This window comes from Amblyraja radiata, chromosome 39 (assembly GCF_010909765.2).
Source record: "Amblyraja radiata isolate CabotCenter1 chromosome 39, sAmbRad1.1.pri, whole genome shotgun sequence".
Lineage (NCBI taxonomy): Eukaryota > Metazoa > Chordata > Chondrichthyes > Rajiformes > Rajidae > Amblyraja > Amblyraja radiata.
The window spans coordinates 12,278,928-12,567,285 of NC_045994.1; the positions used below are offsets into that span (position 1 = coordinate 12,278,928).

The 288,358-nt window shown below is 46.2% G+C and overlaps 1 protein-coding gene across 2 annotated transcripts; it reads left to right on the forward strand.

Moving 5' to 3' along the window:
- The first annotated feature begins 62,493 nt into the window (after positions 1-62,493).
- lrrtm4 (leucine rich repeat transmembrane neuronal 4) lies at positions 62,494-238,450 on the forward strand. 2 transcript variants are annotated; one of them, XM_033013740.1, is made up of 3 exons: positions 62,494-62,884; positions 63,876-65,392; positions 237,939-238,450. In XM_033013740.1, the coding sequence occupies exons 1-3, from the start codon at positions 62,881-62,883 to the stop codon at positions 238,161-238,163; spliced, it is 1,746 nt and encodes a 581-aa protein (XP_032869631.1). In that variant the 5' UTR covers positions 62,494-62,880; the 3' UTR covers positions 238,164-238,450. The 2 variants fall into 2 exon arrangements, with proteins under 2 accessions (XP_032869631.1, XP_032869630.1); XM_033013739.1 differs by lacking the exon at positions 237,939-238,450 and adding an exon at positions 232,187-232,595.
- The last annotated feature ends 49,908 nt before the right edge of the window (positions 238,451-288,358 follow it).

The following is a 288,358-nucleotide window of genomic DNA, read 5'->3' on the forward strand; positions in this document are numbered from 1 at the left end:
CCCTTGCAGTTCGATTAATTCCATCGTCAATAAGGTGACAGTGGTTAACGGAGCAAAACAAACTGAATATTGCAACAGCGACTATCCCCTGGTGAATTATAAAGGTCTATGAGAAGCTTATCCAGGCCTCGCTTGGTTGGACAACTTTGTCATTAACCCAGAGACTTACAAAAATGATTCAACGAGTTAATATGGTGGGAAGGAGGCACACACTGTTTGTTGTCTGAGATTGATAAAAAGGAATCTTTTACAAAGTAAGCTCAGGGGCTCAGACACTGGAGATGTCCAACCTTTGATGTACTTATTGTTTATTTGTCTGCTATCAAGTTAGGTTTCTGCTCAGTGGTCATAAGGTCACAAGACAATAAGTGATAGGAGTAGAATTAGGCCATTCGGCCCATCAAAACTACTCTGCCAATCAATCAGTCTGAAGAAGGGTCTCGACCCGAAACGTCACCTATTCCTTCGCTCCATAGATGCTGCCTCACCCTCTGAGTTTCTCCAGCATTTTTGTCTACCTGCCATTCAATCATGGTGGATCTCTCTCTCCCTCCTGACCCCATTCTCCTGCCTTCCCCCCATAACCTCTGGCACCCGTACTAATCAAGAAAAGTCGTGACTTTAGAAAGGGATTCAGCTGGGGAATCTTTAGGGGATATGATTAGACTCATGTCCATCATGATGAAGTGCTTTGAAAGGTTGGTCAAGGCCCACATAACATCCAGTCTCCCCTCTACACTTGACCCATTCCAGTTTGCATACCGTCCCAACCGTTCCACTGATTATGCCATAGCAACAGCACTCCACCTAAGCCTGGCTCATCTGGAAAACAATAACAGTTACGTGCGGATGCTGTTCATCGACTTCAGCTCCGCCTTCAACACAGTCATCCCCCAACACCTGGTGAATAAACTCGGCAAAATAGGCATCAGCACCCCACTATGCAACTGGTTACTGGACTTCCTCACCGACAGACCACAGACAGTAAGAGTTGGCAAAAACTCATCAGAGACCACCATCATGAACACCGGGGTCCCACAGGGATGTGTGCTGAGCCCTCTGTTGTTCACGCTGATGACACATGACTGTTGTGCCAAACACAATTCGAACCACATCATCAAGTTCGCAGATGACACAACAGTGGTGGGTCTCATCAGCCACGATGATGACTCAGCCTACAGAGAGGAGGTACAACAACTCATCAACTGGTGTGACATCAATAACCTTCAACTCAAAGTCAATAAAACAAAAGAAATAACTGTGGACTTCAGGAAGAAACAGACAGCACACACCCCACTCATCAATGGCAGTGCAGTGGAGTCTGTGAAAAGCACCAAGTTCCTGGGAGTGCACATCACAGATGATCAGACATGGTCCACCAACACCATCTCCCTAGTCAAGAAAGCACAGCAACGCCTCCACTTCCTTCGACGGATGAGGAGAGCCAACCTCCCCCCTTCTGCCCTCACCACTTTTTACAGGGGTGCCATTGAGAGCATTCTTACCAGCAGTCTCTCAGTCTGGTATGGCAGTTGCTCTGCTGCTGACCAGAAGGCCCTACAGAGAGTGGTGAGGACAGCGGAGAAGATCACTAGATCACCCCAACCAGCAATCCAGGACTTATACCCATCTCGCTGTCGCAAGAGAGCAACCAATATCATCAAAGACACCACCCACCCAGCACACAAACTTCACCCTCCTACCATCCGGCAAGCACTACCGCAGCATGCGGAGCAAAACCACCAGATTCAAAAACAGCTTTTTCCCTCAGGCCATCAGACTACTCAACACACTCAAGAAAATTCCATGAACATTACACAAACAAAGACCAACTGACTGTCAAATTAACTTTAACTCAATGTCTGCAGGATGCTATTTGCACTTTTCTATATTGCACCTTTTATTATTGCACCTTAATAACATACCTCAAAATGTTACTACACTCTGGCACACTGTGTATATGTTATATAATATATATGTCCATTGTCTATCTTTATTGGTATATTGTCTGTCTGTGTTATAAATATTACTTGCACATTGGAGTATGGGGAAACGCAATTTCAATCCTCTGTGTAGCTACTTGTTGCATTATTTGAATTGATAATAAAGTTTACTTTGTACTTTGAACTTGTACTTCTGTCCCTACACCTCCTCTCATCTCCACCCAGGGTTTCGGTTTCAGCTTAGTTTATTGCCACATGTACCGAGGTGCAGTGAAACGCTTTTTGCTGCGTGCTAACCCCGGTTAGCAGAAAGACAAGACATGATTACAATCGACCCATTTACAGTGTGATGATACATGATAATAGAATAACGTTTAGGGTAATAGGATAACATTTAGGGACCTCAGCAGTCCTTTCAGGTGAGACAAGGGGTGGAAGATTGCAACCTTCACGTGGTCCGCCCTGTTTCGACTAATGCAATCAACTCGACCTGCACAAACGGAAGATCAAATAGTTCAAGTTCAAGTTTATTGTCATGTGTCCCTGATAGGACAATGAAATTCTTGCTTTGCTTCAGCACACAGAACATAATAGGCATTGACTACAAAACACATGAATAAATAAACTGATAAAGTGCAAAAATAACAGATAATGGGTTATTAATGTTCAGAGTTTTGTAGAACAAAATAGAACAATTTATCCAACAACTTTAGGCTGCGCACGCGAAGAAGAAGAAGAAGAAGAAGAAGAAGAAGAAGAAGAAGAAGAAGAAGAAGAAGAAGAAGAAGAAGAAGAAGAAGAAGAAGAAGAAGAAGAAGAAGAAGAAGAAGAAGAAGAAGAAGAAGAAGAAGAAGAAGAAGAAGAAGAAGAAGAAGAAGAAGAAGAAGAAGAAGAAGAAGAAGAAGAAGAAGAGACAAGAGGTTGAAGTGCACCTCTTCTAACCTCATCTGCTGTGCACCTCTTCTAACCTCATGTGGCATCCCCATGTGGCCTCCTGTACATTGGCCAGACCAAGCGTAGGCTAGGTGACCATTTGGCCGAACACTTGTGCTCGGTCATTCAAGACCTTCCAAATCTCCAGGTTGCTAACCATTTCAACTCCTCTTGCCATCCCCACACTGACCTTTCTGTCCTGGGCCTCCTCCATTGCCAAAGAGTGAGGCCACACACAAACTGGGGGAACAGCGCCTCATATTCTGCTTGGGTAGCGTACAACCCAACGGTGTGAACATTGAATTCCCCAATTTTAGGTAACTACAAACCCCCTCTCTCCATTCTTCCCACACACCTCCCCTCTTACCCCCCCCCCCCCCCCTCCGCCACCTACCCTGTGCCCCACTTGCAGTTACACCTATTTCTCCCCTCCCCCTCCTAAGGTGAATGGGGTAAGATTTAATAAGAACCTGATAGGCAACTATTTCACTTAGAGAGTGGTAGGTGTATGGAATGAGCTGCCGGAAGAGGTAGTTGAAGCAAGTACTATAACAACATTTAAAAGAAAGTCGGACAGGTATACGGATTGGAATGGTTTAGAGGGAATGTGCAGGAAGGTACTACCGATGCTGGTTTAAACCAAAGATAGACACTAAAAAGCTGGAGTAACTCATCGAGTCCGACAGCATCTCTGGAGAAAAGGGAATATGTGACGTCTCAACCTGGAATGTCACCTATTCCTTTTCATCAGAGATTCCTTTTCTCCAGAGAATCAGTCTGAAGAAGGGTTTCGGCCCGTAACGTTGCCTATGTCCTTCGCTCCATAGATGCTGCTGCACAAGCTGAGTTTCTCCAGCACTTTTGTCTACCTTCGATTTTCCAGCATCTGCAGTTCCTTCTTAAACACTCCAGAGATGCTGTCTGACTCGCTGAGTTACTCCGGCTTTTTGTGTCTATCTACGGATTTGAGGGATACGGGGCATATGGAGCTCATTTAACGGGACGTCTTGTTCGGCATGGGCGAGTTGGTCCAAAGGGCCTGTTTCCATGTTCCATGATCTATACTGCGCCCACTCCTCAGTATTGCACCAGAAAGTCAGCCCGGAATTTATTCATTTGTTGTTGGGTCGTGGGATTTGGTGAGGGGATGAGGCGTCACTGTCCCTACTCTAATGCCCCTGTCCCACTTAGGAAACCTGAACGGAAACCTCTGGAGACTTTGCGCCCCACCCAAGGTTTCCGTGCGGTTCCCGGAGGTTTTTGTCAGTCTCCCTACCTGCTTCCACTACCTGCAACCTCCGGCAACCACCTGCAACCTCCGGGAACCGCACGGAAACCTTGGGTGGGGCGCAAAGTCTCCAGAGGTTTACGTTCAGGTTTCCTAAGTGGGACAGGGGCATTAGACATCACACCAACTCACCACCCGCAACTGGAGAAGGGACGTGACTCAGGATTAAACCCAAGGTTGATAAGGATTCCGTGCTTCAGCTCTCTACATGAGAAGTGAATTCAGTATTGACAGACAAACTGGGCTGATGCCAATTGTGTTTGCTATCTATCGACTGCTGGATGTGCAGGTCTCTTGCAAGCATTGATTGCGAGCTCGGTTTCGCTCATTCAGAACGGACTGACTCCTCACAGAACGCCGACACTAATCCAACAGCTTCTGCCTTTTCCAACAAACATCTCCTTTTGCATCTTGCAGCGGTACAGTGCTCAGAAATGAGATCAATGTGATCTCACTGCAAAAGTATAAACTCGGTAGAAATAATGCACAGCAGCAGAATGCTTGGTTCACGTAATCGGATGACAATTATGCCTCACTCCATTTGCTCCCCTTTCTCATACAATTCCGTCTGCAAAGTATTCTCTCCCCCTCTCACATCTGGCTCTCTCTGATATCTTATAGAATCATTCTGCAGAGAAACAGGCTCTTTTATTAGTACGGGTGTCAGAGGTTATAGGGAGAAGGCAGGGGAATGGGATTAGGAGGGAGAGATAGATCAGCCATGACTGAATGGCGGAGTAGACTTGATGGGCCGAATGGCCTAATTCTACTATTCCTTATAACCTTATGAGCTTAGCCTCTCCACACCTGCAGCAACAATCAATCTGAAGAAGGGTCCCAACCTGAAACATCGTTGCAGGTGCTGGCTGTGCGGAGTTTGCACGTTTTCTCTATGACCTCGTGCGTTTTCTCCGGGTGCACTGGTTTCCCCCCCACACTCCATGCACGTGCAGGTTTGTAGGTTAGTTGGCTTCTGAAAATTTGTAAATTGTCCTTATTGTGTCGGATAGTGCATGTGTGTTGGGGCAATTGCTGGTCGGCACAGACTCGGTGGGCTGAAGGGCCTGTTTCCAACATCAATAAACTAAACTATCTGTGCATCTCCATCCCAGATGCACTATATTGTTTTATTGAACTTCTTGTAGTTTAATATGGTATCTAGTGAGCATGATGTTTAATATCTGTTGTGCTGCTGCCAGCCATCGCCGTTACCGACGGCAACCCGCCGCGGCTGTAAGTAACAATTTCATTGATCTGTTTCTGCACATATGACAATAAAATCTCTTTTGACTCTTGATGGTGCCTGACCCGCTGAGTTCATCCAGCACTTTGTGTTTGGCTCAACAATCAGCCATCCATTTACACTAATCCCACACTGACCCATTTTATTCTCCTCACATAGGCTGGCACGGTGGGCGCAGCGGTAGAGTTGCTGCCTTACAACAACAGAGACACGGGTTCAATCCTGACTGCGGGTGCTGTCTGCATGGAGTTTGTTCGTTTGCTAGATGCAAGAAGATTGTTCCCGATGTTGGGGAAGTCCAGAACAAGAGGTCACAATTTAAGGATAAGGGGGAAGTCTTCTAGGACCGAGATGAGAAAAAAAAATTCACACAGAGAGTGGTGAATCTGTGGAATTCTCTGCCACAGAAAGTAGTTGAGGCCACAGTTCATTGGCTATATTTAAGAGGGAGTTGGATGTGGCCTTTGTGGCTAAAGGGATCAGGGGGTATGGAGAGAAGGCAGATACAGGATACTGAGTTGGATGCTCAGCCATGATCATATTGAATGGCGGTGCAGGCTCGAAGGGCCGAATGGCCTACTCCTGCACCTATTTTCTATGTTTCAATGTTTCTATGCCCTCCCCGTGACCTGCATGGGTTTCTTCCTGGTGCTCCGCTTTCCTCCCACGCTCCAAAGACGTACAAGGTGTGTAGGTTAAATGGCTTCTGAAAAATTGTAAATTTTCCCTAGTGTGTGTAGGATAGTGTTTGTGTGAGGGGATCGCTGGTCGGCACAGACTCAGTGGGCCGAAGGGCCTGTTTCCATGCTGTATCTCTAAAAGACGTTCTTATCAACCACCCAGATGCCACTTCTCACTTACACATTATGGCCAATTAACCAATCAACCCATATGTCTTTCAATACAGTGAGGAAACTGGAGTACCTGGATGAACATGAAACACTGCTAATCCCCACCAGAAAAAAATCCATATCCCTAGTCTTCTTCTTTCATGTCATCTTCCATGTTTCAAATGTTGACCTCGCTGTCATCGGCCGTCCTGAAAAGGACGCAAGCTTCCGGCGACAATCAGTGGGAGCCATCACTTGTTGCAATCGATGATGGTGGTCGCAGGATTAGCTCGGGATACTTCCAGTTTCCAGCCCCGCGCCGTGGACGCTTCTGCTATGGGGCCATATCCCTAGTAAAGAGACCTCTTAATATACTTTTTTATTATTATTATTATTGCTTTATTTATATAGCACATTTTAAGTCAACTTGCATTGACACCAAATTGCTTTACATAAATTAAATAATAAGTTTACATACAAACCATAGAAAAAGGTTAAAAATAAAGAAAGAAAGAAAATGGACACAACACATAATAGAGTTCAACACAAACATCCCCCCACAACAGAATCAAAAATTTCCACTGTGCGGAAAGGCAACAGAAAGTTAAGTCCTCTTCCTCTGAAAATGTGACTGAGGCTTTTCAACCATCGGACAATCAGGACATAGCTGTTCCATTGTTCCCTTTTCAAGCATTAGTTTTAGTGTCCTGTGTCTTCTTTTCTTATCATGCTCAAAACGATTTAGTCATTAGCCATAGAGTTGCCAACTTGACCCGAAACATCACCCATTCCTTCTCTCCGGAGATGCTGCCTGTCCCGTTTGGTTCTTGGTTCTTGGTTTCTTGGTCCTCCAAAATATTCCAAATGGAATTTAAACTGGAGGTGGTAGCTCAAGGTGGTACCACATCTCTCTCCTCCCCTCCCCCACCCCTCTCTCCTCCCCCTCTCCATCTCCCTCTCCTCACCCCTCGCCCTCTCCTCTCCCTCCTCCTCCCACCCCCATCCCTCTCTCCTCCACCCCCCTCCCCTCTCTACCCCACCCCCTTCCCTCTCTCCCTCCGCCCCCTTCCCCCTACCCCTCTGTCCCTCTTCCACCTCTCCCCCTACCCCTCCCTCCCCACTCTTCCACTTCTCTCCCACTTAAGTCACCCCTCTCCCTCCCCCACCCCTCTCTCTCCCCCTCCCTTCCCCCTCCCTCCCCTTTCACCCCCCTGAGCTACTCCCCTCTCACCACCGGCTGAGCTACTCCAGCATTTTGTGTCTATCTTATTATACTTGCTGAGTTCCTTGACCATCATATATTGATGGCAAAAAGGTTTAACTCCACTCCATGATCTGAAGCCGCCTTTCAATATCACACAGGAGGTCACATTCCACACGTCTATGTTTCTGTAAGCTTGATGTTATCTGGCAACAATTTTCATTTCCAGTCTTTGATTCAAGCAGATCCTAATCAGAAGGCAAGAGTGTCAGTAAAGTCAAAACTGCTGGATTGTTGGTAATAATCTAGCTCACTGATGACTATCAGAGGAAGAATGAAGCTGCCCTGACCTGCAGTGTCCTCTCTGTGATTGCAGTTCCACAAAATAGGAGAAGTAGGCCATTCAGCCCCTCACGCCTGCCTCACCTTTCAATACGTTCACGGCTGATCTATCCGCGCTGTCATCTCTGCGATTGCAGTTCCACAAAATAGGAGGAAAGTAGGCCATTCAGCCCCCTCACTCCTGCCCCACCTTTCAGTACATTCATAGCTGATCTACCACAGGTCTCATCTTCTCTTCTGTGTCAATTCCCCATCACCTTCGATTCCCGACATTTCAAAAATGTATCCACCACCTCTTTAAATATTTCCTATGATCACAGCTACAGCACCCTCAACGATAGAGAATTCCAGAGGTATGTTGAATGTCCTCTCATCTTAGTTGACCACCCCCAGATCTTGGAACTATTTCCCCCTCATTTGAGATTCATCCAGCAGTGCAAAAATCACAACATCTATCTTTTCATGGCCCCTCAACTTGTTAATTATTTCAATTAGATCAGTTAACTTCAGTGATACTGCACAGAAAGAGGTCCTTTGGCCCACAGAGTCCTCGCCGACCAGCGATCTCCGTACACAGACACAAGGGACAATTTACAATTTTTATCTACAAACCCATACGTCTTTGGAGTGAGGGAGGAAAGTTATATGGATTCTTCTGGTCTTCAGGAAGGTTCATTGATATATCCCTGCCCAAGCCCCACGTGACTGAGGCTTTTCAACCATCGGACAAGCAGGACATAGCTGTTCCATTGTTCCCTTTTCAATCATTAGTTTTAGTGTCCTGTGTCTTCTTTTCTTTTCATGCTCAAAACTATTTAGTCATTAGCCATAGAGTTGCCAACTAATACCCCAACTATACTTCTCTATTTCTAAACTCTGACCAAGTTAGACGTGGCTGTAGAGGCTAAGTCAATGGAAGATAGACACAAAAAGCTGGAGTAACTCAGCAGGACAGGCAGCATCTCCAGAGAGAAGGAATGGGTGACGTTTCGGGTTAAGACCTTTCTTCAGTCTTCTATCTTTGGTTTAAACCAGCATCTGCAGTTCCTTCGTACACACCAACTCAATGGATATTTTTAAGGCGGAGATTGACAGAGTCTTGATTAGTACGGGTGTCAGGGGTTATGGGGGGAAGGCAGGAGAATGGGGTTGACATGAAAAGATAGATCAGCCATGATTGCATGGTGGAGTAGACTTGATGGGCCGAATGGCCTAATTCTGCCACCATAACTTATGAATTTATCTTATGAACAACTCCCCAAATGCAAGAACAGATACAGGCAAAGTGTTAAGTATATGTAAAGTGATAAAAAAATCTCATTATAAATTTTAAAAATGCCTTCCATTATACAGTAAAAAAATGGTAAGGTAGGAGGCAAATTCTGAGCAATGCTGGAGATAGCATCAGCACTGGCTCTGTGGTTTTTAGTGTTTTCCCATTATCGAGTATATCAGGGCAGTCAGTCACACACACAGCTACACCGAAAATAGACAGCATTACTTTCAGAAATCTCAGTGGAATTTAATTCCAAATTGCCATCTGTTCTGCAAAGTTTAAACAAACGTAATAACTTGCCTTATTTATGCGAGATCTTTGGTAACTACAGGGGAATGAAGGACTAACATAGAAACATAGAAAACAGGTGCAGGAGGAGGCCATTTGGCCCTTCGAGCCAGCACCGCCATTCATTGCGATCATGGCTGATCACTCTTGCAGAAACAACAGCAGCGAGCTGAGGGTCGAAGTTTCTTGGACTTGGCTATGACCCTAATTGTGTGCCTTATCCTGCCGTTCTGCGATAGTGTTTCTAACGTGAGCTGCCAAAGTACATCGAAGAATGAAGGCAAAGTTACATTAGACAGGTAGGATGGGAAATCCTTGAAACTAAACCCTGCTTTCGTTTAGTTTAGTTTGGAGATACAGTGCAGAAACAGGCCCTTCGGCCCACCGCGCACTAACACTATCCTGCACACACTAGGGACAATTTACACACTAGGGACAATTTACAATTTTACCAAGCCAATTAACCAACAAACCTGTACGTCTTTGCAGTGTGGGAGGAAACAGGAGAAAACCCACGCAGGTCAGGGGAGAACGTCCAAACTCCGTACAGACGCCACCCAGAGTCAGGATCGAACCTGGGTCTCTGGCATTGTAAGGCAGCAACTCTACCGCTGCGCCAATGTGCCACCCTGATGTTCTCTCTCCGACCTATCGTGATTATGTTAATGGACCAGACACCAGGATCCAAAGTCATAAATTCAAATCCCATCATGACATTTGGAGAATTTAATATTCAACCAATTAAGTAAACCTAGAATTACATAGAAACATAGAAAATAGGTGCAGGAGTAGGCCATTCGGCCCTTCGAGCCTGCACCGCCATTCAATGTGATCATGGCTGATCATCCAACTCAGTATCCAATTAAAACTGGTCTCAGTAACAGTAAAGATGAAACTACTAGATTGTTATAAAAGCTCATCTTTTAAAGACGTCCTTACCCGGTCTGACCTATGACCCCAAGCCCGGAATAGTGGTTGATTCTCACTGTCTCTTCCCTTCAGGAGTAATTAAGGGTTCGTAGTAAACGTTGGAATGTCCAGGGCTGTCCACGTCCTATGAAGAAGTAAATTAAACAAACGGAAGCATAATAAAATTGGCAAGGACATTGAGTTAGAAAGGTGACAGGTCAAAATGGTGGCCTTGGCTCAGAACAAAAGGATGTTCGGAAATGTGACTAGAAATGTCGAGCATGAGATCACACGGAAGGACCAAGAGAGAGATGCATTGTTAGCAGAGCTCTCTTTTAGACGAACTATCAAACTTAGGTCACCTTGGTTTAACTCAGCTGGACAAGAAAGATCACATGGAACCATTCCTTTGAAGAAGAGTAGCAATATGGGCAGCACAGTGGCACAGCTGGTAGAGCTGTTGCCTCACAGTTTCAGAGACCCAGGTTCGATCCTAACTTTGGTAGTTGTCTGTGTGGAGTTTGCATGTTCTCCCCGTGACCACGTGGACCTCCTCCAGGAGCTCCCGTTTCCTCCCACATTGGCAAAGACGTGCAGGTTTGTAAGTTAATTGGCTTCTGCAAATTGGCTTTTGTAGTGTCGGGGTGATCGATGGCCAGCATAGACTCGGTTGGCCGAAGGGCCTGCTTCCACGCTGTGTCTATAAACTAAACCATTAGCCCTTAGAATATCAAAACAGACAATTTGGCTTGTATAAGATTACTAGAGCTAACTGGGCAGAGATTGGCTATCAAATTTCCAAAGCAGCCAAAACTATTAAAATAAAACACATTTGCCAGTTTGAAACGGCCTAAAATAGGTACAAGGGTACAAGTGAAATATTGTTATTTTTTTATCTGGAGGGACATAGTTTGAACCATCACATCAATGTTAATTCACCAAATGAAATCCAGGCCATTCAGCCCTTTATATCCATGCCATCATTCAATAGTTTGATGGTTGATTCGTGGTCAAACATTCTCAGGCGGCACAGTGACACAGTGGCAGAGTTGCTGCCTTACAGCGCCAAAGACCCGGGTTCGATCCTGACTACGGGTGCTGTCTATCCAGAGATTGTACGTTCTCCCCGTGACCTTGTGTGTTTTCCTCCACCTCCCAAAGACATGCAGCTTTGTAGGTTAACTGTCTTCTGTAAATTGTCCCTAGTTTGTAGGATAGAACTAGTATATGGGTGACTACTGGTTGGCATGGAATTGGTGGGCCGAAGGGCCTGTTTGCACACTGTATCTCTCAACTAAGCTCAATATTCTCATTTGGAACTTTCATGCTACATACATCATACTTCTACTTCTACTTCATACATTTCCCATTCTGGAGAGTTACTTCATTCATATCCCCCGGGATCATGCAACCTCAAGTGCATCTCAGCAGAAAACAAAAGTCCACAAAGGGAATGCCCGCAACTAATGTGAAGATTAAACCGCTAACCAGTGAAAAATTCTTCCACCTGGTATCTAAAGCACGTTGCATCGATGCTGAGAAGAGCCAGGCTTGAATAAAGTTATCATGGGCGAGAAGATGGCATTCAGCCCAACAAACCAGACACAGACAGTGGTAGAGTTGCTGCCTTAGTGCGGGAGGCCCGGGTTAGATCCTGACTACGGGCGCTGTCTGTGCAGAGTTTATATGATATCCCCGTGACCGCGTGGGTTTTCTCCACGATCTTTGATTTCCTCCCACACTCCAAAGACGTACAGGTATGCCGGTTAATTTCCATGGGGTACTTGGAACGGGGTAGTGATTGGGGATGATCAGTCATGATCACATTAAATGGCGGTGCTGGCTTGATGGGCCGAATGGCCTACTCCTGCATCTATTGTCTACTGTCTATTAATTGGCTTGGAGTATGTGTAAACTGTCCCGAGTGTAGGATAGTGTGAATGTGCGGGGATCGCTGGTCGGCATGGACCCGGTCAGCATGGACTCGGTGGGCCGAAGAGCTTATTTCTACGCTGTATCTCTAATAATCGAAAAACTAAACCCAATTTAATGGATCACGCATGAGTAATTTCTAAGGGCAATTTATGTGGTTGATGTGGGGAGGGTCTAAAATGAAAACTTCTCATCTGTATTCACTAAGCATCAGTGATTTGTGATTAGTACAGGTGTCAAAGCTTATGGGGAGAAGGCAGGAGACTGGGGTTAGGAGGGAGAGATGTTTCAGCCATGATTGAATGGCGGAATAATAATAATAATAATAATAAATTTTATTTAATGGGCGCCTTTCAGACATCTCAAGGACACCTTACATAGTAATCGGAATAAAAACATATAATCGGAATAGAACAGGTAAAAAAGACATCACAGAGACACAAATTAAAAACAGAATTCGATCCAAAAACAGAAAATCAAAAACACAGTGTAAAGAGAGAGCAGCGGCAGCCAAAGCGCGCCAGCGTCCACTCTCTCTTCACGGCAGCCATCTTGGACACAGACCTACAGGACTACAATAGACTTGATGGGCCAAATGGCCTAATTCTACTATTCCTTATGGCCTTAAGCAGATGGATACAGAAGGTGGTGAGGTCAGGGTGCGATGGTTAATGTTAATGCAGGTTAATGTTAAGAAGGGAATGGTGTTAGTGGTTATCATACACTGTTACACCAGTACCTGCAATTCAACATTTCACTGAAGGGAGAAAGCCTTCTGAGATTGTGACTGGTTGCGCTAGCATTTATTTCTTGGTGTTATTTATTTACGCATGTTTTGTGTCGAATAAACAACGTTTCCTCAGCTGGCACCAATCTGATTGACTGTGAATTAATGACCATTTTCCCTTTGCAAAATAAAAGGAAATGTTTTGAACTTCTAACCAGCTCTGTGCCTGTAAATTTTAACTTGGAGAGTCGCTCCCCAGTTACCGAGGTTTAAAAACTAAATAAAGGTAAGTCAACAGAGAAAGCATAAAAACTTCAGGAGTTTGTGTCATTTTATTGTAAAGGCATATACCGTAAATAGTGTAGCGGAAAGGTTTATGGTTTCAATGGAATAGTGGAAAGATGCATGAAAATGTGTTGCTGAGAAATCCCATGAAGATTTGTGTATTGCCTTCTGAGTTCAAAGAAAATTTATAGACAAATTGCTCAGTAATTCCAATGTCCTTAGCTGAATGTATACCTACAGAGGTCCATGATATATTGCCAGTTATAGGCTGAATACCAGCGACTCCTTGCAGAACATCCAGCTCTTGACTAATGTCTCCAAGTTACCAGTCCATTGGCCTCTGTTAGTCCTGTCCCAAGGAACTGATATCCAGTCTGAAGGAAAGTCTGGCCCAAAACGTCACCTATCCGTGTTCTCCAGAGATGCTGCCTGACCCCATGTTACTCCAACACTTTATGAACAAAGGTTTGTGTGCCTTCTTCAGACTGAGAGTCAGGGAAGAGGGAAACAAGCAATATAGAAGGTACGTTGGACAAATGAATGAAAGATATGCAGAAAGCAATGATGATCACAGAAATGGGCCTTCTATATCTCTCATTTCCATCTCCTCTAACTCTCAGTCTGCAGAAGGGTCTCGAACTGAAACTTCACTTATTCCTTTGCTCCAGAGATGCTGCCTGATCCACAGAGTTACTCCAGATTTTTGTGTCTGTCCGGTTTAAACCAGCATCTGCAGTTCCTTCCTGCACATTTTGGCTGTGGCATGGTGGGCCACAGGGCCTACTTCTGCAATGCAAAATCTTAGTTTAGCTTAGTTTAGTTTAGAGATACAGCACGGAAACAGGCCCTTCGGTCCACCGAGTCCACACCGACCAGCGATTCACACACACACACACGAGGAACAATTTTACATTTACACCAAGCCAATTAACTTACAGACATGTACATCTTAAGGAGTGTGGGAGAAAACTGGAGATCTCGGGAAAAAAACACGCTGGTCACGGGGAGAACGTGCAAACTCCGTACAGTCAGCACCCATAGTCAGGATCAAACCCGGGTCTCTGGCGCTGTAAGGCAGTAGCTCTACCGCTGCACCACCGTGCCGCCCTCTGTGACTCGATGGAAAGCTTTGAGATAGCAAACAGACCACATGAAAGATCGCAATCTGTGTGACAAGGTGCAGAGATTTGCATGGAGTTAAATATACTTTTACAGGACTAGGATGAATTTGTTGAAACCATCATTCTTATCTTTATTGATCCAAGTGTGCAAGAGGGAATAAAGGTATCGTGGAAGCGTTCTATAAATCGTGCGTGCCAACTTGTTAATAATTCCTGCAAATCGCAGATACTCCTGGGTATCAAGAAGGACCAAAGATTGAATATTATTGAATGTTCTCACAGCTCTGCAGGCAACCTGAGGCCAGGGTATCATTAGCAATGGGAAAAAGATTGAATTTCGTTTCAACATCAACTGCGTCAATGCACATAGTTTTCAATGCAATAATTACAACAACATGCGAGCAAGAAAGGGAGGCGATGGACTTAAACTACCTTTGTGCAAAATGGATGCACAAAGAACTGGAGATGCTGGAATCTAGAATAAGGGTATAAAGAAATGTCACGTGTCCATTCCCTCCAGTGATGCTTCAAGATCCACTGAGTTACCCCAGCACTTTATGCTTTATCCTTTATGGGACGACAGATGGCACAATGGGCTAAGTGTTCGGCTGGCAACCGGAAGGTAGCCGGTTCGAATCCCGCTTGGAGTGCATACTGTCGTTGTGTCCTTGGGCAAGACACTTCACCCACCTTTGCCTGTGTGTGAATGTGTGTGAATGTGTGTGAGTGGTTGGTGGTGGTCGGAGGGGCCGTAGGCGCAGATTGGCAGCCACGCTTCCGTCAGTCTGCCCCAGGGCAGCTGTGGCTACAGAAGTAGCTTACCACCACCGAGTGGGACTGAGGAGTGAATGAATAATGCGATGTAAAGCGCCTTGAGTGTTAGAAAGGCGCTATATAAATCCCATCCATTATTATTATTATTATTATTTATCCTAGTGCAAACTTTTCCTTTCTACTTGTTTAATATCCTCCCTTACTATCCCTAAGGGCATGAAAGATTGTGGAAAGAAGGCAGGAGGAGTGGACTCGATGGACCAAATAGGCTAGTTCTACTCCTCTGTATTATGGTCTCATGTTCACAAGGTCAGCAAATAAACCCTTCACCTCTGTGTTGACCAGATCGGGATAGTCTTCGGAGTATCTTAATATGGTCCAAACCTCACACACAACAGGAGGTCTTCCCAGCTGTTAGGCAACTGAACCACCCAGTCACCAACTAGACACCGGTCCTGATCTACATTCTACCTCATTGGAGATCCTCGGACTATCTTTAATCTGGCTTTTCTGCCATTTACTGGCAATAACATTATTCAATCATAGCTGATCTATCTTTCCCTCCTAACCCCATTCTCCTGCCTTCTCCCCATAACCCCTGACACCCATACTAATTAAGAATCTATCAATCTCCGCCTTAAGAGATCTGTTGACTTGACCTCCACAGTTTTCTGTGGCAATTAATTCCAGATTCACCACCCTCTGATTAGAGAAATTCCTCCTCATCTCCTTTCTAAAGGGATGTCCTTTCATTCTGCGGCTACAGCCTCTGCTCCGAGACTCTCGCACTAGTGGAAACTTCCTCTCCACATCCACGTCAGTCAGAGATGCCAGCTTGCATACCAGCGCCCTTTCCAGTTGCAACCTTCCTCCACGTTTACATGTGTTGTACAAACTCTGTCACAGTGAGGGTTCGTAGCCTCTACCAAAGTCCTTTGGCCGACAATCCACTTGGTAAGTGGAAGGAGAAGAAAGATGTTGCCATGCGGATTGGCTCTGGTTACCTACTGACCCTGTAGACTGAACCAGTGCAATTTGCAACTGCAGGAGCTGGCCAGGACCAGCTATCTCCTTGCCAGCTTGTTAATGGGATAATGGACAAAGCCCATGTGAGATGAAGCAGGTTAATAAATATACCAGCAGGTCAACAATAAGCATAATCGGACTGCGCCAGTGATAACTGGGGCTGTATGCATCCCAGTCGCTCGCTTCATCAACCTTGGCTGTCCTGGGCATGTTAGGTAGTTTGAAGAAGGGTTTCAGCCCAAAACATTGCCTATTTCCTTCGCTCCATAGATGCTGCTGCACCCGCTGAGTTTCTCCAGCATTTTTGTCCACCTTCGATTTTCCAGCATCTGCAGTTCCTTCTTAAACATGTTAGGTAATTTGCTAGGTTTTTTACTATGCATTCTTAATGACTTTTTAAACAATTACTTACTTCAATTTTGAACTTTTGAAATGTCGTTAAATGTCAGGAAAAAAAAAATCATTCATAGATTTTTGCAGCTGGGAAAAGTGGAGCAGAACTTTATTGGTTGTCAATAGCCAAGACGGACATTTTGAGGACTGGGCCTTTGCGTCTTCAAATAGTAACAAGGATACTAGCAAGGCTCCAGATATATATATTTTTGGTGAAGAGAAGGCTTACTGAGATACACTCTGTTTCTGCCCTACCTCATTGTAGACAATTGGACTTTGTCTCTGGAACTGGTGCACTACAATGCTGAGAACTATATTCTGCACTGCTCCACCTATTCTATTGAGATTGGCTTAATCATAGTGATGGAATCATAGTGATATTTCTCACATAATAAGAATAAGAATTATTCTTATTCACAATAATAAGAATAGAATTTGTTTTTAAATGATTGGAGGTACGCTGAGATTGTTGGCTGTGCCAGAGGGATCTCAGAAGGTATAAAATTAGGGGGAGGGGGATTAAGAGCGACACGGATAAAGAATTTCTCGCAGAGTGTTGTTGGAATCTGGAGTCATACAGCACGGAAACAGGCCCTTCAGCCCAACTCATCCATGCCGACCCATCTAAGCTTGTCCCATTTGCCTGCAATGGCCCATATCCTACTGAACAATTCCTATGTACCTGTCCAAGTGTCTTTTAAATGTGTTATTGTGCTTGCCTCAACTACCTCCTCCGACAATTCATTCTATACACTCCCACCATCTGAGTGAAAAATGTTGTCTCTCAGGTCCCCATTAAATTTTTGCCCCTCTCACCTTAAACCTCTGTCGTCCAGTTCTTGATTGCACCTTGGGTATTAGACACTGTGCATTCACCCTATCAATTCCCACCCATGATTTTATACATCTCTATAAGATCAACCCTTGGTCTCCTGCGCTCTAAGGAATAAATCCCTAACCTGCCCAATCCCCTCCCTACCGCTCAGGCCTACTGTCCTTGCCACATCCTTGCACATCTTCTCTGCACCATGTCCAGCTCAATGACCTCCTTCCCACAGTAGGGTGATCAAAACTGAACAAAATAGCCCAAATACGGCCTCATCAACATCTTGCACAACTGTAGAATAATGTTCCAACTTCTATCCTCAATACCCCTACTGATGAAGGCCAATGTACAAAAAGCTTTCCTCACTATCTTATCTACCTACAACACCACATTCGGGAAACTGCGTACTTGTACTCCTAGATGCCTCTGCTCTACAGCAGTCCCCAGGGCACTACCATCGCTGTGGAGGCCCTGCTCTGGAATGCACTGCCTACCGATATGGTGGAGGCAGGATCGATTGCAGCCTTGGATAAACGGTATGGAAGTATTTGCATGGCTCAGACTGGAAGTAAAACATGTGGGCTACACTGGTAGAGAGCTGACCTGGACATGATGGGCAGAACGGCCTTCTTCTGCACTTTGGCCATCACTGGGCCTGTACTCACTGGAGTTTAGAGGGATGAGGGTGGGGGGCCTCATTGAAACTTACCGAACAGTGAAAGGCTTGGATAGTGTGGATGTGGGGAGGATGTTTCCATGAGTGGGAGAGTCTAGGACTAGAGGCCATAGCCTTAGAATTAAAGGACATTCCTTTAGAAAGGAGATGAGGAGGAATCTCTTTGGTCAGAGGGTGGTGTATGTGTGGAATTCTTTGCCACAGAAGGCAAAGAGGGAGGATAGGTTCTTCATTAGTACGGGTGTCAGGGGCTATGGGGAGAAGGCAGGAGAATGCGGTTCGGAGGGAGAGATAGATCAGCCATGATTGAATGGTGGAGTGGACTTGATGGGCCGACTGGCCTAATTCCGCTCCCATCCCTTATGACCTTATGCCATGATTCTATGATTCAGAAACACAATGCAGGGCGCCATAGAATCACAATCTGGACTGTACTGCCCGTGGTGTTGAAAGACGGGACTATTAAATTAGGTAGACTTCCTCAAGTGAAATTCAATGCACATATTAAGATTGGACCTAAAATTGCAGTTAATAAGATGAAGTAATTAATAATTGGATCTTGCCAGCAGGGCAGTTGCAGTCACTGCAAAGCGCGGATCAAACCCAGTCCGACAGACCCAATGAAATAAATGATTTCACAGGCACTCCTAATAATTACACATGCCAGGATTGTGATGTAGTAATTAACTATAGTGAAAATTAAAATGAGAGTTCCAGTTAATTAACAATTTGTTTTCTGTACCATTCAACACAGAGCTGTTTTTTGTATGTAATATAATTCATGACACAGTACATTAACAGATTCACTGGAGGGGCTAACCACTATGGTTTGCTTGTGGAGGCAGCATTTATTATTAAAGGGCTTCATCTCTCATAAAGACGGGAATTGTTAAAAATAACACGATCCCTAATACTAATATGGAACTGGTGAACAAGGGTCACCACCGGAACTTGATGTCATTATGCCTCATCGGCAAACCGTGGACCTGCTACCAGCAGGTGATCTGGGTTTGATCCTGACCTTTGCCGTGGTCTGTGTGGCGTTCTCCCCGTGGCTGTGTGAGTTTCATCCATGGGGCAGAGGTAGAGTTGCGGCCTTACAGCGCCAGAGATCCAGGTTCGATCCTGACTACAGGCACTGTCTGTACTGAGTTTGTACGTTCTCCCAGCGACTGCATGGGTTTTCTTCAGGTGCTCTGGTTTCCTCCCACATTCCAAAGATGTACATATTTGTAGGTTAATTGGCTTTGGCAAGGATTGTCCCTAGTGTATAGTGTGCAGAGATCGCTGGTCGGTGCGGACTCGGTGGGCCGAAGGGCCTGTTTTTGCCCTATATCCCTGAACTAAACTGAACGAATCCTTATGCTCCACATTCCCCCCACATCCCGAGTTCATAAACTGATATAGATTAGTTTAGAGATTCAATGTGGAAGCAGGCCCTTCGGCCCACCGAGTCCATGACAACCAGCAATCACCCCATACACTAATTCTATCTTATACATTGACGACAATTTACAGAAGCCAATTCTACAAACCTGCACATCTCTGGAATGTTGGGAGTAAACCACTGTGCCCATTGAAAACCCACGCGGGCACAAGGAGAATGTACTAACTGTATAGACAGCACCCGTAGTCAAGATCAAACCTGTAAGGCAGCAACTCTACTGTGGCATCAATGTGCCACCTAGTTATATTTAAGAGGGAGTTAGATGTGGCCCTTGTGGCTAAAGGGATCAGGGGGTATGGAGAGAAGGCAGGTACAGGATACTGAGTTGGATGATCAGCCATGATCATATTGAATGGTGGTGCAGGCTCGAAGGGCCGAATGGCCTACTCCTGCACCTATTTTCTATGTTTCTATATGTTTCCAAGTTACCACCCAACACACGCGCTGCTCCCGATGTCAAGTCATTTAAAAAGGGGATTGAGCAACTAGATCTCCACAACTTGGTCAAAAAGGCCCACTTCAAAATTTAACCTCTACTCTACTCACTCCTGCGCGAGATAACCACTGATGAGGTGTTTGCGCAGAACCAGAACCAGAACCAGTTAGCCACAATAATGCCACTATTACTGTGCCATTATAATCACTATCACCTGCCCCATATGTGTAGTCTGCGATGGATCTTGGGAAGAGTTGATGGGAATGTTGGGAGAATAAAATCAGTTAGGGTAGGTTTAATGTTTAGTTTAGTTTAGTTTAGTGATGCAGCGCGGAAACAGGCCCTTCGGCCCACCGAGTCCACGCTGACCAGCGATCCCCGCACATCAACACTATCCTACACATCTAGGGACAATTTACATCTATACCAAGCCAATTAACCTACAAACCTGCACGTCTTGGAGTGTGGGAGGAAACTGGAGCGCCCGGAGAAAACCCACGTAGGTCAGGGCAGATCGTACCAACTCTGTACAGACAGCACCCGTAGTCAGGATCGAACCCGGGTCTCTGGCGCTGACTGTACAGCAGCAACTCTACCGCTGCGCCACCGTGCTGATGTCATTTTCTCCAGAGTTCGGAGATTTTATGATTCGATTATACTTTAAGAAGACTACCTACGGAAAGTCTTCCCGACGGGCCGCGCCGGAGGCCTTTATCGAGGCGCCGCTGTCTCGATTCCTCCCGGTTCTCCGCGTAGAAGCCTGGGTCGGGGCCCAGTGTGGGTAGAAGCCTGGGTCGGGGCCCAGTGTGGGTAGAAGCCTGGGTCGGGGCCCAGTGTGGGTAGAAGCCTGGGTTTGGGCCCAGTGTGGGTGGAAGCCTGGGTCGGGGCCCAGTGTGGGTAGAAGCCTGGGTTTGGGCCCAGTGTGGGTGGAAGCCTGGGTCGGGGCCCAGTGTGGGTAGAAGCCTGGGTTTGGGCCCAGTGTGGGTGGAAGCCTGGGTCGGGGCCCAGTGTGGGTAGAAGCCTGGGTCGGGGCCCAGTGTGGGTAGAAGCCTGGGTCGGGGCCCAGTGTGGGTGGAAGCCTGGGTCGGGGCCCAGTGTGGGTGGAAGCCTGGGTCGGGGCCCAGTGTGGGTGGAAGCCTGGGTCGGGGCCCAGTGTGGGTGGAAGCCTGGGTCGGGGCCCAGTGTGGGTGGAAGCCTGGGTCGGGGCCCAGTGTGGGTGGAAGCCTGGGTCGGGGCCCAGTGTGGGTAGAAGCCTGGGTCGGGCGAAGCGACTTACGGAGCCCGTGGCTAGAGCCCAGGTCGGCACCACGGATGCGTAAAGTGAGGCCTCGCGGCGGCGGCGGCGATACCTCGCGGGTCGACCCGCGGCCGACGGTCGGTGAAGAGCGCGGAGAACCACCGCGAGGGGGGAGGGGGGAAGAACAATGGAGGGCCTTGCGTGTCAGGACCGCTGTGGTGGGGAGGAGGGGGGGACAAAAGGGGGAGCCGTCGTGCTTTGTAATTTTGTCAGCGCTGGATGGTTGATGGAGCCTCGTTGGGCCGAAAGGCCTGTTTCCAATCTATGTGACAATATGATTCTGTAAGCTGCATTAGGTAGGTAAATACCTGCACTTAAGTATTGTTCAAACATGCAAGCGTGTTAGCAGTTGGATTGCAATGTGCATTAAATATTTCAATATGAGGTGTTGCTCCAAATTATGTTCAAAGATTATACAGCGAGTTTAAAGCTCTCCTGAAGGACATTCACAAGTTATCATTCCTAAAATCATGTTGGTTCTTCTAGTCCCCATCCTTACGTCTGGATGATAGGCTGGAGTACTCAGTGGGTCAGGCAGCATCTGCGGAGAAAAGGAATAGGAATGGGTGACGTTTTGGGTTGAGACCCCTCTTCAGACTAAGAGTCGGGAGGGAAAGGGGAACGAGAGGTATGAGGAGGTTTTTGTACCAGGAAACCAGGAGTATTTAGCAGGGTGTGATGGAGCAGGGGTTACGTTACATCACTTGCAGCCGGAGTTATGGACCATTAATCCAGATATCTGAGGTCATATCCCACCACGGCATGTGGTGAATTTACGCTCAAGTAATTAAATAAATAGTAGAATTTACTAAAGAATTCAATCACAGTAATGGCAGCAAAGGGATTGGCGTCAGTGCCTGCCTGGCACACCAGCGACCTCTTAGAAAGGAAATCTGCCATCCTTTCGCAGTTTGGCATCTTTAAGTGGCTCAATGGTTGATGCACGGTTTGGCCGCATATAGGGATGGGCGATAAATGCTGGCATTGCCACTGGAGTTTGTGTCAAGTGCACTGATGAATTAAGCACAGACAGGTGGTAACGTTTGTGGTTCAGGTCAAGCAGAACTCCAAGCATGCATTTCTCTAACTCGCCTAACTGGGCTGATTTAGTTTAGTTTAATTGAGAAATACAACAGTGTGGGAGATTGCAACCTTCACGTGGTCCGCCCTGTTTCGACGAATGCAATCAACCTGGCGTGCACAATCAAATAAGATCAAATAGAACAAGTTGTCCTACAACTTTAGGCTGTGCACGCCATACGCAAGAAGAAGAGAAATACGTGGAAACAGGCCCTTCGGCCCACCGAGTCCATGCCGACTAGTGATCACATGTATACTAGTTCTATCCTACACACTAAGGGCAATGTATAGGAGCAAATTAACCTACAAAGCTGCACGTCTTTGGAGTGTGGGAGGAAGCCGGAGCACCCGGACAAAACGCACGTGGTCACAGGAAGAATGTGCAAGCTCAGTACAGACAGCACCCGTGGTCAGATTCGAACTCAGGTCCCTGGCAAAGTAAGGCAGCAACTCTACCGCTGCGCCACCGTGCCGCCCAAGGACTCCTGCATTGCACTATCCACATTCACTTCTCAGCGAAGGGCCAGAATCAATGCAAGGTCGTTTCCTCATCACTGCTTGAGCCGGCATTGATGGTATTAAAGATGCGTGTGAGCAATGGAAGGCTTAGGGTTATTGCAATAACTCGGAATTGCTTGAATGCAAAGCGAAAGGCAGGTTAAATGGCGTTCCTTTCCCCAAAGGAAGCAAGGTGGCTGAGAGCATAATTATGTCGCCCTGTGCCATACACACACACACACACACCAGAGAGAGTTTATATTACTTTGTGTGAAGGAACAGCTAAAAAGGAATATCAATATAAATGTTGGCCACAGGACGCCTGGCTGTTGATAAGCATAAACATCCTGCCGCGTAACTGGGACTGAAGCCAGTTGTCAAGGCAACCGCCCATTTGCCATGGTCCACTAACAATGAAAGGGAAGAAACGCAAATAAAATGTGAAACTTCAACCTGGAGAACCGGAGCGTTAGTCAGTGACTGAGAAGTGTTTGTCGGCTTTGACAACGGACAACGGTTTAGGGGCTGTTCCTTGAACGAGGGCTAGGAGGTCTTCAATGAGTGAAAGGTTAAGGACCCTTCAACAAGGCAGAGATGGGGAGCTGTTCAACGGGTAAGACGTTGGGGCCGTTAATGAATGAGAAATTAGGGGCGACTCAACAAGTGACTGATTAGGGATTGAGTAAAATATAACGGATTATTCATCAATGAGAGGTGCAGGCTAATCAATAAGTCAAGGTTCCAAAGTGATGGAGTAACTCGGCAGGCCAGGCAGCATCTCTGGAGAACATGGGTAGGTGACGTTTCAGGTCGGGACCCTTCTTCAGTCATTGAAAGTGGGCATGCAGGTGCAGCAGGCAGTGAAGAAAGCGAATGGTATGTTAGCTTTCATAGCAAAAGGATTTGAGTATAGGAGCAGGGAGGTTCTACTGCAGTTGTACAGGGTCTTGGTGAGACCACACCTGGAGTATTGCGTACAGTTTTGGTCTCCAAATCTGAGGAAGGACATTATTGCCATAGAGGGAGTGCAGAGAAGGTTCACCAGACTGATTCCTGGGATGTCAGGACTGTCTTATGAAGAAAGACTGGATAGACTTGGTTTATACTCTCTAGAATTTAGGAGATTGAGAGGGGATCTTATAGAAACTTACAAAATTCTTAAGGGGTTGAACAGGCTAGATGCAGGAAGATTGCTCCCGATGTTGGGGAAGTCCAGGACAAGGGGTCACAGCTTAAGGATAAGGGGGAAATCCTTTAAAACCGAGATGAGAAGAACTTTTTTCACACAGAGAGTGGCGAATCTCTGGAACTCTCTGCCACAGAGGGTAGTCGAGGCCAGTTCATTGGCTATATTTAAGAGGGAGTTAGATGTGGCCCTTGTGGCTAAGGGGAATCAGAGGGTATGGAGAGAAGGCAGGTACGGGATACTGAGTTGGATGATCAGCCATGATCATATTGAATGGCGGTGCAGGCTCGAAGGGCCGAATGGCCTACTCCTGCACATAATTTCTATGTTTCTATGTTTCTATGCTTCAAACTGCAGAGAATCTGCCTGACCTGCTTGTCCTTTTGTGCATGAACCAGCGTCTGCAGTTCTTTATTCCTACAATAAATGAAGGATTACGGTTGTTCAACAAGATGGCGGGGTTGGTGTGGTGGGGAACGTTACTGGCCATTGAAGGAGTGAACAAGCTTGAGATAGACACAAAAAGCTGGAGTAACTCAACAGGTCAAGCAGCAGGCTATAAGACTGATAAACGGACTTTGCCCCCTGCCAAAGTATCGCGCACCAACCACCAACCTGGACACACTGCAGCAGAGTCACTGTCGTGCCGCTGCCGATCGGAACGCCTGTTGATGTTTAGTAGAGAGTAGAGTGTTTAATTAGTTCATGATATATGTATTTTTATTTCTATTTATTTTTTACTGCACACTGAATGGACACTGGTTCAGCAATGTATTTTTGTTTCCTCTGGGTATGTGAGTACCCAGGAAAATGACAATAAAGATATACTATCTCTGGAGAGAACCGATAGGTGACATTTCAGGTCGGGGCCCCCTCAGACTTGGATTGAACAGACATGATAGAAATATATAACATTTTGAAAGATATAGATAGAGTAGACTATCAGAACCTTCTTCCCAGGGTAGCAATGTCAAAGATTAGAGGCCATACCTTTAAGGTTACTCCAACATTTTGTGTCTATCTTCGGTGTAGGGGGCCCAACATCGAAAACCTGGATCGCCTGAACTCAGAGGGAGAACAAGCAAGGATGAGATAAGCCTTTTTGCCTTCCATCACAGTGAGGAGGTTCCTGGAGATTCACTGTGATAGATGTTTGTGTTTGTCCAGAACGCAGCCGCCCGACTCATCACCCACACCAAATCCTGGCATCACATCACTCCAGTCCTCAAAAAACTTCACTGGCTTCCCATCTCCCACCGGATCACCTACAAAATCCTGGTCCTCACCTACAAAGCCCTCCACCATCTGGCCCCCCCATATCTCACTGACCTCCTCTCCCCCTACCAACCCTCACGGTCCCTCAGATCCACATCAGCCGGTCTCCTCTCCATCCACAAGTCCAACCTCCACAGTTTTGGGGACAGAGCCTTCTCCAGGGCAGCTCCCAGGCTCTGGAACTCCCTCCCCCAACTGATCCACAATTCCGTGTCCCTCACCATCTTCCAGTCCCGCCTCAAGACCCATCTCTTCACCTCTGCCTATCCTTAGCCCCACGTCCCCGTCCCTTTTCATCTGTGCATTAATTGCCTCATACTGTGTTTTGTATTGAATTCTGTCTTTACTTTGTGTACTAGTCATGTCTCTACTATTTATTTCATTCCCCTTACATGTTTTTCCTCTACATGCTCAATTTTTGTAAGGTGTCCTTGAGACTCTTGAAAGGCGCCCATAAATAAAATGTATTATTATTATTATTATTATTAAACTGTGTTCATTGTGTGTTCTGTTATTTTATTTTCTGTCATGACTGCAAGGTACCCAATTTCCTTCAAACTAGGACATTGAGGGAAGTTAGTGTAGAAATAGCCGGGGCTATGACAGAAATATTTCAAATGTCATTAGAAACGGGAATAGTCCCCGAGGATTGGCGTACTGCGCATGTTGTTCCATTGTTTAAAAAGGGTTCTAAGAGTAAACCTAGCAATTATAGACCTGTTAGTTTGACTTCAGTGGTGGGCAAATTAATGGAAAAGATACTTAAAGATAATATATATAAGCATCTGGATAAACAGGGTCTGATTAGGAACAGTCAACATGGATTTGTGCCTGGAAGGTCATGTTTGACTAATCTTCTTAAATTTTTTGAAGAGGTTACTAGGGAAATTGACGAGGGTAAAGCAGTGGATGTTGTCTATATGGACTTTAGTAAGGCCTTTGACAAGGTTCCTCATGGAAGGTTGGTTAAGAAGGTTAAACTGTTGGGTATAAATGCAGGAATAGCAAGATGGATTCAGCAGTGGCTGAATGGGAGAAGCCAGAGGGTAATGGTGGATGGCTGTTTGTCGGGTTGGAGGCAGGTGACTAGTGGGGTGCCTCAGGGATCTGTGTTGGGTCCTTTGTTGTTTGTCATGTACATCAATGATCTGGATGAAGGGGTGGTAAATTGGATTAGTAAGTATGCAGATGATACCAAGATAGATGGTGTTGTGGATAATGAAGAGGATTTCCAAAGTCTACAGAGTGATTTAGGCCATTTGGAAAAATGGGCTGAAAGATGACAGATGGAGTTTAATGCTGATAAATGTGAGGTGTTACACCTTGGCAGGACAAATCAAAATAGGGCGTACATGATAAATGGTAGGGAATTGAAGAATGCAGTTGAACAGAGGGATCTGGGAATAACCGTGCATAGTTCCTTGAAGGTGGAATCTCATATAGATAGGGTGGTAAAGAAAGCTTTTGGTATGCTAGCCTTTATAAATCAGAGCATTGAGTATAGAAGCTGGGATGTAATGTTAAAATTGTACAAGGCATTGGTGAGACCAAATCTGGAGTATGGTGTACAATTTTGGTCGCCCAATTATAGGAAGGATGTCAACAAAATAGAGAGAGTGCAGAGGAGATTTACTAGAATGTTGCCTGGGTTTCAACAACTAAGTTACAGAGATAGGTTGAATAAGTTAGGTCTTTATTCTCTGGAGCGCAGAAGGTTAAGGGGGGACTTGATAGAGGTCTTTAAAATGATGAGAGGGATAGACAGAGTTGATGTGATCAAGCTTTTCCCTTTGAGAATAGGGAAGATTCAAACAAGAGGACATGACTTCAGAATTAAGGGACAGAAGTTTAGGGGTAACATGAGGGGGAACTTCTTTACTCAGAGAGTGGTAGCGGTGTGGAATGAGCTTCCAGGGGAAGTGGTGGCGGCAGGTTCGTTGGTATCATTTAAGAATAAATTGGATAGGCATATGGATGAGAAGGGAATGGAGGGTTATGGTATGAGTGCAGGCAGGTGGGACTAAGGGAAAAAAATTGTTCGGCGCGGACTTGTAGGGCCGAGATGGCCTGTTTCCGTGCTGTAATTGTTATATGGTTATATGGTTATATGGAATGGCAATAAAGGAAACTCAACTCAACTCAACATCTGCAGTTCCTTTCTACCCATTTCCTTCCCGTTCCCGCACAGCCTGGATTCTGTCTGCAAACTGATCATTAAATGGCTGCTACTTTCTTACACATATTATGTTGACACCTTTTGTTCTTTCAAAAACCACTGAATACTGTAAAAAGAAATTTACATTTAAAGTGGTGTCTCAAAACACCTTCCTGTACAACTGCCATTATTTTAATCATGACCATATCTCAAGAAGAGGCTTCAAGCAATGATATAGATATGGACACTGAGGGTTAATTAGCTGAAAATGTTAATAACATCTCTCTCAAAAAGTGGTGTCACAGAAAACACACACTTAAATAAATGGACGGAGACTGCAACTTTCACAAACTCGGACTATTAGACACAAAATGCTGGAGTAACTCAGTGAGATGGGCTTTTTCTGTCCCGCTGAGAGATGCTGCCTGTTCCACTGAGTTATTCTGGTATTTTATGTCTATCTTCAGCATCTGTAGATCCTTCCTTCACAAACTCAGGATGTCTCAATTCGCTTTACGACCATGCAAGGAAGTACTTCTGAAAAGAGGTCACTGTTGTAATCACAGTAATATGGCATCCAGTTTGTTCACAGCAAGTTCCTTTAAACAACGCAGTTCAGCATAGGAAGGATCTGCAGAGCTGGTTTAATAATAATAATAATGGATGGGATTTATATAGCGCCTTTCTAATACTCAAGGCGCTTAACATCGCATTATTAATTCACTCCTCAGTCACACTCGGTGGTGGTAAGCTACTTCTGTAGCCACAGCTGCCCTGGGGCAGACTGACGGAAGCGTGGCTGCCAATCTGCGCCTACGGCCCCTCCGACCACCACCAATCACTCACACACATTCACACACAGGCAAAGGTGGGTGAAGTGTCTTGCCCAAGGACACAACGACAGTATGCACTTCAAGCGGGATTCGAACCGGCTACCTTCCGGTTGCCAGCCGAACACTTAGCCCATTGTGCCATCTGTCGTCCCTTTTTAGACCGAAGATAGACAAAAAAATGCTGTTGTAACTCAGCGGGACAGGCAACATCTCTGCAGAGAAGGAATGGGTGACGTTTCGGGTTGAGACTCTTCTTCAGACACAGTTTAGTTCAGTCGGTTTAGTTTATTGTCACATGCACCGAGGTACAGTGAAAAGCTTTTGTTGCGTGTTAACCAGTTAGCGGAAAGGCAATTCATGATTAAGGAAGGTACACAAAAATGCTGGAGAAACTCAGCGGGTGCAGCAGCATCTATGGAGCGAAGGAAATAGGCAACGTTTCGGGCCGAAACCCTTCTTCAGACTAATGGGGGGGTGGCGGGGAGAAGAAAAGGGATTACAGAACAACTGGGCCTATATTCATTGGATTTCAGAAGGATGAGGGGCGGGAACCTCATTGAAACGTAACCGATAGTGAAAGACCTGGATAGGGTGGATGTGGAGAGGATCTCTCCACTAGTGGGAGAGCCTAGGACCATAGGTAATAGCCTCAGAATTAAAAGTCGTTCCTTTAGGAAGATGAGGAGGAATCGCTTTAGTCAGATGGTGGCAAATCTGTGGAATTCGTTGCCACAGAAGGCTGGGGAGGCCGTTAATTGATATTTTTTTAAGGCAGAGATAGATAGATTCTTGATTAGTACAGGTGTCAGATGTTATGGGGAGAATGCAGGTGAATGGGGTTGGGAGCAAGAGCTACTGTAGATCAGCCATGATTGAACGGCAGAGTAAACTTGATGGATGGAATGGCCTAATTCTGCTCCTCTCACATGAACTTACAATTGACCTGCTTGTAATATTACAAATTTGTAGGAAATACAGGGCGGCACGTGACGTACCGGTAGAGCTACTGTCTGCCTTACAGCGCCACAGACCCAGGTTCGATCCTGACTGCGAGTGCTTGTTTGTACATTCTCCCCGTGACCTGCTTGCATTTTCTCCGAGATCTTCGGTTTCCTCCCACACTCCAAAGACGTGCAGGTTTGCAGATTAATTGGCTTGGTGTAAATGTAAATTGTCCCTTGTGTGTGTGTGTGGGATAGTGTTAATGTGTCATTGGTCAGTGCAGACTCGGTGGGCCGAAGGACCCGACGGCCTCTCAAAGGCTTGCTACTATCAATGGGCTGCACATAAATGGGACAGATGTGACATGGGGAGAAACGAGGAACTGCAGATGCTGGATTACTAAGTGCTGGAGTAACTCGGAAGGTCAGACAATATGAAGAAGGGTTTCTGCCCGAAACGTTGCCTATTTCCTTCGCTCCATAGATGCTGCTGCACCCACTGAGTTTCTCCAGCATTTTTGTCTACCATCTCTGGAGGACATTTTGGTTTGGATCCCTTCTTCAGATTGGAGAGAACCTGTAGGGGTTGCATTTCTCAATGTTCGACCCAATCAATGGAAGTAGTTTATCTCTCAATGGTCAATGATCAGGGGTCTCTTTATTGTCACATGTACCAGGTGCAGTGAAACACAGTTTTTGCATACAGCTAAGCAAAACTCTCCTCGTATAGAAACACGATAGCCCCAGTTAGTTGCTGTAGTGGATGGGGAATGCAGTGCATTGAAATCATTGACATGAGCACATGGATGGATGGGTAAAGCTTGGGGAGCTGTTTGCCAGAATCCAATTAAGAATAACAATAGGACCTTTATAGCAGAGAATTATTCCAATATTACTTTACAGTCAGGAGAAGAAACTTGATAAAATAAATAGACATCAAGCTGTTACAAAGGCAAAGAACTGAGGAGGCTTGAAAACTGAAATATAAACATCGAGAGAATTTGCACAGAATGGAACAGTGTTAATGTTTCCGTTCAATGATCCACTGACCATTCGGAGAAACAGAGGTAATTTGGTTTAGAGATACAGCACGGAAACAGGACTTGTGGCCCATCAAGTCGGCGCCGACCAGCAAACCCCCACACACTGACACTATCCTACACACACTGGGCACAATTTTACATTAACAACAAGCCAATTAATAACTGCACGTTTTTTAATTAATTGTATTTTAACTTGTATTTTAACTTGTATTTTAACTTGTTAAGTATGGAAGCTATTTGAGGAAATGTGTGGTGTTATGTCTGTCTTGAAGCTGTCGTGGCACTGTAATTTCCTGTAAAGGATTATTAAAGGTATAATCAATCAATCAATCAATCAATCAATCAATCAATTAACCTACAAACCTCCTCGTCTTTGGAGTGTGGGAGGAAACTGGAGCCACCAGAGGAAACACACACACGTCACGGGAGAACGTACAAACTCCGTACAGACAAGCACCCGTAGTCAGGATCGAACCCGGGCCTCTGGCGCTGCAAGGCAACAACACTACTGCTGCGCCAATGTGCCACCCAATAATAATTCAGTCCAGGGGTCTTGGACTTCAAGCATAACTCTGTATCTCTTTCACAGATGCATTCTGATCGACCCCAGTATTTTCTGTTTGAATTTCAGATTTCTAGCCTTTGATTTTCAGCATTCAACAGATCATGCTGTTTGGATGAGGAACAGCTCTGCCCAAGATCATAAGAAATTGCAGAGAGCTGCAGATGTTGCCCAGTCCATCACACAGATCAGACACTTCAGACAGACAGCATAATCAAAGACTTGTCTCAGCCCAGTCATTCCTTCTTCTCCCCGCTCACACCCAGCAGAAGGTACAGAAACTAGTAGACTCAGGAACAGGTTCTCCCACTCCATTATCAGGCTTCTGAATGGTCCTCCCATAGACTAGGATGCTATTAAATGCACCTCTGCCCCATGGAGGACATTGGACAGGGGAGTCTGAAACTGCAGGACATAGGTTTAAGGTGAGAGGAGAATGATTTAAAGGGGGCAGGTTTTGGACGTTGGTCGGTTTGTGGAAAGAGCTGATAGAGGAAGTGGTGGAGGTAGATGGAATTGCTGTGTTTAAAGTCATTTGACATGTACAAAGATAAGGGTTTGAGGGATACTGGCCAAATACAGGAAAGGACGTTGGTTAGAATGGACTAGTTGGCTGAATGGCCTGATTCACTGCTATACATTTCTATGACTCCATATTTCCATTCTAGGCAACATGCTACCCAACATATTTATGCTGCTTATGCCTCTTCCTACATTTCCAAGTGACCCCACCAATATATTCTACTATTAAATGGAAGAAATGTTGACAAGACACAAGCGTAGGCTGGCCATGTACATGGTGGACAATGGGGAGATGCCAAAGTTGATTGTAATTACCGGCTTTCCGTTCATAACCCTGTAGAGGAGCAACGTAGGTCAACAAAGTGGCGATCTGTGGGTTGGAAAATCGGCAACCTCTGGGAATATTAATGGCAAGTTTGGTGGAAAGTTGTCCGTAATTAAGGAGACTAAGCTCAAGATGAGATTCTGCTCCTGATCTCCAGTGACTAATGCAACACATAGCGGGTGCAAGGGTTTATGCCTGTGTACAAGAGAGGGGAGAATGATGTACACAGTCACAAATGAGATCCACAACTCTTTGAAGAAGGGCCCCGACCCAAAACGTCACCTATTCCTTCTCTCCAGAGATGCTGCCCGACCCACTGAGTTACACCCACATTTTGTGGCTATCTCCATATCTCTCCCTCTATTGACTCCGCCCCAGGGTTTGCTTCCAGCAAGGGCTCAAACCTGATTTTGTGGGACTGGGGACGAAATAAGTCCTGACCGGGTAAGATTGGCAAGTGTATTTATCCTGTTTAAGAAGGAAGTGCAGATGCTGGAAAATCGAAGGTACACAAAAAAGCTGGGGAAACTCAGCGGGTGCAGCAGCATCTATGGAGCGAAGGAAATAGGCAACGTTTCGGGCCGAAACCCTTCTTCAGGCTGATGGGGGGTGGGGGGGGGGGGGGGGGGCGGGGAGAAGAAAGGAAAAAGGAGGAGGAGCTCGAAGGCTGGGGGATGGGAGGAGACAGCAGGAGGGCTGAGGAAGGGGAGGAGACAGCAAGGACTAACAAAATTGGGAGAATTCAATGTTCATGCCCCCAGGATGCAGACTCCCCAAGCGGAATATGAGGTGCTGTTCCTCCAATTTCCGGTGTTGCTCACTCTGGCCATGGAGGAGACCCAGGACAGAGAGGTCGGATACGGAGTGGGAGGGGGAGTTGAAGTGCTGAGCCACCGGGAGGTCAGGTTGGTTATTGCGGACCGAGCGGAGATGTTCGGCGAAACGATCGCCCAACCTCCGCCTGGTCTCACCGATATAGATCTGCTGACATCTAGAGCAGCGGATGCAATAGATGAGGTTGGGCAATAGATGATGCAACAGATAAGTGTATTTATCAGCCTGAAAAGCATTGGATGCGATTCCTACTGGGCCAATGATGCCAGATTATATTTCCAAAAAACTCAAAAGGTAGTGGTGGGATTTGAACTCTTCCTCCAACAGATTATGCTTCCTGGATTTCAATCCAACACATTACAACCGCAGGGCAGCCATAAAACCTTAAATTACGAGACAAGCTAGCATGGAGTGGTTGTAAAATAAAGCAGATTATTGGCCCACATCAACTGTTCTATTTGGACCACCAATTATCATTTTGGGAAGCACTCACGCCTAGCAGTTGCTGGCAAAAACTCTCAATCTATTTTCATCCCAATACCCACTCAGCAGTCCTCTGAGCCAAGTTTAACTGATGAAAAAAAGAAGCCAATGTTATTTAGTAGCGGGCACCAATTGTGCTGCAAAAGCAACGTCATTTAATTTATTCCCCTCATATATTTCGGGCACAATGAGAGATGATGGATAGACGCGAGACACAGCTATGGATTTAATCAAATTAGCAAGATATAGCTATAGCTCCAGGCATGAGAGAACTGCAGGAATTCCCCAAAGGACTGTTCCCTCGGCTTTAGTTACATTTTACATTTTAGCCTAATTCCCGTGAAGGTGCTGACTCCTACTGTGTTACTGTACTCTGGGTAATTGAATTAAGGGATGATATCATGCTGGTGGGGTGGTTAGATAGAGTGTTTAGAGATACAGCGCGGAACAGGCCCTTCAGCCCACCGAGTCTGTGCCAACCAGCGACCCCCCCTATTCTAGCTCTATCCTCCACAGGAATTACAATTTTTCCCAAAGCTAATTAACCTACAAACCTGTACATCTTTGGAGTGCTGGAGGAAACCGGAGCACCCGGCGAAAACCCACGCAGGTCACAGGGAGAACGTACAAACTCTGTACAAGATTCAAGATTCAAGAGAGCTTATTGTCATGTGTCCCTGATAGGACAATGAAATTCTTGCTTTGCTTCAGCACAACAGAACATAGTAGGCATGACTACAGAACAGATCAGTGTGTCCATATACCATTATAAAAAATATATACACACATGATATGTGTATGCTGCCTCTATATATGTATACAGACAGTACCCTTGGTCAGGATCGAACACGGGTTACTGGTGATGTAAGGCAGCAACTCTACCGCTGCGCCACCATGCCGCCCGAGGTTTCGGGCCAGCGAATTCCAGAATCCAGAGTCTTGGCAACTAAAGACTGGAGCAACGAATATAATTGAGGATCAACAAGATGACAGGGATCATGAGAAGTTGCGGGGCTGGAGGTAGTTGCAGAGGCAGCATGGAGTGAGAGCGTGGATAGCTTTGAATACAAGGTTGAGAATATTCCTGTACAACAGGGGTTGCCAAGTTGTGAGTCCATGCTAGTTAGTGATAATACATGGTCTGTCGGTACTTGGTATTGGATATGCCTGGCAATGGTCTGAAGTTTATGTTGGCAGCAGAGCTTTGGAATAGGGAAGTTTAGTTTAGTTAAGGGATAGAGCGCGGAAACAGGCCCTTCAGCCCACTGAGTCCGTGCAGACCAACGATCACAAATGCCTGGAACGCTCTCCCAAGGGTGGTGGTTGAAGTAGATACATTAGTGGGCATTTAAGAGACTATTGGATAGGCAGATGGATATGTAGGGAATGGAGGGTTATGTGCAGGTAGATAAGTGATGGTCTTGGCATAATGTTCAGGAATTCTTGCCGTACTCTTCTATGTTCCAAGGCAAGATGCCTCAGCTAATAAGAACTACTTTCACCTCTCAATTGCTCCCCTTCTTCTAAGAAGTAATTTAATACAATTACAGATTCCTTTATCTCGGAAACCAACCTCTGCATTTGAATTAAATTGTTCCTCTAAATGGTACCATTTGTGTAAGGGAATAATTTAATGGATGATGAATCAAGATGAACTAATGTATACTTAGCAAACCAAACCACAGATGCAAAGTGTCGGTATTAGCGCTCTGAGATCCCTACACAACAAGGAAGCACAATGAAGATTATGCTAAAGGGAGCTGGTAAACTGGGGATATTTATTATGATGCCCTTCATTGTTTAGGAATTAAAACACGGAAGAATATGTATTAAAGTGACAGTCTTGTATCACTGTTTACAGTATATCGGAGACATCGTGAGAAGAGAAGAAGCCTTACTTTTAATTTAGTTTAGAGATAGGATTGCGACCTTGTTGTGGTCGGGGAGCGTGTGTGTCTCAGTGACCCCTAGAGCTATGCCAGCGGGAGATTCGTCTCCTGTTAGGGTCTCCCATGCTGGACAGGTCGAAGGGTCGAGGCGAGATGAAGAGCGATTCTCTGGTCCTCCAGGTTGGAGGTTGAGCACAGGGCTAACAACCCTGTCTCGTGAAACAAGTATGTTACGGAAACAGCAACTGAAGGAATCGACACTACTGAGTGGAGGATCTTCGTTGCTGCCCTACATGAGGCACAATGGGCAGTAATTAAGTAAGTAAGTTAGAGATACAGCCCACCGCACATTAACTCTATCCGACACACACTAGGGGCAAATGTTACATTTATACCAAGCCAATTAACTTACAAACCTGTATGTCTTTGGAGTGTGGGAGGAGACTGAAGATCTTGGAGAAAACCTACGCAGGTCACGGGGAGAACGTGCAAACTCCGTACAGACAGTACCAATTGTTAGGGTCTCAGTAGCTCTACCGCTGTGCCACCGTGCCGGCCCTACTTGAATAAACCCAATGAAATATATCTTGGCTCTCAGCAATAGTACAGTGGTAGCCCAAGATTTAAGGGGTTTTTCAAATCCATTAGGATTAAGAACTTTGTGATAGTATCATCTTTATTTATGTCCTAATTGAGGGTCAAAAAATTAATAAGGACATAAATAACGATGATACTAACACAAAGTTCTTAATTCTAATGGATTTGAAATACACCTTAAATCTTGGTCTACCATTATACTATTGTATTGAGCCAAGGTATATTTCATTGAGTTGGAATATAACCTATGCTGTACTCTAAACAGACAGTGAAAAGGGCATTGTTAACTAATCTGGTTAGTTGATTTGTCCACAGTAAACTGCTCTTACAGTTTAGTGGCAGGGGAATTTGAAGGGGGGTTGGCAGGTGGGATTAAGGGGAGGCACAGCGGTGGAGTTGCCACATTACAGCGCCAGATATCCGGGTTCGATCCTGACTACGGGTGCTGTCTGTACGTTCACCCTGAGACCACGTGGGTTTTCTCCGGGTGCTCTGGTTTCCTCCCACACTCCAAAGACGTGCAGGTTTGTATGTCAATTGGCTTCTGTAAATTGTAAATTGTCCCACGTGTGTTGGATGGCGTGCGGGGATCATTGGATAGTGCGGACTTGACTCGGCGGACCTGTTTCCGTGCTCTATCTGTAAAGTATATGCGTAGTCATGATCAAAAGAGATGGGGCTCTGCTGGAGTTAATCCAATTAAATATTTGTTGGTGCTGTGCAATAGTACAGTGCTAAACCAAGATTTAAAGGGGATTTCAAATCCATTAGTTCAAGTTCAAGTTCAAGTGAGTTTATTGTCATGTGTCCCTGTATAGGACAATGAAATTCTTGCTTTGCTTAAGCACACAGAAAATAGTAGGCATTTACTACAAAACAGATAAATGTGTCCATATACCATGATATAAATATATACACACATGAATAAATAAACTGGTAGTGCAAATAACAGAAAGTGGTTGCTAATAATCAGAGTTTTGTCCGAGCCAGGTTTAATAGCCTGATGGCTGAGGGGAAGTAGCTATTCCTGAACCTGGTTGTTGCAGTCTTCAGGCTCCTGTACCTTCTACCTGAAGGTAGCAGGGAGATGAGTGTGTGGCCAGGATGGTGTGGGTCTTTAATGATACTGCCAGCCTTTTTGAGGCAGCGACTGCGATAAATCCCCTCGATGGAAGGAAGGTCAGAGCCGATGATGGACTGGGCAGTGTTTACTACTTTTTGTAGTCTTTTCCTCTCCAGGGCGCTCAAATTGCCGATTGAGAACCTTGTCCTTTGTAGGATTGTGCCAGTGTACAGAGTGATGTTCCTCGGCGCGGACTCGGTGGGTCCGTGAGGTTGCTGGCGGCTGCTCTTCTCGAAGCTGCTCGCCCTCCCAATTCAATGACTCAATGATACTTTATCATCACATGTACCGTGGTACAGGAAATGCTTTGTTTTGCGTACAACCCGGTAAAATCAGACAGCAGACCTCGCCTGGGCAGTACACAAGTGTTGCCACGTTTTGGTGCTGACAATGTTATAAATGTTATCCAAACAATCCTACTTACTGCCTCTACTGCCTGCCTCTGCACATGGCAATAGGCCTCCTCCCCACACCCCCCCCCCCCCCAGCTGCCCCCCCCCCCCCCCTCGTGGTCCCCGGGGCACCTCATTCTCCGACAACCCACCTCGGCCATATCTTTGATCCACTCCCGCACGCAGTTTTAATGTTAATTTCCGACATGTATTATTCGGGCTACGAATAGTTCTCTGGAACAGAACCCCATCATAACCTAGAGACCCCCCCTCCCCTCAACCTGCTGCCTTTCGTGCTCTCCATCCATTCTCTCGCTGCGTCTCTGCAGAGCTTCCTGAAGAGGAGAGTTAACTCAATCAGCCCTCCCGGTCTTTGACTATGCATGTGCACTGGCAGAGTCCGTATCCAATTTATTTTATTTACAGCAAACACTGATTGTCTTACAATTATTCCAACTCCAAAAACTTGGGCCAATCTTTCAGCCAGATAACACAGCTGAGGAAGCCAACCATTTCTTGGCCGTGGCTCAACTTAATCTGTCCCAAATGCCAGAGAGAGAACACAAATAGGTGAGGCCCAAGGAACACGAGTTAGCAACAATGTTTTCTAAGGTGGGTTTGCTCTGGGAGGCAGGGAATTTCTCATGTGAGTTGGGAAAGAGAGTCCAACAGTGAGAGTGGGACTGGTACTGGTGTGAATCAAAGCAGAGCATCTCTGGGGCTGGAGCGAAAAGGTTTCTGTTCACTGAACAAAAACTTGCTGGTTTTCTGCTGATGCATGGTGTGGGTGTGTGTCTGTGTGTGTGTACGCACACTTGTACATGCACACGAGAGTTGAGTTGGGTGTGTCAGAGTGTGTGTGCGCGTATGCGTGTGGGAGAGACTGGTTGTGTGTGTGTGTCAGGGTGTGTGTGGGAGAGTTGGGGCAGGTGTGTGTGATGTGGGTGTGTGTGTGTGTGCGTATGTGTGTAGGAGAGACTGGTTGTGTGTGTGCCAGGGTGTGTGTCGGAGAGTTGGATTGTGTATGTATAAGTGTGTGCTGGAGAGTTGGGGCGTGTGTGTGTGATGTGGGTGTGTGTCAGGGTGTGCGTGTGTGTGTGCATATGTGTGTGGGAGAGACTGGTTGTGTGTGTGTGTGTGTGTATGTGTGTGAGAGTTTTGGACTGTGTGCGTCTCCAGTCTGCCTTCCAGCTGGAGTGTGTGAACAATCCTTCCACACTGAGCCGCTGTCAGTGATACGAGCCATATTAAAGTGACATGGATCAATAAACTGAGATTCACAGCCGCGCGCATTGCTCCCAATTCTTGATGTCACTGGAGCGGAACTTAATGAAACCACCGCTGGAGAAAACCAGACAAAACACAAGATTAATGGATGAAGGAGTGTTCAGTGTATGGATATCATCCTTTGGAGACTGAAGATTGTATTAGAAGCCCTAATGAATAGAAGGCTGTACTGCACTTTACACTGCAAAGCCTGTTGGCTTTAATAGAAATCACCTTTGCAGGTGCAACCCAATTTTCCGTCCTCATTTCCCCGAAAATTACAATTCTTGTCAACAGGGAGTCGCGTTAGAAGCTTTGACACAAGACTTCTGTCAGGCAGCTTAATGTGTTTGTGTGTGCACAGCATATTGAGATTTCGCCAACCAGAGGCTTCTTGAAATTATCCTCGGGCCGTGTGTGAATGAGAAGTTCAATTGTGCGTGCTCAATAACAACACACTCTCATCTATCTGCCCCAAGACTCTACCATATCTGCGTTTGGGGCAGCAGGGTGGTGCAGCGGTAGAGTTGCTGCCTTATGCCCCTGTCCCACTTAGGAAACCTGAACGGAAACCTCTGGAGACTTTGCGCCCCACCCAAGGTTTCCGTGCGGTTCCCGGATGTTTTTGTCAGTCTCCCTACCTGCTTCCACTACCTGCAACCTCCGGCAACCACCTGCAACCTCCGGGAACCGCATGGAAACCATGGGTGGGGCGCAAAGTCTCCAGAGGTTTCCGTTCAGGTTTCCTAAGTGGGACAGGGGCATTTACAGCACCAGGGACCCGGGTTCAACCTTGACTACGGGTGCTGTCCTGTAGGGAGTTTGTACGTTCTCCCCGTGACTGCGTGGGGTTTCTACTGGTTCCCCCCACACTCCAAAGATTTAAGGGCCTGCCCCCACCTGGCCGTTGTTTGCGTCTCATTTATGCGTCGTAATATTTGTAGGTACTAGGTGGATTGGAAGTGATAGGTGGATACAGGTGTGGGGGTGTTTGATTGTCAGATGGGTGGAGATGGGAGGAAGCCAAAAGGGCTTGATATACAGAGAGAAGAGACACGAAATGTGAAGCTAGATGAAAGGAATGCAGGTAAAAGGGATGGGGGAGTAACAATTCAGACCCTTGGGAGAGAGGACAAATCAAATTTATGCCCCTTGCCTCCTCCACTGTCAGATTGAACAACACCTCATATTTCGCTTGGACAGCTTCATCATCATCGGCGGTCGCTCGAAACGAGTATGACTGTCCTCTCCTCTCCACGGGGTCATCTACTTGTGGGTTTGCAGATGTCTGTAGAGGCCGATCCGCGATCCACACACCTTGGTGCAACGTGGGCAGTGGAGACTGGCGGTGGTTGGTAGTTGTCGAGCCCCCTTCTCTCTGTCGCTTTGTCTCTGAGACATGGCGTAGTTCTGCTTCGTGACGTGCAGCTCCTTCCTGCACGGATCTCCTCCAGGAACGCCTGTCCAGTGCAATTTGCTCCCAGTTGCTCGATGTGATGTGGAATTTCTTCAGACTGTTCTTGATGTTGTCCTTGAAGCGTTTCTTTGGCCCGCCGGGGGCTTGCCGACCTTCCTTCAATTGAGAGTACAGGATCTGATTAGGGAGACGTGTGTTGGACATGCGGATGACATGGCCAGTCCATCGAAGTTGGTGCTGCATTATTGTGGTGGTGATGCTGGTCATGTGGGACGACAGATGGTACAATGGGCTAAGTGTTCGGCTGGCAACCGGAAGGTAGCTGGTTCGAATCCCGCTTGGAGTGCATACTGTCGTTGTGTCCTTGGGCAAGACACTTCACCCACCTTTGCCTGTGTGTGTGGATGTAATTATGTGAAGCACTTTGGGGTCAATGCAAGTTGACTAAAAATGTGCTATATAAATAAAGACATTTAATTTAATTTAATTTAATTTAATGTTGGCTTCCTCCAAAACGCTGATGTTGGTGCCTTTGCTTTCTCTCTCTCGCCCTTCTTGGTTCTTGGTTTCTTGGCTTCTTGGTCCTCCAAAATATTCCAAATGGAATTTAAACTGGAGGTGGTGAAGGCTTAATGGGTCCTCCCTCATCCTAGGTCTATAACTAGTTCCACTGTCCTCCTGATTAAATATTACTGATTGTATGCCTCGTTGTCACCTTCCCCTCAGTTGACAATAAACCATTCTATGTTTCCTTGATCACCTTCCCCTTTAATCTGTGTTTTCACACCTTTCCCTTACATATCTCTATGTCTCTCTCCCCTGACTCTCAGTCCGAAGCAGGGTCTCGACCTGAAACGTCGCCCTTTCCTCCTGTCCCGAGATGCTGCCTGTCCCGCGGAGTTACTCCAGCATTTTGTGTCAATAATCCAATAAGATAGTCGTGGGACAAAGGGAAATAAAGCTGTTAATATAACCTTTATAGCAAAAATAGAGAAACGAGAAAGGAAAAAATAACAGTCCTGACTGATACTTACTTTCACAAAAGGGAAGTTGTCCGATTATTGACATGTTTAGGACATGGGAGAGCTGGATGATGCGCTTGTCAGTGAACCTGCTTTTCATTCAGTCTAATCATGGGTGATTATCTCAACACCATGTTCCCTCCTGTTTCCTTATGTTCTTCCTCAACAGACACCAAAAATCAAGCCCAGAGCCTACCAGTGGTAAATAATTGTAAAACACTCTGCATTTCTCCTAATGGATACAGTTCTAATGGATACAATTCGGGCAGCACGGTGACATGGTGATACATTTGCTGCCTTACAGCGCCAGAGTCCCATGACTGTGGGTGCATGTCTGTACAAAGTTTGTGCGTTTTTCCTGTGACCTGCGTGGGTTTTCTCCGAGATCTTCGCTTCCCTCCCACACTCCCAAGGCCGTATAAGTTTGTAGGTTAATAGAATTGTTTTTAAATGGAAATTGTCCCTGGTGCGTGCCTGACAGTGTTCACGTGCGGGGATCGCTGGTCGGTGCGGACTCGGGGCCTGTTTTCGCACCGTATCTCTAAACTCAAATACAGTTTCTGGCCCTGATTCTGAGGCCAGATCATTATCTACAAATATCCCTCTTTAAATAAACAAAACATTATTGTTGCATCTAGCTGTAGATGTGAACCCAGAGGCATCTCGTATGTGTATGTGACAAATAAACTTGACTTGACTTGACTTGACTTGATGAAGGAGCATTGAGAGATACCACGTGGAAGCAGGCCATTTGGGTCACGTCCACCCCTGCCAGTGATCACCTGTTCGCACTAGTTCCATAGTTATCCCACTTTTCCATCCACTTCCTACACACTAGGGACAATTAACATCTTTGGGATGTGGGAGGAGACCCATGCAGTCACAGGAAGTAGGCACAAACACCACACAGACAGCACCCGAGGTCAGGATCGAACCAGGGCGTCCAGTGTTATGACGCATCAGCTCCACCAACTCTGCATTCAGCTGCGTCACTCTGCTGCCCCACGGCATCTAGGTCAAAGGTCAAAGGTTCAAAGGTTGATTTATTGTCACATACACCTAGATGTAGTGAAATTCTTTTTGCCAATGCAGCACATAAAAAAGAATACAAACATAACAATAATAAATAGCTTTAACATAAAAACATTCCCCCACAATGGTTTCCCATTATGGGGGAAGGCACAAAGTCCAGTCCCCATCCCCAATGTCCACCCATAGTCGGGCCTATTGAGGCCTCCACAGTCGCCTCTACGGAGGCCCGATGTTCCAGGCCGTCCTCGCTGGGTGATGATGTTCCGGCGTCGGGAGAGTCCTCTCAGCGGCATGGGAACCTTGGAATGGCCGCCTCCCTACTCGAGACCGTGGCTTCCGGAGCCGACAAGGCCGCGCCGAATGGAGCTCAACTGGCGATCTCGTCGAGAGATCCCAGGCTCCCGATGGAAAGTTCAAAGTTCTAGTCATTCACAATCGCACCATGGAAGATATTGCTTGGTAGAAAGATGTAAAATGCTGGAGTAACTCAGCGGGACAGACAAAAGACAATAGACAATAGGTGCAGGAGTAGGCCATTCAGTCCTTCGAGCCAGCACCGCCATTCACTCTGATCATCCACAATCAGAATAGGAATACCCCTTTCCTGCCTTCTCCCCATATCCCTTGACTCTGCTATCTTTAAGAGCTCTATCTAACTCCCTCTTGAAACCAAGCAGAGAATTGGCCTCCACTGCCCTCTGTGAGGCAGAGAAGTCCACAGATTCACCACTCTCTGGGTGAAAAACTTTTTCCTCATCTCCGTTCTAAATGGCCTACTCCTTATTCTTAAACTGTGGTCCCTGGTTCTGGACTCCCCCAACATCGGGAACATGTTTCCTGCATCCAGTGTGTCCAATCCCTTAATAATCTTATACGTTTCAATAAGATCCGCCCTCTCATCCTTCTAAATTGCAGTGCATACAAACCCAGTCGCTCAATTGTTTCAACGTAAGACAGTCCCGCCATCCCGGGAATTAACCTCGTGAACCTACACTGCAATCAGCATCTCTGGATGGAAGGAATGGGTGACAAAGAAGAAATTGAGACAACAAATGATTTTTAACTGCATTGCTACCTCATCTCCTTTCTAAAGGTACGTCCTTATATTTTGAGGCTATGGCCTCAGGTCTCAGTCAGAGTCCTTATGATTACGGAAGGGTTCACCAGGGTGAATTGTCGCTGTCTGTAGTGAAAGGGTTGTTAAAGGGCACGAAGGAATTCAGAATTCTTAGAATAAAGGGGAGGTCATTTAAGACTGAGGTGAGAAAAAATCCTTTTCACCCAGTGTTGTGAATTTATGGAATTCCCTGCCACAGAATGCAGTGGAGGCCAAGTCACTGGATGAATTTAAGAGTTAGATAGAGCTCTAGGGGCTAGTAGAGTCAAGGGATATGGGGAGAAGGCAGACACGGGTTATTGATAGGGGACGATCAGCCATGATCACAATGAATGGCGGTGCTGGCTCGAGGGGCCGAATGGCCTCCTCCTGCACCTATTTTCTATATTTCTATCTGTGTTTCTATTCTCCTCTTTGCTCAACAGGGCGTGAGGTCGCAATGCATGCAAGGACATGGAGTCTATCAAACAGAAAGCACGGATGCATTTAAGAAGAAGGAGCTGAGGGAGCAAGGAATCGAGGATACGTTGATGGGGTTACATCAAGAGGGTGGAGACACATGCAGAGCATAAACACCACAGATCCCATTTCTGCACAGAACACTTTCATCTTTGTAAATAATACACAGGCGGTTCTTATACGAAGGCAAATGAGTTCTTATAAGTAAGCATCCCCACCGAGATGGAATAAACACACAAACAAACCTCCAAGCCCACGGATGTTATCCCACTGATTAAATAGTAACGCCGTCTTTGCTTAGAGTTATCAGAAGCAAGCGGAGCAGCCTTTCCTGGCAATTCGTGTTCCTTGCAGAGAGTGTAATCTAGTTTAAAATGCGGCAGGATATATAAAATGAAAATCACACCACTCAACATTGATGTGATGCGAGCTCCTCTTCAAACACTCAGCCTCCACCATTTCCACCGCGATATTTCTATTTTGGGGACACTAGGGGACATGGGTGGAATGTCATTATCCTGCTACACACTGGCTCCGTGAATGTATTAAACTCATTCAAGTCGGCGTTGAACCATAGAACTGGCAGCAACCCGGAAGAAGAACTACACTGGGCCGGTACTCGTTGGAGTTTAGAAGCTTGAGGGGCGGGGGGGGGGGGCACCTCATTGAAACGCACAGAATCGTGAAAGGCCTGGGGAGAGTGGATGTGCAGAGGATGTTTCCACTAGTGGGAGAGCCTAAGTCTAGAGGTCACAGCCTCAGAATTAAAGGACGTTCTTTCAGGAAGGAGATGAGGAGGAACTTCTTTAGTCAGAGGGTGGTGAATCTGTGGAATTCTTCGCCACAACAGGCTGTGGACGCCAAGTCAGTGGATATATTTAAGGCAGAGATAGCTAGATTCTTGATTAGTACGGGTGTCAGAGGTTATGGGGAGAAGGCAGGAGAATGGGGTTAGGAGGGAGAGATAGATCAGCCATGATTGAATTGCGGAGTAGACGTGATGGGCCGAACGGCCTAATTCTACTCCTATCCCTTATGACCTTATGAGAAAAGGAATAGGTGACGTATCGGGTCGAGATCCTTCCCCAGACTCGAACAGTCTCTACCCGTCACCCATTCCTTCTCTCCAGAGATGCTGCCTGTCCTGCTGAGTTACTCCAGCATTTTGTGTCTATCTTCGGTTTAAACCAGCACCTGCAGTTCCTTGCTACACACTGTTGGACGTGTCATTGTTCAGATGAGAAGTTGAGCCGTGGACTCCCCTGCTCTGTCAAGTGGATCCAATGATCCCAGGGCTACACTTTACTGGAGAGCAAGGGAGTCTTCACTGTGATCTTGCCACTACATGCCTTTTATACATCTTAAACTATGCCCCATTATCACATTACTGCTTGTGGGAGTTTTCTGTGTGTGCAAAATGGCCAATTGATAAAATGATTAGACTTTGCAAAAGCTTCAGTGGTTCCACATTATGCCACATGTATTTATAATAGGAGAGAGATAAATAAGGTAGACACAGCATCCCTTCGCTCATGGTGGGAGTATCTCACAGGCATAAATGTCAGGTGAGAAGTACAATAGTTAGAGGTGGGAGGGGAGACTGAAGAGGGATTTGTTCACACACATGGTGATTGGAGTCAGGAATGTACTGCCTGTGTTGAGTTTAGTTAGGTTTAGAGATACAGCATGTAAACAGGTTCTTCAGCCTCCCCAAGCCCATGCCGACCAGCCATCACCCCTACACTAGTTCTATCCTACACGAGAGGGACCATTTTACAATTTTTCCAAAGTCAATTCACCTGCAAACCTGCTCAGCTTTGGATCTAACGCGTCGGAGTCTCCTTGTGTTGGTGTTGTCAAAAGAGGAGCTTGTGGCGAGAGCAAGCGCCAAACAAGAGCATGCCTCTGGGGGCAAGTCCACTCCGGATGATCACAGGGTAACAGCCAGCAGTTCGTCAGTGGTACTCAGCATCCTTGGGGGAGAAATTGAAGAGACATTCCAGGAGATCTTGCTCCTGGTCGACGTCCCACATCAACCACAGCCTCCAACCACACTGCCTTGCAACCTCCCGCCCTGCCTACCTCCTCTTCCTGGCCCTGTTCCCTATCCCCTGAGTCACTGCCTGGTCCATGTTTAGTCTGAGGACCTGCTCTGAGTCACCGCTGACTCCCCCGCAGTTTAATGATCTGTGCGTTGGCTTGCACAGGCAGTCACTTGACTACATTGCTGGAGTGCAGAAGGCAGCCATTCTTCAGAACAAACCAGGATCTTCAGGAGAAGAAGCTGAGAAACAAAGCCGACCGGTTGTTTTACATTTCCCATGCTCTTCATTTGTAATTCCACCCACACAACGCATGTGTGCACATGTGTATGTGTGTGTGTATGTGTGTGTGTATGTGTGTGTGTATGTGTATGCGTGTGTGTATGTGTGTGTGTGTATGCGTGTATGTGTGTGTGTGTGTGCACATGTGTATATGTGTGTGCATCGGTATGTGTGTGTGTGTGTATGTGTATATGTGTGCATATGTATGTGTGTGTATGTGTGTGTATATGTGTGTGTATGTGTGCACATGTGTATGTTTGTGTGTGTGTGTATGCGTGTATGTGTGTGTGTGTGTGTGTGTGTATGTGTGGGTGTATGTGTGCACATGTGTATGTGTATGCATGTGTATGTGTGCATGTGTATGTGTGCATGTGTATATGTGTGTGGGTGTATGTGTGTGTGTGTATGTGTATGTGTGTGCATGTGTGCATATGTATGTATATGTGTGTGTATGCAAGCATGTATGTATGTGTGTATGTGCGCATATATGTGTTTGTGTGTGTGTGTGTGTGTGTGTATGTGTGTGTATGTGTATGTGTGTGCATGTGTGTGTATGTGTGTGTATGTGTATGTGTGTGCATGTGTGTGTATGTGTGTACGTGTATTTGACCAAGCAGCAGACATTAAACTCTTTGCAATTAAGTTTTTTTTTAAACTGTGCAGTTTCCATGATCACAAACATTAAATGACACCAAATAATATTCTATGATATTTACTGGCTGGTATTACTGAAGTAAATATGTAAGCATTCTGAAAAATGTAAAATGTATATTAAAATCGGAAACTAAGAAGTATTTGGTCATGCATGCGATGTAAGCACCATCTTATTCGAAATTAACCAGTCATTTCTGTCTTAGACAGTGAACTACAATGGAATTGAATCGATACTCAAGGAAGAACCAAGATACAGATCATCTCTTGACTGCAGCCCTGAATTGATTTCCTGAATTGGCCTTGAACTGTCCTGAACTGTCTATCCATTGAAGTTAAGCTGAGGCCTCTTACGCTTTCTCGGGTCTGCAAGGCTGGAGAGTAATGGATTGGGGTGTTATCCCCGGCCAGTATTATTGGCTACATGAGTTGTATTATTGTCTATATTTGTGCCTATTGTTGGCAATATACGAAATATATATATATAATATATACATATGAAATAGTAGGCCCCCCTCGGTCATGACTGACCATGGGTGATGTATCCTGGTCGGATGCAAGCCTGGGCGATCGATGCCATATGGAGGACAGGCTGTTGCCCACGCAGCACGTCCCCCCTCTCCACGTCGCTGATCGATCCAAAGGAACAGCAGGGCCGTTACAGTTTGGCAGAGCGAGGTTGTAGACAACGACGAACTCCCTTCGGGGCTCCAACTCCGGATTTTCTTGAGGTTTACTCCTGGAGCCTTTTCCATGACTGGATATGGCCACAAGGCAGTGGAGGTTTTAAATCAGAGTTTTCCCTCTCCTAGATGGACTGCCTTCCCAGGCTGACGAGCCCCATCTGCCCGAGACTCGTGGGGGCGGGAGCGTCTACCTTCCCATGCAGGTCTATAGCATCTGCCCACTGCCCATATATATATATATATATATATATATCTGCCTATATATATATATATATCTGCCCATATATATATTTCTCTATGTATGAAATATATATCTTTATATATGAAATATGATATGTGAAATATATATATGTGCGTGTGTATGTATGTGTGTATTTGTATGTATGCACAATAGGTTATTAGGCTGATTGGCTTTGTATAATTGTACATTTTCCCTATTGTGTGGAGAATACTGATAGTGCGTGGTTAGTGCTGGTTAGTGCGTGTTAGTGCGTGGTTAGTGTTAGTGCTCGTGGTTAGTGTTAGTGCTGGTTAGTGCATGGTTAGTGCTGGTTAGTGCAGACTCGGTGGGCCGGAGTGCCTGTCTCCATATTGTATCTCTAAACTAAACTGAACTAATCTAAGCAATCAATAGTAATGCCAGTAACTAATGCCAGTCAGTGCCCTGTCTGTGAATTCTATTTAATTACTGGACTGAAGTCTGCATAAAATGTTTAAAAACCCAGGCTCATCTCGTGATTTGAACATACGTAACCCCTATCACAGAATAAAAGCTTTGAGCAGGAGTTATTTTAAATCGGAATAAATTCACTGGATTGCAAATCCCAAATTGTTGATAATGAATAATTGGACGATGGTACAGATTGCAAGGCAGATGGAGGGGATGAAGTTAGGAGGTTTTAATGCACGATCTTTCCCTGGCAAATGTACCAGCCGAGGCACAAACTGCTGCAGGATCATTACGGCTAGTTTTCTTCTAAGTGGGGCACTGCTCAACAGTCCTTTAATTTTAATCAGTAATGCATTTTATAGGCCGAGCATCTTGTGTTGCTTTGCGGGCCAAGGCTGAGGCTCATCATAGATACACTTCCAGAGTGCCCACTAATTAGAAGTACCCGTAAACAATGCCTGGCTTACAACAGTGGAGGCGAGGGAGATCCAGCAGCTTAACTTCCAGAATAATGTTACCAATGATCAAGAATAGAATTGTGAAATAAATTTGTTATTTACTTTGACACACACATGGAGGACATTCGGTCCATCAGCTCTGTGCCAGCTCCCAGCAGATCAAAACCCATCATGACCAATATCCCCTCTTATCCCTCTGGGGGCCTGCAACCTGTATTATCTTTCACACGCCCATCAACTCCCTTTATTTACACTAGTTTAGTTTAGAGATACAGCGCGGAAAAAAAGCCCTTCGGCCCACCGAATCCGCGCCGATCAGCAATCCCCGCACACTAACACTATCCTACACACACCAGGGACAATTTACATTTACACCAAGCCAATTAACCTACAAACCTGCACGACTTTGGAGTGTGGGGAGGAAACCGAAGATCTCAGAGGAAACCCGCACGGTCACAGGGAGAACGTGCAAACTCCGTACGACAGCACCCGTAGTCGGGATCGAACCTGGGTCTCTGGCGCTGTAAAGGGGCTATCCCACTGCGGCACCTAATACACGAGTTCAGAAGAGTGTCTTCGACCTTCAAGCTCGAGGGTATTTGCCTGAAAAAACCTAGAACTAGATCGCCGTCAACGTTGAAACCGCGAGCTGGATCGACCGACCGCGCACACAGAACACATCGCAAAGGCGGGGGCCAGGGAAAGCGGGGGAACGCTGTATGAAATTCACACCCGCGATGAAGAGGAAGGTAAAAGACGGCTGAACAGTGTACGGTAAGTCCTGTAGAGAGCGCGGGAGGGGGAAGGGGAGAGAAGGGGGGTAGAAGGAGTGGAAACACTTTTAAGAAGCATAATAAACTTTAGCGGGCATCTAACTTACCGGTCGGTTTTCCTGGGTCCTGAAAACTCCAATGAGCCGGTCTGCGAAGGAGATTGCCTACAGCTGCCCTCGACTGCCTGTAACTAAATAGCGACCCCACTCCACTGCACTACGAGTTCAAGAGAACCATGCCGGCCATTTTTTACTCGTGGAAAATGTTTCAGCATGCTGAAAAACCTTCCGCGACCTAGCGTATGCGGGAATTTCCCTCGAGCATGAAGGAGAGTTCCAGCGACCTCATAGGACCTCCTAGGACCACGTGTCGACCATGCTGCGAGTTTGAGTCGAGGGCAAACTCTTCTAAACTCGCAGATTAGGTCGCTGCAGTGGGACAGCCCAATGACTCAAGAGTGGACTAAGTGCAGACAGCCCTTGTCAACAAAAAGTCGGAGTTTGGAAGGACAAAAGGGGATCCCAATGAAATCTGCCGAATAATGAAAGACCTAGTAGAGTGGATGTGGAGAGGATGTTTACAGTAATGGGCGAGTGTCGGACCGGAGGGCGCAGCCTCAGAATAAAAGGATGTACCATTTGAATGGAAATGATGAGGAATTTTTTAACCAGAGGATAGTGAATGTGTGGAATTCATTGCCACACACCGTATGCGGACGTGGCGTTGAAGGACGAGAAGCTGAAGCAAAGATGTCGAATCCAAATAGCCAAATGGATACGAAGCCGAAACGCCAACGAAACGAAAGGGCGGGACGCCTAAAAGCAAACTCACCGAATGGCCGCTCTGCCGAAAAGTCAAATAATGCCTTGTGTGGGAAAATGACCCCCACCCTCCCGTCTCCACTGGCCAGTGATGTGATGGACGCGGGGGTCTGGAACAATCGCTGACAATTCCCGCCCCCTGGCGATGTCATGTCTGTTATTTGACTTTTCGGCAGAGCGGCATTCGGTTCGTTGGCTTGTAGGCAACGCAGCCTTTCGGTTTGTTGGCGTTCCGGTTATTTGGCGTTTTGGCTTTGTTTCCATTCGGCTACTTGGCTCCAACTTCTTTGCTTTGGCTTCTCGTCCTTCGCCTCCACGTCCGGGTGCCCCACACACAGCAGTGGACACCAACGTTGGGTCTTTTTAAAGTGGAGATTGATAGGTTCTTGATTAGTAAGGGTGTCAAAGATTATGGGGAGAAGACAAGAGAATGGGGTTGAGAGGGAAAAATAGATCAGCCATGATCGAATGGCAGAGCAGACTCGATTGGCCGATTGGCCTAATTCTGATTCGGTGTCTTATAGTCTTACATGAGATATTGAGAATTAGGAAGGTGGTGAAGAGTGGAATTTTTTGACTCAGTGATACGGTTGTCTCCTTAAATGGGAGGATGCCGTAGAATCAAACTACTGAAGAAACTAAAATTGTTGGCCAGAAATAGTTTATCTTTTCTCAGAGCCTTATTCCAGAAATAGTTAAATTGAAGTTGAATATTAATAATGTGTTCATTTATGCAAACGTACTTGACTAGCTGTTATAACTGTGTCTGGCAGCTCAATAGATTCAGTTTCTAATGAATTTACGCAGTCCTTTGTACCCAGGGATTGTAACTGACCAGAAAATCATTGCAAATTGTAAATTAGTCTCCGGTTCACTTTCATCTGCACAAGAAGATAAAAAATATAGGAACAGGACGAGGTTATATAGGCTATTCTAGCCTGACCCTCTATTCAACAGGATAATGACTGATCTGCCCCAGTCCTCATCTCCTCCTCCAATAACCCTAAATTTCCTAATCTTTCCAAAAAAAAAGATCTACTTTCTCTTTAAACACGATCAATGATCTGGCCATGCTGGAAAATTCCAGAGATTCGTCAGCCTCTGTGAGAAGAGGTATATCTACACACCTCAGTTTTAAAGTGACCGCCCTCTAATCTAACTATGTTCCCTCATTCTAGACTCTGCCAACAATGGAAATATCTTGAGTAAAAACTCAAAGTGCTGGAGTAACTCAGCGGGTCAGGCATCGTCTCTCTGGAGAAAGACACAAACAGCTGGAGTAACTCAGCGGGTCAGGCATCGTCTCTCTGGAGAAAGACACAAACAGCTGGAGTAACTCAGCAAGTCAGGCAACATCCCTGGAGTGAAGGAATAGGTGGCGTTTTGGGGGTCAAAACCCTTCTTCAGGCTGAGAAACAGGGGAAAGGGAAACGAGACATATAGAAGGTAAATAGGAAAAATTAATGCAATATATGCAAAAAGCAACAATGATCAAGGGAAGGTGGAGCCCACAATGGTCCATTGTTGGCTGTCGGTCTGTGGAGAACAGGGGTAGGCGATGTTTCACGGCGGGACCCCTCAGATTTTGTCTCTCGTAGAATTACCTTACCCTGTTAGGTTTCAACAAAATGACTCCTCAACTCTAAAGTGGAGTAGAGCTGCTGCCTCACAGGCCAAGAGAAGAAAGTTCAATCCTGACTTCGGGAGCTGGCTGTGTGGAGTTCGCAGGTTCTCCCTTTGACCACACGTGTTTCCTCTGGGTGATTCGGTTTCCTCCCACCTCCCAAAACCATGAAGGTAGACGAAATGCTGGAGAAACTCAGCAGGTGAGGCAGCATCTATGGAGCGGAATTATGAATAACCCAGAACCATGAGGCTTGGTAGTTCAATTGCCCCATTCATTTCTCGTAGTTTGTAGTTGAGTGGTAGTTGGAGGAGTGTGTGGGAGAATAAAATGTGATCTTATAATGGGGTTATTGGAGAACTGGCGCAGAAGAGGAGATGAGGACTGGGACTAATCAGTCATTACCATGTTGCCAAGAAGAGCAGCCTAGAATAGCCTATATGCCCTCCTCCTGTTCCTATATATTTTGATCTTCTCATGCAGATGAAAGTGAACCAGATTCGAATTTACATTTTGCAATAAAATGGTGAACTTATAGGAACATATGTAATACTTAAGGGATTGGACAGGCTAGATGCAGGAAAAATGTTCCCCATGTTGGGGGAGTCCAGAACCTAGGGTCACAGTTTAAGAATAAGGGCTAGGCCATTTAAGACTGAGATGAGAAAAACTTTTCCACCAGAGAGTTGTGAATCTGTGGAATTCTCTGCCACAGAAGGCAGTGGAGGCTGTTTCAAGAGAGAGTTAGATATAGGTTTTTCTTGTTTCTTGGTTGCTTGGTCCTCCAAAATTTTCGAAATGGAATTTAAACTGGAGGTGGTGAACGGAGGGCTTAAGCCAGAAAGGGTTATTGGGAAGAAAGAGCTACTTTAAATTTAGTTGCATCTGGTTGGGTAACTATAGTTGGGTGGAAGGTACACAAAATTGCTGGGGAAACTCAGCGGGTGCAGCAGCATCTATGGAGCGAAGGAAATAGGCGGCGTTTCGGGCCGAAACCCTTCTTCAGACGGGTGGAGATTGTTGGGTGGAGATTGTTGGGTGGAGATTGTTCCATGCTTTAATTGTGCGGGGGAAGAACGAATTGCTGTACACATCTGTCTTTGTAGCTGGGATCACAAATTGGATCGAATGCCCTCGTCTGCTCCTAATTGGTTTGGGTTTTGTGTAGGTCTTGTAGTCTACGTCGAGCTGACCATTTAACATTTTGTAAAAACAGGTCAAACGTTGAGCTTCACGTCTGTCTTGGAGAGGGTTCCACCCCAGAGAATTCAGAAGTTTGGTGACACTCGCTTCTCTCTCATAGGTGTTAGTAACAAATCGAGCTGCCTGTCTTAGGTCTTAGGGCTAATGGTAATCAAGGGGTATGGGGAGAAAGAAGGAACGGGGTACTGATTCTGGATGATCAGCCGTGATCATATTGAATGGCGGTGCTGGGTCGAATGGTCCTGCAACTATTTTCTATGTTTCTATGACCACATGGGTTTCCTCCGGGTGATTCAGTTTTCTCCAACCTCCCAAAGCCATGAGGCTTGGCAGGTTAATAGTCCCGTTCATTTCATGCAGTACTGCATATAGCTGAATGGTACTTGGAGGAGTTGATGCGAATGTGTGGGAGAATAAAATGTGATTATTGTAGGATTATGACAAAAATGGAGGCTTGATGGTTGGCATGGACTCAGTATGCCGACGGGTTTGTTTCCACAATGTATGACACTATGACAAATATAGAACTGATTTTCTTAAGCCACTTGTGTTAGAGGAATCATCTCATCCTGGAAATTAACCAAATGAATCGTTTTTAAAAACGATTTCCAGTGCCAGTATGTTTTATCCTTAAATAAGGAGCAGGGTGGCTTCTTATCTGCTGCTCTGTGCATCTCAGATCATATTGAAGATTAAAGGTAGAGTCTGAAGAAGGGTTTCGGCCCGAAACGTTGCCTATTTTATTCGCTCCATAGATGCTGCTGCACCCGCTGAGTTTCTCCAGCACTTTTGCCTACCTTCGATTTTCCAGCATCTGCAGTTCCTTCTTGAACATATTGAAGATTAATATGTGGAAGGTGGATAGAAAAGGATAGGGAGGAGGGGGCAACGATTCGGAGATACTTTATTGTCACATGTACCCAAGTACAGTGAAATGCTTTGTTTTGCAAACAACCTGGTAAAACCATACAGTAGACCTCACCCAGGCAGTACACATGCACCGACAAATTTACAAAAGCTTACCGAATAGTCCTATCCAGTGCCTCATACTACCCACACACACCCACACACGCACACACTGGGATTCCCTTTGTTTCTTGCCAGTCAACCCCCCCCGCCATGTCCCCCTTCATTCTCGGAGACCCTCCTTGTTCTCCAACTGTCCCCTCACTCTCCGGCGGCTTTCCTTGCTCTCCGAGGGCCCCCTCAATCTCCGACGCCCCCCTCCTCCCTGTCCTCCATGTCTACAAAGCCCTCAATGGGCTTGCCCCCACCTACAATAAAAGTCTCCTCACCCACCACTCCACCTCCAGGTCCCTCAGGTCGGCCGACTTGGGGTTGCTGAATATCCCGCGGTCTAGGCATAAGCTCAGGGGCGACCGACCGCGCCTTTGCGGTTGCAGCTCCTAGACTGTGGAACAGCATCCCCCTTCCCATCAGAACTGCCCCCCTCCATCGACTCTTTTAAGTCGAGACTAAAACTTATCTATACTCCCAAGCCTTTCTTGACGTCCTCTGAGCGAGGGCTACATGTATATATGTATGTAGTTTGTTTGTTTATACTATTCTTATAACAAATGTAAAGCACTTTGGCCAACGAGAGTTGTTTTTTAAATGTGCTAAATAAATAAACGTGACTTGACTTGACTTGACACTCTGCGACAGCCCTCCACACTCTCTGCCGTCATCCACTCTCAATGGCTTCCCTCCTCACTCTACTTACTCCCCGACACTACTCTCCTCACTCTCCATTAAACTCATCCTCGCTCGCCGACGTCCCTTCAATCTCTGCAACTTCCCTCCACTCTCTCCGGGCTCTCCGACGACCCCCCTCACTCTCCATTGCAACCCCCCCCCCCCCCCCGCTGCTCGTGCAGCCCCCTTGACGGCCCTCAGTGGTTGACCCGGGCCTACTGGAGGGCTGGGCCCCGCTAGCCGGGAACACTGCCGGGAACAGAAGGCACAGTTGAACAAAACAACAGCTTGACAAAGCTTAAAAAAGAAAGTGAAGAGACAGAAACCTCCTCTTATTCTTTGGTGCAACCAAGGATAGTCTGTGAAATCAAGAAGTCTGCTTTAAAGAGAATGGATCTTTATACTACAAGCACACCCCTATTGGCCTCACTACGCTGAGTAACTCAGCGGGACAGGCAGCATCTCTGGGTCTCGATCCTTCTTCAGACCCGAAACGTCACCCATTCCTTCTCTCCAGAGACGCTGCCTGTCCCGCTGAGTTACTCCAGCTTTTTGTGTCCATCTTCGGTTTAAACCAGCATCAGCAGTTCCTTGCTACACCTATTGTTCTCACTGCTGGGCTACAGTCGAGATAAGTGAAGATGAAGCTCTCTTGTGGAGTCTCTTGTGCTCTGAAGTTAATGAAGGAATCTGGATGATCCTTCTACATAAATATTTACAGCCATGTAACCTTGATGTCTGTGCTGCTAAGTATCCCAAGACTATAATTTTACTCCTGTAATCACCTGCCTGTAAATAAAACCTAATGCATCAGTTCAACCTGTGGACAGTAGAGCAGCTGGTAAAACAGCTCCTTCCCAGAGCCGGTTTTATTCCCACCCGCAACCACACAGCAATGAACAACTCCTGCTCCAGCTAAAAAGGACACAAAGTTGTGGATTAACTCAGCGGGTCAGGTAGCATTTCTGGCCACCATGGGCAGGTGATGCTACAGGTCAGGACTTGCCCTCAGACTGAAGATGGGTCACACGGTGGCTCAGCGGTAGAGCTGTTGCCTCACAGCGCCGGTGACCCGGGTTCGATCCTGGCCTCGGGTGCTGTCCGTGTGGAGTTTGCATGTTCTCCTTCTGACCACATAGGTTACCTCCGGGTGCTCCGGTTTCCTCCCACATCCCAAAGACATGTGGGGTTTGTAGGTTAATTGGCCTCTGTAATTTGCTTTCAGTGTGTACAGGGAGTGGATGACAAAGTAGGATAACATAGAACTACTGTAGAACTAGTGTTAATGGGTGTTCAATGTGGACATGGTGGAAAGGCCTGTTTCCATTCTGCATCTCTAAACTAAACTAAGGTAAAAATAGTTTCATGTTTCCTTATGACAAAGTAAGGGAGCGGCCGTTCCAGGTGTCCCATGCCGCTGAGAGGATTCTCCCACACCATCATCCAGCGAGAAGGGCCTGGAACATCAGGCCTCCGTAAAGGCGACTGCGGAGGCCTCAATAGGCCCGACTATGTGTGGACATGGGGATGGGGACTGGACTTGTGCCTTCCCTCATAATAAGAACCATTGTGGGGGGGGATGTTTTTTATGTTTAAATCTCTTTATTGTTGTTATGTCTGTATTCTTTTTTTTAATGTGCTGCATTGGCAATAAGCATTTCACTACACCTATGGTGTATGTGACCAATAAATAACCTTTGAACCTTGAACCTTGAAATAACCTTTGAGGTAAGAAGCTATTCAGCCAACGATGACCCTGCCAACTCAAAGAGCACCCCATTAATTTCCCCACAACCTAGTTTATTCTCCGTAATAGGCTATAGTGGGTAAGTCATGGATTATAATAGGGATTAATTGTAATGATGGAGTGAAATATAAGACCTAGGAAATTAGTCTGTTTATATAGTAGTTATTCCATTGATCACATGCTTGATCAATGGTGTTTTATCATTAATGTTTTATTATTATTAATGTTTAGTGTTTTCTGAGTCATTCGTAAGTCACTGTATGTCATGTTCCTTGTGGGCGGAGCACCAAGGCAAATTCCTTGTATGTGAATACTTAGCTAATAAACTTATTTACTTATTTACATCAGGAAGTGTGCTTGATAAAGAAAAATACTAACAAATTTCTCAGCTATAGAGACTACCTTTCTGGTATTATGTACCAGGAGGTGGCTAGCTTCTAATTGTTGCTGTTGTGATTATCTTAGAAGTTATTCAACATATAACTTAAATACAGCACAGGTACAGGCTCTTCACCCCACAATGTCCCAGAGTCATACCGTAATAGTCATAGAATCCTACACTGTGGAAACGGGCCCTTCGACTCAATTGCCAACATGTCCCATCTGCCTGCCTTTAGCCCATATCCCTCTAAACCTGTCCTATCCACGTACCTGTCTAAATTTTTATTAAACGTTGCGTTAGTACCTGCCTTAACCACCTCCTCTGGCAGCTCGTTCCATACCCCCACTTCCCTTTCTGTGAAAACATATTGCTAAATTAAACTAATCCTCTCTGGTCAGATATAGGTCCACCCTCTACCACCTCTGGTTTAAATTCCATTTGGAATATTTTTGGAGGACCAGGAAACCAAGAACCAAGAACAAGACTGCATGTAAGCCATATCCCTTCATTCTCTGTATATGCAAGTGGCTATCCAAAAGCCTCATGAACACCTCTAGTGTATCTGCCACTGGAGTTGTGAATCTGTGGAATTCTCTGCCACAGAAGGCAGTGGAGGCCATTTCACTGGATATTTTCAAGGGAGAGTCAGATATAGGTCTTAGGACTAAAGAAATCAAGGGATATGGGGAGAAAGCAGGAATGGGGTACTGATTTTGGATGATCAGCCATGCTCATGTTGAATGGCGGGGCTGGCTCGAAGGGCCGAATGGCCTACTCCTGCGACTATTTTCTGTTTCTATGCCGCCTCCAATAAACAGTGGATTTGCATTCTCTTCAATCCAAGGGTACTTTTAAAACAGGGTTATTTTGACTCATTTGCAGAATGAGACGTCACAGGTAGGGGGAGCAGTTTTGTCCATCCCTAATTCCCCTCGCATGTGTGAGCCACTTTCATGAACCACTGCAGCTCCTCTGGTGAAAGTGCTCGCACACTGCTCTTGGAGAGCACGTATCATTGCATTCTGTGACTCACCCATTCTTAGACACATCTGACTGTGTGTGTAATGATAGAGATAGCTCCAAAATGAATTAGCAAAGCATGGGTTGAAGGGTCTCGCTCAATAAAACTGGAGAAAAAGAAACAATTACCACTGTTAATTTCCCACTGAATCTCTGGCAGTGGGGAGAAAACAAGTTTCTGCTCCATAGAAGGTGAATTGCAGTTATTCACAAACTATGTAATACTAACAAATGCATCTTTGTTAGCATGCAAACCGTAAAGTGAATCGAGATGGCAAAATTATTTAACTTCAGTTAACGAATTCCAAAACTCCATCTTCAGCAGAAGGACAGCAGTGATTCAAGTAGGGCAGCACAGTGGCGCAGCCAGTAGAGCTACTGCCTCACGGCGCCAGAGACCCGGGTTCGATCATATCCTCAGTTGCTATCTGTGCGGAGTTTGCATGTTCTCCCTGCGATCGCACGGGTTTTCCCCAAGTGCTCCGATTTCCTCCCATGTCACAAAGACGTGCAGGTTTTCTAGGTTAATTGGCCTCTATAAATTGCCCCTAGTGTATAAGAGTGGATGAGAAAGTGGGGTAACATCAAACTAGTGTGAACGGTGATCGATGGCCGGCATAAGTCATAGGCCGAAGGGCCTGTTTCCATGCTGTATCTCTCTAAACGGTGGCGCAGCGGTAGAGTTGCTGCCTTACAGCGCTAAGCGCCAGAGACCCGGGTTCGTTCCCGGCTACCTGTGCTGTCTGTACAGAGTTTGTGTGTTCTCCCCGTGACCGCATGGATTTTCTCTAAGATCTTCAGTTTCTTCCCACACTCCAAAGACGTACAGATTTGTAGGTTAATTGGCTTAGCATAAATGTAAAATTATCCCTCGTGTGTGTAGGATAGTGTTAGTGTGCGGGGATCACTGGTCGGTGTGGACTCGGTGGGCCGAAGGGCCTGTTTCCGTGCTGTATCTCTAAACTAAACTAAACAAAACAAAATCAAAATCGACGATAAAGGAACTACAATGTATTTCCAAGTCAGGATGACACGTGTGTCTTGGAGGGAACCTGGAGGGGTGGATGTTTCTATGCACCAACTGTCTTCATCTTTCTATGACTGCCATGAATCCCTAGCCCATAACTGCTCAAAATGGAGTAGCACATTTAATCCCTGTATGAGGGGTGGAAGAGACAGACTACATTCACACTTCCTACCTACCCCCTCAAGTAATCCCTGGCCCATCTCTGGAAGAGATAGCCTAGAGTCATAGCACCATATATATAGGTGCGATATGGAAACAGGTCTTTCCCCTCAAGCTTGTCCATAATGACCAAGTTGGCACATTGGGCTAGTCCCATTTGGCCCATAGCCCCCCTAAACCTTTCCAATCCCATATATCAGTCCAAATGTATTTTTAAACTCCTAATTGTTTCTGCATTTATTGTGTCCTCTGGCACCTCGTTCTGGATAAGGACTCTCTGATTGAACAATTACTGGATAGTCCCTATAACTCAAAAAGTTGCCCCCAAGGTCCCTCTTAAATCTCTCCCCTCTCACATTGAGCCGATGCTCGCTAGTTTAAGAATCTTTTACCCTAGGAAAAAGGTTGAAAGTTAATAAGTTATAGAAGCAGAATTAGGCTAGTTGACCCATCAAGTCTACTCCGCCATTCAATCATTCACTTTATCCATACCCCTCATTTTTTTTCCCCTCCGCTCCATAGATGCTGCCGCACCTGCTGAGTTTCTCCAGCATTTTTGTGTACCTTCGATTTTCCAGCATCTGCAGTTCCTTCTTAAACCCCTCATTATCTTGTACACCTCAATAAACTAACTCCTCAGCCTCCTAAGCTCACAAATGAAAAGTCCCAGGCTATCCAGCCTCTCCCTATAACTCAAGCCACAAGCTCAGGTGAATCTCTTCTGCACCTTTTCCAGCTTAATACCATGCTGTTCCTACTTTGGCCTCAGGGTGGAGAGGGACTTCCTTCCATCCTGAGGGATGATGTAGGATTGACTGAGATTGAAGAGGTGGTAGAGGTAGATGCTTGGGAGGTTCTACAGTGGTGCCGCAGGTACATAGGGTGATTAAGAAGGCTTTCGGCACATTGGCCTTCATCAGTCAGAGTATTGAGCTTAGAAGTTGGGAGGGCATGTTACAGTTGTACAAGACATTGGTGAGGCCACATTTAGAGTATTGCGTTCAGTTTCAGTCACCCTGTTTTAGGAAATATGTTGTTAAGCTGGAAAGGGTGCAGAGAAGGTTTAAGATGATGTTGCCAGGACTCGTGAGTGAGCTATTGGGAGAGGTTGGACTTTATTCCTTGGAGCACTGGAGGATGAGGGGGTGAAGAGATGTATAAGATCATGAGAGGAATAGATCGGGTAAATACACAAAGTCTTTTGCCCAGAGTAGGGGAATCAAGAACCAGAGGACATCGGTTTACGATTAGAGGGGAAAGATTTAATTTTTACAAGGGTTGTAGGTATATGGAATGAGCTGGCACATGGGGTAGTTGAGAGGTACTATCACAACATGTTAAAAATATTTGGACAGGTACTTGGATAAGATGGTCGGTGTGGGCAAGATGGGCTGAAAGGCATGTTTCCATGCTGTATAACTATGACCAGTGTAGGAAGGAACTGCAGCGGCTGGTTTAAACTGAAGATAGACACAAAATGCTGGAGTAACTCAGCGGGACAGGCAGCATCTCTGGAGAGACGGAAAGGAAGATGAAGAAGGGTCTCGACCCGAAACGTCACCCATTCCTCTCTACAGAGATGCTGCCTGTCCTGCTGACTTACTCGAGCATTTTGTGTCTATCTTGACTCTATGGCTCCAATGACCCAAGTCTTGGTGACCTAGCAGGTCAAACTCCAGGTGTCATCAGATCCATGAAACCTAACCAGTTCCGCTGATGCTGGAAACTCTCCCAGCTCAATCAAGAGGAAATCTCAACTGCTCGCAGAGAGGGTATCATTACCACTGGTGACTCACTCGATTCCTGGACGCATCTAGCTGTGTGGATAATGGCACAGGCAGCTCCAAAAATCAGTCTGCAAAATGAAAGGAGGTGTTTTTGCTCAGTAAGACGTTGGAACGAAATAATCAGTATTGACAATCTCCCGTGGAAAATCAGAGGAGATTGACATGAACACCTCAGGAGGATAGGTTAAATTAGGGTGGGGGTGATACCCGGTTCTCTACATATTATGTACTATTTACTGGCATATGCTTGCCAGCATGCTGTCTTACAGCGCCAGAGACCCGGGTTCGATCCTGACTACGGGCGCTGTAAGTACGGAGTTTGTACGTTCTACCCGTGACCGCGTGGGTTTTCTCCGGGTGCTCCGGTTTCCTTTCACACATTCCAAAGAAGTACATGTACCTTTGTAGGTTAATTGGCTTCGGTAAAAAAAATGTAGATCGTCCCTAGATTGTGCTAGTCTAGGCGCGGACTCTGTGGGTTGGAGGGCCTGTTTCCGCATTGTGTGGCTAAAGTCCAAAGGTGTGGCTGGAACTGTATAATATATTGGTTAAGTCTGGTGTGTTGTCCAGTGTAAATTACAGAGAATGGTACGTGTGAGCGGGTACATGGATAGGTACACAAAAATGCTGGAGAAACTCAGCGGGTGCAGCAGCATCTATGGAGCGAAGGAAATGGGCAACGTTTCGGGCCGAAACCATTCTTAAACATAGGTACATAGATAGGACAGGTTTGGAGGGGTATGGGCCAAACGGAGCCTGGGACATGTTGGGCAAGTTGGGCCAAAGGGCTGCATTACACTATGACTCTAAAGGATGTGAAACGCATGCACGCAGGTAGGACAAGTGCAACGGGCAAATAAATCGAGACAACACATTCTTTTCAACTGCATTGCTACCGCAGTTGACAAATTCCAAGATCAAGTGATTTCGATATTGTTATACTTTGGGGAAGATAAAGCGGGAGAACTGTATTTTTGTTTTAAGTTTTAGCAACTAGGCAGTGATATTGCCTCAAATGAAATGATGTGATATGTTCTTGAGGCAGTGTTGGGGGCGCGGGGTGGGAGCCGACACGTGTAGGAAGGAACTGCAGAAGCCGGTTTACACCGAAGTAATGCTGGAGTAACTCAGCGGGACAGGCAGCATCTCTGGAGAGAAGGAATTGGTGACACGCCGGGGTGTTCGTGTAAGCACTTCGCCTTACAGTGACAAGTCTCCGAAGACACCAGGCAAGGGGGATAAAAACTAGCAAACATTAACACGACAGAGACACAAGGAACTGCAGAGGCTGGAGACTTGTGCAAGAAACAAAGTGCCAGAGTAACGCGTGCAGGGAGGAACTGCAGATGCTGGTTTGAACCGAAGTCAGACACAAAAAGCAGGAGTCAGGCAGCGTCTCTGGAGAAATGGAATCGCTGGCGTTTCGGGTCGAGACCCTTCTTCAGTCAAGGCAGCAACTGGGGAGGGAAGGGGTGGGTGCTGGTTAGGGTGGGGAAGAAAGTGTCCCGAGCCGACACGTCGCCTGTCTATTCGCACCCTCCAGTAAAACAAAACAGTTCGACGGTTCCAGTCCTTGCTTCAGCGGCTCGGCGTTACCTCGTAATACCAGGCGAGCCACTCTCCTCGCTCGCCCAGGCACGCTCTCGTCCTCCTGCTGTATTTGAGTTGCCTCTACACTTGGTAAAAAAAACCCGGAGGAGAGTGGCGATGGTCACACACACACACACACACACACACACACACACAGCCTCCTCTCTTCAGAGAGAGAGAGAGAGAGAGTGTGTGTGTGCTGCGATTCACAGTCACACACATACACACCATTCATCAGTCTGGGAGACATAGCATGAAGTAGAATTATGTTGGTGCGTGGTTTCAAGAAGTGAATGCTGCGTGTCACACTGCAGCAAGGGCGCTGAACTCCAAGGACCCTTGTCTCTGCAAGTGTTGAGGAGGGAGAGATTTGGGGGGGGGGGGGGGGGGGGGGTGCCACTGAGTCCAGAATTGCGACTATTTTATTTGCAAAGGGGGGTTTACGAGAAGGGGAGGGGAGGGGTATGTGTTGGGCTGGCTCGCTGTGCAATATCTCCCCGTGAAGCTGAGAGGGAGGGAAGGTTTGGGAGGCGAGGGGAGGGTGTGTGAAGAGAGAGGGAGGGAGGGAGAGGGAGAGGGGCTGTTATTAGATCGCGTCAGAAGCACAGTGGCGCGCAGGGATGGGGAAGGCGTGCGTGCGCTGGTGCTGAAGTTACACAGTTACAGACTGCGAGGTGGTGGGAGCGTTTGCAAGGGGGAGGGAAGGGGGATGCTCGGATGAGACGGCGGCAGCAGCCCTGGCTGGGAGCTGGTCAGGCGGCGCGGCGCTGGGCCAGCCCGGGTATCGCCGGCCGGGCAAACTTCGCTTCGCCCCCAACCTCGCCGCCGTGCCCTTCCATGGCTTGCTCGCCGGGCTGGCCAGAGCACGGCGCTTCGCTTCCCAGGGGATCTCATTGCTATTCATGGATATCAGCGATCCCGACTCGCTGCCAGTTAGACTGACAATCTACTGTGCAGACCTTGGAGGTGGAGAAGAAGCGGTATAAAGCAGTAGGATTAGGGCACCGGCCGACTACAGCATGGGTAAGTGATGCGGCGCGTTTAACCCTTATCCCATCTTATCCTTCCAGCACAGTGGTTGTCAACCGCTGGTCTCCCTCACCGTTAACAACACAAAGCGGCCAATGGACCCGCGCTGCCCCCACCCCCCCCCCCCCTAAATGTCACCAGCACCCCTCCCCCTCCCCCCACCACCCCAATTCCACCAGCACCCCCTCTCCACCACCCCCACCCCCAATTCCACTAGCACCCCCTCTCCACCCACCCCCCCCCCCAATTCCACCAGCACCCCCTCTCCACCCACCCCCACCCCAATTTCACCAGCACCCCCTCTCCACTCACCCCCCCCCCAAATAAAAGTAAAATTTATAATAATAATAATAACAACGGGTGTGTAGGAATGAAATGCAGATGCAGTAGATTTTACACCGAAGGTAGACACAAAAATGCTGTAGTAATTCAGCGGGACGGGCAGCATCTCTGGAGAGAAGGAATGGGTGACGTTTCGGGTCGAGACCCTTCTTCAGATAATAACAATAATAACGGGTGTTTGTTTACTAACCCAAGCGCTCTGGGTATTGGAATGCAATGTATACTGCGCCGGTGGTTTGCAACTGCCCTCACTAATCGGTGACTATCTCATCTCCTCTCTCTCTCTCTCTCTCTCCCTTCCTCTCCCTCACTCTCACCCCCTCTATTTCCCTCTCCACCCCCTCTATCTCATTCTCTCTCTCCCCCCCTTTTCTCCCCCTTTCTCTCTCACCCTCCCTCTCTCTCCCCCTCTCTTTCTCCCCTTTTCCCTCTCCCCCTCTCTCTCACCATCTCCCTCCCTCTCTCTCCACTCCTCTCTCTCTATCTCTGCCCCCTCTCTCTCCCCCTTTCTCCCCCCCTCTCTCTCTCCCTCTCACTCTCCCTCTCACTCTCCCCCTCTTATTCTCCCTCTCTCTCATTCTCTCTCGCCATCTCTCCCCCTCTCACTCCCCCACTCTCCTCTCTCTCCCTCCCGTCCTTGTAGGTTTCATGAAATATCTCCTTGCCCCGAGATCTGTGTTGCTCCTGGTCCCCGCCGTGTTCCTGACGCTCCTCTCCGACGCAGAGAGAGTGTGCCCGAGGACATGTAGGTGCGATGGTAAAATAGTCTACTGCGAGTCCCAGGCGCTGCAGGAAATCCCCGGGAACATCTCCTCGGGATCTCTGGGCCTTTCCCTCAGGTATAACAGCATCAAATCCCTCAAGCCCAACCAGTTCTCCGGCCTCAACCAGCTCACCTGGTTGTACCTCGACCACAACTATGTCCACGCGGTGGACGAGAACGCGTTTCAAGGCATCCGCCGGTTGAAAGAGTTAATTCTCAGCTCCAACAAGATCACTCGGTTGCCCAATGGCACCTTCCACCCGGTGCCCAATCTGCGTAACGTGGACCTCTCCTACAATAAGATGCACGTCTTGCAGTCGCTGCAGTTCAAGGGATTGAGGAAGCTCCAGAGCCTGCATCTGAGATCCAACTCCTTGAAGGCCATCCCGGTGAGGGCGTTCCAGGATTGCCGCAACTTGGAGTTCTTGGACCTGGGTTACAACCGACTGCGTAGTCTGGCCCGCAATGCCTTCGCCGGCCTCATGAAGTTGACCGAGCTGCACCTGGAACACAACCAGTTCTCCAAAGTCAACCTGGCCCACTTCCCGCGTCTCTCCAGCCTGCGGACTCTGTACCTCCAGTGGAACCGCATCAGGGTGTTCAGCCAGGGGATGTCCTGGACCTGGAGCTCCCTGCAGAAGTTGGACCTGTCGGGCAACGAGATCCAAGCCATCGTGCCGGGCGTATTCCAGTGCGTGCCCAACTTGCACAGCCTCCACCTCAACTCCAACAAGCTGACCACCATCAGCCAGGAGATCCTCAGCTCCTGGACCTCCCTGGCCACCATCAGTCTCTCCTCCAACATCTGGGAGTGCAACAGGAACATCTGCTCGCTGGTCAACTGGCTGAAGAACTTCCAGGGCTACCGAGAGGGCGCCATGATCTGCGCGGGGCCCAAGCCTCTCCAGGGCTACAATGTCATGGAGGCTGTCGACCATCACAAAATCTGTGCGGGGGTGACCCCGGTTGCCACCCAGCGACCACAGGGCTCAAAGACCACCCAAAAGACCACCACCCCCAGGCCAACCGCGGTGGCCAGTCTCCCCGTCACTGCCCAGCCTTCCAACGAATCCATCGCCGAATCGGACCATGAGTTTGAGTACATCTCGTTTCACAAAATAATCGCGGGCAGCGTGGCTCTCTTCCTGTCAGTCACCATGATCCTGCTGGTCATCTACGTCTCCTGGAAGAGGTACCCGGCCAGCATGAAGCAACTGCAACAGCGGTCCCTGATGAAGCGGCGCCGGAAAAAGAAGAGGGAGTGCGAGCGGCAGGTCAACTCCCCCTTGCAGGAGTACTATGTGGACTACAAGCCGACTAACTCTGAAACCGTGGACGTACTGGTGAATGGCACGGCGGCTGGCACCTACACTAGACCCAGCCCGAGGGAGTGTGAGGTAAGATGCATTCTCCTCAGGAGGGGGAGGGGGGGCATCACCTCAAGCATTGGCTTGGGGCTGTCCTGTCTGTCGTTAGTATTTGACCCAGCTTTTCATCTGCTGCTTCTGATTCTTGTTTTTTGGTTTCTTGGTGCTCCAGAATATTCTATTCCAAATGGAATTTAAACTGGAGGTGGTGGAGGGAAGACTTAAGCCAGAAAGGGTTTTTGGGAAGAAAGAGCTAACTTAAATTTAGTTGCATCCGGTTGGGTAACTATGGTAGGGTGAAGACTATTCCATGCTTTAACTGTGCGGGGGAAGAACGAATTGTTTGCTGTGCACATCTGTCTTGGTAGCTGGAATCTCAAATTGGATCGAATGCCCTCGTCTGCTCCTAATTGGTTTGGGTTTGGTGTAGGTCTTGTAATCTAATTCGGGTGCAAGTTGGGCGAGTCAAGCATCCACGGCACCAATATTCTTTCAGTGTCTGCCAACAGGCGTTTGGTCCAAACCTTGTTGTGTTGTGTTGGCAATGTTGCATACATGGGATATCAAATGAGTAATGCAGTTGTTAACCGTTTTTTTGTGTATGGTGTCAATTGAGTGGAGTATCGTGAAAGTTTGTGGTCAATGAACGAAAAAACGTTTTGCTTTTTGCATAGAATTTGATTCATTTTGCCTCATGTGAAAGTACTCAGTCTGTCTGCCATCTTCTCAAGAAGTGGCCATGGGCCTTTACATCCTACTGACAGGTCTATGCCAATTTTGCTCCATGTGTGTCCAATTTCTCACCAGCGGTTCTTCCTCTCTGCTGGGCATCCAGTGGTTAGAGTGGCACAATGAAACTGTATGTAGAATTGAGAGGCCAATGAATTCAGACTCCAGTTGTTAATTAATGTATGTCAGCAGCTATAAAGGCCAGCGATAGCCATGAAACTACTGGATTGTCATTACGAACCATCTGCCTTACTGAAATATCTTTCAGGGGATGAAATCTGCCATGCTAACTAGATCCAGAAACATAGAAACATAGAAAATAGGTGCAGGAGTAGGCCATTTGACCCTTCGGGCCAGCACCGCCATTCATTGTGATCATGGCTGATCATCCACAATCAGTAATCCGTGCCTGCCTTCTCCTCATATCCCTTCATTCCACTCGCCCCTAGAGCTCTATCTAACTCTCTCTTAAATCCATCCAGTGACTTGGCCTCCACTGCCCTCTGTGGCAGGGAATTCCACAGATTCACAACTCTCTGGGTGCAAAAGTTTTTTTCTCATCTCAGTTTTAAATGGCCTCCCCTTTATTCTTAGACTGTGGCCCCTGGTTCTGGACTCCCCCATTATTGGGAAAATTTTCCTGCATTTAGGATGCAGCAAAATGTCCAGTCCTTTTGTAATTTTATACGTTTCTATAAGATCCCCGCTCATCCTAAATTCCAGTGAATACAAGCCCACTCTTTCCAATCTTTCCTCATTTGACAGTCCCGCCATCCTGGTGTTTAAGTTCGTGAACCCACGCTGCACTGCCTCAATAGCAAGGATGTCCTTCCTCAAATTAGGAGACCAAAACTGCGCACAATACTCCAGATGTGGTCTATATGTGACTCCAAATCCAATCTGGTTGACTCAAAGCATTCCACCAGAAAGTGAAAGTAGACCACTCACAAGCAACAAATAAACTTCCTGATGACACAGGAGGAGGCAATTATGGCCCGTTATCCCCATGCAGGTTCCTAATCTGGCCTTTAGATTTTTGTCTTTAGAGGTACAGCATGGAAACAGGCCCTTCAGCCCACCGAGTCCCCACCCTGCATACTAGCACTATCGTACACACTGGGGACAATTTACAGTTTTTACTGAAGCCAATTAACCTACAAACCTGTATGTCTTTGGAGTGTGGGAGGAAACCGGAGCACCTGGAGAAAACCCACGTGGTTACAGAAAGAATGTACAAACTGTACAGGCAGCACCTATAGTCAGGATCGAACCCTGGTCTCTAGCACTGTAAGGCATCATCTCTACCGCTGCACCACTGTTGTCTTGCTCAGGGCAGTCTGCCCCCTGTGAATGATTTGATAAGAAACCTAGTCCCCAGTTGGCAATTTCCTTTCCCACTGCAGATGAGTTTAACGCAGAGGTGTTGTGTTTAGACATCCAGCAATTTCATGCCATTGTTCCGCAAAACCTGCCTGTCGATGTAAATGTATTAAAACATCTGTCACGGCACCTGTCAGTCAATTCTTGCGTGACAGCACTCTGGGTGGTGGTGTGTTGAACACTGCGGGTGTGGCTTTAGTACTTCAAGCCGATGAACACAGTCCCTCTGTTATTTCGATGCAAACTGTTTATTTGCCTGGATCGGATTTGACTTCCGATTAACAAAGAGAGGGCAGTCCTTCGACGAGATGCTTTCCAACAATTCCAATCAGTCAAACGTGAAGTGTACAGGAAGGAACTGCAGATACACAGAATCTCTTGCCCAGAGTAGGGGAACCGAGGACCAGAGGACACAGGTTCAAGGTGAAGGACAAAAGATTTAATAGGATTCTGAGGGGTAACCTTTTCACACAAAGAGTGGTGGGTGTATAGAACAAGCTGCCAGAGGAGGTCGTTGAGGCTGGGACTATTTGAGAAACCATTAGGCAGGTACATGGATAGGACGTTTGGAGGGATATGGACCAAGCGCAAGGCAGGTGGGACTAGTGTAGCTGGGACATGTTGGCCAGTGTGGGCAAGTTGGGCCGAAGGGCCTGTTTCCATACTCTATGATTCTATGCTAGTTTAAACCGAAGATAGACAGAAAAAGCTGGAGTAACTCAGCGGAACTGGTAGCATCTCTGGAGAGAAGGAATGGATGATGTTTCGGGTCAAGACCCTTCTGCAGACTGAGAGTAAGGCGAAAGGGAAACAAAAGACATAGGTGGTGATGTTGGGGTTTCTATGCTGTGTGACTCTGTGACTTGCCCTGGATTGTCAACCAGAACTGACTCATGTCCAGGACATAAGTGCTACCCTCTGGAGAGAAGGAATGGGTGACATTTCGGGTCGAAACCCTTCTGAAGAGTCTCCCATTCCTTCTCTCCAGAGCTGTTGCCTATCCCGCTGAGTTACTCCAGCTTTTTGTGTCTATCAGTTAAACGTGAATCGGCCTTTTATGTACGTTTGGTAGTTTAATTACTATTGGAATCCTTTTCACAAACAGGCCTTGTTGGAGCAAGCATATTACGTCAGTATTGTAGTAGTGTAATGGGACTATGGCTCACACTGTGATGAAATCTCTAATACAGCCGTAAAAACAGCTTTTTTCGCACGGGTCGTAGCTCTACTCGATAACTAAAATTCTGTAGCCTTCTTTTGCTCTGGTATTTTATTTAATTCACGTGTTTAATCTATAATGTTTTATTATAAATGTTTTATGTGCCATTCCTAACTGTCACTGTATGCCATGTAGTCACTTGCGGGCGGAGCACCAAGGCAAATTCCTTGTATGTGAATACTTGGCCAATAAACTTGTTCATTCATTCATCCATCCACATGCCAAAGTTTCACTGTTACACATTGAACCTCAGCACACTGATTAGCTGAAACATCACATTGAAGACCCTTTATCAGGCTTGAAACCTTCTCTATCCACAGACGCTGCTGACCTTTGAGCGTTTTGTGCGTTCGTTTTCAGTTTTCCATCATCTGCAGATTTTTGTTTATCCAGTAAATAACTGTCCCCCTGGTACCTTTGTCGCAGCCAAGCACAGAGTAATTTGCTCCTGGCCTCAGCTACGCTGTTTAACGGAAAATAAATAGTCTGCGGTACTGCACAAAATCAAAAGGCGGCAGGTGATGGAAATCTGAGATAAAAGTTGGAAATGGTGGAGGAAATGGTCAATGAGTCAGGCAGCATCGGTGGAGAGAGAAACAAAGTTACTGCTTCAGTCGCAGGGTTGGCCTTCATGAGCTCGGAAGACAAACAATGAAGCACAGTACCTGTTCGAGGTGAATGGCCATAAGGTCATAAGGAATAGGAGTAGTATTAGGCCATTCGGCCCATCAAGTCTACTCTGCCATTCAATCATGGCTGATCTATCTCTCCCTCCTAACCCCATTCTCCTGCCTTCTCCCCATAACCTCTGATGTCTGCCAATGGAGTGAGATCCATCTGAATTCTCAAGCCTCCCCAGTGTCTATCAGCTAATGGAACATAGATTCACATAAAACCTGTACCCCTGATAGTAAAGGAGATGAATGAAGAATGAATATGCCTTTGGTGCTGTTAATTCCCTCCCACCCTTGTGGGACTGCCATCATCAATAGGGCAATACCATGGCACAGCGGTAGAGTTGTGGCCTCACACAGCATCAGAGACCCTAGTTTGATTCTGCCTACAGGTGCTTTCTGTGCCAAGTTTGAATTTTCCCCCTGTGACTGCGTAGGTTTTCTCCCCCACTTCAAAGACCTACAGGTTTGTAGGTTAGACATAAAAAGCTGGAGTAACTCAGCCAGTTAGGCAGCATCTCTGGAGAAGCGGAATAGGTGACATTTTGGGTCGAGGCCCTTCTTCCTTTTCTCCATAGATGCTGCCTATCCCACCGAGTTACTCCAGTATTTTGTGCTTATCTTCGGTGTGGACCGGCATCTGCAGTTCCTTCCCGCACAGGTTTGATACAAAGAACATCGATAGATGCTCCTGAACACATCATCAGTGATGTAACCTGGGTGTTTCGGGTCTTTCAACATCAGACACCCTCACCCAGGCGACCCAGCCGTGGTTGATCAGACCACGACTTGTGTTCAGGTGGCATTCGCTCCTCCGTATGGACCTTCTCTCCTGATCCAGAGCCATCTCGAGGCCTTCTCCGCTGCCTCTGTGGTGTTCTTGATGGCCTTTCTCCTCACCACTCCGTTGATGCCCAGTGCATTCAAGGCTTTGTAGAGCAATTGCCCTGCAAAACCCCTGCAGCCAACCTCGATGGACATACACCTTGCCTTCCAGCCCTGCTTACGGCAGTCTACGACCAGCTCTTCATACTTGGCCATCTTCCTCTCGTGGGCCTCCTCCAGACGGTCCTCCCACGGCACTGTCAGTTCCAACAAGACGATGTTTTTGATCGCCTCTGAGACCAGGAGGATATCTGGCCTCAGGGTGGTCCTGGCAATGTGCTGTGGGAACATTCAGCTGTTTCACCAGGTCTACGGAAAGCTGCTTTGTAGGTTAATTGGCTTCAGCAAAATTGTAAATTGTGCGTAGGATTAGTGCTAGTGAACGGGACGACCGCTAGTCGGCGTGGTCTTAGTGGGCCGAAGGGCCAGTTTTCACGCTGCATCTCCAAAGTCCAAAGATTCCATCAGAATCTGTTCAAGGCCACTAATGATGGCCAAGAAAAGTCTTAGACAGCTGCAAAAGCACATATATATGAGGATGAAGTGATGGCCAAGCCATCTGAAGAGATGCCAGATCTTTGAACAGTGCCAAGGCATGTTTCTTTAGGCACCCCGGGCAATGTTATGGAACTTGGGTTAATGACTTCAATGAAACCTAACGGCTCCCGCAATGCAGTAATGGAAGAAAAAAGGCTTGCATTTAGGTATCGTATTGACTATCTCAGTCCTGACATCCAGAGGGACTATAATCACAGGGCCTTTGAAATGTTATCACTCAGCGTTGTAATGTACAATATTTTAGAAGCCATATTGGTGCCACAGAGAGTAAAGAGTAGAGTCCGGGTAAGAAAGAGTCTCGACCTGCAATGTCACCTATCCAAGTTCTCCAGAGATGCTGCCTGACCTGCTGAGTTACTCCAGCTCTCTCTCTATCCATAAGTTCATAAGCCATAGGGGCAGAGTTAGGCCATTTGGCCCATCGAGTCTGCTCCACCATTCAATCATGGCTGTTCTATCCTTCCCTCTCAACCCCATTCACCTGCCTTCGCCCCATAACCCATTGACACCCGTACTAATCAAGAGTCTGTCAATCTCTCGTCTCAACCATACCCAAATTATTTGGCTTCCACGGCCATCTGTGGCAATGAATTCCATCGATTCAACACCGTTTTGCATTATGACCAGATAGTCTGATTGCCAATATTGGTTGAAGGTTAAGAATTCAGGCCAAGAAGACACTAAGGAGAAATATCACTGCAGGCAGAAGAAACTGCAGATGCTGGAATCTATTTGCAAAAACACAACGTACTGGTGGAACTCAGTGGGACAGACAGCATCTGTGGAGGGAATGGACAAGTGACGTTTCGGGTCAGGTTCCTTCTTCAGACCGGATATATTGTTGTCACCATATGGTGCAGGCAGGCAGGCAGGCCCTCATCTGACAAGAGTTCACCTCCAACAGTGCAGCTCTTCCTCAGAACTGTAGTGGAAATACGGCTACATTGAAGAAGGAGTCAAGTCCACCCACAAGCTCAGTAGGAAGCGAGTGAGCTTCTGACTGTGTCACAGCTGATGTATGCAGTACTGTGCCAATTTAAGCTTCATAGTTATCTGCAGGTTTAGGATCTTATTCCGCAACTCTTACACTTTGAAAACTATTTTTTTAGTTTTAGTTTAGAGATACGGCGCTTTGGCCCACTGTCCGCTCCGACCAGCGATCCCCGCAACCTAACACTATCCTACACACACACACACACTGGGGACGATTTTACTATTATGCCAAGCCAATTAACCTACAAACCCGTACGTCTTTGGAGTGTGGGATGAAACCAGAGATCCCGGAGAAAACCCATGCAGGAACGTACAAACTCCGTCAAGACAAGCATCCGTAGTCAGGATCGAACCCGGGTCTCTGGCGCTGTAAGGCAGCAACTCCACCGCAGTGTCACTGTGCAGCTCATTTGTAAAGGACATTTCTTTTAAAGCGCAGAAAAGATGCACCTACCCATGCAAATGCCAGAAATTCTCGTTGAAGAATCCAATGCAGAGGAGAGAGAACTTCTAAAATCTAAGTGACTTTATTTCACAATGCATTAGTATGGTTGGGTTTACTGTAAGGAAGATGTTCGATTTTCCAATGTGTTAATTCTGTGAACCTGGATTAGTGAATGGTATGTTCAGCCCATCTAGGAGTTGACTATGTATTGTGGGTTGTTTATGTTCAGGGCCAGACTAGAAACATAGAAACATAGAAAATAGGTGCAGGAGTAGGCCATTCAGCCCTTCGAGCCTGTCTTCAATATGATCATGGCAGATCATCCAACTCAGTATCCTGTACCTGCCTTCTCTCCATACCCCCTGATCCCTTTAGCCACAAGGGCCACATCTAACTAGCTCTTAAATATAGCCAATGAACTGGCTTCAACTACCTTCTGTGGCAGAGAATTCCAGAGATTCACCACTGTCTGTGTGAAAAATGTTTTTCTCATCTCGGTCCTAAAAGATTTCCCCCTTATCCTTAAACTGTGACCCCTTGTCCTGGACTTCCCCAACATCGGGAACAATCTTCCTGCATCTAGCCTGTCCAACCCCTTAAGAATTTTGTACGTTTCTATAAGATCCCCCCTCAATCTTCTAAATTCTAACGAGTACAAGCCTTGGTCTTCACACTATGCACTTGGTCTTGGTACAGTGGAATCTGGGGGTCGCTAGTCGACACAAACTTGATGGACCGAAGGGCCTGTTTCCACGCTGTATCTCTAAATTTCTATAAGATCCCCCCTCAATCCTCTAGGACAGTGGTTCTCAACCATTTTCAGCGATGTACCCCCTGTGAAATATTTTTTCAGCCAAGTACCCCCTAACCAGCGCAAAAATATAGGCCTACATATATGTAGGCCTATATTTTAAAATCTCACGTACCCCCTGGAGTGCCTTCACGTACCCCCAGGGGTACGCGTACCCCCATTTGAGAACCACTGCTCTAGGACTAGCCAGGGACTAGGTTACGGATCCAGGTAAATTTTCGCTTAACGACCTCAGTTGACAGGTTTGAGGAGTGGAATTAGGCCATTCGGCCCATCATGTCTACTCCATCATTCAATTATGGCCAATCTATCTTTCTCTCTCAGCCCCATTCTCCTGCCTTCTCGCCATAACCCCTGATGTCCTTACTAATCAAGAATCTGTCAAATATCCGCAGACTTGGCCAAATTTGACTTGTGATGAAACGTTAGCGGATTGCGTGAATTGACTGTGAGCCCAGCTGTGTCGGCGTTGAGAATTCCCCTGTAAGCAGTTGAAAAAGAAGTTAATCGAAGATTAAAATACGGTCCAATTTTAATTCTCCCATCAAGGCAAGACTTGTTATCCTATGCCTGCAGTGTAAGCAATTCAATTTTAACACCAAAGTATAGGTTTTTGACCTCCCTAATTTATTGTATTGAATTAAATACGGCCACGCATAACCAGGGATAAAAACTTATCTTTGGTTGCCAGCACTAAATATTAATTTGGTCGCCATTGTATTTTCTTCCTGCTTGCTTATTTACATCACGTTGATGATAGACACAAAATGCCAGAGTAACTCAGCGGGACAGGCAGCATCTCTGGAGAGAAGGAATGGGAGACGTTTCGGGTCGAGATCCTTCTTCAGATTACGCTGATGGTTCTGTGTGTAACAAACGTCTATGTGTTCAGTAGGTTCAGGAGTTCAATGTCAACATAATGGCTTGGGACACTCTGGAGGTCAGATCATGCAACTGATCTCTCCCTGGCTTCACCATTCTGTCCAAAGGTAGTCCCACAAATTACCAAGCCAAAGTACTGATTACACTCTGTGTAGGAAGGAACTGCAGATGCTGGTTAAAAACAAGGATAGACACAAAAAGCTGGAGTAACTCAGCAGGACGGGCAGCATCTCTGGAGAGAAGGAATGGGTCTGAAGAAGGGTGTAGCACCAACTAGTAATCCCCTCATGTAAACACTATCCTACACACACCAGGGACAATTTTCTTACATTTACCAAGCCAACTTACCTATCTACCTACATTCTCTCTTCCCCTCCATCTTTCCTCCACCCATTTGTATCTGGTGTCGGCCATTGAAACCGTTTCTCTTGCATGAAGAAGGGGCTGAAGAACATCACCCATTCCTTCTCTCCAGAGATGCTGCCTGTTCTGCTGAGATGTAAATGGGATTGGTACGAGATGAATATAACAGGGGTCTGGTTGGTTATTAATGAATCGGTTGGCTGGATAGCCTGTTTCTGCACTGTCTGACCATAACACCATCATTAAAAAATACACTATAAAATATAAAAGGTATATTTCGGAGCATAATAAGGACTGGGCTATAAATCCTCTGCTTGCCTTTGAAGCACACATTCAGTAATTGAATATGTACATTTTTACAGGTTTCAACTACCTTTGACTAATAGATATCTCTGATAGATATATACTGTGGCCAAAATGAAGTTGTTTTTTCAGGGATTTTAGCTCTGCTGACCCCATTTAGTTGTTGGCTGGAACTATAGGAATTTTGCTTATTGACTTATTTTCATGGCCCCATCCCAACTCAAGCCAGACGGAGCAGTCTTGAGAAGAGAAGTGAGCTGCGATGCAATGGCACAGCTGGTAGAGCCATTACCTCACAGCGCCAGAGACCCAGGTTCATAGAAACACAGAGAGTAGGTGCAGGAGTAGACCATTCGGCCCTTCGAGCTAGCACCGCCATTCAATATGATCATGGCTGCTCATCCAAAATCAGTACCCCGTTCCTGCTTTCTCCCCATATCCCTTGATTCCGTTAGCCCAAAGAGCTAAATCTAACTCTCTCTTGAAAACATGCAGTGAATTGGCCTCCACTGCCCTCTGTGACAGAGAATTCCGCAGATTCACAACTCTCTGGGTGAAAATGTTTTTCCCCATCTCAATCCTGAGTGGCCTAAACTGTGACGCCTGGTTCTGGCCTCCCCCAACATGGGGAACAATTTCCCTGTATCTAGCCTGCCCAATCCCTTAAGAATGTTATATTCAATCCTGACCTCAGCCACTGTCGGTACGAAGTTCGCCCATTCTTGTGACCACATGTGTTTATATCACAAAGACATACGGGTTGGCAGGTTAAGCAACCTCTGTAAAATTCCCCCTGGTGAGTCTAGGGAGAGGATGCTAAAGTGGGATAATATAGAACTAATGTGAATGGGTGATTGGCGGTCAGGGTGGGATGAAGGAATTATTTCCATGTTGTGTTTCTGAACTAAACTAAACAAAAAAAGTAAGCTGACAGCTGCATTTTTGAAGGAAATCATTCCTCTCTAATAATAATAATAATAATAAATTTTATTTATGGGCGCCTTTCAAGAGTCTCAAGGACACCTTACACAAATTGAGCATGTAGAGGAAAAACATGTAAGGGGAATGAAATAAATAGTAGAGACATGACTAGTACACAAAGTAAAGACAGAATTCAATACAAAACACAGTATGAGGCAATTAATGCACAGATGAAAAGGGACGGGGACGTGGGGCTAAGGATAGGCAGAGGTGAAGAGATGGGTCTTGAGGCGGGACTGAAAGATGGTGAGGGACACGGAATTGCGGATCAGTTGCGGGAGGGAGTTCCAGAGCCTGGGAGCTGCCCTGGAGAAGGCTCTGTCCCCAAAACTGCGGAGGTTGGACTTGTGGATGGAGAGGAGACCGGCTGATGTGGATCTGAGGGACCGTGAGGGTTGGTAGGGGGAGAGGAGGTCAGTGAGATATGGGGGTGCCAGATGGTGGAGGGCTTTGTAGGTGAGGACCAGGATTTTGTAGGTGATCCGGTGGGAGATGGGAAGCCAGTGAAGTTTTTTGAGGACTGGAGTGATGTGATGCCAGGATTTGGTGTGGGTGATGAGTCGGGCGGCTGCGTTCTGGACCAGTTGGAGTCGGTTGATGTAGGTGGAGCTGATGCCAAGGAGAAGTGAGTTGCGATAGTCCAGTCGGGAGGAGATGAAGGCATGGATGAGTCTTTCAGCAGCAGGCGGTGTGAGAGAGGGTCTGAGTTTGGCGATGTTGCGGAGATGAAAGAAGGAGGTTTTAATGACATGGGACTTTATTCATGCTAACATCTCTGCCATAATGAGCTTAGTTTGATGGTGTTCATGAGCATTCAATTCTAATTTTTCCCTATAAGGTCATGAGGTCATAAGTGATAGGAGTAGAATTAGGCCATTCGGCCCATCAAGTCTACTCTGCCATTCAATCATGGCTGATCTATCTTCCCCTCTTAACCCCATTCTCCTGCCTTCGCCCCATAACTCCTGACACCTGTACTAATCAAGAATCTGTCCATCTCTGCCTTAAAATATCCACTGATTTGGTTTCCACAGCCTTCTGTGGCAATGAATTAAAAAGATTCACCACCTTCTAACTAAATAAAATTTTCCTCATCTCCTTCCTAAAAGAACATCCTTTAATTCTGAAGCTAGTGTCATGGAGACTATTGGGGGTCCTAAGAGATTACTAAGATTACATCTCCAGTTAAGGAAGAGAATAAGGTAGTGCATCTCCCAGAAGATGCACACTGCCTAGAGACATTAGGGAATCAGACCACTTTCGGTTGCTGGTGTTAAGCTTAGTTTAGTTTCGAGAGACAGCGTGGACAAAAGCCCTTTGGCCCTTGGTGTCTGCACTGACCAGCGATCACCTGAACGCTAGTTCTATCCGACACACTAGGGACAATTTACCGAAGCCAATTAACCTACAAACCTGCACATCTTTGGATTGTGGAGGAAACCTGAGCACCCGGAGAAAACCCACGTGGTCACGGGGAGAATGTGCAAACTCTAAACAGACACAGCACCCATAGTCAGGATCGAACATTGGGTCTCTGGCACTGAGAGGCCGCAACTCTACCGCTGCGCCACTATCCCGGCCAAATGTTAAATGTGTGCTGGAATAACAGTTGTTGATTGAACCTACTTTGGCACATAACGTCCAATGTGTTGGATTGCGTAGGACATGATTCCCTCCATCTCACTTGCGCCTTATGTGATGCCCTTGGTCGTACTTTCGATTTGGAGTTGCTCACTGCCTCAGCTGTCTTGCGGAAGGTGACCAGGTTATATGTGTGGCGTTTGTATACCACAGCCCCAAACACAGGCTAACTAGTGGCCTTCTGAACACCTCACATTATCCGAGGTCTGGCCTTCTGACACCTCAAATGAGTTACTTTAGCACTTTGTCTCAATCTTGGGTATAAACTAGCATCTGCAGTTCCCTGTGTCTACAGGTATTTATGTGGTTGTCTTAAGTATTTATTACCATGCCACATATAGTGCCCTGAAAAAAAAATTTACATTGCTTAATTAACCTGTGGTAATTGTGTCCTCATTATAAAGGTGAATATCGAAGATTGTGTGTAAAGCTTGTACATTTCTATGAGGATGTGTTAAAGATGATAAAATATAGGCATTTTTCAATTTTATTTTCCAACCTAGTTTCTCCCAAAGGGCACAAAGCTGGGATTTACAGCAGCTGTCTATCAGCGGTTATTCATGCTTTGTCCTTTATATATTCCCAGTTAAATTACTCAAGCTCAAGAATGAGTTTAAAGGAACAAGATGAGTGGAAATTCTGTTTTGGTGCAGTAGCTAAGATGAACAATCCTGTTTTCTGCTTGAGCAGTGCCACGAGGGATCATACAGTTGACACAAACATCTGGAAGACTAAATCGTCGGTCATCGGGAAACTTGCAATATTGGTAGTGCGCTGGTGTCTATTCAGAAACTGTCCATTGCTATAGATGCTTGGAGTCAGCGAGTGATACATTGTGGAAACAGGCCCTTCGGCTCAACTTGCCCACACCGGCCAACATGTCCCAGCTTCACTAGTCCCACCTGCCCGCGGTTGGTCCATATCCCTCCAAATCTGTCCTATCCAAGTACCTGTCCATTTCTTAAACATTGGGATAGTCCCTACCTCAACCATCTCCTCTGGCAGCTTGTTCCATACACCTACCACCCTTTGTGTGAAAAAGTTACCCCCCAGATTCCTATTAAATCTTTTCCCCTTCACCTTAAACCTATATCTCTGCCACAGAGGGTAGTCGAGGCCAGTTCATTGGCTATATTTAAGAGGGAGTTAGATGTGGCCCTTGTGGCTAAGGGGATCAGAGGGTATGGAGAGAAGGCAGGTACGGGATACTGAGTTGGATGATCAGCCATGATCATATTGAATGGCGGTGCAGGCTCGAAGGGCCGAATGGCCTACTCCTGCACCTAATTTCTATGTTTCTATCCTCTGGTACTCGATTCACCTAATCTGGGAAAGTGTGCATCTACCCAATTTATTCCTCTCATGATTTTATGCACCTCAATAAGATCACCCCTCATCCTCCTGTGCTCCAAGGAATAGAGACCCAGCCTACTCAACCTCTCCCTATAGCTCAGACCCTCTAGTCCTGGCAACATCCTCGTAAATCTTCTCTGAACCCTTCTCAGCTTGACAACATCTTTCATATAACATGGTTACCATAAAGGGGTTGAATAATTTACCCTGAATCCAACCTTAGAGACGATTATGACTGTACAAGTGTCACGGGTGGCCGGTGTGGGCAAGATGGGTAGGTTGGTCGGTTAAGTGGCTTAGTTAAAAATTGTAAATTATCCCAAGAGTGTATAGGGTAGTGTTAGTGTGCAGGGATCAAGATTCAAGACACATTTATTGTCACATGCACCAATTGGTACAGTGAAATCTGGGGGTTGCTAGTCGACACAGACTTGATGGACCGAAGGGCCTGTTTCCACGCTGAATCTCTAAAAAAAAAAAAATTATTTTTTTTATTTTACAAATATATTGTGGAGATAGATCCGGGAGATGTTGAGTATTGTTGTTCATCCAACCCTAAACTCAAGTTATGAGTCTCTAAATTAAACTAAACCAGACAAGATGTATGTTTGCATTGGTAAATTAACATGGACTGTGTCAGTGCAAATCTCCAATGATCTGTTCAGAGCCACGCAGCCTACTAACACCAATGTTCTCATCAAGAATGCATTTGGGTGAAATTATAGAGCGTTAAGGAACCAGCAGAGCGAGAGTTGGAGAAAATGAGAAATAAAATGGGTGTGCGGGGGGGGGGGGGGGAGGAGATAAAATCTTATTAAAATTTCAACGTGATCAGCAACGTCTCAACATAAATGTTCATTCAAAGATAAAAACAGAAACTGCTAGAGGTTAGGTGCAGTATCTGCAGACTGAGAGAAGCAGAAACAGAGGGTGGCACGGTGGTGCAGCAGTAGAGCTACTGCCTTACTGCGCCAGAGTCCCAGGTTCGATCCCGACTACGGGTGCGGTCTGTACGGAGTTTGTACGTTCTCCCCGTCACCTGCGGGTTTTTCCCGAGATCATCTGTTTCCCCCCACACTCCAAAGAGGTGAATTTGCTTTGTATAAATGTAATCCCTAGTGTGTGTTGGATAATGTTCGTGTGCGGGGATCATTGGTTAGCGCAGACATGGTGGGTCAAAGAGCCTATTTCCGCGCTGTATTTCTAAACTAATCTAAATTAAAATACTTTATGTTTTAATGTTGAAGTAACAAGAAAGTGCAGATGTTGGTTTACCAAAAAAAATATACAAATTGATAATAATAATAATAATAATAAATGTTATTTAATGGGCGCCTTTCAGACATCTCAAAGACATCTTACATTGTAATCGGAATAAAAACATATAATCGGAATAGAACAGGTAAAAAAAGACATCACAGAGACACAAATTAAAAACAGAATTCAATCCAAAAACAGAAAATCAAAAACACAGTGTGAAGAGAGAGCAGCGGCAGCCAAAGCGCGCCAGCGTCCACTCTCTCTTCACGGCAGCCATCTTGGACACAGACCTACAGGACTACAATTAGACAAAAAAAATCATCCCCCCACAGTGGATAGCGCACTGTGGGGGAAGGCACAATGTCCAGTCCCCACCCCATGTTCACCCCAAAGTCAGGCCTATTGAGGCCACCGCAATTGCCTCTACGGAGGCCCGATGTCCCTGGCCGTTCTCACCGGGTGATCTTGTCCCGGCGTCGGGAGAGTCCTTTCGACGGCTGGGCCACCTGGAACGGCCGCTTCCTGGTTGGAGCCCGCGGCTACCGAAGCCGACATTGATGGAGTAACTGGAGTAATTGCTGTAGGTCAGGCAGCATCTCTGGAGAACATGGACTAGTGATGTTTCAGGTCGGGACCCTGAAGAAGGGTCGCCTATCCATGTTCCTCAATGATGCTGCCTTACCTGCTGAGAACTCCAACACTTTGTGTCCTTTTAAAGTTTCATGTCAATGACCCTTTGGCTGAACTGTAAAAGAGGTATAGAATCATAAAGTCATCGAGTGATACAGCGTGGAAACAGGCCCTTCGGCCCAACTTGCCCACATCAGCCAACATGGCTCAGCTACGCTAGTCCCTCCTGCCCGCATTTGGTCCATATCCCTCCAAAGGTACAATCCATGTACCTGTCAAACTGTTTCTTAAATGTGGGGATAGTCCCAGCCTCAACTACTTCCTCTGGCAGCTAGTTCCATGCACGCACCATCTTTTGTGTGGAGAAAGTTGCCCCTCAGATTCCTATTAAATCTTTTCCCCTTCACCTTGAACCTTTGTCCTCTGGTCCTCGATTCCCCTACTCCAGGTAAGAAACTCTGTGTATCTACCAGATCTATTCCTCTCATGATTTTATACATCTCTATAAGATCACTCCTGCACTCCAGGGAATAGAGTCCCGTCCTAGGGTTAATTACTTTTGAAATGTGGTGGGGGAGGGATGGTTAGGACTAGGAGAACATCTCTAATAGGGTGAGGGCATAATATTCATGGCAATGAGCTGGTGATGAATTCATCTGGTTAATGAGGATAGTTGCAGAGAAAGACTTTAGATACAGCCTGGAAACAGGACCTGTGTCCCACTGAGTCTGCGCCGACCAGCGATCACTCCGTACACTACCCTACACACACCAGGGACAATTTCACAACTTACCAAAGCCAATTAACCTACAAACTTGTACGACTTTGGCATGTGGGTGAAAACGGGAGCACCCGGAAAAAACTCACGCAGTCACGGGGAGAACGTACAAACTCCATATAGACAGCACCCGTTGTCAGGTTTGAACCCGGGTCTCTGGTGCAGTGAGGCTGTAATTGTACTACTGTGCCACCATGCTGCTAGATGTACGGCAGGTTCCTTTGGTTTTACAGGGGTTTTGTTATCCAGATAGATTGTTGTACTGATCTGAAAACATGAGTTCAAATCCTATCAAAGCACCTCGGGGACTTTAAGATGCAATTGATTAATTTAAGTTAGATTAAAAATTCAATTCATTAAATTAGTGGTTACTTAATAGAGTTCAAATGCGGACTAAAAGGGAGAGAGAAAAAAACAAAGAAATAAGAGCTGTGAAATGCAGGACAATACCATGTTTATTCAACAATTTCAATTATTCGAGTCAAGAATGTTTGCCATATTCACCAACATTGGGACAATTACTTTTTTACATGAAACAACATGTAAGCACAATACACAGATAATGTATGTTAAAATCAAAATTTAAATAGTCAATAAATTAATAACCACAACATAGTGCAAGAAAGCACATTGTCCTTCATGTAACCAGTCCCTAGTGGTTAGTGTCATGTTGTGTTCAAGATCCTGTTGAGTGTTAAGCCCCTGTCCCACCTAGGAAACCTGAACGGAAACCTCTGGAGACTTTGCGCCCCACCCAAGGTTTCCGTGCGGTTCCCGGAGGTTGCAGGTGGTTGCCGGAGGTTGCAGGTAGTGGAAGCAGGTAGGGAGACTGACAAAAACCTCCGGGAACCGCACGGAAACCTTGGGTGGGGCGCAAAGTCTCCAGAGGTTTCCGTTCAGGTTTCCTAAGTGGGACAGGGGCATTAGGAAGAAGCTATTCTTTATGGCGATCACTAGAGGCAGGATTTTGGCACAAATGCCATGCCTTTTCATGCCTTTTTTGATGATTTCACTAGGATAATGTCTTTTTCAAGATCGAGTGCCTAAATCAGCCTTTTTTTTGACATTTTGCTAAAAGGTTGTGCTATTTTTTCTAGTTGTACCGTGATTACAATGACGTTTTCTATGTTAACGCGTTAATATTAATTTTATTATTAACGTGCTAACAGTATAACTTACAAGAAAACTCCCACCACCGGGGCGAAACCGGGGGCTCCACCTTCGAATATACTTATGAATAGAATGTTTAAGAAAGAACTGCAGATGCTGGAAAAATGGAAGGTAGGCAGAAAATGCTGGAGAAACTCAGTGGGTGAGGCAGCATCTATGGAGAGAAGGAATAGGCGATGTTTCAGGTCGAGACCCTTCTTCAGACTGATATGGGGGGGCGGGAAACAGAAAGGAAGAGGCGGAGACACTAGGACTAGAAGGAGAGCTGGGAGGGGGAGGAGGGCGAAGACAAGGGCTATCGAAAATTAGAGAAGTCAATGTTGATACCGCTGGGGTGTAGACTACCCACACGAATTACCCAAGCTTGTCTTCTCACTACATTCACTGCTGGCTCCAGTCGCAAATCTGAGTTTTCGAATGATCTGTGCAAGGCATTCATAGATGCTGGAATTCCACTGTGGAAATTGGAAAACAAATCTCTCAGAGGTTTTTTAGAGAAATACACAGAGGAACATATACCAAGCGAGTTATTATTAAAGAAAAATTATGTGGACAGAGGGGATCTTATTGAAACATGTAAGATTATTAAGGGTTTGGACACGCTAGAGGCAGGAAACATGTTCCCGATGTTCGGGGAGTCCAGAATCAGGGGGCACAGTTTAAGAATAAGGGCTAAGCCATTTAGAACAGAGATGAGGAAACACTTTTTCATACAGAGAGTTATGAGTCTGTGGAATTCTCTGCCTCAGAGGGCGGTGGAGGCTGGTTCTCTAGATGCTTTCAAGAGAGAGCTAGATAGGGCTCTTAAGGATAGCGGAGTCAGGGGATTTGGGGAGAAGGCAGGAACGGGGTACCGATTGTGGATGATCAGCCATGATCACATTGAATGGCGGTGCTGACTCGAAGGGCAGAATGGCCTACTCCTGCACCTATTGTCTATTATCTCTCTATATCACCATCTATATCTCCTGTTTCCCTTTCTGCTGAATCTCAGTCTGAAGAAGGGTCTCGACCCGAAGCGTCACCTATTCCTTTTCTCCAGAGATGATGTCTGACCTGCTGAGTTATTCCAGCTTTTTGTGTTTACCGAATCTCCTCAGTCTGTTGATGGTAACAGTATTCCCGTTAATTTGCCGTTCAAATATTGCGTTCCTTGGATAATTTGAGATCATTTATCCGCCACAATATGCTGTTCCACGATAAGCCATCGGAAAACCTCCAGAAGCTGGGAGCAGATTTATATTTTAAACCATTATTTGTACACATTATTCCTTGTGTTTGAACAATAAACTCTTGTGACTGAAGAAAATCCATGCAACTGCATAAAATGGTCTTTAACTAGCTTCACACAGTATTGAGCTGAATATCTTGTCAGTGCAAATGGGCTTGCTGCTGTTGGTATGCTGAAGATCCAGTGTCCCAAACTGCACCGAGATTGCTTCCCAATTAGTCAATCAGGAGAAAGCAATATGCAAATGGAGCGAAGGTGTTTCTCGAAAACAGCCCACGGGGTCTTTGTCACGGAGCTGCTAAGAATTTATAAAGAAGTCTGTGGATATTTTTAAGGCAGAGATAGAGAAATTCTTGATTAGAACGGGTGTCAAGGGTTACGGGGAGAAGGCAGGAAAATGGGATTAGGAGGCATTGAATGGCATTCGATGGTCAGCGTGGACTCGGTGGGCCAGAGGGCCTGTTTCCATATTGGATTTCGGATCACATTCAAGCTCTGCGGCCTACCATCGATGGAGCTGGAAGCCTAATGCGGGGCGCGGAGTTAACATCGGAGCTGATCCCTTGCCTGGGATCGCTCCCACCACGACCACCGTGGAATCACCATCAAGGGCTCGCAGTCTCGGGAGAGGCTAGTCAGGAGCTCCAACGACGCAGAAGGTTCGACCAGCCCCGACGTGAGGTTCGATCGCCCGGCCCGGGGGAGCTGACATCCCCCCCGATGCAGGAGCTGATCGCCTCGACACGGAGGGCCAAATCGCCGCCGGCTACTAGAGTCAAGATCGTCCCGTCAACGAGGGCTTGAGGCCCACGATCGAGGAAGAATTAAGGGAAGGACTTGAACTTTATTTCGCCTTCCATCACAGTGTGGAATGTGCAGGAGTCACTATGGTGGATGTTCATGTTAAAATGTGTTTTTGAGTGATCTGATACTTTTAATTGTATGACTAACCTGGCCAGTGAAATTCCTCGTATGTTGTAAAACATACTTGGCGAATAAAGTGTGAGTCTGATTCTGATTCTGAAAGCATAAAGTTGGGTTTTCAAAGGTATTGGAAGTGAGGAATTGGAAATGCTAGTAAATATGGGGGCTATACCAAGAACGTTAGCACTTTGTTGAGCTAGCTGCAGTTTTGTGCCAGTCAGAATTCTTGCAAGAGCCAGTGTAAATTCTCATCTGATTTGGATTGAACTTTGCTCCTGGAGGTGGAAAGCCAATCGACCACCCAATCCATTTCTGGTTCTTGTGTTTAAGAGAGTCATTATGGATTACACTTACTGAAGAGGTTGCTGACCATCCAACAAAAGCAGGTGATCAATAAGAAGCTATTATCAATAATGTTGATGAGAAAATGCATTGGGCCTTCAGCCTATTTAACTTTAAATTGAACAGGTTGTGTTAACAATCATTAGGTCACTGGCGAAGACACTCTTTGAGTACTGTGGATGTGTACTACATGGATAGAACATGTTTAGAGGGATTGGGGCCAAATGCAGGCAGGTGGGACTAGTGTAGATGGGACATGTCGAGCCAAAGGGCCTGGTTCCATGCTGTATAACTATGACTCTGTGTGTGGGGTAAAGCATAAAGAACATGTCAGTGTGTGTGGGGAGGATCGGCAGATGCTGGTTTACAACGAAGATAGACATAAAAAGCTGGAGTAACTCAGCGGGTCAGGCAGCATCTCGGGAGTTAAGGAATAGGTAACGTTTCAGGTCGAGAGTCTTCTTCCTGAAACGTCACCTATTCCTTTTCTCCTGAGTTGCTGCCTGACCCGCTGAGTTACTCCAGCATTTTGTGTCAATCTGACATGTTTGGAGAATGGTTACAGATCTTCAAATGCAGGAAGGTGTATGATTGGAAGGCAATAGGATTCAGGTTTGTAAACATTGAATTAGAAATGAGTAATCCAAATGTAAGTCGATGGCTGAACTTGGAGTGAATGCTCAAAATGGAAGGGTTATAAGGTCATGTGATAGGAGCAGAATTAGGCCATTCGGCCCATCAAGTCCATTGAAACATATAAGATTGTTAAGGGCTTGGACACGCTAGAGGCAGGAAACATGTTCCCGATGTTGGGGGAGTCCAGAACCAGGGGCCACAGTTTAAGAATAAGGATTAAGCCATTTAGAACGGAGACGAGGAAACACTGTTTCTCACAGAGAGTGGTGAGTCTGTGAAATTCTCTGCCTCAGAGAGCTCTTAAAAACAGCGGAGTCAGGGGATATGGGGAGAAGGCAGGAATGGGGTACTGATTGGGGATGATCAGCCATGATCACATTGATTGGCGGTGCTGGCTCGAAGGGCCGAATGGCCTACTCCTGCACCTATTGTCTATTGTCTATTGTCTAAGTCCACTCTGCCATTCAATCATGGCTGATCTATCTCTCCCTCCTAAACCCATTCTCCTGCCTTCTCCCCATAACTCCTGACACCCGCACTAATCAAGAATCTGTCCATCTCTGCCTTAAAAATATCCACTGACTTGGCCTCCACAGCCTTTTGACTCTGATGCAGAAATGTACAGGCGTGGAAAAGGCAGAGGAAATTTGTAGAGGATGAATAATGGGAAAAATAGAACTGCATTTTACTCAGCAAATTCTTTTGAGCAGTGAGAAGTAAGATTGAACAAGTCTCATTTGGTATGCTTGTGCGACAGGCACTTTTCACTTCCCATTAGTATTTCCCTATAAATGTAATCAACTAAATCTATTTTAGTGAGGCAATCCATCTACCCTTATTTAATGGAAGCAAAAAGACATGTTACATTCTGATGGTTCCATGGACAATCTCGTATAAATGTATCCTGACAAATAATTTAATTTTATTTGCTAAAGAAATAGGATTATTTTTTTTCCAATTTTGCGCTTTAAATGGGTGGTTAGAATTTACAATTCGTTGTTTGGTGTCTTTACCCATTATAGACAATGGTCTTGACATGGTATCTGATAGATAGTTTCTTCTATTCTCTATCAAGGCTTTTATTCTGTACGTTATACTGCAGTGGCGCAGTGGTAGAGGTGCTGCCTTAAAGGGCCTGTCAAACTTTCACGACCTTTTTGACTCATAGACATTTTTCATCAGGCTAGAAAAACGCCCTGACCTGCTTAATGCCACGAGTACCTACGACTAGCATCACGGCCTGCTACGACCTACTATGACCTTGTGACGACCATGCTGCGAGTATGAGTCAAGGGCAAACTCGGCAGAGGTCGTGAATTAGGTCGTGAAAGTTGGACAGGTCCTTTACAGCGCTTACAGCGCCAGAGACCCGGGTTCGATCCCGACTATGGGTGCAGTCTGTACGGAGTTTGTACGTTCTCCCCGTGACCTGCGTGGGTTTTCTCCAAGATCTTCAGTTCCCCGCAGACTCCAAAGACGTACATGTTAATCGGTTAACTGGCTTGGTATAAATGTTAAATTGTCCCTAGTGTGTGCAAGATAGTGCGGGGATTGCTGGTCGGTTTTGTTTCCCTAAACTAAACTAGACTAAATATTCAATGAAATATTTGGACCCTATTATTTATATTGCCACTCTTGCTCTCCATATACAATTCACAATGGCTCTCCTGTACGAAGGGACATATTTATGGATAATATTAGCAAGAATTGCTTCTGAGCTGCTTACTTTTTTTGGTTTAGGATTATTATTGTCACATTCACATGCAACAAGGTACAGTGAAAAGCTTTGGTTTGCATGCTATCCAGTCAAATCACATAACACTACACATTGAATACAATCGAGCCAAACTCGTACAATAGGTAGAGTAAAGAGATAGATACAGAGTGCCGAATACAGATTGCAGTATTGTACTGATAATAAATATACAGGCACTGTGTTGTATAGAGTTTGATTTTTTTTTTAGTTTATTTTAATTTATTGACACATGTACCGAGGTACAGTGAATAGTTTTTGTTGCGTACAATACCAGCCAGCGGCAATAGACTATAGACAATAGACAATAGGTGCAGGAGTAGGCCATTCGATCCTTCGAGCCAGCACCGCCATTCAATGTGATCATAGCTGATCATCCCCAATCAGTACCCCGTTCCTGCCTTCTCCCCATATCGCCTGACTCCGCTATCTTTAAGAGCCCTATCTAGCTCTCTCTTGAAAGCATCCAGAGAACCTGCATCCACTGCCCTCTGAGGCAGATAATTCCACAAACTCACAAACTCACCACTCTCTGTGAGAAAAAGTGTTTCCTCGTCTCCGTTCTAAATGGCTTACCCCTTATTCTTAAACTGTGGGAAGACAATGCATGATTACAATCAAGCCATCCGCAGTGTACAGATGCATGATAATGGAATGGCGTTTAGGGTGCTGTAAATCCCGGTGTTCTAGAGGCTGTGTATTTGTGGGAAGCTGCCATATGCTGTAATTTACACAGGGGCTGCTGTTCTCTGTCGGATCTCAATAACGTACATAAAGGTTGCAATTGTCTGGAAGGCTATTATTTTTAGAATGAACATAGACTGCTATTCTATGTTCACAGGGCTTGTTATTCTTCACAGTATTCATGGCAAGGGCACAATCCAGTCCCCATACAGTGCACAAGGAGTTATATTTACTAAAATGGATACAGAGACTACCATTCTCCAGAATATACACAGAGGCTGTTATCCTCTATAACATTCTTATAGCCTGTTATTCTTCATAAAGCTTCTATCATCCGTAATGCACATGGCCTTCCATTTCATAATATTCATAGGAGCTGTTATTCTTTATAACAGACACAGGGGCTGCTGTTCCTTTAGAATCTACAATGGAAAGAGCTGAGAAATTAAACTGGTTATCTCTGAATCACACTGGAGCATTAGTGATGGGATGGCGAGCCTGCCTTGCATTGCCATCTATGTGGCACCCTTGAAAGGGAAAACAACAAACCTGGAGGTGGACGCAAAATGCCGGAGTAACTCAGCGGGACAGGCGGCATCTCTGGAGAGAAGTCAAGTCACTTTTATTTATATAGCACATTTACAAAGCAACTCTCGTTGACCAAAGTGCTTTACATTGGTATAAAACTAGTATAACAATCAACAGTGGTTTATAGATTAAATACAAACATCACTACCTACATATAGCCCTCGCTCAGAGGACGTCAAGAAAGGCTTGGGAGTAGAGATGAGTTTTAAGTCTCGACTTAAAGGAGTCGATGGAGGGGGCAGTTCTGATGGGAGTAATAATAATAATAATGGATGGGATTTATATAGCGCCTTTCTAATACTCAAGGCGCTTTACATCGCATTATTCATTCACTCCTCAGTCACACTCGGTGGTGGTAAGCTACTTCTGTAGCCACAGCTGCCCTGGGGCAGACTGACGGAAGCGTGGCTGCCATTCTGCGGCCACCACCACCACCACCACCCGACCACCACCAATCACTCACACACATTCACACACATTCACACACAGGCAAAGGTGGGTGAAGTGTCTTGCCCAAGGACACAACGACAGTATGCACTCCAAGCGGGATTCGAACCGGCTACCTTCCGGTCGCCAGCCGAACACTTAGCCCATTGTGCCACCTGTCGTCCCTAGTAGAGGGATGCTGTTCCACAGACGAGGAGCTGCAACCGCAAACGCGCGGTCACCCCTGAGCTTATTGTCCGAGGGAGTTACGGCGCCCATGTCGGGGCTGCCCAGCCCATGTCGGGGCGGCCTGGCGCGGGGCTGAGACGGTAACGGTACTCACGTGGGGGCGATCCGGCTCGGGGCTGGAACGATGCTCCGGTGGCTTGGACGGTGTTCTGGCGGTGGTGGCCTGAGTCCGGGGTTCGGCCGCGGGCCAGCGGCTGCGTCAGCAGGACTGGTGGGCGGCAGCTTCGACCACCCCGGGGCGCGGTGATTGAGCCGCGGGACAGTTTTTAACATCGCCCGGTGTGGTATCGCCTCAACGCAGAGGGAGAAGAGGAGGGAAGAGACTGCAGCCCTAAGACTTTTGCCTCCATCACAGTGAGGAGATGTTGGGTGGACTCACTGTGGTGGATGTTAATATGTGTTTATTGGTGTTTTTTATTGTATTGTATTGTATGTATGACTGCTGCAATTTCGTTCAGACTTCGGTCTGAATGACAATAAAGGCATATCTAATCTAATCTAATCTTATGCCGAGATCGCGGGATGTTCAGCAACCCCAAGTCGGCCGATCTGAGTGACCTGGAGGTGGTGTGGTGGGTGAGCAGACTTTTGATATAGGTGGGGGCAAACCCGGTGAGGGCTTTGTGGACATAAATTAGGACTTGTGTGACGTTTCCCTTCTTCAGACTGAGAGTCACGGGGAGTGGGAGACTAGAGATATGGAAGGGTAAGGTGTGAGAATGACAGATCAAAGTAGACGACAATGAAGGAAATGTAGAATGGTTCATTGCTGGCTGAGGGGAATGTGACAAGGTGGTATACAATGTGTAAAATTACAACCATGTTTTAACTCAAGCAGACCTGGAGGAATTGCAAATAGTGATCTCCAGTTATTTCAACACTGCCAAATACCAAGAGCTTGCTTCTATTTAGAAAGGAGAAAGGGGGCACTTGGCTGATGGTATTGTCGGCAAGAAGTCATGCTCTAGGCATTGTTATTAATTCTTGTTGCCAATGAGCCTGACAGTGTTGGTATTTTATTTGCACTGTAGATAGTGAGTGAAATTTGAAGTGTATTGTTGCCTGGAAAGCTGTTATTTGCCACAATATATGTCGACTGCTTTTCTGTAATGTTAACAGAGGTTGTTACTTTTAACTGTATATACAGAGACCATTATTCTCTATGCAACACATGAGGAGTGTTATACACTACAGAGACTGCTGTCCTCTAGAATATACCTACAATGAGATACAATCCTAGTTTAACTCAGCGTATCTTCATCTTCTTCTTCTTGTGTATGGCGTGCACAGCCTAAAGTTGTTGGACAACTTGTTCTATTTGACCTTATTTGATTGTGCACACTGGGTTGATTGCATTCGTCGAAACAGGGCAGACCACATGAAGGTTGCAATCTCCCACCCCAACTCAGCGGGTCAGGCGCCATCTCTGGAGAATAAGAATAGGGGATGTTTTGGGTCAGAACCATTCTTCCGCCTCTTCAGTCTGAAGAGAAGGGTTCCGACTCAAATCGACACCTATTCTTTTTCTCCCGAGATGCTGCCTGACCCGTTGAGTTACTCCAGCATTTTACATCTATACTCGGTATCAAACAGCATCTTGGCCGGCTCAGTGGTCGGGGCTGAGCAACGAACGGTCCAGCAGGTGGCAGAGGCCAGAACTCTGAACAAACTGGGTTCAATAATGACCAACCCCACTCACCCACTCCATGCCCTGAAGGTGATCAAGAGCAGCATCTTCAGTCAGAGGCTGATTGCACCAATGTGCAAAACTGAGAGACATAGGAAGTCCTGTTTACCAGCTGTTATAAGGTTATATAATGCGCATAAATAACTGCACTTTTTTTTAATTAATTGTATTTTAACTTGTATTTTAACTTGTATTTTAACTTGTTAAGTATGGAAGCCATTTGAGGAAATGTGTGGTGTTATGTCTGTCTTGAAGCTGTCGTGGCACTGTAATTTCCTGTAAAGGATTATTAAAGGTATAATCAATCAATCAATCAATCAATCAATCTGTAGTTCATAAAATCCTAGTCGTTGCTTTCCAAACTTCAGCTGCAGCAGGGATAACAAGTAGATGATCATTTCAGAAGTTAGATAAATACATGAGTATATGAGACAGTTGTTCACTTTAAGCATCTGGACACATGTATTGGCTGTCCATCTAGATTTCACATATCTCCAAAAAGCCTTGACTTGCTCCCCCCCAAGAATAGAAGAAACATGGTGTCTATTCTCTGGAATTTAGAAAGATGAGAGGGGATCTTATAGAAACGTATAAAATTCTTAAGGGATTGGACAGGCTAGATGCAGGAAAAATGTTCCCAATGTTGGGGGAGTCTAGAACCAGGGGTCACAGTTTAAGAATAAGGGGTAGGCCATTTAGGACTGAGAACTTTTTCACCCAGAGAGTTGTGAATCTGTGGAATTCTCTGCCACAGAAGGCAGTGGAGAATAAGAATAGGTGTTCCAGCAACTCAAATTTCTCAGTGAAAATTTAAGAGAAAACCCCATCCTGTTCTGCGAAAAATAATCTCTAGATAATTTCCCTCCAGCCTCCTAAACAAGGTGGCGCAACGGTAGAGTTGCTGCCTTGCAGCGCTTGCTTCGCCGGAGACCCAGGTTCGATCCCAGCTGCGGGTGTTGTCTGTACGGAGTTTGTACGTTCTCCCCGTGACCTGCGTGGGTTTTCTCCGAGATCTTCGGTTTCCTCCCACACTCCAAAGACGTACAGGTTTGTAGATTAATTGGCGTGGTGTATGTGTAAATTGTCCCTGGTGTGTGCAGGATAGAATTAATGTCGGGGGTCGCTGGTCGGCCCAAACCCGGTGGGCTGAAGGGCCTGTTTCCCCCCCTATATCTCTAAACTAAACTAATCTAAATCAAAAATGCTGGAGAAACTCAGCGGGTGAGGCAGCATCTATGGAGTGAAGGAAATAGGCAACGTTTCGGGTCGAAACCCTTCTTCAGTCAGTTCCTTCTTAAACAATAATCTAAATCAAGCAAGCTCTTGGAGCTCAATTGTGAGCTCAATATGAATGTGTCTCCTGCCCAGTCCATTAAAAAAAATGGCAGTGTCTCTATCTTTAACGTAATTTCCTCCAGAAGCTGATAACAGTCTGAAAATAAATGTTTTCTGGCATTTAATCTAACCTACTTCCGAACAACTTTATATCTGTGATGTCCTGTCCTGACAGCCCAATCGATTTCGGTATTCTAGAGTAAAGTATCTTATTCAAACCTTCAGCCATTCCACCTCCAAATATCTTCATTGTTACCTTCACTCCTTGGAGCCCATTGCTGCAATGGAAAATTCATGAAAGAGTTCAAGCCCTCAATACGTTAAGCTCTTTGTTTAAAAAAAAATAATGTTTACGTACCAAAGAATGCAGGGTTAGCGCAGTAAAATAAGTGTTTAGGTTTTAGTTTTAGAAACACAGTGTGGAAACAGGCCCTTCGGCCCACCGAGTCCGTGCCAGTCAACACTAGGGTCAATTTACAGAAGCCAATTAACCTACAAACCTGCAACGTGGGAGGGAACCAGAGCTCGCGGAGAAAACCTACGCGGTCACAGGGAAAATGTACAAACTCCGCACATACAGCACCCGTAGTCAGGATTGAACCCGGGTTTCTGGCGCTACTCCACTCAGATAAAAGATCGGTTGTGACCTCGCCAAATGTAAGGAACAAGGGGCGGAATGGCCTACTCTTGCTGCTATTCCTTAGTTACTTATAATATTCCTTATCAGATTTTGATGCACCTTATTCTTGGAACCATAGAGTCATACAGCATGGAAACAGGCCATTCGGCCCAACTTGTTCATGCTGACCAAGATGCCCATCGACACTAGCCCCACCTGTCCATGCTTGGCCCACAGCCCTCTAAACCTATGCTATTCATGTACCTAAATGTCTCTTGAAATGTACCTGTCCAAATGTCTCTTGTACTGCTCAAGTTCTGTGTAATCCTAGTAATGCAGTTGAAAGCTTTAAGGGCCTGTCCCACTGTATGAGGCAATTCAAGAGTTCTCCCGTGTTTCCCCTGATTCGAACTCGGAGAATTACGGTAATAGCCGCTCGTAGGTACTCGGGGCTCTCGTGGATAATTTTCAACATGTTGAAAAAACTTCACGAGCTTACCGCGTTTCCCGAGTACCCGCCGTTAGCGTTACGGGCCGCAAAGAGACGTCCCGAGCTCCGACGTACCCGCTACGTTCATTCTACGTACTTACCGCGAGTTTGATTTTTTTTTTAAACTCGGGAGAGCTCTTGGATAAACTCGTACAGTGGGACAGGGCCATTCGTTTCCTGGTAGTGAATTGTTTGTGCACTGTGGATCAAAAACAATCCGCGGCTGCCTTTCCCAGCCCTCTGATGTTCACCTCACCACTGAAAGGAGCAAGCTTAGAAATTCACCACTACAAATGCTTGCTGCCTATTAACTGGCACTTCACACATACAGGGCCATTCAGAGAGCCAGATCTAAGTCAACTCGCAACCTGTCAATTTGTTCCGAATGATTGACCCTGGTAGAGCTTCGTGCATCCCCTGCGAATGTCAAAAATGCATCTGAAGCCTTTCTTCAGATCATTAAAGAAATTCATGAGCTGTAACTGATCAAGCGCAAAATGTAAATTGAGTCTAGTTTAGTTCAGAAATACAGCATGGTAACAGGCCCACCAGAGTCCACACCGACCAGCGATCCCCGCACATTAACACTACCCCACACATATTAGGGACAGTTAGGGACAATACCAATACCAATCGTTGAAGCTCGGTGCAGCCAACGCCAAGGCTCTGGGGTGGGAAAGGCCCAGAGACTAGGGTCCTTCCACAGTGGTACATGGGGGGGAGGGAGCACGGTGGTCTGTTGGAGACAACACTTGAACAAGGGAAGGGTTATCACCCCAGGGGGGCACATGAATGGCAAGGGAGCTGGGCGCAAGGATAGTTTGCAAACATTACCAAATATAACACTATTGAATGTCAGAAGTGTTTTGGCCTGTGCTTGTTTTGTATTCATCTTCTTATGCTGAATAAAGTTTATTCTTTGAAAAGGAAAGTCATAAGCAAGATAGACACAGAAAGCAGGAGTAACTCAGCGGTACAGGCGCCATCTCTGGAGAGAAGGAATGGGTGACGTTTCGGGTCGAGACCCTTCTTCAGACCCAAGAAAGTCATGAGCAAGATCAGGTTAAGAGAGAGATGCTCGTTTAGAAAATCATCCACTCTAACAAAAGCGGAACATGTTTGAAGCACTTAGTAGATCAGGCAGCACCTGTGGAAGGAGAAACAGTTAAGGGCCTGTCCCACTTTCACGACCTAATTCACAACCTTTTTCACACGTGGACATTTTTCATCAGGCTAGAAAAACACCCCGACCTATTTGATGCCACGAGCACCTACGACTAGCATCACAGCTTGCTACGACCTAACTATGACCTCCTACGACCTCGTGACGACCATGCTGCAAGTATGAGTCAAGGGCAAACTCCGCAGAGGTCGTGAATTTGGTCGTGAAAGTGGGACAGGCCCTTTAAGGTTTCCGATCTCTTTCCACAGATGCTGTCTGACCTGCTGAGTATTTCCTGCATTTTCACATTTTCAGCACTCTCATAGTTTTGATTTTCATTGGATTCTTTTTTAGGGAATGTGGGAAATGGAAAGGGAAGTACAGTGTCCCAGGAGTGTCCCAGGAGTGGGAACTGACCATGTACGAGAAACACAGTCACGGGACAATGCCGTTCCGTTTGCCGATTTGTTCCGTTTATTAGACCACAAAGTCATACAGCAACGAAATAGGCCCTTTGATTCAACAATGTCAATTCCCATTTGCCCACATTTGGCTCAGACACCTCTAAACCATGTACCTGGCCTGATGTCTATTAAAAGCTGTTATTGTACCTACGTATGTCAACTGCTTCACCCGGCAGCTCATTCCATGTTCCCACCACCCTTTGTGTGCAGGTTACCCCTAGCATGTAGGTGGGTGGTGGGTTCTGGGTGGAGTTAGTTAAGTCAAGTCAACTTTATTTGTATAGCACATTTAAAAACAACTCACGTTGACCAAAGTGCTTTACATCAGTTACTAATGTGCTACATACAATGGTACACAGGCCTAACAATAAATACATAAACTGTTTACAGCGCCCTCTCAGAGGGCCTCAAAAACGCTAGGGAGTAGAAATAGGTTTTGAGCCTCGATTGAAAGGAGTCGATGGAGGGGGCAGTTCCGATTAGGAGAGAGATGCTGTTCCACAATCTAGGTGGGACGACAGATGGCACAATGGGCTAAGTGTTCGGCTGGCAACCGGAAGGTAGCCGGTTCGAATCCCGCTTGGAGTGCATACTGTCGTTGTGTCCTTGGGCAAGACACTTCACCCACCTTTGCCTGTGTGTGAATGTGTGTGAGTGATTGGTGGTGGTCGGAGGGGCCGTAGGCGCAGATTGGCAGCCACGCTTCCGTCAGTCTGCCCCAGGGCAGCTGTGGCTACAGAAGTAGCTTACCACCACCGAGTGTGACTGAGGAGTGAATGAATAATGCGATGTAAAGCGCCTTGAGTATTAGAAAGGCACTATATAAATCCCATCCATTATTATTATTATTATTAGGTGTTGCAACCGCAAAAGCGCGGTCACCCCTGAGCTTAAACCTAGACCGTGGGATAGTCAGTTGATGGGAATATGAGGGCGTAAGGAAAAAGTCGAGTTGATGGACTTGATGGGAACAGACACGCTACTCGAAAGATCTTGTTTCCAAACTCTTTAAACGCCTTCATTATGCTTGTTTTAATTATGTTTAGCTGCCCATTATCCTTGCTCCATTTTCTTGACAATCAGATGTTATATTCACAGCGAGATATCCTTTGGATCTCTGCTTCTTTGAGCAGCTTTATAAAGGCACTTAGGGTTTATTTAAGAAAGAACTGTAGATTGCTGGAGGTTTTCTGCCTGACTTGTGGCTGCCAGCCTTTGATTCGTTGCTACGCCAACGTCAGACCCAGAAACGCCGAGTTTTTTTCCATTTCGGTAGGGATTTCACTTTTCATTCCAAGTATCCACTCACTCCTCATTAAATTTTGTTGTGTTTATGTACACATTAAAAAAAAAATCCTTCTCCCCCCCCCCCCCCCACTCACTCATCTTGTCGCCTCCTGCTGGCCAGCGACCATAACGGCTGCTGGCGCCCGCCTCTTGCCTCAAAGACGCCATTTAAAAACAGCTGCACTGCTGACTGCGGGAACTGTGGGGGGATGATTTTTTTGTCTAATTGTAGTCTTGTAGGTCTGTGTCCAAGTTGGCTGCCGTGAAGAGAGAGTGAACGCTGGCGCGCTTTGGCTGCCGCTGCTCTCTCTTCACACTGTGTTTTTGATTTTCTGTTTTTGGATTGAATCCTGTTTTTTTATTTGTGTTTCTGTGATGTCTTTATTACTTGTTTTATTCCGATTATATGTTATTCCGATATACTATGTAAGGTGTCCTTGAGATGTTTGAAAGGCGCCCATTAAATAAAATTTATTATTATTATTATTATTTAAAAACAGCTGCACTGCTGACTGCGGGAACGGCTTGACTTGGAGGACCACGTCTCCCGTGGGGGCTATGGGCAGATTGCTGGAGATTGCTAAAGGTAGACAAAAATGCTGGAGAAACTCAGCGGGTGAGGCAGCATCTATGAGAGAAGGAAATAGGTGATGTTTTGGGTCAAGACTCGTCTACATCGCCTATTCCTTCGCTCCATGGATGCTGTCTCACCCGCTGAGTTTCTCCAGCTTTTTTGTCTTCCTAGAGTTTATTTAATCTCCTTTCGTCTCAGAGTCAGAATTGCCACTGTTTAGTTTGGTTTCGTTTAGAGATACAGTGCGGACACAGGCCCTTCGGCCCACCGATCCGCGCAGGCCTGCAATCCCCACGCAATAACACTATCCTACACACACTCGGGACAATTTACAATTTTTTTACCAAGCCATTTAGCCTACAAACCTGTACGGCTTTGGAGTGTGGGAGGAAACTGGAGATCCTGGAGAAAACCCACGCAGGTCACGGGGTGAACGTGCAAACTCCGTACAGACAGCATTCGTAGTCAGGATGGTCTCTGATGCTGTAAAGCAGCAACTCTACCGCAGTGCCACCCTGCCGCCCCTTGACCATCTGTTATAGTCACACACAGAGATATCCTTTGGATGTCTGCTGTCTGAAGAAGGGTCTCGACCTGAAACATCACCCATTCCTTCTCTCCAGAGATGCTGCCTGTCCCGCTGAGTTACTCCAGCTTTTTGTGTCTACTGCTTCCTTGAGCATCTGTATAAAGACACTTAGGTTTCATTTAATCTCCTTGAGTCTCAGTGACAGGAGTCGAGCCTGTTCTTTAGTAATAATTTAAACGTTTATTTTGGGTTAACATTACTACTTATCTAACAGAATTCTACAATGCACCCCTCTCTTAACAATAGTTACTCAGAGATAATGCTGACGTTACTCTTTCATCAGCTTTCAGTTGCCCTGTGGGCTAAAATGCCACATCAAAATCCAATGTAATGAACCTCACTGCGAACGTTACACTTATGTAATGGGTGTGTTACGGATCTCTGAAATGGCCCAGCAAATCGTAGCCCAGGGTGCAGTTAGGGATAGGTAACAAAATGTGCAGGAATGAACTGCAGATGCTGGCTAATACCGAAAATAGACACAAAATGCTGGAGCAACTCACTTTGGACTTCACTTCTGATGCCCACAACCTATTAGTCAGTAAGTTGTTCACTAGTTCATTCATAAGGCCATGAGGTCATAAGGAATATGGAATTAGGCCATTCGGCCCATCAAGTCTACCCCGCCATTCAATCCTAAACCCATTCTCCTGCCTTCTCTCCATAATCCCTGACATCGCTTACTCATTCCTTACATGGATGAATGTATGGGGATTAATCTATATAATATTAAAACTCTGTGGCTGGCTGGCTGTGTGTGTTTCTGCCTGACTTGTGGCTGCCAGCCTTTGATTCGTTGCTACGCCAATGTCAGACCCAGAAACGCCGAGTTTTTTCCCATTTCGGTAAAGATTTCACTTTTCATTCCAAGTATCCACTCCTCATTAAATTTTGTTGTGTTTATGTACACATTTTAAAAAAAATCCTTCTCCCCCCCCCCCCCCCCCCCCCCACTCACTCATTTTGTCGCCTCCTGCTGGCCAGCGACCATAACGGCTGCTGGCGCCCGCCTCTCGCCTCAAAGACGCCATTTAAAAACAGCCGCACTGCTGACTGCGGGAACGGCTTGACTTGGAGGACCACGTCTCCCGTGGGGGCTACGGGTAGGGAACGGCTGCGTTGGGGGAGCAGACCCAACGGGTCTGCACTTGGTCTAGTTCCATTTAATTTCCAAAGAATAAAGAATACTCTACAGGATAAAGGCCCTGTCCCACGATGCGAGTTTACCCAAGAGCTCTCCCGAGTTAAAAAAAAAAGATTTACTCGTGGTAAGTACGTAGAATGTACGTAGCGGGCTCGTGGATGTCTCGTAGCGGATCGTAACGCTAACGGCAGGTACTCGGGAAACGGGGAAACTCGTGAAGTTATTTCAACAGTGTGAAAAATTGCCAAGAGTAAAAAATTAATCTTTTTTTTATTGTCTATCGTCTATTTTCTCATGAAGTTGGCATCTGTAATGGTGACTATGAAGCTTTGGCACTCTGTCTAGGGTTATTTATGTGCGATTTATGTTCTTGTGTGTTCGAGCCCATGATGCTGCTGCAAGTAAGATATTTATTGCCTCTGTACCACACTATCCTTGTGCACGTGGCACCAAACCAGACTGCACTTGAGTTGGTTTTACTTGACTACGGTTAGGGATACAAACTGTTTCATTTGCTTTCTTATGATCTAATAATCCCCTCTCAATGCTATGCTTTTCTTACACCAACCCTCTGCCTTGCCTGAATACTAATATCAGATTTCAATGACACTTTCATTTCATTATTCAGACAGAGACATAAATGCAACGATCAGCCTATTGTTGTGGCTTGTTGTGAATTTTCATCACATTTCAAATATTCCTCATGTGAACACATAGAGCATAGAACAGTACAGCACTGGAATAGAATCAAAGAAAATAGGTGCAGGTGTAGGCCATTCGGCCCTTCGAGCCATGGCTGATCATCCAGAATCACTGCTTTCTCCCCATATCCCTTGATTCCGTTAGCCCTAAGAGCGAGATCTAAAGCCCCTGTCCCACTGTACGAGGTAATTCAAGAGTTCTCCTGAGTTTTCCCCTGATTCGAACTCTCGGAGAATGTCCGTAGCGGGTCCTGAGGAGTTTGTGGATGTCTCGTAGCGGCTTGTACAAGTAAACATTTTTTTCATCACGAGTATTTTTTTACCCGTGGACATTTTTCACAGTGTTGAAAAAACGTGACGAGTTTACCGGATTTCCCGAGTACCTACCGTTACTCGTACGAACCACTACGTGATATCCCCCCTACGGACCCGCTACAGACATTCTCCGAGAGTTCGAATCAGGGGCAAACTCGGGAGAACTCCACAATTTGAGATTTGTAATAGAAAAAATCACATGTGGTTAAAGTGCACATTGTCAGAATTTATTAAAGGATATTTTTTACACATTTTGGTTTCACCATGTAGAAATTACAGCTGTGTTTATACATAGTCCCCCCATTTCAGGGCACCATAATGCCTCAAAACTCATTGGCCGGTGGTTCATTCTACAGCAAGACAGTGATCCCAAACATACCGCTGAAGCAACAAAGCTAGAAAATGATCGATTCGTGAGTGGCCAAGTCAAGCACCCGATCTGAACCTAATTGAGCATGCCTTTTATATGCTGAGGAGAATACTGAAGGGGACAAGCCCCCAAAACAAGCATAAGTTAAAGGTACACAAAAATGCTGGAGAAACTCAGCGGGTGCAGCAGCATCTATGGAGCGAAGCATAAATTAAAGATGGCTGCAATACAGACCTGGCAGAGCATCACCAGAGAAGACACCCAGCAACTGGTGATGTCCATGAATCGCAGACTTCAAGCAGTCGTTGCATGCAAAGGATATGCAACAAATTACTAAACATGACTACTTTCATTTACACGACATTGCTGTGCCCCAAACATTATGGTTCCTTGAAATTGGGTGGGGGGGACTATGTATAAACACTGCTGTAATTTCTCCATGGTGAAACCAAAATGTGTAAAAATGGCCTTTATCAAAATCTGACAATGTGTACTTTAACCACATGTGATTTTTTTTTCTATAACAAATCTCAAATTGTGGAGTACAGAGGCAAATCACTAAATGATGGGTCTTTGTCCCAAATATTATGGAGGGCACTGTAGCTCTGCCCTCTAGTGTCAGACATTGCCTTCCTGGGAAGAAGGTCTCAGCTGCAAGGAAAGGTTGGACAATCTTGGATTGTTTTCTCTAGAATCCAGAGGTTGAGGGTAGAACTGGTGGAATAGGATAGAAATATATAGAAATAAAAGAGGCATAGATTAGGATGGACACTCAGAACCTTTTTGCCCTGGGTGGAAATGTCAAAGATTAGCGGGCGTGGATTTAAGGTGGGAGAGGGGGAAAGTTTTCACGGAGATTTGAAGGGAGCAAGTTTTTTACAGAAAGGATAGCGTGTATCTGGAATGCGTTGCCAGGGTTGGCGTTGCAGGCAGATACAATTGTGGCATTTACGAGGCTTTTTGGAGAGGCAGATGATATGTCGAGAATAGAGGGGTTATGGATTGACATAGGCAGATGACATTAGTTTATCCGGGCATTATGTTCAACCAAGATATTGAGGCCTGAAGGGCTTGTTGCTATGCTGTTCGTTTCTCGGTTCTATTTGAAAAGACTGGGACAGGCAGGCACAATCTCTACTGCAAAACTGCACCTACAGACAGCGCCAGCCCTCCCTCTTACGGGTAAAGTGCATAGCAGGTTCTGTAAGGTATCTCCAGCGTTGATGCATGGCAGAAGAATAAGGAGGGGGAAGTTAAGAAGGTTATGCAAGGGAACAGTTTACAAGGAGGTAAGGGGTGGGGATGGGATTCAGAGTTGGCATAGACCTAAAAGGTTGATGTCCTTTGGGTCTATGCCAGCGGAATTTACTGCCATGTCCTCCGGAATTTTTTTTAAATTGGTAAAACGTGTAGTTCACCACTCAATTCCTTTATTGATACGAGGATTTTGACAGGACTCGAGGGCCTGAGCTATAGGGAGAGGTTGACAGTCTAGGACTCTGTTCCTTGATGCGAACGAGGATGAGGGGTGATCTTTTAGAGGTGTACAAAACAATGAGGGGAATAGATCGGAAGAAACTCACAGGGTCTCTTGCCCAGAGTTGGGGAATCGAGAACCACAGGACATAGGTTGAAGGTGAAGGGGAAAAGACTTAATAGGAACCTGAGGGGTATCCTTGTCACTCAAAGGGTGTTGGGCGCATGGAACGAGCTGCTGGAGGAGGTAGTTGAGGCAGGTACTATCACAAAGTTTAAGAAACATTTAGACAGGTATACGGAGGTACACAAAATTGCTGGAGAAACTCAGCGGGTGCAGCAGCATCTCTGGAGTGAAGGAAATAGGCGACGTTTCGGGCCGAAACCCTTCTTCAGACGGATTGGGCAGTTTTAGAGGAATATGGGCCAAACGTAGGTGGGACTAGTGTAGATGGTACACGTTGGCCGGTGTGTGCAAGTTGGGCCTAAGGGCTGGTTTGCATGCTGTATGACTCTATGACTCTATGTTAGTAAAAAGAAAAGAGCCAATTTCAAATGAAAACAAAAGTAGGTGCTACTTTATCTGTGAGGCTTGGCTGCAGGGAAAGCTGATGCACCACAGTTAGATCTGAAAGCTGTCAGCCCGTGACACTTGGCGAATTGCACTTGGCTTTCTTATAAAACACTGCCAGGCCAACACTCTTCTCCCTCCCACCATCGGGAAGAGATAAGGTTGCCCCCATAATTCTGCAACGAGAACTGCAATCCTTTCTAAGTGGTTCTTAAAAAGCTTTTATCATGCATCGAAGCAGGAGGCATCAATAACATAAAAAAGGACAGGCCACTTGCTTTTCTCTTTCAATTAGGATGGCAGCCAGGACTTAAGTAATTGTGAAATGGTTTTAATTGATTTGAACACTGCACATGTGGCGGAATCAGCACAGACAATTGAGATTAAAATCTCAGAACGAGTCGCTCACCTTTGCAACACTTGGAAAGCCAGCTCAAGCAATATCTTCTCGACCCTTCTCGAGCCAGCTCCTCATTCACATCAACCCAGGGCTCGTGTAGGAACGAACTGCAGATGCTGGTATCAACCGACGATAGACAGAGAAATTGCTAGAGTAACTCAGAGGGACAGGCAGCATCTCTGGAGAGAAGGAATGGGTGGCGTTTCGGGTCGAGATCCTTTTCTTCAGACTGTAAGTCACGGGGAAAGTGTAACGACAGATATAGACCACGATGTAGAGAGATAAAAAATAAATGAATGAAAGATATGCAAAAAAAGTAACTATGATAAAGGAAGCAGGCCATTATAGAATTTTAAATTGCATGAGAGAAGTAGCTGAAGAAGGGTCTCTACCCGAAACGTCACCCATTCCGTCTCTCCAGAAATGCTGCCTGTCCCACTGAGTTACTCCAGCATTTTGTGTCAATCTTCGGTTCAAACCAGCATCTGCAGTTCCTTCCTACACATGATAAAATGTAATTGGTTTCGGGTCATGGTGGTGGGTAAAGCATTGATACTGAAGCTCTGGGGTCTTCAGACAGTACCATCTCAGTCAGTTAATAGACAATAGGTGCAGGAGTAGGCCATTCGGCCCTTCGAGCCAGCACCGCCATTTAATAATAATAATAATAATGGATGGGATTTATATAGCGCCTTTCTAATACTCAAGGCGCTTTACATCGCATTATTCATTCACTCCTCAGTCACACTCGGTGGTGGTAAGCTACTTCTGTAGCCACAGCTGCCCTTGGGCAGACTGACGGAAGCGTGGCTGCCAATCTGCGCCTACGGCCCCTCCGACCACCACCAATCACTCACACACATTCACACACATTCACCCACAGGCAAAGGTGGGTGAAGTGTCTTGCCCAAGGACACAACGACAGTATGCACTCCAAGCGGTATTCGAACCGGCTACCTTCCGGTTGCCAGCCGAACACTTAGCCCATTGTGCCATCTGTCGTCCGATTTAATGTGATCATGGTTGATCATCCCCAATCAGTACCCCGTTCCTGCCTTCTCCCCATATCCCTTGACTCTGCTATCTTTAATAGACCTATCTAGCTCTTTCTTGAAAGTATCCAGAGAACCAGCCTCCACCGCATCGGTGAGGTTGGGGAATAAAGATAATGGCAGGGCCTGTAAACTCTTTTATACAGTGCACTACAGCAAGTGTTATAGGGTCCATTCAAAAAGGACAGCAGTGTAAATGGACCTCAGATTCTATTTTAAAACTGACAAGCCCAAAAAGTCTACAGAGTCTACTTAAACTGCAGCTAAGCATAGTCTATTTAAAAATATAGCAATCTGTAATCTCAGCGGGTGAGGCAGCATCTATGGAGCGATGGAAATAGGCAACGTTTCGGCCCGAAACGTTGCCTATTTCCTTCGCTCCATAGATGCTGCCTCACTCGCTGAGTTTCTCCAGCATTTCTGTCTACCTTCGATTTTCCAGCATCTGCAGTTCCTTCTTAAACAATCTGCAGGGTCAATTAAAACTGCACTACTACAAATAATTGGGTCTGTTTAAACAACACATTGGACTTGGACTTGGACAGGTACATAGACAGGAAAGGGATATGACCCACAAACTGTGGAAGCCAAGACATTGGGTGTTTTTAAAGCTGAAATTGATAGTTTCTTGATTAGTAAAGGGGTCAAAGGTTACGGGGAAAAGGCAGGAGAATGGGGTTGGGAGATTAGTTTATTGCCACGTGTACTGCGGTTGAGTGAAAAGCTTTTTGTCGCGAATGGCGGAGTAATAATAATAATAATGGATGGGATTTATATAGCGCCTTTCTAATACTCAAGGCGCTTTACATCGCATTATTCATTCACTCCTCAGTCACACTCGGTGGTGGTAAGCTACTTCTGTAGCCACAGCTGCCCTGGGGCAGACTGACGGAAGCGTGGCTGCCAATCTGCGCCTACGGCCCCTCCGACCACCACCAATCACTCACACACATTCACACACATTCACACACAGGCAAAGGTGGGTGAAGTGTCTTGCCCAAGGACACAACGACAGTATGCACTCCAAGCGAGATTTGAACCGGCTACCTTCCGGTTGCCAGCCGAACACTTAGCCCATTGTGCCATCTGTCGTCCCGAGTAGGCTCGATGGGCTGAATAGCTTAATTCTGCTCCCGTGTCTTGTAGTCTTTACAGACTAGTTAAGTTGGGCACCTTGGTCGGTATGGTACAGAGTCGGGGCAAAGTGCTTATTGCAGGATTGTATGATTCTCGAGCAGCAGAATGTGAACACTATTTAGATACACACAACTACAGCAGACAGAATGCATTACCAAATCCACCACAATGCGTCCCCCGGGGTGAATTCTCAGTAAAGTACAATGAGTGAAAGGTAGTTAAGTTGTCCATTTAGCTCTTTGAGCTTCATCTGTCATTGAATTAGATCCTTGGTGATCAGCATCTCAACAGACATGTTGTTTAATAAGGAACTGCAGCTGGAAAAGCGAAGGTACTCAAAAATGCTGGAGAAACTAAGCGGGTGCAGCAGCATCTATGGAGCGAAGGAAGTAGGCAACGTTTTGGGCCAAAACCATTCTTCAGACATGCTGCTTTGGTTCTGCGTGTCGAAGGAATGGCAGAGCCGGTAGTCTTGCTGCCTGACAGCTCCAGAGGCCTGGATCCAATCCTGACCTCGGGTGCTGTCGGTGTGGAACGAGCACACGTGTGGAACCTCATAAAAACCATACCAAACCGTTGGCACAAGTATGATTGCCCAAATGACCTCATCGTTTGCCTTGACATCATACGATGGACTTTGGTGAACATGGGGCCGGCACGGTGGTGCAGAGGCAGAGTCACTGCCCTACAGCGCCAGAGAACCCGGGTTCGATCCTGACTAAGGGTGAGGTCTATGGAGTATGAAGTTTGTATGTTCTCCCCGTGACTGAGTAGGTTTCCCAACACATTCCAAAGACGTGCAGGTTTGTAGGTGAATTGGCTTCTGTAAATTGTCCCTGGCGTGCAGGATAGAGCAGGTAATCGCTGGTCCCAGCACACTCGGTTGGCCGAATAGCTTATTTCCACATATTATCGCTAATCTAAACCAAACTAAACCGATAAGACTCCCAGGACGCTTGTCCAGCAGAGTTATTCATTGCTACAGGCGGCTGTGGAGGCCACAAGTCAATGGATATTTTTCAATGGAGATTAACAGGTTCTTGATTAGTAAGGGAGTCCGAGGTTATGGGGAGAGGGAAAAATAGTTCAGCCATGATTGAATAGTGGAGTAGACATGATTGGCCAAATAGCCTGATTTTGCTACTGGAACTTATAATCTTTTAATGAAGCACAATCCAAGATAGATTTAGACAATGGGAGATAGTAGACATAATCAGATGCCGAGATGCTAAGCCTGTCTTTTGCGTTATGGATGATAATCCCGGCCACAGGGAGACGTTGGTCCATAAATAGTCACTGGCAATTGGAGTCATAGAGTCATATACAGCATGGTAATAGGCCCTTCGGCCCAACTTGCCCAAACTTGCCAACATGTTCCAGCTACACTAGTCCCACCTGCCCGCATTTGGCCCATATCCTTCTAAACCTGTCCCATCCATGTACCTATCTAACTGTTTCCTAAACGTTGGGATAGTCCCAGCCTCAACTACCTCATCTGCCAGCTCGTTTCATCCACCCACCACCCTTTTGTGTGAAAAAGTTATGCCTCAGATTCCTATTAAATCTTGTCCCCTTCACCTTAAACCTATGTTCCCTTGTTCTCGATTCACATACTCTGGGCAAGAGACTGTAATGACAGAATTGTGTAAGAGCAGATGTCGGAACGGCTTTAAGTTTGCAGCATGGCCAATTACCAGATACATCTGTGGGAGCAGAAGGAATAGTCCTTAGGGATCCATGGGCCAGGAAGTGTGAAATAAAATAGTCAGCACTAGCCTATTCCTGCTTGCATTGGAAGAATCTGAAGAAGGGTTTCGGCCCGAAACATTGCCTATTTCCCTCGCTCCATAGATGCTGCTGCACCCGCTGAGTTTCTCCAGCATTTTTGTGTACCTTCAATTTTCCAGCATCTGCAGTTCCTTCTTAAATGCATTGGAAGATTAGCCACCTGCATGAGTTTGGGGAATGAGGACAGTGCAAGCAGCAAGAGAGAATTCAAAGGTACACAAAAATGCTGGAGAGACTCAGCGGGTGCAGCAGCATCTATGGAGCGAAGGAAATAGTTAACGCTTCGGGCCGAAACCCTTCTTCAGACTGATAGGGGGTGGCGGGGAGAAGGAAGGAAAAAAGGAGGAGGAGGAGCCCGAGGGCTGGGGGATGGGAGGAGACAGCTCGAGGGCTAAGGAAGGGGAGGAGACAGCAAGGGCTAACAAAATTGGGAGAATTCAACGTTCATGCCCACCGGATGCAGGCTCCCCAAGGTGAGGTGCTGTTCCTCCAATTTCCGGTGTTGCTCACTCTGGCAATGGAGGAGACCCAGGACAGAGAGGTCGGATTGGGAATGAGAGGGGGAGTTGAAGTGCTGAGCTACCGGGAGGTCAGGTAGGTTCTTGCGGACTGAGCGGAGGTGTTCGGCGAAACGATCGCCCAACCTCCGCTTAGTCTCACCGATGTAGATCAGCTGACATCTAGAGCAGCGGATGCAGTAGATGAGGTTGGAGGAGATACAGGTGAACCTCTGTCGCCAAGAGAGAATTCATGCCTGCCTGCCAATATTCTGCCTTCATCAGTCGGAGTATTGAGTATAGAAGTTCTGAGGTCATGTTGCAGTTGTATAAGACGTTGGTGAGACCGCATTTAGAGTATTGTGTTCAGTTCTGGGCACCATATTATGGGGAAGATATTGCCAAGCTTGAAAGGGTTCAGAGAAGATTTACGAGGATGTTGCCAGGACTAGAGGATCTGAGCTATAGAGAGGTTGAGTAGGCTGTTGGAGCATAGGAGGATGAGGGGTGATGTTATCGAGGTGTATAAAATCATGAGAGAAATAAATTGGGTAGATGCACAGAACTCTTGCCCAGAGTAGGAGAATCGAGGACCAGAGGACATAGGTTTAAGGTGAATAGGAATCTGAAGGTTGACTTTTTCACACAAAGGGTGGTGGGTGTATGGAACAAGCTGCCCGAGGAGGTAGTTGAGGCTGAGACTATCCCAACGTTTAAAAAACAGTTAGACAGGTACATGGAAAGGACAAGTTTGGAGGGATATGGACCAAACACAGGCAGGTGGGACTAGTGCAGCTGGGACATGTTGGCCCGTGTGGGCAAGTTGGGCTGAAGGGCCTGTTTCCACACTGTATCACTCTATGACTGTGACTCTAGGAGGTAAAATCAGAGCACTCCGTCACCACCACAGTTAACATAGAATGTAGAAGAGTACAGCACAGGAAGAGGCCCTTCATAACATAATGCTTAGTGGAACTGGGGTTTATAGACTTGGGGCTGCTCAGTGGCGCAATGGTAGAGTTGCTGCCTCACAGCACCAGAGACCTGGATTTGATCCTGAATGCGGGTGCTGTCTGTGTGGAGTTTGCACGTTCTCCCTATGACTGTGTGGGTTTTCTCCAGGTGCTCCGGTTTCCTCCCACAAAGTGCAGGTGTGTAGGTTAATTGGCTTTATAATTGCCCTTAGTGTGTGCAAGATAGAACTAGTGTACGAGGTGATCGCTGATCGGCCTGGACTCGGTGGGTGGAAGAGCCTGTTTCCACATTTGTATCTCTAAAGTAAAAGCCTAACCCCTAGTGTTTTGGGCTCCCCCTGACACTGGCAGTGAAGTGATTTTATCCATGGTGTTTTTAGTTTAGTTTAGAGGTACAACGTGGAAACAGGCCCTTCGGCCCACCGGGTCTGCGCCAACCAGCGATCCCACACACTAACACTATCCTACACACACTAGGGGCAATTTACATTTATACCGAAGCCAATTAACCTACAAACCTGTATGTCTTTGGAGTGTGGGAAGAAACCGAAGATCTCGGAGAAAACCCACGCAGGTCACGGGGTAAAAGTATATAGACAAGCACCCATAGTCTGGATCGAACCCGGGTCTGTGGAGCTGTAATGCCCCTGTCCCACTTAGGAAACCTGAACGGAAACCTCTGGAGACTTTGCGCCCCACCCAAGGTTTCCATGCGGTTCCCGGAGGTTTTCGTCAGTCGAAAATGGTCGAAAGTGGTTAGACCTTCCACTACCTGCAACCTCCGGCAACCACCTTCAACTAGCACCGCAACCGGCTTCGACTGAAAAATTACCGATTTTTTAAACGGCAACCTATTTTTAGTCGCGACCGGTTTTGAATGTTTTGAAATAATCGCCAGAACATAGAAGAAGCGGAAACCACTTTGGACCATTAGGGAGACTGACAAAAACCTCCGGGAACCACACGGAAACCTTGGGTGGGGCGCAAAGTCTCCAGAGGTTTCCGTTCAGGTTTCCTAAGTGGGACAGGGGCATAGATAAGGCAGCAGCTCTAACACTGCGCCACCGTGCCGGCTTGCATTCAACTTTTGAGGGGGAGTTTTGCTGACAGCAGCCAGTGCACTCTGAGGGAGTGAAGGGATTAGGAATCTGCCGTGAGCCATTTATGCAGATTAGATGGTGTTACCGTTATATAATAAAGCTCTGAGTCATTTTTGGACTCGGAGGCACCGCTGTTACATTTGTTTATTTTTAAATGTTAGTCTTTTTAAAAGTTGCTATTTTCCACTCCTCTGTTATTTCGGGATCTCTCGTTGTTACACCCTGATTTCTGGCATGTGGCAGTTACTGGCAAGCCCGAGTATTGTGTGCAGCTTTGGTCTCCTAATTTGAGAATGTACTGTACATGGTTGCTATTGAGGGAGTGCAGCGTAGGTCCACCAGCTTAATTCCCAGAGCTGCAGATGCTGGAAAAATCGAAGGTAGACAAAGATGCTGGAGAAACTCTGCGGGTGAGGCAGCATCTATGGAGCGAAGGAATAGGTGACGTTTCGGGTCGAGACCCTTCTTCAGGATTCTCAGGATGGTGGGACTGACATATGATGAAAGAATGGGCCAACTGGGCTTGTATTCACTGGAATTTCGAAGGATGAGAGGGGATCTTATAGAAACATATAAAATTCTCCAAGGGATTGGCAGCATCTCTGGAGAAGGGTCACTGTGCCACCCAAATCTTTCTTTATCACCCTATCGAGTTGTATTGCCACTTTCAGGGAGCTGTGGACTTGTATCCCAAGATCACTGTTTTTAATGTTTCTTTGTGTGTTATGTGTGGGGGGTGGTGTGGGGGGGTAAGGGGGAAACCATTTTGGCCGCCTCTTCCATGGAGAGGCGATTTTTTCAGGTCGCCTCCCCCGTGGCCTAACAGCAAGGATCGGCGCGGACTTTCCCGGAGACGCGCCCGGAGCTTCAGCGGCGGGCGCAGCGTGGACTCTCGGCGCGGAGCGGGTGAGCCCTCGCTGGAGGGGAGCGCTCCGTTACTCGGGCCCGCGGCAGCCGGCAGCCTGAAGCCGCGGTCTGCAGAACTCCAGCTGGTGCGGCGTCTACAACCCGGGATCTCACGTTGGGGACCCGGGGGGAAGAAAAAGCTTCCACCGCCGGCCCGCGGCCAACTTCTACCGCGGGCGCGGCATGGACTTACCATCTCCCCTGGAGGGGAGCTCCGACCGCCGGCCCTGCAGACTGCGGTGCTTCCGGCTGCGGCACGGCAGGTACTTTAAAACTTTGACCGCCGGCCTGCGGCCTACACCAGCCTGAAGCCGCGGTCTCTGGTTGGGAAGAGCCGATCCTGGACTCACCTTGACTTTGACTTTGTCCCTTACCATCTGGACGCCCGCAGCAACGGCTGTGGAGGGTGGAGGTCCCGACCACGGGGGAAAATGGAGGAGGACTGGCCAAGCTCTGTGCCTTCCACCACAGTGATGAATGCTGTGGTGGATGTTTGTGTAAAATTTTTATTGTGGTTGTGTTCTTTATTACTGTACCGCTGCTGGCAACCCAAATACCACCGACCTTGGTTGTGTGGCAATTAAATTATATCTATCTATCTATCTATATCAGTACTCCTAAGAGTCCTGCCATTTACTGTATAATTTTCCCTTACATTTGATTTCCAAGAGTGCAAACGTTCACACTTGCCCCGATTAAATTGCATCTGCCATTCCCTTTCCATGTCTCCAATTGATCGATATCCTGGTCTATCCATTGCCAACATTCTTCACTGTCCTGTGGCCGGCACTGTCCACTGTGGTCAGCATCCACACGGTGGGCTGAAGGGCCTGTTTCTATGCTCAGAGTCCTGGAGTCCCACGGAAACAGGCCCTTCGGCCCACCATGTTCATGCTCATTAAGATGCCCCAACTACACCGATCCCACCTGCCTGTGTTTGACCCACCAAACCTCTAATGCTTCCCTCTCTATGTAACCTCATGACTCTCTGGTACAAACTGAAGCAAAACTGGAACTAAAATAGCGATGGTACACAAAATTGCTGGGGAAACTCAGCGGGTGCAGCAGCATCTATGGAGCGAAGGAAATAGGCGACGTTTCGGGCCGAAACCCTTCTTCAGACTGATGGGGGGTGGGGGGGGGGGAGAAAGAAGGAAAAGGGGAGGAGGAGGAGGAGCCCGAGGGTGGGCGGATGGGAGGGTGGGAGGAGACAGCTAGAGGGTTAAGGAAGGGGGAGGAGACAGCAAGGGCTAGCAAAATTGGGAGAATTTAAAAATTCTAAAATAGCGATGTTATGTGGTAGAATAATGTTGGGTTGGAGGTTTGAGCAAATGGTTATGCATTCACACTAGTGAAAGTTTAGTTTAGAGATACAGCATGGACCTCCCTCTTCGGTATTTTTTTAGTCTTTCTTTACACACACTGCACGTTTTTCTACTCTCTATTATCTAGTCTCTTCTCTCTCTCTCTCTCATTTCTTAAAAAAAATTTAAAAATGAAGTTGTACATAGAATGTAACATGCCAACATATATTTGGCACCTGAAAAAAGGTACCACTCTATTGTACTAACTTCTAATAAATAAACAAAAATTTTTTAAAAAGAGATACAGCACGGAAACAGGCCCTTCGGCCCACCACGCTGACCAGCGATCCCCGCACACTAACACTATCCTACACACACTAGGGACAATGTACATTTATACCAAGCCAATTAACCTACGTCTTTGAAATGTCTCCTCATCTCCTTCCTAAAAGAACGTCCTTTAACTCTGAGGGTGTGACCTCTAGTCCTAGACTCTCCCACTAGTGCAAACATCCTCTCCACATCCACATGGTGTAGGATTAGTGCAAAAAGATGGTTGATAGTCAAGGCCAAAAGACCTGTTTCCATGATGTGCCTCTCTATATCTCTCTTTGACTCTAAAACACAGTGTATTATGGAATGGTAGACAGGATGCCTTTCAGTCCAAGTTTCTGTGATCACTCTTTGTAGAGCGATCAGTCAACTTCATTCCCCCTGCAATATGTTTTCATACACAAATCCAGGTTGTTTCTTCTTTGAAGGATTCTATGGAAACCAGGCAATGAAACGTGATCACCCACTGTGTAAAAAACGTTTCTCTTCACATATCATCCTGGCTTTCTGTCAATCCCTTCAACTGGGTTTTCTGCTCCTTCAACTAATGAAGAACAGGTTTTCTCTACTTATGTCATCCAGACTGAAATGTAAACAGCATGCAAACAGGGCCTTCAGACTTTCCACTTTGGAGATCCAGCGCGGAAACAGGCACCTCAGCCCACTGAGTCCACGCCGACCAGCTATCCCCGTACACTAGCACTATCCTACACACATGGGCCAATGTTACATTTTTGCCGAAGCCAATTAACCTACAGACCTGAACGACTTTGGAACGTGGGAGGAAACCGGAGCACCTGGAGAAATCCCACGCGGTCACGGGGAGAACATACAAACTCCTTCCCAACTGTGAAACCAGTTGGAGAAACTAGGATGGGGGAGGGATGGAGAGAGAGTCAATATTCATTCGGCTGGGTTGTAAGGGTTGCAGTTGTACAGGGTCTTGGTGAGACCACACCTGGAGTATTGCACACAGTTTTGGTCTCCTAATCTGAGGAAAGCCATTCTTGCCATAGAGGGAGTACAGAGAAGGTTCACCAGACTGATTCCTGGGATGTCAGGACTTTCATATGAAGAAAGACTGGATAGACTCGGCTTGTACTCACTAGAATTTAGAAGATTGAGGGGGGATCTTATAGAAACTTACAACATTCTTAAGGGGTTGGACAGGCTAGATGCAGGAAGATTATTCCCGATGTTGGGGAAGTCCAGAACAAGGGGTCACAGTTTAAGGATAAGGGGGAAATCCTTTAGGACCGAGATGAGAAAAACATTTTTCACACAGAGAGTGGTGAATCTCTGGAATTCTCTGCCACAGAAGGTAGTTGAGGCCACAGTTCATTGGCTATATTTAAGAGAGAGTTAGATGTGGCCCTTGTGGCTAAAGGGATCAGGGGGTATGGAGAGAAGCAAGGTACAGGATACTGAGTTGGATGATCAGCCATGATCATATTGAATGGCGGTGCAGGCTCGAAGGGCCGAATGGCCTACTCCTGCACCTATTGTCTATGTTTCTATGTTTCTATGTAAGCTGTTCTCCGTCTCGAGGAGTTATTCCCAGGATACACTCCAAAGACGATCAGATAATGTAGGTTAATTAGCTTAGTGTATGTGTAAATTGTCCCTCGTGTGTGTAGGATCGTGTTAGCGTGCGGGGATCGCTGGTCAGCGCGGACCCGGTGGGCCAAAGAGTTTCTGCCCTGTATCTCTAAACTAAACTAAACTAAATTCTGTGTTCGCTGCACATTACACCTCCCGAGTTAATATTAGGGTAATTAAAATCCACCTAATATTACTATCTTAGTGCTTCTACATTTGTTGAAAATTTACATACAAATTTGCTTCTCTATCTCCATAAGACTATTTAGTCTTCTATAGTAAACACTTAACAATGATATTCATCCTTTGTCGCTATTTAGTCGGACCCATTTAGTCTCATTTTATGCTCTTTATTACATATCAGCTTCTACTAATGCTGTATATTCTCTTCAACCAATATTGCCACCCCCTCCCTCCCCCACCTCTTCCTTTTAATGTCCTTGCCTCACTGAAACCCCTGTAATCAGGAGCATTAAGCTCCCAATCCAGCCCCACTCTAAACCACTTCTGCATAATAGCTGCAACATCAAACTTCCATGTAACAATCAGTGCCTCTAGCATATCTGCCTTATTCAGTACACTCTTTGCATTTAGATCGACACCATTAAACACAAGTAGGCTCCATCTTTATCTATTTTTTACAAAACGTTCGTTTCCTCTCTTTTTCATATTGTCATTAATTTTCAGCATTCCATTTCCATTTTTTTCCCCCCTTTCTGAATCTTTGCAGTACTCTAAATAGTATTGTATCTCTAAATAATATTATCCAATTTGATTTAATAGCATGCGAGAGTCAAGATGCAGGGGGCACAGCCTCAAAAGGACGTACCTTCCCATCAGAACTGCCCCCTCCATCGACTCTTTTAAGTCGAGACTTAAAACTCATCTTTACTCTCAAGCCTTTCTTGACATCCTCTGAGAGAGGGCTATATGTATGTATTTATGTACGTACTTAATCTATGAACTAATGTTGTATAACGTTAGTACCTCCACCAGTGTAAAGCACTTTGGCCGACGAGAGTTGTTTTTTAAATGTGCTATAGAAATAAAAGTGACTTGACTTCAGAATGGAGACGAGGAGGAATTTCTTTACCCAGAGGGCGGTGAATCTGTGGAATTCATTGCCAGAGACGTATGTGGAGGCCAAGAGATTGGGTGTTTTTAAGGTGGCGATGGGTAGGTTCTTGATTAGGAAGGGGGCCAAAGGTTACGGGGAGAAGGCAGGAGAGTGGGGTTGAGAGTGGAAAATAGATCGGCCATGATTGAATGAATGGCGGAGTAGACTTGATGGGCTGAATGGCCTAATTCTGCTCCTTTGTCTTACTTAAAGTCTGGAAACAAAGCTTTTCAGTGTTCAAGTTCAAGTGAGTCATGTGTCCCTGATAGGACAATGAAATTCCTGCTTTGCTTCAGCACACAGAACATAGTAGGCATTTACTACAAAACAGATCAGTGTGTCCATATACCATAATATAAATATATGCACACATGGATAAATAAACTGATAAAGTGCAAATAACAGAAAGTGGGTTATTAATAATCAGAGTTTTGTCCGAGCCAGGTTTAATAGCCTGATGGCTGTGGGGAAGTAGCTATTCCTGAACCTGGTTGTTGCAGTCTTCAGGCTCCTGTACCTTCTACCTGAAGGTAGCAGGGAGATGAGTGTGTGGCCAGGATGTTGTAGGTCTTTGATGATACTGCCAGCCTTTTTGAAGCAGCGACAATGTACCTCGGTGCACGAGACAATGATAAACCTGAACGTATCTCCACCTTCTCCTTGTTGTTCACTCAATTCTCGTTACCCCATCCTCTCCGTAATTTAGACTACTTCTTTCCTCAGGGGAGCTTGTAGATTTTCTGTTCATTCACCGTGTTCATACATATTTATCGAACTGCTATGGATCATGTTAAAAAATCTGGACTATAAGTGTGTTTGAGTAGTAATAGGAGTAGCATCTAGTATTCTGCAAAATCCATTAGGCTGGCACAATAAAGTCCCAAGGGTGTTGGTTTATCTGAGTTTTACTGTACCTGCTTACCATTGCAAGTTTGAAGAAACCTAATGCTGGAATTAAGTTAAACAAGTGAATGTTCAAAATGAAATTATCCCCTTATTTGCAATAAAAAAAAGTCCACCCTCTCTAATAACTGCACTAAGTGGGTGCTGTGTACTCTGCTGTGGAAGGACATGAATGGGGCGAGGGCTTTGTTTGGTTTAGAGATACAGTGTGGAAACAGTCCCTTCGGCCCACCGGGTCCATGCATACCATGGATCCCCATACACTAGCACTATCCTGCACACAATTTACAATCTTTACCGGAGCCATTTAACCTACAAACCTGTACCTCTTTGGAGTGTGGGGGGAAACTGAAGCACCCCTGGGTAAACCTTATGCGATCACGGGGAGAATGTACAAACTCTGTACAGACAGCACCCACAGTCAGGATTGAACCTGGGTCTGTGGTGCTGTAAGGCAGCAACTCTTCTGCTGCGCCACCGTGCCACCTAGTGGGTGCGCTCCCTTTGTTTCCTCATCACTGGCTATTGATTTTAGGTTAAAAGCAAAGCACTGCCATTTGATACTCATGGTCCCCTTCAAAGCAACAAGCATTCATCTAACCAACCCCCCCTCCTAACCATCCTCCAAATCCAAAGCCCTTGTTTCACCAAGGTCCCATATTTGGTTGGGGATGAAAGGGTGTGGAGGTTGCAACATCACTTCATAAGTTCATGTTCATATGTGATAGGAGCAGAATTAGGCCATTCGGCCCACCAAGTCTACTCCGACATTCATGGCTGATCTATCTCTCCCTCCCAACCCCAATTCTCCTGCCCTCTCCCCATAACCCCTGACTAACCAAGAATCTATCTATCTCTGCCTTAAAAATATCCATTGGCTTGGCCTCCACAGCCTTCTGTGGCAATGGCATCCAGATTCCCATGCACGTCGTCAACTGGGCTTGTCTTGATAAATAACTCAGGGAGAAAAAAAAAACATACACATGTTAATATTCAACAGTCCATCATTTTTACAGTACGTTTCAAGAGGAGAGTGGGTGGATAAATGCGAGAGAGCTTTCTCTTCTATTCTTGAGGTGATTATAGATGGCCTTTAGCAGCCTTCATGGAGATAACCTGGTAATTAACGCAGTGAAGAGGAGGTAGGTCCAGGCAGAGGGAATAAAACCCTTTGCATTTATACAGCGTATTATTATCCTGCCTGTCAAGAGATGCCTTAAAAACACTACATATTCACTGAATCTCTTTGATATTCAATTGATGTTATATAAGCAACAGCCAGGTGATGTTCAGAAATATTCTACGGCTGGCAAGTGTTCAGTTACACTGTCAGCTTTCAACTTTATAGCCCTGTCCCACGGTACGAGTTCATTCCAAGAGCTCTTCCGAGTTTTAAAACAATCAAACTCATGGTAAGCACGGAGAATAATAATAATAATAATAAATTTTATTTATGGGCGCCTTTCAAGAGTCTCAAGGACACCTTACAAAAATTTAGCAAGTAGAGGAAAAACATGTAAGCGGAATGAAATAAATAGTAGAGACATGACTAGTACACAAATAAAGACAGAATTCAACTCAAAACACAATATGAGGCAATTCAAGCACAGATGAAAAGGAAGGGGGACGTGGGGCTAAGGATAGGCAGAGGTGAAGAGATGGGTCTTGAGGCGGGACTGGAAGATGGTGAGGGACACGGAATTGCGGATCAGTTGGGGGAGGGAGTTCCAGAGCCTGGGAGCTGCCCTGGAGAAGGCTCTGTCCCCAAAACTGCGGAGGTTGGACTTGTGGATGGAGAGGAGACCGGCTGATGTGGATCTGAGGGACCGTGAGGGTCGGTAGGGGGAGAGGAGGTCAGTGAGATATGGGGGGGCCAGATGGTGGAGGGCTTTGTAGGTGAGGACCAGGATTTTGTAGGTGATCTGGTGGGAGATGGGAAGCCAGTGAAGTTGTTTGAGGACTAGAGTGATGTGATGCCAGGATTTGGTGTGGGTGATGAGTCGGGCGGCTGCGTTCTGGACCAGTTGGAGTCGGTTGATGTAGGTGGAGCTGATGCCAAGGAGAAGTGAGTTGCAGTAGTCCAGTCGGGAGGAGATGAAGGCATGGATGAGTCTTTCAGCAGCGGGAGGTGTGAGAGAGGGTCTGATTTTGGCATAGAATGAACGTAGCGGGTACGTCGGAGCTCGGGGACGTCACTTAGCGGCTCATCGCGCTAACGGCAGGTACTCGGGAAGACTCGCTAACGGCAGGTAAGCTCGGGAAGACTGGTGAAGATTTTTCAACATGTTGAAAAATGTCCACGAGAGCCCCGAGTACCGACGAGCGGCCATTACCGTAAATCTCCGAGTTCGAATCAGGGCAAACTCGGGGAGAGCTCTTGGAATGAACTCGTACCGTGAGACAGGGCTTTTAGACTTTAGAGATACAGCACAGAAACAGGCCCTTCGGCCCATCGAGTCAACACCGCCATTCAAGTTGATCATGGCTGATTATCCAAAATCGTTACCCCGTTTTTGCTACTGTTTCTCCCCATAACCCTTGATTCTGTTAGCCCTAAGAGCTATATCTAACTCAAGGTTAAGTTAAGGTTAAGGGCCTGTCCCACTTTCACGACCTAATTCACAACCTCTGCCGAGTTTGCCCTCGCAGCATGGTCGTCTTGAGGTCGTAGGTAGGTCGTAGCAGGCCGTGATGCTAGTCGTAGGTACTCGTGGCATCAAGTAGGTCGGGGCGTATTTCTAGCCTGATGAAAAATGTCCACGAGTAAAAAAAGGTCGTGAATTTGTTCGTGAAAGTGGGACAGGCCCTTAAAGCTAGCAAAGTCCGATCAAGGGTAGTCCGAAGGTCACCGATGAGGTAGATAGTAGTATCTGCACCCCCTGCTGGGGAGCGTTGAACAAGGGAGGTTGGTAGATGTGCGCTGGTTTAGTTAAAGTGAACAGACTGAGGTTCTTTCACAGAGACCTGGGTCCGAATGTGACCACAAGCCACTTTCTGTGTGGTTCTCTCTCTCTGTGAATTGCAGTTGTGATTATGGATAAAGGTGGAGGCTAAAAATAGCTAATTGTGTATTTCCCCAATCTGATCCATCATATTGTATTCCTTTTTATTTTACGACAAAATCTAAAGAGAATAACTGAACACTATCTTATGAAATATGCTGCTTCATCTGCTACTACTCAGTTCCATGTAGCTTCAAAAATGCAAGTGAATTTTCCTTTGAAATTGGACAGATGAAATATGTCGGAAGGAACGAAACGCTTTAACGGACTCTCCCCTCCCATTCCCACACTGACCTCCTCCATTGTCAATGGAGAGGTCAACACCTTATCCAACACCTCAATATCTCCTTCAATACCTCATATTTCGCGCTTGGGCAGCTCACACCCCAGCGGCATTCCCTCCCTCTTCATCCCTCCCTCCCCAGTTCTCTGACCAGTCTAAGTGTCCTCATCTGCATTTTATCTCTGTTTGCTTTGTTGTTACCTTCTCCAAGCTAACAATGATCTAGTCTACATGTTCCTTGATCTCCATCCCCTTTGTCTCATTTTCACACCATTCACTTCCTTATCCTAAGATTGGTGTGGGAGGGAGGGGGGGAGGGGGGGGGGCGGAGGGGGAGAGGGGGGGGGAGAGAGAGAGGAGAGAGAGAGAGAGGAGAGGAGAGAGAGATGAGAGACGAGAGATGAGACGCAGACGATGAGACTAGAGGAGACTTCTGAGACGAGAGAGAGCAGAGAGAGCAGGCAGACGATGAGAGAGATGAAGACGGAGAACGGAGAGACGGAAGAGACGGAGCGACGAAGATGAGAGAGAGAGCGAGAGAAGAGACAGAGAGAGGGAGGAGAGGGACGGGAGGGATGCGGATGGGAGGGGAGGGAGTGGAGGAGGGAGGGAAGGGGGAGGGAGGGATGGAGGGAGGAGGAGGGACGGGGAGGGAGGGAGGGAGGAGGAGGAAGAGAGAGAGAGGGAGGGAGGGAGGGAGGGAGGGAGGGAGGGAGGGAGGGAGGGAGGGAGGGAGGGAGGGAGGAAGAGAGAGATAGAGAGAGGAGGGAGGGAGGGAGGGAGGGAGGGAGGGAGGGAGGGAGGGAGATAGAGAGAGGGAGGGAAGGAGGGAGAGAGGGTAGGAAAGAGGGAAGAAGAGAGAGGGAGAAAGAGAGGGTGAAGAGAGGGAGGGAGGGAGGGAGGGAGGGAGGGAGGGAGGGAGGAAGAGAGAGAGATAGAGAGAGGGAGGGAGGGAGGGAGGGAGGGAGGGATGGAGGGAGGGAGGGAGAGAGAGAGAGAGAGAGAGAGGCAGGCATAACAGGAAGGAGATCTACTGCAATTATTTTTTTCTGAATGATGCCTGTGGGATTTAATATGGATTAACTCTTTTCAGAACTAAATTCCTCTTGCACACTTCCATACCAGGAATGATTCTTCTTAAGGAACCTAATCTGAAAAAGGAAATTGGAAAGGAAGGATGAGATTACATTGAATGTTCAATTGCTGTTGTGGGTCATGTCAAACAACGGCAGTATAGAGCGTGTAAGACATTGAGGTCTAACAGCCAGTTGACTAGCTAAGATTCTTCAGTCTTAACTTAATCTGCAGTTCAGGGAACTTTGGCTTCATTGCTCAAGAAATAATTTTGCAATTTAATAGGGCGAGGTCATAAGTGATAGGAGCAGAATTAGGCCATTTGGCCCATCAAGTCTACACTGCCATTCAATCATGGCTGCTCTGTATCTCCCTCTAACCTCATTCTCCTGCCTTCTCCCCATAGCCCCTGACACCCATACGAATTAAGAGTCTATCTATCTTAAAAATATCCATTGACTTAGCCTGCACAGCCTTCTGTGGCAAAGAATCCCATAGATTCACCACCCTCTGACTAAAGGAACTCCTCCTCATCTCCTTCCTAAAGAACGTCCTTTAAATCAGAGGTGAACTAGATGCTTCAAGATAGATTCCAGTAGAGTTTCGAGAAGCAGCGCGCAAACAGGCCCTTCGGCCCACCTATTCCGTGCCGACCAGCGATCCCCGTACACTAACACTATCCTACACAATAGGAGCAATTTACAATTTTCAAACAAACCTACAAACCTGCACATTTTTGGAGTGTGGGAGGAAAGTGGAGAAACCCCATGCGGTCACGGGGAGAACTTGCAAACTCCATACAGACAGCACCCATAGTCAGGATCGAACCCAGGACTCTGGCGCTGTAAGGCAGCCGCTCCAGCTCTGCGCCATCGTGCCGCCCCTTCCTTAGGAAGCAGAGAATAATGTTGTGAAGTAATGGAATTAGTTTTCCGGCAATTCTCTGGGGTGAAAGGCAGAGTGGGAATATTAGTGGCTAAAATGGTTCCATCTGCAACGCTGGGATGAAAAATGAAAGATGATTTTTGTTATTATTATTGATGTTCATTGGGGGAATGCCAGAGATGAAACAGTGGGAAGTGGAATTTATATAAAAAAAACTTGTTGAGCATTCAGATTGTGTAATTATACTAATATTTAGATTGCAGAAATATGCAAATTTCCAGACTGTAATTTTGTAACATGCAGCCTGTTTAATTATGCTAATATTCAGAGTGTGTATCTGGGCTAATATTCATATTGCTTAATTACACTATCATTTGGATTCCACAATGCGCTCCCCCTCTATTAGGAGTGATTCCGCCTCCTCTATTATGCTTGCTGCTTTATTGTTCCAGCTTCACTGATCCCTTGACGCAAGTCCAAAGCTTTTCACTGTACCTCGATAAACTAAACCGAACTGTGGGAGACACAGTGGCACACCGATAGAGTTGCTGCCTTACAGCACCGGAGACTCGGGTTCGATCCCAACCACGGGTGCTTGTCTGGACTGAGTTTATACGTTCTCCCCGTGACCAGGTGCGTTCTCTCCAAAATCTCCAAATCTCCAAATACCTGGAGTATTGCGTACAGTTTTGGTCTCCAAATCTGAGGAAGGACATTATTGCCATAGAGGGAGTGCAGAGAAGGTTCACCAGACTGATTCCTGGGATGTCAGGACTGTCTTATGAAGAAAGACTGGATAGACTTGGTTTATACTCTCTAGAATTTAGGAGATTGAGAGGGGATCTTATAGAAACTTACAAAATTCTTAAGGGGTTGGACAGGCTAGATGCAGGAAGATTGCTCCCGATGTTGGGGAAGTCCAGGACAAGGGGTCACAGCTTAAGGATAAGGGGGAAATCCTTTAAAACCGAGATGAGAAGAACTTTTTTCACACAGAGAGTGGTGAATCTCTGGAACTCCCTGCCACAGAGGGTAGTCGAGGCCAGTTCATTGGCTATATATAAGAGGGAGTTAGATGTGGCCCTTGTGGCTAAGGGGATCAGAGGGTATGGAGAGAAGGCAGGTACGGGATACTGAGTTGGATGATCAGCCATGATCATATTGAATGGCAGTGCAGGCTCGAAGGGCCGAATGGCCTACTCCTGCACCTAATTTCTATGTCTATGTTTCTATCTTCAGTTTCCTCCCACACTCCAAAGACGAACAGGTCCCAATTCAAGGATCCTCCATAACTCCCTGGTCAATTCGTTCCTTCCCACCCGAACCACCCCCTCTCCGGGCACTTTCCCTTGCAACTGCAAGAAATGCTACACTTGTCGCTTTACCTCCCCCCTCGACTCCATTCAAGGACCCAAGCAGTCGTTCCGGGTGCGGCAGAGGTTCACCTGCACCTCCTCCAACCTCATCTGTTGCATCCACTGCTCTAGACGTCAGCTGCTCCACATCGGTGAGACCAAGCGTATTCTTGGCGATCGCTTCGCCCAACACCTCCGCTCGGTCCGCAATAACCAACCTGATCTCCCGGTGGCTCAATATTTCAACTCCCCCTCCCATTCCGAATCCGACCTTTCTGTCCTAGGCCTCCTCCATGGCCAGAGTGAGGACCACCGTAAAATTGGAGGAGCAGCACCTCATATTTCTCTTGGGCAGTTTATACCCCAGCGGCATGAACATTGACTTCTCCAATTTCAGGTAGCCCTCATTGTCTCCTCCCCTTCTCTGCTCTCCCTCAGCCCTCTGGCTCCACCTCTTCCTTTCTTCTTCCCACACCCCCCCAACCCCCACCCTACATCAGCCTGAAGAAGGGTTTCAGCCCGAAACGTTGCCTACTTCCTTTGCTCCATAGATGCTGCCGCATCCGCTGAGTTCCTCCAGCACTTTTGTCTACCTTCGATTTTCCAGCATCTGCAGTTCCTTCTTAAACAAAGGTTTGTAGGTTAATTGGTTTGGTGCATGTGTAAATAGTCCCTAGTGTGTGTAGGATAGTGTTAGTGTGCGGGGATCGCTGGTCAGCACGGACTCAGTGGGCCGAAGGGCCTGTTTCCGCGCTGTACCTCTACACTAAATAAACTAGGTTGCCTTGTTTCATTCTACCTTAGAGTCTCCCACTGCTTTTGATCAAGAGTTTAGTTATTTTATCACATGCAACTCCTCAAGCTATCGCTTGTTCACGCACGGGAAGTGAGAATTAACGTTGTGAACAGCAATTATTACCATCCCTACCTGCCTTCGATGTAAATGACTTACTGGGCCATCTAGGCAAAATTAACCATCTTGCTGGGCCTGGAGATAAATAAAGGCCAGACTAGTTAAGGACGCAGGCATTACCTCCATGAACCAGGCGGAATTTTACCTCAATCCAGTAGTTTCATGGTTCCCATCACAGACACTAACCTCTGCAGTGTATCAGTATGGAAACAGGCCATTTGGCCCAGAAAGTCCATGCCGAATATCAAGTTCCCATCTGCACTCATCCAATTTTGCAGTGTTTAGGCTCTGCCACTTTGTGCCTTGGCAGTTCATGTGCTCATTTAGATACCTTTATTGCAGTAGATTTAATTACTTCAGTCCACATTCCCCAGTTGCAGCAGAGGGATTTATTCTGCCCATCAACTGAACAGCCTCTGGAAACAAGAGCCACTGCCTCACCACTCCAAAGACATGGGTCCACCCTGATCCCCTTGGTGCTGTCGATGCGGAGTTTGCACGTTCTCCCTGTGACCGCGTGCGTTTCCCCACGGGTGCTCCGGTTTCTACATCCCAAAGACCTGCAGGTCGGTGAGGTTAATTAGCTTCTGTAAATTGTCCCTGTTGCGTGGGTGAGTGCTGGACTATGAGAGAGTTGATGGGGATCTGGGCAGCATAAAGTGGATGAGTTGAAGGACATTGTGGACCATGCATCGAAGGGCCTGATACCATGTTGGATGTCTCTATGTCATTTTTTTAAAGAGATACAGAGTGCAATATGATCAGCCGTGATCATATTGAATTGCGGTGCAGGCTCGAAGGGCCGAATGGCCTACTCCTGCACCAATTTTCTATGTTTCTATGTAAACGAGCCCTTTGGTCTACCGAGTCCACACCGACCAGGCATTAGTCCTATCCTACATACTAGGGCCAGTTTACAGAAGCCAATTAACCTACAAACACTTGCACGCTTTTGGAGTGTGGGAGGAAACTGGAGCACCCTGAAAAAACCTACAGGGAAAAACGTACAAACTCCACACAGACAGCACCCATAGTCGGGGTCTAACCCGGATGTCTCTGGCGCTGTAAGGCAGCACGCCACCACTGCGCCACCTTGCCACCCTGTGACTCTGTCTCTATGACTCCAGTTCTAGTCCTGGCCAATATTTATACCTTGACCAACGCAGATTCTCCAGATATTATCACATTGCTGGCAGTGGGATCTTGCTGTGCATAGTTGACCACTGTGACTCCCACTCCTGCCCTTCAGATGTACCTTACTGGCTGGAAAGAGCTTCGGAACACGTCAAGAAAGGTCCTATAACAAAAATCAAGTCCGTATTCTGAGTGACCAGGCCTGGATAGAGTGGATATGGAGAATATGTTTCCACTGGTGGGAGAGTCTAGGACTAGAGGTCATAGCCTCAGAATTAAAAGACGTTCCTTTAGGGAGATGAGGAGAATTTCTTTGTCAGAGGACGGTGAATCTATGGAATTCATTGCCACAGAAGGCTGTGGAAGCCAAGCCAATGGATATGTTTTCGGGCAAGGATAGATAGATTCTTGATTAGTACGGGTGTCAGGTGTTGTGAGGAGAGAAGGCAGGAGAATGGGGTTGAGAGAGAGAGAGATGGATCAGCCATGCGCAAGGTGCAGACATGCTGTGCTACAGCTCGGATTGTACAGATTGGCTAATATTTCGGATTGTGTCATTTCAAGGGCAAAGTGGTTGCAGCTCTTTAAACGACAAGTACTTGAAGCCACTTGTGATTTGTTGCATGCAGTTCGCCTTCAGTTTCTGGCAGCGGAAGGCTTCTAATTTCTTTCTCATTGAAGTTGGATGCGACAGAACTAGCATTACACCCGAACCATCTGGCGAAAATATAAATCACGCCAGCATTTACAGTCTCCCTTGCAGAAAGCTAATTGATATTCTAAAATGTGCGGGTCTATGTAAACACAAGGTTGAGAAGCCCACCGCACTAGAAGGTCAGGCGCAAAGTCATCGTTTCTTGGTCTCTGCTGGAGGAGAGGGGCGGTTTATTTTTCCTGGTATGTGGCTGGCAGTAGTGATTTATGAGGCTCAAGTAGCAAGTCCATAACAGTGCTGCAGTATTACATGGAGTCCATTATCCTGTTGTTCTTGCCCCAGCCATATTTTTAGGTACTCCATCCACCGTCAGGATTGAATTTATGGCATGTAATTTAATTGTGCTATTGAAGTGTGGGTTTAAAGATTTCTTCATTTCTGATTTATTGTCTCTTCTGTTTTTGCATCTCTTCCCTAACTGCACCAAGTGTTGCAGGTGGCTTGGTTTGGATCTCAATATTCTTTCACTTCCATTCACGTGGTTGGAGCGATGTTCGCTTGCAGCCATTCGCCAGAGTGTGTCTATAAGGTCTCTCGTTAGTGCAATCAATCCCACTGCCCCATTTTCACCGATTAGAGTCATAGAGTCATACAGCATGGAACCAGGCCCTTCGCCCCAACTTGCCCACACCAACCAACGTGTCCCAGCTAACCTACTCCCACCTGACTGGATGGACTCGGCTTGTACTCGCTAGAATTTAGAAGATTGAGGGGGATTCTTCTAGAAACTTACAAAATTCTTAAGGGGCCGGACAGGCTAGATGCAGGAAGATTGTTCCCGATGTTGGGGAAGTCCAGAACAAGGGGTCACAGTTTAAGGATAAGGGGGAAGTCTTTTAGGACCGAGATGAGGAAAGAAAATTCACACAGAGTGGTGAATCTGTGGAATTCTGCCACAGAAAATAGTTGAGGCCAGCTCATTGGCTATATTTAAGAGGGAGTTAGATATGTACCTTGTGGCTAAAGGGATCAGGGGGTATGGAGAGAAGGCAGGTACAGGATACTGAGTTGGATGATCAGCTATGATCATATTGAATGGCGTTGCAGGCTCGAAGGGCTGAATGGCCTCTACTCCTGCACCTATTGTCTATGTTTCTATGCCTGGAATTGGCCCATATCCCTCTAAGCCTCTCCCATCCATGTACCTGTCTAATTGTTTCTTAACCATCACCTCAAACTACCTCCTCAGGCAGCTCGTTCCATACACCCTCCACCCTTTGTGAGAACAAGTTACCTCTCAGATTCCTATTCAATATTTCCTCCTTCACCTTAAACCTATGTCCCCTGGTTCTTGATTCCCCTACTCTGGGCAAGAGACTCTGTGTGTCTACCCGATCTATTCCTCTCATGATTCTCATCCTCATCCTCCTGTGCTCCAAGGAATAGTCCCAAGCTGCTCACCCTCTCCCTCCAGCTCAGACCATTTGTATCCTGGCAACATCCTTGTAAATCTTTTTTTCCCCCATACCAAATTGACAACATCTTTTCTGTAACATGGTGCTCAAAACTGAACACAATACTCAAAGTGTGGCCTCACCAACGTGTTATCTAACTGCAACTTGACCTCCCATCTTCTATACTCATCACTCCAGTCTTGACTTCATGCGTTAATCCAAAACAAGAGAGATGATTCAAAGGTAAACAAGGTCCCTTATCTTGTCTTTGACATTTAAGCCAAGATTTCAATAACAATTTCAATAAGTGCTCTTAATCCTCAACTAATGGATTTATCTATTCTCCAGGCTGATATTTCCCAATAGTCCAGTTCAGTGTAACTGATAAACATATTCTGAAAAGGACACAAAGTGCTGGAGTAACTCAGCGGGTCAGGCAGGATCACTGGATAACATGGATGGATGACGTCCTGGGTTGGGATCCTTCTTCAGACTGGATAATATGTCATATTCCAGGGGGTTTATTCATGGTTGAAAATGGCATAGACACAAAAAGCTGGAGTAACTCAGCGGGACAGGCAGCATCACTGGAGAGAAGGAATGGGTGACGTTTCCGTTCGAGACCATTCTTCAGCCAAACAATGAAGATGGGAGTGAAGGCTGGCACTGTGGGCTGCAGCCAGACTGGCATTGGGATAACTAGTGTGGGTTTGTGGCCTTTGGAGTGCTTGAATATTTCCTGCTCCCTTCACATTCAATTAGTTCACCAGGAACTCGCTACTAGTTGTTGTCTAGCTGGAGAGAGTGCAGAGAAGATTTACGAGGAAGTTGCCAGGCCCCGAGGGCCTGAGCTATGGGGAGAGGTTGAGCAGCCTAGGACTCTATTCCTTGGAGTGCAGGAGGCTGGGAGGTGATCTTATAGAGGTGCGCAAAACCAAGAGGGTGTACACTAAGAGTCTCGTGCCCAAAGTAGGGGGAATCGAGAACCAGAGGTCATGGGTCTGAGGTGGAGAGAGGAAAGATTTAATAGGAACCTGAGGGGTAACTTCTGTACACAAAGGGTGGTGGGTGTATGGAACGAGCTGCTGGTGGAGGCAGGTACTATTGCAACATTTAAGAAAAGTTTAGACAGGTGCAGTACATGGATTTCAAGATTTCAAGAGAGTTTATTGTCATGTGTCCCTGATAGGACAATTAAATTATTGCTTTGCTTCATAGGATAGTTCAGGTTTAGAGGGATATGGCCCAAACGCATGCAGGTGGGACCAATGTAGATGGGGGCAAGCTGGTCAGAAGGGCTTGTTTCCACACTCTGATTCCATGACTATAAAAATGGGCTTAAACATTAATGAGCATCCAAGTAATAATCCAAGTCTGTTATTCTGGGTGCCAGATTATCGGAGTTTTGGCACAGTCATATTGGGTCTTGACCCGAAACGTCACCCATTCCTTCTCTCCAGACATTCTACCTATCCGGCTGAGTTACTCCAGCTTTTTAGGTCTACCTACAGTCATATTGAAGTTTAGTTTAGTTCAGAAACACAGTACGGAAACAGGCCCTTCGGCCCATCGAGTCTGCACCAACTAGCGTTTCCCGCACATTAACACAATCCTAGATTGGGGACAAATCTTACATTTATACCAAGCCAACTCACCTACAATCCCGTATGTCTTTGGAGTGTGGGAGGAAACTGAAGTTCTTGGAAAAAACCCACGCAGGTCACGGGGAGAACGTACTAACTCTGCACAGACAGCACCCGTGGTCGGGATCGAACCTGGGTCTCTGGCGCTGTAAGGCAGCAACACTACCACTGCATCACTGTGCCGCCCTTGTGGGAGCTTGCCAGGCACAGATTGCCCACTGCAGTTACTCCATTACAATAGGGCCTACAGTTCAAATGATGCTTCATTGATTGAAAAGCACTTTGAGACATTCTGATGTAATGCACTAAATATTTGCAGGTCTTCACATAAAATTACCTCCACTGGTATAAAAGTATTCAACCTTGTGCTGTTGAATTTTCCTGCTTGCAAACATAATTGAAATGTTAGGATTCAATAATTTTATAAGCTGTGCAGGATGATTGTTACATATTCAGTCAACTCTTTAATAAGATCTTTCAGGTTATGGAGGTTTTAATATGCAACAATTTTCAAAGAGATAGTGTCAGCATTAAAGCAATTTCAGGTCAGGCATGACGGATGGTAAATGCAGACTACGGCTGTTTTCTGCAATGTTCTGTCAAGCACTCCCAAGTCAGCTTCAAGTGCTAGCAGCTGAGTAAAAGCTCTCCCCACAAAATGGCATCTCATGCTGGCAGAGCAAGCAAGGGCAAGGACTGTAGTTGGTGCCTGCCGTGGACACCAGGAGCAAGCCCACCTCATGCATTCAATCCCAGCATCTGACGTTTGAGCCCATCCTGGGCTGCCACTTCATTGTTGAATGAGAGGCATAGAATTAAAGGGCACAGAAAAAGACCCTTTGGCCCACAATATCCATGCTGACGAACACCTAATGAAGACATGTGTCCCCTGTGTGTTCTTCACCACTGTGCTGCCACCTTCACCAACCCTTGTACTTGTGTTCAGTGTTCATTATAGATTAATGTTATTGTCAAAGAAAGGAAGAACTATCTCAGTCTGAAGAAGGGTCTCGACCCGAAACGTCGACCTATTTCCTTCGCTTGTCCTCGGCTTGTCTCGGCTTGTACTCGCTAGAATTTAGAAGATTGAGGGGGGATCTTATAGAAACGTACAAAATTCTTAAGGGGTTGGACAGGCTAGATGCAGGAAGATTGTTCCCGATGTTGGGGAAGTCCAGAACAAGGGGTCACTGTTTAAGGATAAGGGGGAAATCTTGTGGGACCGAGATGAGAAAAACATTTTTCACACAGAGAGTGGCGAATCTGTGGAATTCTCTGCCACAGAAGGTAGTTGAGGCCAGTTCATTGGCTATATTTAAGAGGGAGTTAGATGTGGCCCTTGTGGCTAAAGGGATCAGGGGGTATGGAGAGAAGGCAGGTACAGGATACTGAGTTGGATGATCAGCCATGATCATATTGAATGGCGGTGCAGGCTCGAAGGGCCGAATGGCCTACTCCTGCACCTATTTTCTATGTTTCCATAGATGCTGCCTCACGCGCTGAGTTTCTCCAGCATTTTTGTCTTCCGTCAAAGACAGGAAGTTTACTTTTTAAGTCCAATGCCTTCAGTGACTGCATGCTCCAGATTAATGTTGATCATATGCTACATTAATAATAATAATAATGGATGGGATTTATATAGCGCCTTTCTAATACTCAAGGCGCTTTACATCGCATTATTCATTCACTCCTCAGTCACACTCGGTGGTGGTAAGCTACTTCTGTAGCCACAGCTGCCCTGGGGCAGACTGACGGAAGCGTGGCTGCCAATCTGCGCCTACGGCCCCTCCGACCACCACCAATACACTCACACACATTCACACACAGGCAAAGGTGGGTGAAGTGTCTTGCCCAAGGACACAACGACAGTATGCACTCCAAGCGGGATTCGAGCCGGCCACCTTCCGGTCGCCAGCCGAACACTTAGCCCATTGTGCCATCTGTCGTCCCATTAAACTGAACTGTGCATAACATCTCCAAAAAAAAGAAGAGTCAGCACGATGGCTGTTGGTAGAGTTGCTGCCTCGAGACCCGGGTTCGATCCTGACTATGGGTGCTTGTCTGTACGGAGTTTGTACTTTTTCCCCATGACCTGCGTTGGTTTCCAAAGGGCCTGTTTCCACGCTGTAAGACTCTATAACACTATGACTCTGCAACCTGCTCCCCAAATGTGACATTGGCCCGTTTCAAAAATACTCAACAGCTGCAAGTGTACACATTTATTTCGAAACATCTGCAACATTTAAAACAGCTCATTTGATAAATGTCAAAGGACCATTATTGCAGTCAGGGTTTCATTCTGCTAACAAGATTTCAATCCCTGGTGGCCAAAGGAAGTCTGTGATTTAAGGAGTTTAGGCAGTCATTTTTTAAAACGGGCATTAATATTGCCCTTTGTATTCCCAGTTTCCAAAGTTCATCCTTGTTGCTTCAGTCTCAATTCCCACATCTGATGACTGCCACTGCTTTGGTTAGAAATTACAAATGTAGAACAGCTGGATCTGAAGCCTTGTGCCAACTCTTTCTCAACAGCAGCTGGATGGAGACCCCTCTTCCCCCTTTGGTTTCACAATAGTTCGGTGGCTCAGCGCTGGAGCAGTTACTTAGCATCTAAATGATATTCACATTATTCCCTTTATCTTGTATCTGTACACTGCGCACGGCTCGATTCTCATCACATATTGTCGCTCCGCTGACTGGTCCTTCTGCAGTTGTACAGGGCCCTAGTGAGACCACACCTGGAGTATTGTGTGCAGTTTTGGTCTCCAAATTTGAGGAAGGACATTCTTGCTATTGAGGGAGTGCAGCCTAGGTTCACAAGGTTACTTCCCGGGATGGCGGGACTGTCATATGCTGAGAGAATGGAGCGGCTGGGCTTGTATACTCTGGAATTTAGAAGGATGAGTGTGGATCTTATTGAAACATATAAGATTATTAAGGGTTTGGACATGCTACAGGCAGGAAACATGTTCCTGATTTTGGGGAGCCACAGTTTAACATTAAGGAGTAAGCCATTTAGAACAGAGATGAGGAAACACTTTTTCACACAGAGAGTTGTGAGTCTGTGGAATTCTCTGCCTCAGAGGGCGGTGGAGGCAGGTTCTCTGGATGCTTTCAAGAGAGAGCTAGATAGAGTTCTTAAAGATAGAGGAGTCAGGGGATATGGGGAGAAGGCAGGAACGGGATACTGATTGTGGATGATCAGCCATGATCACATTGAATGGCAGTGCTGGCTTGAAGGGCCGAATGGCCTACTCCTGCATGTATTGTCCATTGCCTATTAAAAGCTTTTCAATGTACCTCAGTAGACTTGACAATAAACTAAACTAAACTCAATGACAGCGCCTGAGACCTGGTTCGATCCTGACTGCGGGTTCTGTCAATACAGAGTTTGTGCGTTCTCCCCGTGACCACATGAGTTATCCCCGGGTGCCCCGGTTTCCTCCTGTATTCCAAAGGTGTACAGGTTTGCAGGTTAATTGGCTTCAGTAAAATTGTAAAATTGTCCCTTGTGTGTAGGATAGTGCATGAAGGAACTGCAGATGCTGGTTTAAACCAAAAATAGACATAAAATGCTGGAGTAACTCAGCAGGACAGGCAGCATCTCTGTTGAGAAGGGATGGTCGACGTTTCGGGCCGGGACCCTTTTTCATAGAATACGTATTATAATGCTAGTGTTCTGCAATCGCTGCAATCATTATTTTTTATTCTCCCCTTATTCCCATCAACTCCCCCCAAATTCTGACACTTACCTACAAGCTAGGGCCATTTTGCAATGGCTACACCACCTACCAACATCTGGAAAATGGGAAGAAACCAGAGCACCCAGGTGAAACCCATGCAATCACAGGGTGAGCATGCAGACTCCACACAGACAGCACCTCAAGTCCGGATTGAACCCTGGACATGGGAGCTGTGAAACGGTAGCTCTACTAACTGAACCTCTATGTCGCTGGTGAATGGACATAAATTCTAGATTGTCACTCTGGTGAAACATATAACATAAGATGTTAGCCTGACTTCCAGTGGCAATGTAAATAGTAAGATTAAACGAGAACTTACCAGTTCGAAGTTTGATCATTATTTTATGAGGAGTACGTTGAGGGAATATGTGAAGAACCCCGCCAGGACGCATGCGTGTCATTCTTCAAAGCAGCAGTGTGAAATCACAGATAACTGTAATGACTTAAACATAGTAAGATTAGAGAAAGAAATACCAGTTGAGTATATGATCATGGGTGGGAGCGGAGGGCACGTATTCCCTCAACGTACTCCTCATAAAATACAGATCAAACTTCGAACTGGTAAGTTCTCGTTTAATCTTACTGTTTTACTTCGGAGTCACGTGAGTGACTACGTGAAGATTTCAAAGCTCCGTGATTTCATGCCGTGGAAACGAGTCCATGCATCACATCTGCCTTAATGACTGTAGGAGGAATTGTGTCAACATAATTTAGACATGAATCCGACATTAAAATCCATGAAATTTATTAACACAAATTATAACCCCTATTTATGGGGTAAATTAAATTACAGAACTTAAAATTGTTTCTGCAAACGTTCCAGGTTTCATTACTGGTTTATTATAAAATAGTTGGAATGTTTTTTCCCCTGACCATCCTGCTGCCTTGAGGATTTGGTCCATTGGTACATCCAACTGCGTAGCTGCCGATGTAGCTGCAGCCCTGGTGGAATGAGATTTAAAAATATTAGTATCCACCCCAGCCTGTGTTAGAACCTGTTTCAGCCATCTTGAGATGGTCTGGACCGTCACTCTTTTGTGTGGTTGCTTATGGCTGACTAAAAGTGCCTTCTCATTGCCTCTGATGATTTTCGTTTTCTCCATGTATAACGACAAATGTCTTACTATACAGAGACGATCATCTGTTGGGTAAGACCTAAATTCTATATTGAGGCCCGCTGATCCCTGTTTGTTCTGTTTCACTAATTCATAAATATGAAACGTAATATTTTCAGATGAAGAAATCATGTTGTCCAGTCTTAATTTATGTAATGACTGTACCCTTTGTGCCGTGACCAATGCCATTAGCATGACTGTTTTTAATGTCAGTCTATGTAGGGACAGAGCTGTTGCTGGAGACCAATTCCTGAGCATCTTCAGGACAATACTCACATCCCATATTTGGGAGTACCTGGTTCTTGGGGGATTGGTATTAAAAATTCCCCTCATAAGTTTTGTTACCAGTGGGTGAGCTCCAACAGAGTGACGCTCTGTTCCTTGCCATAGATAAGTCGATAAGGCACTTCTGGCGCAGTTGATGGCACTATAACTGAGCCCCTCATCATAATGGAGGCCTGCCAGATATTCCAGAACAGACGGGTTGTGCATATCTCTGTAGGTGATGCTGTTTTTGTTACAATACATCTCCCACTTCCTGATATAGACCAGATACTGTTTTTTGGTGGACTGTCTTTGGGCCGCCGAAATCATGTTCACTGTTCGGTCCGTCAGTCCCAGCTGTAGTAGAGGTATTTTTAAACTCTACAAATTAATAAATTCAAATAGTTATGGCATGGGTGGCTATCCCTTGTTACGGGATGAACCAACAAGTCTGGTCTATTCGGGATGGTGATACATGGTTCTAATACCATGTTCAGTATCACTGGGAACCATGGTTGAGTAGGCCAATCGGGTACTACCAAAATACCAGACGCAGAGTCCTGCTGTATTTCCCTTAATACCCGACTGATGAGGCAGAAAGGAAGGAATGCATAAATAAACAATTTCCCCCAATGCAGCGAAAATGCATCTGTCGCCGCTGCCCCAGGGTCTGGTTCCCATGAAACATAATTTGATAACTGGTGATTAAGCCTGGATGCGAATAGATCGATATCTGGTGTTCCATATCGTGCTGTAATATCAGCAAATACTTTTTTATTCAACATCCATTCGGTGTTTTCATTAAATTTGCGTGACCTGGTGTCTGCCACTAAATTTAGTTTACCTGGTAGGTAAGTGGCTGATATCCAAATATCTCTCTGGATACACCACTGCCAAATTGTATTAGCCAGATTGTCACATGATGTCGATTTGTTTCCACCCATGTGGATGATATATGCTACCACGGTGGTATTGTCAATCTGTAGTCTAACATGCTGGTGGTATGACCCAATACAATTTGACTTTAGGCCATAGAATGCATCCAACATTTCCAGGTAGTTTATGCCCAGTGTGATTAATAATGATGCCTCCTGAGCAGAGGCATCAGTTTGTAGCACCATAGAAGGGTTGCTGATAATGATTGGATTGAAACAAAGCCAAATGTTATTTATCCACCATTTTAGTTCCATTATAGCTTTGATTGGTAGCTTCATTGGTCTGTCAAAATGACCAGCATTGATTTTGAGTGCTTATGTTTTTGCTCTCTGTAAATTTTGGTAATGTAAAGGTCCAAATTGTGTGGCTGGAAAGGCAGCCACCATTTTGCCAATTACTTTTGCTACCAATCTGATGGATGGTTTACTGATGTCAATGAGGTTATTGCAAGCCTCTATTAAGTCTATAGCCTTTCCCTTTGGCAAAGTCACCGACATGTGAACTGAGTCAATGGTGAACCCCAAATAGTCCATTGTAGTGGAAGGCGTTAATTTAGATTTAACTGGATGGATAATAAACCCCAGTTTTTCAAATAACTGTTTTGTGGCTGTTACAGCTTGTTTGGCCAATTCCAAAGTTTTGCCCACAATAAGTAGGTCATCTAGATATGCCATGACCATGTGTTTTCGTTTCCGTAGAAACGCTAGGGCTGGTTTCAAAATTTTTGTGAACAATCTGGGGGCTGATGTTAATCCATTTGGCAGCGCTCTATACTGCCATGGCTGTCCCATCCAGTTGAATTTTAAGAAACATCTGTGGTCACCTCATATAGGCACTGAATAGTAAGCATCTTTTAAATCGATGCTAGCCATGAAGTAACCTTTGGAAATCAATTGTTTAGCAGTAACAAAGGTTTCCATTTTAAAATGAATATATTGTACAAATGTATTCAATTTGGTCAGATCTATGATGATGCGACAACCACCATCTTTTTTGTTTTTGGTAAATATATTGGACACGAATTCTAGCGGTTCGTGTTGGGATTTTTCAATTACACCTTTTGCGTAAAGCCGCTCCAGTTCAGCTTGCGCTTCTGATTTCTCTTTACCAGAAAGTACGAACATTCGGTTCAGTATATGTTGAACTGGAGGGCTGTACTTGGGTATAAATTCTATTGTATATCCCTGGATACTGCTTAAAATATAAGTATCGGTAGTTAACATGCTCCATGCATCCAGAAAGGAGTGTAATCTCCCCCCAACCTCCATGCTCCCTGTATTTTGTAGGGAACCAGACCCACCTACCTCCATTGTTACCAGTGGCAGGTTTACTTCTTTTTGTAAATCCTTCGTTGATGTTGGGTTTGTGGTTTGGTTGATGTTGGAGGTTCGCGTATCTTCCAAGAAGGCCGGCCTGGGCCATGGCCTAAAAAAGACTCATGTTTGGTGTACCGGACCTTCGAGCTTTCACCAGTCGGTCTTGTTCTACTGGTGGGTGCGTAGGGATGCTGTCCGTGGCTGTAGTGGGTTTTTGATGAAGTCCTTTTTATGAGTCCCAGGGTTTTTGCTTCCTCATCGAGCTCCTTGACTTGCTTCGATAGGTTACCTCCAAATAGTAGTATTGATGGTTTTATGTTCCCAGGTTTGCACAGACCCGCGAATTTCGGATTTAAAGTGGGTCGGATGGCATTCTTCCTGATGCTATTTATCTCGTATTGAGTGTTGCAAAGCAATGCCAGTGCATCCTGTTGGTCCTGGGACATGTCCTTCTCATCCACTGTGCGGGCGAATGCTGTTATCCCTGCTGTTAGGAGTTTTAATACCTTTTGGAGTTTGACATCCATGCCTCTAACTCCTATTCCAATATGTTTCCATATACAAGTATTGACTACAGGAACATTCAGGGATATACAGTTACCCGGTGCCAGGTGTCTTGACGTGGTGTCCAATACAGCCTGTTCTTGTAGCTGGTTAAAAGACATATAGTCTATACTGGCAGCAAGCTTTTGCTCCAGGTTTTGGCCAGTCTGGTCTGGCTGTATGAAGTTGGACACCATGTCCAGCAGATTTTCACGTTCCTGCATCCCCTGCACACTTGATTTTTCTTCTGCAAACCCCTCTTCAGGATCAGCCCAGTACTGACCCCCAGTGCTCCCTTCTGACGAGGGAGAAGCACTGTGCAGCCCTACAAGAGGTGCTGCTGTGGGTTTTACATATAGCCCACAGTGACTCGACTCTATCTCCCGGAGCCTGTCACGTTGGAGCAAATGCTCCACACACCGCTCCATCCGGCTCCAGCGCTCACGGTCGCTGGCCGCCCGCGGTTGTTCAAAGTCGGACTCCTCTGAGTCCACGACTTTGTTAGTTTTTTGTCTTGCCTTACCGCCCGGCCGCGGAGTGGATCTGGCCGGTGCGGAGGCGACATCGGGCACAGCTGATCCCATTATCGGTGATTCATGTGCCGCTGGCCGCTGCTGGCTGCCCGCTACTCCGCGGTCCTCCCCCACCAGCTTTGTCGCAGCCCTTGTTGCTTTCTTAGACTTGTCCATGCTTCCCACCTGTAAGTTGGTATAGGAAACACACAAAAAGACCGCAGAGTAACTCTTATCTGCTGGTTCCGGCTTTTTAAAACTGCCGCTGCGGGGGAACGTCGTTCCACCCCGCCTGACTGTTTCGCAATGCGTGTAGCGATATGACACGCATGCGTCCTGGCGGGGTTCTTCACGTAGTCACTCACGTGACTCCGAAGTAAAATAGCCCTATAGCATCATAGAGTCATACAGCATAGAAACAGGCCTAACTTGCCCACACCAACCAACATGCCTCATCCACACTAGTCCCACGCCTGCATTTGATCCATATCTCTCTAAACCTCGCCTATCCATGTACCTGCCCAAATGTTTCTTAAACGTTGTGATAGTACGTTGTGAGGTCTCAACTACCTCCTCCAGTAGTTCCTTCAATACACCCACCACCCTGTGTATGAAAAAGTTACTCCTCAGGTTCCTATTATATCTTTCCATCCTCACCTTAAACCTATGTCCTTTGGCTCTTGATTCTCCTACTCTGGGCAAGAGACTCTGTGCGTCTACCCTGATCCATTCCTCGTATGAATTTCACAACTCTATAAGATCTTCCCTCATCCTCCTGCACTCCAAGGAACAGAGTCCTTGCTTGCTCAACCTCTCCCTATAGCTCAGGTCCTCGAGTCCTGATATCATCCTCCTAAGTCTTCTCTACACCCATTCTAGCTTGACAGGGCAGTTACGGTGGCGCTGTGGTAGAGTTGCTGCCTTACAGTGCTTGCAGCGCCGGAGACCCAGGTTCGATCCCGACTATGGGTGCTGTCAGTACGGTGTTTGTATATTCTCCCCATGACCGCGTGGGTTTTCTCCTAGATCTTCAGTTTCCTCCCACACTCCAAAGACGTACAGGTTTGTAGGTTAATTGGCTTGATATAATTGTAAATTGTCCCTAGTGTGTATAGGGTAGTGTTAATGTGCGGGGGTCGCTGGTCGGGGCAGACTCTGTGTGCTAAAAGTCCTGATTCCCCGCTGTGTCTCTAAACCCATCATCTTTCCTATAACATGGTGCCCGGAACTGAACTCAATACTCTAAACCAAAGATCCTATAGCGAGCAAGAAAGTCCACTCGACGAAAAAGACCTAGTACGGTCATGGGCAGATCCATGGGTAATTTTCGGCCCCATATCCGTAACCGGCTTCCGGCTCCGCACCAAAGATCCTGTAGCGGAGCAAAGATTCTAGTGCGGAGACGGAAGTCGGTTACGGAAACATCCTCGTAAAAATCAAAGTTATTTGGTAAAAATCTTCTCCTCATTTTCAGAATTATAATTTATTAACACAAACTGTTCCCTGCAGCGTTGATTACACTGCGAGTCGGGTCGGGTCGGGTCGGGTTACTGAAATGGATGAATAAAAGGCCCACGTTCCGCTCCGTTGCGTACTACACGTCAGTCCATTGCATTTAGCAGGAGTGGTCTATCTTGCTCCGCTATAGGATCTTTCAATTTGCTCTCCAATGTCTTATACAACTGCAACATGACCTCCCAACTTCATCACTTCAAAGATGAGCAGGAGAGTTAAGGCTAATGTTTATCCTCTAGTCAAACGACTGAAATCATTTCTCAGTTCATTATCACCTTCCTGCTTATGGAGATGCGGTGCCTAAATTAGCCGTGTGCATGCTATTTCACAACTGTGCAGTAGCGGCACACTTCATTAGCTCTGGGATGATCTTTAAGGTGCTGTGTAATTGAAATGCTCCATCCTTGTCGGCATCCTCTGCACACTCTCCAGTGCACCTCGACCTTCCCATGGTCTGCTCACCCTTACTATTCGCTTGGTACTCCTGTGGGCCAAGCAATGGTTTTACAAAACTGCACATAACTAACCTGCTTTATATCCTGAGCCCTGCCTAATGAAGGTAGACAAAAGTGCTGGAGAAACTCAGCGGGTGCAGCAGCATCTATGGAGCAAAGGAAATAGGTAACGTTTCGGGCCGAAACCCTTCTTCAGAAGAAAGGTTTCAGAAGAAGAAGGGTTTCAGAAGAAGGGTCTGAAGAAGGGTTTCGGACCGAAACGTCGCCTATTTCTTTTGCTCCATAGATGCTGCTGCACCCGCTGAGTTTCTCCAGCACTTTTGTCTACCTTCGATTTTCCAGCATCTGCAGTTCCTTCTTAAACACCCTGGCTAATGAAGACAGGTGTCCCCTGTGTGTTCTTCACCACTGTGTTGCCACGTTTACCGACCCCTCTACTTGTATTTAGTGTTTATTATAAATGAATTTCATTGTCAAAGAAAGGACGTTTACTTTTTATGTTCAAATGCCTTCAGTGATTGCATGCTCCAGATAATGTTGGCCATATGCTACATTAAACTGAACTGTGCATAGCATCTCTAAAAGAAGGAGGGGGTGGCAGGGTGGCGCAGCGGTAGAGTTGTTGCCTTACAGCGGCAGAGACCCGGGATCGATCCTGACCAGGGGTGTTGTCTGTACGGACTTTGTACCTTCTCCGCATGATCGCGTGGGTTTTCTCCGGTTGCTCCTGTTTCCTCCCACACTCCAAAGACTTACAAGTTTGAAACATTAATCGGCTTTGGTAAAAAATGTTTAATTGTCCCTCGTGCCTGGTGTGTGGTATGTAACGGGCGGCGCAGACTCGGTGGCTGAATGGTCTGTTTCCACACTGCACCACTAAAACTTAGGACTAAAAACTTGTGCCCCATTATTACAAAAAACTTGCTTGAAGAACTCAGTAGATCAGGCAGTATCTGTGGTGACCTTTCAGTTAAAACTGGGGGAGGAGACTTGAGTCAACTACCAGCCATCTTCACTCTATGCCAGTCTTGCAGAAGGGTCCCAGGCTGAAATGTCATCCTACCATTCCCTGTACGGGTGCTACCTAACCCGCTGCGTTCTTCCAGCAAGTAACTTCTCGTTGCTCAAGGTTCCTACATCTGCGCTTTTGTGTTTCCAAGGTCTTCTTGTATCTGAACACTCCTAGAACTCCACCATTCATAATGATGTCAAAGCCTTAGTAATCTTCACAAATGGAATCACAGGCTTGTGTTTGCTTCATCTGTTTATTGTTCCCTCAGTTATATTCCTCACATAACTGCCCTTAAATGTTTTGTTGCATGAAGGACACTGTGCAAGAGAAGGTTATAACAACTTTTGCTATGTACAATGGCCCTTGAATCACTGGATTCTGTAAATGGCATCAGCTGTAACATTCATGCTGCACAAGTACCTTTGGGCTAACATATGATGAGCATTTGATTACACTGGGGTCTGTACTCGCTGGAGTTTAGAAGGGGAACCTTACTGAATAGTGAAAGGCTTAGGTAGTATGGATGTGGAGAGGATGCCTCCTTCTCAACATCACTGTGAAAGGACCTTCACCGGAAGGACTGCAGTGGTTTAAGAAGGTAGCCCCCACCCCTGCCCAGTCTTGAGCCCAATGAAGGAAGATTTTGTTCTCGTCAGTCATACATACATACCATAATAGAATAGAATAGAATAGAATGCTATTTATTGTCATTCAAACCTGGGTTTGAACGAAATTCCATTTCTACAGTTTTTTACATTACAAACACAATCCAAGACCCACACTTAACACAGTTTACATAAACATCCATCACAGTGAGTCTCCAACATCTCCTCACTGTGATGGAAGGCAAAGTCTTTATCTCTTCCCTTTGTTCCTTCTCCTGTGGTCCAGCAGTCCAACTGCAGTGTCGAGGCGAACTAGGGCTCCGATGTTAAAGCCCCCGGCGGGCGATGGTAAGTCCTGAGGCCGTTTAAGCCACGCCGGGCGATGTTAGGCCCCGGCTCCATGTCCTTAAACCCGCGATTCCAGCGGGAGAAGTCGCCGTTGCGGAGCTCGGAAAAGCGGTCTCCCACCAGGGACCTGCGAGCTCCCGATGTTCCCGTCCACCGGGTCTGCGGCCGGTGCCTCCGAACTCCAAAAGTCGGGTCGCAGCCGCGTGCCACCACAGCTCTTCCCGCTCCGAAGTTGGCCAGCTCCGCGATGTCAGTTCCGCAGGATCTGCAACTGGAGCCCCCAGGTTAGTCCCGGCCGGAGGTCGCCGCCGGCTCCACGATGTTAGGCCCAACGACATCCGAGACCCGACAGGGAATAGTCGGGTCCCCGCACAGGGAAGAGATTAACGGTTTCGCCCACAGCTCCCCCCCCCACCACCCCCCACATATACACAGCTAAAAAATAAAATAAAAACTGACTCAAAGACATACATTTAACAAGACAAAAAATAAACAAAGACAGACGACTGTAGTCGAGCTGCTGCCGTCCTACATGCCACTTGCTGCCCTACATGCCAGAGACCCGGGTTCAACCCTGACTACAGGTGCTGTCTGTACGGAGTTTGCACGTTCTCCCTGTGACCGTGTGGGTTTTCTCCGGGAACACTGGTTTCCTCCCACACTCCAAAGACATACAGGTTTATAGGTTAATTGGATTGTTAAAAATTGTAAATTGTCCCTAATGTGTGTAGGATAGTGTTGGTGTGCGTGGATCGCTGGTCACCATGGACTCGGTGGGCCGAAGGGCCTGTTTCTGCACTGTGTCTCTAAAGTCACTAATTTGTCCTTCATTTCCAATCCATTTATGGTTCCAATCCACTTATTGAAACCCGGCTTTGATTGGGATGTTTTGATTTGTGGTTTGCACAGAATTGACTCACCTTTCTAATCTCACGATTAACTCTAATCAAAAAGACAACTTTTTTCCTGTTCGCCAAGGTGCAAAGGAAAGTACTTAGCACTATGAGTTCTAGGATGCTTCAAAAAAAGAAGAATTGTGTGGTGAAGATATAACAGGCTGCTGTTCACTTATATTCAGATAATTAACAATTCATCAGTCGGCTAAAAATAGGCTGACTTACCAGTGGGCCCACCAAAGCCTCCAGGCTCACATGGCTTAGACTTCAAACAGAGTTTCCCAAACAGCCCTCGCTATTGAATTCTCCACCTCAATAATTGCCTTGTTGCCAAATGAAGGCACTGTACAAATCTTCAGCCTAGTCAGGACAGGTGTCAGAGGTTACGGGGAGAAGGCAGGAGAATGGGGTTAGGAGGGAGAGATAGATCAGCCATGATTGAATAGAATAGAATAGAATCTTTAATTGTCACGCAACCAGGGTTGGTGGTATTTGGGTTCGGTACATGGTGGTACACTGCTTTTGTTACATACCACTAATAACACAGATCACCGTAATAAAGTGCATCCATACCACATCACAAATCACAAATCTCACCAACAATACATAGTGCAAAAAAAACCAAACAAAGACCATAGACAAGACACTGTATACATCAAAGTCATATTATTGTCTGATTATTGGACGGAATTGAGAGTTCTTATTGCTGAGGGGAAGAAACTGTTTTTAAAGCGGGTGGTTTAGTAGCAAGTGACCTGAGGCGCCTCCCCGAAGGGAGAGACTGAAAAAGGTGATTTGCTGGATGGGAGTGGTCCGAGATGATCTTTTTTGCCCGTTTTGAGGTACGTTGGAGATAACTGGAATGGATTGAGGGGAGGGGGGAGTTGATGATCCTGGAGGCCTTGGAGACAATGCGTTGTATTCTGTGTAGTGAGTGACTATCGGTGTTACCGTACCAGACTGTGATTGAGGAGGTGATGATGCTTTCAATGATTGATTGATAGAAACGGACCAGGAGGTGTTTATCGACTCTGAACTTTTTGAGCTGTCTGAGTAGACTTGAAGGGCCGAATGGCCTAATTCTACTCCTATTCCTTATCACCTTATGAACTGCAGATGCTGGTATACACCGAAGATAGATACAAAATGCTGGTGTAACTCAGCGGGTCAGGCAGCATCTCTGGAGAAAAAGGATGGGTGACGTTTCGGGTCGGGATCCTTCTTAGACTTGTTTGTGTCTGCAATCGGATGGTTTATGTTCAAAGCTGACTCCCGAAGTTACAAATCCCCATAGTTAGTTATGGGACTCTGGGCTAAAAATATGCTTCGTAATCCAAAACAATTTAGAGGATTTTGTATCCCACTCAGAAAGATTCTCCTCAAACCCTGTGGGTGACTCGTGATCCAAGAGCGGTTAATCTTTTTCAAAGACCGTGCTTTTAGATTTAATATGGAAAGCTTTCGTTGCATAAATATGTATCTATGCGTTTGTGGGGAGAATATAATAACATGCAAGGAAGGGGGTGATGGACTGACGTACAGTAATTCTCCCCACATTCCCAACAACTCCTGCACTACAGAATTAAATGGGGAAGCAGATGAGGAGAAATGTCTTTAGTCAGAGCGTGGCGAATCTGTGGAATTCTTTGCCACTGAAGGCTGTAGAGGCCAAGTCAGTAGATATATTTAAGCAGAGATAGATAGATTTTTGATTAGTACAGGTGTCAGAGGTTATGGGGAGAAGGCAGGAGAATAAGTAAGTAAGTACGTTTATTGGCCAAGTAATCACATACAAGGAATTTGCCTTGGTGCTCCGCCCACAAGTAACAACATGACATACAGTGACAGTTACGAATGACTCAGAAAACACTAAACATTAATAATAATAAAACATGAATGATAAAACACCATAGTGAACCAACAAAATACCAGATCAAAGGGAGGCTACAGATTTTTGGCTGTTGAGTAGAGCAACTACTCGTGGATAATAACTGTTTTTATGTCTGGCTGTGGCAGGTGAATGGGGTTAGGAGGGAGAGATAGATCAGCCATGATTGAATGGCGGTGTAGACTTGATGGGCTGAATGGCCTAATTCTGCTCCTATCACTTATCATCTTATGATTTTGCCGTTTACTTTGGATCCAAACGAGGATTGTTTTCTCTGGAGCATCGGAAGCTGAGGGGAAGCTTGATGGATGTACAGTATATAAAACTATGACCGGCATAGGTAACAGTAGATAGTTATAAGGAGGTTCCCGGAGGTTTTTGTCAGTCTCCCTACCTGCTTCCACTACCTGCAACCTCCCGCAACCACCTGCAACCTCCGGGAACCGCACGGAAACCTTGGGTGGGGCGCAAAGTCTCCAGAGGTTTCCGTTCAGGTTTCCTAAGTGGGACAGGGGCATTAGAACCATTTCCTCTTGGTGGAAATGTCAATAGACTAGACAGCATAGCTTTAAGTTGAGATGGACAACATTTAAAGGGCAGGGCAAGTCTTTTTACCCAAAGAGTGGTGGGTGTCTGGGCCAAAATGTCAGGGATGGTGTTGGAGGCTGATACAATAGTGGCCTTTAAGAGGCTTTTGGATGTGTAGGGATTGGGGGAAATGGGTCACATTCATGCAGAGGAGATTCAGCACAGACATTGTGGGCTGAAGGGCCTGCTCCTGTGCTGTGCTGTTACCGATATGTGCATGAGGAATGTGTAGGAAGAAACTGCAGATGCTGGTTTAAACCAAAGATAGACACAAAAAGCTGGAGTGACTCAACGGGACAGGCAGCATCTCTGGAGAGAAGGAATGGGTGATGTTTCGGGTCGAGACCCTTCTTCAGACATGACAAATAATTTACAGAGGTTAATTACCCTATCAGCCTTCATATCTGCGGGATGTGGGAGGAAACTGGAGCGCCTGTAGGAATCGTGGACGGTTACAGAGCGAACCTGCAAACTCCACGCAGACAGTACCGCAGGTCGGGATCTAAGCCGGGTCGTCGGATCTGTGAGGCAGCAGTGTGCCAGTCACTTGATGAAGTGTTGGTTTGTTATCATTGTGTCCTGGCCAAAGTTTCTTTCTGAAGCCAACATTGCTAAAAATGGATTATCCAGTCATGATCACACTAATGTGTACAAATTACCTGCTGCTGTCCCCACTCTCACTTAATACACAATGTTTACTTCCTTCAGCAGGAGGCCATTCAGCCCTTTGTTTACTTCCTTCAGCAGGAGGCCATTCAGCCCTTTGGGTCCATGCTGGCCCCAAAAGGGAGTAATTTCCATTGAATACATTCCCTCTCCCCATTTTTCCCTATGGCCCGCCAATTTATAGTTTAGTTTGGAGATACAGTGCGGGATCAGGCCCTAGGGGCCACCGTGTCCGTGCCGACCAGTGATCGGAACATGGATCAACGCACCAGCTATAACTACATCTTGCACTTGTAATCGGCCTGATATGGTTTGGTATGGTTTGACTGGATAGCATATAAGCAGCTTTTCACTCTACATGTGACAATGGCACACCAATACAGATACATCCACTAACAGCATTACTGTGCCACCCTCGATATCACTCCATCCTGATTTGATATGAGATCTCTTGGCCACATCTGAGGCAGAGAAGATAGAAATCCTTAAGCATATTAACAAACCTTGCATACAATGCCACCAGCATAATCAGGATCAATTGGAGATGACACGGTGGGTGGCACCGCGATACGGTTGCTGCCTTACAGCGCCAGAGACTGAGGCTCGAACCTGGCTACGAGCGCTTGTCTGTACGGAGTTTGTACCTTCTCCCCGTGACCTGCGTAGGTTTTGTCCAAGAACTTTGTTTTTCTCCCACACCCCAAAGACGTACATGTTTGTAGGTGAACTGGCTTGGTATAAATGTAAAAAATTGTCCCGAGTGTAGGGTAGTGCAGGGATCGCTGGTCGGTTTGGACTCGGTGAACCGAAGGGCCTGTTACCGTGCTGTGTCTCCAAACTAAACCAAACCAGCATAATCAAGGACAAGTCTTGCCCCAATTACGCCATATTTTCCCCTCGTCCATCAGGCAAGAGTTACAGCAGTGTGGAAACGCACACCTCCAGATTCAGAGACAGTTTCTTCCCAGCTGTTATCAGGCAACTGAACCATCCTACCAACAAGAGAGCGATCCTTCGATACTATCTACCTCATTGAAGACCCTCGGACTATCTTTAATCTGACTTTACCTTGCACGAAACGTTATTCCCTTTATCCTGTATCTATACACTGTGGGCGGCTTAATTGTAATCACGCACAGTCTTTCCACTGGAAACTGGAGAAAACCTACATGGTCATCGGGAAAATGTACAAACTCTGCACAGACACAAACCTGGGTCTCTGGTGCTGTGGGGCGTTTGTTTAAGTATTCATCTCTCATCTCATTCAGTGCCCTTTTTCATGATCTTCTCCATGCCCTCACTAATCTTCTGCAGTCTACCGATGTACTAGTGAAGCTCTGATATCCATGATTAAAACCGACGTAAATCACGTGTAGTGGCTGAGCCGCACCAAGCCTGGGTATTGCCAGCAGGAAGGAATGATTGAGCGATGTTTTGAATGCCAATGCATTTGAACTCCACGGAAAGCATGAGTCAGAATGAGAGATGTCGTGATTTGTACAATCTGTGGTTGTAATGAGGACAGAACTATCAGTTTTACCATCATTACATTGTGAGGCTGACAGTAACTCCTTAAGTACCTGAAGAGAAGAATTATCCATTGTGAAGGATGAGCCCCAGTGGTGTATCACCCCGAGTGAAGAATTACCGGAGCAGGGAATTATTCCCAGTTGAAAATTATTCCCAGGGTAGCACAGTGGCCCAACTGGTAGAACCACTGCATCACAGCAGTAGGGACCCGGGTGCGATACTGACCTTGGGTGCTACCCGTGTGGAGTTTGCACGCCCTCCGTGACTCTAACTCAAGCTTGAGTGTGCGTTATTGATGAGGTAACTTATGCATGGTCTTCCATGTCTGCAATTTAATCCGTAGCTCGCTCCGAGTTCAGTTCAGTTCAGTTTAGTTTATTGTCACGTGTACCGAGGTGCAGTGAAAAGCTTTTTGTTGCGTGCTGTCCAGTCAGCGGAAAGACGATACATGATTACAACCAAGCCATTGAAGTGCATAGATACATGATAAGGGAATACAGTTTAGTGCAGGGTAAAGCCAGGCAAAGTCCGATCAAGGATAGTCCGAGGGTCACCAATGAGGTAGAGAGTAGTTCAGGACAGCTCATGGCTCACATTGTCATCTGTTCTCCCAACCAAGCTCTGGTAGGGGGGAGCTGTAGGGGAAAGGGAAGAACCATGGAGGGGGGAGAACAATGGACAATGGTGAGGGAGGGGGGTGAGTGGGGGGGAACAATGAACAATGAGGAGGAACCCATGTGGGAGGGGGGGGGAACAAAGGAGGAGCCGGCGTACTTTGTAACATTGTCAGCGCCGTGGGTGGCCGCTATTTGTATACCTTGTGTATGCGGGCAAAGAATTTCACTGTACCTCGTCACCTGTGGCACTAAAGAATTCCGTTCCAGTAAAGGGCCTGTCCCACTGTACGAGCTAATTCAAGAGTTCTCCCGAGTTTCCCCTGATTCGAACTCGGAGAATTACGGTAATAGCCGCTCGTAGGTACTCGGGGCTCTCGTGGACATTTTTCATCATGTTGAAAAATCTTCACGAGTCTTACCCCATTTCCCGAGTACCTGCCGTTAGTGTTACGAGCCGCTAAGAGACGTCCCGAGCTCCGACGTACCCGCTACGTACATTCTACGAGTTTGATTTTTTTTTAAACTCGGGAGAGCTCTCGTACAGTGGGACAGCCCCTTAAGACTCCAGCTTATATGTTAGACTCGAGTGTCTACCCTCTATATATAAACCAGTGCGGGCTGCCAATGCAGGCCAGCGATAACTTCTAACAACCTTCACGCTGCGGAGTAATAGCTCACCGGCACCAAAGCACCAGGAGCGCACATACTGTTTGAAGGCTCTGCGGAGAAGCTCAATGTTTCTTGACCCATGTAGACATCCGTGCCTTCAGGAAAGAAAGACAGATAACAAACAACCAGGTGGATGCGCAAAGGACAAACAAACAAATTGGCGCCTGGCAGTCAGATTCTCCATCCGTGATAAGAAGTCAATTTATTTATTTTGACCCAACTTTCTAATTACTCTGGAAACACGGCGTTTCATTTCCTTCATGAGAGAGATAAGCCTCCCACCGGCAATTTTTTTTACTATAATTGAAGCCACAACCTTAAAACTAGTGAAGCAAAATTGCTAAATTAGATTTTGTGGTTCAGAAAATAGTTTTACACAACTTTGCGTTTGTTCTTTTCCTTTATGATAACATTCAAACCTCTAATTATATTCTGGTCTGCAACTCATCCTTTGTTCTATATTTAAACCATTGGAAACCACAAATTTAGTTCCAGCCCACATAGCCCATTCCCAGGTCTCTGTTAATCTGTATATAAATCCCAATCCATTGATTAGTTTCCAGCCTATAATTTCATCATTTCGTATTTATGCCATCTGAGACCCACAATTAGATTCTCAGCCTCTGTTACACACTCCTAGGTGTCCCCTTATTCTATATTAGAAAGAACATTCACATCCTCTTATTAGATCCCACTCTGCAACTCACAGCCGAGAATTTATTGTTCACTATATCAGCCATGTCATCTGCACAATTCACTGCCAGGTATCTATTGTGTACATAAACACTCCGAATCTGCACCCACGGCCACACAAATGAGAAACGGAGATAGGTTTAGCTTTGTTTACTTCAGAGACACATCACGGAAACAGGCCCTTCGGCCCACCGAGTCTGCACCGACCAGTGATCCCCGCATATTAACACAATGCCTACATGCACTAGGGACAATTTACACATATACCAAGTATACAAACCCAAGACAATTAACCTACAAACCTGTACGTCTTTGGAGTGTTGGGTGGAAAACGGAGATCTCAGAGAAGACCCATGCGGTCAGGGAGAGAACGTACAAACTCCGTACAGACGGTACCCGTAGTCGTGATCGAACCCGGGTCTCTGGCGCTGCAAGCGCTGTAATCCCCCTGTCCCACTTAGGAAACCTGAACGGAAACCTCTGGAGACTATTAGGCAGCAACTCCACCGCTGTGCCACCGTGCCGCCCGTAGTTCCGACCCCCTATCTCACCAAATTCACCTATTTCTGTAGCATAGCTTCACGCTGGATCAGTTCATCCACCACTGAAGTGTTGAATTACCTTCAGACGTGATACTACCAACATTCTCCTCTCCACCCTCTCGTTTTCCACCCTACACAAGCATAAACTCAGCCGAAACTATTTTGTAACTGGCCCCACGTCCCCTTCACCCGTCACCTTTCAGCTCCTGGTAGAGCAATGCTTCACTGGTGAAATCTCACCTTACTTTCAAAACCATGAATATACTTCTCCCCATTCCTAGAGCCTCCTTCACTCCACTCAACAGTTCAATGGTACTTTATTTGTCATGGGCACCAAGGTACAGTGAAATTCATCTTTGTATACAGTTAGCACATGTATCACTATATATACTGTAAGCACTTAGATAAGTTTTAGATAATAATAATAATAATAAATGTTATTTAATGGGCGCCTTTCAGACATCTCAAGGACACCTTACATAGATCAGTAGGAATAAAAACATATAATCAGAATAAAATAAGTAATAAAGACATCACAGAGACATAAATTAAAAACAGAATTCAGTCCAAAAACAGAAAATCAAAAACACAATGTGAAGAGAGAGCAGCGGCAGCTAAAGCGCGCCAACGTCCACTCTCTCTTCACGGCAGCCATCTTGGACACAGACTTACAGGATTACATTAGACAAAAAAATCATCCCCCCACAGTGGATAGCACTGTGGAGGAAGGCACAAAGTCCAGTCTCCACCCCAAGTTCACCCCAAAGTCAGGCCTATTGAGGCCACCGCAATTGCCTCTACGGAGGCCCGATGTTCCTGGCCGTTCTCACCGGGTGGTCTTGCCCCGGCGTCGGGAGAGTCCTCACAGCGGCTGGGCCACCTGGAACGGCCGCTTCCTGGTTGGAGACCGCGGCTTCCGGAGCCGACAAGGCCGCGCCGGTTTGGAGCTCCCAGGCTCCCGATGTTAAAGTCGGCGCCGCCTCTCCGCTCCGCAGACCCGCAGCCCGGAGATGTTGCTCTCGGCAGTCACAGCTCACCAGAGCTCTAGCGCGTCGCTCCACGCGGCGACCCAGGCAAGGCATCGCCCGCTCCGCGATAGCGCTCCAGCGCTGTGCCGCCACCGAGGCCGAGGTGCTGGGCGGTCCCCGCCAGGAAACGGCGCTCCAAGCCCGCTGGTAGGCCATGAGGACGGGTCGACGGGCAGCCCGAAGAAAAAGCTGCCACACCGACCAGGTAGGGACCTAGAAATAAAGTTGAGACCTACCCCCCACATTAAAAAGACCATATCCCCTACAAACGAAAAACAGGACTCACTAAAAACTATTAAAAAAACGAATTAAAACAGACGGCTGCTGGCTAGCAGCAGTTCACCAAGATGGCTCCTCCTCCTCCTGTATATTCCAGGATAGGCATCTCAGATGCAGTGCGGGCGTATAGCAGTAGCACACTGAGACAGTATACAGAGTCGCCAGTTTGGTGCCATTTCTTGTTTCTCAGTTTCTTGACCCGACCCTGAAGGTCCGTTGTCCCTGCGGCGTTGCAGGGTCGGCCTGGCCAAGCGTAGCCATTGGTGTTCTCCGCCACTACTCCCGGGGATCGATTATTCTCCATCTAATCCATAGGAACCTCACAACCTCTAACCTGGACAAGTACATGGATAGGAAAGGTTCAGAGGAATATGGACCAAACGCAGGCAGGTGGGACTGATGTAGTTTGGGCAAGTTGGGCCGTAGGGCCTGTTTCTGTGCTTTATGACTCTATGACCTTAACACAAGCTTGAGTGCGCGGTATAGTTGAGGTAACCTACGCATGGACATAATGTCTGAATTCTAATCTGTGCCACACTCATTGCTACCTGTTCTTCTAATACAGAAAAGTAGCACAGCTCGAAGTTGGACTCAGGATAGACACAAAATGCTGGAGCAACTTAGCGGGACAGGCAGCATCTCTGGAGAGAAGGAATGGGTGGCATTTCGTCCCCACCCGAAACGTCACCCATTCCTTCTCTCCAGAGATGCTGCCTGTCCCGCTGAGCTACTCCAGCATTTTGTTTTTATCTTCGGCTTAAACCAGCATCTGCAGTTCCTTCCTACACAAGTAGACTCAGATGCTTATCTTCTATATATAAACCACATAAAACTCTATTAGATTAAATCAGTGACTCACACTCAGGAACTAGTATTTCTAAATATAAATCTATATGAACTCTGCAGGTAGGTGCCTGGCAGTCTAATCAAGGTATTCTGATGACTCAGCGATGCAATGAAAATAATTGAATAAGGGAAAGGGACTACCTGTGTACATTGGGACTGGTTGAGAGTGTATTTCATATATTCATAAGTGATAGGAGCAGAATTAGGCCATTCAGTCCATTGATAAAACAACCTTTCATTCCTTGAGACCTCAGTGATGATAGGCATAGACTTCCCATTCATAAGACAGCGCATCTACTCTGAGGGGGGATCTTATAGAAACTTACAAAATTCTTGGACAGGCTAGATGCAGGAAGATTGTTCCTGGTGTTGGGGAAGTCCAGAACAAGGGGTCACAGTTTAAGATAAGGGGGAAATCTTTTAGGACCGAGATGAGGAAAACATTTATCACACAGAGAGTGATGAATCTCTGGAATTCTCTGCCACAGAAGGTAGTTGAGGCCAGTTCATTGGCTATATTTAAGAGGGAGTTAGATGTGGCCCTTGTGGCTAAAGGTATCAGGGGGTATGGAGAGAAGGCAGGTACAGGATACTGAATTGGATGATCAGCCATGATCATATCGAATGGCGGTGCAGGCTCGAAGGGCCGAATGGCCTACTCCTGCACCTATTTTCTATGTTTCTATGATCAACTTACTAAACTTTCTCTGGGTGTTCTCCAAAGTATATCCCTCTCATAGAGTCATGGAGTGATACAGTGTGGAAACAGGCCCTTCAGCCCATCGTGCCCACACCGGCCAACATGTCCCAGCTACACTAGTCACACCTGCCTGCGTTTTGTCCATATCCCTTCAAACTTGTCCTATCCATGTACTTGTCTAACTGTTTCTTGAATGTAAATAAGTAGATCATAACTTTGCAGTACTTTTGACACAATCTCTCTGACATATACAGTAGCACAGATATAGAGTCACAGAGCCGACAGAGTATGGAAACAGGCCCTTTGGCCCAACTTGCCAACACTGGCCAACATGTCCCAGCTACATGAGTCCCACCTACCTGCCCACATTTGGTCCATATCCCTCCAAGCTTGTCCTATCCATGTACCTGTCTAACCGTTTCTTAAATATTGGGACATTCCCTGCCTCAACTGCCTCCTCTGGCAGCTCGTTCCATACACCCACCGCCCTTGGTATGAAAAAGTCACCTCTCGGATTCCTATTCAATCTTTTCCCCTTCACCTCAAAGTTGTAGCAAGATTTCCCTGCTGACATAATCCCCAGATGAACAGTAAGTGAAAAGGGTTCCCTTCGCTGGGTTGTGTATGAATTAGACAGCTTAGAGGGAAATGTTCTTGCTGGCGATCACAGGAAATTTACAAATCACATTGAGGAAATCTTGAACCTCTGTATTCTTCCCCCTACTGTATTTCCCCACCCCCCAATATCACACAAACTGTACCCCCGCCTCCCCTCCACCCCCGCCCTCCCCCTCTCCCTCCTGTCTTGACTGTTTCCCGACCTTATACGATGAGAGATTAAAATAGATTCCTTGCTGGAGGGAGAAAAAGCGTTGGGATAATTTGCAGCTTATTTGCAAGTCACAGATGGCTTTACAACATCACAAATCTTTTGAATACGGTCCCGTTAGCATCTAATTAAGCTACAGATTTGGTAAATTAAGGTAATGTACATTGGAACTTGGCGATGGCTTGATTCCTCGTGAGCTGTTAGGTTTCAGGAGGTCATTTAGTACGGCACCTTGGTCTCCTTCTCCTCAAATACATCTCCTTTCATTATCGTAATGACACCAATTAAAGTTAATTTGAGCTGTTTACTGGTGGATGCTCCTTGCTGCATCCCTGCGGGGTTTCTGAACGTTTTGTACATTTTAAACAAGTGAGAACATTTGCATTCAGCTGACCCCAAGACTTTCCTCTAATCACCAGCTTCGTTACATCAACACCAATGACCACTTCTGTATGCACTGCACCCTGAACATCTCAATTGTGCAGCAAACCCAGAATTATCCAGTGCAACTAGCTTCTACTTTGGAGTGAATTGAAGAGTATTCGATATAAGGAAAGGTTGGACAAACATGAATTGCTCTCGAGAGCACACAAAGTGCTGGAGTAACTCGGTGGGTCAGGCAGCATCTCTGGAGAACATGGATAGGTGATATTTCAGGTTGAGACACTTCTTCAATCTGAAGGAGCTATATGAATGGAAGATTGTTATTTGTTTCACTGGGTGAATGCACTTTGTATCCTTCTGTGTATTAATCGGTATCTGCAGTTCTTTGTTCCTATATTTTGCTGGTGACCCGCGCATGGCGTGCATTACGCGCGCATAATAATAATAATAATGGATGGGATTTATATAGCGCCTTTCTAATACTCAAGGCGCTTTACATCGCATTATTCATTCACTCCTCAGTCACACTCGGTGGTGGTAAGCTACTTCTGTAGCCACAGCTGCCCTGGGGCAGACTGACGGAAGCGTGGCTGCCAATCTGCGCCTACGGCCCCTCCGACCACCACCAATCACTCACACACATTCACACACATTCACACACAGGCAAAGGTGGGTGAAGTGTCTTGCCCAAGGACACAACGACAGTATGCACTCCAAGCGGGATTCGAACCGGCTACCTTCCGGTCGCCAGCCGAACACTTAGCCCATTGTGCCATCTGTCGGCATAGTGCGTGGTGACGTAGGCAGTGACGCGCGGTCGTGCGTGGCGCCCCAAGAATTTGGGTTTCACAAAATCTTCGCACGCCGCCTGCGTGACGCGCAAATGACGCCCAAGTGGGGCAGGCCCTTTAATGACCTAAAGACACTGGAGACACTCAGGTCTCACCTCTGGTCCCCAAACCTGTGCAGGAACAACAGCTCTAACCGACCTGCACGTTTCACAATTAAATATCATTTAGTTTATGATCGCCACGTGTCCCAGGGCACAGTGACATGTTTCGCGTGCTATCCAGTCAAATCATGCCAAAACGTGAGTAAAGTCGTGCATTAGTGAAAGTGAGTGTCAATAGATCCTCTTCTGTGACAGCACGCAAAGAGTCCCCACGTTCTGGCGCCATCTTGGATCTTCCAATTCTCTGAAAACTGTACCCTTAGCCTGAGGATGTATGCACTGGATCGATGGAGTGTGGCGCGGTGGCACAGCGGTAGAGTTGCTGCCTTACAGTGCCAGTTACCCGGGTTCGATCCTGACTACGGTGCTGCCTGGACGGAGCTTGTACGTTCTCCCCGTGACCCCGTGATCTCCGGTTTCCTCCCACACTCCAAAGACGTACAGGTGTGCAGGTCAATTGGCTTGGTGTAATTTTAAATTGTCCCTAGTGTGTGTGTGTGTTTGTGGGATAGTGTAAGTGTGTGGGGATCGCTGGTCAGCGTGGACTTAGTGGGCCGAAGGGCCTGTTTTTGCGCTGTATCTCTAAACTGAACTGAAGTAGGGGTTGGTCTGGCCCAGAGAGATGGTGTTGGGTACTTACCGTTGGCTGCGCTCGAAACGCTCGCTCACTCAGCTGTCGTTGAGCTTCCAGTGGCTTCTAGTGTTTTAATATTTTCAATGCTACTCAAAATATAAGATATTGTATCGTGTGACAACATAATTATTATATTTGCATAATTGTAACTGTTTGTTGGTATAATTGGGACAGAAGGGAAAGCAGGAACCGTTAAACAAAATAAACTTGCAGACATAGCCTGGCAGCACGGTGGCGCAGTGGTAGAGTTGCCACCTCAAAGCGCCAGAGACCCGGGTTCGATCCTGACCACGCTGCTGTCTGTACGGAGTTTGTACGTTCTCCCTGTGACTGTGTGGGTTTTTCTGGGTGTTCCAGTTTCTTCCCACATCCCAACGACGTGTGGTTTTGTATGTTAATTGACCTCCATAAATTGCCACCCAGTGCGTAGGACATAGAACTAGTGTCAGAGTGATCGATGGTCGGTGTGGACTTAGTGGACGGAAGAGCCTGTTTCCGTGCTGTATCTCTGAAACTAAAACTAAATCCAATTCTGAGTCACTGCAGCCAGTCAATAGATCTCAAGCCTTGAGCGATCGTTAATAGATCTCAAGAACCTTTGGTGAACTCCCACTGGTTTCCACCCACTCTCCAAAGACCTATAGGTGTGTAGGTTCATTGGCTTCTGTAAATTGTCCCTAGAGTGTAGGTCAGAACTAGTGTACTGGTGAGTGTTGTCGGCACAGACTCGGTGGGACGAAGGGCCTGTTTCCATGCTGTATCTCTAAAGCCTAAAGTAATAGTCTAAAGCCTGATATAATATCTTCTGCACTTATCAAATAATTGTGAACAGAACGAGATTCAGGGGGCCATGCTCAAAAAGGGGTGTTTGGTGAGGTATAAGATCATAATTTGGTATAAGATCATAAGATCATAAGTGATAGGAGCTGATTTAGGCCATTCGGCCCATTAAGTCTGCTCCGCCATTCAATCATGGCTGATCTATCTCTCCCTCCTAACCCCATTCTCCTGCCTTCTCCCCATAACCCGTATCACCCAGTTGCTTTAGTCCTGCTCCCTGACCCGCGGTCAATAGGACACTATTGTTTTTATGTTTTTGTGGTGATCAGGTCCATATAATAATAAAATACTAATATACTATACACTATAAAATATTAAGCTACGTGTCGATGTTCAGGCCCTGGGTCAGTACTTATCCAGGTCAGGTCAATTGGTTCATATTGTCAAATGTGTCATTAGACATTGGAAATACAGCCTGGAAACAGGCCCTTCGGCCCACCGAGCCTGCACACTATCCTACACACACCAGGGTCAATTTATAGTTTTTACCTAAGCCAATTAACCTGCAAACCTGCACGTCTATGGAGTGTTGGCGCAAATCGGGGGCACCCGGAGAAAACCCACGCAGTCACAGGGAGAAGATAGAAACTCCGTCCAGACAGCACCCGTGGTCAGGATCCAACCCGGGTCCCTGGCGCTGTGTGAGGCAACAACTCTACCGCTGCGCCACCGTGCCGCATGTGTTCTTGTTCAATATTTTGTGTTTCAATAGTGCATTTGAGACGGACGGATTTTCTTGGGTCAGGTGTGGAAAATATTAAAAATCCTCTGGCTAAGGTTGGCTGTTGCAAACATCTGTGTCGCCTCTTGCGTGGATAACAGCAGCATCTTGCAGGTCCTGCTGCATGAATTGGGGAGATTGACCGAAATCCTGCAATTTTTTGAAGCGGCATTGCGCAGCTGGTAGAGGTATAGTCTCACCGGGCTTGTTCCTGACCCGGGCTCGATCCTGACCTTGAGTGCTGTCTGTGTGGAGTTTGCACATTCTCCGGTCATTTGTCATCAGTCATTGGTGCTGGCTGTGATTTGTTCTGCGCCTCTTCATACCACTCGTTACCCTCTCACCGAAATGTCACCTTTCAGTTTGAGTTTAGTTTATTGTCACGTATACCGAGGTACAGTGAAAGGCTTTTGTTGCGTGCTAACCAGTCAGCGGAAAGACAATACATGATTACAATCGAGCCATTTACAGTGTATAGATCCATGATAAGGGAACAACGTGCAAGCTAAAGCCACTAAAGCTCATTCTAAGATAACCCGAGGGTCACAAATGAGGTAGATAGTAGTTCAGGACTGCTCTCTGGTTGTGGTAGGATGCATCTGTTGCCTGATAACAGCTGGGAAGAAACTGTCCCTGAATCTGGAGGTACACAAAAATGCCTCCAGCAGCATCTCTGGAGCAAAGGAAATAGGCAACGTTTCGGGCCGAAACCCTTCTTCAGACTGTGCCTGAATCTGGAGGTGTGCATTTTCACTATTCTGTACCTTTTGCCTGATGGGAGAGGGGGGAAGAGGGAGTGGCCGGGGTGCAGCTCATCCTTGATTATGCTGCTGGCCTTGCCAAGGCAGCGTGAGGTATATTTCACTTCTACCTTTTCTCCAGAGATACTGCCTGACCCGCTGAGTTACTCCAGCATTATGTGTTTATCACCTTCACCCTTTGTTCTATCCTTCCGTCGGGCGTGGACACCCTGATACAATGTGCGTATTAGTTTAGTGTAGAGATACAGTGCGGAAACAGGCCACTCGGCCCACCAAGTCCGCACCGACCAGTGATCACCGCACCCTTACACTATCCTACACACACTGGGGACATGGTTACCTTTACACCAAGCCAAATTAGCCTACAAACCTGTACGTCTTTGGAGTGTGGGAGGAAACCGAAGATCTCGGAGAAAATCCACCCAGGTCAAGGGTGGAACATACAAACTGCGTACAGACAGCACCCGTAGTTGGGATCGGACTCTGGTCTCCGGCACTGTAAGGCAGCTACTCTACCGCTGAGCTTTCTGTTGGTGAGGCATCTGGGTTGGTGTTTATTGCATCTGAATGTATTGCTGCAAATCTTCAGCGGGGCAGTTCAGAGTCGGCCATTTCGTTCTGGGCCCAGAGTCACACATCGACAAAAGCCAGCATTCCTTCCCTGAAGGGCACCGTTGAAAATAATGTGCTTTTGCAACAATTCGGCAATTTTATGGTCACTCACTATAACTGAGACCAGCCTTTTTAAAAGAACGCCTGGTTATTTAATTAGCTCAGTTTAAGCGCTCCAGCTGTCGTTGTAGAATTTGATCTCATGTTAAAGGATCATTAGACCAGTAATCTAATCACTAAGCCACCATTCCCAGTATCGAGGTAATGATGCAGTGTAATGTGAGTTCAAATCCCATCATGGTAATTTGGGAATATTAATTCAGTTAAAAATATCTTGGAAGAAATAGCCTGTTAAAGCAAAAGTATGCAGTTAGATTAGTTTAGTTTTAGAGTTACTGCGTGGAAACAGGCCCTTTGACCCACTGAGTCCACACAAACCAGCACATTAACACAAGCCTACACACACTAGGAACAATTTACACTTATACCAAGTATACAAACCTGTACGTCTTTGGAGGGTGGGAGGAATCCGAAGATCTTGGAGAAAACCCACGCAGGTCACGGGGAGAACATACAAACTCCGTACAGACAGCACCCGTACAGACAGCACATGTTGAGAATCTGATATGAAAATATTGGCAACATTCATCAGTGGGCGGAGGAGGGGGGGAATGGAGATAATGTTTCTGGACAATTACACTCCATATTGGCTATTTGCGAGGCTCCAGATTTACAAGTTCCAGTCTCAACATTGAAGAAACATATAGACGGGTACATGGATAGGACAGGTTTGGAGGGATATGGGCCAAACGCAGGCAGGTGGGACCACTGTAGGCAGGGCATATCGGTTGGCGTGGGCAAGTTGGGCCACAGGGCCTGTTTCCATGCTGTGTGACTTGGATAGAGTGGATATGGAGAGGATGTTTCCACGAGTGGGAGAGTCTAGGACCAGAGGTCATAGCCTCAGAATTAAAGGTCGTTCTTTTAGGAAGGAGATGAGGAGGAATTTCTAGATAGATTAGATAGATTAGATAGATTAACTTTAATTGTCATTCAGGTATACACATAGACACAGTGCACATTGAACGACATTTCGTTGCTCAAAGTAGCAGCAGAATATAACATTTATATCAAGCGATCAGTAAAAGTGCTTAGTGTGTCCATAAAAAGTGCTTCATGTGCGTAGTTCTGTAAAGTAGATATGTAGGAAAGTTTTTAAAAGTGGCAATGTATAAGAAAGCTCTGGCATCGGTTTGATTGTGAGTTCAATAGTCTTATGGCCTTGGGGATGAAGCTGTTGCAGAACCTGGTTGTCCCGCTCTTCACGCTGCGGTACCTCCTCCCAGAGTTCAGCAGTGTAAACAGTCCATATTGTGGGTGTGTGGGGGCTCTGGTAATGCCCTTAAGGAGCCTTCTGTAGCAGAGGGTGGTGAATGTGTGGAATTCTTTGCCACAGAAGGCTGTGGAGGCCAAGGCAATGGATATATTTAAGGCAGAGATAGATAGATTCTTGATTATTACGGGTGTCAGAGGTTATGGGGAGAAGGCAGGAGAATGGGGTTAGGAGGGAGAGATAGACCAGCCACGATTGAATGGTGGTGTAGAGTTGATGGGCCAAATGGCCTAATTCTGCTACCATCACTCATCATCTTATGATGACCACAATGGTGCGCTTCAGCCCTTTACCCTGGTTTCACACCAGCATCATCTCAGGTACTAATGCCGGGACCCCCACCGCTGAATCTGCTCCGTTTTCTCCATGCGACAGTCCCATATTGTTGGCTCCTCTCGTTTATACTGAAAAAGCATTGGATCACACAACATGGAAACAGGCCCTCCAGCCCATTTAGTCTGTGCTGACCATCAGCCACCAGTTTACACTATCCTACAGTAACATCTTTATTATTCTCCCCATATTCCTATCTACCTGCCTCAGATTCTTTAACTCACCAAACGTTGGGAGCAATTTACAGTGGCCTATTAACCTAACCAATTAGGTCTTACTGGAGTGAATGTGGAAAGGATGTACTGGGACTCCCGGTAATGGGAGAGTTTAGAACCAGAGGGCACAGCCACAGAATAAAAGGATGTACCTTTATAATGGAGAAGGGTCTGAAGAAGGGTCTCGTCTGAAACGTCACCCATTCCTTCGTTCCATTGATGCTGCCTCACCCGCTGAGTTCCTCCAGCATTTTTGTCTACCTTCGATAGTTCCAGCATCTGCAGTTCCCTCTTAAACGAATCAGAGGCTAGAATCAGTTCAGTTTAGTTTATTGTCACGTGTACCGAGGTACAGTGAAGAGCTAATAGTTGCGTGCTAACCAGTCAGCAGAAAGACAATGCATGATTACAATCGATCCAAAGTTACAACAAAGTTGGGATCGAAGCTAAGTTAATCGAAGATGATGATCGAATGTGGAGGAGTCACTGTGGTGGATGTTGATGTTGAAATATATTTTGTGTATTCCGTTGCTTTTGATTTGTATGACTGACTTGGCAATTGAAATTCCTCGAATCTTGCAAAACCTACTTGCTAATAAAGTATTGTTGCGATTGTGATTGATGCTGGAGTAACTCAGCAGGTCAGGAGGCATCTCTGGAGGTAAAAGAGTAGGTGACGTTTCGGATTGGAGCCTTCTTTAGACTTTCTCCAGAGATGCTGCCTGACCCGCTGAGTTTAGAGTTTAACATCATCCAGCGTTTAGTGTCTATCTTCGGTGTAAAGGGCCTGTCCCACTTACGTGTCCCGAAACATCACCCATTGCTTCTCCCCAGAGATGCTGCCGGTCCCGCTGAGTTACTCCGGCATTTTGCGTCTCTCGTCAAATGACGTCACGCGCTCCAGACGGCTGTGCGCACGCATGAAATCGCGCACGACCTTCGCGGGACCGTCGTGGCTCAACGCGACCACGAGGTCGCGTAATTTGCGTGCCAAGGACACGTAAGTGGGACAGGCCCTTAAACCAGCATCTGCAGTTCCTTCCTACACACCAGAAGATGGTGATCAAGTAAGGCAAAGAGAAATGTTGCAGGGCAGTGGCAGGATCATGATAGCCAGATTATATCAGACAGGGGCAGAGGCAGGATCATGATAGCCAGATTATATCAGACAGGGGCAGAGTACACATGCCTTAAGTGTCCTGACAAATAGACATAGAGAAAGGGAAAATGATGAGATGAGATGAAATGGTTCTTTATCTGAATGTGTGCACCATTTTTTAACGAGATCTATCTTGATGGCACAATTAAAGGCAGATGTGTGATCACCAGGTGACCAGGTCTGGGGACAGAATATGCAGCGGTATTTACTCTAATAGTTTGTAAAGAAAGACAGATGAGATGGAAGTGTTAACAAGTAATGAGATTATGACAGTGGTGAGGGATGATATTGGCTCAGAGGCTCAAGATGTGGAATCAGTTTGCTTGGAGATAAGAAACAGTGAGGGTTAGAAGTCTATGCTGGGGTGATAAATCAACACTGAATCAGCAGCAATAATGTAGGAAATAGTATAAATCATGAAATATTAGGAGCTTCTCGGAAAGGTATTGAAACATTAATAGGGGTATTAAATTATCATTCAGATTGGATTCAGAAAAAAAAAAAAAAAAAAAAAGATTGGATGCTTCAACTCGGAAGAATATTTCTTTTTTATCAAGTATCAACTTGGCAAAACTTGGAAATGCATCAACTTGGAGAAGAGGTATTTTAGATTGTTTCACAGGATTTCGGGTTTGGAAGAATCAGGTTTAAAGTTTGAATGAATGAGGTGGGGATCTCATTGAAACGTATCGGATAATGAAATGCCTAGATGTAGTTTAGTTCCGAGATACACCGTGGAGATAGGCTCTTCGGCTCTTCGGCCCACCGTGACCAGCGATCACACTCTACACACTAGCACCATCCTACACACTAGGGACAATTTACAATTTTTACAGAAGCCAATTAACCTACAAATTATAAATGGGATTACTGAGTGCCAGAGTAAAGGGCCTGTCCCACATTCCCGAGTTACGCACGAATTCTCCCGAGTTTTCCCCTTGAATCAAACTCGGGGCTATTTTTATTACTCGTGGACATTTTTCAACATGCTGAAAAAAAGTCCCGACTTACCTGATGCCCCGAGTTCCTACAGCTGGCATTACGAGCCGCTACAAAATATCTACGCACTCGCTACGGACTCACTACGGACATTCTCCGAGTTTGAATCAAGGGGAAAACTCAGGAGAATTCGTGAGAAATTCGGGAATGTGGAACAGGCCCTTTACCATCTCGCATGCGAGGCCACATTTACATTTTTTTTAGAAATGGACCAGGAAAGACCAACTAGAACTGTTGCTTCAATTATAGAACACAAAAGTGCTAGAGTAACTCAGCAGGTCAGGCAGCATCTCTGAAGATCATGGATAGTTGATGTTTCTGGTCGGGACCTTTCTTCTTCCTTCTGAGTCTGATGAAGGGTTCCAAAGCGAAAAGTCGCCTATCCATGTCCGAAGAATCCCAATTCAAATAGTTGCCTTTAGGATGAAGAAGGGACCTGACCCAAAAAGTTGCCTATCCTTGTCTTCCAGAGATGCTGCCTGACCCTCGGAGTTACTCCAGAACAGTACGCTCTGCACAAGCCTCCAACATCTACAGATCTCTCTGTGTCTCCAACTGTTCCTTCAAGTCCAGTTTTAACCTCTCGGTGTCCGGCTGACCAATTTTATCGCAACTAAATTAGACCTGGCCCCCAGTCACCAATCCTGTATTAATGAAGTAATTAACAGGCTCTAAACTGCAGGAGATTTGACATCCCTTGGCTGATTAAATTCAGTGCAGAAACTGCAAAAAAACATTCCAAATGTTGCCTTGGCAACTCGTTTATATAGGACCCATTTGTTTCAATTTAATTCAGCTAATTAAAAGTGCAGCAGGAATCATCGAAACTGACAAAGGACGAGGTCAGTTAAAGCATGCGCTAGCTTTGGCTTGAAGGAAGCCCGATATTTTACCAAAGGCCAAACACAAATGGCAAAAAAAATCTAAAGATAGACACAAAAAGCTGGACTAACTCAGCGGGTCAGGCGCCATCTCTGGAGAGAAGGAATAGGTGAAGTTTCGGGTCGCGAATAAACTTCTTCAGGGGAGGGGGAAACGAGAGACATGAAAAGGTACGTCGGAAAACGGAAGGAAAGGTAAGCAAAAGGACAAATCAAAGCCAGCAACGATGATCGAGGAACGGTGGAGCCCACAATGGTCCATTGTTGGCTGTGGAGAAGATGATAATGAAACAGTGAAACTCCACAGGACAACAATGAAACTGGTACAATGACTAGGGTGGGGGAGGGACGGAGAGAGAGGGGGGAAGCAAGGGTTACTTGAAGTTCGAGAAACTCAATATTCATACCGCTGGGTATGAGTTTATTCATTTCTTTTTTTTGCCATGTAAAGCAAAACTTTGACGTAATTTGCAGATATTTGTTTTTACAGCTTGATGCCTCCTTCAGGAGGATCTCAACACACTTCCCATACATTGCTGGTTATTTATGCTTAGAGCAACTGTCGTTCGAAATGTAACAATGGCCTTAAATAATCTGGGGAGGAGCTCTGTTATTGGAGGTATTGGTTGTGGAATAAATCTTGGTGGCTTGTCAAATTCCTTGTTATAGAAACATAGACATATAAACATAGAAGTTGTACAGAGAATGTAATATGTTAACATAATTTTTGTACCAATGTATTGTACTTACCCCTAATAAATAATTTAAAAAAAAAAAACAAACATAGAAAATAGGTGCAGGAGTAGGCCATTCGGCCCTTCGAGCCTGCACCGCCATTCAATATGATCATGGCTGATCATCCAACTCAGTATCCCGTACCTGCCTTCTCTCCGTACCCCCTGATCCCTTTAGCCACAAGGGCCACATCTAACTCCCTCTTAAATATAGCCAATGAACTTATGATCCTATAGGCACGGAGAATCCTATAAGCATGGAGAAATGTGTTTGATGTTTAGTTACAAGAAAGTGGAGAAGTTCTTTGAGTTCCTCAATCTATTTAATAAGATTCTTCTTCTCCTTATCGAGTCCACACGCAAGATTAGAAGTTGTTCGGCCAGAGATGAACGCACTTCTCAGTGTCTGCATACAATGGTGTCTGTCTTGTCATTTCTTGTGCGTGGTGGTGGAAAGATTGGTGGAAACAGGGCCTCAACGTGAAGACCTCTTCCCTTGACCCCAATAAGATTCTGATGCATTAGAACAGAACAGGGCGGCACAGCGGTAGAGTTGTCGACCCGAAACATCACCCATTCCTTCTCTCCAGAGATGCTGCCTGACCCGCTGATTTACTCCAGCATTGTGTGCCTATCTTCGGTTTAAACCAGCATCTGCACTTCCTTCCTCCACACAAGCTGAATCCCTTGCCAAGGTCGCCTTATCTCCTCTGCCTATAAATCTATACAAAAAAAACATCCAAACACTTCAATTAGATTCCACCCTCTAACCCATTTGTGTGCGTCTCTTATTACGCAATCTATCTGAACCTCTTAATTACATTCAAGCCTGTACCTCAACTGTCCTTCTGCACATAAATTACATGAACTTCCCTGATTACAGCCCCATTTGCACCATGGATCTGACACTCTGCACATATAATTTAACTTGGACAGTCCATGAATTATCAGGAGAGCAGTTATATCTGATGCGCTACAGTTGGTGCTCATGCATTTTCATTAACAAACAGAGTGGAATAATTTCTGACATTCCAGGAGTGGCTGCAATTCAAGAAAAACACTACCGGCTGTTAAGTGGTTTGGTTTATGCTAAGGTCATGAAAATAATTGTTTTTCGTTTATCTGTCTGCACTGCATTGTAGTTTGGTTTAGTTTAGCTTAGAGATCCAGCGCAGAAACAGGCCTGAGTCCGCGCCGACCAGCGATCCCCGCAAATTAGCACAAGCCTCTTCAGGCTCGGGATGATTTACGCTTGTACCAAGTATACAAACCAAAGCCAATTAACCTACAAACCTGTACGTCTCTGGAGTGTGGGAGGAAACCGAGGATTTTGTGGAAAACCCACGCAGGTCACGGGGAGAACGTACAAACTCCGTACAGGCAACATCCGCCGACCAGCCATCCCTGCACACTAACACTATCCTACACTATCCTATCCTCATCAGTCTGAAGTAGGGTCTTGACTCAAAACGTCGCCTATTTCCTCTCTCCATAGATGCTGCCTCACCCGCTGAGTTCCTCCAGCATTTTTGTCCACCTACGCACACTAGTTTAGTTTTTTTTAGTGTCACGTGTACCGAGGTGCAGTGAAAAGCTTTCATTGTGTGCTAACCAGTCAGCAGAAAGACAATACATTTGTGCCATTTGCAATGGGATAATTTACAATTTTATCAAAGCCTACAGACCTGTACGTCTTTGGCGTGTGGGAGGAAACCGGAGCGCCCGGAGAAAACACACGCAGGTCACGGAGAGAACGTACAAACTCCTTACAGACAGCACGGAAACAGGCCCTTCGGCCCACTGAGTCCAGAGATCAACTAATCAGGCCATTCGGCTCATCGAGTCTACTCTGCCATTCAATCATGGATGATCTATCTTTCCCTCTCAACCTCAATCTCTTGTCTTCTCCCCATAACCTTTGACATCCATACTAATCAAGAACCTGTCGGTCTCCACTTTAAAAATATCCAATGACTTGGCCTGCTCAGCCATCTGAGGCAATGAATTCCACAGATTCACCACAGATTCACAGGGTGCAGCAGTAGAGTTGCTGCCTTACAGCGCTTGCAGCACCGGAGACCCAAGTTCGATCCCGACTACGGGTGCTGACTGTACGGAGTTTGTACGTTCTCCCCGTGACCTGCGTGGGTTTTCCCCGAGATCTTCGGTTTCCTCCCACACTCCAAAGACGTACAGGTTTGCAGGTTAATTGGGTTGGTATCAATGTAAAGTGTGTGTGTGTAGGGTAGTGTTAATGTACGAGCAATGCTGGGTGGGTGCGGACTCGGTGGGCCGAAGGGCCTGTTTCCGCGCTGTATCTCGAAACTGAACTAAACTCTGGCCATAGAAGTTCCTCCTCGTCTCCTTTCTGAAGAGATCAAGTGATTATTGCCACATGGTCATTTTCTGGACCTTGCCCTGTGGAATTGGCTGCGGCATTTCCAAGTTAATTTATAATGAAACTGGCAAAATAAAGCCATTACTGGCAGTCAATAATCTTGCAAGTTCCAAAACAATATTCATAGCTCAAATGGGCTGTGTTATTCAGCGCTGCATGCCAGTGGCAAAATATTTACTCTAGGTGTTTAGTGTTAAATTGCTGTGTGATTAGCTCTCTTTAAGCTCTCTCCCGATCTGTGAATCCGAATACACTTTTGCAAATAAAGAAATCAAAACTTGCAGTCTGCAATTCAAAATAACTTAATTGTGTGCAATCCACTTTGAGATATTCTGACATTGTGTGAGACTCTTTATAATAGGAGGCCATTTCTTAGAGTCATAGAGTGAACATAATCATAATCATACGTTATTAGCCAAGTATGTTTTGCAACATACGAGGAATTTCGTTTGCCATACAGTCATACCAATAAAAAGCCCCAGAACACACAAAATGCATTTTAACATAAACATCCACCTCAGTGACTCCTCCACATTCCTCACTGTGATGGAAGGCGAAAAAAAGTTCAATCTCTTCCCTTTGTTTTCCCGTGGTCGGGAGCCTCGAGCCTTCTGTTGATGGTGCGATCTTGGCTCCCGTAGCCGGCGGTCGGGTCCTCCACGTCGGGGGCGATCAAGCTCCTGCATCAGGGGGGGAATCTCAGCTCCCCCGCGCCGGGCCATCTGATCCCAGGTCGGGGCTGGTTGAAACCTTTGGAGCTCCTGACACTGGTCTCTAGCCAAAACTGCAAGCCCCTCCTCGATGGAAATCCACAGGCCGCAGTCGGAGCGTCGATCCCAGTAGGGATCGGCTCCGATGGTAAGTCCACGTCCCCGCTGTGGGGCTCAAAGTCAGTCCCGAGCAAGGCCGCCAGCTCCATGATGTTAGGCCGCAGAGCGACCGGAGATACGATCTGGAGAACAATCCCATCTCCGGCAAGGTAAGAAATTGAAAAAAGCTGCCAGAGGAAGTAGTTAAGGCTGAGACTATCCCATCGTTTCAGAGGCAGCTAGACATGTACATGGATAAGACATGTTTGGACCAAGTGCAGGCAAGTGGGACTAGTGTAGCTGGGACATTGTTGGCCGGTGTGGTCAAGTTGGGCCGAAGGGCCTGCTTCCACACTGTTTCACTCTAAGACTCAAATTGAGGGTCTGAGCTATAGGGAGAGGTTGAGTAGGCTGGGACTCTAATCCTTGGAGTGCTCGGAGGATGAGGGTGATCTTATTGAGGTGATCTTACAGAGGTGTATAAACTCATGAGAAGGAATCATGAGAAGAATAGATCGGGTAGATGCACAGAGTTTCTTGCCCAGGTAAAACGAGGACCAAAGGACATAGGTTTAAGGTGAAGGGGAAAAGATTTAATAGGAATCTGAGGGGTAACTTTTTCACACATAGGGTGGTGGGTGCAGGGAATGAGCTGCCAGAGGAGGTAGTTGAGGAAACGAGAGCAGTTGAGGAAACTTGCCCACACTGGTCAACATGTACCAGCTACACTAGTCCCACCAGCTCCCGTATCCTCAACGCATTCTCAACGTTTGGCCCGAGGTAGTTAAGGCAGGGACTATCGCAATGTTTAAGAAGCAGTTAGTTAGACAGGTACATAGATAGGGCAGGTTTGGAGAGAAATAGACAATAAACAATAGACAATAGGTGCAGGAGTAGGCCATTCGGCCCTTCGAGCCAGCACCACCATTCAATGGGATCATGGCTGATTATCCCCAATCAGTACCCCGTTCCTGCCTTCTCCCCATATCCCCTGACTCCACTATTTTTAAGAGCCCTATCTAGCTATCTCTTGAAAGCATCCAGAGAACCTGCCTACACTGCCCTTTGAGGCAGAGAATTCCACAGGCTCAGAGGGGCCAAACGCGGGCAGGTGGGACTTGTGTAGCTGGGACAGGTTGGCCGGCATGGGCAAGTTGGGCCGAAGGGCCTGGTTCCACGCTATATCACTCTATGACTCTGAGGGCTGAGGGAAGGCTCTGAGACGAGAGCTGCGGAGCTCAAACAAGTGCAAGACAGCGGCACACAAACGCAAACTCCTCAAAGATTGGCCGGAGGGGGTTTCGGTTTTGCACGCACGCGCCTTTACTGAAAGCCAGCAACCATCGACTTCAGAACCACACCTTCAGCAGCTTCCTCCCCACCCCATCCACCCACCCACTCCACAAAGGAATTGGTGTGGTAATCATCTTGCCACAGGCAGCTCATTTCACACAGTCGAATTTGTCCAATTCCTATACTTCCTGGCAGAAGTTGAGAAGAATGTAAATGCATATTTTTCCTTTCTACCACAAAAAAATAACCTAGAAGGCGACAGTTTTGAAATGACTCACCCGTTACTTTAAAAGACGACTGCAATTATATTGTACATGTCTGTTTTACATAAAGCAGAGCTTCTTGCAACTATCTGCTTTTATTTGTCCCCTTCCTATCACACTAATATAAGTGTAACATCTTCCCAGCTGTCATGTACATAAGGGGTGTCAGCCAACTGACTGGCTAATAACATTGTTTCTCCCCTCTCGCAATGAATATAATAGGTACTTGTATTGTCTGACATACAGAAGTTCCGTTTTTGCATTCCAGAAAAGATAGTTTATGTTTCTTCTCAAAGTCATCAAGAGTTAATGGCAGAAGTAATTTAAAGTTATGTTTTCCGTGTCTATGCCTACATGTTAACCAACCCCATGAGCTTCTAGGCGAGGTGGATGTATAAATGATTCATTTTTGCCTGTCCTTCAGGAAAACCTGCATTCTTTGTAAACAAAAGATTGCCTTGAACTGTTGCAGCCTTTACAAAATGTGGATGCGTGTAAAATGGAAGGACAGATTGTGACTGTACACATATTCATCGGTAGGAGAATATATTTAGTGAGATGTGAGGCATAGATAGGGTAGACAGTCAGAACCTTTTTACCCCCAGGGTGCGCTGTACGATGGCTGCCTCGCCAACGGTCTGTCTTGTCTTTTTCCTTCTTTGTGTTTTTAATTTGTTGTAAAATGTATGTTTTAGTTTATCCTTAGTTTTGTGTTATGTAGGGGGTGGTGGGGGGGGAAACTTTTTTATCTCTTTCCCTTGACCGTGATGCGACTTTACCCGTGTCGTATCTCCGTCCGCACCGCGGCCTAACATCGTGGAGCTGGCAGCCTCTTGCTGGGACCTCAGAGCTCCAACCGTGGGAGCCTGCGGACTTTAACAACACGGAGCTCGCGGTCCCTGGTTAGGGACCGACTTCGGGAGCTCCAAACGGCGGGAGTTTCGACCGCCCCGGACACGGGGGTTTCGACGACCCCGACACGGGAGCTTTGATCGCCGGCTGCAGGAGTTTCAATCACCCCGACTGCAGATGATTAGACTCCCCAGACCGCAGGAGAAAAGGAGGAAAGGAGGAAAAAAGATAAGACTTTAATACCTTCCATCACAGTGAGGAATGGGGAGGAGCCACTGTGGAAGATGTTTATGTCAATGTTTAATGTAAATAAGTAAGTAAGTTTATTGGCCAAGTATTCACATACAAGGAATTTGCCTTGGTGCTCTGCCCACAAGTAACAACATGACATACAGTGACAATTACGAATGACTCAGAAAACACTAAACATTAATAATAATAAGACATTAATGATAAAACACCATTGGTCAAGCATGTGAACCAACAAAATGTGGTTGTGTGTCTTGTTGGTTTTTAGATACGACTGTATGGCAAACCAAATGCCTTGTATGTTGCAAAACATACTTGGCTAATAAATGACGATTATGTTTGTGATTATGATGTCCAACACTAGAGAGCAGGGCTATAAGGTGAGAGGGGGAAAGTTGAATGGAGATGGGGAATCTGGAGAGATTGAGGATGATGGATGGGTGGGGTTGACCAGAAGATGGAGAATTCAATGTCCATGCCATGGGGTTGTCGGCTACTCATGTCAAATATGAGATGCTGTTTTCCAACTGGGACAAATATTAGTCTGAATGAGTTCGGGTGGAGTAATAGGGGGAGCTGAACTGCTGGTCATTGAGAAAACTATTGAAAGTTTAATCAAAGGAAGTGCATGTTAATGAGAGATAACTCAGGATTCGTAAGGTTTTATCATGCCTGAAGGAGAGTTGGAAGGAGACATTGGATTTTTCCATGAGATATCTCTACATTGTTTCCTGTTGAATAGACTCTACCTTTTAGTTACTTTAGAGATAGAGTGTGGAAACAGGCACTTCGACCCACCTAGCCCACACCGACTGTCTGTGGAATTCTCTGCCTCAGAGGGCGGTGGAGGCAGGTTCTCTGAATGCTTTCAAGAGAGAGCTAGATAGGGCTCTTAAAAATAGCGGAGTCAGGGGATATGGGGAGAAGGCAGGAACGGGGTACTGATTGGGGATGATCAGCCATGATCACATTGAATGGCGGTGCTGGCTCGAAGGGCCGAATGGCCTACTCCTGCACTTATTGTCTATTGTCTATTGATCAGCGATCACCCTGTATACTAGCAATGTCCTACACACTGTAGACAATGTCCAATTTTTACCAAAGCCAATTAACCTACATACCTCTATGTCTCTGGAATGTGGAAGGAAACCGGAGCACCCGGAGAAAACCTACACGGTCACAGGAAGAAAGTACAAACTCCGTACAGTCTCGCATTATACCTGAGAATGGGACCTTCGCGTAACGTCAGATTTTTGTACGATTTGCCTTAAGTAGCCCAATGACCCCCTCCATAATGTAAGTGTGATTATTTACAGATTAAAATGTTAAAACACTGCAGATCTTAGACAGTAGACAATAGGTGCAGGAGTAGGCCATTTGGCCCTCCGAGCCAGCACCGCCATTCAATGTGATCATGGCTGATCATCCCAAATCAGTACCCCGTTCCTGCCTTCTCCCCATATCCCCTGACTCCGCTATTTTTAAGAGCCCTATCTAGCTCTCTCTTGAAAGCATCCAGAGAATCTGCCTCCACCACCCTCTGAGGCAGAGAATTCCACAGACTCACCACTCTCTGTGAGAAAGTGTTTCCTCGTCTCCGTTCTAAATGGCTTACTCCTTATTCTTAAACTGTGGCCCCTGGTTCTTGACTCCCCCAACATCAGGAACATGTTTCATGCCTCTAGCGTGTCCAAGCCCTTAACAATCTTATATGTTTCAATGAGATACCCTCTCATCCTTCTAAACTCCAGAGTGTACAAGCCCAGCCGCTCCATTCTCTCAGCATATGACAGTCCCGCCATCCCGGGAATTAACCTTGTAAACCTACGCTGCACTCCCTCAATAGCAAGAATGTCCTTCTTCAAATTAGGGGACCAAAACTGAAATCTGGAATAAAAACAAAAAAAGTTGGACACACTCAGCACAGAGGCTGACTGACCTGATGGGTGTTTCCAATGTTATCTGATGTTATTTTTGTTTATCCGCAAGATGTGCACAAGTGAAATAACCACGCACTCCACTTCACTGTCAGTTACCGATGTGAATGCACATGCTATCATAGAGTGATAATGGCACATAGTTAGTCATGCAATCTGCTTAATTGCGTGAAAGTGATGTATTGTTACCAAGCAAGAAACAACAGCAAATATTTGCTGCTGAAGAAAATATTTGAAGTCGGATTCATCAGACAAAGGGCGTGGGTGTATGGAACGAGCTGCCAGAGGAGGTGGTTGAGGCAGGTCGACAGGTACATGAATAGGATCACGGTCACGGTGGCGCAGCGGTAGAGTTGCTGCCTTACTGCAAAATGCAGCGTCTGAGACCCGGGTTCGATTCCGACTACGGGCGCTGTCTGTGCAGAGTTTGTCCGTTCTCCCAGTGACCCGCGTGGGTTTTCTCCGAGATCTTCGCTTTCCTCCCACACTCCAAAGACGTGCAGGTTTGTAGGATGGCAGCGTGCTCCAGGCACCCAACACATGCTGCATTCAAAACAAACTTGCCCTGCACAACCCCTTTAAACTTAGTCCCTCTGGCATTGACATCTCCATCTACCCATTCGCGCCTCACATACTTTCATATATCTGAAGAAGGGTCCTGACTCTCGACCCGAAACATCGCCTATCCCTTCTCTCCAGAGATGTTGCCTTACCCGCTGAATTTCTTCAGCATTTTTTGTCTACCTTCATATATATTGATCAGATCTCCTCTAAGCATCGGATGTGGTCTTTGGCCTCGGTTCCTCCAGAGTTTCAAGTCAGGTTTTTAATTATGTGGCAGGTATAGATGGGGGGGAAAGGTTTGCAACAGAGCAGGCAGAAGCAAGAAATATGGCTCCCCCTTAACTAACCTGATTGAAAAGTTGTCAACAAAGTGCCTGGACCAGCAGAGCGCATTCAGCAACAAATCATGTGTGGAAAACAAAATGAGAGAGAAAGACAAATGGGCTTGAGAAGTAGAAATGAATGAAGCAGAAAGACATATATATATATATAGCCTGGTGCGATTTTAAATGTACGACGGCAAATACAAGATGAATGGTTTAAGCTCATTGCTTGTAAAAATAGAAATAATTTTCAATGCTGCAGAGAGCATTAAGCAGTTATTATGACTGTCCTCACCATTATATTTGTGCCCAAGTTGGAATGGCAAAGTCAAAAAACCTTGCGGTGTGGAATTCACATCATCAACATTGGAGCCAGACACGGCTCATGACCTTTGAGTAAGGAACAAGTGTATGTGGTTAGACACAAAAGGCTGGAGTAACTCAGCGGGTCAGGCAGCATCTGTGGACAAAAGGAATAGGTGACGTTTTGGGTCGAGACCCTTCTTCAGACTGAGTGTCGGGGGAAAGTTTCGGAACAAATCCGAGCCGGCACCGATGACCAAGGAAAGTGGAGCCCATAAAGGTCCATTGTTGGCTGTGGAAGAGGTGAGAACGAAGGGATATATGGATGCAAACAGTGGAACTAGCAGGACACCTAGGGTGGGGAGGTGGGGGGAGGGGGGGGGGTGTAGAGAGAGAGAGAGAGGGAATGCAAAGCGAATCATTCCTGTCATGCGTACCAGCATCTTACGTGCAGGCACCCCTGCCGCCCAGGTACGTTCCTGTCCCACTCGGGCGACCTAATCCCCAAGTTCTGGCGAGATTGCCCTCGACTCATACTCGCAGCATGGTCGACACGAGGTCGTAGGAGGTCTTCATAACTCTCCTTCATGCTCGAGAGTGGTCTCCGCGTACTCGAGGCCTCAGCTAGGTCTCGGCGTTTTTTTCAATATGTTAAAAAATGCCCGCGAGTAAAAAAAGGTCGCCATGGAAACAATCGATACTTTATTTACTCGTAGGTTTAGTCGTAGTGGGTCGTAGTCGGTCGGCATGTTAGTCGTAGGTAATCGAGGGTAATCGAAGGTAGTTGTAGATAGTCTTCATCATAGTCGAAGGGAGGTCTAAGGAGGTCGAAGGGAGGTCTAAGGAGATCGAAGGAGGTTGTCTTCACTCTCCACTATTCGGTGTCCAATTTTCCCGAAGCTAGTTGTAGCTGGTCTTCAACATGGTCGAAGGAGGTCGAAGGAGGTCTTCAACATGACATTTTTTTAAACTTTTCTAAACTCGCCAATTAGGTCGCCCAAGTGGGACTTTGTACATATATTCACACATTCTGTGGTGGTGCTTTTTCACTGTTCTCTCTGGGACATATGATAGTAAAACACTCTTGTCTCTTGACTTGTAGTTGCGTGTCCCGTTCCCCACTCTGTACATTGAAGAGCGATGGAAGGAATCAACACAACAAACGCTCTAATGGGACTGAATGAAATATTTATTCTCTCCATTTTAACACACTCGAGCATTTAGTGGTGTGCTACAAGCTGTGTTAATTAATAAACAAAGCTTGTTTACGAGATAATTATTTTATTCAGTCAACTTTTATAATTACAGGTGTTTCCAAAATTAGTAGAGAATATTATAATTGCATCTTGAGGATGATTACAAGGCGTTGCTTATTCCAACCCACATATGTAGACAAATCCCTGGAAAACAGAGGGCTATGCAGTTATTTGATTAATGGGTGCAGGAATTTGAATGGTAGATGAGAAGATATTGTGGCAAAGAAATTCTATAGTGCATAAAATATTGATGTTCGCTGCGAGAATATGATTTCTATGAATAATCAATCAGGAATAAAAATTGGGAACTTAATTTGAAAAGTCAGAGATTTTTAGATTAGTTTCATTTTTTAGTTTAGAGATACAGCGCGGAAACAGGCCCTTCGGCCCACCGGGTCTGCACCGACCAGCGATCCCAGCACTGTCCTACACACGAGGGACAATTTTTACATTTTACCAATTAACCTACAAACCTGTATGTTTTTGGAGTGTGGGAGGAATCCGAAGATCTCGGAGAACACCCGCGCAGGTCACGGGGAGAACGTACAAACTCCGTACAGAGAGCACTCGTAGTCGGGATCGAACAGGGGGTCTCTGGCACTGCATTTGCTGTAAGGCAGCAACTCTACCGCTGTGCCACCGTGACACTCGCTCTTTCAAGTCTGTGTTTATCTGATGGAAAGAGCCTGTTGTGTGTGCAATGCTGTGCTATGTAATGGCAGTCCTGTAAATGTGTTGAAAGGAACTGCAGATGCTGGTTCATAGAGCAGAGACATACAGTGCTGGAGTAACTTAACGGGTCAAGGAGAAAAGCGAAGGGTGACAAGCGAAGGGTGACGATTTGGGTCGGGACCCTTCTTCAACATGAAAAGTCGACCATTTCAGTCTAAACAAGAGTTGCAACCTGAAACATCACACATCAACCAGGTTCTAAACTCCCACCTTGATCGACAGATTTGATTAATTGTGAAGCTTCCTTTTTGTTTTATCTTCTGCTTATCCTCGTCTCAATCAGAGACTGAGAGAGAGATAAAGTTAAGATTATAGTCTGTCTCCTTTGCTCCAACTCTTAAGATTTCTTTTTGTGGCACGGAATAAAATTGTATAGGTTTTTAGAAGCATAGAAACATAGAAAATAGGTGCAGGAGTAGGCCATTTGGCCCTCCGAGCCAGCACCGCCATTCATTGTGATTATGGCTGATCATCCACAATCAGTAAACCATGCCTGCCTTCTCCCCTTGGTTTCTTGGTCCTCCAAAATATTCCAAATGGAATTTAAACTGGAGGTGGTGGAGGGAGGACTTAAGCCAGAAAGGGTTTTGGGGAAGAAAGAGCTACCTTAAATTTAGTTGTACCTGGTTGGGTAACAATGGTAGGGTGAAGACTATTCCATGCTTTAATTGTGCGGGGGAAGAACAAATTGCTGTACACATCTGTCTTGGTAGCTGGTATCTCCCTTGATTCCCCATATCCCTTGATTCCGCTAGCCCCTAGAGCTTTATCTAACTCTCTTTTAAATTCATCCAGTGAATTGGCCTCCAATGCAGAACTCTCTGCAACCTAGACACACCGAATTGCGGATTCTGGTTTCCAAATGAAGACACAAGGTGCGATCGGAGTAACTCAGCCGGTCAGACAGCTTCCCTGAAGAAGAGACCCGACTCGACACGTCATCTGTCCATTAGCTCCAGAGCAAGCATGGAAAACCCACTGAGTTACTCCAGCAATCTGTGCTTTTTTTTTCCTCTCTCCACTATGCTGCATGCAAACCCCGTTGTATCCTATGCAGCTGAAGCTAGTCATTGCACTTAGAAATCTAGTTCCCTGAAATGAAGGCACAATTTATGATCCATAAAGAGCTGTTTTTCTGAAATTATTTTTATCTGGATGGTGTAAGAGCTCCAAAGAGCCCTCTTACTGTTGGATAAGTGCGATAGGGAATAATAAAATATTATGAATGCAGAGAGCCAACACAGCATGTGGCAATAAAACTCAAGTGTTCTAATGCTATTGAATAAAATATTTATTCTCTCCTTTTTTAGCGCGCACACAAGCACCTCTCTGGCATGTTATTAAACTCCGAGCATTAATCAAGAAACACGTTGACAAAAAAATCATTTTCATCAGTCAACTTTAAGTATTATAAGTAATTCTGCAATTGGATCCTAAACTTTATAATTGAATCCCAGGCAAATAAAGCATGTATCAATAATGGTTTAAATTAAGTCTCTGGCTGTACTTAAGTGCAATGAAACAAAGCATAGGTTGCTATCTACTGCTGCAGTGATTTCAATTGTCTACGATCCTGCATAAGTCGCAATTATTCAATTCAATTCAATTCAATTTATTGTCATTAACAATATTTCTGTTTCTATGACCAATGTTAACCACGAGATTGTATTGTATTGTATTGTATTCAAATTTATTGTAATTGTCTCAATTAGAGACAACGAAATGAATTTTCCTTACAGGCAGTATCATAAAAATAAATAAATAATAAATATAAAATATTAAAAATAAAATTGAATTATAAAAAGAAAAGCACAAACACAGAAAGTCCACAAACACAGCCAGCCTCCCCTCCGATGTTCCCAGATGTTCATCCGTGGTCTGGGCCTTCCGAGCACCCGCAGTCGCCGCACCGGGCGGCCCGATGTTCAGGCCCTCACGCCGGGCTGGTGGAACGCCGACGCCGATCCCCGACGGTGAACATCCTCCTCCTCAGCGGCCCGGACCTCCTGATCAGCCGCCTCCCGCAGCCGGAGTCCACAGCTCCCGAGTCCGCAGGCCGAGCCGGGCAGAGTCGCAGGACCCCACGTTGTTGGTCAGCGCCGCCCGTGTTGGGAGCTCCGCAAACCGCAGCTCCATGATGTCGGTGCAGCAGGCCCAGCACTCCGGGCTCCAGACGGCGATCCCCGGTAAGGCATCGCCAGCCCCGCGATGTTACAGCGCTGTCCCGCCGCTGCTGGAGCTCTGGTCGATCCCGGCAGGAAAGGCCGCGCCAATCCAGTAGGTAGGCCGCTGGGGGGGGTGAGGACGCGACTCGAATAATAGTCGCGTCCTCTCCAGGAAGCGACCGAAGGACGGTATCCCCCTTACCGCGCCCTCTTCCCCCACATAAAGACATTTAAAAAAACATAAAAAACACACTTTAACATAACTAAAAAAACAAAAAAACAATGGTGGCACAGTGGCGTAGCAGTAGAGTTGCTGCCTTGCAGCGCTAGAGACCAGCGTTCGATCCTGACAACGGGTGCCTGTCTGTACCAGAGTGTGTACGTTCTCCCCGTGACCTGCGTTGGATTAATACGAGATCTTCGACTTCCTCCCACACTCCAACGACGTGGCGCACAGGTTTGTAGGTTAATTGGCTTGATATAAATGTAAAACTGTCCCTAGTGTGTGTGTGTGTGAGGGGGATTGCTGGTCGGTTCGGACACAGTGGGCCGAAGGGCCTATTTCCGCGCTGTATCTCTAAACTGAACTAAACCAAACTAAACACACCATTCGTGAGCCTAATTCCATAAATGTTGCACAGAGAGTTCCTGGAAACAACTACCAATTAGAATATAAAGTGGTGAATCGTGAATGAATGGTGCTAACGCATTGTGAATTTCCTTTCTTACATACAGTGCAGTAAAGTATTGCCACATCTAACCCCAATCCCCGATTAGCAAAGTGTACAGATATAGTCCACTGAGGCCGCATGCTGGAAATTGCCCCAAATGTAGGTGAGTGTTAGAATCTGGGGGTAGTTGATAGAACTGTGAGGAGAACAAGTGGTTTGGTTTAGTTTAGTCCAGAGATACAACGGCCCACAGAGTTCATGCCGACCAGCGATCCCCGCTCACTAACGCTATCCAGAACACACACCAGGGACAATTTACAATTGTACCAAGCCAATGAACCTACAAACCTGTTCAAAAAGGAACTGCAGATGCTGGAATATCGAAGGTACACAAAATTGCTGGGGAAACTCAGCGGGTGCAGCAGCATCTATGGAGCGAAGGAAATAGGCGACGTTTCGGCCCGAAACGTCGCCTATTTCCTTCGCTCCATAGATGCTGCTGCACCCGCTGAGTTTCCCCAGCAATTTTGTGTACCAACCTACAAACCTGTACGTCTTTGGAGTGTGGAAGGTAAACCGGAGATCTCGGTGAATGTACAAACCCCGTAAAGACGGCACCCGGAGTCAGGATCGAACCCGGGTCTCCGGCGCTGTAAGGCAGCAACTCTACTGCTGCGCCACCGTGCCGACCAAGGTTTGCCATTTAGATTTAAGGTAAATGGGTGCTTGATGTTGGCCGTTGATTCAACACATTGAGATGCCTTTGTATCTTTCTATGGCCATAACTATCAATAACAGCCTTAAGTGGATATCAGTGAGACAAAAGATACTGAAATAGACATTAAATGATGGTTAAAGGAGAAACTCACCTCAGCCTTTATGTAATTCCTACTTTCCCTCACAGCTTCAAGCCAGTGACTGATTTATGCATTTGCTTCTGATTTTAGCAATTCAGGTTTATTTCTTATTCAGTGGAGTGAATTGTAACACCGCAAGAAATAGCTTTCCTACAGAATATATTAAAACGATGACTTCAGTTCACATTGTACCTCATCGGTTCATAGAAACTGCTAAAAATACATTGCCTGCCAGTTATTTCTTCCAAGTGCCTCCTGGCCTCTTGACATCCAAGGCCAAAGGAGGCAGGAACATGGCAAGATAGGGAGGCACAGTGGCGCAGCGGTAGAGTTGCTGCCTTACAGAGACCCAGGTTCGACTGACTACAGGTGCTGTCTGTACAGAGTTTAAGCGTTCTCCCGGTGACCACGTGGGTTTTCTCCGGGTGCTCCGGTTTCCTCCCACACTACAAAGACGTAGGGGTTTGTAGGTTAATTGGCTTTGGTACAATTGTAAATTGTCCCTGGTGTGTATTTGGATAGCGTTAGTGAGCGGGGATCGCTGGTCGGCGCGGACAGTAACACCGGGAGCCCGCGGGTCCCTGCTGGGAGACCGCTTTTCAGGGCTTCCGCAACGGCGACTTCTCCTGCCCGAGTTGCGAGGTTGAGGATGACCTGGAGCAGGGCCTTACATCGCCCGGCGTGGCTTTATAATTGCCGCGGGACTTGCTAGTGCACACCAGGGCTCCAACACCAAGACCCGGAGCAGGGCCTTGCATCACCCGGTGCGGCTTTATAATTGCCGCGGGACACTTACCATCGCCCGCCGGGGCTTTGACTCTGACATCGGGAGGAGAACAAGGAGTGCAGGGGAGAGATAAGACTTTGCCTTCCATCACAGTGAGGAGGAGATTCACTGTGATGGATGTTTGTGTAAATTGTGTTGTGTCTTGGTTCTTCTTCTTCTTTGTATGACTGCAGAAACCAAATTTTGTTTGAACCTCTGGGTTCAAATAACAAATAAATTGTATTGTATTGTATTGTATTGTAGGATGGTGCCTGTGTAGGGAGTGAGCGTTAGTCAGCGCGGAATTGTTGGGCCGAAGGGCCTGTTTTGCTTTGTATCTCTAAATTCTAGAGTCTAATCCCAAAGACATGCGGTTTGTCGGTCGATTGGCCTCTATAAATTGCCCCTAGTGTGTAGGACATAGAACTCGTGTACAAGGATCACCAGAATTAGAGAACAGGGGAGAACTGGCGTGAGAGTACTTTGTGACTTTGTAAGCCCTTTATGTGGCGTCTATTTGCATATCTTTGGTATGCAAGCAAAGAATGTCATCGTAACTTGTCACGTGACATTAAAGTTTTCATTCATTCATTCATTCAAGTGATCAATAGTCGGCGTGGACCTGGTGGGCCGAAGGGCCTGTTTCCATGCTGTATCTCTAAATCTGAAACTAAATCCAATTCTGAAGCATCGTTGCCAGCCACAAACAACCAGACTGAGTCGGAAGAAGGGTCTCGACCCGAAACGTCACCAATTCCTTCCCTCCATAGATTGCGCCTCACCCGATTAACCTACAACCCCACACATCTTTGGGATGTCGGGGCGGAAACCGCAGCACCCGGACGAAACCCACCTTAAGGGCCTGTCCCACTGTACGAGGTAATTCAAGAGTTCTCCCGAGTTTCCCCCTGATTCAAACTCGGAGAATGTCCGTAGCGGGTCCGTAGGTGTTCGTGGATGTCACGTAGCGGCTCGTACGAGTAACGGTAGGTACTCGAGAAATCCGGTAAACTCGTGACGTTTTTTCAACACTGTGAAAAATGTCCACGAGTAAGAAAATACCTGTGATGAAAAAAATGGTTACTTTTTACTCGTACGAGCCGATACGGGACATCCACGAACTCCTACGGACCCGCTACGGACATTGTCCGAGTTCGAATCAGAGGAAAACTCGGGAGAACTCTTGAATTACCTCGTACAGTGGGACAGGCCCTTAAGGTGGGTTTCTTCCGGGTGCTGCGGTTTCTGCCCCGACATCCCAAAGATGTGTGGGTTTGTAGGTTTATTGGCCTCTGAAAATTGCCCGTAGTGTGTAGGGAGTGGATGGGAAGGTGGGATAACATTGAACGAGTGTGCATCTGAAGAAGGCTCCTAACCAGAAACGCCATCTGTCAAATTGAAGAAGAACATCATCCGTCCATTCCCTCCACGGATGCTGCCTGATCTGCTGAGTTCTTCAAAAATGTTGGGCTTTGCTCAAGTTTCCAGCATATAACCCAAGCACTTTCTGGTGTTAGAGGTGTACGGTTTAGAAGATGCTGTTGGCATATCCGCAATGTGAATTCCAAAATGTGATGGCAGGACAGCCTATTTTGCTAAAGCATGTGTAGACCATGTAATTCCATGTAAATGTAGTGTCCTCTGCGTTCTATATCCACCTCAATGGCAGGGCAATTTGTCTCAGATGCTCAGTGTTATTTTCTGCTTGCTTATCTGCATTGATACCCGATGAATAATGGCCGCAATCCTGGAAGTACATGGTGTTCTGTATAATGCATCGCACCTAGAAGTATTTTATTTCGTATTTTCAATGACTGCTCTTTATTTTTCTCCTTTAATGAGATCACGGGAGCATTTCCTATTCAACGGCAGTAAATATTGGGAATGGAAATCAAATGTTGACTGGAATCCCCCACTGAGTGCTGTCACATTTTAGCGAGACTCACATAGGTTTGAGCCTGTGCTAAAGGAAATATATGTGGCAGATTAAACCCTCACGAGAGCAGGAGATGGGGGGTCTGTATACCATCACTTCTCTCTATTTTAATTCTTGGTTCCGAATCCCATTGTTGATAGCAAAGATCCTATACCGGAGCAAGATAGACCACTCCTGCTAAATGCAATGGGCTGACATGTAGTATGCAACGGAATGGAATGTGGGCCTTTTTTTCATCCATTTCCGTAACCCGACCCGACCCGACTCGCAGTGTAATCAAAGTTGCGGGGGAACAGTTTGTGTTAATAAATTAAAATTCTGAAAATGAGGGGAAGATTTTGACCAAATAACTCTTATTTTTACGAGGATGTTTCGGTAACCGGCTTCCGTCTCCCCACTAGTATCTTTGCTCCGCTGCGGGATCTTTGGTGCGGAGACAGAAGCCAGTTACGGAAATGGGGCCGAAAATTACCCATGAATCTGCCCATGACCGTACCACGTCTTTTTCGTCGAGTGGATTATCTTGCTCGCTGTAGTATCTTTGGTTGATAGCAGTATCATAATTGTTCTCAGTGACCCTTGAACCCATTGCCCCCTGAACTCAAAAGGTCAGGCAGGGTCACGGGGTCATAGAGCATGGGAACGGGCCCTGCGGCCCAACTTGCCCCATGTACACGAGTCGAACCTCGGTCTCCGGTGCTGTGAGTTAGCCGCTCCACCGGCTGCCCCCAGTGGATTGTGATGTGGGGAGATTAAAACATGGGATTGATGTCGGAATAGTGTAATGGGTAGTTGATCATCAGTATGGACTTGGCGGGCCAGAGGGCCTGTTTCCGTGTCTATCCATCCATAACTCTATGATTCTAATGTTCAAATCCTAGGTAAGGAGGTCAGGACTGAAAATTAAACAGTCAAATAAAAAGGATTAATGACACATTTGTTTGGGCTAAGAATGTGCAAAGTGACCTCCACTATTTTACTTCAGTTTAGTTTAGAGATACAGCGCGGAAACAGGCACTTCGGCCCACCGAGTCCGCACCGACCAGCTATCCCCGCACATTAAAGGGCCCTGTCCCACTTACGCGACCTTCACAGGCGACTGCCGGCACCCGCGATAGGTCACCGAAATTTTCAACATGTTGAAAATTCAGCGGCGACCAGAAAGACTCTACGACTCTTTGGAGACCTCTCACGCCCATAGGAGACCTCTCACCACCATACAGGTGACCCCTGGCAACATGTGGCGGGTGAACTATCACGACCATAGGAGACCTCTCACGACCATAAAGCCTGTCGTCAGAGTTAGGGCCACTCAACGGTTAAATGTATCTGCACCAGAAAAAAAACATACAAGCATTTCACAGAAAACAAATCCCATGCAGAACAGATAGTTCTCAATAAACGGTCCCTGGGTGACTTACAGCAGAAGGTGTTAGTGACAATAACATAAACTTATTAAATTACAAAGTAGTAATCCAATTGAGGGGCTTGCAGGCTAAGCATAAAGAGTCCTACCTCTTCATTTCAGACTTGATCTTCTCTGATTCACTCAGCTGGATGTGTAAGTAAGTAAACACCTCTGAGAAGCTGGTGAAAAATTAGCCCAATACTTGGTAATTTAATGGAGATGTGCAGTACAGGTTTTTTTATAGAGACAGCGGGTTACATTGGGTAAACGCACAGTCTCTTGCCCAGAGTACGGAAAATCGAGAACCAGAGGACATAGGTTTAAGGTGAGGGTGGGGGGGGGGAAGACTTGATAGGAATCTGACGGGTAACTTTTTCACACAAAGGGCGGTGGGTCTATGGAATGAGCTATTAGAGGTGGTATTTGATGCAGGTACTATCGCAACACTATAGTTTTAGTTTAGTTTTGAGATACAATGGGGAAACAGGCTCTTCAGCCCACTGAGTTCATGCTAACCAGCGATAGCTGCACACTAACATTATCCTGCACACACTGGGGTCAAATTACAATTATAGCAAGTAAATTAATCTGCTAACCTGTAGGGCCTGTCCGACTTACGTGACCTTATTGGCGACTGTCGGCACCCATCATATACTGTCGGCACCATCATAGGTAGCCAAAAATCTTCAACATGTTGAAAATTCAGCGGCGACCAGAAAGACACTACGACTCTTTGGGTGACTAGGAGACCTCTCACGACCATACAGGCGACATGTCGCGGGGTGTACCAGGAGGCATGTCACCAGGGGTCGTCTGTGTGGTCTTGAGAGATCTCCTAGTCACCCAAAAAGAAGTAGTGTCTTTCTGGTCGCCGCTGAATTTTCAACATGTTGAAAATTTTCGGCGACCTATGATGGGTACCGGCAATCGCCGAAAAGGTCGCGTAAGTGGGACAGGCCATTGGAGTGAGGGAGGAAACTGGAGCTCCCAGAGAATTGCTACGCGGGTGATGGGGAGAACGCACAAACTCCATACAGACGACACCCATAGTCAGGATCGAATCCGTGTCTCTGTAAGACAGCAACTCTACCTCTGCGCCACCATGCTATCCCTTGTGCCTACAGAGAGGTTGAACAGTACCATAGTGAGTATTTTGTAGTTTCGAGATACAGCGTGCAAACAGGCCCTTCGGCCCACCGGGTCCGCGCTGACCAGCGATCCCACGCACTAGCACTATCCTACACACACTAGGGACAATTTTACATTTACCAAGCCAATTAACCTACAAACCTGTACGTCTTTGGAGTGTGGGATGAAACTGAAGATCTTGGCGAAAACCCACGCAGGTCACAGGGAGAACGAACAAACTCCGTACAGACAGCACACCTAGTCATGATCGAACCTCGGTCTCCAGCGCTGTAAGGCAGCAACTTCTACCGCTGTGCCACCGTGCCGTTTAATCTTGCAGTAAGATTGAATGGTTTTAACAAAGCAAGTGAAAACATTTGAAAACACAAAGTAAAGATCTGAAACATTTATGAAAAGATAATGGTCGTCCTTGCTTAATGAGTTTGGGAGAAGAAGGGTTGAGAATACAGATGAATTTTCTTGCAATGTCTAATAATGCTTTTGTTCCAAGTTTTACTGCAGAAGCCAACATTTGAATACCTGATTGCTGCAGCATTGCCTGCAAGGTATCATCATTGATTGCCAAAGCAAAATAAATTCTATTAAAATCCCTGCCAAGTATATCCCAAGCAGCCTCGGTGTTGAACAGCAATGGAAGGTATCAGTGATGAGCAGAATATATTACTCATGACACCTACATAATAAAGTCCTATTTATCACTGCAGGGGATAATGGAGGAAGAGAACTATTCGGTCTTGTTAAAGCACTGCATACGATCTCAAACAGTAGGGGAAAGACTGAATATCAATGTCACAGACAATGATTTCTAAATCCACAATGATCTTTATTAGTCGAAGAGACTGGATAACACAAACAGGAATAGCAGGAACAGGGGTAATCCAGTGTTGTAGGGACAAGGCTGAGGTTCACAATTGCAACTCCTATTCAAAGGTGCCAGTGCAGACTTTGTATTGAATCTTTCATTCAATTGAATCAATGTTGTGCTTCTTATAACAATTAGAGTCATAGAGTCTTACAGTATGGAAACAGGCCCTTCAGCCCAACTTGCCCATGCCCACCATTGAGATAAGTTTAGTTTGGTCCAAAATCAATATCCCGTTCCTGCTTTCTCCCCATATCTCTTCATTTCTTTAGCCCTAAGATATATCTAACTTTTCCTTGAAAACATCCAGTGAAATGGCCTCCACTGCCTTCTGTGGCAGAGAATTCCACAGATTCACAACTCCAGTGGTGGTGGTGGTGGTGGTGGTGGTGGTGGTGGTGGCAGATACGCTAGAGGTGTTTATGAGGCTTTTGGATAGCCACTTGCATCTACAGAGAATGAAGGGATATGGATTACATGCAGTCTTGTTCTTGGTTCTTGGTTTCTTGGTCCTCCAAAATATTCCAAATGGAATTTAAACTCGAGGTGGTGAAGGGAGGGCTTAAGCCAGAAAGGGTTATTGGGAAGAAAGAGCTACTTTAAATTTAGTTGCATCTGGTTGGGTAACTATAGTATGGTGGAGATTATTCCATGCTTTAATTGTGCGGGGGAAGAACGAATTGCTGTAGTGTTTAGTTTAGTTTAGAAATACAGGGCCTGTTTCCACACTGTATCCATGCCAATAGGCGATCACCCATACACTGGTTCTACCCTACGCACCAAGGGGCAATTTGCAGAAGTCAATTAACCTAAAAACCAGTGTAAGAAAGAACTGCAGATGCTGGTTTAAATCGAAGGTAGACAGACACAAAATGCCGGAGTAACTCAGCAGATGAGGCAGCATCTCAGGAGAGAAGGAATGGGCGACGTTTCGGGTCGAGACCATTTTCCTGCGTGCCTCATTATCAGGTTTACCCTGATCAACTTGGCTTCCATGGCTGACGTAGGATATTGTATTAAAAGTGTTGCATTAATGCAAATTGCCATTGTTAGAAACACACAAGTGTTTTTTTTTGTACTGGAAGCTTATTCTAAAAAGGTATTTATCCAGAGTATCCAAGCAGATAATTCTTAACAATTGCGGCTGACAATACTTAGCCCCTGCTATTAAAATTATGAACCAAGCAGGACTGTGAGATAACAGTATTTTATGCTGCAGACGTTCTGCATGTGGGCTGATATCATTGCGTGTAAACCACATAACGCTCTGGTAATTAGTGGTGCACAATGAAATTATTGAGGTGGAAAATGAATGGTGCGGCACAAAGCCTGGTTGATGCAGTGAGAATGATGTTAATTGGGGGCTAGGTCCCAATCATTGTCGAGGGTCAGTAAGGTTGCACTGTCACCTCTGAATGAGAACTGTGGTTATGGTGTATCTAGAGTGGTGGTCTAGTGCCAGAACAGAGAAAGCTCCCCATCCTCTGAGTCATCAAGCTCACTCTGCATCTACCTTTCTGGGGACCTCGAAGCAGTTTGAGTTTGGTTTAATGTCACGTGTACCGAGGTACGGTGAAAAGCTTTCGTTGCGTGCTAAACAGTCAACGGAAATAAACTAATATACATGATGAAGGGAATGACGTGAATGACATTTAGTGCAAAAAACTCATACTTAAATTTTGGAAAAATGCTAATATACCAACATTTAAAATGTGGATCAGTAATATGCTGGACACAGCACATTTGGAAGAAATGAGACTCCTCCTAATAGACAAACAAGACCAATTCTTAATGAGTTGGTCCCCATTTATTGATTTCTTGGAGTTATGTGGTGCTACAGTATAGTGTCGCGAAAATTTAAAGTTTCAGGTATGGGTGAAAGACGATCTAGAACATAAAAAATCATCTCCTTGTGGCGATTGAATACATTCCTTACTCACTTATTTCATTTCTTCACCATTTTCTTTTTCTGCCTTTCACTCACACACACCAGTCTACCCTTCACTCTTCACTACCTCTTTATACTTTTTTCTTTATTAAAAAAAAGGAAGTTGTACAGAGAATGTAATATGTTAATATAATGTTGGGAACCTGTAAAAAGGTACCATTGTATTGTACTTACTTCTAATAAATAAATTTTTTTTTTTTTTAAAAACATTTAGTGCAAGTTAAACCCAGTAAAGTCCAATCAAAGATAGTCCGAGGGCCTCCATTGAGATAGATAGTCATTCTGGACTCCTCTCTAGTTGTTGATTCAAGGATTGCTTAAGGAAGAGCACATTGGTTTAACCTGGGCCTTCCCGTTTCTCCCTTGGCCAACAACCGATAGCAAAGTGACTCAAGAGTCAATAGACAATAGACAATAGGTGCAGGAGTAGGCCATTCAGCCATTCGAGCCAGCACCGCCATTCAATGTGATCATGGCTGATCATCCCCAATCAGTACCCCGTTCCTGCCTTCTCCCCATAACCCCTGACTCCGCTATCTTTAAGAGCCCTATCTAGCTCTCTCTTGAAAGTATCCAGAGAACCGGCCTCCACCGCCCTCTGAGGCAGAGAATTCCACAGACTCACCACTCTCTGTGAGAAAAAGTGTTTCCTCGTCTCCGTTCTAAATGGCTTACCCCTTATTGATTATGCTGCTGGCCTTGCCGAGGCAACGTGATATAGACGGCACATAGAACAAATGAATGAAAGATATGCCAAAAGCACCAATGATCAAGGAAAGGTGGAGCCCACAAAGGTGTATTGTTGGCTGTGGGCTAGGTGACAATGAGTTATACAGAGAGTGAAACTCAACAGGACGACAGGGAAACTAGTTCCACGACTGGGGTGGGGGAGGGACAGAGAGAGAGGGGATGCAAGGGTTACTTGAAGTTAGAGATATCAATATTCGTACCGCCGGGTTGTAAGCTGCTCAAGCGACATTTCAGTCATGGTTTTCCTGGGGTGACTGCCAGAAGGAAATGAAGGAAGGGGACTATAGATCCTGGATTTGCGGAATGTCTAGCTGTATACCTCTCATTGCTTCATCTCTCCTGATCTCTGCAGCAGTGGCTTGTAAGCCGCCTTGCTCCCAGTTATTTTGATGCGTGGTATTTACAGAAGTGTAATCTGAGAGCAACACTCTATCTTTCTAAGATAAATCGCTTGCAAAGCTATAATTCCAACGTGTGCACAGCAAGGTGTCATTAATCTCATTTCGATGTTTGCTACCTGAATGCGTTGCTTTCCAAAAACGCATTCCTTCCATGAAAAACGTTAGGGCTTGGGGGAAGAGCAAAGCCTTCATATTTCATATATAGCAAAAAAAATCAATTCTTCCACATTCAAAACTCAGATATCTTGTATGTTTAATACACGGTTTCTTCCCAGCTCTTATCAGGCAGCTGAACCACAACTGGAGAACAGTCCTGATCTACTATCTACCTCATTGGAGACCCTCAGACAATCTTTGATCAGACCTTACTGGCTCTAATTTAAGGATAAGGGGAAATCTTTTAGGACCGAGATGAGAAAAACATTTTTCACACAGAGAGCGGTGAATCTCTGGAATTCTCTGCCATAGAAGGTAGTTGAGGGCAGTTCATTGGCTATATTTAAGAGGGAGTTAGATGTGGCCCTTGTGGCTAAAGGGATCAGGGGGTATGGAGAGAAGGCAGGTACAGGATACTGAGTTGGATGATCAGCCATGATCATATTGAATGGCAGTGCAGGCTCGAAGGGCCGAATGGCCTACTCCTGCACCTAATTTCTATGTTTCTATGTTTCTATGTTTATCTTGCACAAAACATTATTCCCTTTGTCATGTATCTGCACACTTTGAACGGCTCGATTGTAATCATGTATGGTCTTTCCACTGGCTGGTTAACACGCAACAAAAGCTTTTCACTGTACCTCGGTACACGTGGCAATAAAACTAACTAACTAACAGTTTTGTTTAGTTCAGAGATATAGCATGGAAACAGGCCCTTTGTCCCACCAGGAGGTCATAGCCTCAGAATTAAAGGACGCTCTTTTAGAAAGGAGGTGAGGAGAAACATCTTTAGTCAGAGGGTAGTTAATCTGCGAAACTCATTGTCACGGAGGGCTGTGGAGGCCAAGTCAGTGGATATTTTTAAGGCAGATATGGACAAATTATTGATTAGAACAGGTGTCAAGGGTTATGGGGAGAAGGCAGGAAAATGGGAGTCAGAGGCAGAGATCAGCCAAGATTGAATGGCGGAGTAGACTCGATGGGCCGAATGGCCTAATTTAACTCCTTTAACTTGTGAATGTGAACTTGTAAGTCCATGTCAACCAGAATCACCAGTACCCTAGTTCCATCCTACACACTAGGGACAATTTACAGAGGCCAATTCACTTATAAGCCTGCACATCTTTGGAAGGTAGGAGGAAGCTGGAGATCCTGGAGAAAAGCCACGGAGGTCACGGGGAGAACGTGCAAACTCCGTAAAGACAGCAACCATGGTCAGGATCATAACCGGGTCTGTAAATTGTCCCTGGTGTGTGGGATGGAACTAATGTACGGGTGATCATTGGTCAACGTGGGCCGAACGGCCTGTTTCCAAGCTGTATCTCCAGCCAACAATGGACCATTGTGGGCTCCACCCTTCACTGGTCATCTATTACCGACCCTGATTTGTTCTGGCCTTTTCCTAACTCCAGTCCTGTTCCCCCCCCCCCCCCCCCCCCCGCCCCCCGCCCACCCCCGTTCTACTTTCAGTCTAAGGTCGGGTCCCAACCCGAAACATCACCCATCCCTTTTCTCCAGAGATGCTGCCTGACCCGCTGAGTTACTCCAGCACTTTGTGCCTATCTTCGGTAGAAACCAGCATCTGCAGTTCCTTCCTACACTATGTGTACGTATCGATGCAAAGTGGAAACTAGGCTGGGAGTGCCCTGAGAGCCAGCATAGTATTGATGGGCCGAACGGCCTGTCGTTAAGGAAGCGCTGGATTGTTTATCCGGGCGATTCCTATCAGCCGATCAATTGCTTCTTCCTTCCCTGGAGATGATGCAGATCTCCCTCAGCTGTGGGCACAGCAAGGCTCCACACTTTGCTATCACCATCTCGAGAAATAAAGTCTATTTTGTCACACAGTGCGTAATTACAGCATCCACATTATGAGTTGAATACAAGAGCCCGATTCAGTGCGATTTCACCAATTAAAAGCGCCAGTATGTTTTCCTGCACAGACTAGACTACATTGTTTGTGCTGTAAATGGAGGGAAAATGCTGAAAAGGGAAGAAAAATTATCCAATTAAGGAAACATTACAGGTTGAATGGAAAGTTAACCCATGTTTTTGCAAAGTGTTGCCTTGAATGAACCCGTTACTTAATCAGCAACATGTGGACATATTATGGAGCTTCCCGGACAGTTTCTTTCTTTGGATGCAGAAGATATTTTAGGCTTCTCCGCACAATATTACACCCTTGTAAACGTCCTGCTTTTAACTCCTTGGGGGATCGCCAATAGATAATAAAGAGAGAGAAACTTGCACCTAAGTTTAGTTTAGTTTAGATTAGAGATACAGCCTACAGAAACAGGCCCTTCGGTCCACCCAGTACATTCACATTATTCCCTTTATCCTGTAATCTGTACACTGTGGACGGCTCGATTGTACTCATGTATTGTCTTTCCGCTGACAGGTTAGCACGCAACAAAAGCTTTTCACTGTACCTCGGTACACGTGACAATAAACTACACTAAACCAGCGATCACCGCACACTAACACATACTAGATACAATTTACGATTTTAACCAATGTTCAACAATAGAAACATAGAAAATAGGTGCAGGAGTAGGCCATTCGGCCCTTCGAGCCTGCACCGCCATTCAATATGATCATGGCTGATCATCCAACTCAGTATCCCGTACCTGCCTTCTCTCCATACCCCCTGATCCCTTTAGCCACAAGGGCCACATCTAACTCCCTCTTAAATATAGCCAATGAACTGGCCTCAACCTCCTTCTGTGGCAGAGAGTTCCAGAGTTTCACCACTTTTCTCATCTCGGTCCTAAAGGATTTCCCCTCTATCCTTAAGCTGTGACCCCTTGTCCTGGACTTCCCCAACATCGGGAACAATCTTCCTGCATCTAGCCTGTCCAATCCCTTAAGAATTTTGTAAGTTTCTATAAGATCCCCCCTCAATCTCCTAAATTCTAGCGAGTACAAGCCAAGTCTACCCAGTCTTTCTTCATATGAAAGTCCTGACATCCCAGGAATCAGTCTGGTGAACCTTCTCTGTACTCCCTCTATGGCAACAATGTCCTTCCTCAGATTAGGAGACCAAAACTGTACGCAATACTCCAGGTGTGGTCTCACCAAGACCCTGTACAACTGCAGTAGAACCTCCCTGCTCCTATACTCAAATCCTTTTGCTATGAATTGCCAATGCAGGAACATTCATTGTGAAATCCTAGACATCGGTGCCATTCCAAAGTACATCACCTCACACTTTACAGTATTAAATTTCTCTGCTCACTGCTAAACCAAACCTCCACGATTAGTTTCCATCTCCTATCACCAAGCCAATTTTGGTTTTCATTTGCTAAACCTCTTCGGATCTTGTGAGCCTGAATCCTTTGTCACCGGTTTCACCAAGTGGGATTTTCTCCAAAGTCTTACAGAAATCTGCATAGACTTCATCAAGCATACTATTCTCATTGGCATGCTTAGTTACCTCTTGTGAATAATTCAATCCAATTTGTTAGACAGGATCTCTCTTTAATAAACCATGGCGAATATATTTCACTTAATCCTTGCTGTCTCAACTACTCAGACTTTTCTTCCAATACTTTTTCTGTCACTGATATTATACTCACTACCCTGGGCTTTCCCTTGTTGCTACCTTGATTGTATTTGGTATTGGATGGTCAGCACAGAATCATTGCAAAGTAGAACCTGTTTCCATGTTGTGTCACTCTATGACTAAGCGAGTCATAGTCACACTGTGCGCAAACAGGCCCTTTGGCCCAACTTGCCCACACCTACTCCTACACCTACGTTCTATGTTTCCATGGCTTCTTCAATCCAAACTCATCGCACAATACCCATCCCAAGACCCACTGGTCGAAGGGCAAAATGGGCAGTTGTACCAGCGTTACTACAATCCTGGCATGAGATTCGATGCCAGTAATGCCGTCTGAAGAGTCAGGCTCTTTGCGTTAGCGGAAACATCGCAATCCACACACTGCTGCCAATTTTGCACAATCCGCTCGCATTGCCACTTTCATTTCACTGCACATCTTGTCTGTGTATGTGACAAATAAAGTTGACTTGACTTGATTACTCGAGCCAAACATCAGACCTGATGCTGGTGCTGCAATGGATCAGTAATTCAATTGCAGTCTTCAGCTCTGCCACAGAAGGTAGTGGAGGCCAAGTCACTGGATCTATTCAAGAGAGAGTCACATATACTGTAGCTCTTAGAGCTAATGGAATCAAGGACTATGGGGAGATAGCAGGAACAGGGTAGTGATTTGGATGATCAGCCATGATCATATTGAATGGCGGTGCTGGCTCGAAGGGCCGAATGGCACCTATTTTATATGTTTTTATGTTTCAGCTCATGAATCTTAAACACTAGCAGCTCCCATTTTATTGAGCCTTCAGTGGAATTAACATTTCATTCACCAGTGAGTGAGAGCCAACGGGACTACCCGCTGCTCAGATCCCCTCTTCCAAGGCTCCTCTTCCACTTAATTGAAACTCACAGGGAGAATTAACCGGAGATACGGAGGAAGGACACTGCAAAGATGGGAAGCATCGTCTGCACTGCTTGAAGCTACTTTTAATAGCTCCTCGAGTGGCCGATTCTGTAGGAGAATGAAGTGGAGAGGCGGTGTGGGAAGATTCATATTGCACCAGGGAAAATTGGAATGAATTTAATTCTTTTCCCCACGCCTACTCTGACCTTTTTGTCTTTGTACTGAACTGCAAGCGAGCTGAAGGAACAGCAGCCCACCTCACGACCGGCCCAGTTTCATCCTTCAGGACTCGACACAAAATGAATCAATTTGGCGTATCACACAGTTCCATTATTCAATTTCTTTTTCACTCTCCAAGCAATTTCAGATTTCATTTTTCTCCCCTCGATTGCCGGCGGCTCACAGCGCCAGCGAGCCCAGGTTCGATTCCGATCTCTGGTGCTGTCCTTGTGGAGTTTGCAAGTACTCCCTGTGATCATGTGGGTTTTCCCCCAGGTGCTGACAGAGGGGGTCGTTGAGGCATGTACTATCGCAACGTTTAAAAAACAATAGACAATAGACAATAGGTGCAAGAGTAGGCCATTCGGCCCTTCGAACCAGCACCGCCATTCTATGTGATCATGGCTGATCATCCCCAATCAGTACCCCATTCCAGCCTTTTCCCCATATCCCCTGACTCCGCTATTTTTAAGAGCCCTATCTAGCTCTCTCTTGAAAGCATCCAAAGAACCTGCCTCCACCGCCCTCTGAGGCAGAGAATTCCACAGACTCACCACTCTCTGTGAGAAAAAGTGTTTCCTCGTCTCCGTTCTAAATGGCTTACTCCTTATTCTTAAACTGTGACCCCTAGTTCTGGACTCCCCCAACATCGGGAACATGCTTCCTGCCTCTAACGTGTCCAAACCCTTAACAATCTTACATGTTTCAATGAGATACCCTCTCATCCTTCTAAACTCCAGAGTGTACAAGCCCAGCTGCCCCATTCTCTCTGCATATGACAGTCCCTCCATCCCAGGAATGGGAAAACATTTGGACAGGTACATGTATAGGACAGGGTTTAGAGGGATATGGGCCCACTGTAGGTAGATGTATCTATATATCCCAAACATGTGGGTTTGTAGCTTAAGAAATACCCTTAATAGAGTCATAGAGTCATACAGCATGGAAGAGGTCCTTCAGCCCATCTTGTCCACACCGACCAACATGCCCCATCTACACTAGTCCCACCTGCCTGCCATATCCCTCTGCACCCACATGTACCTGCCCAACTGTTTTTTTAAATGTTCTGATAACACCTGCATCAATCACCTCCTCTGGCAGCTCAAATGTGTAGGAAAGAACTGCAGATGCTGGTTAACATGGCGCAAAATGCTGGCGTAACTCAGTGGGTCAGACAGGTTGCTGCCTGACCCGATGAGTTACTCCAGCCTTTTGTGTCTATCCTCTGGCAGCTCGTTCAATATACCTAGCACCCTTTGGGTAAAAGGGTTGCCCCTCAGGTTCCTATTAAATAACGTACCCCCTCACCTTAAAATGTGTAGGTGAGAGGTATAGCCAGGGTGGAGAGTAAAGGGCCTGTCCCGCGAGCATGCGACTCCATGCGGCAAGCGCGACCTAACGTGGTCGCTTGAGCCGTACGGCCTCACGGGGCCGGTCCCACTTCGATCGCCGGAGCCGTATGGAGTTGTGCGGAGCTGGGCCCGACATCGCGCGGGGCTCCGAAAAACTGACCGTGTTGAAAAATTCCGCGCGGCAACGGCCTGCCAGCCCGCAGCCGCCTCGACGCCGTACCCACCGCCTCGACGGGCGTGCGCAGTGTCTCAACGCCGTAAGTCATGCGCGAACTTCCCGCGGACTTCGCTCGAGCTTCACGTCACTCACTCGACCTCCGCGCGGCCCCCGCTTCCGGTTTTGTCGCGCTCGCCGCATGCAGGCGCATGCTGGTGGGACCGTCCCTTTAGTTGCAGGGGCAATTGATAAGGGAATACGATACGATAGAAATGTATTCATCCAAGATGGGAAATTGATTTGCCAACAGTCATAAAACACAAGATACAATCAGTCTACCCCACGAATGAAGGGGGTGGAGTTGTACAGTTTGATAGCCACAGGGAAAAATGATCTCCTGTGGCGTTGTGTACTACATCTTGGTGGGACCGGTCTGTTGCTGAAGGTGCTCCTCAGGTTGACCAGTGTGTCATGGAGGGGGTGAGCTGTATTGTCCAGGATGCTCCGCAGTTTCAGGAGCATCCTCCCCTCCAAGACTACCTCCCGTGAATCCAATGGATCGCACTGTGAACTGGCCTAGAGTTGGTAGACTGATATCATATGGAAATCCCTGACTGACCTTGCTGGGTTACTTTCGTCTGAATTATAACAATCCGGTTCTGTGGCCAGACTCAGTCAGGATAGATTTTCTCCCCCAGAGGATATTAAAGATCCATTCGAGTTTCACAGCAATTTACTCATTTCAAGGTCACCATTAAAAATACGAGTTTTTCCTCTAAATTACAAGTTTATTTAATTAACTACATTTGCATTCACCGACCACTGTGCTGGGATTTGAACATGTCTGAGCATCATTCGTCAGGTCTTTTGAGCTCGCTAATCCAATAACAGAACCACTATCCTCCCCTATTTCAAGCTCACAAGTCACTAAGATAATTAATTTTATATCAAGTGCTTCCAAATCTTGCTGAGTGATATGATAAAGCATTTTATGCAAATATATATATACGTATAATAGAACTCCATTCTTATTACTTGTTTACAATGTTCCATTTATTCTAGTTGCTTATCTATGTGCACCGATATTGAATCTATTTATATATATTTATATATAGTTGTATATATTTATATATATTTAATTTTTTATTATGTACATGTGTAAATATATATTACATCACATTTTCATATATATATGTATATGAATATGTAATTCAATATATATATACACGTATATGTCAATAAACAATATGTATATCAGCCAATCTTCCCTGTCCCGCCTGCAATTGGTCCAAAACGCCGCAGCGAGACTCCTGACGGGCACCGGAAAAAGTGGCCACACCCCGATCCTGGTCTCTCTTCACTGGCTCCGAATAAATCTCAAGATCCTCCTTTATGTCCACAAACCCCTTACCAAGCTTGCCCCCACCTACATCAAAAGTCTGCTTACCCACCACACCACCTCCAGGTCCCTCAGATCGGCCGATTTGGGGTTACTGAACATCCCGCGGTCTAGGCATAAGCTCAGGGGCGACCGTTCCTTTGTGGTTGCAGCTCCTAGACTGTGGAACAGCATCCCTCTTCCCATCAGAACTGCCCCCTCCATCGACTCCTTTAAGTCGAGACTTAAAACTCATCTTTAATCTCAAGCCTTTCTTGACCTCCTCTGAATGAGGGCTATATGTATGTATTTATGTATGTACTTAATCTATGAACCAATGTTGTATAACGTTAGTACCTCCACCAATGTAAAGCACTTTGGCCAACGAGAGTTGTTTTTTAAATGTGCTATAGAAATAAAAGTGTCTTGACTTGAATTGATATGAATATATCGTCGTCAAGTCAAGTCACATTTATTCTCATTTATGAAAGTGCTTTCATTTTCCCATTCATGGGATCCTATGAGCCCCCAGTGCCTTCCATGGCTTATACATGTTATTTGATCTTGAATATTGAACCGTGGGATGTGATTTAAGGCAGAGCAAATCCTTGGTGAAAGATGTGTCTTGGAAGAGGAGAGTGGGGCCGAGGGGCTTAGAGAGGGAATCTCAGAGCTCCAGGCCTTGGCAGCTCATAGCATGGCTACCAATATGGGCCGATTAAATTGCCTTCAAAATGAAGCTGGTATGTGCACAAGATCCTTGGAAGGTCAGAACCACTGATGGTCCTGGGATTTAGCTTTCTAGAAGATGAGTGAAACATTTCACTTTAACAATAAAACTATTTTTTACACTTCTCCAGCCTTTTATCACACGTTAGTGCCCAATAAAATCAGGACTATGAAAGACTGATAGAGCTGAAAGTGCTTTTATCACAGAGAACTGAAGAAGACTCACCTAGTCTTCAATGCTGAAAGGTAAGCATGCTATGAAATGTGCAGGAAGGAACTGCAGATGCTGGTTTACACCGAACATAGACACAAAGTGCTGGAGTAACTCAGCGGGACAGGCAGCATCTCTGGGTGGAAGGAACGGGTGACGTTTCAGGACCAGAGTCTGAAGAGGGGTCTTGAGCCGAAACATCACCCATTCCTTCTATCCAGAGATGCTGCCTGTCCCGCTGAGTTACTCCAGCTTTTTGTGTCTGTCGAGGATGCAAGAAAGCTGGCTTGAATTATACAGAGAATATACAAACAGATTTTCCCTGGGATTTTAAGAAGGAACTGCAGATGCTGGAAAATCGAAGGTACACAAAAATGCTGGAGAAACTCAGCGGGTGCAGCAGCATCTATGGAGCGAAGGAAATATACTTCCTTCGCTCCATAGATGCTGCTGCGCCCGCTGAGTTTCTCCAGCATTTTTGTGTATTTTCCCTGGGAGGTTAGTTGAATCAGTTTGAGTTCTTGACAATGTTGGCTGCTGCAGAGATAAGCAGTATTGATTAGTAGGCATCTTCTTACCTCAGGCTTCATTGGATAAAGACTTTCTCTTGATGTTTTGGAAGTCAGACCTTGCACAGTGCAAACTGCGCTGGTGATTTCACCAATGTGATTAACTGTGGATATTAATGGTCAACTTGAAGCCCCTGTCCCACGTTCACGACCTAATTGGCGACCTCTGCCGAGTTTGCCCTTGACTCGTACTCGCAGCATGGTCGTCACGAGGTGGTAGGAGGTCTTCGTAACTCTTCCTCATGCTCGTGAGTGGTCTCCGCGTACTCGTGGCCTCAAGCAGGTCGCGGCGTTTTTTCCAGCCTGATAGAAAATGTCCACGAGTAAAAACAAGGTCGGCATGGAAAAATTTGATACTTTTTACTCGTAGTGGATGGGATTTATATAGCGCCTTTCTAATACTCAAGGCGCTTTACATCGCATTATTCATTCACTCCTCAGTCACACTCGGTGGTGGTAAGCTACTTCTGTAGCCACAGCTGCCCTGGGGCAGACTGACGGAAGCGTGGCTGCCAATCTGCGCCTACGGCCCCTCCGACCACCACCAATCACTCACACACATTCACATTCACACACATTCACACACAGGCAAAGGTGGGTGAAGTGTCTTGCCCAAGGACACAACGACAGTATGCACTCCAAGCGGGATTCGAACCGGCCACCTTCCGGTTGCCAGCCGAACACTTAGCCCATTGTGCCATCTGTCGTCCCACGGTCGTGATGGTAGTCGTAGGTCGGCAACTGCCCAGAGAATAAAAATGCAAACATGACATAATTTTATACGAGTGATCATTTTCTACTCGTACCTAGTCGTAGTTGGTCTTAGGTGTGGAAGACTGAGGTCGAGGGGGGGTCGTAGGAGGTCGTAGACATAGTCGTAGGAGGTTGTTTACTTCGGCGAGTCAACACGACCTTGACATTTTTTTCAACTCATCTAGGGTCTTCTAAACTGGTGGATTAGGTCACCGAAGTGGGACAGGCCTTTTACTGAATGCGAGTTAATGTGTCCAAGGTATAAAACAAAGAAGGTATTCATTCCAGCGATCCCCGCACACTAGCACCTTCCCACACACTAGGGATATTTTACAAATTTTACCAAAGTCAATTAACCTCCAAACCTGTACAAAGGAGGAAGATGACTTCCATCACCGTGAAGAATGCTGATTCCACTGTGGTGGGTGTTTATGTTAAATTCTATTATGTGTTGTGTTCTCTTTACTTGTATGGTAACTCAAATATCCCCATAACCTCTGACACCTGCACTATCTATCTCTGCCTTAAAGTGGAAACATCCACTCCACAACCACTCTGTCGAGGCGTTTCACTATTTTAAGTGAGGGACTGAGAGACTTACTGTCCTCCCAACTTACATCCAGGAGATGCCAGGTCGATGAGAAGCTCTGTGGCTCGATTCCAAAGACCAATTGTCTGGGATTTTATTACCATTGTTCTCCGAGCAAAAAAGAAAAGCTGAGCAGTGTGGAGCGGTGCACCTGGTTCAAAGACGTTTGTCAGACAAGGTTTGTCTGCTGACAAATAGCTTTCATTTCAGCAGGGAGCCTTGGCAAGGAGCATATAATTTTGATGAATGAGCTTCGTACTGCAAGGAATGGAGGAGTGACTGGGTATTATAAGCAAACAATTGCAACGATCTGCCGGGATTTTTTTTCCAACTGTGATCACAAAAACACACATGTTGAATACGCGCGTGACAACCTCGACACTGTCCAAAGAGGGTAGATGCCGTGACACACAATGGCATTCAATTCTTTCACATCACCGTACAGAAGATAGGTTGCACACAATGAAGTTCAGGACATCAGCCTGGGATGATAATGGTGATTAATTCCCATTTTAAATGGTTTGTACGATGAAGCCAAGGGGACCTTTCGTGATTAACAGTAAATGCTAAATAAACCGAAGAATGTTAACTCGACATTTAATTACACTGCATTCATTTTCCATTCTCTAAAAGGTGATGAAAGAACTCATATTTTACAGTGAAGATAGACATAAAATGCTGGAGTAACTCGGTGGGACAGGCAGCCTCTCTGGAGAGAAGGAATGGATGACGTTTCGAGTCAAGAGACTAGACTTGGGGTTACTGAACATCCCGCGGTCTAGGCATAAGCTCAGGGGCGACCACGCCTTTGCGGTTGCAGCTCCTAGACTGTGGAACAGCATCCCCCTTCCCATCAGAACTGCCCCCTCCATCGACTCCTTTAAGTCGAGACTTAAAACTCATCTTTACTCTCAAGCCTTTCTTGACGTCCTCTGAGGGAGGGCTATATGTATGTATTTATGTATGTACTTAATCTATGAACCAGTGTCGTATAACGTTAGTACCTCCACCAATGTAAAGCACTTTGGCCAACGAGAGTTGTTTTTTAAATGTGCTATAGAAATAAAAGTGACTTGAAGTGACTAGTCTGAAGAAGGGTCTCGACCCGAAACGTCACCCATTCCTTCTCTCCAGAGATGCTGCCTGTCCCGCTGAGTTACTCCAGCGTTTTGTGTCCAACTTCAGTTTAAACCTGCATCTGTGGTTCCTTCCTGCACATCCTTCATATTTTACAGGATCCGTTTGCATCAAACTAGGCTGCTCGAGGCAAGACAAAGCGATATGGTTGTCCCACAAACCACAAGGGGGAACCATTCACGGCACCAAGTACTTACCCAACTGTTTTGAAATCTAAAGGGTGTGATGGAGACAGCACCGGAGGCGGGATTCGAACCTGGTTTGCCAGAGCAGCGAGGCAGCTGTTTGTATCACCACTTTGCAACTGAAACTTGCAACATGCTTATGGGGCTCAACAGGCCAGATGCCGATGTTTCCCAGAACCAAGAATCACAATCTCAAAATATGTGCACAAGTGTTTTATTGTCATATGTCCCAGATAGAACAAGGAAATTCTTAGTTGCAGCAGCACAACAGGATATGTAAACATAGTACACTGTAAACAATATAATAAACTCAAGAGAAAAAAGTTCAGTGTGTGTATATATATATATATATACACACATACTTACATACAATATACATATATATATCTACACACACACACACACACACACACACACACACACACACACACACACACACACACACACACACACACACACACACACTTATATACAGTGTAGAAGATAGGCTCAAAAAGCTGGAGTAACTCAGCAGGACAGGCGGTGTCTCTGGAGAGAAGGAATGGGTGACATTTCGGGTCGAGACCCTTCTTCAGACTGGTTAGGGATAAGGGAAACGAGAGATATAGACGATGATGTAGAGAGATAAAGAACAATGAATGAAAGATATGCAAAAAAGTAAATATATATATACACAGCCACACGCACATACGTACATATAAAACACATAATTATTGAGGACAGGGATGAGAAGAAATGTCATCACCCTTGGACTTCAATGTTATGTCTTACACTAAATGTTGTGCCCTTTATTTGTTATCTTTGCACTGTGGACAGCTTGATAGTACAGTCTTTTCTTTGAAGATAGACACAAAATGCTGGAGTAACTCAGTGGGATGGGCAGCATCTCTGGAGAGAAGAAATGGGTGACATTTCTTCAGAATTTTCTTTAACTGGATAGCACGCAAAGAAAAGCTTTTCTCTCTACCTCGGTACAAATGACAATTATAAACTAAACCAAACTAGTCTATTGTAGAATATATTACACATGACTTTTTCACTTATCTGGGCTTACCTTGATTGGGGGCGTTCCAGTATTTCTAGCAAGTGAATCGGACTTTGGACTTTAGACTTTGGACATTGGGCTTTTCTTTGTCAACGGCACCAAATTATAGCCTTTAGGAAGGAACTGCAGATGCTGTTTTAAATCGAAGAGAGACACAAAATGCTGGAGTAACTCAGCGGGACAGGCAGCAGCATCTCTGGAGAGAAGGAACGGGTGATGTTTCGGGTCGAGACTCTGATGAAGGGTCTCGACCCGAAATGTCACCCATACCATCTCTCCAGAGATGAGGCCTGTCCCGCTGAGTTACTCCGGCATTTTGTGTCCACTAAAATATGGCGACTGTGCATTTGTGGTTTGTGCAAAAGGAATTTCACAGTGTCATCTTCTTGTCGATTCCACATACAAGATTAGAAGTTTTTCAGCCAGATCTGAACACATTTCTCGGCATCTGCACACAATGAGGTGTCTGCCTTGTGCTTCTTGTGCGTGGTGGTGGAAAGATTGGTGGAAGCAGGGCCACGACGTGAACGCTCTTTCCATTCCCCCGTGCACGCTGGTTACATGCATGTGCACACGTGTCAAACAAGAACCATTGCGCCATTGAGAACCATTCACCATTAACCACCATAAGTTCTTCCTGATAGATTTATAGCACATTAAGGTGTGGTAACCTTTAGCACCTTCTGTTGAATGGTCTAATGACTCAATGGTTCTTGTTAAGGCTCTTGTTAATGGTTCTTAAGCCCTTCGTAAATCCATGCTGACTGGGTCCGGTCCAGTTACTGCTATCCAAATGTGCGGCTATTTCATCTTTTATAATTGACTCCAGCATCTTCCCCACCACCTAACTGGTCTATAATTCCCTGTTTTCTCTCTCCCGCCTTTCTTAAAAAGTGGGATAACATTAGCTACCCTCCAATCCACAGGAACTGATCCTATAGAACATTGGAAAATTATCAGCGTTGCATCCACGATTTCTAGAGCCACTTCCTTAAGTACCCTGGGATGCAGACCATCAGGCCCTGGGGATTTATCAGCCTTCAGTCCCATCAGTCTACCCAATACCATTTCCTGCCTAATGTAATAGATTTATAGCACATTAAGGTGTGGTCAGCTTTAGCACCTTCTGTTGATGTACAAAGGCAACTTTCTGCCGTATTTTTCTACTTAGGAATTTGTTGGATCAAACCACCTCTGGTCAGTGAATGAGTTACAAGCTGTCTCTTGTTGGGACCAAATAGTTTGATTGTCTCCACTCACGTGTGTCGATTGGCGCAAGGTCTAACAAATGGCGGGGAGATTAAGCCCAGCGGGATGAGAGGAATAATTAATATTGATCATTGCGCTATCAGCTACCTGCTGCCTGGTTGCAGCAGACAGGCCATTATCTCTAATGGGCAGCCCAACAATCCAGGAGATTCTCAGCCACCGTGAGTGAAAGCTGTGGTAATTAAATCAGAAAACCCGGCTCTAAACTCCCACCTTGATCGACAGATTTGATTAATTGTGAAGCTTCCTTTTTGTTTTATCTTCTGTTTGTCCTCGTCTCAATCAGACGGAGAGAGAGATAAAGCTAGGATTATAGTCTGTCTCCTTTGCTCCAATTCTTAATATTTCTTTTTATGGCATGGAATAAAATTGTAAATTAGAAACATAGAAAATAGGTGCAGGAGGAGGACATTTGGCTCTTCGAGCCAGCACCGCCATTCATTGTGATCGTGGCTGTAAGTTACCTCTCAGTGTAGGATCTTAGGATGACAGGGAGGTAGATTGGCATCTAAGAGGTTCAGCATTTCATGCATCATCTGATCGGTGTTGTAGCTGAATAAGATCGCCAATTGCCCATGCATGGGGTAGTTTGGATTTCCAGGCCCAATGCCGCCTCCAACGGGATTAAAGATTTTTGTGCCTATCTTCGGTTTAAACCAGCATCTGCAGTTCCTTCCTACACAACTAATGAAATGTTCAAGGTACACAAAATTGCTGGGGAAACTCAGCGGGTGCAGCAGCATCTATGGAGCGAAGGAAATAGGCGACGTTTCGGGCCGAAACCCTTCTTCAATATGTATAATGAAATGTTCATCCAGCTACAATAAGAGTTTGATAATCCAATAACCAAATCCAGCAGCCTCTCAGACCAGAACTGTGGTGGCCAGAACAGTCTGTACAGAGTTGGTACATTCTCCCCGTGACCTGCGTGGGATTTCTCCGAGATCGTCGGTTTCCTCCCACACTCCAAAGGCGTACAGGTGTGTAGGTTAATCGGCTTGGTAAATGTAAAAATTGTCCCTAGTGGGTGTAGGGTGGTGTTAATGTGCGGGGATCGCTGGGCCTGGTGGTGCGGACCCGATGGGCCGAAGGGCCTGTTTCTGCGCTGTATCTCTAAATTAAACTAAACTGAACACGGCTGAGGCAACGATCAGTTTCGAATTTGTTTCACAACATAGTTTAAGCTCATAGCTATTTTAATTGATGGAATAAATAGACACAGATCCAAGCAGGTCTGTTTTTTTTATGTTAGTTTTGATGCCTCTTGTTAATGAGAACATTTTTTATTGTTGCGGCACTTATTAGAGTCAGTATTAATCCAATTAGCTCAGGAGCAATTTCGTTAACTAGCAGTTTGAAGGTGGCACTCACCACGACTGGGAACTGCGTAGCAGAAATGATGTGTGGGAAGGAACTGCAGACGCTGGTTTAAACTGAAGATGGGCACAAAAAGCTGGAGTAACTCAGCGGGACAGTCAGCATCTCTGGAGAGAAGGAATGGGTGACGTTTCGGGTCGATTCTCGACCCGAAACGTCACCCATTCCTTCTCTCCAGAGATGCTGCCTGCCCCGCTGGGTTACTCCAGCTTTTTGAGTCTAACTGAGCAGCAGAGATGGATTTAAGGGGAGGCTGACTCAGAACAAACAAAGGGGAAAGGAATGGAAGAATGGGTGTTGAGGTGAGATAAAGAAGAACGCAATGGGTCAGGCAGCATCTGTTGATGTACCTTTAGAAAGGAGATGAGGAAGAATTTCTTTAGCCAGAGGGTGGCGAATCTGTGGAATTAATTGCCACAGACAGCTGCGGAGGCCGTTAATCTATATTTTCAAAGCAGAGATTGACAGATTCTTGATTAGTAATGGGGCTGTCCCACAGTACGAGCTAATTCAAGAGTTCTCCCGAGTTTCCCGTGATTCGAACTCGGAGAATAACGGTAATAGCCGCTCGTAGGTACTCGGGGCTCTCGTGGACATTTTTCAACATGTTGAAAAATCTTCACGAGTCTTCCCGAGCTTACCGCATTTCCCGAGTAGCTGCCTTTAGCGTTACGAGCCGCTAAGAGACATCCCGAGCTCCGACGTACCCGCTACGTAAATTCTACATGCTTCCACGAGTTTGATTTTTTTTTAAACTCGGGAGAGCTCTTGAATTAGCTCGTACAGTGGGACAGCCCCATAAAGGTGTCAATGGTTATGGTGGAGAAGACAGGAGAATGCGGATGAGAGAGAAAGATAGATCATCCAAGATTGAATGGTGGAATAGAATCGATGGGTTGAATGGCCTAATCCTGCTTACTTGAATTATGAACCCCATCAAATGAACAGTCGACATTTTGGGTTAGGATCCTTCATCTGGTATAAATGATACAGGCTCCCCACCAACTTGTGTAGATAAAGATCTGGATAGTCCTCAGATCCATGGTGGGCATCCATGAAGAAATTATGGTGGCGCAGTGGTGGAGCTGCTGCCTTACTGCGCCAGTGACCCGTGTTCGATCCTGACTGCTGTCCGTGTGGAGTTTGGACGTTCTCCCTGTGACCATGTGGGTTTTCTCCAGGTGCTCTGGTTTCCACCCACATTCCAAAGATGCACTGGTTTGAGGTTTAATTGGCTTTGGTAAAATTGTAAATTTCCCCTAGCGCGTTGGGTAGTGCTAGCGCATGTGGCGGTCGCTGGTCGACGCGGAAGGAATAGATGATGAATGATTCTTTACTGTCACCTATGACAAGTCACAGCGAAATTCTTTATCTTGCATACCCAAGGTATGCAAAGAGTGGCCACATAAAGGCCACCGACTCGGTGGGTTGAAGGGCCTGTTTCCATGCTATATCTCTAAAGTCTAAAGTCTAGAGTGAAGGAAGGGAACTCAGCCTGTGTGTGCCTTCGAACAGGATGGGAGGTGAATGATAATCAATAACTTTCCCGTTAATTCCTTCTGTGAAGGGAAGTAATCATGGCACGAACTCTACCCACCATCTCAAGGCCTGGTACTGTCAACTTATTCATTAATATCTCACAATCATCAAAAGTGTCAAGATGATCGAAAGCGACAGAATGACAAGCAGAAAGTATTGTTTTCTGCCTGATTAGGTGTTTGCTTAGACAGAAGCTGCAGAGTCCTCATGTTAATACTACATTTATAAAGTCTGTCACTGACAGCTGCCTGGAATTCAATGGCAGGATCGTTGTAATAAAAGCCAGCATACTGGGCCTGTACTCGCTGGAATTTAGAAGGATGACGGGACGCCCTCATTGAAATTTACTGAATCGTGAACGGTCTGGATTGAGTGGATGTGGAGAGGATGCTTTCACGAGTGGGAGAGCCCAGGACCAGAGGTCACAGCCTCAGAATTAATAGACGTTCCTTTAGGAAGGAGATGAGAAGGAATTTCTTTAGTCAGAGGGTGGGGAATCCAGTGTCACAGAAGGCTGTGGATTCCATATAACCATATAACCATATAACAATTACAGCACGGAAACAGGCCATCTCGGCCCTACAAGTCCGTGCCGAACAATTATTTTCCCTTAGTCCCACCTGCCTGCACTCATACAGTAACCCTCCATTCCCTTCTCATCCATATGCCTATCCAATTTATTTTTAAATGATACCATCGAACCTGCCTCCACCACTTCCACTGGAAGCTCATTCCACACCGCTGCCACTCTCTGAGTAAAGAAGTTCCCCCTCATAACCATATAACCATATAACAATTACAGCACGGAAACAGGCCATCTCGGCCCTACAAGTCCGTGCCGAACAACTTTTTTCCCTTAGTCCCACCTGCCTGCACTCATACCATAACCCTCCATTCCCTTCTCATCCATATGCCTATCCAATTTATTTTTAATGATACCAACGAACCTGCCGCCACCACTTCCACTGGAAGCTCATTCCACACCGCTACCACTCTCTGAGTAAAGAAGTTCCCCCTCATGTTACCCCTAAACTTCTGTCCCTTAGAGATTCCATCTCTAGTTTCCCCTCTCACCTGATGCTCATTCTGAAGAAGGGTGTCAACCCAAAACGTCACCCATTCCTTCTCTCCAGAAATGCTTTCCCGCTGTGTTACTCCAGTATTTTGTGTCTATCTTCATTGTAAACCAGCATCTGCAGTTCCTTCCCACACACCTTTTGACTTCACTTCAGACTTTAGAAATACAGCTCGGAAAGAGGCCCTTCGGCCCACCGAGTCTGTGCCAACCAGCGATCCCCGTACACTAGGACTATCCAACACACACGGGACAATTTACGATTTTACCAAGCCAATTAGTTTCCCAACCTGTACATCCTTGGAGTGTTGAAAAAGACATATAGATATATATTGGAACATACTGTAGGTTTCACTACACCATGGCAATCCAATCAGCCCAACAAGTATATTCTAGTGGGTACACAAAATTGCTGGAGGAACTCAGCGGGTGCAGCAGCATCTATGGAGCGAAGGAAATAGGCGACGTTTCGGGCCGAAACCCTTCTTCAGACTTGAAGAAGTATATTCTAGTGTTTAGGTCAAATTCCAAACTCATTTAATTATAACACAAAAAAAGACACAAAGTGCTGGAGTACAGCAGCGGGTGAGGCAGCATCTCTGGAGAACATGGATAGGTGACATTTCAGGTTGGGACCCTTCTTCAGACTCACGTACGCATTGAGAAAGAGTGCAGCAGGAATCACAGAATGGGAGCAGTGAGAGAGGTTCTCACACAACCTTCAGAGGAGGAGAAGCTTTAAGTAGGCATACCTTGAGGAGATTACGCAGTGGAGCATTCAAAATGTAGAAACAAGGAACTGCAGGCGCTGGTTTATTAAAAAAACACAAAGTGCTGGAATAACTCAGCGGGTCAGGCAGCATCTGGGGAGAACATGGAAAGAACATGGAACATGACCCTTCTTCAGGCCCTTCATAACCTGTTGCTTTGATTTTAATGAGAGTTCAACAACGAGCTGCCCGAGGAGGCCGGTGCGATCACAAGGTTTAAGACACATTTGGACAGTGGAGGTGAAGTGGAAGATTCTTTGCCACAGACGGCTGTGGAGGCAAAGTCAGTGGATATATTTAAGGCAGAGATAGATAGAGTTTTGATAAGTACAGGTGTCAGAGGTTATAGGGAGAAGGCAGGAGAAGGGAGAGATAGATCAGCCATGATTGAATGGCAGAGTAGACTTGATGGGCTGAATGGCCTAATTCTGCTCCTATCACTTATGACCTTATGGCCTTATGATTAAAGGGCATTGAGCTTGCCACCATGAAAAAAAACTCTTATCTTTAATGCGACATCAGCTCAACAGTTTCAATCGACACTTCCACAGCGAGGGCCAAAAGATGATTAGCCACAGAGTGGAGTGTCTGTAAGGTGCAGATCATCCATCAAAAGAAACCTCTGACAAACCTGCCCTCATGACTGCACTAACTGCTTCCATTAGAGAGATTGGACATCGACGCATGGTTTTCATAGCAAGCAGATGAGAATTTTATTAAGCATCGCATTAGCATTTGCGGAATAATGCATGAATGGTAAATCTTGCTCCAATTGCTTGGTTGCCGAGATTGACTGGGAGGTCAGAAATGTGAAACAGTGGGAGGCAGCAGGAAGGAATAATAAATTAGCTTTGGTCGTTGCAAAGAGCATTAGCTAATTCCAGGTAACTTCATTCATTACAATGATAACCGCTGTGAGTTAGTACGCGAACATCCAACTCAGTGGACACTGATTGATGGTTCAACTGTGCTTCTTAAGAGCTTGCTGGTGGAGTGCTGGAATTGGCTGAAAAGGCTTCTTAAAGTGCCTTTTCATGACCTACCTGGGGAATATCAATTGGACCATCCATCCCTGAATCCCACACTCTCTCCATAATTCCACAATCACACGTAATTGGAGGTGTGGCTCAGTGGTCGAGCATTTGACTGCAGGTCAAGGTGTCCCTGGTTCAAATCTAGGTGCCCCTTTATCAACTTTCTAAGGGCAGCACAGTGGCACAGTGGTAGATTTGCTGCCTAATGCCCCTGTCCCACTAGGAAACCTGAACGGAAACCTCTGGAGACTTTGCGCCACGCCCAAGATTTCCGTGCGGTTCCCGGAGGTTGCAGGTGGTTGCCGGAGGTTGCAGGTAGTGGAAGCAGGTAGGGAGACTGACAAAAACCTCAGGGAACCGCACGGAAACCTTGGGTGGGGCGCAAAGTCTCCAGAGGTTTCCGTTCAGGTTTCCTAAGTGGGACAGGGGCATTACAGCACCAGAAACCCGGGTTCAATCCTGACTACGGGTGCTATCTGTACGGAGTTTGTATGTTTTCCCTGTGTTTGAAACTGGTTTTCTCCAGTTTCCTCCCACACTCCAGTCATACAGGTCTGTAGGTTAATTTAGTTTTAGTAAAAAGCGTAAATGATCCCTAGTGTGTAGAATGGTGCTGGTGTACGGGGTCACAGAGTCATATAGCAAGGAAATAGGCCCTTTGGCCCAACTTGACCACGTTGACCAACGTGCCCCATCTAAACTAGTCTCATCTACCTGAATTTGACCCATATCCCTCTAAACCTACTAAATAAACTCTATAATGTGTAGTGTCATTTATCTTTTTCTTTTTTTCTTTTTCTATGGATGTACGGAAACTTACTTATTTCTTCTATGTAAAGCACTTTGGTTTCAACACGAGTTGATTTAAACGTGCTATATAAATAAAATGTACTTACTTACTTACTTACTTACTTACTTACTTACTTACTTACTTACTTACTATCACTTACTATACTTACTTACTATCCATGTCTAAATGCTTTTCAAACATTGCATTAGTATCTACACTACGGGTGATCGCTGGTTGGACTCGGAGAGCCAAAGGGCTTGTTTCTATGCTGTATCTCTAAAGTCTAAAGACCAGGTTTCGGTGCATCTTGCTTCCAGTATTAGCAAGTCTGCACCTTCTTGGTTGCTGGTGGCAAGCGACGGTCTTTAGGAAGGCGGGCATGGGCAGTTGGCGCCTGGAGCTCCCAGTGAGATCCAGTGGTCCCTGCTTGTGAAATGGCTGCTCTCTCTACTGCAGGACTGGAGGCTCGGGATAGAGAATAATAATAATAATGGATGGGATTTATATAGCGCCTTTCTAATACTCAAGGCGCTTTACATCGCATTATTCATTCACTCCTCAGTCACACTCGGTGGTGGTAAGCTACTTCTGTAGCCACAGCTGCCCTGGGGCAGACTGACGGAAGCGTGGCTGCAAATCTGCGCCTACGGCCCCTCCGACCACCACCAATCACTCACACACATTCACACACATTCACACACAGGCAAAGGTGGGTGAAGTGTCTTGCCCAAGGACACAACGACAGTATGCACTCCAAGCGGGATTCGAACCGGCTACCTTCCGGTCGCCAGCCGAACACTTAGCCCATTGTGCCATCTGTCGTCCCGAATGGAGTGAGCGTGAACGTAATCAAGATCTCATTTTCCAGAGAACCTGATAGATGTGAAGGGAATGCTGAAAACTGGGTCCTGGTCAGTTTATAGGGATGACAGGGACTGGGGCCGTTGTGTTTCAGCACTGGGTTTAAAGTGTGCCATGGTAAACATTACCTAGTTAGACAGATGTGGAATCACTAGGTTCTCGAGATAGTCAGTGAACTGATTCCCACTGTAATCACAGGCTTGTTTTCCATCTTGGTGTTGAACATATTCAATACGTCGAGCATCTATACTTCTCCCAGGGTTGAGAAAATTATCCTGCAGCACTATTCCCCAGTAGTATTGCTGTTCAGCTTTGCATATGTAGATGAGCGGCAGAATCTGGGAGGATTTTATGGGAATAAAGGAATGGAATTAATGTAACCTCAGCATTTAGTTTAATTTTGTTTCGTTTAGTTTAGTTTAATGTCACCTGTACGGATGTATTGTGAAAAGCTTTTTTGTTGTCTGCTATCCAGTCAGCGGAAAGACTATATGTGATTACAGTTGAGCCGTCCACAGTGTACAGACACAGGATAAAGGGAATAACATATAGAGGAAATGAAGAAGGGCAGAGTTAAAGTATAAAATGCTTTTGGTGGAGTAGAGGTTTGAAAGAGAGGAGCGATTGTAATACATGATTGTAGGTCCACTATGAGACCTTGGCTTGAATGCCATCTTACCATAATTTAAAAAATGGTTTAAGTTTCATGTGCGATGCTCCAGTATTCCCTGGGAAACCTCTTCTCATTTTGCACTGTACAATTGTTGCTTTGCAAGATGACAATAAAGGTTGATTGATTGGGATTGTTGATGGTCAGCATGGCCTCCATGGGCTGAAGGGCCTCTTTCTGCACTGTAAGTGTTTACAATCCTATGACAACCGCAAGCTAGCACGAGGCCACCATCTCCCAGAATGTTTCTGATCTCATCGCCTCTGGTGATCTCTCCTCCACAGCCTCCAATGTTATTGTTCCCCAGGCCCCACGCTGCCCGCTTCCATCTCCTCCCCCTCAACACCAACCAGCCTCACACTGCCCACTTCCATCTCCTCCCCCTCCACAAAATAAGGAAGAAGGGTCTCGACCCGAAACATCACCTATCCATGTCCTCCAGAGATGCGGCCTGGCCTGTTGAGATACTCCAGCACTTTGTGTCTGTTTGTCAGTACGCTGCCAGGGTGGTCCAAGGGCAAGTTCTCAAGACCTGTTGCCTGAAGCCTTGCCTCCAACCATGTTCCTCTCTACCTTGCCCAATGACCTTGACATACACAACCCTACATAGTCACAAAGACAGGTGCGAACATAAGGGGCAAATGCTGTCTGCGGACCACACCAATCTATGGCAATCCCTCCTGGGTACTTTGATGTGTGAAAGATTGCCGTGAAGCTTAATTGCTAATCTAATCAATGTCCCACTAATTTGTATATCCTATAAACGGTAACAACTTAGAAAATGCTTCCGTCAATAATGGGGCAGATTTAACTCCTTGGCAAATTTTGGATTCTACTTAATAGCTAGTTAATAACATTTTTATTGTTTTATACATGGTATTACACAGACTGATGCCACCATGGAGGCCATTACGCAGATGTTGGATAATTAGTAGAACTGTCTAACTGGTCCCCATTGCCCGTTTTCTTCCAATGTTCTTTCCAATCACAAATGTGAGACTCAGACGGTGATAAAGACGCAGGCAGGCGAATGTTATTTATTCTCTCATGCACTCACATTTCACCACACTTTACAAGGATGTTGCCAGCACCTGATGGTCTGATCTAGAGGGAGAGGTTGAGCAGCCTGGAAGGATGAGGGGTGATCTTATAGAGGTGTACAAAATCATGAGAGGAGTAGATCAGGTAGACGCATAGAGTGGTGGAGTCGAGAAAGGTGATGGGGGTGGGGGGGAACGATTTTATAGGATTCTGAGGGGCAGCTTTTTCACGCAAAGGGTGGTGGGTGTATGGAACGAGCTTCTGGATGATGTAGTTGAGGCAGGGACTATTCCAATGTTTAGGAAGAAAGTTGACAGGCATTTGAATAGGACAGGTTTAAAGGGATATGGGCCAAACGCAGGAAAGTGGGACTAGTGTAGATGGGGCATGTTGATGGTCGGTGTGGGCAAGTTGACCCGAAGGATCTGTATGCACACGATGACCAGCCATCAGGCAGCTATTTACGTGAATTCCACATGAATTCCATTTTTCATTCTCTCCACATTCTCATCAACCCTCCCTGGATTCTACCACTCACGCACACGAGGGAAGAGTTGCAGTGTTAAATTAATCTGCCGACCCACAGGACTTTGGGAGAAAGCAGGAGCGTGCCTGGGAGGCCCGCATGGTCACAGAGAGAACGTGCAAACTCCACACAGATCAGGATTGAACCTGGGTGATTGGCACGGTGATGCAACAGCTCTAATGTCAGGACTTTCACATGAAGAAAGACTGGATAGACTCGGCTTATACTCGCTAGAATTTAGGAGATTGAGGGGGGATCTTATAGAAACTTACAAAATTCTTAAGGGGTTGGACAGGCTAGATGCAGGAAGATTGTTCCCGATGTTGGGGAAGTCCAGGACAAGGGGTCACAGCTTAAGGATAAGGGGGAAATCCTTTAAGACCGAGATGAGAAAAAAAAAATTCACACAGAGAGTGGTGAATTTCTGGAACTCTCTGCCACAGAGGGTAGTTGAGGCCAGTTCATTGGCTATATTTAAGAGGGAGTTAGATGTGGCCCTTGTGGCTAAAGGGATCAGGGGGTATGGAGAGAAGGCAGGTACGGGATACTGAGTTGGATGATCAGCCATGATCATATTGAATGGCGGTGCAGGCTCGAAGGGCCGAATGGCCTACTCCTGCACCTATTTTCTATGTATCTATGTATCTATGTAATAGCTGAAGCAGGGTCCCAACCTGAGCCTTTCCATGTACTCCTGAGATGCTACTGAGATGCTGAGCTACTCCAGCTCTCTGTGGCTTAGTAAGTTAATTGGCCTCCGTAAATTTCCCCTGAACTGAGCAGTAAATAAATGGGATTAGCGTAGAATTAGTGTACATGGGAGCGCGGTGATCAGTTTAGTGTAGTTGAGTTTTGAGATGCAGCATAGAAACAGGCCCTTTTGGCCCACAGTGGCTTCACTGACCAGCGATCCCCCATACACTAGTTCTGTCCTACACACCAGGGATAATTCACAGAGGCTAATTAACCTGCAAACCTCCACGTCTTTGGAATGTGGGAAGAAACCGGAACATCCGGAGGGAAACCGACGTGGTCACAGGGAGAAGGTACAAACTCCGTGAAACAGCACCCGTAGTCAGGATTGAACCTGTGTCTCCAGTGCTGTAAGGCAGCAGCTCTACCGCTGTGCCACTGTGCTGCCCTTGTGCCACTGTGTCGATCAATATAGGCTCAGTGGTCCAAGGAGCCTCATTTGTGCCGTCTGATTCAATGATCAGATTTTCGTTAACAATCTGGTGTCTGGCAAATTCTAACGTATGTCATGTCATGGTCCCAGTTGTCTGTGCCTGAATCACACTTGATGACTGAAACCTGTGGCTTACATCATGTTTATTTTCAGACTATAGCCATGTGCTGCCAAGCAATACAATGTGTGATTACTAAACAGTACATAGTGAGTGCGCGCAGTACAATAGCTACAAATAGAATACTTGCATCTGTAATATTCCTGCGATAATATAACGTTTCTTCAACTTGAGAAGAATGTTTTAATGTGCTTTAGTTTCGTGTAGTTTAGAGAAACAGCGCAAAAACAGGCGCTTCAGCCCACCGGGCTCACGCCGACCAGCGATTCCCCGTACACGACCAGCATTATGCTACACCCAAAACTGGGGCACCCGGGAAACCCCACGCGGTCAGGGGGAGAATGTGCAAACTCCGTACAGACAGCACTCGTAGTCAGGATCGAACCCGGGTCTCAGGTACTGTAAGGCAGCAACTCTACGCTGTGCCGCCCCATGGTCTAAAATCATTTAACACAAATCATTTATATTAGAATTTGAACCAGGCCAGTACTTGTCACTCCTCTTAAAGCATCATTCACCATCTTGCTTAAAGGGCCTTCTCTCTCCAACTTTCCCCGTAACCTGTGTGGGTTTTCTCCGGAGGTATCCTCCCACACTCCAAAGACGTACAGGTTTGCCAGTTATTTGGCTTGGTATAATTGTAAATTGGACTTGCTGTGCGTAGAATAGTGTTAAAGCCCTGTCCTACGGTACGAGTTAATTCCAAGAGCTCTCCCGAGTTTAAAACAAAAATCAAGCTCGTGGTAAGCACGGAGAACTAACGTAGCGGGTTCGTTGGAGCTCGGGGACGTCTCTTAGCGCTAACGGCAGGTACTCGGGAAGACTCGCTAACGGCAGGTAAGCTCGGGAAGACCAGTGAAGATTTATCAACATGATGAAAAATGTCCACGAGAGCCCCGAGTACCGACGAGCGGCCATTACCGTAAATCTCCGAGTTCGAATCAGGGCAAACTCGGGAGAACTCTTGGAATGAACTCGTACCGTGGGACAGGGCTTTTAGTGTTGGGGGATGGCTGGTCAGCGCAGACTCGGTGGACCAAAGGGCCTGTTTCTGCTCTGTATCTCTAAGCTAAACTATACACAGAATTAAACTCCTTTATTCAAAAATGACGGGACAGAATACAGGAATCATCAGGCGTAGCATCATTCATGGAGAAAATGTTCGAGGCTATTATTTAAGGCGTTATGGCTGGGCACTTAGAAAAAAAGCAGAGTAATTAGGGAATGTCAATCTGGTTTTATGAAAGGGAAATCATGTTTGACCATTTTATTGACATTCATTGAAGAAATTGAATGTGCTGCAGATAAAAGATAATGATTGGATCAACCTCCCTTAGATTTTCAGAAGACATTTCAGAAATAACTGCATTAAATGTTATTGCAGAATATGAAATTTCAACTATATGAGGTATAATATTGGCGTGGACCGAAGTTTGCTGGCCAACAGATAAAAGATTAGGCATACATGGAAGACAGACACAAAATGCTGGAGTAACTCAGAGGGACAGGCAGCATCTCTGGAGAGAAGGAGTGGGTGACGTTTTGGGTCGAGACCCTCCTTCAGTCACTCGATCCGAAACGTCACCCATTCCTTTTCTCCAGAGATGCTGCCTGTCCCGCTGAGTTACTCAAGCTTTTTGTGTCCATCTTCAGTTTAAACCAACATCTGCAGTTCCTTCCTACACATTAGGCATAGATGGATATTTTTCTGGTTGGCAGAGTGTCATGAGGTATTTGCGGCAGGGATAGGTGCTGAAGACAGAGAAGCTTTACTTCTTGGATGTTGCCAGGACTAGAGGGTCTGAGCTATAGGGAGAGGTTGAGTAGGCTGGGACTCTATTCCTTGGTGTGCAGGAGGATGGGGGGACCTTATAGAGGTGTATAAATTCATGAGAGGAATGGATCAGCTGGATGCATAGAGTCTCTTGACCAGAGTAAGTTAATAGAGGACCAGAGCACATAGGTTTAAGGTGAAGGGGAAAAGATTTAATAGGAATCTGAGGGGTAACTTTTTCACACAAAGGGTAGTGGGTGTATGGAACAAGCTGCTAGAGGAGGTAGTTGAGGCTGGGACTATCCCAATGTTTAACAAACATCTATACAGGTACATGGATAGGACAGGTTTGGAGGGATATGGGCCAAATGCAGGCAGGTGGGTTTCGTGAAGTTGGGACATGCTGGTGGCTGTGAGCAAGTTGGGCCTGTTTCTACAATGTTTAACTATAACACTGAGTGTTAAATAGTTCACTCCAAGTGACTCAAGTTATTCTGATGACTTTGAACAACATTCATGCCTTTTGAATATAAAGTTTGAGTTGAAGTTCTTGCCCTTGAGTTTGTCATTGGGTATTTTAATTATCTTAATGTCACTATTAATAATAATTATTACCTTTGATGAGTCCTCCACCATCAATATCCTAGCTGTCAATCGTTAGCAGATAGTCAGCGGAACCAGCCACGTAAATAAAAGAAGATAGACGCAAAGTGCTGGAGTAACTCAGCGGGTCAGGCAGCATCTCTGGGTGATATTTCGGGTCGGGATCCTTCTTCAGACAAATTTTCATCATGTTACTATTATACTAGATACGAAGAAATTAGGTAGGGGCATGAGTAGGCCACTCTCCAATTATAGACAATAGACAATAGGTGCAGGAGTAGGCCATTCAGCCCTTCAAGCCAGCACCGCCATTCAATGTGATCATGGCTGATCATCCACAATCAGTACCCCATTCCTGCCTTCTCCCCATATCCCTTAAATCATGCCTTAGTTTAGTTTAGTTTAAATTAGAGATACAGCGTGGAGTCCACAGCGACCATCGATCACCTGTACACAAGTTGGGAACCAGATGAAGGGGAAAAGATTTCATAGGAATCTGAGGGGTAACTTTGTCACGAGGGGAATAATGAGAGAAATCATGAGAGGAATAGATCGGGTAGATGCACAGAGTCTCTTGCCCAGAGTAGGTGAATCGAGGACCAGAGGTCATCGGTTTAAGGTGAGGGGGAAAAGATTTAATAGGAATCTGAGGGGTAACTTTTTCACACGATAGGTGGTGGGTGTATGGAACAAGCTGCCAGAAGATGGCGTTAAGGCTGGGACTATCCAAACATTTAAGAAACAGTTAGACAGGTATGGACCGTCTGAAGAAGGGTTTCGGCCCGAAACGTCGCCTATTTCCTTCGCTCCATAGATGCTGCTGCACCCGCTGAGTTTCCCCAGCAATTTTGTGTATCTGTGGATAGGACATGTTTGGAGGGATATGGACCAAACGTGGGCAGGTGGGACTATTGGGATACGTTGGCTGGTGTGGACAAGATGGGGCGAAGGGCCTGTTTCCCCACTGTATCACTCTATGACTCTGTGACTCTGTGACCCCTGTGTATGAAAGAGGATGCAAAATCAGCATCAGTGTATAAAATCAATAGGGGAATACATAGGGTGAATTTCAAATAGTCTTTTGCGCGGAGTAGGCGAACCAAGAACCAGAGGACATAGGTTCAAGGTGAGTTGGAAAAGATTTAATAGGAACCTGTGGGGCAACCTTTTCACACAAGGAGTGGTGGGTGAATGGAACGAGCTGCTAGAGGAGGTGGTTGAGACCGGTACTAAAACAACATTTAAAAGGCATTCGGACCAGTCCATGGATAGGAAATTTAGAGGGATGTGGGCCTAACTGTGCGCAGGTAGGACTGGGGTAGATGGGACATGTTGGTCAGCGTGGGCAAGTTGGACCGAAGGGACTGTTTCCATGCTGTATGACTCTATGACTCATTGCCCACTGTACTAACTGGGGTGATTGGGCTTATGTACGGGAACAGCCTTGCTGTGCTGTGTTTCACTGTGGTACACGTGGCAATAAAGAAACCATTGACCATTGACTATATCCGAATGGTCAGGAAGCAGATCATCGGAGTTTTCATAGCACTCAGTCGTGAGGCCCTCATGGTTGAATAGCCAGAAGCTCCGGAGAGGACGTTAATGTGTAAGTGACACTCAGAGGGTGAAGTGATATTGTTTCCGAGATCGTGTCAATTAACACGGGGGTCACCGGTGTTGCGCCTATCCAGAACGGAGCACTTAGCCATTAGTTACAAGGGTGGCGCATTTAACACGCAACCAGCCATGTCAGTCGGCAGCAGCTCGGAAAATTACCCTGGTTATTTAAGGCATGCCAATTAACTGAAGATAAACAAACAGAGTGCAGGCGAACCACAATGTAACAAGTACTGTGAAATAATCTGCGCTGTGTCACCTAGATTGTTTGAGAAGGTAGAGGAGGATCCATCGAAGATAAATTGGCTGATGATTAAATCTTACAATAACAACACCAGGGTTCTGGCTGCCTTGGAAACAAGCCACTGTCACACGCACTCAATCAAAATAATTTAGTCTGTGGGTGTGCAAATGAATGCAAAGTGTCACCTTTTCAACTCGTCAGTGTAAAAGGCTAGCGTCAGGAATAGTTTTCTTCCTTTATTATCACTGTGTCCCCTTTATCAAGAGTTCCCCGTGTTTTGCGGGATTCTCTGGAACTTTTCAACTCCTTGCGCAGGACAGCAAACGGTTTCCCCCTCCCGCGACTCTCAGTCAGAAGAGGTGTCTGGTCCCGAAAACGCCAGCCATTCCGTCTCTCCATGAGAGGCTACCTGTCCCGCTGAGTAAAGAGCCTGTCCCATTTGCGCGTAATTTACGTGACATCATTTACGCGTCACGACGCACGATGCGCGCGCCATGACTCACACGTGATGCGTGCATGGTGCGCATTACGCGCGCATGGTGCGTGGTGACATAGGCAGTGACGCACGGTCACGCGCAGCGCCCCAGGATTTTGGGATGTACAAAATCTTTGCGCGCCATCTGCGTGACGCGCAAATGACGCCCAAGTGGGACAAGCCCTTTACTCCAGCCCTTTGTGTCAAATTTCAGTCCGTGCTAAGGATTGCACTTACCTGTGATGTGTGTGTGTTGGCCGTGGCATAACCTCAGGGACTTTGTTTAGATTAGTTCAGATACAGCACGAAAACAAGCCCTTCGGCCAACCGAGTCCGTCCAGTGATCGCCATGAGCTAGTCTGAAGACGGGCCTCGACCCAAATCGTCAAGGAGAATGGGGTTAGGAGGGAGAGATAGAATGGCGAAGTAGACTTGATGGGCCGAATGGCCAAATTCTACTCCTATCACATATGATCTTGTGATCTTACTTCTGATGTTTACCGAAGCCAATTAACCTAAAAAACCTGCACATGTTTGGAATGCGGGAGGAAACCGGAGCACCCAGAGAAAACCCACACGATCACAGGGAGAACGTACAAACTCCGTACAGACAGCACCCGTAGTCAGGATCGAACCTGGATCTCTGGCGCTGTAAGGCAGCAACTCTACTGCTGCGGACAGTGCTGCCCTTGTTGTCCCTGCCCAGTCTGGCTATAGGTGACTCCTGGCCGCCTGCCCCTTGGGATTGTTCCTTAACGCTCTCCGCAGTTCAGTCGCTGCTGGCGACGGGCGTTAAATGCGGGATTGCAGTTAGTATAACACTGAGCCACTACACAGTCCTTCGGCCATCACTTCCCTCTGAACAACACTCTCCACTACCCACCACTGAGGCTCTATTGCAGGGGGGGATATACGATATACAATACGATAGAACAGGGGTGGGGAACCTGCGGCCTTAAGGCCATTAAGTACGGCCTTTTGAATGAATCCAGATTTTGTAGAACAAATCTTTTTATTATTATTAATATGTTTTAGTTCATCTTTTATTATTTTTATTTTAATCTTAAAATGAACGTATTTAAAATGCCAAAGAGTAAAAGAAGATTCAACGAAATAATGCTCCCCGACTGACGGCCACAATTAAAACATTAGTAAGTCATGAGGGCTATTTTAACAAAATAATGTACATTTTGAAGTATATCTAATTGAAGTTTTTTGGATGCGGCCTTATTAGATTACAGCTAACTTAATGCGGCATTCATAGAAACATAGAAACATAGAAAATAGGTGCAGGAGTAGGCCATTCGGCCCTTCGAGCCTGCACCGCCATTCGATATGATCATGGCTGATCATCCAACTCAGTATCCTATCCCTGCCTTCCCTCCATACCCCCTGATCCCTTTAGCCACAAGGGCCACATCTAACTCCCTCTTAAATATAGCCAATGAACTGGCCTCAACTACCTTCTGTGGCAGAGAATTCCACAGATTCACCACTCTCTGTGTAAAACATTCCAACATGAAAAGGTTCCCCACCCCTGAAATAGAACTTTATTTATCGCAAGGAAATTGGTCTGCCAACAGTCACAAAAACACAAAATACGTGAAACAGGAATTAAAGTGGTGAGTGGATCGGATTGGGGATGGGCAAATATTGGGGTTGGTGGTTGGGGGGAGTCAGTCTACCCCACCGCTGAAATGGGAGAAATCGTACAGTTTGATAGAGGCCAAGGAAGCACTTTGAGAGGCCAAAGATGCAGGAAGAATCTAGTTGAAGTTTTGTGTGTAGAAGGCTTGAATGTTTAAATTGTTAACATGCAAGCAATAATCAGGTCAATGCAATCAAGTCATGCCCTGGATTCAATTACTTGCTTGACTTGATAAACACATTTGGTGTCGGGAGACATTTCACGGTTGATGATTCGGTTGTGCCAATGTACTTTCATTTTATTCTCTACATGTGCCGCAGTTTGTTCTGTGGTGGCATCATTTCTGCTCCCTGAAATACCCAGAGCCTAATCAGTGCCGTTAGATCTGTGGCATTTAGTTGGCTCTGTTGGATACAGACAGCTATCAGCAGGTCACTTAACCTTTCCAGACATGGCCAGGTCCCCAGTCAAGACACACGATACTGGAGCCCGACAACAACTTATACTCAGATATGAATACGTTGCAGTCACAATCGATGCAAAATGCAACCCGGGCCAAGGGGATTAAAATGAGATTCCACCCGGCTTGTTACGTGGTGGAACATTTTCCCATCGCAGTTGCTGTGAAATGAATTGTGGCGCAGCGGTAGAGTTGCTGCCTCACAGCGCCAGAGACACGGGTTCCATCCTGACTGTGTGTACGGAGTATCTATCTTCTCCCCATGATCTGCATGGATTTTCTCCATGAATGCATCTGCCACAGCGCCGGAGGAGGCGCTGTCCTGAACGGCTGCCTGTCCTGCAGCTGTCCGTTTTTTTTCCCTTCTTTTTTATTATTTTTAGTATGTTGAGTGTGCAGTCAGGGGGCCTAATCTTTTTATGTGTGGGGGGTGGTGGGGGGGAAGGGGGAAACTGCTTTTCGAGTCCCTACCTGGTCGGAGGGGTTGCCTTCCTCCGAGCAGCGACTTCGACCTGTCCTTGCGGCCTACCAGCGGGTCCTGGAGCGACGTTTCCCTGAGGGGACCTGGCCAGAACATCGGCTTTGGCGGCGGCGCAAAACATCGGCTTTGGCGGCGGCGCAGCGCTGGAGCGCTATTGCGGAGCGGGCGATGCCTTTCCTGGGTCGCCGCGCTGGAACTCCAGTATGCTGGGACTGCCGATAAGAACATTGTGGAGCCGCGGTTCTGTGGAGCGGCCAGCTGCGACGCTGAACGTTACATCCCGGAGCCTGGGATCTCTTGCTGAGATCGCCAGTGTGTGGAGCTCCGTCCGGCGCGGTCTGTTGGCTTGGAAGCCGCGGTCTCTGGTGGGAAGGCGGCCGTTCCTGGCACCCCAAGCCGCTGGGGGTTCTCCCGACGCCGGAGCACCATCACCCGGCGAGAACATCGGGCGCCGTGGCGGCGACTGTGGAGGCCTCAATAGGCCCGACTCTGGGTGGACAAGAGGATGGGGACTGGACTTTGTGCCTTCCCCCACAGTGGGAATCACTGTGGGGGGATGTTTTTGTGTTGAACTTCTTTTTGAATCTATGTTGTATTTTTATTAGTGTGCTGCAAGGACATCAGAATTTCCCCTGAATAAGGGGATTAATAAAGTTTAATCTAATCTAATTAATCTTCTACCACCACCCCTGCCAGTGTGTTCGAAGCACTCACCATTCTGTCTAAATAACTTGCCCCATGCAACTCCTTAAAAGTTTGCCTCTCATACCTTAAAGCTGGGATAAAAGTTCTGACTGTCTACCGTATCTATGCCTCTCATAATTTTAATAAACTTTGATCAAGTCTCCCCTCAATTTGCAACGCTCTCGAGAAAACAATCCAAAACATGAGCCTGAAGAAGGGTTTCGGCCCAAAACGCTGCCTATTTCCTTCGCTCCATAGATGCTGCCTCACCCGCAGAGTTTCTCCAGCAATTTTGTCTATCTAAAACAATCCAGGGTTGTCCAACTCAAAGTTCCCTTAATATTCAGAAATCTAGCTCTCAGAGTCAAGGTCTGTGAAGTTCAAATTGTATTCAGTGCCCCAGACTAGATGGGCAACAGCACGGTGACACAGCGGGAGAGTTGCTGCCGTACAGCGCCAGAGATCCAGGTTCGATCCTGACAACGGGTGCTGTCTGGCCAGAGTTCGCACTTTCTCCCCCTCCGTGACCTGCGTGGGTTTTCTCCGGGTGCTCCGGTTCCCTCCCACACTCCAAAGACACACGGGTTTGTAGGTTAACTGGCTCCACTAACAATTGTACATTCTCCCGAGTGTGTTGGATAGTGGTGGTGGTTATGTCACCATGGTTTTGGTTTTTGTATCATGTTGAAATTAAATAAACTATTTTTTAACACACAAAAAAAAGTGTGTAGGCTAGTGCTAGTTTACGGGGTGACCGCTGGTCGGCACGGACTCGGTGGGCCGAGTGGCCAGTTTCCGTACTGTTTCTCTGGAGTCTAGAGATAAAAGGAGAGCTGATGCTGTCAGGGCTCACAAGGAAGATGTCACAGCTGCTTATTCATCTCGTCAAAATGGCTTCAACACCTCTTTAGTTCATTCGTGAAACACTGGCTGGATTGTCACCTGATGCAGTTGTTCCCCCTGGAGCCCATTAGTGATAACAGCTGGCCAGCACAGCTCACAATAGCATTTATTCAACAGAGCTCCTCTGCTCACCGTACATGATGAGGATGAGTTGCTGCCTCTGATCCGCTGCCTATTGTCTCATCTGTCATTACATCTCCTGCCTGGCTCGCTGCAGGTGAGTCCAAGATAGAACTGAAGGTTGGACAAAGTTAAAGACACCTCGCCAAGATTGGACCAAGATAATCTCACATCTGTTGTGTTTAATAATGTGCTAAACTGCCTCTGAAGGAGAAAGCTAGAGCTGTAAGACAGACCGTAATCGCTTAAGGGCCTGTCCCACTTGGCCGTCATTTGCGCGCCATTTACGCGAACTGGTAGCGTGTGGGTAATAATAATAATAATGGATGGGATTTATATAGCGCCTTTCTAATACTCAAGGCGCTTTACATCGCATTATTCATTCACTCCTCAGTCACACTCTGTGGTGGTAAGCTACTTCTGTAGCCACAGCTGCCCTGGGGCAGACTGACGGAAGCGTGGCTGCCAATCTGCGCCTACGGCCCCTCCGACCACCACCAATCATTCACACACAGGCAAAGGTGGGTGAAGTGTCTTGCCCAAGGACACACCGACAGTATGCACTCCAAGCGGGATTCGAACCGGCTACCTTCCGGTTGCCAGCTGAACACTTAGCCCATTGTGCCATCTGTCGTCCCAAGTAGCGCGGGACGGGCGCATGGAGAGGCGTGGAGGAGTGTGGAGTTGCGGGCGGTTTTGCGCAGTGCGCCAGGGTTTCGTGCTGCACGAAATCTTCACGCGCCACTGTCCTCTCGCCTAAATGATGGCCAAGTGGGACTGGGTAATGTTTCGGGTCGAATGGGTGACGTTTCGGGTCGAGACCCTTCTTCAGACTGAAACATCATCCATTCCTTCTCTCCAGAGATGCTGCCGGTCCTGCTGAGCTACTCCTGCATTTTGTGTCTATCTTCAATTTAAACCAGCATCTGCAGTTCCTTCCCACACATTAATTTGGTCTACAGCTTGCTACTTTCATTCACCTCTATTTTTGAATAGGGGCATTACATCTGCAGTTTTTCCAATTGCTAGCACCACTCAAGAAACTGGAACATTGTAGAAAATCACCATAAATATCATAAAGTGGGTAAATATCATAAACTGGGTATTTAAATGACGTCACGCGCTCCAGATGGCTGTGCGGACGCATGATGATGCGAGCGATAGTCACTACCGGCCTGTTGCGTAAATGTTGGCCAAGTGGGACAGGCCCTTTATGTAAGTGAGGTGGATTTGTGAAGCCTTTTTTTTTAAACAGAAATAAAATGTAATCAGTTATTGCCAGAATAACATATAAAATTCTTAAAAGATTGGACAGGCTAGATGCAGGAAAATGTTCCTGATGTTGGGGGAGTCCAGAACCAGGGGACACGGTTTAAGAATAAGGGGTAGGCCATTTAAGACTTAGATGAGGAAAAACATCTTCACCCAGAGTTGTGAATTTGTGGAATTCTCTGCCACAGTGGAGGCCAATTCACTGGATGTTTTCAAGAGAGAATTAGATCTAGTTTTTAGGGCTAAAGTAATCAAGGGATATGGGAGAAAGCAGGAACGGGGTATTGATTTTAGATGATCATCCAAATGATTATTTTTGTTGCATTCTTTCCAGTCAGCGGAAAGACTATACATGATTACAATCAAGCCGTCTACAGTGTACAGATGCAGGATAAAGGGAATAACGTTTAGTGCAAGATAAAGTCCAGTAAAGTCCAATTAAAGATAGTCCGCGGGTCTTCAATGATGTAGATGGTAACTGAGGACCACTATCTAGTTGGTGATAGAATGGTTCAGTTGCCTGATAACAGCTGGGAAGAAAGTGTCCCTGAATCTGGAGGTGTGCGTTTTCACACTTCTGTAGGTCTTGCCAGAGGGGAGAAGAGGGAGTGACCTGGTGAGTCTCGTCCTTGATGGCCTTGCCGAGGCAGCGTGAAGTGTAGATGGAGTCAATGGAAGGGAGGTTGCTTCATGTGATGGTCTGGGCTGAGTCCACAATTCTCTGAAATTTCTTGCGGTCTTGGATGGAGCTGTTCCCAAACCATGCTGTGATGCTTCCCGATAAAATGCATTTCAACGCGCATCTGTGTGCGAGCATGATAGATGACCACATCGTGTAATTTGAACCAACTTCATTTTAAGCCATCTGAATCCACTGTTACTGCAGAGGAATAGGGCTCAATAAAACTCCAATAATCTGGCAGTCCCAGGACTTTGTTGGTGTTGAACTGGCAGATTCCGTACTGACCAGCGATCTCCGCACATTAACACTATTCTACACACACTAGGGACAACTTACACTTATACCAAGCCAACTAACCTACAAACCTGTACGTCTTTGGAGTGTGGGAGGAAACCAAAGATCTCGGAGAAAATGTACGGGGAGAACGGACAGACAAGCACCCGTGGCCAGTGTGCTGTAATGCCCCTGTCCCACTTAGGAAACCTGAACGGAAACCTATGGAGACTTTCTGCCCCACTCAAGGTTTCCGTGCGGTTCCTGGAGGTTCCCGGAGGTTTTTGTCAGTCTCCCTACCTGCTTCCACTACCTGCAACCTCCGGCAACCTCCGGGAACCGCATGGAAACCTTGGGTGGGGCGCAAAGTCCCTAGAGGTTTCCGTTCAGGTTTCCTAAGTGGGACAGGGGCATTAGCACCGTAAGGCAGCAACTCTACTGCTGCGACACTGTGCCACCCTGAATATAAATCCATTCCCATAGAGGCTCTACTTAATTGGAATTGTTTCATCATCCATTACATTCCCGAGTGGCCTTTCACTTTGTAATCCTTAAGCCAATTATTAAAATACACTTATGAAGAACTTGAACAATTGCTGCCACACTCAGTTTACTTATGGTTAATTGAAACCAAGTATCTCCATTTCATTCACGTGTCCCTTGAGACCGCATGGGATTTGTTAATTTTTTGCAACAATAATCATGAGGTCCCATGGAACTCATTGCAGATTCTGCAGCAAAACTGAATGGATGTGGATAGGATTTCCTCATCTGTTTCTGCATCTCTGTCTTTCCTTCGCTTCATCCTTCAGTGCGAGCAAAAGGCATCTTCTCTCCAACAGGCCGCTTACTCATCACCCGTGGGTCAGCTGGCATCATGATGAAAAATTTTTTCACCCAGAGAGTTGTGAATCTGTGGAATTCTCCGCCACAGAAGGCAGTGGAGGCCAATTCACTGGGCGTTTTCAAGAGAGAGTTAGATATACATATAGGGCTAACGGAATCAAGGGATATGGGAAGAAAGCAGGAACAGGGTACTGATTGAGGATGATCAGCCATGATCATATTGAATGGCGGTGCTGGCTCGAACGGCTGAATGGCCGATTCCTACACCTATTCTCTATGTTTCTATGTCTATGTTTCTATCTCAATGAATGGCGGTGCTGGCTCGAAGGGCCGAATGGCCTCCTCCTGCGCCTATTTTCTATGTTTCTATCTCAGGACAAGAAAGTCTTGTTCATAAGGCTGAACGCGCAGCAGTAGAGTTGTTGCCTTACAGTGCCATAGACTAGCTTCGATCCTGACTAAGGGGGCTGTCTGTATAGATTTTGTACATTCTCTCTGTGACTACATGGATTTTCTCCACATTGCACCGATTTCCTCCCACAATCCAAAAAAGCGCAGGTTTGTAAATTAATTCAATAATTTATAAACTTCTACCTAGTGTGTATAGATTAGTGTACGGTCGGTGTTGACTCAGTGGGCCTGTGCTTGGTCCATATCCCTCCAAACCTCTCCTATCATATTTAGTTTATTAAATGAGTCCAGTGATATAGTACATCTCGGAAATAATCAGCATGAGAAAGTGTCAGGCTCAGTTGTAAGGACCTTTGGTTGACTAAAGCCCTGTAGGGACAGGAATCTGCTACTCTTCCGTATCGTCTGAAGAAGGATCTCGACCCAATCCTTTCATCCACAGTTGCCGCTTGTCCCACTGAGTTACTCCAGCATCTTGCGTCTATCTTCGGTTTAAACCTGCATCGGCAGTTCCTTCCTCCACATCTCTGCCGCTCTTCCCTGGTTTGATTGATGGGGACCTCGGTCCAGGGCAATGTAGTTTGCTATCAACCGCCCTCTGGAACGACCCTGTTAGTCACTCACGTCAAGGGCACTCAAGATGGTTATTAAATGATGGGGGTGCCGGCAATATTCTGTAAGCATGGAACAAATAAAATGTCCAATGTATTTGATCGACAGTAAGGTCAGTGGGAGAATGTGATGGGATAGGGGCAAAAAGATTCTCACCAGCCCTCATGTCACTAACATCTCTTTTGCAATTTTTTGCAACATTAGTCATGAGGTCCCATGGACATCACTTGAAGAAGGGTCTCAACCCGAAACATCACCCATTCCTTCTCTCCAGAGATGCTGCCTGTCCCGCTGAGTTACTCCAGGAATTTGTGTCTATCTTCAGAGATGCTGCCTGTCCCGCTGAGTTACTCCAGCATTTTGTGTCAATCTCCAGAGATGCTCCCTGTCCCACTGAGTTACTCCAGCTTTTTTTTCCTATCTCCACCTAAAAGCAGACAGTATCGTTCTAAGATATGTACAAGATGGTGGAGTAACTCAGCAGGATGGGCAGCGTCTCTGGAGAGAAGGAAAGGGTGACGTTTCGGGTCGAGACCCTTCTAATTCATTTCAGTTTTAGGAATCTTGATAAAATGACTGCTTCACCTTCACCTTTTTAACATTCGAATGTCGTTTAGTTTTTTTATTTTATTTTATTACTGTCACGTGCACAGAGGTACGGTGAAAAGCATTTTTGTTGCGTGCTATCCAGTCAACGAAAGAACCATACATGGTTACAGTCAAGCTGCCAACAGTGTGCAGATACAGGATGAAGGGTATATCGTTTAGTACAAGAGGAAATGCTAATGCTGAAATGAAGATTTAAAAGCCTGGAGCGTTTGAAATGTATGATAACAGATCCCCTACTGGGACCAGCAGGCAGGAAGTCGCCCAGCCTGGGCACCATCATCTCATCTAGTCTTGTAGCTGATCATGTATAAAATCATGAGATGATTAGATCGGGTAGATGCAGTCTCTTGCCCAGAGTAGGGGAATCAAGGACCAGAGGACATAGATTTAAGGTGAAGGGGAAAAGATTTAATAGGAGTGCAGGTGGGTGACCTCCCCACTGAACTTAAGGGCCTGTCCAATTTGGCTGTCATTTGTGCCTCATTTACACGTCGTATGTAAAATAGATCGATGCGTTGTGATGCACGGGTAGCGCGGGACGGTGCATGGAGAGGCGTGGAGGAGTTGCGCGTGGTAGTTCCAGGATTTCGTGCTGCACGAAATCCTAGTGCACCACTTGCGTGACGTATCGCGTACGCACGCTGACGCATTGGCGTCGCACGCTGCGTCTCGACGTCTCACGTGTATCGTGTGATGACGCATGGTTATGTCACCGTGCGTAACCATGCGTCACCACACAATACACGTGAGACGCACGGTGACATAACCATGCGTCACCACACGATACACGTGAGATGTCGAGACGCAGCGGGCGACGCCAATGCGTCAGCGTGCGTACGCGATACGTCACGCGTCGACCTATTTTACATTTGATGCATAAATGAGGCGCAAATGACAGCAAAGTGGGACAGGCCCTTTACAGTACATCCCTTGTCCTGCTTGATGCTAGTGTTTATATCATTGGTGTGGCCTGGGTGAGCTACAACAAATTTCCTACCTGATCTTTGGTCTCCCTGCAGACTAACTGGGTGAATCAGTTAATTCTAAACTGCCTGCCCGCACTACCCTTTAGACTTACGACTTTAGAAATACAGCATGCAAACAGGTCCTTCAGCCCACTGAGTCCAGCAATCGCCCCGTACACTAGCACTACCCTACATGCTAGGGATAATTTACAATTTACAGAAGCCAATTATCCTACAAACCTTTGCGTCTCCAGAGTGTGGGAGGAAAACGGAGAACCCTGAGAATGTACAAACTCCATATAGACAGCACCTGTAGTCAGGATCGAACCTGGGTCTCTGGCACTGTCAGGCAGCAACTCTACCACTACGCCACCCCTCCTTCTCAGCTTTGGATTGAGCTCCTGGGCTTACGGTTAGATTGAATGAATTGACTGTTGCAATATCTCCTTTCTCTCAAATGTTATTTAATCCCGAATTGTCATATAGTTATTAGAGTAAAGAACCTGGGGGTGGGAGATTGCAACCTTCACGTGGTCCACCCTGTTTCGACTAATGCAATCAACCCGACGTGCACAAACAAAATCAAATAGAACAACTTTAGGCTGTGCATGCCATATGCAAGAAGAAGAAGAAGTAAAGAGCATTAATTTTTTGCAAAAATCACTGCATAAGATCAGCTGGAAGCATATCATCTGCGGAAAGGACTTTGGAGATGCCGAAGAAACCCAGCCGCGATAGAGAATCGAAGATCAGAGAACATGATTATAATGAGATATTGACAACCTCATAAGTTCTGCTGCAACAAATGTTTTTAATGATGAAAGTTTGAGGGGGTAAATTGTGTCAGATTATTCCCACTGTGAGGCTAATCAGTAAAACAGAGACAATTAGTTAGTTTGAAAAGAACAAAGACTTTATGTGGAGGATTGCCGCTGGAGTTTTTACAGTGTAAGCAGCAATGGCATCGTACATTTGCTGAGGCACAGATTAGTTCAGAGGTATGGGGTGGAGACAGGACTTCTTGCCCACCGAGTCCACTTCTTCTTCTTGCGTATGACGTGCACAGCCTAAAGTTGTAGGACAACTTGTTCTATTTGATCTTATTTGATTGTGCACGCCGGGTTGATTGCATTCGTCGAAACAGGGCGGACCACGTGAAGGTTGCAATCTGCCACCCCCCACCGAGTCCATGCCAACCATCGATCACCCATTCACACTAGTTCTATGTTATCCCACTCTCTTTGGATGGGGAGAGGATGTTTCCACTAGTGGGAGAGTCTAGGACCAGAGGTCACAGCCTCAGAATTAAAGGACGTTCTATTAGGAAGGAGATGGGGAGAAATTTATTGAGGGTGGTGAATCTGTGGAATTCATCGCCACAGAAGGCTGTGGAGGCCAAGTCAGTATCGGGCAGGTTTGGAGGGATATGAGCCAAACGCAGGTGGGTGAGACTCGTGTAGGTGGGACTTGTTGGTCGGAGTGGGCAAGTTGGACCAAAGGGTCTGTTTCCACACTGTATCACTCTTACGACTCGATGACTCTAGTATGTCAGCTTTGTTTCATGAGAGTTGTGAGACTGCAGCAAGATACAGAATCGTAAAATCAAAGTATCCATAAATATAACATCAATGGCTAAGCTGACAATTTTCTATTGTTAAAAAGGAGTCTATCACGGCAAGAATGAGAACCTGGTGCCATAATTACAGCATTTGCACCTTCCTGTCCTGACCTGCCCAACATTGAAGATTCATTGTTTTATTAATTAATTCAATATAGAAGGGCCAACTCATAATATTTACCTCAGTTTTGCATTCCTGGCAGTCAAACCATCTACACATTGGAAATAGAACCCTACACAGAGACAGCACCAGTGATGTCACCTTAAAGGGTGATATATCTGCAGTTTATTGCATCTGTGCTAAGAGCGGCGTAGATAAGATAGATAATCAGAACACTCTCCCATGATGGAGAAATCAAATACTAGAAGGCATAGCTTTAAGGTGAGAGGGGCAAGGTTTAAAGGAGTTGTGTGGGGCAGGTTTTTTTACACAGAGGGTGGTGAGTGCCTGGAACCCACTGCCTGGAGTGGTGATTGAGGCAGATACAATAGTGGTGTTTAAAAGACTCGAACTGATAAGAGCAGAGAGGCTATGTGAGGGGTTCGAACACAAGGAGAACCATGAGGCCTTGTTTAATCAGGAGCCAATATGTGCCGACCATTATCACAACCCCATTTACACTAAGGTAAACAAAATTGCTGGAGAAACTCAGCGGGTGCAGCAGCATCTGTGGAGCGAAGGAAATAGGCAACGTTTCGGGCCGAAACCCTTCTTCAGACTAATGTAAGGTGCGGGGGGGGAGGGGGGAAGAAAGGAGAAAGAAGAGGAGGAGCCCGAGGGCTGAGGGCAATGGGCTAAGTGTTCGGCTGGCAACCGGAAGGTAGCCGGTTCGAATCCCGCTTGGAGTGCATACTGTCGTTGTGTCCTTGGGCAAGACACTTTACCCACCTTTGCCTGTGTGTGAATGTGTGTGAATGTGTGTGAGTGATTGGTGGTGGTCGGAGGGGCCGTAGGCGCAGATTGGCAGCCACGCTTCCGTCAGTCTGCCCCAGGGCAGCTGTGGCTACAGAAGTAGCTTACCACCACCGAGTGTGACTGAGGAGTGAATGAATAATGCGATGTAAAGCGCCTTGAGTATTAGAAAGGCGCTATATAAATCCCATCCATTATTATTATTATTACATCCGCTGATTTCCTTCGCTCCATAGATGCTGCTGCACCCACTGAGTAAGCCTGCACTAACCCTACATCCCCATACTTCTATCAACACTTCCTGAAAAGGCACTTGGGCAGATACATGTATATGAAAGGTTTAGAGGGATGTGGATCAAGTGCAGGCAAATGGGATGAGCTTAGATAGGGAATCTTGGTTGGCATGGAGGAATTGGGGCCTGTTTCCATGCTGTATGCTATAACCACCCCCCCCCCCCCCCCCAGCCACCTACACACTAGGGATAATTTTATGGGGTAGGAAGGAACTGCAGATGCTGGTTTAAACCGAAGATAGACACAAAAAGCTGGAGTAAGTCAACAGGCCAGGCAGCATCTCATCTTCAGTTTGAAGAAGAGTCTCGACTCAAAATGTCACCCATTCCTTCTTTCCAGAGGTGCTGCCTGTCCCGCTGTGTTACTCCAGCTTTTTGTGACTATCTATAATGTTATGGTGGCATGCAGGAGGTAGACAGTGCATCAGGAGGAAACCCATGCGGTCACAGTGAACGCGTGCAGACAGGAAGGAACTGCAGGTTCTGGTTTACACCGAGGATAGACATAAACAGCTGGAGTAACTCAGCGGGTCTGGCAGCATCTCTGGAGAAACGGTTCTGAAGAAGGGTCCCAACACAAAACGTCACCTACTCCTCTTCTCCAGAGACCCGCTGAGTCACTCCAGTATTTTGTGTCTGTATTTCCTGACTACGGGTGCTGTCTGTACGGAGTTTGTACTTTCTACCCGTGACCTGCGTGGGTTTTCCCCGCGATCTTCGGTTTCCTCCCACACTAGAAAGACGTACAGGTTTGAGGGCTAATTGGCTTGGTATAAATGTAAATTGTCCTTAGTGTCAATGATCGCTGGTCGGTGCGGACTCGGTGGGCCGTAGGGCTTGTTTCCGTGCTGTGTCTCTAAACCAAACTAAACTAAACTAAACTAACTTCACATGCAAGGTACACAAAATTGCTGGAGAAACTCAGCGGGTGCAGCAGCATCTATGGAGCGAAGGAAATAGGCGATGTTTCGGGCCGAAACCCTTCTTCAGACTGATGGGGGGTGGGGGGGGAGAAAGAAGGAAAAGGGGAGGAGGAGGAGGAGCCCGAGGGCGGGCGGATGGGAGGGTGGGAGGAGACAGCTAGAGGGTTAAGGAAGGGGAGGAGACAGCAAGGGCTAGCAAAATTGGGAGAATTCAATGTTAATGCCATACGGACGCAAGGTCCCCAGACGGAATATGAGGTGCTGTTCCTCCAATTTCCGCTGTTGCTCACTCTGGCAATGGAGGAGACCCAGGACAGAGAGGTCGGATTGGGAATGGGAGGGGGAGTTGAAGTGCTGAGCCACCGGGAGTTCAGGTAGGTTATTGTGGCCCGGTGGCTCAGCACTTCAACTCCCCACTCGCCTATTTCCTTCGCTCCATAGATGCTGCTGCACCCGCTGAGTTTCCCCAGCAATTTTGTGTACCTTCGATATTCCAGCATCTGCAGTTCCCTTTTGAATAACTTCACATGCAGTTTGTTTAAGAAGGAACTGCAGATGCTGGAAAATCGAAGGTACACAAAAAAGCTGGAGAAACTCAGCGGGTGCAGCAGCATCTATGATGCTGAGTTTCTCCAGCTTTTTTGTGTACCTTTAACTTCACATGCAAATGGCAGGCAGACAGCATCAGAGGTCAGGATTGAACATGGGTCTCTGGAGCTGTAAGGCTGCCGCTCGACTAGATACTGATGTGAGTTCACAGCAGAACTTGGAACAGGCTGGTGGGGGATGATTATGGATAGTTAACCAGGAAGGTGTCAAGAGATCCAGGTCTGCTGGAACTGCAGCAATTTACAGTGAACATAGTAACAATAACACAGAACTGAGCAAATATAGAATAAACCAAAAAATATTATTTGGAATTTGAGAACTGTGTTCTGACACATTAACCCTCAGCCAACATTGCTGAATCTGTTTGTACAGTCAGTATCATATGTGGGGCTTACTGGGGATAGATTTTCTGCATTAGAACAGGAATTACCCATCAAAGTTAAATACATTGAGAATATGGTGTTATGAAAAATCAGGGAGAGTCCAATCACCTCTTTGATTCCCCTTCTATTAACATCCCAGAGATGGCATCTCCGAGATAAACATGTCCCAGAGTGTGGCACAGAAGTAGAGCTGCTGCCTCACAGCGCCAGAGACTCAGGTTCGATCCTGTCAACGGGTACTGTCGGTACAGAGTTTGTCCATTCTCCCTGTGACTTCATGGATTTTCTCTGGGTGCTCCAGTTTCCTCTCTTACTCGGCAGACATGGAGGTTTGTAGGTTAACAAAAGTGCTGGAGAAACTCAGCGGGTGCAACAGCATCTATGGAGCGAAGGAAATAGGCAACGTTTCGGGCCGAAACCGAAGGGTTTCGGGCCGAAACTTTGCCTATTTCCTTCGCTCCATAGAAGGGTTTCGGCCCGAAACGTTGCCTATTTCCTTTGCTACATAGATGCTGCTGCACCCGCTGAGTTTCTCCAGCATTTTTGTCTACCTTCGATTTTCCAGCATCTGCAGTTCCTTCTTAAACAGAGGTTTGTAGGTTAATTGGCTTCTGTAAAATGTCCCTAGTGTGTAGGACATAGAACTAGTGTATAGGTGATCCCTAGTCAACACAGACTCTGTGAAGGGCCTGTTTCCGTGCTACATCTGTAAAGAAAAGTCTAAAGTCCCCTCGCTGGTAGCTCTTCCCCTCGTGAAACGCACACTCTCAGGACTGGCACAGAGGTGCAGCAGTAGAGTTGCGCCTGAGACTCGGGTTAGATCCTGTCAACGGGTGCTGTCTGTACAGAGTTTGCACGTTCTCCCTGTGACCATGTGGGTTTTCTCCGGGTGCTCCGGGTTTCCTCCCACACTCCAAAGACATACAGGTTTGTAGGTTAATCGGCTCCGATAATAGTTGTAAGTTGTCCTCGTGGGTAGGATGGTGGTGTTGCATGTCGGCCCGTTCTCGGTGGGCTGAGGGCCTGTTTCCACGCTGTATCTCTAAACTAAACTGAACTCAACTCAACATCATCCAAGTCAAACCAACCTGCTTTAAAGAAAAGCAGCAAAAACAACGTGTTAAAAAAATTGCCTCGAAAATCGCCCTTAAACTTTCCCCTTCTCACCTTGAACATGTTAACCGTCAAGATAAATGCACATATCTTATGAAAGCCATGGATTTAATTGAAATCGTAAAATGCTAGTAACACACAGCTGGTCAGGCAGTATCTACGGAGAGAGAGAAAAGTTTCAAATCGATGTCCTTTCATCTGAAGAGATGATCCGAATCTTTGCGAGGACAGGTCATCGACTTGAAACATTCACACTGTTTCTCTCTCTGCAGATACTGCCCGACCTACTGCCACGCGGACCACGTAGAAAGTACACCGCCGTTTCACGTCCAGTCTTCTCCAACGCCATCTGCCAAACCCGCGACTTCTGCCACCACGTCACACTTCGTCCCGGCACAGAAGGATGTCAACTGTCCTTCGCTGTCACTGGGTCTAAGTCCTGGAGTACCCTCCCCAACAACACAGTGGGAACAGCCTTCACCCTTCGTTCTACAACGGTTCAAAGAGACGCCTCTTCGCCACCTACCCAAGACCGATTGGAAAACGACCGATAAACATTGACCATGCCAATGACATCCACGCCCCATAAAAAACATTAACAATTACGTTCGTCATTTTATTTTTGTTCTGTTTTCAGAATGGTCTAATTCTACTCCATTCCCTAATGACCATATCAGAATAATGAAAGGCTTGGATAGGGTGGATGTGGAGAGGATGTTTCCATTGGTGGTAGAGTCTAGGACTAGAAGTCACAGCCTCAGAACTAAAGGACGTTCTTTTAGGAAAGAGATGAGGAGGAATTTCTTTAGTCAGAGGGTGGTGAATCTGTGGAATTCTTTGCCATAGAAGGCAGTGGAGGCCAAGTCAGTGGATATTTTGAAGGTAGAGATAGATAGATTCTTGATTAGTACAGGTGTCAGAGGTTATGGGGAGAAGGCAGGAAAATGGGATTAGGAGGGCGAGATAGATCAGACATGATTGAATGGCGGAGAAGACTTGATGGGCCGAATGGCCTAATTCTACTTTGATTCCTCACGACCTCCTCATCCGTTCCCCACACAATAGGGGCAATTTACAGATATCGATTAACCTACAAAGCCACTTGTCCTTGAGTTGTGGGAGGAAACTGGAGAGTTGCTGCCTTAGAGAGCCAGAGAGCCGGGTTCGATCCTGGCTACGGGTGATGTCCGTATGAATTTGTGCGCTTAATTCTACTCCTATTCCTTATGACCTTATGACCTTAATCCCAGGGTGTGCTTTGATGAAAGATATAGCTAGTCAACATTTTGTAGCGCTGTGCTTTGCATTTCACAACTTCTCTCCATTTTTGCCCCCCCTCATGCTAAACTGATCAAGAAACTTAGATTGCAATTAAAACTCAAACATCAATTAGGGTTTAATTGAAAAATCAGTTGGCATATCTAATTAAAGATGACAGACACTGGATGATGCACATGAATACTTAGATTAGCAATGAAAAGTTAATAGCTCATAAAACATCATTAATTGCCAGATTACGCTGAAGAAGTATATTGTTATTGAAGTGTAATTCACTGATTCTGAGAGAGATATTTAAAAATGCAATATTCTTTTGAATTCAATCCGCAAGCACTTTGAGTTGGGGGATGGCGGGTAATGTGATGGCTGGTTTATCTGCATTGCATCTAATCTATTAGATTCTCAGTGATGCCACAATAAATCTTGTCTTTGATGCTGTTGCTTCTTTACACCTTCTCCTACGATTGTGTTTCGGTGGGAGCAGGCGTTCAAGCATTAATAGTAATAAAAAGGAAAACATGTAAAACCTGGCATTATGGTTTTATTTCTCTGGTAGGGCGGAGGTTAAGGGGAGCAGCAGGTAAAATTATAAGGCCTCGGTGAGGCCAGCAGCATAATCAAGGGCCAGTCTCACCCCAGTCACTCCCTCTTCTCCCCTCTCCCATCAGGCAAAAGGTACAGTGCCTACCACCAGATTCAGGGATAGTTTCTTTTCAGTTGTTATCAGACAACTAAACAGTCCTCTCATCAGCTAGAGTGCAGTCCAGATAGGGTTGCCAACGTTCTCACTCCCAAATAAGGGACGAAAGATCAAAATACGGGACAAATTCCCGACGGCAATTCGTTGACCGACTCGACCGTGGCTGGGGGAATGATGAGTTGGTCTGCACACAAAGCCCAGCCGGCGTGCCCAGCTGAGGAGTTGTGGTGCCCGCGTGACGTTGCGCGCAAAGTCCGGCGCCCCATCCAACTCATGAACCGATGATCGGCCATGAGAAGGAGGGGTGGTGGTGGTGTCGGCGGTAAGCGAAGGTCCGGGCAGCTGGCCGGGCTGCCGACCGACGGGGCCAGTGGCGAGGAGCTGCTGCTGCACTCCATGGGCTGCACTACGTCGGGACGGGTGAGGCAGGGCCGGACGCGGCGCTCCGACCTGACAGTCCCCTCGACCCGAGTAGAAGCAGTCAAATACGGGACAAGGGCGGTCCCGTACGGGACAAACCAATTTAGCCCAATGTACGGGATCTCCCGGCTAATACGGGACAGTTGGCAGCCCCAGGTCCAGACCACCCAACTACTTCATTGGAGACCCTTTGAACTATCTTTATTTGTGATTTATTGGACTTTTATTGCCGTTTCGGGTCAGCACCCTTCTTCAGACGAAGAAAGGGTCCTGACACAAAATGTCACCCATAGAGATAAGGTTGAGAAAATATTGCAGAGTTTAGTAGATTTTTATTGACTGAGTTAAGGAACAGGGAACAGGGGGCTTATGAAGTTATCAATAGGCAATAGACAATAGGTGCAGGAGTAGGCCATTCGGCCCTTCGAGCCAGCACCGCCATTCAATGTGATCATGGCTGATCATCCCCAATCAGTACCCCGTTCCTGCCTTCTCCCAATATCCCCTGACTCCGCTCTTTTAAGAGCCCTATCTAGCTCTCTCTTGAAAGTATCCAGAGAACCGGCCTCCACCGCCCTCCGAGGCAGAGAATTCCACAGACTCACCACTCTCTGTGAGAAAAAGTGTTTCCTCATCTCCGTTCTAAATGGCTTACCCCTTATTCTTAAACTGTGGATAGCCATAATTCTAAAGCTCCACCGAGTTTAGAATGTCTACAAACATCGATGTGGAATTGTTGCCATGGACACTGTTGGTGGCCGAACTGAGCTGAGCAGGCGGGAAGAGATGAATGACACTTGTATAGATGGAAGTGTTTTTTTTTTTGTTTTTTTTAAATATATATATTATTTTTTTTAATTAAAAATATTTACCCTCCCTCCAGATGGAAGTGTTTTAAGTACACTATAATCAAAGCACAAAGTGACCTTAATCAAAAGGCCATCTCATTTCCTTCCGAACCTTCCACAATTCTCCTCCTCACTCATTCCCCACGAGCACCTGAAGTGTATTGTAATTTATTTATTTCGTTTTATCTGATTTTCGTGCTTGCAAATTGGCCGCCATGCTTACTGCAATAGGATGATGACTGCCATGCAAATGGTTATTGCTAATAAAGCACTTTAAGACATTCTGCAGTTGTGAAATGTGCTTGTATTTCTCTCCTGCACCTTCCAATTGCATACTGCCACCGTAAACGGTTGCCGCTGACTACTGAAGAGGCGGCGCAGTGGTGCAGCGGTACAGCTGCTGCCTTTACAGCGCCAGAGATCCGGGTTAGATTCCTACTACGGTGCTGTCTGTGCGGAGTTTGTTCGTTCTCCCCGTGACCACGTGGGTTTTCTCCGGGTGCTCCGGATTCCTCCCACGCTCGAAAGACGTAGGTTAATTGGCCTGGCATCATTGTACATTGGCCCTGATATGTGTGCAGGATAGTGTTAGTGTGCAGGGATCGCCGGTCGGTGTGAACTCGGCAACCGGCGTAGATTTCCAGGCTGTATCTCCAAAATCTAAAAAAAATCACTGCCTTCCCAGGCAGCTCCATCTATCCATCTCCTGGACAAGGTCATTATTTTTAGTGTCAATTTATTGTTGATTTAATGAGGATAAATTGGTTCTCCTTGATGTGATGGTGATATCGAATAGGCTCAGTACTGGGGATCGCTTCTGTTGACATTTCATTGAGAATGACTATATATTACAGAGTAACATCCTACATTTGTTCATGTTTGGGATCAAATACTCTTCAGGGAGTACATTTAGTTGGGTAACTCTTAACAGTTCGCTAGCATAAGCATTACATGCTGAATGGTCACTTTCTATATATGTAGAAGTACAGAAAAGTACGAGAGGCATAGATACGGTAGACAGGCAGAACCTTTTTCCCGGGATGTTAAAATCAAATACCACTTTAAGGTGAGAGGGACAAAGTTTAAAGGAGATGTGGGGGCAAGTTTTTTTACCTAGAGAGTGGTGGGTGATTTGGAACTCTACCGCTTTGGGCGGCACGGTGACGCAGCGGTAGAGTTGCTGCTTTACAGCGCTTGCAGCGCCAGAGGCCCGGGTTCGATCCTGACTACGGGTGCTGTCTGTACGGAGTTTTACGTTCTCCCCGTGACTGCCATGGGTTTTCTCCGAGATCCACGGTTTCCTCCCACACTCCAAAGACGTACAGGCTTGCAGGTTAATTGACTTGGTATAAGTGTAAATTGTCCCTCGTGTGTGTAGGGTAGTGTTAATGTGCGGGGATCGCTGGTCGGTGCGGACTCGGTGGGCCGAAGGGACTGTTTCCACGCTGTATCTCTGAACTAAGCACTGCTCGGGGTGATAGTGGAGGCAGATATGATAGTGGCATTTAAGATACTTTGGGATAGGCACCTTTCTAGGCACGGAGAGGAGGGATGTGGATCGTGTGCAGGCAGATAAGGATTGGTATTAAAATATAATAAAAATGAATCGCCCTGCTGGCTTATACCAAAGATGGACACAAAGCGCTGGAGTAACATCTGGGGGTCAGGCAGAATATCTGGAGAAAACAGGTAGGTGACGTTTCGGGTCTGGACCCTACTTCAGACTAGATTAGGATTGATACAAAATGCTGGATTAACTCAATGGGTCAGGCAATATCTCTGGATAAAAGGAATAGGTGACGTTTCGGGTCGAGAACCTCCTTCAGACTGAGAGTCAGGGGAGAGGGAAACCAGAGGTGTGAAAAGGAAGAGAGCACAAAAGAATGAAAGGTATGAAAAAACAAATCAGGGTCTGCAAGGATGATCAAGGGAAGGTGGAGCCCACAATGGTTCATTGTTGGCTGCAGAAGAGGTGATGGCGAGTGGGTACGAACGGTGAAACTAAACAGGACTGGGCTCCTCCACCTTTCCTTGATCAACCTTGCCGGCCCTTCTTTTCGTGCCCTTCAATCTTTTATTCTTTGTACCTTACATATCTCTAGTTTCCCACTCTTCTGACTCTCAGTCTGAAGAAGGGTCTCGACCCGAAACATCACCTATTCCTTTTCTCCAAAGATGCCGCCTGTCCCGCTGAATTACTCCAGCATTTTGTGTCTGTCTTCAGTGTAACCAGCATCTGCAGTTCCTTCCTACACAAAGATAAGGATTGGTCTTGGATGCATATTCAGCAGGTGCTTGTGGGCCGAATGGCCTGATCCTGTGCTGCATTGGCCTACGGGCATCAGGGGTTATGGGGAGAAGGCAGGGGAATGGGGTTAGGAGGGAGAGATAGATCAGCCACGATCGACATGATGTGCCGAATGACCTAATTCTGCTCCTATCACTTATGAACTGTTCTACCTTCATTTCTATGTATATTTGCAATACTTTCAGAACAGATACTGCACGAAAGCATTGTTTAGAAAGAACTGCAGATGCTGGAAAAATCGAAGGTAGACAAAAATGCTGGAGAAACTCAGCGGGTGAGACAGCATCTACGGAGAGAAGGAATAGGTGACGTTTCGGGTCAAGAACCTTCTTCTCAAGGGTCTCAAGCCGAAGCGCCACCTATTCCTTTTTCTCCAGCATTTTTGTCTACGATACCTGTGTTAAATCATTGATATTTGCAAGGCAGATCAGCCAAAGTAATCATGGTGTTCTCTCAACTTTCCTTTGCAGACTCCTCTTCCCATGAACATCACAGCCTTTTACAACTACGAGCAGCCGCTGGTTGGGTACTGCAAAGCACACCAGACTCTTCACATACACAAGCGCTTCGAGGCGCCCCTGCAGGAAGAGGCACAGGCCAGCAGCGTCGAGCTGCCCACCAACCGCAATGTCATCAGCACAGTCGCTCGCTCCGCCATCCCCAACATACATCTCGAACCCCCTCACACGCCATAGGAGGGCACCCCAACCCCCCAGCGGCTCACTTTGTGTGCGGCCAGCTCCAGATGGGAAGGAAGTCAAAAAACAGGATAGCAACAAACATTTGAAAGTTCTTTCCTGCGTTTAAAAATTTAAAAATATTGACATCCCCGAACAATTGGTAGCCGTTGGAAACTCAACGGCCAAACTTCCGAAACTTGCCATTCTTCTGATTTTCTGTGCTTTGGTATTTGACGATGTAAATATAAGACTCTGCTTATCATGTTCTTAAGAAAATAAAGTAAAAACTGTCAAGGAATGGGTTCAACTCTTTTCAAAGTCATGTTTTTCCACCACACATTCAGGTCCCCAGCCAGGAGAATGTGGTTAGTAAAAGGATGTTACTTTTATTTGGAATGTCAGTCGTACCTGTGGTGAACAACCATTTCAATGCAAAAAAAAACTTGGTGAATTTATCAACTGAAAATGCTGAATGTGTGACAAATACTCAAAAGAGTTTACAGGTGAATGACTTTGGCGCAGTGGGGGAGGTGGGTCTGAATATTTACAGTCACAAAGAATTGGTGCAGATGCTGGTTTACACCGAAGATAGTCACAACATGTTAGAGTAACTCAGCTGGTCAGGTAACATCCCTGGAGAAAAGGAAGAGGTGACGTTTCGGGCCGAGACCCTTCATCAGACTGGGAGGCAGGGAGGGGGTGAAACTAGAGATGCGGGCTGGTGCAGAACAGAGCAGAGCCTGCATCGATGGCTCGGGAAAGGTTGAGCCCACAATGGTCCATTGTTGGCTGGGGACGAGGTGATATCGAAGGAATACAAACAGCGAAAAGAGGATCAGGGTGGGAGAGGGGTGGAGAAAGAGGGAATGCTAGGGTTACTTATAGGTGGAGAAATGACTGTTCATACCGCTGGGTTGTAAGCTGCCCGAGTGAAATATGAAGTGCTTTTGTTACGTGCATATTGTATAAAATTGTATAATGTATAAAATTGGCTTTTGTACACTTACATCCTTCTGTATTTTCATCTTATAAAGTATACATGCTATGATCAGCATTCCCTGGATTCACAGAAGGTTGCAGATGCTCAAATCTGTATTAAAATGTGGAGCAACACATTGGAGTTTAAGAGAGGAGAACTTGAATTAAAATATAAGGTCCTCTGAGATCGTGATAGGGTTGGCTTTGGGAGAATTTTCCACTTGGGTCGATACCCTGCATTGGGATCTATCATGGTCGGAGAGTGATACAGTGTGGAAACAGGCCCTTCGGCAAAACTTGCCCACACCGGCCAACATGTCCCAGCTAAGCTAGTCCCACCTGCCTGCATTTGGTCCATATCCCTCCAAACCTGTCCTATCCATGTACCTGTCTAACTGTTTCTTAAAATTTAGGGTAGTCCCAGCCTCAACCACCTCCTCTGGCAGCTTGTTCCATACACCCACCACCCTTTGTGTGAAAATGTTACCCCTCAGATTCCTAATAAATCTTTTCCCCTTCACCTTAAACCTATGTCCTCTGGTCCTCGATTCTAATGCAGAGACTCGACCCGATTATGGGCAGCACGGTGGCACAGCGGTAGAGTTGCTGCCTTACCGCGCCGGAGAAACCCGGGTTCGATCCTGACTACGGGTGCTGTCTGTGCGGAGTTTGCAGTGTACGGGGGATTGCTGGTTGACGGGGACTCGGTGGGCCAAAGGGCCTGTTTCCGTACTGTATCTCTAAACTAAACTAAACTATCAGCTATCACTTTGCCTCCACAGATGCTGCTGGACCTGCTAAGTTCTTCCAGGTTTGTTTTTACCACTGGATGTTCCCCTGTTTCTGTTTTCATCCATTTTGATTTAAGTTGAGTTTATTGTCATTTGCAGTAATACGGTGAAATACAAGTACAATGAAAATGCTTGCCCGCAGCAGCATCACACTCACATAGACAACACACAGAAACATAAATTATATATAAATTGCACATGAACTTTACGAGGCAGTTAAAATAAAACGACTGGGCAAAAAATAAGACATTAGTGAAAAGACATTCATTCATCATTGCCAGTTCTAATGGTGAATCTTTCTTCACTATACTAAAGCAGAGTCTAACACACATTGTAAGAATTCCATACCTTTATCCAATTTCTTCAGTTCAGTCAATATTGGAATTACTGAGGTCCCCCATGTTTTTACTTACGTCATAGTCATGGAGTGATACAGCATGGAATCAGGCCCTTCGGCCCAACTTGCCCACACCAGCCAACATGTCCCAGCTACACTAGTCCCACCTGCCTGCATTTGGCCCATTTCCCACTAAACCTGTCCTACCCAAGTACCTGTCTAACTGTTGCTTAAATGTTGGGATAGTCCCAGTCTTAACTACATCCTCTGGCAGCTTGTTCCATACACCCGCCACCCTTTGTGTGAAAGAGTTACCCCTCAGATCCCCTTGACCTTAAACCTATGTCCTCTGGTCCTCGATTCACCTACTCTGGGCAAGAGACTCTGTGCATCTACCCGATCTATTCCTCTCATGATTTGATTATGTGCATCGCTTATTCTTTTAATTTGTCTTCACTTTTGTTATTCCATCTATTTTTCATTATTATATTCTTTAGACAACACTCGTTAGCATCATTGATCCTTTATAAATGTTTATCTCCCGCTAAATGAATTCTGATTCTGTTTTCATTATCAGCGCATTCTCTTTTCCCAACTGGCATTATCTTATCCCTAATAACCTCTGTTGATCCAACTGCCTTATTTAGAGTCACAGGGGGAGGCAGCACAGAAACAGGACCTCTGGGCCCACTAAATTCACACCAACCGATCATAAAGTTACCTTAATCCCATTTTTAACGTCTCTCTATGTGCTTATCAACTCTCCATAGATTCTGCGCTCATCTGAAATTTATAGTAAGTAAGTAAGTAAATTTTATTTATATAGCACGTTTTAAGTCAACTCGCATTGACCCCAAAGTACTTTACATAAATTAAATAATAAGTTCCATTACAAACCATAGAGAAAGGTTAAAAAAAAATGAATAAAATGGACACAACACATTATAGAGGTCAACACAAACGTCCCCCCACAGCAGAATCAAAACATCTCCACTATGGGGAAAGGCACCAGAAAGTTAGTCCTCTTCCTCTGTGAAACACCCGAGGTCGGGGCCCATTTGTGGCCGTGCAGCCAGTCCGCTGATTTTCAGGGCCCTCTTGCCATGAAGATGGAACTCCGGCATCAGGTGAAACAATTCCTCAAGCGGCTTGGAAAGTCTGGAGCGGCTGCCTCCTCCCCGGAGACCGGGGCACTCGTAGCCCTCAGGCCGCGCCGGTTGGAGCTCCGACCCCGGCAAACTCGATCCCTGGCTCCGCGGCGCTCCAAATCCAGCGCTGCCCGCAGCCCCAGCTCCGTGATGTTGGGATCGACGACCACAGCGCTCCGGAGCTTACCGCACGGCGACCCGGTAAGGCATCGCCCGCTCCCTGTTGGTATCCCAGCGCTGCGCCACCGCCGCCGAAGCTGTAGTCCCAGCCGGTCCCGACAGGAAACGCCGCTCCATTCTCGATGGTAGGCCACGAGGACGGGGCGAAGAAGCAGCTTGGAGGGATGCTGCCTCTCCGACCAGATAGGGGACTAAGAAATAAAGTTTCCCCCTTCCCCACCCCCACCCCCCACATAGAAGACCTCCACTAACATTTTTTAACTGGACTTAAAATAAAATAAAATAAAAAAAGGTATAGAGACGGACTGCGGGCAGGCTGCCATACACAGACGGCGCCCACTCCTGCACATCCGCCATCTTGTAAACCAAAAGATAGGGGCCAAGTAATCTAACAACCAGCATGGCTTTGGGATTTGGGAGGAAAGCAGAGCACCTGGATCAAACCCACGTGGCAACAAGAAGAATGTGCATCAGAACAACGTGTACACTCTGCGTAGACACCTTTGGAGGTTGAATCTGGCTCTCCAGAACTGTGAGGCAGCAGCTTCGTTTATTTTAGTTTAGTTCAGAGACAGAGCACGGAAACAGGCCCTTCGTTCCGCTGAGTCCATGCCGACCAGCGATCCCCGCACACTAAAGGGGCTGTCCCACTGTACGAGCTAATTCAAGAGTTCTCCTGAGTTTCCCCTGATCCGAACTCGGAGAATTATGGTAATAGCCACTCGTAGGTACTCGAGGCTCTGGTGGACATTTTTCAACATGTTGAAAAATCTTCACGAATCCTCATGAGTTTACCGTGTTTCCCGAGTACTTGCCGTCAGCGTTACAAGCCGCTAAGAGACGTCTCGAGCTCCGACGTACCCGCTACGTACATTCTATGTGCTTACCGCGAGTTTGATTTTCTTTTAAACTCTGGAGAGCTCTTGAATTATCTCGTACAGTGGGTCAGGCCCTTAACACTATCCTACACAATAGAGGATTTGTACCGAAGCCAATTAACCTACAAATTTAGAGTGTGGGAGGAAACCTGATCACCCGGAGATAACCCACGCGGTCACAAGGAGAACATACAAACTCTGCACAGACAGCACCCGTAGCCAGGATCGAACCCAGGTCTCTGGCATGGTAAGGCAGCAACTCTACCGCTGAGCCACTGTGCCACCCCGTTGCCTACGGCACTCTTGAATCCTCTCCCTCCCCAAGGCTATTTTGAACTCACAGTCTTTCTCCTGCTTGGATCATTTTGTAAATACTCAATGTCTAATTAGCCCTCTGGGAATGATTATTCCTGTCAGAGAGCCCGCAACTGGCGAAGCCACTATTTGGTACTCATCCCTGGTCCAAGTGGTTTAATTAGGCTATTTCAGCAGATAGTGTTGCAGTCACACATAAACTGGATGAGGTAAGGACTACAGGCTTTCTTGCTAATGGATATGGGTGATGTTTCTGGTCGAGACCCTTCTTCAGACTGAGAGTCAGGGGAGAGGGAGGCATGGAGATAAGGAAGGGTGAGGTGTGAAAATCCATCAAAGGGGACGATTCTACATTCAAGGAAATGTAGAATGTAGAATTTAATTTTGATACAACAATGTACCATTCTGCATCATCGCTCCCTTTGATCTGTGTTTTCACACCTTACTCATTCATATCTCTATGTCGCCCTCTCCCCTGACTCTCAGTCTGAAGAAGGGTCTTGACCCGAAACATCACCCATTCCTTTTCTCCAGAGATGCTGCCTGTCCCGCTGAGTTACTCCAGCACTTTGTGTCTATCTTCGGTGTAAAGCAGCATCTGCAGTTCCTTCCGACACAATGTTCATTTCACAGCTTGTTTCGAATCATTCGTGCTATCTTCTGAAAATAACCACTCGAGTTTGTATAAATCAGCACCGACTGCGCACGTCTACATGAAGCAAACTCCCTCCACCGATCACTTGTTGAAATGTTATTTCTGCACATGAGTTTACCCTGATTTTATTCAGGGTAAAAATATGTACAAAAGAGGAACAGTGCCGAAATTCTCGAAGGCTATACTGACATTCAATGCGTCGTAACGTAGTGTTTACACGATTCTACCCGACGTGTTCAGTCACTCTACACCTCCATCCCCCACCAGGAAGACCTTAAAGCCTACCATTTCTTCCTCGACCACAGAACCAGCCAATTTCCCTCCACTTACACGCTCCTCCGCCTAGTGGAGCAGGTCCTAAACCATAATAACTTCTCCTTCGACTCCTCCAATTTAAAAAAAGCAGTCTGAAGAAGGGTCTCGATCCGAAACGTCACCCATTCCTTCTCTTCAGAGATGCTGCCTGTCCCACTGAGTTACTCCAGCATTTTATGTCTATTTTCGATGTAAACCAGCATCTGCAGTTCCTTCCTGCACCTTTGCCACTCATGTGGCCCCCTGGGGTGATATCACTTCCCTTGTTTGAGGAGGGTCTCCCCCATACCTGCCCCCCCAATGCCAAGCAGTGGAGGGACCCTAGACTGTGGTCCTCCCCCACAGAGCCTCGACGCTTGCTGCACTGGGCTTCATTGCGTCCCTCAGCGCGTACTCCTGCAGTCTGGAGCCACCACTCTCCTTTCCCCAACCCTTTGAGATGAAGCATCTTAACGTGGACTGAGTCCTCACCATCCACTTTCCAACAAGAGTACCTCTGATTCACATTCCGTTCCGAGCCCAATTTCTTCGCACACTAGCTATCATTCTGGATCAAAGACATCCAGATTAGTCTTGGCAACGACAAAGTGGAGCACCTGTTAATGTTAGTTACATCATTCCTGTTAATTACAATGATCCGAACACTGCCTACATGTTTGAACCAATGCCATTAATCCAAACCCATCCAAAAGTTGCCTGAACTCTTGTACAACTGCCGCTAGAAAACAAAATAACAACTGCGCTATTTCAGTTCAGTTCCATTTAGTTTATTGTCACGTTTGTATACTTGGTATAAATGTAAATTCTTGGTTCTTGGTTTCTTGGTCCTCCAAAATATTCCAAATGGAATGTAAACTGGAGGTGGTACCCCATCTCCCCCACACCCACACCTCTCTCCCCCCCCCCCCCTCTATCCTCCCCTCCCCCACCCCTCTCTCCTCCCCCTCTCCATCTCCCTCTCCTCACCCCTCTCCCTCTCCTCCTCCCACCCCTATCCCTCTCTCCCCCACCCCCCTTCCCTCTACATTGTCCCTAGTGTGTGTAGGCTTGTGTTAATGTGCAGGGATCGCTGGTCGGCGCGGACTCGGTGGGTCGAAGGGCCCGTTTCTGCGCTGTATCTCTAAACTAAACGTGTACCGAGGTACTGTGAAAATCTTTTGCTGCATGCTAGCCAGTCAGCGGAATGCTAACTGGATAGCATGCAACAAAAGCTTTTCACTGTACCTGATTACAATTGAGCCATTTACAGTGTATAGATACATGATAAGGGAATAATGTTTAGTGCAAGGTAAAGTCTGTAGAGTTCGATCAAAGATAGTCTGAGGGTTACCAATAAGGTAGATAGTAGTCAAGTCAAGTCAAGTCACATTTATTTATATAGCACATTTAAAAAACAACTCTCGTTGGCCTAAGTGCTTTACATTTGTTATGAATAGCACAACAAAACAAACTACATACATATATACATGTAGCCCTCACTCAGAGGACGTCAGGAAAGGCTTGGGAGTATAGATAAGTCTTTAGTCTTGGCTTAAAAGAGTCGATGGAGGGGGCAGTTCTGATGGGAAGGGGGATGCTGTTCCACAGTCTAGGAGCTGCAACCGCAAAGGCTCGGTCGCCCCTGAGCTTATGCCTAGACCGCGGGATATTCAGCAGCCCCAAGTCGGCTGATCTGAGGGGCCTGGAGGTGGAGTGGTGGGTGAGAAGCCTTTTTATGTAGGTGGGGGCAAGCCCATTGAGGGCTTTGTAGTGGTTGCAGTAGGATGGTCCAGCTGCTGATAACAGCTGGGAAGAAACTGTCCCTGAATCTGGAGGTGTGCACTGCCCAATGGGAGAGAGGAGAAGAGAAGATTTGTACCGGTATCAGGGGTTATGGGGGGAAGGCAGAAGAATGGGGTTAGGAGGGAGAGATAGATCATAGCAAAAGGATTTGAGTATAGGAGCAGGGAGGTTCTACTGCAGTTGTACAGGGTCTTGGTGAGACCACACCTGGAGTATTGCGTACAGTTTTGGTCTCCTAATCTGAGGAAAGCCATTCTTGCCATAGAGGGAGTACAGAGAAGGTTCACCAGACTGATTCCTGGGATGTCAGGACTTTCATATGAAGAAAGACTGGATAGACTCGGCTTGTACTCGCTAGAATTTTGAAGATTGAGGGGGGATCTTATAGAAACGTACAAAATTCTTAAGGGGTTGGACAGGCTAGATGCAGGAAGATTGTTCCCGATGTTGGGGAAGTCCAGAACAAGGGGTCACAGTTTAAGGATAAAGGGGAAATCTTTTAGGACCGAGATGAGTAAAGCTTTTTTCACACAGAGAGTGGTGAATCTCTGGAATTCTCTCCCGCAGAAGGTAGTTGAGGCCAGTTCATTGGCTATATTTAAGAGGGAGTTAGATATGGCCCTTGTGGCTAAAGGGATCAGGGGGTATGGAGAGAAGGCAGGGATGGGATACTGAGTTGGATGATCAGCCATGATCATATTGAATGGCGGTGCAGGCTCGAAGGGCCGAATGGCCTAGTCCTGCACCTATTTTCTATGTTTCTATGTTTCTATCAGCCGTGATTGAATGGTGGAGTAAATTTGATGGGCCGAATGGCCTAATTCTGCTCCTATCACTTATGAAGAGGGAGTGGCCAGGGTGCAGCCCGTCCTTGATTTTGCTCTTGGCAGCGTGAGGTGTAAATGGAGTCATTGGAAGGGAGGTTGGTCTGTGCTGCGTCCACAATTCGCTGCGATCTTCATCCGACAAGCAGTGATTGACATTGCAGCAACACCTTTGCTTCATTACTGTTAATGAGCGATTAAAATGGCAATTGTGCAAATTCGCATTTGTTACTAATTAATGATTGAGATAGTTGCAACATTAATAGCATCGCCATTGCGCCAGAGTCTCAGAATAAAAGGACGTACCTTTAGAAAGGAGATGAGGAGGAATTTCTTTAGTGAGAATCTGTGGAATTCATTGCCACAGACGGCTGTGGAGCCCATGTCACCAGTGGCGGACTGGGTCTAAAAACATTGGTTGCCAGGAGACAAAGGGTCCCCACCCACAACTACAATGCTATCATTTAACAGGGGCCCACTTGCCATCACTTGCTATCACTTCATCAGGGACCCACTTGCCATCGGGCAAACTGACACCCTGGCCAGTCCGCCACTGCATGTCATTGGGTATTTCTGACACATTGGTAGAGTTGCTGCCTTACAGCGCCAGAGACCCAGGTTCGATCCTGACTACGGGTGTAGTCTGCACATTCTCCTCGTGGCCTGGATGGGTTTTCTCCAGAATCTCCGGTTTCCTCCCATACTCCAAAGATGTACAGGGTTTTTTTTTTCATGCTGTATCTCCAAATTAAGCTAAACAAAACATTCTCGATCATTACGGGTGTCGGGGAATGCGGGGAGAATGGGGTTGAGAGGGAGAGATAGATCAGCCATGATTGAAAGTGGACCTGATGGCTTAATTCCGTTCCTTGAACTTACGAACTTATCAACCATGGTTTTTAATTAGTGATTGAAACAGGGACAATACAGTTGCAGAGTTGTTGTTCCTAATGATCAAAGTAATGATTGCAATGACACACTCTTTGCATAAATTTGTGGTTGAAATAGTGCCTGCTCTGCTGAACCATTGCTGTGAATTAGTGGCCAAGATCACAATCGCGCTGACGCACCAGTACTTTTAATCAGTGATCAACACAGAGACCTCACTGTTGCAGATTTCCTCCTAATTGGTGATCGAAAATGGTGAATTGTCTGTCGTCCCATTTCTGTTAAGCGACGATCAAAGCAGTAACTGCACGGGAGCAGCATTGCTGCAAATTGACGATGGAAATGGTGACTGCATTGCTGCTGCATTGCTGCTCGTTAATGATCATTCATGGGTGCACTGTGGTGGCCTTGTTGCTATTCATGGGCAACTGAAACAGTGACTGCACTGTTGTAGCATTGTTGCTGAATAATGATGGAGACAGGATTCTAAAATCAGAGGGCACAGGGTTAAGCTGAGAGGTGAGAGATTTAAGAGGGACCTCAGGGGCAACTTCTTCACTCAGAAGGTAGTCTGTATCTGGAGCGTACTGCTAGGGGAACCTATAGAAGTGGATACAAATACGACTCTGAAAAGACATTTGGACAGATATATATAAGAAGGAACTGCAGATGCTGGTTTAAACCGAAGATAGACACAATAAGTGGAGTAACTCAGCGGGACAGGCAGCAACTCTGGAGAGAAGAAATGGGTGACGTTTCTGCTCGAGACCCTCCTTCGAGACCAAAGAAGGGGCTTGACCCAAAACGTCACCCATTCCTTCTTTCCAGAGATGTTGCCTGTCCCGCTGAGTTACTCCAGCTTTTTGTGTCTATCATTTGGACAGATAGATGGATATGAGGGATATGGGCCAAATGCAGGCAAATGTGACTATCCCAATATGGTCAACATGGACACGATGGGCCAAAGGGCCTGTTTTTCATCACTTCAAAAGACTGCGAGTGTTCACCATATCTATGCTCCCCATGAGCTTGTACACCTCAATAAGGTCACCTTAAGTGTTTCCATCACCACATTCCATTGAAGGTAGACAAAAATGCTGGAGAAACTCAGCGGGTGAGGCAGCATCTATGGAGCGAAGGAAATAGGCAATGTTTTGGGCCGAAACCCTTCTTCAGACTCAAGTGAAGGTGCGGGCGGAGGGAGCAAGAAAGGAAGAGGTGGAGCCAGAGGGCTGAGGGAGAGCTTAGAAGGGGAGGAGAAAGTAAGGACTCCCTGAAATTAGCGAAGTCAATGTTCATGCAAACTGCCCAAGCGGAATACGAGGTGCTGCTCCTCCAATTTATGGTGGTCCTCACTCTGGCCATGGAGGAGGCCCAGGACAAAAAGGTTGGATTCGGAATGGGAGGGGGAGTTGAAGTGCTGAGCCACCGGGAGATCAGGTTGGTTATTGCGAACCGAGCGGAGGTGTTGGGCGAAGCGAATGCCAAGCCTACGCTTGGTCTCACCGATGTAGAGCAGCTGACATCTAGTCACATTCCATTGCCTCAGCATGTCCTGAAAGGGACGTGATAGGCGCTATAGAAATTCAAGTCTTTTGCTTCAGGACAAGGCTGGTGTTTCTTTTCATTGGCTTGCCTTGGGTAGAGGAAACTCATAATGTGCCTTCCCTGGGATATATCAGAGTTTCCATGACTCTAATTGTTACGCCACAAGATCCTGAAAACATGATGGACAAAAATCTCCCCACGGATATTGGATCATTGGAAATATTACGCCCACCTTGCTCTCCAAGGTACCTTTCAACAGCGTGGCACCTCCCCATACCACAGCACAGGAGAATCAGCCAAGAATGCAGAAGTGAGACCTGAACACACAAACCCTTGGCAGCCATGTACGTACCTGACCAACACACAGAAAATGCATCAGAAATACAATTTTAATCTGAATCAAATGGACATTAGTGGAGAGTGGTGCGCCTCATATAAAGAAAAGAAGAGCCTTAATTTGTCTGACACTTTTCATCACTTCACAAGGTCTCAAAGGTTTTCAAAGCCCACAATACAGATTTGAAATGCGCTCTGGCTTATTACTTATTCTGACCAAGGAGCACGCTGACTTTGGCGCCGGGAGCAGTAATTGGGTCGAAAAATCACCTATCTTTATAATGATTGTCACAAAAAAAAATCAAGGGCTTTCACACTTGCAATAAACAGCCTTTTATAATGGATCTCTGTATTTTAAAATCTGTTATTAGTTTTCTTCAGAGTTCTCTCCGCTTTCAAACAAACCACTATCGACACAGAAAGACCTCGTTGAAGATAGAAATATCAGACTCACAGTCTTCAATGGTAATTCACCTTCAAGTGGAGCAAAGCTTGGTTTAAATTCGATAGACACAAAAGTAATTCAACGGGTCAGGCAGCATCCCTGGAGAAAAAGGATGGGTGACGTTTTGGGTCAAGTGAACCTCAAACAGTCTTACCAGGTGTGGCAGAGGCTCCTCCTACAACCCCATCTACTGTATTCGCTGTTCCAGGTGTCAACTTCTCTACATCGGCGAGACCAAGCGCAGGCTCGGCGATCGTTTCACTGAACACCTCCGCTCAGTCCGTCTTAACCTACCCGATCTCCCGGTGGCTCAGCGCTTCTACTCCCCCTCCCAGTCCCAATCTGACCTTTCTGTCCTGGGCCTCCTCCATTGTCAGAGTGAGGCCCAGCGCAAATTGGAGGAACAGCACCTCATATTTCGCTTGGGTAGCTTACACCCCAGCGGTATGAACATTGACTTCTCTAACTTCAGACAGCCCTTGCTTTCTCTCTCCATCCCCTCCCCTTCCCATTTATCCCACTAGTCTTACTGTCTCTGCCTACATTCTATCTTTGTCCCACCCCCTCCCCTGACATCAGTCTGAAGAAGGGTCTCGACCCGAAACGTCGCCGATTACTTCTCTCCAGAGATGTTGCCTCAACCACTGAGTTACTCCAGCATTTTGTGTCTACATGATAGTGCAGATGGACATGTTGGCTGGTGTGGGCAAGTTGGGCCAAAGGGCTTGTTTGTGTGCTGACTCTATGAATCTATAAATGAGAGAATGTGAAGTGAAGTTATTAAATAAATGATTAGGATGTGCAGGAAAGAACTGCAGATGCTGGTTTAAATCAAAGATAGACACAAAATGCTGGAGTAACTCAGCGGGACAGGCAGCATCTCCGGAGAGAAGAAATGGGTGATGTTAAGTTAGAGGAGAAATAATGATTATGTTGTTTTACCTACAATCAATAAATTGACAATTACAATAAGAATTTTTCAATCTTAGGATTAATTTTATTTAACCTTGCAAAGTAAAATTTAACAGCCTGGGAATTAAGCAATGTTTATACCCAGGGTTTGACAGTGACGTGAGATTATCTTTGTCTTGTATCTTTGCTTTTAGTCACCTGTAGATGAGCAATTATATAATGCCTTAGCACATCATCACACAGCACCATACCCATACCATTAATATTGGAGGAACAGCACCTCATATTCCGCCTGGGTTGCTTGCGTCCGGATGGCATGAACATTGAATTCTCCCAATTTTGCTAGCCCTTGCTGTCTCCTCCCCTTCCTTAACCCTCGAGCTGTCTCCTCCCATCCCCCCGCCCTCGGGCTCCTCCTCCTCCCTTTTTCCTTCCTTCTCCCCCACCCCCCCATCAGTCTGAAGAAGGGTTTCGGCCCGAAACGTCGCCTATTTCCTTCGCTCCATAGATGCTGCTGCACCCGCTGAGTTTCTCCAGCATTTTTGTGTACCTTCGATCTTCCAGCATCTGCAGTTCCTTCTTGAACACCATACCCTGGTGCTTTGCCTGCCACCGAGTGCTCTGGATGTGGCTTGACCCTTTGTGTGTAAAACACAATAGGATAAAGTGTAAATCGGCAAACAATCAGATAAGCTTAAGATAGACACAAAATGCTGCAGTAACTCAGCGGGACAGGCAGCATCTTTGGAGAGAACGAATGGGTGAGATTTTGGGTCGCGGACTGAAACGTCACCCATTCCTGCTCTCCAGATTAGTGATACAGCAGAAACAGGCCCTATGGCCCTCCGAGTCTACACCGACCAGTGATCCCCACACATTAACACTACCCTACACACGCTGGGGACAATTTTACATTTATACCAAGCCAATTAATCTACAAACCTGTACATCTTTGGAGTGTGGGAGGAAAACGAAGATCTCGAAGGAAACCAACGCAGGTCACGGGGGAGACGCGACTCACCCGTTGCAGCGCCCCCTACAGCCTGTCTGTCTTTTTTTTATTTTGTGTCTAGTTAAATGTAGTGTTGGTGTTATTTAATACTGGTTTTAAATGTATATATGTGGGGGGCGGGGGGGGGGGGGGGGGGGGCGGGGGAAACCATTTAAAATCTCTTCCCTGTACGGGAGACCCGACCTTTTCCCTGTCGGGTCTCCGTTGTCGTTGGGGCCTAGTACCGTGGAGCGGCCTCCAGCCTGAACGACCCGGGGGCTCGGGAGACTGCGGAGCTGTGGAGCTGCGGACTACTCACCATCGTGGGGCTGGCCGGCCTCAGAGCGTGGGGAGCGGTGGTGACTCGCTGCTGCGACTCGACTCCTGGGGCTCGGAGGCTCCAGCAACGCAGCTGCTGGTCCGGTGGACTGGGACATCGGGAGCTCGCGGGTCCGGGGGGAGAGAGAGACCGCTTCCCGGAGCTCCCGCAACGCGACTTCTCCAGCCCGTGTCGCGGGGTTGGAACGACCCGGAGCGGGGACGTACATCGCCCGGCGCGGCTTCATGGCCGTGGGACATTACAGCGCCCGCCGGGGGCTCCAACTTCGAGACTTTTAGACCGGGAGCGGGGCCGTAAATCGCCCGGCACGGCCTAAAATGGCCGTGGGACTTATCATCGCCCGCCTGGGGCTTGGACATCGGGAGAGACATGGAGAGCAGGGGAGAGAGAAGACTTTGCCTTCCATCACAGTGGGTCCACTGTGATGGATGTTTGTGTGAATTAAATTGTGTCTATGTCTGTAGGAAATTGTCTTTGTTTGTATGGCTGTGGAAACGGAATTTCGTTTGAGCTTCACTGAGGCTCAAATGACAATAAATATTGTATTGTATTGTATTGTGTTGTATTGTATTGTAACGTGCAAACTCCTTACAGACATGCAACCGTGGTCAGGATTGAGCCTGGGTCTCTGGCGCTGTAAGGTAGCAACTCTACCGCTGTGCTACCGGGCTGCCCTTGGAATACTTCAGGGAGATCTAGCCAGAGTCTGCTGTTCTCACCTTGCCCATCACCACTGGTTGACATCCCTTAACATCAGCAGGGGAGCAGCCATTGCAAAGGTGCGTTAACCTCATCAGGTAATGACTCTGCTTCTGTCACAGGAGGTGCTGGTGCAGCAAAGTACAGGCTTGTGCAGCATTCATTGAGTACATTAGCACAATTCTGCCATGGTTTTGTTAACCTGCTTGGAGGAACACACAGTTTTGCTCATCATCATCCATTACTTAAGCACGGATGCGTTACAACTGAAGCACATCCAGGCGTTCAGTCTGAAAGAAACCTTCAATAAGGTCAGTCGCTGGCTTGCCTGATAAATCCTCTTCAGAAGGCTGGCGATGCCAAAGATCCCGTACACTTCCTTAAACTTGCCGGCGGCATGGTGGCGCAGTGGTAGAGTCGCCTCCTTATAGCGCCAGGTTCAATCCTGACCACGGGTGCTGTCTGTACGGAGTTTTTTACGTTCTCCCCGAGACCTGCATCGGTTTTCTCAGAGGTCTTCCGTTTCCATTCACACTCCAGAGACATTCAGCGTTGTAGGTTCATTGGCTCGGTAAAATAGTAAATTGTCTCGAGAGTGTGTAGGATAGTATTAAGGGCCTGTCCCACTTTCACAACCTAATTCACGACCTCTGCCGTGTTTGCCCTTGACTCACACTCACAGCATGGTCGTCACGAGGTCTTAGGAGGTTGTAGTTAGGTCGTAGGAGGTCGTGATGCTCGTCGTAGGTACTCGTGGCATCACATTGGTCGGGGGCGTTTTTCTAGCCTGATGAAAAACGTCCACGAGTAAAAATGGTCGTGAATTAGGTGAAAGTGGGACAGACCCTTTAGCGTGCTGGGTTTGTTGGTCGGCGCGGGTTCGGTGGGCTGAAAGGCCTGTTTCCTCACTGTATCTCTAAACTAAACTAAACTAAACTAAGGTGTGCAAAAATAGGTATTCAATAGGAAGAAAGCACCAAATTAAACAAATAGAACTATTGTCATTTAGCTCCCATTAAAGTGTATGCATTTTAATCGTCAATTACTTGACATCAAATTACACACTGTGTAAATAATTTGAAGTTATATCCCTATAATTAAAAGTGGCTATCTCTCTCAGTCTTGTGCTAACATCAATAAGCAGATCACTTGGTCATATAATTTCATTGCTGTCCACAATTCAGTGATCACAAATCTTACATAACAGCAGTGACTACTTAATTTGGTATAAAGTGCTCAGGAATGGCCTGAAGTCATGAAAGGTGCTACCTCCTTTATTTCTTTATCTAAGTATCAATTATCTCACGTTGATAGAGATACTTAAGACATAGGTTTAAGGTGAAGGGGAAAAGATTTACTAGGGATTCTGAGGGGTGACCTTTTCACACAAAGGGTGGTGGGTGTATGGAATGAGCTGCCGGAGGAGGTGGTTGAGGCAGGGACTATCGCAACGTTTAAGAAACAGTTAGACAGGTACATGGATAGGACAGGTTTAGAGGGATATGGACCAAATGCAGGCAGGTGAGACTAGTGTTGATGGGACATGTTGGTCGGTGTGGGCAAGTTAGGCCGAAAGGCTTGTTTTCACGCTATGTCGCTCTTCCAGGGAGATGCTAAATGCATTTCGTTGTCTCTGTACTGTACACTGACAATGACAATTAAAATTGAATCTGAATCTGAATCTGTATAACTCTGTATAACTCTATCTATCCCAAAACAGTGTTCCTAAACAGTGTCACTGAAAAGTATTATTAGTTTTGTTTAGATACAAAAAGCTGGAGTAACTCAGCGGGACAGGCAGCACCTTTGGAGAGAAGGAATGGGTGACGTTTAGGGTCGAGACCCTTCTTCAGACTGGTGAGGGATAAGGGAAATATGATGGGATGGGAGATTGCAACCTTCACGTGGTCCGCCCTGTTTCGACGAATGCAATCAACCTGGCGTGTACAATCAAATAAGCTCAAAGAGACCCAAGTTGTCCTACAGCTATAAGGGCCTGTCCCACTGTACGAGGTAATTCAAGAGTTTCCCCTGATTCCAACTCGGAGAATTACGGTAATAGCCGTTCGTAGGTACTCGGGGCTCTCGTGGACATTTTTCACAGTGCTGAAAAAACTTCACGAGTTACCGCGTTTCCCGAGAATCTGCCGTTAGCGTTACGTGCCGCTACGGGACATCCACGACCTCCGACGTAGCCGCTACGTACATTCGTACGTAGAGAGAAAAAGTTAGACAGGTACATGGAAAGGACAGGTTTGGACCAAATGCAGTCAGGTAGGACTAGTGTAGCCGGGACATGTTGGCCAGTGTTGGGCCGAAGGGCCTGTTTCCACACTGTGTCACTCTATGACTCGCCTTAAACATGGAAAAATCAATGTTCATACGTAATGTGTAGGAAGAAACTGCAGATGCTGGTTTATACTGAAGATGGACACAAAAAGCTGGAGTAACTCAGCGGGGCAGGCCGTATCTCTGGAGAAAAGGAATAGGTGTAGGATTGATGGTCGGTACTTGTATTCTGGGTTGGGTCTGACCTGGGAGGTCTGGAGCCAGAGTCGGAAACCGCTTGTCGCACTCGTTAGCACCTACTCCACAGCCAACAATACACCATTGTGGGCTCCACCTTTTCTTGATCATCGTCGCTGGCTTTGATTTGTCCTTTTGCATACTTTTCATTCCTTTGTTTCTTTGTTCCTTTTCATATCTTTCGTTTCCCCCTCCCCTGACTCTCAGTCTGAAGAAGGGTCTCAGACCTTATCCCATCCTGATCTCCAGAGATGCTGCCTGAATCCACCGAGTTACTCCAGCCTTTAATGTCTATCTTCAATGCTGATACGGTTGCATCGTAAGCTATCGAGAGCATGGTGCTTGACTCGCCTCTCGTTCAGATTTTTTTTTAAAGCAGAAAAGACAGATGGAGTAGAGCAGCCTTGCCAGGCCATTACACTCCCTTCAATGCTCTTCATCAGCCACATAACTTGTTAATCAGTAATTAAAATGCATGTTGGAGCCCAGCCATCAGTGATGAGAGCATTCCTGAGAGGGAAAGCCAATCGTGCTTGCTGCTGTTGTTCTTCCCAGAAGCAACCACCGGGATTCAGCCCCAATAGACTAAATCTGACTGCCAGCTAGGTTTCACCGCGCAGTTTTGTTTAGTTTAGTTTAGCTTAGAGATACAGCGCGGGAACAGACCCTTCGGCCCCACCGAGTCCGCACCAACCAGCGATCCCCGTGTACTAACACTATCCCACACACACTCGAGTCTGAAGAAGGGTCTCGACACGAAACGTCACCCACTCCTTCTATCCAGAGACGCCGTCTGTCCCGCTGAGTTACTCCAGCATTTTGTGTCTATCATTTGTTTTGTTTTTTTGTTTTTTTTTTGTTGTTTTTTTTGTTTTGTTTATTTTATTAGAAGTTAATACAGTACAAAACAATACAGTGGCACCTAAGTTTAGGTACCAACTATGTCATACCGTAATCCATTCTATGTACAACCTCTAGTTTTATGTTATGAGAAGGAAGTAAGCAAGACAAGAAAAAGAAAACAATAGAACAGTGGAAAAATAGATGGTAGAGAGTAGAAAAACGTGAAGTGTGTATATTAAAAAAAAAAAGAAAGAAAAAGAAAAAGAAAAAGTGGAAAGTAGAAATAGAAGAGAAGGCTCCTTAAAAGAGAATTTTTCAAATCTGTATTCGGAGATGTAGATCTATCCACGTCATGAACTGAAATCAGCAATCCTTATGGTACCGCTGCATCACATGAGTCCAAAAAGTCGATGAAAGGAGACCAACTCCTTAAGAATTGGTCATATTTATCTATTAGTCGGAGTCTCATTTCTTCAAGGCGTGCTATGTCCATCATATTCCTAATCCACATTTTAACAGTTGGTATGGTTGTATTTTTCCAAAATTTAAGTATCAATTTCTTTCCAATTATTAACCCATAATTTAAAAAAACATTTTGGTCTTTATTTAAATTGGTATCTTCTCCTATTATTCCAAATATAATCCATTCCATTTTGGGTTCTATTCTTGACTTGAAGAGCTTTGTAAATATATCACTCCAAAATGTATTCAACTTTGTACATCCTACAAATGAATGTGTTATATTAGCGTTTTAAAACAAACATTTATCGCATCTGGGAGAGACGTTTGGATAAAATTTATTCAACCTCGTTTTTGAATAATATAGTCTATGTAATAATTTGAATTGAATTAAATTATGTCTTGCATTAATAGAACAGTTATGTGTATTCATCAAATACTTTTCCCATCTATCATTTGTATATGGCGAAATAATATATATCTTTTGAGATCAAGAAGTTCGTGCCATTACTCGAGAGTTCTGAGAGTTGAGAGTTGATTAGATTGTGACATAATCTGTGAATCTGTGGAATTCTCTGCCACAGAAGGTAGTTGAGGCCAGTTCATTGGCTATATTTAAGAGGGAGTTAGATGTGGCCCTTGTGGCTAAAGGGATCAGGGGGTATGGAGAGAAGGCAGGTATGGGATACTGAGTTGGATGATCAGCCATGATCATATTGAATGGCGGTGCAGGCTCGAAGAACCGAATGGCCTACTCCTGCACCTATTTTTCTATGTGTCTATAAAACTCTGGCAGCACTCAAGAGGATGTTCTCTTCCATGAAAGTGGGACACATCGTAAGAAGACACTAAATGCTGGAGTAACACAGCGGGACAGACGGCATCCTTGGAGATAAGGAATATGCGAAGTTTCGGGTCGAGACCCTTCTTCAGACTCAGGTCAGCTGTGCAAGACAGAGATGAGATGAAACATCTTCATCCAGATGGCAGTGAATTTTTAGGATTCACTACCTGAGTGGATTCAAGGCAGAGATCACTAGATTATTGGAGATAAGGGGGCTCAAGCGATTCGGGATCAATGCAGGATGAAGTGCAGAGATTAAAGATTAGACAGGATCTTATTGAATAACAGCTTAGGACCAAGAGGTGAATGGCTGATTCCTTCTATTTCCTATCAATGTATCTTCCGCACTAGCCATTGTTAGAGATCCTTGGTAAAATGGCAGCAGAGATGGTTACAATAGTATAAATAACTGCTCCTTAAACTGAATCTAGTATCCATTGGCTATCTTTGACAATGTTGCAGCCAGGCAAATAAAAAGCGTGATTTGCGAATTATCCCCAGTCGGATGTTCCCGTCGGCCATTGTCGATTGGTGAACCATTGGCAGAGTAGACTAAAGATTCACACAAAAAGCTGGAGTAACTCAGTGGGTCAGGCAGCATCGCTGGAGGGAATAATAGGTGATGTTTCAGGTCGAGACCCTTCAGGTCGAGAACCTTCTTCAGGCTGAAGAAGGGTCTCAACCCGAAACGTCACCCATTCCTTCACTCCAGAGATGCTGCCTGACCCGCTGAGTTACTCCAGCTTTTTGTGTCTATCATCGGTTTAAACCAGCATCTACAGTTCCTTCCTACACGTTTCGGCAGCGTAGACTAGATGGGCCGAATGGCCTAATTCCGTTCCTGTGATTTACGAATATGAACCATTGGTTTGTTTTTCCAGCTGGAAAACCAGGGTTCATCGACAATTCCCACAGGACGGTTATGCCTGTGGGAAGGTTCAACAAAGCCACCCGATTGTGCATCCTGAGACCTGAGCCACACGTCAGCCATTGGGTGTATTAATGACACGGAGGTAAAGTAAATGATCGGCGATCATGGTAATAAAAATCACATGCCTTAGCAAAGGTTCTCATGGGTTTTTGAATTATGTGCCAGGACGTTATGGAGAATCAATACGCTTTATTCATTTGCAACCTTGAGAGAAATAAAAAGGAATGCAGAAACTGCACAAAATTCTGGCATGTTGGCCTTACACCAAGCTTGTGGAAAGAAGGAGGGACATTTGGAGAGCATTTGGATAATTCTGTGCTCATTTGGAACACAGTGATAGGAGCAAAATTGGGCCATTCGGCCCATCAAGTCTACTCCGCCATTCAATCATGCCTGATCTATCTCTCCCTCCTAACCCAAGAGTCCTGCCTTCTCACCATAACCCCTGACACCCGTACTAATCAAGCATATATCTCATCCATACCCCGTAACACTGCTCTCTCTCCCCATCCCCGCACTCGCAACAAGGGCAGAGTCCCTCTGGTCCTCACCTTTCACCCCACCAGCCGGCAAATACAACACATAATCCTCCGCCATTTCCGCCACCTCCAACGTGACCCCACCACTCGCCACATCTTCCCATCTCCCCCCATGTCTGTCTTCCGCAAAGACCGCTCCCTCTACAACTCCCTCGTCAATTCTTCCCTTCCCTCCCGCACCACCCCCTCCCCGGGCACTTTCCGTTGCAACCGCAAGAAATGCAACACCTGTCCCTTCACCTCCCACCTCGACTCCATTCAAGGACCCAAGCAGTCGTTCCAGGTGCGACAAAGGTTCACCTGTATCTCCTCCAACCTCATCTACTGCATCCGCTGCTCTAGATGTCAGCTGATTTACATCGGGGAGACTAAGCGTAGGTTGGGCGATCGTTTCGCCGAACACCTCCGCTCAGTCCGCAATAACCAACCTGACCTCCCGGTGGCTCAGCACTTCAACTCCCCCTCCCATTCCCAATCCGACCTCTCTGTCCTGGGTCTCCTCCATTGCCAGAGTGAGCAACAGCGGAAATTGGAGGAACAGCACCTCATATTCCGTCTGGGGACCTTGCGTCCGGATGGCATTAACATTGAATTCTCCCAATTTTGCTAGCCCTTTCTGTCTCCACCCCTTCCTTAACCCTCTAGCTGTCTCCTCCCACCCTCCCATCTGCCCGCCCTCGGGCTCCTCCTCCTCCCCGTTTTCCTTCCTTCTCCCCCCCACCCCCCATCAGTCTGAAGAAGGGTTTCGGCCCGAAACGTCGCCTATTTCCTTCGCTCCATAGATGCTGCTGCACCCGCTGAGTTTCCCCAGCAATTTTGTGTACCATCTATCTATCTATCTCTGCATTAAAAATATCCATTGATGGCCTCCACATCGTACTGTGGCAATGAATTCCACAGATTCACCACCGCCTGACATGCTGGATGGGGTTAATGGCATGGGATATGAACATGCAGCATTCTGATGGCACCAGCAACTGAGCCACAGCTAACACTTTCAAAGGCTCGACAAAGAAAGGAGAGGTGCAACTAAAAAGACCGGTCGATGCTATCTGCAATCAATCAGTACCGCCGCTGCCGCTTGGAAGAAATATGACTGCGACCATTTCCAGAAAGAAATAACTGGGAAATTCTTTGTCAAAGGCAATCATACAAACCCCTGAACCAGTAGAAAATTCTTCCTGACTCAGGAATTTACCACGTTCCTTCCTCAATCACTGTCAGTCAATGTAAATATCGCTTGTGCAGTGGTATGAATATTGATTTCTCTCACTTCAGGTAGCCCCAGCATGCCTTCTCTCTCTATCCCTCCACCACCCAAGTCTCATTTTCACCCAACAAACAGCTAACACTGAAGAAGGGTTTCGGCCCGGAAACGTTACCTATTTCCTTCGCTCCATAGATGCTGCTGCACCCGCTGAGTTTCTCCAGCATTTTTGTCTACCAACAGCTAACAATGGCCTGTTTCCTTTATCATCCATTACTTTATTTGCATATCTTCCATTCATTGTTCTTTATCTCTCCACATCATCATCTGTATCTCTGGTTTCCCTTATCCCTAACCAGTCTGAAGAAGGGTCTCGACCCAAAACGTCACCCATTCCTTCTCTCCAGAGATGCTGCCCGTCCCACTGAGATACTCCAACCTTTTGTGTCTATCTTCGGTTTAAACCAGCATCTGCAATTACACCTGACACACTTGGGCCAATTTGCAGCAGCCTATTAACCCACCTCTTTGAGATGCGGGAGGAAACGTGGATGGGAAAGGTTTAGAAGTATAAGGGCCAAACACAGGCAGACAGGACTGCCATTGATGAGGCATTTTGGTCGGCACGGACAAGTTGGGCCAAAGGGCTGTATGATTCTATGACTAGGAAACCTGGAGAAATCCCATGCGGTCACAGGGAAAATGTGAATTCCACACACACAGGAGGTCAGGATCGAACCCAAGTCTCTGGCACTGTAAGACAACAACTCTACCTACGCCAACCTGCCAACATACTACAAGTTTCTAAACTAAACTAACTTAAATTCTAAGGTTTTTTTTAACCATAGGACTAATGTCCACTCTGCTCTTTTTAAAATATCTACAGAAACTCGTACCGTCCATGCTAACTTCATTTCATGCTCTAATTATTTGCGCTTGATGTTAATCTTTTAGTCACTCTCTTTGCCATTGTTAAGTATTCTGCCCAATCTACTGGCTTTGGACCAACATGGACCAGGACAATGGAGTTATGAATAATTGGGCAGTCACGGTGGCACAGTGGTAGAGTTGCTGCCTTACAGCAAAATGCAGCGCCAGAGACCCGGTTCAATCCCGACTACGGGTGCTGTCTGTATGGAGATTGTACGTTCTCCCCGTGATCTGCATGGGTTTTCTCCGAGATCTTCGGTTTCCTCCCACACTCCAAAGACGTACAGGTTTGTAGGTTAATTGGCTTGATAAAAATGTAAAATTGTCCAAGTTGGCGATATGCAGAGTACTGCCCTGCCGACTACAATATTCAGAAGGATACGGGATGGTTATGGTGTGAGGAATATATGAGGATTATGCCGTCATCTTAGGAGCACGGCACTGTGTCTCGTACAATGCTAGACTAATTCATTGAGTCACACCAGCGCTCTGACCTTAAGAAAATAATTGATAAGTAATTACTCATCGGTAGAAATAACTGCAGCGATTATCATTTACTGGATGGAACCATTGATCAGGATTTTGAGGTTTCAAGGCATAGATTTATTACCTAAATTTACTGATGCTCACAATGCATAAATGTAAAAGTTAGACAGAGGGAATTAGACATGGGTGGTTTCCCAATACATTGATGTGTGGAACTCACAGTTAGAGAGACAGGTGGAAAAACAGATTGAGAGAGGTGCATGGACAGACAGACAGACAGACAGACAGACAGACAGACAGACAGACAGACAGACAGACAGACAGACAGACAGACAGACAGACAGACAGACAGACAGACAGACAGACAGACAGATAGACAGATAGATAGATAGACAGATAGATAGATAGATAGATAGATAGATAGATAGATAGATAGATAGATAGATAGATAGATAGATAGATAGATAGATAGATAGATAGACAGACAGACAGACAGACAGACAGACAGACAGATAGATAGACAGACAGATAGATAGATAGATAGATAGATAGATAGATAGATAGATAGATAGATAGATAGATAGATAGATAGATAGATAGATAGATAGATAGATAGACACAGACAGACAGAGAGACAGACAGACAGACAGAGAGACAGACAGACAGACAGACAGACAGACAGACAGACAGACAGACAGACAGACAGACAGACAGACAGACAGACAGACAGATAGATAGATAGATAGATAGATAGATAGATAGATAGATAGATAGATAGATAGATAGATAGATAGATAGATAGATAGATAGAGAGAGAGAGTAGGTAGGCAGACAGATAGATAGATAGATAGATAGATAGATAGATAGATAGATAGATAGATAGATAGATAGATAGATAGATAGATAGATAGATAGATCAAAAAGAAGAACGATTCATATTGCATAAGGTGTGTCGTGGGGATGAAAGCAGTGTGTACTATTGCTGTTATCTACAGGACTGAACATTACATTTGTATGGAGGTGCTGGGGGATAACCAGTGGAACTAGAAGCAGCAAGTTACTTGTGTTTGTACTCTGCGCTGACTGTTCAGTGATGAGCAGCATACAGTACCCACAAATGCAGATAAAATGTTCTCTGCATCTGAGGGACCAATGAGTTTCTGTAAAAGCAACCTTGGAAACATGCAAAAACACAAGGAGTTATTTTATTTGCTTGGCTCAGGTGAAAGCGATCATATCCAACTCAGTTTAGTTTATTGTCACATGTGCCGTGGTACAGTGAAAAGCTTGTGTTATCCAGTCAACGGAAAGATAATACATAATTACAATCGAGCCATTTACATTGTGTAGCTACATGACATTTAGTGCAAGGTAAAGCCAGCAAAGTCCCAACAAGGATATTCTGAGAGGTCACCAATGAGGTAGATAGTAGATAGACACAAAAACGCTGGAGTAACTCAGCGGGACAGGCAGCATCTCTGGAGAGAAGGGATGGGTGGCATTTCGGGTCGAGACCCTTCTTCAGACTGGTTTGGGACGAGGGAAATGAGAGATATAGATGGTGATGTGGAGAGGTAAGGAACAATGAATAATAGATATGCAAAAAAGTAACGATGATAGCTATTTGTTGGGTGAAAACGAGAAGCTGGTGCGACTTGGGTGGGGGAGGGATAGAGAGAGGGGGAATGCCGGGGCTACCTGAAGTGAGAAAAATCAATATTCATACCACTGGACTGTAAGCTGCCCAAGCGAAATATGAATAGTAGTTCAGGACTGCTCTCCTGGTGTGGTGGGATGATTCAGTTGCTTGATAACAGCTGGGTAGAAACTGTCCCTGAATCTGGAGGAGTGCGTTTTCCATTTTCCACCTGTCCATTTTTGATGGATCAGTCCGAACCACTCATCTTTTTGTCATTGCCTTCTCCCTGACAACTCATACAGCTGTCTCACAAATCCATTAACACCAGTCTGCTTCGACTGATCCTCCTCGCCGTCAATTCCGCAACTCTGCAGCTGACAAGGGCACGGACTGAGACAGGGGAAGGGGAAAATTTAACACTGAGCATTCGGAGATTATTTGTCGCTGTGGCATGAGGTCCTGATGATCTTGAATTTGGGTGTAACTATGGTGTCTGTAATCATAAAAAAAAGGTTCAGTCGAACCCGGGAAGTTGGTAACCAGTTCTGTGAAAGAAAGTCAATCTATCACAGTTATTTCTATCAGGGAAAAGATGGGGAAGCTTTAGTCTCCCTTCTCTAGAATATGTACGTTTCACAGGAGGACCAATGTAGACCATAGAATGCAAAGTGCTGGAGTAATTCAGTAGGTCATAGTCATAGAGTGATACAGTGCAGAAACAGGCCCTTCGGCCCAACTAGCCGACACCGCTCAACATGTCCCAGCTACACTAGTCCCACCTGCCTGCGCTTGGTCCATATCCCTCCAAACCTGTCCTATCCATGTAAAGGACAGGCAGCATCTCTGGTAGACATGGATAGGCGATATATAGAGTCGAGACCCTTCTTCAGGTGGATGGTGGTGAGGTAGGGAGAAGAGTGCTGGAAGAGAGGAGGTTAACACCAGTTAAAAAAAACTGGAGTAACTCAGCGGGTCAGGCAGCATCTCTGGACAAAAGGAAAATTGAATTGAATAAATTTTATTAGCCAAGTATGTATACCTACGAGGAATTTACCTTGGTGCTTTGCTCGCAAGTAACAGTACGATATACAATAAATAATTAAGAATAAAACATTATAATTTAAACATGTGAAGAATGAAACAAAATAGCAGAGCAAAAGGAGGCTACAGACTTTTGGCTGTTGAGTAGAGCTGCTGCTCGTGGATAAAAACTGTTTTTATGTCTGGCTGTGGCGGCTTTGACAGTCCGGAGTCGCCTTCCAGAGGGAAGTGCTTCAAATAGTTTGTTGCGAGGGGTCAGAGATCATCTTACCCGCTCGCTTCCTGGCCCTTGCAGTGTACAGTTCATCGATGGGGTGAAGGTTACAGCCAACAACCTTCTCAGCTGATCGAACGATTCACTGCAGCCTCCGGATGTCATGCTTGGTGGCTGAGCCAAACCAGACCATGATGGAGAAGGTGAGGACAGACTCTATGATGGCAGTTTAACACTGGACCATCATTGCCTGTGGCAGATTGTGTTTTCTCAGCTGGAAGTACATCCTCTGTTGGGCCTTTTTGGCTGTGGAGTCGATGGTAGCCCCCCACTTAAGGTCCTTGGAGATGATGGTTCCAAGGATGATATTTCGGGTCGAGACCCTTCTTCAGACTGAGACCTATTCCTTTTGCATTCCATGCAGGATTCCAGCATCTCCAGTTCCTTCTATCTCGACCTAATGTAAGTCTTTATAATCAAAAAGGTTTTGGTAGCTTTGAAGAAAGTTATTGTGGTCAGTATCATTCATTGAACTGCAGAGTAACATCACTACCCTTCAGGGCGGCTAATAGAAAAATCAGGAGGTTGAATACCTTTGTATAGTCTTCATCGATAAATTCTATTTGAGGATGTTACAGCCTATTCATTCATTATTTTGCCATTCGACAAAATCATATGAGCTTAAAGATTGATTTCCAAACACTTTCATCCTTTGATTCCCCAGGATGTTGTGATACCTGCCAGCAACGTTTCACCGCTCTTCCCGAACTGCATTCGGAAAGGCAAAAGCAATGTTAAAAATCATGCATTGCGGTTATTAGTCGCCCACCCACTGGGCTGCCAAAGGAATAGCATAGAGTGACATATCGTACGCCATTTACTCTGCTGAATTAATAACGAGGTGTTCAGTAACAGCTCAGACATTATTTGTGACAAGAGCTATCATGCTGCAAAAACAAAGTTGTCACCTCACTGATTATAAATGGTGAAAGCAGTGGCGCAGCGGTAGAGTTGCTGCCTTACAGCGCCAGGGACCCCGGTTCGATCCTGACTACAGGCGCTGTCTGCATGGAGTTTGCACGTTCTCCCTGTGAACGCGTGGGTTTCCTCCATCCGGGTGCTCTGGTTCCCATCCACTTTCCAAAGACATGCAGGATTGTAGGTTAATTGGCTTCTGTAAATTGTCCCGGCTGTGTGTAGGTCTGTCATATGAGGAAAGATTGAAAAGACTAGGCTTGTATTCACTGGAGTTTAGAAGGATGAGGGGGATCTTATAGAAACATATAAAATTATAAAAGGACTGGACAAGCTAGATGCAGGAAAAATGTTCCCAATGTTGGGCGAGTCCAGAACCAGGGGCCACAGTCTTAGAATAAAGGGGAGGCCATTTAGGACTGAGGTGAGAAAAAACTTTTTCACCCAGAGAATTGTGAATTTGTGGAATTCCCTGCCACAGAGGGCAGTGGAGGCCAAGTCACTGGATGGATTTAAGAGAGAGTTAGATAGAGCTCGAGGGGCTAGTGGAGTCAAGGGATGTGGGGAGAAGGCAGGCACGGGTTATTGATTGTGGACGATCAGCCATGATCACAATGAATGGCCGAATGGCCTCCTCCTGCACCTATTTTCTGTTTCTAGAACTAGTGCGCGGGGATCGCTGGTCAGTGCAGACTCGGTGGACCGAAGGGCCTGTTTCCATGCTGTATTTCTAAGCTAAACTAAAGTAAAGATAGATGCTGCCTGGCCTGCTGAATTCCTCCAGCAGTTTGTTTTTTTGCAATGGAAAGTGAGAATTGGCCAAGTAGATTTTATCATTTGATTATCATGGTAATAATGTGTCCATGACCAGAATCAGTTCACCCACCTGACCCTGGTAATTAAACCTGAGTGTTCAACACTTCAAACTCATAGCATTTAACTGGGTCAATCCCCAGCAGTCTCCCTTTAATCTGTGAGCTTAGTGCGTTGAGAGAGATACAGTGGGGTGCAAGATTGCAACCTTCATGTGGTCCGCCCTATTTCGACTAATGCAATCAACTCGACATGCACAAACGGAAGATCAAATAGAACAAGTTGTCCAACAACTTTAGGCTGTGCACGCCACACGAAAGAAGAAGAAGAGAGCTACAGTATGGAAACAGGCCCTTCAGCCCACCGAATCCACACTGACCATTGATCAACTGTTCACACTGGTAATCTCACTACACACTCGGGGCAATTCACAGAGGCCAGTAAACCCACAAACCCACACATATTTGGTGATGTGGGAGGAAGCCGGAGCACCCGGAGGAAACCCACGCGGTCACAGGGAGATTGTGCAAACCCCAACGCAGAGAGCACCCGAGGTCGGGATCGAACCTGGGTCTCTGGCGCCTTGAGTCAGCAACTCTCCACAGCAGCACTAACGCTTAAGTCAAATGGCCCTTTCCCTCGCAGTAGTTTATCTACGTTACGAGTCTTGCAAGAGGAAGTCCCGGACTAATGATCCAGAAATTTATTCAGATCTCACCACTGCAGCTGGATAATTTAAATGCACTTAATTAAATAAAAATAAATCTAAAATAAACAGCTGGCACGCTCGTAAACCCATCCAGCCTATAGACACTCCATTGGGAAAGATCTACTGGTCCCTCTGGCTTGCACGTTCCACAACAGTGTTAACTGTAGTGTCCCAGCACACCGTTAGTTAATGGGCAAAGAAGGAGCTGGTCCTCCTCTGCATGAATACAATAATTAAAAGAGCCCTACCCCCCCCAAAAGTGCAGTCACTTCTGATTTAGTTTAGTTTAGTTTAGAGATACAGCGTGGAAACAGGCCCGAGTCTGCGCCGACCGTTCACACGAGGGCCTGTCCCACGTGGGTGTCATGTGCGGGTCACGCAGGTGGCGCGCAAAGATTTCGTACATATCAAAATCCTGGGGCACCGTGCGTGACCACGCGTCACTGCCTTAGTCACCACACACCATGCGCGCTTCACGTGCGCTGTGGCGCGTAAATTATGACACGGAAATTACGCGCAAATGACGCCCAAGTGACGCCCACTTAAGGGATTTTATAGGCGACTGCCGGCAACTCAGACAAAGGACCAAAGTCAGCACTGGCGATGGTGTGCCTCAGGGAATCCAATTCCAGTTACCAGTGGAATGAAGTGCTGTGCCAATGTGCTGCCCATGATACATACACTCAGCTGTTCCCACCATCTCAATAATACTAAAACGGGTCCATGAATTTAAGTTGCTCGTGGCTACACTGTATTTAAAAGTCGGTGAACTTACCTCTTATGCAACTGTGCCCCTTTAAATTTATGCATGAGCGTTTAAAGGTTCAAGCATTTCTCCAGATGACATTAAGGAAGGTTAAGGAACATCATCACAAATACATATATTGGTCCTTGCTATAGGGCTACCGAGCAATGGTGATTACACTTCAAAAAAAACATTACAAGCCGTATATATCCGGCACGGTGGCGCAGCGGTAGAGCTGCAGCCTTCAGGGCCTGTCCCACTTTCGCAATCTTTATAGGCGACTGCCGGCACCCATCATAGGCAATCAGAAAGATGCTACGACCCTTTGGAGACCTCTCACAACCATAGGCTGTATGGTCGTGAGAGGTCTCCTATGGTCGTGAGAGGTCTCCTATGGCCGTGAGAGGTCTCCTATGGTCATGAGAGGTCACCCGCAACATGTCGCCAGGAGTCGCCTGTATGGTCGTGAGAAGTCTCCAAAGAGTCGTAGCGTCTTTCTGGTCGCCGCTGAATTTTCAACACGTTGAATATTTTGGCGACCTATGACGGGTGCCGGCAGTCGCCTGTAAAGGTCGTGTAAGTGGGACAGACCCATTACGGTTCTAGAGACTTGGGTTTGATCCTGACTGTGCTTGGTGCTTTGTACGTACGGAGTTTGTACAACCTCCCCGTGACCTGCGTGGGTTTTCTCCGAGAACTTCGGTTTCCTCCCACTCTCTAAAGGCGTACTTTAATAATAATGATAATGGATGGGATTTATTTAGCGCCTTTCTAATACTCAAGGCGCTTTACATCGCATTATTCATTCACTCCTCAGTCACACTCGGTGGTGGTAAGCTACTTCTGTAGCCACAGCTGCCCTGGGGCAGACTGACGGAAGCGTGGCTGCCATTCTGCGCCTACGGCCCCTCCGACCACCACCAATCACTCACACACATTCACACACATTCACACACAGGCAAAGGTGGGTGAAGTGTCTTGCCCAAGGACACAACGACAGTATGCACTCCAAGCGGGATTCGAACCGGCTACCTTCCGGTTGCCAGCCGAACACTTAGCCCATTGTGCCATCTGTCGTCCCGAGTACTTTGCCTCTAGGGCCAATTTACATTTATTAATAATGTACGACTGATATACATAAAATGTTTTTACCATAATATGTGTATGCTTCTAATAAAAATATATATTTTTTTAATTAAAAAAAAAAGACGTACAGGTTTGCAGGTAAATTGGCCCTAGTGTGTGTAGGATAGTGTTAATGTGCGGGGATCGCTGGTCAGTGCGGACTCGGTGGGCCGAAGGGCCTGTTTCAACGCTGTGTATCTAAACCGAACTAAACCAAAATAAATCTTTTTTTTTAAATCAGGCTTGCCAAGGTCAGAAAAGTGTCCATAGATAAGCAAGATTTCTGTCTTCATTTTCCTTCATCTCCAAACTATTTTGTCCTTTAGGCATCCGAGTTCTGCCTTTGATATTTTATCATATTTGATCAACAAACTCATTGATCCGTTGCTTGTAGCAAGAGGTTACGATTTCCAGTGAGTTGAAAACACCATCATCAGTGTAAGGATCACACTGTGGGACAGTACCTGCTCATCACAGATCCAAATGTTTATTGTGACCTTTACAGAGAAAATATCATTCAGTTGTTGTAAAGATCCAACTGTTTAATCGACAGGCAATTTTATTTCTGTTTTTCCTTTTTTTTATGTCATGGAGTCATACAGCATGGAAACAGCTGGTTGGTCCAACTTGTCCAAGCCGACCAAGATGTCTTATTTATTTAAGAAGGAACTGCAGATGCTGGAAAATCGAAGGTACACAAAAATGCTGGAGAAACTCAGCGGGTGCAGCAGCATCTATGGAGCGAAGGAAATAGGCAACGTTTCGGGACGAAACATTGCCTATTTCCTTCGCTCCATAGATGCTGCTGCACCCGCTGAGTTTCTCCAGCATTTTTGTGTACCCAAGATGTCTTATTTACCTGTGTTTGGCCCATATCCCTCTAAACCTTTCCTATCCATGCACATGTCCAAATGCTGTAAGAGTGCCTGAAACAACTACATCCTCTCGTTCCTTGATCCTTATACACAAAACACTCAGACTAGGCAATGTCTACAATGTCTACAGACTCCTTCATTCATGGGTGTTCGAGTTACCAAACCAGGCTGTTATACAACCAGTCATTATGTCTGTGGAATTCTCTGCCTCAGAGGGCCGTGGAGGCAGGTTCTCTGGATGCTTTCAAGAGAGAGCTAGATAGGGCTCTTAAAAATAGCGTAGTCAGGGGATATGGGGAGAAGGCAGGAACGGGGTACTGATTGGGGATGATCAGCCATGATCACATTGAATGGCGGTGCTGGCTCGAAGGGCCAAATGGCCTACTCCTGCACCTATTGTCTATTGTTTATTATGCCCCACACCATGCACTTAGCTTGATACCGGGGCAATGCAAAAAGAGCTGTATTCTGCATCGAAGCCTTGCTATAGAGAGATAGAGAGGGAGAGATTGTGTGGGGGGGGGGGAGAGGGAGAGAGAGAGGGAGATAGAGAGAGAGAGACGGAGAGAGAGAGAGAGAGAGAGAGAGAGAGAGAGAGAGATGGAGAGGGAGGACAGAGATGAGGTGAGACGGAGGAGGAGAGAGAGAGAGAGACGAGAGAGAGAGAGAGAGAGAGAGAGAGAGAGAGAGAGAAGAGAGAGAGTGAGAGAAGAGAGAAGGAGGAGAGATCCCCTCCCCTTTTTTTTTTCTTTTCTCTTTTTTTTTTTTTTGGAGACGCAGAGAGAGAGAGAGAGAGAGAGAGAGAGAGAGAAGGAGGGATGGAGAGAGTGAAAGAGAGAGAGAGAAAGAGGGAGAGGGAGTGTTGTAAACAATGAATGCACTGTTGTATTATAATGATACTTGATATAGTGTAATTTTTGTTTATGATTTGATGTGTTGTATCGTATGTTTGTGTCGAATAAAGTTTTTGAAGAAAAAAAATGATGGAGAGGGTGAGAGAGATGTAGTGGGAGAAAGGGAGAGGTAGGGAGGGAGAGAGCGAAGGAGAGGATGGGAGATGGAGAGTCAAAGTCAACATTTCTCCAACATTATTAGCCATCATCTTGATCAGAATTGTCACCCAAAGTGTGTTTTAGATGAGTTAGATTGCCACAGTGCATCGAGCATGAACTATTTGCACATTTGAGTGAACACTTTGACCAACCTCTCATGTTTAAAGGCCATTCAAGTTTATTTAGTCATCAGAATCTTCCAGCGATTAGCATCTTGAAACTGCCTCCAGCTAACAGCTACCTTTATGAAGTCTATCTTTGAACAACAATCCATAGCCATGTCAGCGACCCCACTGATTTATGCCAGAAACTATTAACTAAATCAAAGATTCAAGGCAACACATGCATACAAGAATAAAAGGACTCTGCTCAACAAATAGAAGCATGAAATGTTTTATTTGTGAGCGCTCTCTATACTTTTAATATTCTGCATTCATCTCAAAGCTTTCAATTATCACTTGGTGGAAACCATTGTTTTCCTATTTATTCTGTGTGTTGGAAGAGACATAAATAAAATGACAAATAATAAGTCCTTTGTCTCGTTGAGTTTGTACCCACTGTTTATCTACATGAGTGATTCCCAACCTGGGGCCATATGGCAAATTTCAGGGGGGGGCCACAGAAAAAAAATTGGGATTTAGGGGGCCACCAGCTCAATGAAGGGAGCCACAGAGCTACCTCCTAAATTTCAGTTCTAATAAAATTTAAATCTATGTAGTTGACATATATTTTTAATGTATGATTATAAATGGTTGTTTTATTGAACCCACAAAATATTTTTGATGTTTGTGGAATAGAATAAAAGAGAATATACGTGCAATTACTAGACACTGATATTTTTATGGAAGGTATTAAAATATTGAAGTACTTTTTTTCCGCTAATAATGTCAGGGGGGGGGGGGGGCACAGAAAAATTAAAAGATCCCAAGGAGGCCATGAGCTAAAAAAAAAGGGTGGGAATCACTGATCCACATCATGGCTCGGTTTTTATCCCAGTGACATTTTAGTGCAGTTCACTACCAACCCAGGGAACCCCGTGCAGTTTCAGGAAGAACAAGCAAACTCCATACAGACCGCAGTTTAAGAATAAGGGGTAAGCCATTTAGAACGGAGACGAGGAAACACTTTTTCTCACAGAGAGTGGTGAGTCTGTGGAATTCTCTGCCTCAGAGGGAGGTGGAGGCAGGTTCTCTGGATGCTTTCAAGAGAGAGCTAGATAGGGCTCTTAAAAATTGCGGAGTCAGGGGATATGGGGGGAAGGTAGGAACGGGGTACTGATTGGGGATGATCAGCCATGATCACATTGAATGGCGGTGCTGGCTCGAAGGCCCGAATGGCCTACTCCTGCACCTATTGTCTATTGTCTATTGACAGCACCTGTAGTCAGGATCAAACCCGGGTCTCTGGCGCTGTGAGGCAGTAACTCTACCACTGCGCCATCATGCCGCACACTACTTTACCTTGAACACTTGTAGAGGCTCAGCCATTGTTTCATTCAAAGCAAAAGCGATAGACTTCTGATCATAGGTGTCATTGGATGGGTGGTACAGTGTAGCAGTGAACCGAGCCATTACTTAGTCTTTCCAGAGTCGTGGGTTCAATTCTGATCACCGGTGCTGTCTATGTGGAGTTTACTCATTCTTCCTGCAACTGCATGGGTTTCCCCTGGTTGCTCCAGTTTCCTTCCACATCCCAAAGACGTGCGGATTGGTAGACTTCAGAGACACAGGCCCTTCGGCCCACCAAATCCATGCTGACCAGTGATCACATTAGCGCTTTCCCACACACAAGGGACAACTTACAATTTGACTAATTATCTTACAAGCTAATTAACCTACAAACCTGTATGTCTTTAGAGTGGGGGAGGAAAGCAGAGCACCTGGGGAAAGCCCACACAGTCACAGGGAGAAGGTTGAAACTCCATACAGACAGCACACGTGGTCGGGAACAAACCCAGGTTTCTGGCACTATGAGGCATCAACACTACCACTGTGCCACAGTGCTGCCCTTTATAGACAATAGACAATAGGTGCAGGAGGAGGCCATTCAGCCCTTTGAGCCAACACCGCCATTCAATGTGATCATGGCTGACCTTTCTTAGAAGGTTCACATTTGCTAGCCTCCCGTCCAGAGGAGCAGCTCCAGAATCAACAGAAAACCTTGGAAATTGATAACTCGACCTTGCTCTATCTTTAAAGCTTCCTCTACTGAAACTCGGGGATGTAGATCAATGGGTCCTTGGGATTTACCATCTTTCTAGTTCACCAACTTCTCCAATGCTATTTTTTGACTAATACCAAATTCCTTCAGTTCTGCATTCTCTCTGGACCTATGATTCTTTAATAAATCTTGAAGGTTTTGTGTGCCTTCTGTGAATTCAGACACTGTAATTGTTTAATTCCTCTGCCATTTCCCTATTCCACATCATTAATTCTGCTGGCACTACCCGTAAGGGGCCAGTCCTGTCTTTTCTTCTTTATGGCTGTAAAAGTCCATCTTTATGTTTCCCAGCTGGTCACCCCTCATCCCCTCGTTGGGGTTCCTTACTGATATTCATAACCCTGACGACCTGCTGTGCTTGGCTATCTAACAAGACATTGCTGCCAGTTCTTTAACGCACAATTGCTCAGCTTATTCTCAAATGAGCTGCTTTATGAGCAATGAATTCTCCCAATGTGGCCAACTAACCAACAATACTCCCAACCCCCACCCCAACCCCAACCCCAACCCCAACCCAACCCCAACCCAACCCCAACCCCAACCCCAACCCCAATCCCCACCCCCACCCCCCACCCCAACCCCAACCCAACCCCAATCCCCAACCCCAATCCCCAACCCCAACCCACCCAACCCAACCCCCACCCACAATCCCAACCCCAACCCATCCCAACCCCAACCAAACCCAACCCCAACACCAACCCCAAACCCAAACCCACACAACCCCAACAAACCCCACCACACCCCATCACCCCCAAGCCCAACCCCAACCCCAACCCCACCCCACCCAACCCCAACCCAAACCCCACCCCCACCCCAATCCCCACCCCAACCCCAACCCTAACCCCCAACCCCAATCCCCACCCCCATCCCAACCCCAACCCCCACCCCAATCCCAATCCCCACCCCAACCCCAACCCCAACCCCAACCCCACCCCCATCCCCACCCCAATCCCAACCCCAACCCCAATCCCCACCCCCACCCCATTGGTGGCCATTGGTTTGTGGCCAATTCTCCTTTGCATTCCAGGACGCCAGGCATTTTCTATCGTAAATTTAATTCTTCTGAGGTTTTACTCAAAGAACATACTGGGTTTGAGCATTCTCTGATGATTCACATGCCATGTTTCACGTACACTTAAGACTTTAGTAACTGGAATGAATATTTATGCGCTGAATATTGAATGTCTCTAGAGTCAAGTTACAAAGTTTTATTTGAAGTGCATGTTTCATGTTGAACCTTCCGTCTTTTGATTGATGTTGACTAAGTATAAAGCAGGCCAACATACTGGTGTTAGACACAAAATGCTGGTTTACACCGAAGATAGACAAACAATGCTGGTGTGTCTCAGCGGGACATGCGGCATCTCTGGAGGCAAGGAATGGGTGACGTTTCGGGTCGGGTCTGAAGAAGGGTCTCGACCCGAAACATCACCCATTTTGTGTCTATCCGGTTTAAACCAGCATCTGCACTTCCTTCCTGAAACAGCTGTAACAGTGTAACAACAAGCGTTGCCACAGAGCCTTAGGGACCTGGGTTCTATCCTGACCTTGTCTGCAGTTTGTGCGGAGTTTAGACATTCTCCCTGTGACATTGTGAGTTTCTGCTGGGTGCTCTGGTTTCAATGTAGAAACAAGAAGTTACAGATGCTGGTTAATACACAAAGGACACAAAGACCCATTGACTTACTCCAGTATGTTGTCCCATCGAGTCATAGAGTCATCAGTGTGCAAACATGCCCTTCGGTCCAACATGCACACTCCGACTAACATGTCCCACCAACACTAGTCTCACCTACCTGCATTTGGTCCATATCCCTCTAAACTTATCTAAAGGTCAAAGGTCAAGGTCAAAGGTCAAAAACTTTATTTGCCATTTGTGCTTACACACATAGGAACTCTTGTGCGGTTATTCAGAGAGTCAAGTCAAGTAAAATTTTTTAAAAAAATTTAAATTAAAAAGACACACAGAAGACACATAATCTATAAAAACATATACTACTCTAGAAATAAAAAAAGAAAATGCCTAAAACCCTATATAAAGGGGAAAGTGAGAGCATTGTAACTTGCACAAACCCTATATCAGGACATCAGTTCATTTTGTTTTGGCCAAGAGTCTCACTGTTGCAGGGAAGAAGCTCTTAAAAAAGCGTGTTCTGTTTGTGGCGATGCTGTCTGCTCGTCTGTGCCTGAGGTTGTATGTGCAGTTTTTGTGTTTGAGCAGGGAGTGAGCTGGATGTAGTGTGTCTCTGATGATTCTCTCTGCTCTTTTTTGACAGCGCTGTGTGTAGATTGTGTCCATGGAGGGGAGTTCCGTTCTGATAATCCTCTCTGCAGTCTTTATGACTCTTTGCAGAGCCTTCCTCTCTGTCTGTGTGGTGTTTCCATACCACACCGTGATGCCTGTGGTGAGGATGCTCTCTATCAGTCTCTAAACCTAAACCTTATGTGTAAACCAGCATCTGCAGTTCCTTGGTACTACAACTACCATTGGACTCCAAACTGAGTACAAGGATAGTACAAGAGGCCAGGTGCATTGCCATGAGTGGGTTAACGTTAACCTATGGTGAGCGTTTGACGGCACTGGGCTTGTATTCGCAAGACAAGGGGGACCTAGTTCAGAATAGTGAAAGGTCTGGATAGACTGGATGTGGAGTGGATATTTGCATTAGTGGGAGAGTCTAGGACCAGAGGCCATGGGCTCAGAATAAAAGGACGTACCTTTAGAAAGGAGATGAGGTGGAATTTCTTTAGTCAGAGGGTGGTGAATCTGTGGAATTCATTGCCACAGATGGATATGGAGGCCAAGTCAATGGGTATTTTTAAGGTGCAGATGGACAGATACTTGATTAGTAAATGTGCCAGGGGTTATGGGGAGACGGCAGGAGAATGGGGTTGAGAGGGAGAGATAGATCAGCCATGACTGAAACATAGAAATTAGGTAACCATTCGGCCCTTTAAGCCAGCACCACCATTCAATATGATCATGGCTGATCATCCAAAATCAGTACCCCGTTCCTGCCTGTTCCCCATATCCCTTGATTCAGTTAGCCCTAAGAGCTATATCTAACTCTCTCTTGAAAACATCCAGTGAACTGGCCTCCACTACCTTCTGTGGCAGAGAATTCCGCAGATTCACAACTCTCTGGGTGAAAATGGGTGGAAAACTTGATGGGCCGAATGGCCTAAATCAGCAGCTATAACCAGTGAACATTTGACCCAGGCACTGACATGCACACTGCAGCTCCCTGTCATTTTCCGAAATCTGTTCCATCTCGCAATATGCTAATGCTCATGGCAATTAAAAATTAAAAAAGTTGTACGTGGCAGAACGCTGTGAAACTCTTGCACTGTGCCTGGGTTGTTGACCCTGCAGAGCCTACTTTATGTGAAATGAGCTGGTTACCACCCACGCAACTGAGCGTCAATCCAGCACTTGAAATTCATACAGCCTGCAACAGCCACTCCATCGTGCAAAGCAGCTCAAATTCCCGTTGTCGGAATAAATCGCCCACACTTTCATCAACCCAATACAACCTGGAAATAGGAAAACAAATTCACTGAGACTATCAAATGAAGAGCTTCTGCGTCCGTATTCAATTCCCCTGCAACGGAGAATTGTGGTTGTGAAGTTACTCAATCAGTGGAAAGTAAACAGTTTTGGACCTCTTCTCTGTAACAAAGTGCAGAGAATGTCAAAGCGAAGGATTTTTATATTTGCATTTCAGCTCCACATGTCGGCATTTGAATCGTATGTGAAGAACAGTGATTTGCATTTGCAAAAAATACCATCATTTGGACTAAGATTTTGAAACGGGAGACCCTTGTTCTCTCCGAAGAGTTTGAAAGGTCAGTTCTAACACTGAGTCCTTTTAGCTGTTTCTGATTGAGTTGCTGGTGTGATGAGACAGCTGACAGACGGATGTTAGTCAAGTAGCGTGGTTTATGCCCCTGTCCCACTTAGGAAACCTGAACGGAAACCTCTGGCGCCCCACCCAAGGTTTCCGTGCGGTTCCCAGAGGTTGCAGGTGGTTGCCGGAGGTTGCAGGTAGTGGAAGCAGGTAGGGAGACTGACAAAAACCTCCGGGAATCTCCGGGAACCGCACGGAAACCTTGGGCGGGGCGCAAAGTCTCCAGATGTTTCCGTTCAGGTTTCCTAAGTGGGACAGGGGCTAGGCTAGACAAACATGCTGGAGAAACTCAGCGGGTGAGGCAGCAACTATGGAGCGAAGGAAATAGGCGACGTTTCGGGTCGAGACCCCTCTTCAGACTGATGTGAGGCGGGTGGGGGGTGAAGGGGGAAGAAGAAAGGAAGAGATGGAGCCAGTAGGCTGAGGTTTAGTTTAGTTTAGAGATACAGCGCGGAAACAGGCCCTTCTGTCCACGGAGTCTGCACCGACCAGCGATCCCCGCACACTAACACTCTTCTACACACTAGGGACACTTTACAATTATACCAAGCCAATTAACCTGGAAACCTGTACGTCTTTGGAGTGTGGGAGGAAACCGAAGATCTCGGAGTAAACCCACGCAAGTCAAAGGGACAACATACGAACTCCGTACAGACAGCACCCGTAGTCGGGATCGAACCCGGGTCTCTGAAACTGCAAGTCCACCACTATGGCGAAAGGCTTTGTTTCGCAAAAACAAAGGTTGGTTTCCCAGAGGAATCCCACGTGGTCACAGGTAGAACATACAAACTCCACACAGACAGCAGCGCGGGCAGGATCGAACCGAGGTCTCTGGCGCCGTGAGGCAGCAGCTCTACCAGCTGTGCCACTGTGGCACCCCCAGGAAACAAGGAACGTTCTACATGGTGGATTTTTTCAAGGTTTTTCTGGATGACGAAGCCGTGAAATTACTTATTGATATTTTCTATCAATTATTAGAAAAACAAGTTTAAGCAACCTCGTTCTCATTGTTCAGAAACGCTTCACGTGGTGTATTTTGGAAATGTTGCAATATACATTGTTAATTTTCACATACAACGAGTGTTGTGATCATGAGCAGGGAATTAGTTTGAGGAGTAGACTTTCACCAGGATGCTTCTGTTCAAAATGGTGTCAGGGGTTCTATGTATCCACTGCGGGGGTGCAGATGAGATTTAAAGATATTTCAGAAGTGTTTATTTGTCAATATGTACCGGACATGAAGCAGAGGAATGAAATCCCTGCTTGCTGAAGCTTTACAGGAACTTTTGAAGGAGTCTTGTCCTGAAAAGCAACTCCACCAACTGCACAAGGTGCCTTCAGTGTCGGGCACTGGGCTATTCCCAGGATGGTAATATCCAAGTATAGGCATGGCTAAAACATAGTCTTGGAGTCATAGAGTCTTACAGCGCGGAAAGAGGCTCTTCGGCCCAACTTTCCCACACCGACCAATATGTCCCATCCAGACTAGTCTCACCAACCTGCATTTGGCCCATATCCCTCTAAACCTGTCCTATCCATGTACCTGGCTAAATGTTTCTTAAACTTTGCGATGGTTACCTGAGAGGGTAACAGGGTTGACGTGGATAAGCTTTTCCCATCGAGAGTAGGGAAGATTCAAACAAGAGGACATGACTTGAGAATTAAGGGACAGAAGTTTAGGGGTAACATGAGGGGGAACTTCTTTACTCAGAGAGTGGTAGCTGTGTGGAATGAGCTTCCAGTGGAAGTGTTGGAGGCAGTTCGATTTTATCATTTAAAAATAAATTGGATAGGTATATGGACGGGAAAGGAATGGAGGGTTATGGTCTGAGTGCAGGTAGATGGGACTAGGGGAGAATAAGTGTCCGGCACGGACTAGAAGGTCATGTGGTTATATAGGGGAAAAGTTTGACAGAGTTGTGCAGGGCAAGTTATTACCCTGGGGGTTTAGAACAAATCGCCAGGGCTGGTGGTGGAGGCAGATAGGACAGAGGCATTCATGAGGCTTTTAGATGGAAGTGCAGGGTATGGAGGGATATGGATCATTTGCAGGCAGATAAAACATTGTGGTGGAACCAAGGGCCCGTTTCTATTCTGTACTGTTCTATGTTCCATCAGCCTGGATCTGTGACCTTCCACTGACTATAAGTATTCCTCGCACAGTATCCATTGTGCCCCGCAGCTTCAGCCTTTACAGCTAAGAGGGAGAGTGCGGGAACAGATCAATGGCCATTAAAATCCTCCACCGTTCAGTTGATACTGTAATCTGCCTGTGATTGTGTTTCCCTGCAGAAGTGTATGAAACCGCCTCCACTTCCCCAAAGGCGGTCACCTACTGCCTGCGAATTTCATGTGTAATATTTATATCATCATTTATTTTATTTACTGTGATCCACATTTGCGTGTCCACATTGAGGAATATCACTGGTGGGGAGGGGGGAGAACCTCATATTTTGAGCATTCGGTACCCACTACCCCCAAGGTGTAACATCTCAGTTAAACCCGGAGCGGGACTGCGTCTCAGAAGTGCTTTCAATTACTCGAAGGTCAGGTTACACGCTGAGGTGATCCATCAAGCAGTTCCCAAGGCAGCTGTTCAATGGTTCAGTGGCCCCTTCCAGCACATCCACAATGGATCAGAGCTTACAGGGTGGGTGGAGGTACTTGGCGTATTGTTTCAATATGGCCCTGCACATCCTCTTCGCGTGCTTTCCATTAAAAGGACAGCACGGTGGCACAGCGGTAGAGTTGCCGCCTCACAGCGCCAGACACCCGGGCTCGAACCTGACTACGGGTGCTGTCTGTACGGAGTATGTACGTTCTCCCCGTGACCTGCGTGAGTTTTCTCTGAGATCTTCGATTTCCTCCCACACTCCAAAGACGTACAGGTTTGTAGATTAATTGACTTGGTACCCATGTAAATTGCCCCTAGTATGTGTAGAATGGTGTTAGTGTGCGGGGATCGCTGGTCGGTGCGGACTCGGTGGGCCGAAGGGCCTGTTACCACGCTGTATCTGTATCTGTATCTTGACGTATATTCACCATCACTGGTTGTCCCATGGGTTAGGAGGGTCATGTGCAAAGTCGCAATTAAATATTAAAGTGGGCCTTAGAACTCAGCATCTTAATATCTATTGTTTCCAACTTGGTCTTGAAACTAAACTGAAATAACAATCCACCCCCTTGGTACAATCTATTGTTTCCGGCATTCATTCATTCCGTGACCTCTCTGAGTTTTCACTGGATATCTGGCATTAGATTTGGGATGCTTCTGATTCAAAGCTTTGAGCTAAACCACACCTAGATCACAAGTCCAGAACAGAGCTGGAAGTTGGCATTAAGATCGTTGATTCCAAAGATGGCGCCACAGTGTTTTGGGACCCACAACATTGTCTGTCCATTTCGGCCCACAAATGCTGCCTGACTTGCTGAGCTCCTCCAGCACTTGCTTTCGTTTAGTTTAGAGATACAGCACGGAAACAGGCCCTTCGGCCCACCTTGCCAGCGCCAACCAGCGATCCCCGTACATTGGCACTATCCTAAACACACTATAATAATAATAATAATAATAATAATGGATGGGATTTATATAGCGCCTTTCTAATACTCAAGGCGCTTTACATCGCATTATTCATTCACTCCTCAGTCACACTCGGTGGTGGTAAGCTACTTCTGTAGCCACAGCTGCCCTGGGGCAGACTGACGGAAGCGTGGCTGCCAATCTGCGCCTACGGCCCCTCCGACCACCACCAATCACTCACACACATTCACACACAGGCAAAATAACATAGAATATATATATATATATATACACACTAGGGACAATTTACAATTATACCAGGCCAAATAGCCTACAAACCTATACGTCTTTGGAGTGTGGGAAGAAACCAGAGATCCTGGAGAAAACCCACGCAGGTCACGGGGAGTACGAACAAACTCCGTACAAACAGCACCCTTAGTCAGGATTGAACCCGGGTCTCTGGTACAGTAAGGCAGCAACTATGCTGTTGTGCCACCGTGCTACCCAAATGTATTTCTGAATACTAAAGCTATGCAGCAGTGGCCCGAAACGTTACCTATTTCCTTTGCTCCATAGATGCTGCTGCACCCGCTGAGTTTCTCCAGCATTTTTGTCTACCTTGGCACTAGAACTGTCTCTACAGGAGACCAGTACAACTGGCAGCCGATTATTTACTATATATTTTTATTATTAATGATGTACGGCAGTTTTCTCCTACACAAGAAACGTGGTGTCTTTTGAATGTTCAGTTTCCATATCCATTTTGAATGCTTTCCAAAACAGTAGGGGTTTTTTTGAGCAATTGTTATCCAACCTGGAGTGCAAAAGAGGGAGTGCTCTCTTGGTGTCACTCCAGATTCTACTGGAGCAGTTTCTGTGCGTTTGTGCAGCTCAGGTTTTAAGAAGATCACAACTGGCACGAGCGCAAACTAGGAGCAAGCAGCAATTCTCTCCTCGGATATGGGGCGCAAAACTGCTCACGATACTCAAAATGCGGTCTGACCAGTGCTTGCAAAGCCTCAGCATTTTTCTTCCCCATTCGAAATGAATGCTAACATTGCATTTGCCTTCCTTTCTTCCGATGCAACCTGCAAATTGACCTTTTGCTTAAAAGGGTGGTCAGTCCCGTTTCACCCTACCTCCTTTCATAAACCAGCATATGATGAGCGTTTGACAGCACTGGGCCTCTACTCGCTGGAGCTTAGAAGGTTGAGGGGGGACCTCATTGAAACTTACAGAATAGTGAAAGGCCTAGATAGAGTGGAAGTGGAACGGATGTTTCCACTGGTGGGAGAGTCTAGGACCAGAGGTCACAGCTTCAGAATTAAAGGGTGCTCTTTTAGAAAGAAGGTGAGGAGGAACTTCTTTAGTCTGAGGGCAGTTAATCTGTGGAACTCATTGCCACTGAGGGCTGTGGAGGCCAAGCAAGTAGATATTTTTAAGACAGAGATAGATACATTCTTAGATAAAGTGTTACCAAAGCACAATCAAGATCAAGAATCTTGGCCAATTGTCTCCTTCTGGGGTCAGAGTTACTGAGACCACTTGCATGACCCTGCAACCACACTTCAAAGCTTCCAGCACCATCGTGGAAATTAAGATATGGAGTGCTGTTATTCAGGAAATAATGCGACAATGGAACTGTCAAGGAACAAGCATTTCTTTTAGAAGAATGGGTTTCCTGAACTAGGTCTGAAATCCATCTGGTCAGCATACATCTTCTCCAGGCAATACGAATTCAAAGTCCATGTAATTCTCTCGTGTAAGCATGATGAATCAGTTGTCAGGGTTGTTCGAATTCCTGACTGACCTTCCGTGACTGAAGCATAATTCCCCAATCCCCGAACTTGCCTTTTCAATGAAAAGAAAGCTCTGCGAGTCATAAGAGAGCATTCGCACTGCCTCGCATTATAATCATTCTTATCCGCACCACCGCCTTGCAAAGCTTAAAGTGGGTTCAACATCGACTCCGAGTTCAGATTACTGGTGATCTCTGCTCAACGCCTGCAAGACCTCGCCCGCTGTGCTCAGAATGAAGATTTGGTTCACTCCAGAAAACCATGGCACACACGAAGCACTGGCTCTCGAGAGCGTTGCCTGCAATAAAACAGAGGGACCAATGCCTGATTACTAATTTATGCCCTTGTCCCACTAGGAAACCTGAACGGAAACCTGTGGAGACTTTGCGCCCCACCCAAGTTTTCCGTGCGGTTCCCGGAGGTTCCCAGAGGTTTTTGACAGTCTCCCTACCTGCTTCCACTACCTGCAACCTCCTGCAACCTCCGGAAACCGCACGGATACCTTGGGTGGGGCGCAAAGTCTCCAGAGGTTTCCGTTCAAGTTTCCTAAGTGGGACAGGGGCATTAGCACTGTAAGGCAGCAACTCTACCGCTGCGCCACCGTGCCACCCTGAAGATAAATCCATTCCCATAGAGGCTCTACTTAATTGGAATTGTTTCACCATCCATTACATTCCCGAGTGGCCTTTCACTTTATAATCCTTAAGCCAATTATGAAAGGGTTTTTAAGAGGTAGACAAAAGTGCCGGAGAAACTCAGTGGGTGCAGCAGCATCTAAGGAGCGAAGGAAATAGGCAACGTTTCACCCCCTCCCCCCAACCCGCACTTCTCCATTGAACGTTCCCCCCTCTCACCTTCGCTGTATTCAGCTCCCTCATCCACTCCCTACACACTAGAGGCGATTTACCGAGGCAAATTAACGTACAGACCCTCACGTCTTTGGGATGTGGGAGGAAACTGGAGCACCCGGAGGAAATCCACACAGTCGCAGGGAGAACACGCAAACTCCACACAGACAGCACCCGTGGTCAGGATTTAACCCGGTCTGGCACTGTGAGGCAGCAACGCTACTTTATGATAGTTGTAATCTATGACCCTCTCCCGTCCACCCTAACCCTCTCCCTCTGAGTAAATGGTAGGGAATTGAAGAATGCAGGTGAACAGAGGGATCTGGGAATAACTGTGCACAGTTCCCTGAAAGTGGAATCTCATGTAGATAGGGTGGTAAAGAAAGCTCTTGGTGTGCTGGCCTTTATAAATCAGAGCATTGAGTATAGAAGTTGGGATGTAATGTTAAAATTGTACAAGGCATTGGTGAGGCCAATTCTGGAGTATGGGGTACAATTTTGGTCGCCTAATTCTAGGAAGGATGTCAACAAAATAGAGAGAGTACAGAGGAGATTTACTAGAATGTTGCCTGGGTTTCAGCAACTAAGTTACAGAGAAAGGTTGAACAAGTTAGGGCTTTATTCTTTGGAGCGCAGAAGGTTAAGGGGGGACTTGATAGAGGTCTTTAAAATGATGAGAGGGATAGACAGAGTTGACGTGGATAAGCTTTTCCCACTGAGAGTAGGGAAGATTCAAACAAGGGGACATGACTTGAGAATTAAGGGACAGAAGTTTAGGGGTAACATGAGGGGGAACTTCTTTACTCAGAGAGTGTTGGCTGTGTGGAATGAGCTTCCAGGGAAGGTGGTGGAGGCAGGTTCGTTTTTATCATTTAAAAATAAATTGGATAGTTATATGGACGGGAAAGGAATGGAGGGTTATGGTCTGAGCGCAGGTATATGGGACTAGGGGAGAATACGTGTTCGGCACGGACTAGAAGGGTCGAGATGGCCTGTTTCCGTGCTGTAATTGTTATATGGTTATATGGTTATATATGAGGGTGAATGAAGTGAATTCTTCAGAAATCCTGCTTCCCTTGGAAATGTACTGGAGTGTTGACATGGATTTTTTCTTTAGACTTTAGAGATACAGCGTGGATACAGGCCCTTCAGTCCACCGAGTCCGTGCCGACCCGCGATCACCCCATGCGCTAGCACTATCCTACACACTAGGGACAATTTACAATTTTTACCAAAGCCAATTAACCTGCAAACCTGTACGTCTTTGGAGTGTAGGAGGAAATTGGAGACGCAATCACAGGGAGAGAATACAAACTCCGTACAGACAAGCGCCGTAGTCAGGATCCAATCCGGCTCTCTGGCGCTGTAAGGCAGCAACTCTACCGCTGTGCCACCGTGCCGCTCTTTAATCTATTCCCCTGCTTTCTGAAATCAAAACCTCTGACACAAAGCTACCGATAAATCAGACGTGACATCAAAATTGGAGGGAAAGAAATACATCTGACACGTTATATTCGGAGAGAAATATTGCAAATAGCCTCATTTCAATGAATTGGATACAATTCAGTTTTCCAACATATGGGCAGAAGTCATCAATAATGTTACCATCGAGTTGCATCTTGACCTCCAGCAGTCGAGGTTACGGATGGGACGGGTCCAGCCGACTAATCTTTGGAAGGAATATCATAGTGGCGTTGTAACTTGCCAGACAGCTATTATGTAAAACGTTAGTTGCCGACCTTTATGGCCCGTATCTCATGTTCAGCAGGATTTTCGAAATGTCACCAGAGATTCGTGCAAGTCAGGAGAAACAGTTTTCAGTGGCAGATTTCAACCTATTTTATTCACTCCGTTCAAGGTGTCGCAGATCACTAATTCTGTCACCACACACATAGAACCTGCTACTGTGAATGGTACAGCGTGTAGTCTTCCTTCATGACGTCTGCTTTTGGTCTCACCTGCGGCTCAGAGAGTAGAGTTTCTGTCTCCAAGTCTGCAGGTGGCAGCTCCAAGCCCTGCAGCAAGCAAGCTGAGCTGAGCACTGATGCTACACTGCAGCACTGCGGGAGTGCTGCAATCTTATGTTTCCCTTGCGCCGATTTTCTGAAGGGCAATTCACTGGATGTTCTCAAGAAAGAGTTAGATTTAGCTCTTTGGGGCTAATGGAATCAGGGGACATGGGGGGGAAAGCAGGAACGGGGTACTGATTATGGATGATCGGCCATGATCATGTTCACGAAAGTTTATTGTCATGTGTCCCAGATAGGACAATGAAATTCTTGCTTTGCTTCAGCACAACAGAATATTGTAGGCATAAATAAATACGGAACAGACGAGGGTGAGGGTGTCTGATGTTGAAAGACCCGAAACACCCAATGACCCCAGGTTACATCACTGATGATGTGTTCTATCGATGTGACTATCGATGTATTTGTATCAAAAGTGTGTCCATATACCATTGAATATATATATATATATATATATATTACGTTATATGCTTATTTATGTGTATGTATATATATATATATACACATAAATAAGCATATAAGGTGCAATAGGCTATTAAAGTTCAGATTTCTGTTTGAGTTGAGTTTAATAGTCTAATGGCTGAGGGGAAGGAGCTGTTCCTGAACCTGGATGTTGCAGATTTCAGGCTCCTGTACCTTCTACCTGAAGGCAGCGGAGAGATGAGTGTGTGGCCAGGATGGTGTGGGTCCTTGATGATGCTGCCAGCCTTTTTGAGGCAGCGACTGCGGTGGATCCCCTCGATGGTAGGGAGGTCAGAGCCGATGATGGACTGGGCAGTGTTTACTACTTTTTGCAGTCTTTTCCGCTCTTGGGCGCTCACGTTGCCGAACCAAGCCACGATGCAACTGGTCAGCTGGTTCGAAGGGCCGAATGGCCTACTCCCGCATCTGTTTTGTATGTTTCTATGAGATGGGCCAAAGTTTCCCGTCCTGTGGGACTCCATTACTCGATTACAGTTGAGGAGGAGGGGAGGGGAGAGGGGATAGAAAGTTATGCCTAAAAGTAAAACATTCCGAAGAGGATAGAAATGAACATCAACACAAATGAATCACATCACCTTCTGTCCTGCAAATTGAGGACAAATGAATTGATTTTTAAACAGCAATGGAATCAAGGGATGTGAGATTTGTGCAGGAAAGTGGCTCCAGCTAAAAGATTTTATTGAATGGCAGAGTAGACAGAAGGTGCTAAATGGCTTATTCCTGTACCTATTTATAATAGTCTTAAAGTCTGTGTAATTTGATGTATGGCCACAGAGAGGACATACATCTTTTGTTTAATATCAGATTCGCACGTCGTTAATTTGTCCTTTCTTCTCGAGCATGTAGCAAATGAATCCCTAGATTATTAGAATAGAATTAATGATATAATGCACCTGTCTTAGGAAACTTAGGAAACTTAGTAAACCTGAACAGAAACCTCTGGAGACTTTGCGCCCCACCCAAGGTTTCTGTGCGGTTCCCGGAGGTTGCAGGTGGTTGCCGGAGGTTGCAGGTAGTGGAAGCAGGTAGGGAGACTGACAAAAATCTCCGGGAACCGCACGGAAACCTTGGGTGGGGCGCAACGTCTCCAGAGGTTTCCATTCAGGTTTCCTAAGTGGGACAGGGACATTACTCATTTTGTTTTTTTTGAGCTGGTCAGAAGGTTCAGAGTTATAGAGAGAAAACAACAATTCACGTGTAGAACATTTCCTGCGAAATAAGTGCGGCACAGCGGTAGAGTTGCTGCCTCACAGCTCCAGAGACACGGGTTCGATCCTGACTACAGGAGCAGTCTGTACGGAGTTTGTACATTCTCCCCGTGACCTTCGTGGGTTTTCTCCGGGTGCTCCGGTTTCCTCCCACACTCCAAAGTCGCGCAAGTTTGCGGGTTAATTGGCTTCGGTAAAGTAGTAAATTGGCCCTCGTGTGTAGGTTAGTGTAATGCCCCTGTCCCACTTAGGAAACCTGAACGGAAACCTCTGGAGACTTTGCGCCCCACCCACGGTTTCCATGCGGTTCCCGGAGGTTGCAGGTGGTTGCCGGAGGTTGCAGGTAGTGGAAGCAGGTAGGGAGACTGACAAAAACCTCCGGGAACCGCACGGAAACCTTGGGTGGGGCGCAAAGTCTCCAGAGGTTTCCGTTCAGCTTTCCTAAGTGGAACAGGGGCATTATAGTGTGTGGGGGTCACTAGTCGGCACGGACTCGGTGGGCCGAAGGGCCTGTTTCTGCGCTCTATCTCCAAACTAAACAAAATAATTAAATATTATCCCATATTTCCATCCAAACCAAGAATATGGCATCAAGTTAATTATTAAATTCTCAATTACAGAGGGCTTTTTTTTTTTTGCACAGAAAAGATAATCGCAATGTCATGACTTGACCTGCCACCCCTGTCTGGGTAATTTTCCATCCATTAATGGAACGAGATCCCTTCAGAATAATTTATCATATCACAACATGTCTCGCTAATAAAAAATACAGCTGACTGAGCATTCAAGATAGCAAGGATTAACCTTTTCCGGGCAGTGCAAACATTCGTTCCCAGCGAGGATGATACTTTATTTCCATTTGGTCAGACGCCATGTGTGGAACCTGTATCTGAATTGCAAGGGGAATTCTAGCATGCTTCAGTGAAGGGCTCATAAGATGATAAGATAATGATTGTGTTTTTGTGTGTTCTTTTTCATTGTACTGCTGCTGGCAAATTCATTTCACTTGCACTTTATGTGCAAGTGACGAATAAAACTGATTGTACTGTATTGATTGTATAATAAGTGATAGGGACGACAGATGGCACAATGGGCTAAGTGTTCAGCTGGCAACCGGAAGGTAGTCGGTTCGAATCCCGCTTGGAGTGCATACTGTCGTTGTGTCCTTGGGCAAGACACTTCACCCACCTTTGCCTGTGTGTGAATGTGTGTGAGTGATTGGTGGTGGTCGGAGGGGCCGTAGGCGCAGATTGGCAGCCACGCTTCCATCAGTCTGCCCCAGAGCAGCTGTGGCTACAAAAGTAGCTTACCACCACCGAGTGTGACTGAGGAGTGAATGAATAATGCGATGTAAAGCGCCTTGAGTATTAGAAAGGCGCTATATAAATCCCATCCATTATTATTATTATAGGGGAAGAATTAGGCCATTCGGCCCATCAAGTTTACTCCACCATTCAATAATTGCTCATCTATCTTTACCCCTTAAACCCCCTCCACCCCCCACCCTGTTCTACTGAAGAAGGGTCTCAACCCAAAACGTCACCCATTCCTTCTCTCCAGAGATGCTGCCTGTCCCGCTGAGTACTCCAATCTTCGGATCGGAATGAACAGCCTAATAAAGAATGGAAACAGGATGCTCATACATCACCACAACAGAGCTTGGCTTCCTAGGCCATCAACATTCATCCCAGTTAGTTTAACCTTCTTCACTCACACGTCGAATGTTGCCTTGCCATCTCCCTCTGCCAAGACAGCGTGAATCCAAGCCAATTACTCTATGCAACACTTGAGACCTGTTCAAATTAACACATCATTCCTGTTATCTTTTGTAAGTGAGTGCAGAAGGAAGGGTGCAAATTCCAACGTGTAATGCTAATGATTT

What these genes read in the sequence shown, in the direction of transcription:
- lrrtm4 (XM_033013739.1), top strand. An exon ending in CCAGCCCGAGGGAGTGTGAG is followed by an intron (nt 65,393 to 232,186) that starts GTAAGATGCATT and finishes CTCTCTCTGCAG; the next exon opens with ATACTGCCCGACCTACTGCC.